General features: G+C 34.5%; 20 protein-coding genes across 35 annotated transcripts; 7 read left to right on the top strand and 13 right to left on the bottom strand.

The window, feature by feature from the left end:
* Window positions 1-294: 294 nt before the first annotated feature.
* LOC123705671 (inter-alpha-trypsin inhibitor heavy chain H4-like) lies at window positions 295-16591 on the bottom strand. Of its 7 annotated transcripts, XM_045654614.1 has the most exons (24): window positions 16452-16591; window positions 14732-14854; window positions 13864-14078; window positions 13659-13769; window positions 13260-13513; window positions 13067-13170; window positions 12848-12985; window positions 12559-12759; window positions 11804-11960; window positions 11404-11571; window positions 11060-11194; window positions 10403-10569; window positions 9824-9970; window positions 8830-9009; window positions 8653-8746; window positions 8347-8391; window positions 8191-8256; window positions 7837-7899; window positions 6798-6833; window positions 6612-6653; window positions 2061-2096; window positions 1301-1476; window positions 933-1078; window positions 295-774 (listed from the first exon to the last, which is right to left on the bottom strand). In XM_045654614.1, exons 2-24 carry the CDS (start codon window positions 14837-14839, stop codon window positions 720-722), a joined length of 2844 nt encoding a protein of 947 aa, XP_045510570.1. In that variant the 5' UTR covers window positions 14840-14854; window positions 16452-16591; the 3' UTR covers window positions 295-719. The 7 variants fall into 7 exon arrangements, with proteins under 7 accessions (XP_045510570.1, XP_045510571.1, XP_045510572.1 ...); XM_045654615.1 differs by lacking the exon at window positions 6612-6653; XM_045654616.1 differs by lacking the exon at window positions 7837-7899.
* A 4409-nt stretch (window positions 16592-21000) lies between these two features.
* On the bottom strand, window positions 21001-49269 carry LOC123705665 (GTPase-activating protein). Of its 2 annotated transcripts, XM_045654587.1 has the most exons (17): window positions 49074-49269; window positions 48721-48885; window positions 42075-42195; window positions 38095-38908; window positions 37896-38011; window positions 31106-31298; window positions 30672-30820; window positions 28551-28767; window positions 27563-27766; window positions 27054-27197; window positions 26695-26789; window positions 26201-26311; window positions 25776-25912; window positions 25263-25404; window positions 24567-24772; window positions 23873-24005; window positions 21001-23777 (listed from the first exon to the last, which is right to left on the bottom strand). In XM_045654587.1, exons 2-17 carry the CDS (start codon window positions 48803-48805, stop codon window positions 22298-22300), a joined length of 4347 nt encoding a protein of 1448 aa, XP_045510543.1. In that variant the 5' UTR covers window positions 48806-48885; window positions 49074-49269; the 3' UTR covers window positions 21001-22297. The 2 variants fall into 2 exon arrangements, with proteins under 2 accessions (XP_045510543.1, XP_045510542.1); XM_045654586.1 differs by having other exon boundaries at window positions 48721-49269.
* Window positions 49270-50271: 1002 nt separating this feature from the next.
* LOC123705697 (histone-lysine N-methyltransferase SETMAR) lies at window positions 50272-51910 on the top strand. Its single transcript, XM_045654661.1, has one exon. The coding sequence runs from the start codon at window positions 50763-50765 to the stop codon at window positions 51585-51587; it is 825 nt and encodes a 274-aa protein (XP_045510617.1). The 5' UTR covers window positions 50272-50762; the 3' UTR covers window positions 51588-51910.
* Window positions 51911-52711: 801 nt separating this feature from the next.
* LOC123705690 (serine/arginine repetitive matrix protein 5-like) lies at window positions 52712-55068 on the top strand. The gene is made up of 3 exons (XM_045654652.1): window positions 52712-52907; window positions 53116-53517; window positions 53970-55068. The coding sequence occupies exons 1-3, from the start codon at window positions 52880-52882 to the stop codon at window positions 54671-54673; spliced, it is 1134 nt and encodes a 377-aa protein (XP_045510608.1). The 5' UTR covers window positions 52712-52879; the 3' UTR covers window positions 54674-55068.
* LOC123705711 lies at window positions 55059-56223 on the bottom strand. Its single transcript, XM_045654680.1, has 4 exons — window positions 56203-56223; window positions 56019-56114; window positions 55439-55610; window positions 55059-55190 (listed from the first exon to the last, which is right to left on the bottom strand). The coding sequence occupies exons 1-4, from the start codon at window positions 56209-56211 to the stop codon at window positions 55147-55149; spliced, it is 321 nt and encodes a 106-aa protein (XP_045510636.1). The 5' UTR covers window positions 56212-56223; the 3' UTR covers window positions 55059-55146.
* A 3702-nt stretch (window positions 56224-59925) lies between these two features.
* LOC123705675 (pleckstrin homology domain-containing family M member 1-like) lies at window positions 59926-62566 on the top strand. Its single transcript, XM_045654628.1, has one exon. It carries the CDS (start codon window positions 60072-60074, stop codon window positions 62169-62171), a length of 2100 nt encoding a protein of 699 aa, XP_045510584.1. The 5' UTR covers window positions 59926-60071; the 3' UTR covers window positions 62172-62566.
* Window positions 62567-63423: 857 nt separating this feature from the next.
* On the bottom strand, window positions 63424-69675 carry LOC123705676 (mitochondrial DNA helicase). Of its 2 annotated transcripts, none has more exons than XM_045654629.1 (10): window positions 69302-69675; window positions 68939-69165; window positions 68523-68787; window positions 68070-68217; window positions 67591-67747; window positions 67263-67412; window positions 66884-67072; window positions 65377-65565; window positions 63911-63997; window positions 63424-63844 (listed from the first exon to the last, which is right to left on the bottom strand). In XM_045654629.1, exons 1-10 carry the CDS (start codon window positions 69549-69551, stop codon window positions 63533-63535), a joined length of 1974 nt encoding a protein of 657 aa, XP_045510585.1. In that variant the 5' UTR covers window positions 69552-69675; the 3' UTR covers window positions 63424-63532. The 2 variants fall into 2 exon arrangements, with proteins under 2 accessions (XP_045510585.1, XP_045510586.1); XM_045654630.1 differs by having other exon boundaries at window positions 69324-69388.
* Window positions 69676-70031: 356 nt separating this feature from the next.
* Window positions 70032-99212, top strand: LOC123705662 (mediator of RNA polymerase II transcription subunit 12-like). 4 transcript variants are annotated; one of them, XM_045654576.1, is made up of 49 exons: window positions 70032-70206; window positions 70306-70523; window positions 70609-70768; window positions 70906-71097; window positions 71246-71353; window positions 71562-71663; window positions 71775-71949; window positions 72126-72304; window positions 75940-76304; window positions 76456-76605; window positions 76684-76771; window positions 76856-77001; window positions 78967-79108; window positions 79425-79532; window positions 80089-80214; window positions 80293-80435; window positions 80514-80650; window positions 80722-80804; window positions 81029-81226; window positions 81308-81420; window positions 81945-82127; window positions 82729-82873; window positions 83395-83584; window positions 83693-83784; window positions 83872-83980; window positions 84907-85130; window positions 86527-86709; window positions 87043-87183; window positions 87691-87811; window positions 88100-88141; window positions 88789-88974; window positions 90030-90117; window positions 90375-90538; window positions 90952-91075; window positions 92044-92156; window positions 92480-92630; window positions 93272-93516; window positions 94108-94312; window positions 94397-94444; window positions 94599-94738; window positions 95001-95103; window positions 95206-95304; window positions 95679-95802; window positions 96062-96174; window positions 96323-96423; window positions 96590-96887; window positions 97049-97345; window positions 97516-97593; window positions 97712-99212. In XM_045654576.1, the coding sequence occupies exons 1-49, from the start codon at window positions 70200-70202 to the stop codon at window positions 97922-97924; spliced, it is 7260 nt and encodes a 2419-aa protein (XP_045510532.1). In that variant the 5' UTR covers window positions 70032-70199; the 3' UTR covers window positions 97925-99212. The 4 variants fall into 4 exon arrangements, with proteins under 4 accessions (XP_045510532.1, XP_045510531.1, XP_045510530.1 ...); XM_045654575.1 differs by having other exon boundaries at window positions 71769-71949; window positions 96065-96174; XM_045654574.1 differs by having other exon boundaries at window positions 71769-71949.
* A 2526-nt stretch (window positions 99213-101738) lies between these two features.
* Window positions 101739-102368, top strand: LOC123705707 (nucleoside diphosphate kinase). Its single transcript, XM_045654676.1, has one exon. The coding sequence runs from the start codon at window positions 101843-101845 to the stop codon at window positions 102302-102304; it is 462 nt and encodes a 153-aa protein (XP_045510632.1). The 5' UTR covers window positions 101739-101842; the 3' UTR covers window positions 102305-102368.
* A 463-nt stretch (window positions 102369-102831) lies between these two features.
* LOC123705683 (zinc finger protein 679-like) lies at window positions 102832-108212 on the bottom strand. 3 transcript variants are annotated; one of them, XM_045654645.1, is made up of 11 exons: window positions 107874-108212; window positions 107342-107534; window positions 106783-107092; window positions 106395-106520; window positions 106128-106271; window positions 105606-105701; window positions 105132-105435; window positions 104880-104970; window positions 104616-104692; window positions 104064-104221; window positions 102832-103735 (listed from the first exon to the last, which is right to left on the bottom strand). In XM_045654645.1, exons 2-11 carry the CDS (start codon window positions 107474-107476, stop codon window positions 103584-103586), a joined length of 1593 nt encoding a protein of 530 aa, XP_045510601.1. In that variant the 5' UTR covers window positions 107477-107534; window positions 107874-108212; the 3' UTR covers window positions 102832-103583. The 3 variants fall into 3 exon arrangements, with proteins under 3 accessions (XP_045510601.1, XP_045510598.1, XP_045510600.1); XM_045654642.1 differs by having other exon boundaries at window positions 105606-105731; window positions 107874-108210; XM_045654644.1 differs by lacking the exon at window positions 107874-108212 and adding an exon at window positions 107638-107846 and having other exon boundaries at window positions 105606-105731.
* A 677-nt stretch (window positions 108213-108889) lies between these two features.
* On the bottom strand, window positions 108890-110460 carry LOC123705708 (general transcription factor 3C polypeptide 6). Its single transcript, XM_045654677.1, has 3 exons — window positions 110003-110460; window positions 109728-109898; window positions 108890-109261 (listed from the first exon to the last, which is right to left on the bottom strand). The coding sequence occupies exons 1-3, from the start codon at window positions 110157-110159 to the stop codon at window positions 109131-109133; spliced, it is 459 nt and encodes a 152-aa protein (XP_045510633.1). The 5' UTR covers window positions 110160-110460; the 3' UTR covers window positions 108890-109130.
* A 2510-nt stretch (window positions 110461-112970) lies between these two features.
* LOC123705710 (endothelial differentiation-related factor 1 homolog) lies at window positions 112971-113798 on the bottom strand. The gene has a single exon (XM_045654679.1). The coding sequence runs from the start codon at window positions 113652-113654 to the stop codon at window positions 113214-113216; it is 441 nt and encodes a 146-aa protein (XP_045510635.1). The 5' UTR covers window positions 113655-113798; the 3' UTR covers window positions 112971-113213.
* A 262-nt stretch (window positions 113799-114060) lies between these two features.
* Window positions 114061-133194, top strand: LOC123705681 (probable nucleoporin Nup54). The gene is made up of 13 exons (XM_045654637.1): window positions 114061-114407; window positions 114818-114931; window positions 115394-115492; window positions 115669-115907; window positions 116202-116346; window positions 116547-116703; window positions 116829-116937; window positions 117468-117651; window positions 117884-117972; window positions 118100-118267; window positions 121153-121272; window positions 131597-131684; window positions 132957-133194. Exons 1-13 carry the CDS (start codon window positions 114344-114346, stop codon window positions 133088-133090), a joined length of 1710 nt encoding a protein of 569 aa, XP_045510593.1. The 5' UTR covers window positions 114061-114343; the 3' UTR covers window positions 133091-133194.
* A 1491-nt stretch (window positions 133195-134685) lies between these two features.
* LOC123705688 (zinc finger protein GLIS1-like) lies at window positions 134686-139612 on the bottom strand. The gene is made up of 4 exons (XM_045654651.1): window positions 136136-139612; window positions 135827-136050; window positions 135548-135695; window positions 134686-135440 (listed from the first exon to the last, which is right to left on the bottom strand). Exons 1-4 carry the CDS (start codon window positions 136262-136264, stop codon window positions 134727-134729), a joined length of 1215 nt encoding a protein of 404 aa, XP_045510607.1. The 5' UTR covers window positions 136265-139612; the 3' UTR covers window positions 134686-134726.
* Window positions 139613-146191: 6579 nt separating this feature from the next.
* LOC123705658 (2-oxoglutarate-dependent dioxygenase htyE-like) lies at window positions 146192-169060 on the bottom strand. Its single transcript, XM_045654558.1, has 7 exons — window positions 168295-169060; window positions 150749-150864; window positions 149756-149890; window positions 148587-148740; window positions 147410-147630; window positions 147100-147213; window positions 146192-146608 (listed from the first exon to the last, which is right to left on the bottom strand). The coding sequence occupies exons 1-7, from the start codon at window positions 168362-168364 to the stop codon at window positions 146384-146386; spliced, it is 1035 nt and encodes a 344-aa protein (XP_045510514.1). The 5' UTR covers window positions 168365-169060; the 3' UTR covers window positions 146192-146383.
* A 269-nt stretch (window positions 169061-169329) lies between these two features.
* LOC123705659 (NEDD8-conjugating enzyme Ubc12) lies at window positions 169330-173356 on the bottom strand. Its single transcript, XM_045654559.1, has 4 exons — window positions 172999-173356; window positions 172674-172807; window positions 171574-171741; window positions 169330-169536 (listed from the first exon to the last, which is right to left on the bottom strand). The coding sequence occupies exons 1-4, from the start codon at window positions 173105-173107 to the stop codon at window positions 169396-169398; spliced, it is 552 nt and encodes a 183-aa protein (XP_045510515.1). The 5' UTR covers window positions 173108-173356; the 3' UTR covers window positions 169330-169395.
* A 2003-nt stretch (window positions 173357-175359) lies between these two features.
* On the top strand, window positions 175360-182809 carry LOC123705657 (daxx-like protein). 3 transcript variants are annotated; one of them, XM_045654556.1, is made up of 8 exons: window positions 175360-175607; window positions 175681-176971; window positions 177487-177655; window positions 178121-178383; window positions 180230-180413; window positions 180576-181647; window positions 181735-182100; window positions 182463-182809. In XM_045654556.1, exons 1-7 carry the CDS (start codon window positions 175542-175544, stop codon window positions 182080-182082), a joined length of 3393 nt encoding a protein of 1130 aa, XP_045510512.1. In that variant the 5' UTR covers window positions 175360-175541; the 3' UTR covers window positions 182083-182100; window positions 182463-182809. The 3 variants fall into 3 exon arrangements, with proteins under 3 accessions (XP_045510512.1, XP_045510513.1, XP_045510511.1); XM_045654557.1 differs by having other exon boundaries at window positions 180576-181954; window positions 182042-182100; XM_045654555.1 differs by having other exon boundaries at window positions 180576-182100.
* A 162-nt stretch (window positions 182810-182971) lies between these two features.
* On the bottom strand, window positions 182972-198161 carry LOC123705656 (collagen alpha-1(I) chain-like). Its single transcript, XM_045654554.1, has 32 exons — window positions 197933-198161; window positions 197528-197749; window positions 197103-197262; window positions 196686-196848; window positions 196054-196405; window positions 195629-195738; window positions 194564-194686; window positions 194219-194416; window positions 194064-194138; window positions 193879-193989; window positions 193253-193513; window positions 192827-193024; window positions 192129-192245; window positions 191853-191943; window positions 191489-191586; window positions 191181-191342; window positions 191048-191092; window positions 190747-190953; window positions 190198-190449; window positions 189941-190121; window positions 187223-187365; window positions 186797-187013; window positions 186525-186685; window positions 185756-186025; window positions 185459-185620; window positions 184875-185090; window positions 184396-184654; window positions 184163-184312; window positions 183917-184074; window positions 183513-183628; window positions 183293-183395; window positions 182972-183216 (listed from the first exon to the last, which is right to left on the bottom strand). The coding sequence occupies exons 1-32, from the start codon at window positions 198000-198002 to the stop codon at window positions 183079-183081; spliced, it is 5289 nt and encodes a 1762-aa protein (XP_045510510.1). The 5' UTR covers window positions 198003-198161; the 3' UTR covers window positions 182972-183078.
* Window positions 198162-200814: 2653 nt separating this feature from the next.
* LOC123705655 (probable maleylacetoacetate isomerase 1) lies at window positions 200815-208415 on the bottom strand. Its single transcript, XM_045654553.1, has 5 exons — window positions 208286-208415; window positions 207416-207602; window positions 203159-203277; window positions 202419-202636; window positions 200815-200969 (listed from the first exon to the last, which is right to left on the bottom strand). The coding sequence occupies exons 1-5, from the start codon at window positions 208289-208291 to the stop codon at window positions 200858-200860; spliced, it is 642 nt and encodes a 213-aa protein (XP_045510509.1). The 5' UTR covers window positions 208292-208415; the 3' UTR covers window positions 200815-200857.
* Window positions 208416-208531: 116 nt separating this feature from the next.
* LOC123705654 lies at window positions 208532-236504 on the bottom strand. Its single transcript, XM_045654551.1, has 3 exons — window positions 236349-236504; window positions 209755-210460; window positions 208532-209438 (listed from the first exon to the last, which is right to left on the bottom strand). The coding sequence occupies exons 1-3, from the start codon at window positions 236352-236354 to the stop codon at window positions 209215-209217; spliced, it is 936 nt and encodes a 311-aa protein (XP_045510507.1). The 5' UTR covers window positions 236355-236504; the 3' UTR covers window positions 208532-209214.
* Between the last annotated feature and the right edge of the window lie 4237 nt (window positions 236505-240741).

Below are 240741 nucleotides of genomic sequence, written 5' to 3'. Positions count from 1 at the left end.
ACAGCATTTTTTTACTAAAATTGCAATCCCTTTTTGACGTATTGCATGACACAGCATGACACTATAATTATACGCGCTATAGCCACAGATTAGAGAATAGTTACTTCCATAGCACTGGTGCAGCGACGTAGGTATTATGGCGATTTTTCGTATTTTCGGAGTTATGACTTTTTTTTTTTAATTTTCACCTATCACCGAGCATAAAATACATAGATCAAATAGGTAACTACTGAATCTCTATTTATTTTAGAAAGGATGAAAATTGAAAGGTCAGAAAAAAATTAAACGACACAATATCCATAAAAACATTTTAATAAAATCATAATCACTTTCAAAAAGAAATCCTTGTTCGCTTATTATTTAGGTAGTTATCTTATCACATAATAGTACCTAAGTGTATACTTGAGTCTTGGTGTAACTATAAATTTAGAATTTCCATACGGAAGTTATATTTTTTTATTATATAACTGATACTATGTATTTACAAATTTTTCGTTGACAATTTAATAGGCTATGCTTTAGAACAGCATCATAGTAGAAAAATTGTATAGGACAAAGAGTAAAATTAGAAATTTTACAGACACGGAGTACATTTACCTATACCTACTCCATGTCTGTATCATTATACAGTTTCCAAATTACGCTCGCACTATTAAGTTAGCACCTATTATTATCACTGTTGTGTTTATAGATATCTAATTACATAAATATCTTAAAAATTAATTGCTTCCAATTTTATCCACCTCTCCGCTCGGGCAGCAAACTCCAGCATAACTGCAAAAAATTTAAACAAAAAAGGTTTTCAATTCAGCTGTTTTTTTTTTTTGGGTTTTTATAACCATAGGTTTTGAATAATTCCGTTACTATAAATGTATGAAATGTATACAGCATGTTAGGAATATTAGAGCAGAACTTAAAAGAGATATACGTACCCGTCGCCAACAATGCAGTAGAGTTCAGCGTACTGAACAGAACTGATTGGCTTGGCTGAACGACAGCGTGTCACATACACACAGACACCCGTAGAAGCGTCCGTAGATTTTCCACATTGTGCATCGCCTCCACTTGTAGTGGGGACCTGTAGATATATATTATAATATAAATAGAAATAAGTCATCTAATTTTGATTCCATTCGAACCTATTCCATTCCATTAGGATTTTCTGTACGGTGGTGACATTTCCGTGCACATGATTCCTAGAGCTTTTTAAGTCCGGATGGAACAAAAAATTGATATAAATTTGAATTTACATTTTACTTAACATTTATTGACTATCTAACATTAGAGGATTTGCACTCACCAGTGAGGCTTTGGTTATCTTTAGGTTCACTTGTGTACCATTGACCATTAACTCCAGCATATCTGTGGTAACGTTGATGAGGTCTTGAGCCCAAGGATATTCATCTAAATTATATTGGTTCAAGGGCGATAAGGGAGGAGTGCTGAATGTTGTTGATGCGTATTCAAATCGCTCAGCTGTGGAACATTCATAATAAAATCATTATTCTTCATAATTTAACAGATTTTTTTTTTTGGTAATTATATAATTTAACATTTAAGTAGGTACATATTTTCATGATTTTAATAATTGATAATTGGCTTGGCGATAGCATGTTATTATATACAGCAGATCCATCACGGTACACGTACACCGTAATTCAATGACCAAGATCTATAGGTACTTCAACTTTCAAGTAAATAATATGAACTCAGTCAAAACGAACGATATAAATTAATTCTAGTCCCTTCTGGGTTTAAATAAAACTCGTATGATAATTATAAATTATTTTTAATATTCATTTGTATTTTCGTTATACTGTCGCGATCGGTTACACAGAGCAAGTAATACGTATAGTAAATCTCATCAATCTCACGTTGGGGAGAGATAGGTTACGAAAAAATAGTTTTAAAACTAGTAAAATATGATTATTTACTCAAATTTGGAACACATTAACTTTATTTTCTTTTTAAATTACGTATTTGTCGACGTAGAAATGTCCGTATTTTATAATATAATATGTATGTATGTGCTTACAATAGGTATATTAGACGATATTTACCTATACTTTGCTGAGGCATCGGGTATCCGAAAAAATCTAAAAATGTAGATAAATATTGTGTAGTTAATAACAACAATAAAATTACGATTCATAAACGAAAGGAACCAATATGTTATGTACAAGAAAATAGGATATAAGTACCTATACAACATTAAATGAACAAGATAAGAACTGCAATAGGCTTGCAATAGGCGTTAGCATCATCACTATCAGTCATCACAATGTATATAGGAGTGCTCACCTCTTAAGGTGATTGCTACGATCTGTTCCCAGCCAATGTCCCGCTAGATGGCGCTGAATTCTACATTTCTAGTTTATTTGAGTTTTTGCGTAATTGGAAAAGATTAAGGTCGTAGGAATAGTCATGGCGATTACTGAATATTATATTTTATTTAAATATGTCATATCATTGCCTTAAAATCCACCCAATTCGGTAAAACCATGCGTTTTAACATCTGTCATTGCATACAGGGTCGTTTACACACACAGACGTATACAAAAATGATAAAGATTGAACTCTAGATGGCGTGAATGTAAAACAAGTTTGGCGTGTATGTATTTGAGTAGTTAGTAGCATATTATATTCTGAATTTCTGATCCATGCCTATTCACTCAAAACTACCTAATAACACTAATGATTTGTAACAGTAAATTATTTCAATAGGTAGGTATTTGAACATTTCCCAACAAGACGTAAGAATAATTATTCGTAGGTATACAAGATACAATAACAAATCTAATACACTATTTATTATTTTATTATTTACTAGCGGTCCGCCCCGGCTTCGCCCGTGGTACATGTTTACGTTTTCTCTCCATAAGAAGTAAGAACCATCCTCGTACTTCAAGGAATATAATAAAAAAAGAATTATCGAAATCGGTTCAGCCGTTCTCGAGTTATGCGCTTACCAACACATTTTGCGATTCATTTTTATATTAGACTAGCGGTCCGCCCCGGCTTCGCCCGTGGTACATGTTTACGTTTTCTCTCCATAAGAAGTAAGAACCATCCTCGTACTTCAAGGAATATAATAAAAAAAGAATTATCGAAATCGGTTCAGCCGTTCTCGAGTTATGCGCTTACCAACACATTTTGCGATTCATTTATATATATATAAGATTATGTGAAAATAACCAGGAAGGTGAAAAACATATTTATGAAAACATAGTAACATATGGCTGTCGCTACAATAATTATATTTCAATTTTATCTTTTTATACCTAGTAGAACTGGCCGACGAATAAAAAAAATCGTATTAGAATACAATATATTACGGAACAAAAAAAGGATTGTAACTGAATTAGGTAGGTATGTTTGTTTCTGGGCGCACCGTTTTCGACGACGCGACGCGACGCGCGACGTAAGCGTATAGGTATAGGTACCTACTTTGCTAAAACAAACTAATAAAATTGTGTGTCTGTCTGAAAATTCGGAAAAGCATATTTTGCAAGTTTGTGATTACTTTGATAGTTTACCGATTTATAATAATTGTAATCGTAATTGTATAATATATAATTTGCAATGTGGTGAAATTTCATAAAAATCACGGGCCAATTTTTTGTTTTGAATCCCACCGAAAATATAATTGCGTTATTAGAATAATTAATTACTATACCTACCCACGATCAATTATTACAATATAGTCTCAAATGCATACTAGAGAAATATTGCAATTTGATTCAATTAAAATGCATAGCATACAAAAATAAATTCACAACACAAGAAATTCCGCGCGCAAATCATAGCGCGTGTCAATGAAATCAAGAATGTTTTATATCAAGCCGACGCGGACGAGCGACGACGCGACGCCGAACAAAAGTACCTACGACGGACGACCACGCTTCGAGTTGCCAAACACACAGCCAAACAACAATAATGAGTAATAAATTGTTTACAAAAAAAACAAGTTTTCCATTTTTCTGTATGAGTAGACAGAACTTCAAAACGCCACCTGCTACGGTTTATATTATGAACGATGGTTATAAAAATAAAAGTTATAGGTATTTGTTGGTGTAAACTATTTTATTGATCAATAATTTTGGAATTTAAAACTGTCAACATTGATTACAATAAAACGCAGTTTTATTTTATTACACTATTGTTTTTTTATCAAAACATGTATTTGAAGTACCATATAATATTATGCTGATCCAAGCATTTTCACTCAAAACTAATATCACTAATGATTTGTAAAAGTAAATTATTTCAATATACATTTCATAACCAACAAGTAAGAATAATTATTATTATTCCTACCTACAACAACAAACCTAAAACACTATTTACTATGGGAAAATAACCAGGAAGGTGAAAAACATTATATTATTATTTACGATTTCGACGCACTCGACTTTTAGTAAAATATAGTAGGTAAACATAATATTATGGTTTTGATTTTTGCTACTAGTATAAGAAAACTGCGTGTTCAAACTACTTGTTTGTCTGTCTGAAAATTCGGAAGTACTTTGGTAGTTTACCGATTTATAATAATATTGTATATATCGTTGTTTAAAAAATATTCAAACACAATAAAATATGATATACTGATTTATCACTGGTTTCAGTGATGAACTGATGAGTCAATGTTAGCCACTATACTTTCGTCATACGTGTGTTATGTGTATGATTGATGTGATTTGCAACGTGGTGATATTTCAGAAAAATCACGGGTCAAATTGTCCCACCGAAAATATAACTGCGTTATAAGAATAACTATACCTACGATAAATTATACATAATACAATATAGTCTCAAATGCATACTAGTGAAATATTTTATTTGAATCAATAAAATAAAAAAAAAATAAAAAATAATAATAATACAAAAATAAATTCACAACACAAGAAAATCCGCGCGCAAATCATAGCGCGTGACAATGAAATCAAGAACTTTCGAGCCGACGCGGACGCGACGCGGACGACGAAGGAGCCTAACAAAAGTACCTACAATCATAGGCGGCTCGTGACAAAATTGTATGGCCGTGTTCACTTGAAATAAAACAACGAAAATAGGTACCTACAATAGCGTTAGCAGTACAAAAAAAATGAGCACCACATTATAAATGTCTATTTAATATTTATACACTAAAAATTATAGAGTATTTCAAAACGAATTCAATTATTATTTAGCAATAATTAGAAAATCCCCGAATTTGCATTCGTGATCGTATTCATAGTGTTTGTCTACACTAATATTATAAAGAGGAAAACTTTGTTTGTTTGTTTGATTGTAATGAATAGGCTCATAAACTACTGGACATTTTACCAATGTTTGCAAGTTTGTGATTACTTTGATAGTTTACCGATTTATAATAATTGTATACTTATATCATTGTTTAAAAATATTCAAACACAATATGATATAGGTACTGATTTATCACTGGTTTCAGTGATGAACTGATGAGTCAATGTTAGCCACAATACTAATCACTTTCGTCATACATGTGTATGAACTATGATTGATGTGATTTGTAATGTGGTGAAATTTCATAAAAATCACGGGCCAATTTTTTGTTTTGAATCCCACCGAAAATACATATATTACTAATTGCGTTATTAGAATAATTAATTACTATACCCACGATCAATTATTACAATTTACAATATAGTCTCAAATGCATACTAGAGAAACATTGCAATTTGAATCAATTAAAATGCATAGCATACAAAAATAAATTCACAACACAAGAAATTCCGCGCGCAAATCATAGCGCGTGTCAATCACAGATTAAGTATTAGTTATGGTGTCAATGAAATCAAGAATGTAATTTATATCAAGCCGACGACGACGCCGAACTAAAGTACCTACAGTACCATTTACCTTCAGTGTACAATACAGTTTACAGACCTACGACGGACGAACAATAATGAGTAATAAATTGTTTACAAAAAAAAACATAGTTTCTAAGGTCATTAGTTTTATTTTATTTTATTGTTATTTTCTTTGAACGATTGGAAATGAAATTACTCAATTTTTACACAGAACTTTGATTTATTAGAATTATGCTCATTATGTATAAGATAACGAACGCGAATGCACGACATCTAGCGCGTCTTATGTCTAAACATCGCCTTTCGTTTAGACATTGACGCGCTAGATCTGTAATAAGTATATAGTCTATGCGCTAGATGTCGTGCTTTATGTCGTGTTTCGCTTGGCAAAAGTCACGCACACTACTGTAGAAGTGTCAAATTTTTCCGGTATTTTACTGTTGTTTTTCTAAGTAAATATTGTAAATTATTGATTAAAAAGGTCGAACGCGCACACATTTCATTATAGAGAAGTGATAAAATGATTAGTTTTAAAGAAATAGTGTCTGTGTTAAGTGTTTAGAGGTAATCAAAAATGTATGGAGGGACGGTCGGAACATCCACCTTAAAGCAGTAATAATTACTTTGTAGGAAAGTGATGGCGCTAGAGGGGTCGGCTAGCGCCGTCACTTTCTCACGTTGGAGTAAGACTGCTTTAAGATGTACAGCGTACAGGTAAACCCCTGGATGCATAATAGACAATAAGTTATAATCTAGGCATAGTTATGTGATTATATTTACCTTCTGAATATGATGTGGACAAATGTGATAATTTAGGAAAAACTGAAAATATTAGTGGATTTTATTGCTCTTAATTCAATTAATTATCAAGTACTAAAGCAAGCTACTAAAGTACCTAATCGAATCAATAAAAAATTAAATAAATTCGTTAGGCAGGTAAATTAATATAGAGAACCAAATATTTACCACTTCGATGAGAGTTCAAGCTAAACGGTGCCATACCTGAAAATGTAGATCAGTCAATCTTTATTACAATCCATTTTAATATTCTAAAATTCTGAAAGTAAAGTAAGTAGGGCAAAAATAATAAGGTCTTAAAATATTTGTTGCTCGTGGCGTCAATAAAAATATGTATGTATCCAGTATCTCGCAAATCTTCTTCTCTGTTTTATGTTTTTTGGTTTCTAAATAGGTATGTATGTTTTTAGTTAGTTTATTCGATAGTTGGATGCATACATATATAAAGGTTTAAGAATAATTAAATATTCGATAAACACCCTATTGGGTTAAATAAAATAAATTTAAATAAAATTAGATTTACACCTCAAATTGAACATAGAACCGACCGAATTAAACCACAAAATTTAAAACTCGAACACATGCATTCAAAAATGCATCCATGCAATTTTAAACCATAGCTATAAACGTATGGTACCCTTATATCCATAGAACAGTTAATATGCATTCAGAATAACACAAGAATTATACCACCTACCTAGCCGTAGACATCACTAGACACGGTAAGAAGAGGAACATCTCATTCTGTCACCACCGAGTCTATCACTAAATATATTGAAGCAGAAATTTCGCGTAACACTCATTGGCTGTCGGTAGATACATCACGTTCGAGGTGAGGTCCGGTTTTAAAAAGGTCACCAGGAAAAAAAGAGAAAATACACCACTGTGACTCATAATGCGAAGCATTAGAGAGTGCTCTACCATCGAAAAATTTGTTTGCCTTGGTTCCGCAACCATTTAATTAATCATACGATTGGTAATCCACGTAATATCCCAAATATGCACATGATATGATGATTTTATAGATAATTTAATGGAGATTAATACTGTCGAGATGGTTTCCAGGATAATGGTGTAATTAAGTACACTAATAGCATGTATATGTGAAACATGCTATCGCCAATGTTGTTAAGTTCATACATTTCACTTATAATGGTTATCCTTTATTTAATCGTTATTAATCCTGCACAATGCACATATTGCTTACCATAATCTAGATCTTCTTCTTCAAATGCATCTGCTACCGCTTGAAACGAAGGTGCGGGTGGACCTAACGATATAAAATCATGCTAAATAAGTACGTATGCGTTATCATAACAAGCTTGATATAATATTATGTATGTGCAAATTTTACACCCTTAAATGTAAGTTTCATTGCAAACAATTAGTAATTATAATGTTCGTAGGTAAATTCGTACCTACTAGCAAATAAGGGTGGCATACCTCTTTCATTATAAAGGATGCAACGGGCTCTTGTATTTAAGTAGGTAATAATAATAAAAGAATTGTCTATATAACGTGCTTTTCCGATTTAATTATTACTAAAAATAAGAATATTTACCGTATAGAGATTGATATGAAGCCGGTCGAGATAAGGTGAGAGAAGACATGAAGTGACCCGATAGAGCTGCAATATGAAGAGGATTTCAGAAGCTTTTCAATATTTATTTAGATTTAAAAATAACCTTATGTTCACAAGGAGAAAAAAAGTACTTACGGATAATACTATTTTGCGGGCCATTATTATCTGCGAAATCAAAACCTGAAAAATCGCATGCAAAAATAAATACCATGAAATAATTACCAATAAAATTTCTTATAAAGATTTGATTTTATATAAGATTGAGTTTTACAATGAAATAATTGGATTACAATGAAATCCAAATTTATTCTATCTGATGGTTTGATACAGTACCCAATTTTTCGATAGGTAGATATAATATCTCGCGAGTTATATTGGTAAACAAACGGTAGTTTAGGTAGTAGTTAAACTAACTATGAGCAAAAACTTGAGAAACATTACTTGGTTTTAAATCCACGGATTCGGCGTTAACGGCAGATTTAGTGGCATTGGGTTTAACTACAACCAGCGAAGTCAATGGTGTTACGAACTCGTACTGGAAAAAAATACAGTTAGCCAATAACCATAAAAGAAATAAAAAAAATCACATGAAATATTTCAAATTCCAATGCAAATTACCTTCAGGGCTATTTGTAAAGCTTTCTTTTCTGGTGTATTTTCCGCCTTTATGTCTGCATCGGAGATTTCTTTTTCATCCAGCAACTGTTTGATAGTGAGATATGCCCACAAACGTTCTAGCGGCATGTACTCGTTCTTACCACGTGAAACGGGGATTTTATGCATTATTTCGTATTTTTTCTGTAACCAATTTATTTTCTGTAAATATTAATTTTCTGTAACCACTAGAATCACCCAGTGATCTCCAGTAGACTCCTTTTAACAACTCTCACTTGCGTTATACTCACTGCAACTACCTATTCCTATTACGAGGAAACTATAACGCGGCTTAATGCATTGTAACACTGTAATGTGTACAAAACAATGTAGGTAGGTACTTATTCGAGGAAAATAATAGTTCAATACTTAGGAGAATAAAGGATTCCGGTTTCATTAAAAATCATGAAAATATTCAAAAAATTGACCTGATATATATAACTATAAAACATCATCTACTTATACATATAATAAATCTGTAGAAGGGTCAATTCTGTACATTGAAAATATTGAAAAAATAAATACCAGGGGGTGTTACTGGATCGATACCAAACCCAAATATGTGATTAAAAAAATTTTTGTCTGTCTGTCTGTCTGTCTGTCTGTATGTGAAGGCATCACGTGAAAACTAACGGTTCGATTTCGATGAAACTTGGTATAATTATACCTTATTATCCTGGGCGTAAAATAGGATACTTTTTATTCTGGAAAAATACGTAGAATCAAATTAATCTTAATTTTTCAGTTTTATCCATAGACGTTGTTCTGTAGAACCGCGAACACACGTTGCGTATTATTATTATAGGCCTAGCCGTATTTGGGTCCAATAGATTTATAAGATGTCATTGTCAGAGTTACTCAAAATGGAGAAATAAACCATCCACGCGAAGACCGACATCCGCGCGGACGCAGTCGCGGGCGGAAGCTAGTCTCTAATATATTTACCAATATAACGTACCCTGCTAGGTCCATCGGAGACTCCGCAGATACCTATGATGTGTGTATCGATCTCTGACACGTCTTCAGCGACACGGCCCGCCACCACCACTTCTGACCCATCATACACTGCGCGGAACTTGCTACGAGTTAGAGAACCCTCCTTTATCTGAAAGATACACATTATTTTTTTGCACTTGTCCATTTATTTTTCTTGTTTATAAATTAATGCAATCGGAAACTTCATAAACACTCTTGTCAAGCACATTATATTATTATTATGAATCGTGCATAATTTCATAAGAAATGTATAATATGTACGAATAAAATAAGTAAATAAATAAATTAAAATAAAATAATAATAAACATCCCTGCTGTAACACAGTGGCGTCAGCGACTAGCACGGAGGGAAGTATGTTTGTTTGTACCTAATAATTGTTATGTACCTATATGCCTTATGTTTATGTGTAATAATTGTTATGTACCTATATATCTTACTGAAACGCATGTAACATGTTCTTTGTAATAAATAAATAAATAAATAAAATATGTTAGATACATATTTTATTATTATTATAAAAGCATTTCTATGTTGACTTACTTGATCTTTGGGATATGTGAATTTAACGTTAGATAGAAGCGGCGACGACACCTGTTGGTAGAAATCGCGCAACTGTAAAGCTGCATCAGCTGCTTCATAAATATGTCTCATGAAACCCTCATTCTTTAAAGATAATTTGCGTAAGAAACTGCGGTCAGCGTCTTCGCCTGTAAAAGTAATAATGCTTATAGTTATGTGTAGTTAACAGACGAACTCAAAAGTGCGACCTTCAAAAACCAACTTTTATATACTTATAACAAACTTATATGTAAAAAATATGCATGTATCTTATATATAAAAATGAATCCCAAAATGTGTTGGTAAGCGCATAACTCGAGAACGGCTTAACCGACTTCGTTAATTCTTTTTTTATAATATTCCTTGAAGTTCGAGGATGGTTCTTATGTAGAGAAGACGTGAATATGTACCACGGGCGAAGCCGGGGCGGACCGCTAATCTTCTTATATATAAAATGAATCGCAAAATGTGTTGGTAAGCGCATAACTCGAGAACGGCTGAACCGATTTCGATAATTCTTTTTTTATTATATTTCTTGAAGTACGAGGATGGATCTTATGTAGAGAAAACGTAAACATGTACCACGGGCGAAGCCGGGGCGGACCGCTAATTATGTAATAAAAATTACTAAATTCTTACCGAAAGCGAGTGAAAATATAGAAGCCTTCTTCTCCCCAAAGTTCTTTTCAGAAAGGTGAGTTAGGATGCGAGCTGTATTGGTCTCTCCCTCAGTCGGATCTCCGTCCGTCAAGAAAATAATTATGGGTTCCAAATCTGCAAAGTCATCCATATTATTTTAATGTATCACAAAATACATTTATTTTAACATCATTCGATAAAACCGCGCACCACCAACCTTTCTATAACGGCTATAACCTATACAATAGATAACTAGGTACATATATCTAATTATTATTATTCTACTGAATTGTTTTATAAATACAATCTTAACAATAATAATATAAGTATGTTATGATAGTTACCATTTTTATCGGTATCAACGGGGTCATCTGCAGCTTTCTCTTCGCTGACCGTAGTTGTTGGCGAGACAGTGGTTGCAGCGACTTCCGTTGTGTTTTCTTTCACTTCCCAATTTACCCCTTTTCGAATTAAGTCAATAGCTACACTAAGAGCGCTATTTATATTTGTACCTAAAAATTACATAAATATATTTTATTAAGCAACATTTTGAAGTAGTGAACCCAAAAGTTCCCAAAAGACTATGGATAGTTTCGTAGGTAGTAGTGTTAGTAGGTAAATAATTTACTTTTGGAATTTGGTATATTTTAGTATTTTGCCTTCCTCATCTTACATATCACTTTTCATGCATATTTCAAAGCAAATACAGAGATAATTAATAAATATATTTCGTAAGTAAATTACCGCCGTATGATTGCAATCTTGAAACAATCACTTTAGCTTTAATAATATTTTCAACTGTAGCTTCTGACGGTGGTACTAGGGTCGGCGGCTCGTAGCGGTAGTTGTAGTAAGTGTGACTTTCATTTTTTGGTTGAAGAACTTCTTGCAAGCTATGAACCTATATCCAGAAAAAGTAATCTCGCCTATATTATATATGTATATCTATATATAAAAATCAATGCCACTTTTCGTTGTAATTCCATAACTCGAGAACGGCTGAACCGATTTCGATAATTCTTTTTTTATTATATTCCTTGAAGTACGAGGATGGTTCTTATGTAGAGAAAACGTTAATATGTACCACGGGCGAAGCCGGGGCGGACCGCTAGTCTATCATAAAATTAAATACAAAAATTCATCGATTTATCCTAGCAACACCACGAAAGCTGTATAATATATCCATAAAGAGGACACTAGCATATATTTTATTATAAAATACGTTTTCATCATAGGTCATTGCCATTAAAACCCGTTATCACTTATCAGTAACGTAATTTATAAACTTTCTTTATATTTTATATCCATAAAAAAGTTAAATTGTTGCATCAAGCTTTGTTAAAATTAATACTTAATTAAGAAGTTATTATTCTGTGATTAAGCTAAGTATATGCAATAATAATATTATGACATGATATTAATGGTAACATACATTTTGCATCAATGAAATTGGTAAATTCTAGTTTCTATTTTAAATCTTATTATTATTAATAACTTACCACAACATTCGAATTGAACTCAATAATACTAAAATAGTCTCCAGGATTAAGCTTGTCCAAGATAGTTTGCATCGCTTCACGTAACTGCTCTATCTTCCTCCCCATCATAGAGCCAGATGTATCGAGAACGAAAACTGCGTGTTTCTTAAGAGGAGGAAGTGAACTGGGAGCTAAGAAGTGTACGAAATACCCATCGTTAACCTATAATGATAGACATTTTTTATTTGAATTGTTTCCATGATGTTTCCCAATTTAATTGAAAAGTAATTGAAATGATTATCATTCTTACCAAAACTTCACCGTTCTTTGAACGATCTACATCATACTGCACTACAAATTGGCCGATTGTTCCTTCTTCTTTCTTTTCTTCTTCAGGTCTTCTGCCATAATAGTAAGGTCTGTTGGAAGCAGATTCCTTCGACTTAGCCTGGATTTGAAAATAAGTATTTTAATATAATAATAAATATTCATAATAATCTTTAAGCACCTGAAAACTTTAATAACGTACCGAATATATTTCCATAAGTCGTTTTTGTTCCTCAAGATTTGGTTTAAACGTTATAGTGGCTTCCCGGTCATCGTGAGCTCTGTCTATGAGAGCTATGGGATTTTCTGTAAATAATTGTTATAGGTAGTTTCGGCATTATAAATGTTGATGCCGGTTACAAAAAGATTTCTTATAAACTTTATTATCTACTCACGTGCATCTTGCTCAGTTGCGTCGATTTCATTACCGGTTCTAACTTCTGGCACTCTCAATTTGGTAATCTTCTCTGTCTCGCGGATATGAACTGTAACCTTCATTTTCGGTACTAAAGCACCTGGATGCAGATTGATATCGTGGTTGTATACGCCATTACGACGGACTAGTAGTTCTTCGTAAGTTAGGTTGAAGACGGCTGTTGTATTTGCTTCAACATTTACTGACACCATAAAATGATTTGAATCTCTTGCTCTGAAATTAGTTAAAGTTTAAAATCTATGAAAACAAACAAAGTCCTTTGTCGTGTTTTTTACGCGAGTAAGTATAATAATTGGCCTTTAATTTCTAATGGATATGCCTTTTTAACAGATTAAGTATATAATGTATAAAATGTTACTTTGCAGATATATGTGCAGCCCCGAAGCCCTGGGACACAGCCTCATTGTAAATTTGTTTTGCTTCTTCTTTCTCCTTAACATATGCCTTATAAGACTTTCCATCTAAGGTCCTGAAAATGACAAAAATATATATGTATATACCTAAGTTAAAATATGACACATTTGTATGTTTCTTATTAGGTATAGTTGCTTCTATTTACATACATAACGAATCCACTGATAAACGCCGTTTCCGGAAGAAGCATGCGGAAGAAGGCCTCCTGTGCTCGTCTGGCTCGGTTCCGAACCGTTGTGACCACGGACGTGTGAGCATATCGTAGTGCTATTTCTGAGTGAACTCGCATTTCTGTTAACTTTATTGGAACTATGGGCTCTTCTGTTGTTGGCTCCTCCGATATCAATTCAGTAGGAGTTGTATTCTATAATAAAAGGTTATCAACACTAAGTAAATTTTCATAAATCTACTGCAATAAAAACACATCGAAAATAAAACTATGAACGTAGTACTGTATAATTACATAACTTATCAAAAGTACATGTTATTATTTTACACTTTGAAAACACCCATATAAATAATAGTAAAAAAAGTAACAAAAGTACCTAACAAAGTACAAACCTACCTAGGTACGACTGAAATGTGAACTGTAACCACTAATTTAACAAAAAAAAATTTGTATAGTTAACATATTAATTAACTAACTAACTACTTACTTAGTTACTTAATAAAATTTATTTCAAATAATTTGTTTTTATATTAGTTATAAAGATAAACTTTTAGGCAGTGATGGCTCAGTGGTGAGTACCTCGGGCTTTGAATCGACAAGTTTTTTTAATTTATCCGATCGTGAGGAAACCGACATATTATGTACTGAGAAACAAAAGTTCGACGAAATGTGATCTGCCAATCCGCACTTGTCCAGTAGTAAGTAAGTAGTCCGTAGTATCCACCATAATTATGTATGACCTCATAGGAGCCCTCATAGGCTCGTGTAGGTATTATCTGTCTGCTCCTGCATTGGGAACATACAATATGAGCTAATAATGATGATAATGTAAAAAAAAATTTACTTACCTCATCTTCAGATCTAGCTATTACTAGCGTTTCCTGAGTAGAGACTGCAGCAGAAGTAACCGCCGCTATCAGTGCCGCCAAGCACAATAACGTGCTTTTCCTTCGCATGATTGATATAGATACCTTTTGAAAGTTAGGATCCATTAAAATGTGTTCAAAGTGGATAACATTAAACTAAAATATTTTATGATTATCAAAATCTAAATATAGCGTAACTAAGTATTTACAAGATAACGAGCTCATGAAGTACCTAGCCAAAATTGATGTTCTTGATTTGTCGATACGGCAGGGCTGGACATTATTTAGATTTTAGGCGGTTAACTAAAAATAAAAGCCCGTTTAAAATAATGTTCTGGCCTCTGGCTATAGCACATTTTAAATGTTTAACAGTATTCTAGTTACTACCCCATAGTACAAACGTGAAACGCTGCATGCTGATGCAGCTTCTATGCTCGTATGGCTATGGTCCTAGGAACCGAGGAGAGTGATTCAAATACGCATTACTGATGGGAATTAAATATTTCACCGTGGTATTAAGTGGCTACTTATTACCACGGTGAAAGAGTTACATAATACCTATATAGTAACTCTTTGGCATCCTAAACATCTCCAGACAAAAATTATATTATAAAATCGCTCATCTGGGACGTGAAAGAAATAACAACAAAAATAATCAAAGAAACACACGTTCGCATATTTCATAATATTAGCTGTTGTATTAGGTATATTATTAGTAAGGAAAGGATAATGGATATAACTATAGGTAACCACAAGTTTAGATTTACTCTGAGACACATTTTTACTTTCTCTTTCTATTTTATAAATTAGTAAAAGGTAAGAATGATAATATATTTAATGGGTAACTTTGTAAATGATTAGATATAAGTATAAAAATATTTGTGTTATTATAATATTTAGAATTACTTGTTTTTGTTGCTGTTGATTACATATGGTGATTCTTAGAATACTGAATGAATAAGTACCTACATAATACTATATTATTATTATATGTTATGTTTTGGAACTATCGCCATTTTCAAGTTAAATAGTTAGCGATATCGTGACCTGCCTTGACCTTGGTATTTCCATATTGCAAGATTCATCTGTAATTATTATTTTGATTGACTAAATTAATTGATTCGGCATTTTGATAGGGATTTTTTTTTTATTCTATTTTTTCGCAGACACAAGCTTAGGTATTATTTAACTACATAGAAACTTTTATTTAAAAATGCTATCATAGTAGGTAGTTACCTACCTACGTTAAAAACATTTAAAAATTATAGGTTTTATACATTTATTTTATAAATACTCAAACTTTAGATATGAAATTTCAGCAATTATGGAATATAAACAAATTTAATTGCGAATGGCTAGAACAACTAAGCATAATCAAACAAAACGATATAACCAGTTGAGCTTGTATATTGAAGAAGAATAGGTCATTCACATAGGTAAGGTATACAAATTCCAGGTTGGAAACCTGGTAGATTACACCACACGGATTTTTTATGGATAAACAATGTTATGTACCTAACTGTTGTTTATATTCTTTAAGAGTTGAACTTTAACGCGTTCTTAATACATATTTATACTAGTTATAGTGATATATATCTGCGATAATACCAATAAGAAATGAAATACCAAAATATTAGCTAGAGTATAACGATTTACCGGCTACTGAAAGTTATTATTGTTACGTGCATGGAAGTATACTCACTGATTTGTTTACGCTCAACGAGATGATTGCCTCAATTGAAAAACGTTCCTTAGAAGTATAGACCTCTACTTATTTCTCTGATAACGGGCGTGCGTTCGGCTCGTCCACCGTCGCGGAACTCGTTGCGACAACAATCACGTTTGCTTATATATCTACGTGCATATATTAATATCATCGCTAACTCTCGCCTCTGCAATACGCAATACTATTTTTTATGCATTTGTTACCACTTATAAACTTATTGTGATCATAGTTACCGGTTTGATCTTCAAAATTTTATATTTTTAATTGAGGAAAATATTATCATGGTGTACCTACCAACTAGGCATGTACAGTACTCCAAAATTAATAATGCGCATGCAAATCTTCGCTAATTGTCGTATTTCCAAAATGTATTTCATTTGAATAAACAAATTTTACTAAATTATGCATGAAGAAAATGCATTTAACAACTCTATATACATATCGTCTTCGGATGTTCCGGGAATATGACAGTTACCGAACTGTGACAAAGATTTCTATGCGCATTATCACTTTTGGAGTACTGTACCTATATAATTTTCTTAGAAAAAGACGTCTATAAAGTAGATAGTATAGTATGATGTATCAGTTATGTTATGGTTAAAGCCCGATACACAGTCTCTTTATGAAAAGACTAGCTTTCCGCCTGCGGCTTCGCCCGCGTTTTCAAAGAAAAACCCGCATAGTTCCCGTTCCCGTGGGATTTCCGGGATAAAACCTAGCCTTTGTTACTCGTGGATAATGTAGCTTTCGAATGGTGAAAGAATTTTTAAAATCGGTCCAGTAGCTTATGCCTATTCATTACAATCAAACAAACAAACAAAGTTTTTTTTGTTGTTCTTTGTAAGTGTAGATTGGTTTATCCTAGGTTTGGCAAAAGCCATGGCCATCCTCGATATATTTTTCAATTTCGCCCTTTGAATGAAGTATTTTTTAGTCAAACCTAGGACCTCTTAACTTATCAGTCAAAAATCGAAAGTAAATTATTTTGATTCGGTTTTGGCCTAGTCAATCCTAGACGCGACTGCAAAACTCGGTCAAACGTGGCATTCAAATCAATGCCTCACCGTGTCAGAAAAATTATTATTTTTTTATTTTAAACTTATGAAATTACTAGCGGTCCGCCCCGGCTTCGCCCGTGGTACATGTTTACGTTTTCTCTACATAAGATCCATCCTCGTACTTCAAGAAATATAATAAAAAAATAATTATCGAAATCGGTTCAGCCGTTACGGTACGCTTACCAACACATTTTGCGATTCATTTTTATATTTAAGAAGATTTACAACAAACATTTAGGCTGGTTGCAGAGCTTTACCGACCGTCAGTGCGTACCGTCGGTCCTGAGTACCTACTGACGATACGCATCAACAATTGTATGACTATGACACTAATGCGCATGACAATACGCGTGCGTATGGTCGGTCTAGCTATGAACGGTTTTATGAATTTCCATACATATGGCAAGCGCGACTGACGTACGCACTGATGGTCGGTCAAGCTCTGCAACCAGCCTAAAATTTAAAATTTATACTCAGAGCCGATTTTTCCTTCTTTGGTTAATTAAACCTTAGGGTTAAACCAAAGATGGAAAATGATATTAAAATGTACAGGTGAAGCAACTACCAAAACATTCTTATAGAACAAATTTTTAAAATGGCCGTTTGATACGATATTCGACGAATAATTAACCAAGGATTGAAAAATCGGCCGCTCATCTTACAAACTAACTTCTGCAACTATCTCAAAGCATTTCAAATGCAAAATGAAAATCACGAAAACTGACTAAATAGTGTCAGAACTGGCAGAGGTAAGCGGTTCAAGACTTGAAAGCTGCCTGAATGATATAATGCTTTCAAATACTTGTACGGTACATACCTAACGAATTGAAGTTTTTTGAAGTGAAACTCCTATAACGGGGTTGGAAAAAAAATTAGTGTAACATTTTTTCGTTACGCGTGACATTTTTCGAACCTACGAGTGCCCGAGCTTTGGGGTTTGTCTATAACATCTGTAACACTAATATAGAATTACTGCAGTCTGCAACCTTAGGTGACACTCTGGAAAATACATGTCGACATAAAAATTGATTGTTTTTTTCTAGTCTTCAATAAAAAGAACTGTGTGAACTAGACGTAGGTACCTTTTTTTTTTTTTATAGTGGGGAAATCTTCCAAAAGACGTAGGTACCTACTTGTCTTTACTGCAAATATTTTTTTATTCATGTCTCATCTAGACACATTTAAAAAATGTAATCTTGCGCCAATTTAAGAATAATAACAGTTGTAAAAAGATCGGGTCCAAAAAGGAAAGCCTAGATGAGAGCTGAAAATAGTCCAAAAGACTTGTGTCTGAATCACTTAGGTGTATGAAAAAAGATGTTGGCCGATACTCAGATCTACCCATTAGGTAGATACACAAAATTCCATCAACATCGGTCCAGCCGTTTCGCAGGATTGTAGTAGGTAACTAACATTGTGATTTGAAAATTTTATATAGGTAATACATAGAGAAGATAAAGAAAAACTTTCATCAAAATTATCTAAATTTTACAGTAAAGACGATGAAAAATATTAGGTACATCACAATAGCTAAGTAGACCGTACTATATTGTGAATTATCTTCAAGATTTTTGTAGATTTTGTCAATAAATGGCTGGCGAGTGGTATATGTTGCTCTTTGTTTATAAAGGTCTTCTAGGTCGTAGGTATTACCGTTTTGTCTGTAAATCACCTGTATAAATTTTCCTTTTCTATCAAGTTATTATGTTAGCTTTTAATAATATCATATTCTTATGACTTTCAACATAATATGTTTGATATTAGGAAATTTAGATCCAAATATTTTCAATGGATTTATGAAGTAGCGTCATAATAATTATTGTACTTTGAATTACTTAAAACCTAAAAGGAAAACCCAAGAGACCATAATTTTGTAGGGATGACCATTTTCCTTGTATTAAGTTGTGCGTTTTTTGTATTGATTCTTTTTAAACCCACAGGCCAGTGTAATTCGTAACTGTAAACGTACTTTTAAATATATTTCTGGTAACTAGTAAAAATAATTTTTTAAAGTGTCGTTATTAATTATTATTTATGCGTTCGAACTCGTTTGAAGCGCGTACATACAAGCGCCACCTGTGCAAAGACTGCGCGTTTAAAATACGCCGTACAATGTTTTTATGGGCCACAACTTTTCGACAGATTGCAATGAAAATACATAATATATATAATAGACCGTAGATAACTGCGTTTTTCGAAATAACAAAAAATATACAAAAGTATTAGGACGAGCTTTTGCAAGCGACTTACTCCCAACAGCATCTAAATCTAATTCAATCGAGTTCGATTCAATTAAACACTGATGACTGAACAGTGAATATTGAATACTACTGAAAACTAAGACAGCCCAAGATCTTGCTATGGATCAAAATGAAACTAATCTAGGTTGAAAAAATTAGGAGATGAGCAAAACTGTTTTAAACGGTGACACATATAATTCAGATTAAAACAAACAACAATTTAGGAATAACCGGCTACAGTGTAGATAGACTTACATATTTATGATAATATGATATGCTTAACAATAACAAATAAACTTTTGACCATTATCTTAATGAACATCATTTCCAGTGTTTGTCACTTATCGTTCCTCGAATATATTGTTAATAAAAAAATTAAATGCTCAGAATCCTTATCTAATAAATAATAAAATAGAATAAACAAAATTCATTATTAGGAAAAATACGTAACGATTGGTCTCTAGAAATGCTATTGCTAAATCTATTTCAATAAGTCTTTTTCCCGTAGTTACTATTAGTTCATTTCTCAGATTTAAACAAACTGCTAACTTTATTTAATTGAAGCTAGTTGCTAGCCACTCGCTTTGTTATTCCCCTTTTTTATTGGGTCGTTCCAGTCTAATCTAATCTCGCGTTTCTAGTCGCTTCTCCATGCAGTTTGACCGTGAACGTGTGCAAATAAGCTTTAAAAATACCCATTTCTTAATTAACTACGTACGATAATTATGGCGACCTCCTATTCCTATGTAAGGGTATCTACGAATTACGATATCTCGACCCTATAATATAACATTCTAAACGTTTAATTTCACATATTATTTGTCTGATAGATAAGCTAAACAGAATATATCCAGAAATTGAATATATCCATAATCGGGCGTAATTGTTTGCAATAACATTATTATAATGAAAACTAAACATGAGCGAATACAATAAACGGCTGATTGATATATGGATCAAATAGAGTGAATAAAAACATTCGGCACACGAAACAGAGCTAAAAATTTATAAAATTTCTTTTGGGGTAATTAAAACTTACGTTACATAAATATAACGTAAGAAATTAATTTTATCAACCCACTCTCTCTAAGAAATGGGTAAGTAGACATAAACCACCCCACCCTCTGCCTCCACTGAGACACTGAGATGTGATATAAATCATGAATCACGAGGAAATGATGAAAAGAAACAAGGTAATCAAATTTGTACTTAGTGTAATTTTATTAACAAAATGTAATATGTAAGTGAAATAAATAACATATATTTTAAAGAAATATTAAATTTGTACAATATTTTATATTTCTTATAGATTACATCAAAAATTAATTATCCGAAAAAGATAGAACAACAATGCACCTTAGCAAATTAAAGGTTATATAAATATACATTCATAAGAAAATTATCTTTAAAAACATTGATTAAAGTTCGTTTTACCCTTTAAAATTATCCATGCATCTATTTTACAAAATAATTATTAACTAAATTATATTTTTATAATATGAGATGAGTTTTGTAAAGTGAATCACAGAATAAGTAACAGTGTTACCGAAGGCCCTTATTGTAGGCGTGATGTCGCTAAGGCTTTATTTAGAATATTTTCATGATACATAATATTATGTAATAATATCACTTTTAAGTACACAATAATATGTAAAGGTGCATACAACGCTTGCTATTTATGGTGTATCTTTTGTTGTTAGTAATTGCTTATTAGAATGTACAATTCTACTTAAAATTCGCAAAATTTAAATACTTATAGACTTTCTAAGTTAAGGTATTGAAAATGTATAAGATATACACAGACACTCAGATCGCTCCGAGCGCTCGCATATGATACGAGTTAAGAGAGGAGTGGCAGTTCGTAGCTAGATTTAATTGTTAAACTACTTATCGCCCTACGGAATCGTTATTTTGTAAAAATAAGAAACAAATCTGTTACACGAGTTCCAATGCTCGTCACGACTTTAATATATTATCTTAACCCGTGACATATACAATACAAAACTATTTAAATACAAACAAAATTACAGTGCGTAAAATGTACACAATTATCTATATAAATAGAGTACTTTTATATTACAAAGCTAACGAGTCAAAAGCGACATTTGCGTCAACTGGATATCGACATTGTTCTCTACAATAACATACAATAAAATATAAATACAGTATCTCTCTTAATATTGATAGATCCAATAAGACATCGACATCGATCACAGAATATCATACATCTATTTTAAACCGTCAGTACAATAGTCGTGAATAAATCGTGCAACAGGAATGAGAATGGGCCGCCGACGCGGCGTCGCACAAACTTGGCACTTTATGAGTATTCAATTACGCTACAAATATAATTCACGCCGGCTCTCTCGAAGACTTCTACGAACTAGAGGAGGCACACGCTCAGGTCGACGAAAACGAGTTCGAAAAATATAGAAATAAATACGAAACTAGCCTAATACGTTCGCACCGTATCCACGGTCAGTCGTCGCGTCGCAGCAGAAGGATACAGCACTAGGGGGGCCGCTCACAGTCGGATGTCGTTGGTGGCGGCGGCGAGCAGCGGCGGCTGCGCGCGGCGCCAGGCGGCGGGCTGCGGCGGCTCGTCGGGCGCCGGCTCGCGGTCGCGCGGCCGCCCGGCGCCCTCCTCGGCCGTGCGCACGAACGCGTGGCACTGCACCTCGTCCTGCGCGCTGTAGCGGTGCAGCGTGGGGAACTTCAGGTTGGCCACGATCAGCGAGTTGATGGGCCGCGTGGGGACGCTCACCGTGGTGGCCGAGCGCTCGATGCGCTTGGCGTGCCCGCCGGCCGCCGTCAGGTCGAGCGACTGCCCGCGGTTGTACAGCCGCGACTGCCCGAAGCGCGGCGTCAACCGCCCGATGAGGTTGTCCTCCTTGCGGCTCTTGTTGCCCGATTGTGAATCTTCCTTGGAGGCGGTTTCCGACTTGGGTTTTTTCTTGAGAAAAAACGGCGTCAACCTCTCCGCGAACGGTCTCGACGTATTTGCGGCGACGTCGTGGACGTTCGAGGTGGAATTGGAGGTCTTGAGGGTCTTGATCGATTTCGACTGGGTCTTGATAGGATTCGACTTCCTCTGTAAACTTATCCTAGAAAACATGCCATAATCGTCTTTTTCTTTTCGATCTTTTGACTCCTCGCGTTTAGTTTCGGTAGAATCTCCTTCGGGAGTTTCGTCTTCGCACACTTTGAGCACACAGTAATTTTGTATTTCGTCAAGTAAACTATCATCGTTTGAAGTGGTGTCGATTTTACTTGTGGGCCTCTCTTCTCGCCTCTCTATTTGACCGCTTGAGAAATCTGAACTTGCGGCATCCGGTAGACTGGTTGTCGAACAAGACAATTCTTTTCTCTGAAGCGCAGGTTGGTCTCCAGATTTCGATTCTATATCTATGGGTTTAGGTTGAAGTCTCACTCGTGCAGCAGTGTTTCCTCTGGGAGGAACCGCAGGTGGAACATCTTCCTCGGACGCTTGTGCATGGCTCATAAAATTGGCCATGAGCTCATACTCTTTACATCTATTTGTCAACTCATAGTCGGAACGTTTAGGCGGGGCAATTTCCGGTTTAGGCCTTCGAACAGGAGGCTTTCTTTCCACATCGACATATTCACACAGAGGAGTCGCCGGAGACACTACGGTAGGCCGTGACGGGGATAGGCGCGCCGGTTTCGGAGGTCTGGCTGGTTTTTCATTGGAGGCATCGCTATCTTCGGACGGTTCGTGCTTGATACAAGACATAGTTAAATATCCACTACCCGTGGATTTATTAGATTTTCCCGAGGAGCGTTCATCGCCGAGCCTCGCTAATTTTAGAGACTCAGAGCTGGAACAGATGTCGATCGAAGGCTGGAGCGGGAGAGCTTTGCCGTCGAGGTCTATCGTGGGCGACACGTTGCCGCGCCACGGCCGCCACAGGAACGAACCGCTCTCTATGTTACCAGCGGCACCGGCCAGATGTAAATAATTGTCGTCGCCGATTGGAGCTTGTCTATAAAAAAAAAAGTAAAATTAAATATTATGATAACATGATAATTTAGGCTTAATAAATATCGATTATAATAACAAACAAAATAATCCACTTACTTGCTCCCATACTTTGTTTCCCTCGCTAGCGACCTCCTATATATACAGTGCCTGTGCTCCAAGTCAAACATAACTCTCTGTAAATCCCGCAGCGTTACCGCTTCCGCTTCGCGCTCTTCTAGACTTGTATCATCTGAAAAAAAAATTAATATCTTAATTAGCTTTGTCGAATGCGCTGATGTTGTGTAAAAGTTAATTAGTTTAACAGTTTATTGATTTGCAGGGTTGTATATGAAGTTTATAGCAAACAACAGCAACAAAAAGTCAACAATTACAATTAGTAATAATAACAGAATACCACGTAAAGTATCAATATAAAAATGCAACTTGTATACAAGGCTGACGCACTCGTACAGATGATTGACGCGATTGACAAACACAAGATGGGCGCCGATTATATGATTTTCCAACTCCATTTGCGTTCCAGCTTTCCATTTCATGTACACGGATTGCGAAGGTATTATTTTTTTGTGTTATTTTATTTTATTTTTTATTATATCAAACTAAACAATGTTGTTTTGGTTTTATTTGCTTAAGATGTTTCATTTTTATACTTTTGGCAATAATGCCGCCATAAATAAAAAATATTATGCACTAAAATTGAAAACATGAAATACGTAATTCGGAACACGATGAAGTGTCACAGGAATCATCATAGGTGAAAAGGACTTTATAATATATAGAGGGTGCGTACCGGGCGGCCTGCGCAGGCGCGCGTCGAGCAGCGCGGCGTGCGCCACGAGCAGCGCGTGCAGGCGCTGCAGGTCGCGCGCGGGGTCGAGGCGCAGCGCCAGCGCGGCCGGCCCGCGCGCCGCGTCCGTGTCCCGCGAGCCCGCCGCCACCGCGCCGCCGCCGCCCGCGCTGCCGCACCCCTCCGCGTCCGCCGAGCTGCGACCGCAACTGCGCACACGCAACAAAACACAATGTTAAAACCAGTACAATCAATAACCTTATCTACTGCTACAAACGAATGATATAAAGCGTTTTAATAAAAAAAAAACACTCGTGTTAAATATTATTTAATATAATTTAACTAAAAAGAATCAAAAGTTCGAGGACATGAGACATCCGCCAACCCGCACTTGGCCAGCGTGATGGATTATGGCCTGATCCCTTGAGGGAGGCCCGTGTCCCAGCAATGGGAATGTATATGGGCTGATTATGAACTAAAATCACAACTTATACATAATTTAAGGTTGATGTTGTTATTGGGTATGTAATATATTTTTTGTTCAATATCACGTACGTAAGTAAGTAAAATATTCCTTTTTATAGCATACTACTAATTTTATATAGGTATTAGCCGTACCAAAAAATGTATATAATTCAAATAAAAAATAAACTTCATTCATTTATATTTCATTTCATTATAGACAGAATAAGCACATACCACGTCCACTTAGTATCACTATAGTAGCCGCGGTGCGGTGCGGCGGCGGGCGAGTGCCGGCACAGCGCGGACAGCAGCCGCAGCCACTCCGCGCGCTCCACGCAGTTGCTCGCCTGCACGAACAGCACGCGCTCGCGGTGCACTGCAAGTAATAAATTATTATAGTAATTCTAATTTTAAATCAATAATTTCGAAAAAACTAGCCGATTAAGTAGGTGCCTGCACTGTTGAATGTTAGCTTTTAAATTATTTTTTTAGAAAAAACAGCCGATCTAACAAGTGTCTGAACTAAACGAAACATATAAAACGCGTTATTATATTATTCTTTCGACTGATAGAATAGCAAAAATGGTTGCTTTTTCATCCATTTATATCATAAACAATAATTCCATTCACCTAGTTTGAAAACTTATACTCATATTTAAATAAAAATACTACTCTATTTTTCCCTTCGTCATATTTCTCTGTATAAAAAACTAGTTCTCATATTTTAATCTATCAAGTTGTACTCACCAATTTGGAAGATATTGTTAGCGTCTAGTGGTGCGCCAGCGGGCGGGCAGTCCACGGGCGCCACGGAGAGCACGCCCGATAGAGGGAGCCGGTGTGCCGCCGCTTTAGCACCACAACGCGACCACCATAACTCACCACTGGAGATAGACAACATTTTAATATCGCAATTCGTAGGATATGTGAATGGGTTGAATAACAATGGGAAGATACGTTCTAATTATTTTTAGTCTATAATATATAAAATATTAAACCGACTATATAGCTCTATTCACAGTAAATCTCTCTCAAAGGTAATCTTTAAATTACAATTATTCAATAATTTGATAAACCTTTTTCTCGCACAAAGCTTTACAATGTCGGAAATTAAGATAGCATTGTTAACCCAAAATGATACCGTAAACCACAAACAATAGAGTATAAATTACCTGGTCAATCTGAAGTGTCTCCGTTTGGAGTGCGTGTGCGCGGGCCGCACCCAGCGGCGGCGCGGCGAGCCCGGCCCCATGCGCACACCCTCCGAACGCTTTATCATCGTCCTGTTGACGAACACGTCTTATAAATAACATATCTGACTTAACAATACTGTGTAAATGTGTAAGATAATAAGCACCATATTTACAGCATTATTAAATAAGAACAAGACTGTAAAGTGAGTTCTAGAAAAAATGCTTGCAATCAAAAAATTATTGCAGGTTTTATAATATGTCACATGTAATGTGTTTTGTGAATTAAAAATATCACTAGAAACTCTTGAGTTGATGCAAAAAATTGAGCTTTATAATATTTTAAAGAATGACTTACCAAGAACGCTCCCAGGTTATACGAAAGCAATAATTTAAAACACTTTATTTAATATGTACAATGAAGAATCTTAGTATTAGAATAATATAATAATTCAAATAAAATATTGAATACCAACCCTTCTTTGAGTAGAACTGATGTTTCTTGTATATTGTTGTTTTGTGTGTCTGAACTGGTGGAGATTATTTCGAGAAACTGCCTTATTGCTTGCACCTGTACAGAAATAAAATGTTATATTTATATAATTCAACGATTTATTCATACATTAGCATTGTTGAATTTCATAATGATTATTTTGGAAGAAATATTGTAAACTGATTACTAAATAGTTTAGTCCTTTCAGATTCCCAATACCTGCTGAGGCGAGGTTAGTCCAATATAACTAAATTAGTATCAAATCTGCCCTACTGCTTCAATATACATCTATATTAGTGTACCATCTACCTTACTATGTCTATGTACAAATGTATGACGTACATGTCGTGGCGTGCAGAAGCTCCGGTAGAGTTCCGCCATGTACTCCTCCTTGCAGACCTGCTGCGCGGACCGGCTGCTCACCAGGTTGCCGAGCGACTGGATCGTCTTGGAGATCAGCGTTAGCGTCCGCGTCGTTTGCAAGTCCTGGGTGAATAGATCAAACTTTAATAAAACGTTGGTTATTAGTAGCTGTGAAAATTAGAGAGTAGAACTAGAAAAAAGTACACACGAATTGAGAATTGCGAACCTTTTTTTGAAGTCGGTTGATGTACAGCGTAAAATTGAGATACTAGTTTTTTACACACAAAATTTATAAAATAGGTAGTTAAGATGACTAGTTAAGCTTGTTGTTGACTTGTTTTATTTAAAGATACATTTGACTTGTCTATTTAGCGTTTAATTTTCCCTTTGCTGTCTGTGTACAAAAATAAGCTACCTAAATTGATAATTATAATTTTTTTTAAGTTTCTACTCCATTAATTTAATAACTAAGCAAAATCACAACTCACAATCTGTTCCGTGGTGAGATCAAACAGCCTCGGTCCGAGTATGGCGGGCGCGAAGAACCTGAGGAATATGAAGCCGGACACGACCGAGTAGCGCACCTCCGCGTTGGCGGGGAAGTGCCGCGCGGCGCACTGCCGCAGCGCGTCGAACAGCCGGCACATGGCCGCCGGGCACGTGCCGTACGACGACGTGATCGCTGCGAACACCTGCACGAGACGGAACATTTCGTTACCGATTTGGTGTGCTTATAGACTTCGATCATAAAATATGTTCTTATGCCAACAGGCTTTTGTGTTTATGAACTTCGCTTTTAGGTGCTATTATAGTGTGTCGAATAACTCTAGAAATTTTATAGATATGAACTAATTAGTGTTTTTGTTGAATCAACTCTTCTTATTCGTTATATTACAGAAGGTTTTATTACTGGTGTCTATTCGGATTTACATAAAACAGTACTTAACAAAGGAATAAAATTTAACAATAAAAAACTAAAATAGCTTAAAAAAACATTTAGAATAATAATATGTATGAATACTGAATTAAACAACGGATACAGATAGTAAGCAATAAGCATGGCTAGCCTTTGATATAAGACGTTTATCAAATTTTCTATACACTCACTACAGCTCAACATTACCTATTCTTAATATATAAAAATCAATGCCACTTTTCGTTGTAATTCCATAACTCGAGAACGGCTGAACCGATTTCGATAATTCTTTTTTTATTATATTCCTTGAAGTACGAGGATGGTTCTTATGTAGAGAAAACGTAAACATGTACCACGGGCGAAGCCGGGGCGGACCGCTAGTTACCTATAAAAATCGACGCAATAATAAACATCAATAACCAAACCATCACAACACTAACTGCCTTTGTACATTCCCTTTATACTTGTACCTAAAATTTATATTAAAAATCATATCTCCCTTTGCAAATTATTATACATTTCCCCTTAGTGGTTACAATGCAGACGAATGTACAACTTACCCTCTCCACATAGTCCTTCAAGTTGGCAAGGTTGGCGGCTATATCGGCGGAGGGTTTCACCCGCGCGGGGTCGATCTCGCACGGGCGGCGCTCGTGCAGCACGGCCGCGAGCGTGGGCCGCAGCACCGAGCGCAAGTACGCCGCGCCCGTGAGACGCATCGCTTCGTCCATCATTTTCGACACTAGCGTGTTGCCGCGGAATATTGTTGTCGCGTCCCTGTTGGAGAAAACTTGTACATATCAATTTTTGTCACGTAATAACTAATAAATAATTAAAGCAAAATTATTCCTTAGAATTGTTCTTAGCTCCTGTAACTATCACATCTTAATTTTAATAGTTAATATTTGTTAATGAAACACACAAGTTACTTCACGTTCCACTAAAAAAAAACCTAAATTGTGTGTTACTTTGATAAATATTAACTATAAAAATGCAGTTCCATCAAGAGGTCCGCTTACAGCAGCTTACTTTTTAATTTAACCCAAATTGTGCCATTATTCCTGAGGATCCACAAAAGCCTTTTCAAGATACTTTACACGTAACAAAAACACTTATCCTGGCTATAACAAGGTCATTTATTGCAATGAAAACAAACGGATTATATATTATCTGATAGCAAAGTTATGCAAACCCAATTTGAAATGTTTGTTTACCAAAATAATGTAGGTATTTTTTGAATGTATTATTACAAGGAGTTATATCTTATTATGTTATTTAATTTTTTATAAATTATCATTAATCATGTACATTTTTAAATTTAAATGAAATTACAATGTAATCACATAGTAATTCATTGTTTGCTATACATTATCTTCATGAATATAATCATGGTTTATTTATATTTTTATCAGTACATTTCACTTCCTCTGTATGCGTCGAAGATCAAACTCGCTTTGCACCGATAAGGCTTATCAGTGCAAACTTAGATAAAGTCTCCAGTTTACAATAATAAATTACATTGAATTTTCACAAATTAAAGACAGGATTCTGGCGTGACTCATAATCGTAAACAATGAAGTTATGAAATTGTTCAAGCTTATTTCGTACATTTGTAATAGTCACCACTTGCTGGGGGTAATAATAACTATATCTGTATATAATAATTCTATTCTTTATGTTATGTGCCAATTGTAAGATAAGCGAATATCGTTTGAAATCTTTATTTGATAATTCTCAGGTCAATGTTAATATTACAAAATAAAACATTTTATTCGTGTCATTACGAAAACGCTATTTAAAACTTAGAATAAAAAATACACAATAAAATATGGTGCAAATTAGCTCACGCAACGGGGAGGTACATTACTAAGAATTTCCCACAGAACAATCGTATTATATTGTTATATCTGTCATCACTTTGCTATCACACTAAAAAGATCTTTATGTCAAGAAAGTCATCAGTGCTTTTATTATATCTGCGCAAAGAAATCTCAAGGCATTGGATTGCGAAAACTATTATAATCCTGAGTGTTACAAATAAATTATATGCTATTTTTCAATTTACCGCCTCCATTACGAAACTCGAGGACCTTATCAAGTTTTAAACATGGCTTTAAAAAGCAGCTTCTTACCGAGTTTCGTAACCAGCCTTAGTCGCATAGGATATTACAGGGTGCGATTGTGTTTATTGTTTATTGTGTTATATTGTATTTCATATCTATATTACCTATATGTAAAATTATGTTATTATGTCTTGTTTATGTTATATTATTATTATTATTAATATGTACTTGTGTTGTGTATTCTACTAATTATTATATATTTGTATATTACCTATATTTAAGTATACATGAGAAATAATAATACGTATATTTTATAATTCAAGTCTATTGACTGGCACTCCAACAAGGGGCTACTGAAAATCAGCGCTTCACAACAAGTGCAGCACATGCTGAGTAGCGACCCTTTTTAGCACCACACTGATTAGGAATAAGTTCTATTTTTTTTTCTTTTTTAATTTGTTGCTTTTGTTTTGTGTTTATTATTTTTTTTTTCCTTTTATTATGTGTGTGGTGTTGAATAAACTTTTCTTCTTCTTCTTCTTCTTCTTCTATTTTAAGTATTCATTTGCTCATGTGACTTTTAAATTCTATCTAATTTAGTGAATTCTATATACTCACGTTAAAACTGATATTTCCGAGTCGGCCAGCTCTTTAACGATGGGCACGATGAGATCATGGTGGGTGAAGAGCCTCACTAGAGGTTGCGCCGCTTCAGTCTTGTTCGAAACTATTTCTCCGAGAATGTACACTGCTGACGTTGTAATTGGCTGAAAATAAAGATTATGTCTTTGTAGGATTATGTTGTTTCATGAAAACTAGACATTCGAAAAGATTACTGTTAAAAATATTTAAATTTCACTGAAGTTATCCCTTGACGGCAAATAGAAATAGATCCCAGGTGAGCCTCGTAAACAATACTGCAAAAAAAACTTTTTTATGTAATAGGAACGTCCACGAGTCGGATTTCGACATTGAACCAATATTGATCTCATGCAGAACCAAGCAATAGTCCAGTAAAACGACATATAATGCAGACTAAAATACCGTCCCACCTTCTGCTGAACGCTCTTCAAGAAGAGCTCCTCCAGCTGGCGGTAGTGCTGCAGCGGGAACACGTGGTCGACCGTGTACTTGAGCAGCAGCCGCAGCGAGCCGAGCGTGGCGCTGCCCGCCGCCGACAGCCGCGTGCCCGGCGGCGTCGCGCCGCGGGACAGCGCGCCGCCCGCGCGGGACGTTAGGAAAAACCTGACCAATTTACATGTTTCAATAAATACTGTCTGTTTTAGGCAATAACAAATTACAGTCATATAACGCCTATTTAACTTTCTATACTCCTAACTATAGCCGGACACTAAAATTATCAAATCGACGTGAAACAAATAGGTAATGAAATAGACATTCTAGCATTTATAAGGATATTATCTATACATACAGGGTGTCCCAAAAAGTAGTGATGAACGGAAGCTGGGAGGTAGAGGACCTAGAGGGCTATCCGAATCACCCCCATACATGTTATGCGATTTTTCGTATTTTCGGAGTTATGACGTTTTTTTCAATTTTTCGCCTATCGCCGAGTATGATGATATTTTCACTCATGGTGACGTCAATTATTGCGCTAGATGCTTGATTTTTTTTGTGTGCTAAGCATAAAGGTAGGCCAATTCATTATGGTAACATTTACTATCGTTAGATCTTCGAATGAAGTAAAAAAAAGAATTAAATGCCAAGAAAGGTAAAATTACCCAGTATGTCTACAACTTCAAGGGCCCATAAAAAAATAAAATCACATAAAAAAAGTTTTCCATTTGGCTTTTAAAAACTTGCTCTATCTATCAGGTAGCTTCCCTAAAAATTTCATTTTATTATTCAGAAGGCTTCAATCGAAAAATTGTAATCTAAGTGTGGTAAGTGCAAAAATTTTATTAACGTGATGATCATTAAAACCAATAAATAGGTGTTTAATTACCAGAAATTTTTAAAATAACCCCGCTGTTGCTCAATGTAAGTGCGACATCACCATAAAAAGTTGTCTTTTAAATGTTTGAATGCCCTTTCATCATTTTTAATGGTTTCTTCTGCTTCTATGAATTTCCGGGTTATTTCATCCAAATTGCGGCATTCTCTCAAGTAGCCGAGGTCTTCTTAGTATCACTATAAATCAAAGGTCGAGGGACCGTGGAGGCCAGGCTTTAAGGCAGGCGTCACCGGCGCATGCGCAGGCTGCAACGACCAATCCATCTTTCAGGGCATCTTTGCCCTTTAACCTGGCCTCCACGGTCCCCGGACATAAACCCTATTGATTTTTTCCGTGGGGATACTACAAAGACGAGAGACTGCCACAATTTGGACGAAATAACCCGGAAATTCATAGTAGCAAAAGAAACCATAAAAAATGATAAAAGGCATTCAGAAATTTAAAAGAAAACTTTTAACGGTGATGTCGCGCTTGCATTAAGCAACAGGGGGGTCATTTTAAAAATTTCTGGTATTTTAACATCTTGTTATTGGTTTTAATTTGTTTTTATTATTCATCATGTTAATTCAATTTTTGCACTTACCACATTTAGATTTCAATTTTTCGATTGAAGCTTTCTGAATAATAAAATGAAATTTTCAGGGTAGCTACCAGATAGATAGAGCAAGTTTTTAAAAGCAAAACGGAAAACTTTTTTTATGTGATTTTATTTTTTTACGGGCCCTTGAAGTTGTGAACATACTGGATAATTTTATCTTTCTTGGCATTTAATTCAAACATCTAACGATAGTAAATATTACCATACTGAATTGGCCTATCTTTCAGCTTAGCAAACAATAAAAAATCAAGCATTTAGCGCAATAATTGACGTCACCATGAGTGAAAATATCATCGTACTCGGCGCGCGATAGGTGAAAAATTGAAAAAAACGTCATAACTCCGAAAATACGAAAAATCGCATAACATACATGGGGGTGATTCGGATAGCCCTCTAGGTCCTCTACCTCCCAGCTTCCGTTCATCACTACTTTTTGGGACACCCTGTATAATAAATCTGTAGAAGGGTCAATTCTGTACATTGAAAATATAGAAAAAATAAATACCAGGGGGTGTTACTGGATCGATACCAAACCCAAATATGCGATTAAAAATTTTTGTCTGTCTGTATGTGAAGGCATCACGTGAAAACTAACGGTTCGATTTTGATGAAACTTGGTATAATTATACCTTATTATCCTGGGCGTAAAATAGGATACTTTTTATCCTGGAAAAATACGTAGAAAAAAAAATCTTAATTTTTCCGCGCGGACGGAGTCGCGGGCGGAAGCTAGTACACAATATTTCAATAGACTTTAAGTAGACTATGAGAATACGGAACGCAAACCCTTACATCTTTTTTATAGTGAAAAGTATTTTGGCCGATTCGACCCTTTGTTTTAGAGTTATGGAATAAGACTCAGTCAATAATCAAATAAAATGAAAATTATATTAAACTAATATTATATATTATGTACTAGCTTCCGCCCGCGACTCCGTCCGCGCGGAAAAATTAAGATTTTTTTTTTACGTATTTTTCCGGGATAAAAAGTATCCTATTTTATGCCCAGGATAATAAGGTATAATTATACCAAGTTTCATCGAAATCGAACCGTTAGTTTTCACGTGATGCCTGAACATACAGACAGACAGACAGACAGACAAAAAATTTTTTAATCACATATTTGGGCTTTGTATCGATCCAGAAACACCCCCTGCTATTTATTTTTTCAATATTTTCAATGTACAGAATTGACCCTTCTACAGATTTATTATATGTATGTATATGTTACAGTCAAAACCCTGAACCAGTCAATAACGTTATTGACCGGTAAAATCAGTTAATAAGGATATTGACTAAGGGCGTCGGTTAATATCCTTAATAACTGATTTTATCTGATTAAACCAGTTAATAACGTTATTGACTAAGGGCATCGGTCAATATCCTTATTAACTGATTTTAAGTCGAGACATCTAGTCAATATAGGTTTTAACCGACGTGCCCAGTCAAAACTCATAAAAAGTTAAGGACGTTAGTGAAATAATTATACTAGAAAATCATTTAAAAAGGTTCATAAAACTTTTTAAAGTGCATAATATTTAAGAGTTTTATGTTTTATTAATTAATTCGGGGTATTGTTTGTAAACTGCAACCGCGCGAGAATACGTGCCCCAAAATATTTTTGAAGATGGCAATTGTGTTTTAATAACAACTAGGTTTCCCCCCGCAGCTTCGCCCGCGCAGTCAAAGAAAAACCGCATAGTTCCCGTTCCCGTGGGATTTCCGGGATTGCGTTAGTTTCTGATTTGATGGAGTGACCTGCAGGAGTACTTCGAAGACTGCTACTGGATCTAATAGACGAATAGAGCTAGGAATGCCGAGTTTGGGCTCGTTTTGTTAGTTATGTCGAGACCTTACCTCCGGACTTGATGGAGTGACCTGCAGGTGTACTTCGAAGACTGCTACTGGAACTAATAGACGAGTAGAGCTAGGTGTGCCGAGTTTGGGCTCGTTTTGTTAGTTATGTCGAGACCTTACCTCCGGACTTGATGGAGTGACCTGCAGGTGTACTTCGAAGACTGCTACTGGAACTAATAGACGAGTAGAGCAAGGTGTGCCGAGTTTGGGCTCGTTTTGTTAGATACGTTGAGACCTTACCTCCGGACTTGATGGAGTGACCTGCAGGTTTACTTCGAAGACTGCTACTGGAACTAATAGACGAGTAGAGCTATGTGTGCCGAGTTTGGGCTCGTTTTGTTAGTTACGTTGAGACCTTACCTCCGGAATTGATGGAATGACCTGCAGGTGTACTTCGAAGACTGCTACTGGAACTATTATATGAGTAGAGCTAGGTGTGCCGAGTTTGGGCTCGTTTTGTTAGTTATGTTGAGACCTTACCTCCGGACTTGATGGAGTGACCTGCAGGTGTACTTCGAAGACTGCTACTGGAACTAATAGACGAGTAGAGCAAGGTGTGCCGAGTTTGGGCTCGTTTTGTTAGATACGTTGAGACCTTACCTCCGGAATTGATGGAATGACCTGCAGGTGTACTTCGAAGACTGCTACTGGAACTATTATATGAGTAGAGCTAGGTGTGCCGAGTTTGGGCTCGTTTTGTTAGTTATGTTGAAACCTTACCTCCGGACTTGATGGAGTGACCTGCAGGTGTACTTCGAAGTCTGCTACTGGAACTAATAGACGAGTAGAGCTAGGTGTGCCGAGTTTGGGCTCGTTTTGTTAGTTATGTTGAGACCTTACCTCCGGACTTGATGGAGTGACCTGCAGGTGTACTTCGAAGACTTCTACTGGAACTAATAGACGAGAAGAGCAAGGTGTGCCGAGTTTGGGCTCGTTTTGTTAGTTATGTTGAGACCTTACCTCCGGACTTGATGGAGTGACCTGCAGGTGTACTTCGAAGACTTCTACTGGAACTAATAGACGAGTAGAGCTAGGTGTGCCGAGTTTGGGCTTGTTTTGTTAGTTACGTTAAGACCTTACCTCCTGAAATGATGGAGTAACCTGCAGGTGTACTTCGAAGACTGCTACTGGAACTAATAGACGAGTAGAGCAAGGTGTGCCGAGTTTGGGCTCGTTTTGTTAGTTACGTTGAGACCTTACCTCCGGACTTGATGGAATGACCTGCAGGTGTACTTCGAAGACTGCTACTGGAACTATTATACGAGTAGAGCTAGGTGTGCCGAGTTTAGGCTCGTTTTGTTAGTACCCGCTGGTCACTCCATCAAGTCCGGAGGTAAGGTCTCAACATAACTAACAAAACGAGCCCAAACTCGGAACACCTAGCTTTACTCGTATAATAGTTCCAGTAGCAGTCTTCGAAGTACACCTGCAGGTCATTCCATCAAGTCCGGAGGTAAGGTCTCAACGTAACTAACAAAACGAGCCCAAACTCGGCACACCTTGCTCTACGCGTCTATTAGTTCCAGTAGCAGTCTTCGAAGTACACCTGCAGGTTACTCCATCATTTCAGGAGGTAAGGTCTTAACGTAACTAACAAAACAAGCCCAAACTCGGCACACCTAGCTCTACTCGTCTATTAGTTCCAGTAGAAGTCTTCGAAGTACACCTGCAGGTCACTCTATCAAGTCCGGAGGTAAGGTCTCAACATAACTAACAAAACGAGCCCAAACTCGGCACACCTAGCTCTACTCGTCTATTAGTTCCAGTAGCAGACTTCGAAGTACACCTGCAGGTCACTCCATCAAGTCCGGAGGTAAGGTTTCAACATAACTAACAAAACGAGCCCAAACTCGGCACACCTAGCTCTACTCATATAATAGTTCCAGTAGCAGTCTTCGAAGTACACCTGCAGGTCATTCCATCAATTCCGGAGGTAAGGTCTCAACGTAACTAACAAAACGAGCCCAAACTCGGCACACATAGCTCTACTCGTCTATTAGTTCCAGTAGCAGTCTTCGAAGTAAACCTGCAGGTCACTCCATCAAGTCCGGAGGTAAGGTCTCAACGTAACTAACAAAACGAGCCCAAACTCGGCACACCTTGCTCTACTCGTCTATTAGTTCCAGTAGCAGTCTTCGAAGTACACCTGCAGGTCACTCCATCTTTTCAGGAGGTAAGGTCTCAACGTAACTAACAAAACAAGCCCAAACTCGGCACACCTAGCTCTACTCGTCTATTAGTTCCAGTAGCAGTCTTCGAAGTACACCTGCAGGTCACTCCATCAAGTCCGGAGGTAAGGTCTCGACATAACTAACAAAACGAGCCCAAACTCGGCATTCCTAGCTCTACTCGTCTATTAGATCCAGTAGCAGTCTTCGAAGTACTCCTGCAGGTCACTCCATCAAATCAGAAACTAACGCAATCCCGGAAATCCCACGGGAACGGGAACTATGCGGTTTTTCTTTGACTGCGCGGGCGAAGCTGCGGGCGGAAAACTAGTTGTTATTAAAACACAATTGCCATCTTCAAAAATATTTTGGGGCACGTATTCTCGCGCGGTTGCAGTTTACAAACAATACCCCGAATTAATTTATAAAACATAAAACTCTTAAATATTGCACTTTAAAAACTTTTATGAACCTTTTTTAAATGATTTTCTAGTATAATTTCACTAACGTCCTTAACTTTTTATGAGTTTTGACTGGGCACGTCGGTTAAAACCTATATTGACTAGATGTCTCGACTTAAAATCAGTTAATAACGATATTGACCGATGCCCTTAGTCAATAACGTTATTAACTGGTTTAATCAGATAAAATCAGTTAATAAGGATATTAACCGACGCCTTTAGTCAATATCCTTATTAACTGATTTTACCGGTCAATAACGTTATTGACTGGTTCAGGGTTTTGACTGTAACATATATAGATATTGTCTCTAACGAATTAACACAAAAAGTTCGACCGCCTTTCCAATTTCTAAACCCTTTGAAGGTTTGTGAAGGGCTATTGTTTAAAGCACGATTCGCATTTCTCCTCCATACACTTTAAAGTTTCCTATTCCCATTGTGGTCATCAACATCAAATGAAAAAGCAACCAAGCAATAGTATTAAATGTAATTCTAACTGCATAACTTTCCATTGCGATTAAACGGAAGGCAGCAAATGGACCATTCAATGCAGGGTTGGCTAGTAAACGCTCGGTTTCACGCTATACGAGCGCAGATTCTATCACTTGCGTCATGCAGTACTATTTTCGTGTGTCATTTTAAAATATGTACATCTATTAATTACAGACTCAAATTATATTTTAATTAATTAATATAATACCTTAACATAACGAAAAACTTAAATCTCTGCGCAAATCAACTACTAATTATATGTTTCAATTTTTTTACACAAATGATCCTTACCATGCACATAATGGATCAGGTGCAGGTTGTCTTAATTGTAACCTTACTTCTCCAAGAAAAACAGGCGTAGCCGCATCATGCCACACTGATACTCTAGCTTCACAAGCTATTCCAGCCTAGAAATAAAGGTAAAAATACATTATTTATTTATATGTACAAAAATTAATTACACGTTTTTCGTGAATTGTGCAAAACTTACAGATTGCGAGCCATCTTTATCCTTAGGATCAGCCTCTATAACGAGATCAAAACAAAAAATTTCATCAAACTGAGGGTTGACAGTCTTCTTTCTTGGTTTCGTACGTTTTTCAACTCTTCTTCCATTTGAATACAGTAACGTCACAAGAGCAAAAGGATCGCACTGACCATTTTTCGTTGTTAGTTCTGAGCATTCCAGCACCCTTAAGCGTAACGTGTCAGGACCTACACGAGCGGCACAATGTCTTTCTGGGTCCGACCAATAGTCGGCTGCGGTGGGAGAGGTCAATGCATCCGATTCAGCCATCGTATGCATTGGTGGTTTCGTCCGTATCGCCCATTGGGCGCGATCTTTTAAACTTTCAGATCGCGATAGAGCTAATGAGGGTTCAGTCGCTACGGCTGCTAATAATTTTTTACTCGTCGAACTTGAGCATGAACCGAATCTCATACTCTCTTTACAATATTCCGATAATCTAGTGAGATTGTTTGCTTTCGTTTTCGTCGAATAGTCGTTTTTATCTGTAGCCGGGTCCGGGTCAGGCGGTTTTGGATCCATTCGTAGCCGTTTTCTGGAGTCCTCGAGGGACAATTCAATGTACGCCTTACCCTGAACTTCTGAATCTGCATCGACTGGTCGTAGTGCAAACCAATGGTCGGTGTTATTGTATCTTTCCAAGTCTTCTCTTTTGATGGCAACTTTTCCGAGGACTTTGTCCTGTTTACTAGCTTGCTTGTCACGGTCGAACACGTATATGGACAAGTATCGAAATCGTCTGGGCACCTCGAATTGAAACTCTTCGCCGAAAAACGGACTGCAACAAAAACATTACATAATTACGCATATGTCAAATATAATTAACAAGTATATGATCACGCGACTTGTTAATTAAGTTACTATAGAGATATCAAATATGAATATATTGTCTTGGCTAGAAACGTTCTCCATTTATCAGTGGGCAGTCAAGTACTGCGATAAATGATAAAATACCGATTTTAGCAGTAACAAACTAACAAGTTCGTACATTCGTTAATTATGTCGATGACATTTACATTGTTTTAATCAAATACAGTTGCAATTACGAGAGAATCATGTAGTATAAATAAATGGGTACAGTAAAACAGTACCGCTTGTTTTCTAGTTTCCCAGTCGCAATGATCACGATTCTCGCATCTATTGTTTCAATAGATAGGCGAGAATCAAAAAGAAAATAATATAAATCGATTTCTTTCAGAATACTTCTTTTTTATTGAAGAATGTATTTCTTAAATTAGTAATTAGTAAGATGTTTACTTGGGAGATATTTTAATATGTTGAAGCTGTAACAAATATTGAACACTATGAAACATCCATGTCCCTTCAAGTAAACATGACGATAAGGATCGCGCTACGGATGTGCGTGGGCCAGCGTCGTTGTCGACAAAGGTGAAAGTTTTAACACTCGCCTTTGTGTAATACAGCCGTGGAAATTTTTGATGTACCGACTATTATGAAAATTAACACTCATACTGTGTAACAATGTGAACATGATGAATTGTTTATTTTGGCCATACCGTACTATATGACACGGTTTTTCCTTTCTTCGTGGAAGTGATGATTTTATTAAACGTTACGGATGAAATGTGCACATTTTGCACAAGTGGGTACTATAAAATATTCAAATAAAAAATAATCTAATATTCTGTGGCATCCGATTCTGTATTGTTATATAATAAGTAAAGATAGTTTGTAATCTAAACTAAAGATACATTTTTGACATTGCTATACAAAACAAACAATTACAAATAAAACCGTCGTTCCTATGACTTATCATAAAATTCTGAGAATTATGGTCGTTTTAAACTTCTAGATATGGTAGGATTGGTAGGTATTAAGCCGGCGTGCTCGCAGACGCATCCGGCGCCACAGCAGTATTAATAAACCGGAGGCGGAACCGCCACCAGCTGAGCGGGGGCGGCGGATGAACACGAATACTTTATTATATCCCGGACATAAAAAGCGAACTAGTAACGCACGCGGCACGACCTTACGGACTTGAACCGTATCTTACGAGTTACTTAATCCTTTCCGTTGATCCGCTAACCGGTTGCATTCTGTCATTACATTAATTATTATAATATCTACAGCTATGCATAAATGCTTTGTTCGGAATGGATACATTACTCAATTTTTATCATGTTCCACATTTGTTATTATAATATTGCGATCGGCGATATGGTAAAGCTATCATGATAAAGCGAATATTCATGTGATTCTTGTATTTCCTTGTCATTCCCGAAACTTCAAAAATGTCGGTTATAGTGGTTATAAACAATCTACTACAAAAAATAAGTGTTTGCATCAAATCCCCTCAGAAGACCAGAGGAACTTTATTGTGCCCTTGAACAATCTTGCAAACAAACCTAGAATACGAGTTAGCGGCAATACAGAGCATTGCACTCGCTGGCTCATCGCTGCCTGCCTAACGATTTCACGCAGTAACCATTTTACACACCACATCGTTCCGGTGCAATTTATCACTTAGAAGCTTCCGCTAATATAGCAACAATCTGAGTTTAAAAGGAACAGTTTTAAGATGATCTCGAGTTTAAATGACTATTGAGCATGACATCACATTGTATAATTATCTTTCTTATGCGTAATACTTGTGCCATTGACATCTTTTATTGTTTGTGATATCCAATATCAACAAAACAGAAAAAATATAACAGTTGTAATCTGTACTTTGTAAACTGTTAGGGAAAATATCTACCATATCGAGAAAGGATAATAAGTAATTAATAGGTTAATGTAGTATGATACAAATTACTTTTTATAAGGTTATTAAATCTACGTAGCAATGCATGAAGTGTACACAACATTCAATGCTGTTTGGACAGGGACAAATGAGCGATAAGGTATCATAAGACAAAGAACCCATTAAGTAACTCGCCAAGAGGGTGACGTGACGTTTCCTTAGACATCCGTCACCGCGTCCTGCTCACCTCTGGGGTCACTAAATTATTATCACATTTCCGTTCAATCGCTCAATGAACAAATAGATTCCTGTACGCTGATAAACATTCAATATGGAAAGAGTATAATTGGGGCATGAGTCATGAAGGATTATTGTTAATAGTACTTTTTTATTGTTTGTCACATCGGCATCCCTTTTGTGCTCGAAATGTAAACTGGAGGGTGTAGCGGAAGATACGTTCCGCAAGAGCGCGCGGCCGCCGGAAGTGCATCCGGGACGTGGCGCGCCACACCACACCCCTCCGTCACACAATCGATCCTCCCCTTTCTAAAGCAGATAAATTACTGCAAACACTAAATCGTCTTTATCCTATTTTCGTATGTTACAGTTATTTGACAACATATATTTTTACGGTCATATCTTAAGTTAGATTATAGAGATATAACACATTATTTCAGGCCAACATGAATACACACAAATCTTAATATGTATTAACGAAAATAGGTATGCTATATATCTAATATTTAAATATTTACCATAGCCAAAATAGTATAGCGTATTCCAAAAAGTCAATTTCAAACGTTAAATGAAATCATTTGTATATAAAGTAACGAATAACTATAAGAGAGTAATTAAAAAAATTCTCAATGATAAAGCTGATTCCAGATAAGCAAACTGCGTAAAAAATGTGAACGAAAAACATGTTCGTACTACACCTCTAATCATTCTTAATTTACGAGCGCAATGAACAATTTTACAGCCATTCATAGCGAGCGAAACCTTGACCCAATAAATATTATGTTTGCTCCCTAAATTTAAAACGCTGGAAACGTTTCCCACACTGTATCAGCCGGAAGGCAGTCCGGATACTGGACAAAGGGACCGTTATGACCGGACAAATAGAATGGACAGATTCCTTTAGTAGAGGTAAAAATAAATAGGTCGGTACAGTCGATTTATGCTGAGTTTGATTGCATTTACTTTTAAATTTATCGTTAATGTAATATTCATCGTAAATTCTTACTTGAGTGTTCTTTCAATAGTGGATGTGCGAAATATTTCTTCTTGGTCAAGTGACAGGACACAGTATATATCACGGGTACACGCGGCTCCATTGTTGCGAGCTGGTAAATTCTTGGCTTCACCTAAAGTAAAAGAAATTTTATTTTAAAACATTAATACACAACACACAAAAAGCAACGATGGAATACTATCAGTAGCTGTTTTAACAAATTGTAGTACCGAATTGAGCAATAAATACTGGAAGTCATTACCTAAATGTTATGATAAAACTTTTTTTAGACCATAGTTAATTTTCATTTCGCAAAAGCTGTTAAGCCCAGTCAGAAAGGTACTCAATTAATGAATTTAACCAGACAGTTTGGTACTCAATTAATGAATTTAAGTCCTTAGGATGCCACATATTTTGTTGACTTATCAATAACGTCTATATACAAATATTCATGATTTGTATTGGAGGATAGTACCTACAAAAGTATACTTAATAGTTACTATAGTACGTCGACGGTAGATAAGTACGGGAAGAGTCTTTAGTGTAAGTATTGTGTAAGGTAGAGATAGGGGTATAGCGATTATTAATTCAACATGCGTGCAACTTGAAAAGTTATACGAAGCGTGACCTAGCGTCACTTAACGAGGTGTCTCCAATTACACGCGCCATTGGACTCGCCTAGCCTTTCTGCTCGCGTGTCGTCATCGGTCATTTGCGTAAGTGTTCATACAATTGTTCCAATAAACTCGACATCAGAATAACTCGATTAATACTACTAAATTGCATGTTTTACCTTAATTACCTTTGCGTATACCAGTAACATTGAAATTTGTTGGACACCCGCCAAATACGACCTTGCTTCCGTTATTAATGAGTCTTGCTTTTGCATTTCAAGTGTCAACAGGTGATAGGTGTGTATATTATAAGTACATAATTATATAATTTAGTCACGCAGTGATGAATCCATTCATAACCCTTAGTAAAAAAGATGCGCCAAAAATATTAGCGAGGATGGAGATAAATCTCTCAAGTGTTTGAAGCGTTCATGAATGGTATTTAAAGAAGGGTCCACTGATTGCGTAATGATTGCGACCTCGCCAGATAAAGCCGTACATGGCCGGACAAGGCAAGTCAACCATTACATATTTGGCATCCATAAGAATTAAAATCCCGTCGAGCTAATCAAGGGACTATGTACTATATGTAACGTTTAATAAAAAGCTTTGCATCTCAAAAAGAAAACTACCTAGGTACCTAAAATATTGTGAAACCTAATTTCCAAAAATAAACCTTGTAAGTTACAAACAATAAACGTTAGAATTAATTATACGTTACGAAATAATCACACGCACTTTGCGTCACGAAGGTGAAAAGGAAAAAGTTCTCACATTGTTATTTGCCTTGACTAAATATCTCACCTATCGTTTCTATTATATTAAGCCACTACACCTGCATGCGAATATCTATTTGAAAAAAAATAAAATTATAAAAAAAATCATCGGTATCCGAACCGACTTCGCATCCTTCCGTTTTAAAATCTTTAGGGACACTCCAATAATTTCTAAAATATTTATTTAAAAATGTAGAAGTTCCTTCATTTTTTATGTCTCATAACAAATAGCATTATTGTTGACGCATTTATAATTGATCAAAGAAGAGATAACTTGATGATTTGTCTGATCCATTGAGTGAAATAATATTGTATTAAAATTAAAGTATAATTATAAAAGAGAAAGACGATCCAAACGAAGTACATAGAGATATAATAATAATAATTGTTGATGAAAAAACGACCACCATAATCTCCAACGCGACAGTAATACACGCCAAACAAACTAGACCGTGGGAGTGAAACGGGAATCTGAATAAGCTTGTCTGAGGAAACGAATTATATGTACTTATGGAGCACAATAGCAAATACCGTCATTACGATATTTCCACACTTGTATGCGTGGTGCGTTTCTTTCGAAATCGAAAGTACTTTGGCAAAATAATACGCGCCATTCGCGTAACTAACTGTGGGCTTAAAAGGCCAAATACATATATACAATCACCCAGGTTGTAATATACCTATCCCCTGTTAGAATATTCTAAAATTTACAATTGATGTAAACTTCAATGAAATTAATTATATCTTAGAATTGAGGTTTACAATTAATTCAAATTACTTAAGTTTAAAATTGTTAAAAATAAATTTGATTTGTATCATTGTATGTAAACAATTTCTCATAATATAATTTTCGCATTGCAATTATGTTAATATTAAACGTTGAACTATTAAATAAATATTCATTGTTAAAAGTGCGTAGGCAATTACAAACTAGGTATTGATATAATGATCCTGAGAGCTCGTGTACACAAGAGCATCCTACGTAGCCCGTAGATATAACTTTTGTATTAAGATATCTAGGTCCCGTCCTACGACAAAATAAACAGGTGGGTTGCGAAAACTTGGCTTGTATTTTTGCAAAATACATTCATAGCCAACTAACAGCAAGTATTTTGTAATACCATTTTAATAGACATTTCGCATATGATTTGCACATTATTTGGTAAACCTTCACGGTTTTTTAACAATTCTCATTGTGATAAATTAAAATAATAATATGCGCTATTACGTTATTTTTAACTTTAAATGTTATACACATTTAACACGAATGCTATATTTACATAAAAACTTGAAACGAACCACGATGATGATCATTATCATGTTTGCATTGTTTACTGGATATTTGTGACAATAACAAATTAAATTAGATTCTTCTTTTGATACCAAAATAAGATTAAATGAGATTTTATGGTTTATAATTCATCACCAAATAAACTACATATTCAACGTAAGTCAAATATATAAAAAATATATAGCATAATATTATAAAATAAAACAATTTTCAAAAATTAATTCTACTTTTGAGATAAACGTCATTCCTTTGTGCCCGGACCGCTAGTCATAGATATTAATTATTGTAGAAGAAACGTGCAAAAATTGGGATAAGATACAGGAAGCGCATAAAAGTAAAAGGGACAGATAATCTGATTCATAAGCGACATTTAAAATCAGAGCCGATTACTTCATTATATGTAGCAATTAACAGAAGGTAGTATTGTTCTTTTAGAAAATCAGGAAAATATATAAGTATCACCGTGTATATGAGCGTGATCCTCAGAACCTCCGTCGTTTTAAGTAACACAGGTTAAAATTATTGATTCATGACAATTAAACAAAACCAAAGACAGAAACGAAATGCGAAAAAATTAAAGTACAATAGCTGTAATTGACATATGAACCGAAGAGGCATGTTAATGTTATCACAATCTTATCTGCGAACTCAGTAGTAGATAAAAGTTTTGAATGAGCATATAACTCCACGTGAGATTTTCAAGGCGACGCGGACGTCGTACATCGATAACAACGATAAATGAGCGCGTTTTTCATTAACGGGCCGTCGGGTTTCCATGAATGGATGCGCTGAATGGAAAACGCTAGGCCGCCCCATTCACGGTATATCGCGCATCGTAGATAACTCTACCATCAGCGCGTTTCAAGCACGCAAACGTTTGTGTGCCACTCACCGGCCCAGTAATCAACGAATGCGTCACGTCACGCTCCTGAAACTAAACTATTTTATTATGTCATCCTTCAGATGCACGAGTTATAAACTGCACTGTCGTTATCATTATGTTGGATGACGCTGCATTGATCCTCTTAAATTTAAAATGTGTGATGATTTAATAGTCCAAATATGCAATATATTATGTGAACGAAGATGTGATATGCATAAGGATAATTTGAGGGAACTTGAAAATTATGTGTGCAATACAAAATATATATGTAGTTTAATGTTTGAAATTATGTATTTGAAGTAATAACGATTTTTCAATGTTCTTTTTTTTGTCTTAGTTTATAATTTTTCATAGTATACTAAGTTTCAAAGTATTATTGTCATGTAGACCTGAGTCTATTGTGTATGATAGAAGAGGAGTGAAAAGGGTCAGGAGTCATGCCCCGGAAGGCGTACTGCACTCTTATCACTACAGACATACTTAGTCTTATCATGGATTTATATGCTCGCGCCGCCACTAACATAAATCAATCAACTTTATAGTGATAATATCTTCATGTTTGGTAATTGCAAACTATTAAAATTTAATGAGCAAAATATCTAAGAATATTACTTTAATAGAGGATGAGATAATAGTAATCATGTCATCAGTTATTTTATAAAATCTATTTCTTTAATTAAATAATAAATAAAGATATGCATAATATCCTGCACTATACTAATAATATAAAGTTGAAGAGTTTGTTTTTTTGAATGCAATAAATCTCAACTACTGAATGAATTTTAAACATAATCCCTGAGTGCTATTAAGATACTAATTAAAAATGTGCTGATAAAGTACCATTGGTGCAGGGCAAGTAATGATTATATGGGAGACTGCTTGTACATAATATATATAATATTAAGAATAAGATATTTTTTAAATGACATAGTAAAAAGTAACTAAAAGCTTTGAAATACATATGTATGTAGTGCTGTATTTTGACTGTATAATAAAGAAAATCATTATTACCAATAGGTAGGATTTACCTTCCTTAAATCTAAGAAACTTATGTTTCCTTTCAAATATCAATGGCATTTTTTCTTTAAAAACAAAAAAAATTAATATTTACCTATACTAGTTTATTCTTGTGAAAATATAACAACATCATTTTGGATTCTGTATTAAGAAATAAACTTAAATTTAACATATTGATAATATATTATATAAAAAAGTAATTTTAGTAATAACTAATAAGTATAACTAAAGAATGGATTTTAAGGGTTTTTGGGTGGCTCTGTTTGAAGTTAAATAAAAATTAAATGTTGGATAACTCATATACCGTGGTGCAGAGCTGGGAAAAGTTGTTGGCATAGATAACTTGAGATACATCGCTGCTAGTACCGATAACTGAATTACATGTTTTTTAATCAGGGACTCTTCACAAATAAGTACATGTAGGAATCTAAATACAAAAAAAAACAATTTTCAATAGTAATCAATTTTGAATAGTATTTTGATATTATTCATATCTTAGTTATTTGAAAAGTATGTATATTGGATGATTGAGATTAAAAGCCCTGTGCTTTTACTATGTATATATAAATTAAAATATATATAAGTAAATATATTATATAAATTAGGTTTAATTTCTCTTTACTGAACCTGTTTGGATTTTATTATTGTATTTTCAATTGTTTCTTTAAAAGTAAAAACAATTAAGTAAGAAAAAGCTGAATATTGAGGCGCAGTTATAATTTAAATACTAGGTTACATTAACTTCAATAAAGTGAATTCACAGATATTTAAGTATTCTTAGCCCTCCCATCAAGTGTTAGCAATTTTTGCTATTTATCATATTGCAGCGTGATTTAAATCTATAGAATCTGTGAACCAGAATCAATAGGACTACATTCAACATTATTGATTACGAAATATGAAACATTTATATTAATAACTATTATTTTATTGACAAATCTAAACATACATTACCTACTGAATAATAGTAATCTCTATATACCTAGATATAAATATGAATCCCTATTTCCCTTCGCCTTGGCATCACCCGTGAACGGCTGGACTGATTTCAATAATTCATATTTTGATGTGTTCGTTATTGTCAGGAGAAGGATCTTATGAAAGAAAAATCAAACAAAATGCAAAACATACCAGCCATATAAACTTTACAGGTTTGACAATTTGCACGGAAGGTCTGATGAGTCTAGAAATATCTGTATACTGTATTAAGAGCAAATTAACATACTATTATTATAAAAAAGAAAGAATATTGATTGATTAATATTAAAAATGAATACAATCATTTTACGATAGACCTATTTCATACAGGCAAAAGAAATTCTTGAATATTGTTGTATTTAACTATATGAAACATGCTACCTGACATGTTCTCATTGAGGTAAGCTTCGAAACTATAACTTTTACCATATTATATCTCTTTCATGTTGAAAATAGTTAACTAATAGTTATTTACTATCACTAACTTATAAAACAGAGAAGAAAATGAACTACTATGTACCAATAAAGAAACTTGCGCTGTATAAAATATACAACAACATTTTTCTAGTTTGAAAAACTTTAAAAATATTCCATGACCATAATATACTTCTTTACTTTATATGTAACATGTAAAGCTATACAATAAATGGTAATTAGTATTTTGTTCACGTTACAACTATACAATAGTATACAGCCGATATCTAATCTAATATGATCATAGCACGAGTTCATTGTGTTCTCGGCAATTCATTCATAAACTGCGCGAACTGTCAAAGCATCATACGACAAAAACAATGGCCTATTCTGTACCATAACATAAGATAGATCCAACCATCCTAACAACCGCAACGTTCCAAAGCTCTTTCTTAAGTTCTTTCTTACACCTAATAATAAGTACATATCTAAACGGAGTCAATTCCCGAGAGGAAACTTTAAATTAAGTTATAAGTGTTCTCACCAGTTACCACCTGTTCACTACAACTGTCAACAACACTTCATAAACACTACATAATCTACCCTGTGGCAATTTCATCCAATAATAAATGTTACTTTACAAATCATTACTATTCAATGTATAAAGTTATGCACTGATACATACCGATCTTTATTTTCAAACGTTCTTCTACTCGCACTTTACGCGTTTCGTCCGCCATGTTAAATCCATAACTGTTTATCTCTTTCATCCGCTGTTATCTCTTTCGGAACGAGCCCCTCGGCCGGCTTGTCCCGCCACTTCCGGAGTGTCGTAATGTTCTACTTGAGCCTGTTTCCAACAAGTTATGATTTACCTAAATTGAACTCACGGTACACAAAACTGTTCAAGTAGTTATTAACAAATAAAAATGTTCTCATAATCCGTCCATGAATTGCTTGCATTGCGCATGTGCTCAGAATTTCATGCACTTATTTATCAATGAATACACTAATGGATTCTTAAATATCTGCACTCACTAAACAAAAAGCACTGAAACACACACGATTGATCGAGGAATGGGGTTTCGATTGTTAATTACTTTTCACAACACCTAGCACCAAGTCAATAAAATCATTTGTCTCATTGATGAACAAAAAGTATGAATGAGCAATGACGTCACGTCACAACATTGCGCCTGCGCGGCTCCAAATTCACGCACAGACAACTGATTCATTATAAATTCACTACAGACTTTAAGGCTCAGTGTAGCCAGATCTGAAAAAGATGCTCCACCAAAATTTTTGTCATACCGGATTAAGTACTGGATACACCGTAGTCAGAGATTTTTAAATTAATGGTACACCCACACACCATTATATTTAAGTAATTATACAAAATTCTTAAATAGTTAAATAGCAGTAAAAGTAAAATATCTGTGAATAAGGTTAATTTATTTTCTTAGGAAACATATATATAATGCTATTGCATAGCTTCTATCGCGGGCCTTGAGCGCGGGGACCGAATCCAGAAATTCCGTAACGAAAAAAAACCTCACGCTCCCCACTCCGACGGGCGTGTGGTGGTACGGTGGAGTGGCTTGAAGGCATGCTATGCAATAGCTTTACCGCGGGCCGCTTCAGCCCCGAGTACCACACGTGTTTTTTTTATTATACCCAATTATACCGATGTGCGATTAAACAACGAAATACAGCCACATACAGAATAAATTAAATACTTGGCAGGGACCTATTTTTAGCAATACCCTTGAGCAATACCCAATGAATAAAATTTTTGAGCAGTGCCCAGTTCCTCTAGATTTATTTTCGTATAGAAAACAAAACATTCTTTTCGGTAGGTTACTTTACTTATTTATTAATAAACTAGATTTCCGCCCGCGGCTTCGCCCGCGTTTGCAAAGGAAAACCCGCATAGTTCCCGTTCCCGTGGAATTTCCGAGATAAAAGCTATCCTATGTGTTAATCCAAGTTACCCTCTATATGTGTGCTAAATTTCATTGTAATCGGTTCAGTAGTTTTTACGTGAAAGAGTAACAAACATCCATACATCCATACATCCTCATCATCATCATCATACAAACTTTCGCATGTATAATATTAGTAGGATTTAAAAAATAATAGGCAAAAAGTAATAGTGAAACGCGGCTCTATAATTGTCACTTGTCTATACTAGTTTAAAGTTTTCTGGATATATTTATATTGGGTTGACATTTTCTAATTTCTTTGTTTTCACCTCAGGTTTTCACTTTTCTTCGAGGTTTTCTTTGAACTGTGCTTCAGTTATAATCAAAGAGTATTTTAATAGGGTAGTTATAATAATGTACTCTGTGAACTGTGCTTTGAACACAGAACATTTTCTCATATATAAAAAAGTACTCTGTGACAGAACATCATCAAACCTGTGCATCAAACAATAATTTACGATTAATACCTAATACAAATCTCTATTGAGAATCTAAAATTATTAATTTTATTTAAAAATGAGTAGAGTAAATAAATCAATACTAATTATTCCTTGTTACTAAATGTTCTCAAAATAAATGAATTGTAATATTTATTGAAAGTTCTATAATTATTGTTAACTGTTGCCAATAATTCTTGTAAAAAGTGAGGAATATTTCACACACACATCAGTGACTGTGAAACACGTATTATAATACTAAAGATTTATTATATTATATTCTATATTATAGAATACGAAGTTTAAACATGATTGATAATTACAGTCATGTTGACCCTAAAATATTTTATATATCTGAAAGCATACCGGGACCACGAGAAGATAGTAAAGAATATTCTAATTTAATAAATAATTATAATTCTCAAATCACACAAAGCTGTGATTGTGTTAAAATATGTCCCCAAGAATGTGATTGTATACTTTTAAGTAAAATACATTACAGCACCATCCAAACATCAAAAGCTAGTAAAATTTATGAGAACAATGAAATTGAAAACCTGGGAAATAGCTACATACTAGAATGCAATGATACCTGCACTTGCACTGAAGAGTGTTCTAATCGAACTGTCCAAAAAGGTCCAATCAAAAATCTTAAAATAAAGCTTTGTAGCAGTGAAGCAAAAGGATATGGCCTTTTCACTAAATCCTATATACCAAAAGGAATTTTTATTTGTGAATATGCTGGAGAAATTATAACTAAAAGTGAAGCTGATAGGAGACAATCTTCCAACGCCTCAGGACAGAAAATGAATTACATTTTTTGTTTAAATGAAGTTGTAGAAAACCAAAAAATGCAAACATTTATAGATCCAAGTGAATTTGGTAATATAGGCCGATACATAAATCATAGTTGTTCACCAAATTCTGTGGTGTTGCCTGTGCGTGTTAACTGTCCTATTCCAAAATTGGCAATTTTTAGTTGTTGTGATATATCACCTGAAGAAGAAATCACTTTTCACTATGGCGTGGACAGTTTAACTTGTTCCACACAAAACACATTGAATGATAGAAAATTATGTTTATGCCAGAGCCCCCAATGCAGTGGTTTAATTCCTTTCAATACATATTGTTAAATGAAGTCATTATCCATATAGGTACATTTTATCAAAATTTGCAATAGCTGTTAATATTGGGATCAAATTTATTGTATTCAAATTTTAATCCATATGTCTATAATGGAAACTAGCTGCCTTTGCAAGAAATATATTTGCATCCAGCAGTATGTACAGCTATTCCACACTGGAAGGTCATCACTATGGTTTGGACAGTGGACTGCAGTTGAACATGCTAACATTAAGCTAAGCAGACTAATTTTTTATGTCATACATAATAATATTTTTATATAACATATTATGTACCTACTATCAATATTTGGAATATATTATACTATAATATATATATATTTTTTTTCTTTTAAAAATTAGTTAATATTGTATTTGTCTTAGGTATTTGTTATCAAATTCAAAATTGCTTGTTATTGTGAATGTTTCGACCAAGGTTTCGACCGAGATTTTAAATAATATGTCACGCAGAAACTTCCACATAGTGGCAGCTACACACGATACAGTATACTCTCGCAAGCTTGGACTTGTACAAATTCACGTATTTCGGAGCTTGTTCGGAGCCGACCACAAACGGCTCAAGCATGCTTGCACAAATATCATTAAACTGATATTCATACAAGCATGCGTATCTGCTCCATTTAAAACAATATTATCATTTTTTGAAAGTGAGCTACGTTGTGTTCTTGTTGTGTTGTTTTGTGCTATGGATGATGCAGTGGCATTATTTGGCTTTATTTTAGCTACGAAAAAACTGAATACTTACAAGAGAAATCAAACACTATGGACTAAAGACTGGCTAATAAAAAGAAAGCATTATTCGCACATCAATTTGTTGAATGAATTGAAATTTGCACCCGTGTAGGCGGCTAAAACACACCTAAAACAGTACTGAAACTTGCGCGCGCTCCCACACACGTTCATGTAAACTTGCGCAAACGCAAAATTTGCACAAGTTTGGGAATTGAAACTTAAAACTTTTTAAGAACTTGTGCAAGTGAACAACTTGCGCAATTATCTTCCAACACACGATACAGTATACTTGCGCAAGTGGCTGCCATAAGGCAATACCAAAGCGAGATATTATCTGTGACGTTTTTATAATTATCTGTGACCAAAGATGCTTTTTAATCTGTGAGTTCAAAATATTTTGTTCGGATTACTCATTTCACACGGCGCGGAATGCCTCCATCTTATCTTTTTTGATGTGAATAAATATAAAACATTATCATATTCAACATACTAATAATCATAAAAGTAAACCTTCTTTTTAACGTGGATTTTTTATAAATACTGGATAAAAGATGACGGACACCGTGAATATGTCATTAGGTAAGTAACCAATTCAGTTATTAATTGAATATTTATTTATAATTTAAGTATGAATCTGTACTTTAGGCGCAAAATAATCTTTGATTTTGTGGTTATTTTAATGTCCCATTTTATAATGCTATAAATAAATACCAAGAATTGTTTTTTAGACAACGATGTTTATTTCATCTCAAGGTTATGAAATCTAATCGGAATGCTTTTTTTATAGATGAGATTATAAAACAGAATAAACAAAACCAAGCAAACAGAGGAGGTGGAACAGTCCGTGGTCGTGGCGGCGGACGAGGTGGGCGCCGGGGACGTGGAGGACGTGGTGGAGGCGCGCGGCGAGGTCGCTCTCAATCCCGGCCTGGAACACCTAACAGTCAACAACGATCCAGGTCGCGTTCTCGTTCTCGAGGACCCCGAGGTCAAGCACAGACGCGCGGTCGTTCACAATCTCGCAACAGATCAAGATCCCAACAACGTCGTCGATCCTTTTCACGAGGACGATCTGCTTCAAGATCTCGTTCACAAGTTCGAGGTCTTACTCCTAAAGGCAGAGCAGGTCTAGAAAATCATCAATCTGAAATGCCGCCATTGTTAAGACGAAACAACAGAATAAACAGAGGTAAATAAATAATATTTTATGTTGTTTATAATATATGGATTAGTAAAGATTATCTAATGCCTGATTGGTGATTAAAATAACTCAGCCCCCGGAATCACAGACACAATAGAAAATCTATTGTGTCGTGGTCCGATTAGGCCACTCGGGGCTCAATGGGTTAAAAGCTTTACATTACTATTGACTAGTATAGTCCTAATTGTTTGTTATTTCTTTAAATGGGATACTATTCCATATAACAGCTAAGTATTTGGTGGCACTCAGGTATATATGTAAGTGTTTATTTCAGTTTGAAAACTACCTAAATTGGAGTTTTCATATCTAGCATATTTATTTTGTACTAGCTGTGTCCCTGTGTAAATTAGCTATTTACACAAGAACTTTTAAAGCTATAGTATGTAAGGAATATTTTTAATTTATGAATACACAATAATAATTTTATTTTATTCTTCTAGGTGGATTTCAAATGAGACTAAGACGATCAAACTCTATGACACACCTGCAAGGAGGAGTTCATAGTAGACTTGGAGTTGCTGGTAAAAAAAATAATGCAAATGCTAGTTTTAAACCATTAGCAGTTGCAAAGAGAGGAATAGCAAAGCGAGGCCGTGGTTTTACTACTCGGAATAAATATAGTAATGTCGGTCTTCGCTCTGATTTAATACTTCAAGAACAACAACAAAATGTTATCAGATCTCAGACTTTTACTCGTTCTAGAAATAATTCTTTAGGTTCTGCATCTCAACTCACAGTCAGTGTAGCTAATGATTTTGCCAAGAGGCGTAGAAATAGTTTTGGAAACGCCAATTATTTGAATAAGCAAAGTTTAGCACAGCTTAATAATGAATATGGAGGTTATCGCAAAAGAGGTGGACCTGGTAGCGTAAAATCAATAGGATCAAATAAATCAAACAGAAGCCATTCTAGCAAAAGATCTACACAGTCAAGAGGAAGAGGAAGAGGACGGGGAAACAACCGAGGTGTTGGTAGAAAATTTATCAATAAACAAATATTAAATCCTCGATTACAACAGGAAATTGCAGCTGTTCAGGGAAAAGTTTATGGTAGTAATGATACAGAATCTCCGGCTGGTTTTAATTTTACTCCTACACCAGCCACTACTAAGCAGACAATGCACCAACGATTTGCTACAGCCTAGTCAATAAAATTATAATAAATTTACTGTGACAACAAGGCACTGCATTTTGTCTTGGCCCTTTTTTCTAACCATAGCAATAAGCTGAGTTTTGTTTTTCTGGTATAACTACCAATGTGATTTATTACAGCCGGTTAATTTAAAGGTAGATATAATTCCTTACTTTAATTAAACCTGTATTTGGAACATCATCAGCATTTAACAGTATTATGTTGACATTAAAATTTTGTAAACATTGCTTTTTTTGGATATAATATATATATATATATATATTACATATGTACAAGTACAATTTAAAGTTTCATGTTTTCTTAGGTTTAAGCCGGTAAAATTTCTATTGTTTATAAATATTTTTGTTACTTATAATATAGTGTGAAAATAAAAGTTCTTTCAACTTATAAATATTTTTATTTATTTACATATTTTACAGGAAATTTGGAAGGTAGAAACGTAGAGCTTGTGCCTTTGATTTTTAATTACATTTTATACATCTTTGGCATCATGATGAGTGAGTCTGTAACTAAAAATAATTAGTAGGTATAGAGATTTGTTCACATTCATAATTTAAAGATTAATTTAGAGTTGATTAGTCTTTACATGAAGGAATAAATGAAGGCTTTTATTATTATTATTGTACATGAATTCATTTTATATACTTATTCACTTTTTTTGTTAAATAGAAGGCTGGAAACACAAACAAACATTCATACAAATTTATGGCATAAAATGTATTAGTGAGACTAGTTTATACATGTCATATTTACTTACAATTTTCACCAAGTATACTACTTAAAATTAATCCATGAAATGTATCTACTTCATCACTTTCAATATTATTGGAGTCAGTATGTGAAAAAGTCCAGCCTAAGTGATGGCCACAATGTGGACAAACACAAATTCTCCAAGAATAGCCGGGAAACCAAGAATCTGCTCCTTGACTCTAAAAATTAAATGTGAGCAATAATAAAACCTTTGTGTGTGAAGTCCCATGTCTCCTAGTGGGGTAAGGGGCAGATGCATTATACATCTGTTTCACTGATCGATTTTCTTTAGGGACAAGTAGGTGATCAGCCTTCTGTGTCCTACCAGACCTAGACATTTTTTTTTCGTCGTCTCCACCGGGAATCGAACCCAGGACCCCTCGGTGCTACGCTCATGCGTCAACAAGGAGGCGGTCAATAAAACCTTTAAGTATATATATTTACTGTATATCTCAATTTAAATAGATAGGCTATACTAACTGCGCCAATATTTTTGCAGCTTGCTTTCTCCATTGTTATAATATCAAAATTGATACCAAATGGATTAACAAGTGTTTGAACTGTGATGTTTTGCTTTCCAAACATACTTTGCTTTTCCACTTTATGTGCTCCTGAGCTAAGCTTATTGAATAAATAATGAGAATCAGCCACATCAGTGCCACATTTTCGACATAGTAATAATTCTGAAATCATGAATATATTTATATTGTTTTTCTTTCGTCATATTGGCTTTTCTTCATTCAAAGAGAGCAGTATCAATTAATTGATTACCTCTGCCATAAGTTTCTGTTCGAGAATATGTCTCAACTAAATAGTTGCAAGAACTATATAAAATTAAAGAAAACAAAATGAAAAACATTCCTATAATTACTAAACACAAGAAATAGGATACTTAGCTATACTACAAATAATATTAAAAAAATAATCAAATGTGAATTAAAATGACAAAACCGTATTAAGGAAAATAATAAATAGAAAATAATATTTTGGTACTAGTATGTTTAAAAAAACTAAAAATAATTTAAATTTCTAAAATTTATTCACGAACTTCCAAGTTCCAACTTCCAACTTGAACTGACATTTGACATGAGACATCTCAGTTCTCACCCCTCTGGCATTTATGCCGGCACTACACATAGGCCAACACGTTGGCAAGCGCGTTGGCACATGCACTTGTCCAATGTGTAGAACGGGCGTTCGCGCGCTGGTGGTAGGTATTTGAACGTTGGCCAGCGCGCTTGCGAGCTTGCCGCGCGGTGTCGGAAACATCAAAGGACACTTGTCGCAAGCTTGGCGCACCATCCACACATTGGCCGCGCGATCAGTTTGACTGTAGCAGCGATCAGGAGTGCACGTTTTTTTCTTGCGGCGAATTAACACCTAACTTGACAAAATGGCGAACAATATGAGTAACGAGGAAACATTTAAATTTATTGAGCTCTATCAGAGTTAAAACTGCCTGTGGAACCCAAAAAATAAGTACCATAAAAATAAAAATGTTGTATGTATTAAAAGTGCCAAATAAATAAGGTTCTTGGACATGCCGTTTTCCTCACAATGTTTTACTTCACAAAGAGCATCCTACTTTCATATTATTTTAATATTATAAATGTGAAAGTGTGTTTATTTCTTTGTTTGTTACATCCATTTTGAATCCGTCCGCACATTGGCTCGAACCAAACCATACTGAACGACCTTCCAATGTGTGGATTACTCACAAGCGCGTTTGCAAGCGCACCGCCAGCGCGCTGGCGAATGCGCTGGCCTATGTGTAGAGGCGACATTACATGTATATTTATATGAAGCAGTGTTACCATTTCATTATACAGTCATCGAAATACGAATATTTTTATTTTGTTAGATTACATCTGTGATTACATCCTTAGATCATTAAGTAATGGATAACACTCGCAGGCGTTTCCCCTTTTGCCGAGGTATAAGATTATTTGAGTCGAAAAATCTTATGCTTTCATAAAAACTACTTGCGTAATCGATTACAAACACTCTGCGCGTGCTCTGCGCACTGCGTATTCGTAAAACATCGAAAGGACGTCTGCGAGTGCTCCGCTAAAAATGCCGTTTAACGTTTTGCACTGTCAAGTCTTGCAGAAGCAATTCAAACATGTCGAATATTAAAAAAGATGGAATAACCTTTCATTTGTGTATATCTTTTTATTTTTTTAACGTACATTTCTAATTAAATGCAATTTCTAATAATCGTCGATGTATCGTTTAGCGATATGATCAAGACAAATAATCGAGTCATGTTTACTCGATCATTGATGCGGCCCCACGAGACTATCATGGAAAGAAAATATACAAATTTAATCTTTATGGACTAAGAGATAAAGTTGAATTTAAAACGCGATAATGAACCGGATTCCTTACGAGACTATCTTTTAAAGAAATACAAATTTAATCTTTATGATCTAAGTTATAAAGTTGAATTTAGAACGCGATATTGAACCGCACTCCCCACGAGACAAATTGGAATGAAATACAAATTTAATCTTTATGAACTTAAGAGTTGAATTTAAAAACTCGTCGCTTAAAAGGTCGTAAATTTTTACGACTTTCGTGACACAAAATATTTTTGAGAATGTGTGATTGTGTTTTATTAGTGTGAGTTACCCTCCCCGCACCAAAATCAGCAGAAAGTTTAGTTAGAAGAACTGGTTAGAACCTTATCTAATGTCGCCTCTACACATAGGCCAGCGCATTCGCCAGCGCGCTGGCGGTGCGCTTGCAAACGCGCTTGTGAGTAATCCACACATTGGAAGGTCGTTCAGTATGGTTTGGTTCGAGCCAATGTGCGGACGGATTCAAAATGGATGTAACAAACAAAGAAATAAACACACTTTCACATTTATAATATTAAAATAATATGAAAGTAGGATGCTCTTTGTGAAGTAAAACATTGTGAGGAAAACGGCATGTCCAAGAACCTTATTAATTATTTGGCACTTTTAATACATTACAACATTTTTATTTTTATGGCACATATTTTTTGGGTTCCACAGGCAGTTTTCACTCTGATAGAGCTCAATAAATTTAAATATTTCCTCGTTACTCATATTGTTCGCCATTTTGTCAAGTTATAGTCGAGCCAATTTAATAGGCAACATTTGACGTCTATCAATTTTATCTTCGAAGAGAGGTAACCTGCTTAAAAACATCGATTAAAGTGAATTAATCGATAAGTATTTGAAACATTAATTGTCAATCGAATTTATTAATTTATGACAATGACTAAGGAATCCTATGATTCCTATGATATATGAATCCTATGATTCCTATGATATTTGAATCCTATGATCCTGTGATTCCTTATTCATTGATTTATGATGATTTTTATTCACAAGTAATCAATGCATTCGATTCTAGATGTCAGATTTCGATTTTTAGAGTAACGTCTCTGGTATTTAAAAAGAAAAAAGGTTTATTGACACAAAATTGTAGCGACGTCAGTTCTTCAATTCAGAAATTGTTTATTATGTTTAGAATGGTTTATCAGTAAAATGAAATCTTAAAATTACTTGTATCGGTCATTATTATTATAAATATGTAGTTGTAATTGAAAAAAGTTAAGCAAATGTGCAGTTCTAACAAAACGAAATATCATGTTATTCTATGTCGTCGTTACTAGGTTACGTTGTTGAATTTTGTTGAACTGTCAAATGTTGCTTATTAAAATGGCTCTACTATAGGTGTTAATTCGCCGCAAGAAAAAAACGTGCACTCCTGATCGCTGCTACAGTCAAACTGATCGCGCGGCCAATGTGTGGATGGTGCACCAAGCTTGCGACAAGTGTCCTTTGAAGTTGCCGACACCGCACGGCAAGCTCGCAAGCGCGCCGGCCAACGTTCAAATACCTACCGCAAGTGAACATTTCACCCGTTCTACACATAGACAAGTGCATGTGCCAGCGCGCTTGCCAACGCGTTGGCCTATGTGTAGTGCCGGCATTAGGTTAGAACATTTGCCAGCGTACTCCATCCATTACTAATAATTAATGATTTAAGATTACATCAGATTACATACTTATTCTGTGTTACCTACGCTGTCGTTTTTGTCTGTGGTTCAGTCTTGCCAGAAGGTTACTTTTGTAACCTTTTATGTATTTTTTGAACTGCATTGGTTACTTTTAGGTTACACTAATGAAAAGGTTACTTTAAGTGATTTTTCGGAATTTGTAGAAGTCACTTTTAAATTCATATAATTATTTGAGTCTCATAATCACAATTGTTGTACCCTGGTTGTACCTAATTAATATTTTGTACTACAACCGTTATTGCACCTACATACTCATCGATGTTTCTGTAAGTACTGTCTGTACAACTCATATTCGATTCTATCGACTTTTAATACCTTTTCAGTAAAAAAAAAATATGAAAGGTTATATTTTTTTATATAAAAAGGTTACCTACATTTTTTTGCATTTCAGGTAATTTCTGACAAAATAGACTGGCAACACTGCTGTGGTTATTGTCAAATCAAATGTCAATAATAATATGTTTACATTTTACAGAATTGGAAAATTTTACATAATGTGTTAACTGTGAACCTAAATAAGAACATAGAAGTTGTAACTGTGAACAATAATAAGTTAATTTATCAAAAAGGTTTTGTTACTCGTAAAATGTCTTTCTTCAAGAATGTAACTTCTGGATTTAATATTCGCAGTCGTGAAACAATTCTTAAGGAATCATTGATAAATAATTTGTCAGAATGCGTAAAAGACATACAATACAATAGCCAATTCGAAGAAAATTTTCACAGTGTCCTTGGTTCTTCTGATTCAACAAATACTCTTTGCATGGGCTTGGAAGCTATTTTTCTACATGGCTTAAAAGATACATTTCTACGAAAAGCTAAAAATGTTATCTCTGGTGAACTAGATCGTCCTCAATCAAGCTTTTGGCCACTTATTTTAGTTCTTTCACATCGACAGAATATTGATCAAATTTCTTCATTACCGCAAATTAATACTGAAATAGGACAATGTCGGGCCTGGCTACGTATAGCCCTCAACGAGTGTCTCTTATCATCATATATGGCTACGCTCTTAAAAAATATATCAGCTGTTAAGCCTTTCTACAATAGAAGTGCATTTGTTTGCGATTCTGAAGTCTTAGAAGTAGCTCAGAAATTAATCCAAGGATTAGAAACATGTGTGCAGTTTAATCTTCCAATAAATTCAAGTCTCCTCAATCAATGGCCTGAGCAAGTCCTCATGCAAGCTGGTATTTGGGTACCAACTCTGAAGGTAGCACCAATTTCAGCTGGTCTTGATGTTGCTAGCACTTTATCTGATGAAACTGTACCCAAATTGGCTTCTACACCTAATAAATCTTCAAATATTACTGGTTTGGGTAAAATGTGGGCTCTTAATGAAGATGAAGCATTAGACTTTATCTTGTCTAAAGATTCTGCACAATTTTCAAGTAGTGACAAAGATACACATGTTGTAGAAGCAGCCGAGGCAATACCAGAAACTGATGTTGAAACAAATGTAAAAGAAAGTGAAGAAATTCCTTTGAATGAAGAGCAACAAGATCTTTCACAGATTTATTCATCATCAGTTAATTCAGAAGGGTTTGTTGCCCCATCTGATGTTATCATATCAGGAAATTCTCTTAGTGGCAAAGGCTGGTCTAATGATACAAATGATGATAATGCTTCAATAAATTCTAACTCTTCTCATGGAAGCAGTATGATAAAAACCCCAGAGCTAAAAAGTCTTTCCTCGCTTATAGACAACTCCAACTTATATGGAGAAGTGAATACCAATACTCCCAATTTAAGAGATATTATGAAGGATATTCATAAAGAATTAAAAATAACAGTGGAAGACAATAATGAATGTAATTTGAATGTAGAGAATGTTACACCAGAAGATCCATCACTTCACAGTTTAGATTTTGAAATAGTATCAAATTCAACTGGCTCCTTCTCAGTTCCCGAGTTACAAAAGATGATAAAACAATTAGGATTATTATCAAGAGAAAAAGGACTTGATAATCAAAATTATCAATGTAGAGGATGTCAAGATCTTTTAGGCAGTACAGTATCTAAGGCAAAAGTTTGTGGTTTCACTGGAGAATATTACTGTTCAAATTGTATGGATTCAAATGTATTTATCATACCAGCAAGAGTTATTCATAATTGGGATTTCAAAAGATATGCTGTTTCAAAAAGGGCAGCACTTTTCCTCTTAGAATTTCAACATCAACCTTGGATAGACATGAAAAAACTGAATCCAAAAATATATATGGGAGTCTCGGATATGGCACATTTGCAGGAGCTGAGAATTCAATTAAATTTTCTCAGAGCTTATATATTCACTTGCAGAGAACCAGTCATAGAAGAATTGCAAAAAAGGATATGGCCAAGGGAGTATTTGTATGATCATGTTCATCTATACACAATATCAGATCTAGCACAAATACCAAATGGTTCTTTGGTTTTGCAGTTGGAGAAAGTGGTAAATTTTGCAAAAACCCATGTGTTAGACTGTTGGCTGTGCAGTCAGAAAGGTTTCATATGTGAGGTATGCAGGGATCCAAAGATATTGTATCCTTTTGAGACAAGTACAACATACAGATGTGATGAATGTTCCAGTGTCTTTCATGCAAAATGTTTAAATGAGAATATGCCATGTCCAAAATGCAAAAGAAGGCAAGAAAGAACAAATGACTCATCACTAGTTGATGCTCTTCACAGTTTAATGATTAAATAGAAGTATATTCACATTTATGGATTGGATGAGATATGCATTATTGAAAAGCAATAAAAGAAACAATGTGAATTGAATGGCTCTGTTGTTTATGAGTTGAAATTCAATACATTGTAGTTTATTGAGGGTTGATAAGAGATAAATGCTTTAGTGATCATGATTCCATTATATTACGATTGTAATATTATAAAAGATAAGTCTATTAAAAAGCCATTAAACTATGTAATCACAAATGTATTGGTCAATAAAAATGGTACTTATTTTTTAAATCATAATAATTTTAGTAAAGAGTAATATATTATATAATATCTATAATATACATATCTATTTATTTTAATTTACCTATTAAATAGTTTTCATGTAGAAATATGGTAAATAAAGGAAATGTTTTCTGGGTGTATTATTCCTTTTATTGATTTAGTAGATACATTTTTGAACATAAAATCATTTTTTATTATGCATCACTGTCCACCATACTCAGCATTTGACCTAGTTGTTTGGGTTGCCTGGCAGAGATCGCTGTCAGCGATAGGGCCGCCCTCTGTACATTGTTATAAAAAAACTTTCTGAGTGTTTTAAATGGTCCTAATATAATGGTCATATATATTATATTGTGTACAATAAAGAATTTTTAATTCATTCATTCTATTCAGGGTTTTGTACCCAAAGTGACACCTGATCCTGTGACTAATACTGTCCGTCTACCTTTCTATGACACCTTACTACGACCTGGAGACAAACATGTCTCCAGGTTGTAACTCGATAACCCAGTACAGTTATAGGTAGACATTTCAAAAATTATATCTTTTTGTTATATGCCGGAATAGCAACAAGTAATAAAAAAGAGCGTGTGTGCCGAGCACACGTGTCAGAAATGATGCGTCTTTGGCAAGATTCAAATATAACAAAATCGTTTGCCTTACTCCATGACATGATGGGATTGCCATAACACGACCTTGAAATTTTACTCTCAACGCGCTTAGAGGAGTTTCACTTCAAAAATGACGTTGGTTAAACAACCGTATATGTTGGGTATATGGCATAAATGCACTTGCTCTTTAGCTCATTTGCTTGCTGTCACGAATCCGACTCACACTTGACTGATTTTATTTAAATAATAGTTTATGTATGAGGGTATATTTTCTATGTGTAACGTATTGCTTATATGTGTTTTACATAGTTAAATTAGTTTATATTATGACAGAAGCTTCAGTTCAAATCTCAGAATAGGAGTAAGAAATAAAACATTGAGAAATATGTAATACAATAATAATATTAATTTCATATTAATCACACATGTGACACATTTACATCTCTTATAATTAAAATTATCACTTTATGTAAATATGTATTAAATATTGCACTTATCTAGTCCTATTCAAATTTAATATATCACTGAGAAAACTGTCTACACTTTCTTTTTTATTATTACGTTGTTTGGTGCTTTTAATTGGATGATTTCCGTTTCCTTGGTTATGTGATTCTAAAGAGAACTCTTCAAAACAATCATCGAGTAATTTGTTTGGATCATCTTGTTTATTTTTTGATTTCTTCTTTGACTGATAACTTAATGAATCCTTTTCAAAGTCCAACGGTACAATGCCTAAATCGCCGCTGTAACGGTTTTTTGCTACTTGTAAATATTTTTTGCCTCTTACTGCTGTTAATCGTTTATCCTGCAAATATACGGGTACGTACATATAAGTGTAATTTATATAAAATGAAAAATTATAGACACTGACCTGAATAATCAACACATTGTCAGCTTCCTGTGACGCCTTTGCACTACCAAATATCGAGCTAGTTGAAAGATCTTCGGAATCACGCTCCTGGAAAAAAAAGTATGCTGGCTATATTGTTTAAAACATTTTCATTAAATTCAAGTCTGTTCTAAACAGGTAAATATTTAATTAAAGGCCATCTTGTTGATACAGCTTAAAATGGATCCTCAAATCTACTTCCGATAGGCCATCCACAAACTAGTTTTTTTATTCATTGAAAATAACGATTCAATAGTGAAATTGCTCAAATGTTCAAAATGAAATTGCCCAAGCAAAACATTCTACAGTTTCATTATTATTAAATATTTTTTTTTCTTTAGGTATAGGGAGGTGCATTTCACATTTATTTATTGGTACCTTGTGCGGCCACACAATACAAATGAATGTAAAAGTAACTTTACAAACATAATTTCTATAAATGGTCGATATGACCGGTTAAGATTTAATTGTATTTACGTACGCCATCAGTTTTTCGTCACAATACGCCAAGATATCGTATAGCGCTACGTTTGCAATATTAGAGTCAAAGATTACGAGTTATCAGTAAATACCCTAATGTTGGTTGAAATGTTTATTATAACATAGTTTAATGATCGAATGGTCAAAAGGGTATACTCAATTAAACAATGATAAATTTAAACATAATACTTAATATGCATTTGGGAGCAAAAAACTTTAATACTAGTTTCTGATGAACGCCCCTTTTAAATTGTGTTTGTTATTGTTTCACATTCGCAATTAAAAGTTGTTATAAAGTCAAAACTTTATTTAGTGCGTTTTTCATGAATTATAATATGATATCCGGCTATGAAAACTATAGACACTATTCAGAGTATTCTGATTCTATAAGTACTCATTTTTCTATGTGCATTTCAATTCGAGTCAAATGTGTTTCAATAGCCGATTTCATACCAATTTTAGTAGATATACTGCCAGTACCATTATATGCAAACACAATTTATTTAATATACATAATAATTAAATTCAAACTCCATGATATAGTGAGTAATCTACTTAAAAACAATTGATTTTTTAATTATGTCCTATGTTACTTAGTACATACATAATTAAATTTATCCGTTTATCCTTCTTTATGTCGAAACTGAACGAATTTTCTACCAAGGGAATTTTCTTTGACTATACAGGCGGAAAGCCAGTAAGGTAGGTAGCGTTAAGGTGGGCCACTTACCTTAACCAATATTACTTGTGTGAATGACTAGGAGTCCTATTTTTGTTTCTTCATCCTTTACCCTAAACCAACTTATTTAACATAGTAACCAACGTTATTTAGCATAGTAATGCTAAATAACGTTCAGTCAAGACATTCTCGTTACATTAAACAACTCGAAGAGTTGTCCTTAGGTTTGTTGTATTTTTAACTACACAGAAGTATGAGCCCTGTTCATTTAACCAAGTAGCAGATATACCTTTCTAGGATGCATGACGAGTGTGACGTGGCAATGCCTGGACGTGGCGAAGGTTCTGAAGGCGGCTATAACGGCGTCTTGTCGTAAGTACCGATCACCTTCCCGCTCTTCACCAAGCCCCAACATGAACTGCACGTTGTCCACCACAACGTGGGATATGTCGTGCATGTACCGCGCATGCTCTACTGCCTGGAAGGTGGTATAAATTATTGTGATTAATTCATTTGAAAGATTCCATCAAAAACATCTACAACACTGTCGAAATGTGTTTTAAAAAAATATGGCTCATCACAGAATATATGAGTCGATACATATCAAACTCCGGTAAGTCCACTCCCCGCCAAAATTGAGATAACAATGGCGCCAATTTTGAATTGTAAAACTAAACCAGTCTGTACTTTTCAAAGTTAGGTAAGTCAATCGTATCTTTATTAAAATAAGGTTTAAAGTAAATATTTTTTTTCAAACTCCGGTATGTCCATCGACAGTGGTTTATCAAACTCAGGTAAGTCCATTTCGACCAATCACAGCGCAGTATGGCACTAAAATGGCTGCCATTTCTCTCAATTTTGTTGAAGCTAACATGTGTGACCAATGCTTAGAAATCGTTTTAATTGATAAATGATGGAAGAAAACAGTTTTACTATAGAGGTGGTGGTTCTAGACAAAGCAAGGAAAAAAACCATACCAAAAGCTAAAACAGACAAGGCTCAGAAACAGCTAAAAGATAAATGAAACTAGACGCACAGCACACGCACAGTAGTTATTTCCAGCCATGAAGCCCAGGGCCGTACTGAGATTTTTTCAACCGTTTTGATTTATTGACCCCTCTCTTTGCCCAGCAGTGGGATGATAAAGGTTAATAATAATAATAATTTGTATCTTTTAATTTACATATTTTATTTTAATGTCCTATACTTACAACGCGACGAACTATCTACCCATTTCCACCACCTCAGTACGTCCCAAAACTGAGTTCTATCAAATCCCTGTAAGTCCATTAGAGATTTTTCAAATTCCTGTAAGTCCAAGACGATGTTTTTCAAAACCCGGTAAGTTTTGCTGGTATTTATCAAACGCCTGTATGTCCAGATTTAAATCTAATTTTGTGGCATAATCATCAAGTAATACATTTCTTTTTCTTCGTAAAAATAATTCTAATGTATTATATTATATCCGTCATAAATTATAAAGCTCCAAACATATTGTTTTTTTAAGTTATTAAAAATACCTCGATTCCCACATTTCTGTTAGAATGGACTTACCGGAGTTTGATATGTATCGACTCATATTAGGTGATGAAGTCTTCATAGAATTACTTAAGACTCTTTATTTTGCAGATTTTTTAAAAATTTCAGATCGCCATGTCACATGTGAAAAGAATATTAATTAAATGTAAATTAAAATCTCATAAAAAATTACTTACACTTAGGTAATGTAAATCAAATGTTTTCACCATTTGTTAAACATAAACGCATGTACCAATTACGTAGGAATACAAACTTACTTCCATTACAACTTTAATGGGCTGCTGTCCGTGAAAAGCCAGATAGAATATTGGTAACTTCTGAAAATCATCAGCATATTTGTGGAACTCATCAAGATTCTGTTCTAGCGGAACTCCCGCGAATTGTTGAAGCATTGTCCGCGCCAGTCTTGAGTTACGAATCTCAAAGCTGCCCCATAATGTGCTGACCTGCAAAAACCAAGAAACTAAGTTTAACTATTTTCAAACGATAAACAAGTTTTATACACAATTTCTTTCATATATTTTTTATTCTGATAGCAGACAAGTAAGTTAGGTAAGATTACATAGTGAAGCAAATCAAATTTTGTTATTGCTAAAAATAATAATTATTGTCTATTATTAAATACCATGTACATACCCCTTGCTGAGCAAGATCCAGAGACATTTCAGCACATAATGTAGTCTTTCCACAGCCAGTAGGTCCAGTTAAAACAGTTAGTTCACCTCGTCTATGGCCACCAAGCAACCGAGTCAGAGCAGGAAATCTTTTCCATTTTATACCTCTAACCTGATAAAAACAATTATTACAATAAAATACAATACACTATAGAGAGTATGCTAATATTGCATGAAACTTATAATTTAAGGCTTTGAACTGACATCATCCAACATTATACATATGAACTTAGGAAATAGGAAAAAATCATAAAAAAAAATTTGCTTTTATCACTAAGATTTGAACAAACCTTATCAATATTGGTAAGTTCAGCGTAAACATCATCCCGCAAGGCTGCAAATGTTGTAATAGATCTGTGTGCAGCTGGCTTTGCTTCTGACACAAGTGCTTTGAGTGATAAATTAGCATTAGCTGCTTCAGAAGCCGTCACTAAACCATCTGTGGGTCTGATAAAATGTGGGAGAATATTTATTTATTTGTTTAACTTATCACTAACATAAGTTAAACAAATATTCTTTTATTTATTAGCTACTATTAAGTATTCTGTTCTTATGTTTACAATTTTTTTATTATCCATACTAAGCTAAAGCTTTTGTAAGAGGTATATCTTATAAGCATTTTGAACTTTATAATTTTAAAACAACAAGGAATTTAAAAACATTTATCATGAGTGACATGACTATATTTATAAGAGGTGTATTAGTAAGATTAAATGCCATGAATATGATTATGAAACTTAATGACAACCATTTAATTTCATTGTTTTACCTTACAAAACAGCACCTTCCTTCACCAAGCTTCTCTGCAACGGCCCTCATGTTGTTCCAGTCACCCCATAAACATAGCTTTTGATAACATTCAAGGACGGGGAGTACGACAGGTGGCAAACTGCAGTTACTCAACCACACCAGATTACCTGAAATTTCTTACGCAGTTAGCAAATTTTAATGATTATCATGTTGTTATTTTAATAAAGGGTAAAAGGAAGAGCTAATTCAACTAGCAGAATTATGGATTATGGATTCTTTTCAATTAAAGTGAAAATTAGATAGAGTTGTAACAACAATATTATGTTTCATAATAAATAAATAGGAGCAGGTTTCTAATAATAATTTATAAATTATATTTATATATTTTATAACTCTTGTAGAATGATTAAATACATGTGAAATTTATCTGTTCTTTCCCTTATAAAGATTTATAGAAAGTACTACTTATTACCTGGAACTTTATGTGCAGCTAAATGTAATATATCTTCAATATTAGGAACTAATATTGCTTGGTCTGCTCTTCCCACTTTAGGAGCTCGGCAAGAGTACAGACCAGCTGTATAACTGCCATAGTTCTCTATCTCTTCTTCTTTTCCTGCTTGAATTTTTCTATATCCAACTATATTATCCAAAGAGTTTTTAAGTGGAAAATATAATACTGTATGATCTGATGACACTCTTACATCACCCAAAACTTTGTGAGCATCAAAATGGTACTGAAAATCAGAAAATGTGTAAGAGATTTATGAAAAAAAAAACTATTAGTCAATTACCTGATACAGATGAGTTACTCTTTAAATAAACAATAAACATAAGAAGTATGTTTAATAAAACATCTAAATAAATATTTATGTTCTGCATACTTACAGGATATTCAAACAGACGGAATAGATCAAGTACTTCTGATTCATTTAAGTTTAATAATGAGGTAGTTTCATTTACAATATTTTGCCAGTCTTTTTGAAATCTATCAGTGTCTTGTTGTAATCTTTCTATATGTCCTTTGATAGTGCCTTCTACTTTAGACTTTTTAATAAGTCTCTCAAGCATGTTCCAATCTCCGTGAATGTTGCATTTTTGGCATAAAAAATAACCTAAAAAGTTTTATTGAATTAAACACAAGTGAAGACTACAATTTTAATGAATGGATAAATAATTAGCTTCACTTCTCTTGCTTAAAAAGTTTAATATAGAGTAAAATATTGCATCAAATCTCGGGGAAGTTCTTACCGGTAGTTTTATTGATATACACCTTGTTATCTGATTTCTTTTCTTCATTTGAACAAATGGTGCACTTTGTAGTAATTGAGGTGTGTCCATCTTGTACAGCAAAACCTTTTTGTCGTAGTAATTTTCTTATATCGGTAACTGTTACTTTAGGAATATCAATGCTAACATTTTGTATATTTCTTACAAAGCATTCACAATTGTACAAATTAAGAAGAGGCCTTACTCTGCTTAACCTTAGAGACTTAAACATAACTTATTTTTCATTAAAAAAAAAGGAAATAAATGATGAATAAACGAATTAAACAAGTAAAACTGAAATATATTTGATTATAAACATAAACATAACCTCAAAATCACAGCTCAAAATGTTGACCATTGACGTTGACGTATACTTGACGTGACTATTTATTTTTAATAATGTGTGATAAAGCTGTGGCTGCGTTCATACAGCCAAGGATAAAATATATAAAGCTTACCACACACAAGACGATAGTAACCAAAATCTTATATGTATGTTAGTAAAGTAAGCAATGGATTGTTGCAGCGAAATATCTATCCAATATTAGGTATGCCTTGTTAAAACAATAAGACCTAATAAGCGTTACAAGATGTGTATTAGTCGCAAAATGCTATGTGAAAATCGTGACGTGTATGGTATAACTTTAGATGTATTGAAATGTCAATTTATTCAAAATCAAAAATTATAGATGGCAATTGGCAGTGGTCATCGTTGACGTTGAGTCGTGAGAGTGTTTAATGTTTTTAATCAATTCGTATATTTTGTTTTCTTTTTGTACGATTCTTTTTAATTCTACAATTATAATGAACTAAAATATAGGAGATATTTTGAAAATAAAAGCTAAGCGTATCAGCTATGAACCTATCATATTAATATTAAATGAGAAGTATGCAATCATTAGCCACTTGTACAGTGTACATGATAATTTATACGTTTTAAGCTTGACTTACTTTTTACATTATTGTTTATATTGTTTATTAAATAGATAGTACCATTCCTGTGGACAACATGGGGATTATGTACGAGAAACGGCCTTTGAAAAGGCCTCGTTTAGGTCCTCCTGATGTGTATCCTCAAGAACCTAGACAAAAGGAAGATGAATTGACATCCGCTAACGTAAAACATGGATTTACAACAACACCACAGTCCAGTGATGAATTTGGGACGGCAAGAAATTTTAATCACTCCGCTTTTGCATCCAAGGTAGGAAAAAATCTATCAAAGTAAGTGAACAGGTATAATTTTCGATCCAATACCATTAATATAATTGTTGTGTTGATTATTTCAGATTGGACAATTTTTTTCTGGTATACTGTCTAAAAAGGAAGAACTTAATACTCTACCTGATTGTGGTAAAAAGAGGCAGCAAGTGAATCCTAAAGATAACTTTTGGCCAGCAACAGCAAGAACTAAACCACAAATTGAAGCTTGGTTCAAAGATTTAGCTGGTATTTTATAATTTATCATACAAATACTATACTATTTTGGATGCGGGAACTTATTAGCATGATAATTAATCCATTAGAAAGTCTATTTCTAAGGTGGTTTTGATCTTGATATGCTTCAAAAAGTTTTGTGTTTTCAGGGAGCAAACCTTTATCTATATTGGCGAAGAAAGCACCTAACTTCAATAAGAAAGAGGAGATATTTATTACATTAACTGAATATCAAGTAGCTATGCCTAGAGCTGCATGGTTTATAAAATTAAGCTCTGCTTACACTGTAGCAGTCTCTGAAGCAAAAATTAAAAAGAGGCAGCATCCTGATCCTACTACTGGTTTGTTTATTTTCCCGATTTCTATATATATGCATCAATAATCAATAAATAAAAATGTGATGTGGGTAATTAATTCAAAAATTATAAAGTAGCAAATCATGAAAAATGAAGGGAAATAGGCACAGTTTAAATTTCAATATATTTACAGAGTGGACAACAACATTGATAAAATTCTTAAAGGATCAAATTCCAAAGCTGGCTGAATACTACCAAAGTGGTCCTGGTAATATTGACAAAACACCACCATCTCAGTCAGGTATGTTTTATTATATTAAGTTATTCTTTAAAGTCAATAGCAAATTATATTAAGTTTTCCAAATTTATTTCTAGATTTATTTCATATTAGATTAATACTAGTCAGTTTTATTTGTATTATGCTTAGTTCAGTCATTAGCATTAATATTTCTAAAGCTCTGTTTTATTTACAAATGTTGATCTCTATATAAGAGCTTGATTGTTATTAGGTCAAGGCACACCAAGTCACAATATGTCTGGCCATCCTCCGGGCAGCTCTACACCAAATTCCTCAGTGCCAAATTCCATGCATTCTCCAGGCAGTACCAGCTGTATGTTTTTATTTTATTTCAAGTTATTTTGTTTCAAATTATATTTAAAAATAAATAAATTTATAAGAGAAAAACATTCATTTTCAATGAGTAACATTTGTATAGTATTAGGTTCATCTACACCTGGTCCTGAGAGCACAGACTGGCGACAGGCTCTGAAGCAATGGAATTATTGCTGTCGACTTGCCAAGTATCTATTAGATGAGGGTTTATTGGATAGACATGACTTTCTCACATGGATCATAGAATTGCTTGATAAGAGGGCACCTGACGATGGACTGTTAAGGTAACATATTATTTGTAGAATTTAATTGCAGCCTATATTGTTTATTGTTGTAAGAATAGCACATTAAATTTTTCAAATCTCCAAGCTTTCTTTAATTTTCCAATAAAAATATTATTGAAAAGTGGTAAAAAAAAAAATACTGTCAATAAACAAAATATTTTCCTATGTTCATACAGATTGTTCCTACCATTGGCTTTACAATATATGTGTGAGTTTGTATGCTGCGAGGGTCTATCGCGGCGCCTTGCAGCAAGTTGCGCTAAAAAGTGTGCAGCAATATGCTCAGTATTATCAGAGACTACTTTACGAACCCTAAATCAACCTGCAGTCTTCAATAAATCAGACAGAAATGGAGGTAAGATGCGAAGAATCAGATTAATTTTAACTTTAAAGTTTCATGGTATTTATCTGCTAATCATATCATTAAAGATATATTTAAATAACTAGCGGTCCGCCCCGGCTTCGCCCGTGGTACATAATTACCTTTTCTCTACATAAGAACCTTCCTGGTACTTCAAGGAATATAATAAAAAAAGAATTATCGAAATCGGTCCACCCGTTCTCGAGTTATGCGCTTACCAACACATTTTGCGATTCATTTTTATATATAAGAAGATGTGATTCATAAAGAAATGGATTGTTCTATTAATTACGTAGATAAGATAAGATAAGATAAGATAAGATAGCCTTTTATTTCAGATCAAACTTAAGTCTAATACATACATATAATGAAAATGAAACAATTGCAAAAACTAACAAACTATTCACTATTTTAATTATTATAATATTTGATGTTTCTTTATTTTCTGAAGATCTGTTTGCCAATCGGCAAAGGCCTCCTCCAACCGTTTCCATTCCGATCTGTCCTGAGCTACTCTATTCCACATAACCCCTGCCACTTGTCTAATATCATCATCCCATCTTTTCAGCGGTCTGCCCCTCTTCCTTTTTCCATCTCTAGGATACCATCTTGTCACTCTTTTACTCCACTTGTCCTGATCCCTTATCATATGTCCCGCCCACCTCCATTTGATTCTTTTGATTTTAGTAACTACGTCTATACTCTTAGTTTTATTCCTTATGACATGGTTCTTCATTCTGTCGGATTTCTTAGCATTCAACATACTTCTTTCCATGGCGTGTTGACAGATAGCGAGCTTGCTTGTTGTCTCCTGAGTGAGAGCCCATGATTGACAGCCATACATAAGGATTGGTAATATACAGGTGTTGAATAATTTACCTTTAGTGCTTATGGGAAAGTTTTTATCTTTCATTATTTCTTTTAAGGCCCAGTATCTTTTCCAGCCGCTTGTGATTCTTCTCTGGACTTCTTTGTGCATAGGTTCCTTTTGGGTTATGATCTGTCCTAGATAGATGAAGTCGTCGGTGTAGTTTATTTCGGTGTTCTCTAATTGTATCATGTTTTTGTTTCCGTTTGTCATCAGTCTAGTCTTCTCCGGATTCAATTTTAACCCTACTTTATCGCTTTCTATTGCAAGTTCTTTTAACATTATGCTTAGGCTCCCTGACGTTTTGGCAAATAGCACAATGTCGTCGGCGAATCTCAAGTGCGTCAGCGATGCTCCATCCACCATGATACCGTGATGTTCCCAGTTAAGCTTTCTGAAGATTGATTCCAATACGGCAGAGAAGAGTTTTGGGGATAGGGGGTCTCCTTGTCTTACACCTTTTTCAATTTTGAATGGAATACCTTTCTTTTCAAGTTGAATCCTCGCTGTGCCTTTACTATAAACGTTTTGTAGCAGCCGAATGTATTTGTGGTCAATTCCTTGTTCCACTAGAGCTTCCCATATTTTCACATGCAGGAGAGAGTCAAATGCTTTGCTATAGTCTATGAACGCAATATAATAAGTGAGTTGATATTCGTTGTATTTTTCTAAAACTTGACGTATTACGTGAATATGATCTATAACTGAAAAGTTCTTTCGAAATCCTGCCTGCTCGATAGGTTGTTGTTCATCTAACCTTTTTTCGATTCGTTTTAGAATTATCTTAGCAAAAATCTTGTAGATGTTGGACATAAGACTAATTGGACGATAGTTCCCTATGTCGTGTTTATCTCCTTTCTTATATAGCAGGGTGATATTAGTTGTTGTCCATTGATGCGGAATAATTTCGGTTTGTATGATGTTGTTAAACAAGTCTGTCAAAATGGGTATTAAAATTACCATGCTCTTTCTTAGAATTTCGTTCTGTATTCCATCCGGTCCCGGTGCTTTATCTTCCTTTTGCGTATTAATTGCTGCCTTAACTTCAGATTGCAAGATAGCAGGAACATCTGAAGGTTCTTCTAACTTAATTTCACCTTGTGTAACATTGCATTCATAAAGTTGCTTATAATAAGATGTTGCTTCTTCTAATATGTCTGTTCTACGATGATTCCACTTATCCCTTTTGCTTTTTACTTTAACGATCCAGTCTAGAGAATTGGATAATTCTTTATAGGCCTTTTTGACTCCACCTGTTTTCGCTATATACTTTTCAAATGTTTCCATTCTTATTTTCCTTCTATCCTTCCTTATGTTGTTTCTAATTTCTTTGCTAATTTTTGTGATATGTTTTCTTCTGTCATGTATATTTCTTGTGCTGATTAGATGGTTTCTTTCTTCTAACAGTTTCATAGTGCTTGTTGATAGCCACTTTTTAGGTTCTTGTTTAGTTTTTGTAGTTGATTGTAACTGGTTTTTAATAATACTTTCTATGAAATTATACTTTTCTTGTGTTCCCAATTCCATTGTGTCACGTGTATAGTTTCTGAATTTATTATTAAGAGCGGCTGTTATTTGTTCCACTTGCTGTAATCCAAGTTTAACTTTCAATAGGTTTAGTTTTGGTCTCGGCCTTTTGGGTTGCACTATTTTCAATTCAGCTCTGATTAGTCTATGGTTAGTATTAAAATTTAGTTTATTAATGACGTCGAAGTTGGTGAAGTTGTTTTTCTTGTTGGTCAATATAAAATCTATTTCGTTTTTTGTGTTACCGTCAGGCGAAAGCCACGTCCACATATTTTTCTTATGTTTTTTATATATAGTATTTAATATAGTGAGGTTGTTTTCGAATGCAAAATTTATTATTTTCTCTCCATTTCTGCTTCTGGGTTTACTGCTGTAAGTAAATGGTCCTAGCACCATATTTTCTCCTATTCCTCTTTCACCGATTTGTCCATTGTAATCTCCCATAACTATTAAGTTTTTATGGGCGTGTTCTTGAATAGCTTTATTTAAATCTTGGTAAAATGTATTTATAGTGTCTAGATTAGATTGTTCGGTAGGCGAATATATTTGAAAAATAGACCAGGGATCTCTGTAGCCTGGAAGTTTTAGATTCATCACTGCAATGCGTTCCGTAATTCCTATAAACCCTTCTACGTACTTGGTTATGTGTTTTTTTAGAATAAATCCAACCCCATACTGACCTGGGGTTTCCCCTATATGGTAGAACATGTAGTCCAGATGGTCAACAATGTGTTCACCCAATCTTCTCACTTCGCTCAATCCAACAATGTCCCATTTGATTCGTTCTAGCGCGTACATTAATTCGGTGAGATTTTCATCATTTTTCAAAGTGAGTACATTGAGGGCTGCAATATATATTTTTGTATCAAAATGTGGTTCTGAGTTTGCGAGATTAATTGTTGGAGGGTGTTGGTCTCTTTCCCCCACGAGGACCAGTCGGCTTGGGGGAGAAAAGTTGTTTGTCGTTTTTCCGTAAGTAGTTGCTTCAGTAAGTTTGTTTTTCCGTTTGCCAGTACTTGATTGCTATTGCTTTTTCGTTGTAGATAAGTTAGAAAGAGAGTTTGACCTGGATCGCATAGTATCAAATGCATTGGATCTGTTTGACTTGATTGAGGACAGAGTCTGTTGCTTTTTTGGTTGGTTCTTATAAGACGGTGAAGCAGAAGTTTCTCTTTTCCTTTTCTCCTGAATGTTGGTGTTCTCTTTTACTATTACGTACATTTGTAATTTTCAGATGCAAATGGAGGTCCCCTGTCACCTACAGCAGAAACAAATGGTGATGTAAAACCGAATATATCGCAAATTAAACGTTCAAACACACCAGCTGATCAAAACAATGGAACCCCCAATCCTAATCATTCTTTAGGAACCCCTAACCCTAACCATTCGCTGGGAACACCAAATCCTTTGGGAACCCCTAATCCTTCTCAACCCATGGAACAAGTGAAGGAAGAAAATGATTCACCATCAAGGGACACTAAAGCAACAATAAATACAGTTGTCACAGCTTCTCTTAATCCAGTACAAGTTGGTTTTGGAGAGATATTAAATTGTTCTTTTCATAGAGATGTTATTATACAATTGGCCACTATTCTTCAGGTTAGTCTGCATTTTAGTGACAGTATTATTTGATTATTACAATTGAATGTTTGATAAGCATATCATTTGGAGTAATTGCTTATATTTTTTTTAATAATTTAAATATCATAAGTTGTCAAAGTACAGATTTGTTATGGTTATATTGTTTTAGATAATATGTATAGAATGTCCAACTGCAATGGTTTGGTCTGGATGTGGTTCATCTCTGCAAGGTTCACCTTTAGATATCTTGCCATTACCCCCCTCTGCATTACCTATGCCACAGATGGACTCTGAAGTTACTGAAGAGCATAGGAGATTGGTATGAATTAATCATTACTAATATTTTTTATACATTTTAACTTGGTATGTAATAAACTGATTGAATAATTTAATAAAGGTTTATGAAGCGGAACAAGAAATCGCCGCAAGAAGCAAAAAAGCTGAAAGCAAATGGTGCACAGATAAATGGCAAACAAGTTCTCAGGGTAAGTTTTATTTAATCTATATAATATCAACTAAGTAACATTATTGATGTTTAATTTAAGTAAAAAAATACATACATTTTTTAGCTCGAGTGTTAGCAGTCCTCGAAGCATTGGATCGTCACTGCTTTGATCGCGTCGATCCAAATAATAATCTAGATACATTGTATAAAGAAGTTTTCGCAAACTGCAGCCCACCCTCTAAAGACGCAAATGCTGACCCCAAGGATCCAGTGAGTTATAATTTTTCACTTCAAAAACGAAAGCAACTTTCAAAAACAGTCCAAACTAAGGACATAATTCAAGTTATGACTGACTATACTAAATTAAAGATGATTTACGCTACACTGTTTCCCGTCCGTGTCTCGGTCGGAGTCATTATCACGCATTATTGTATACTTATTGTATGAAGTGATTCATGCCTGACCGTGTGTCGCCTGGGGCATGGCATTGAAAAGTCGAAGGATATAGATTGACTAGCTGTGCCCCGCGGTTTCACCAGCATTGTTCCACTCCTGTTGGTCTTAGGGTGATGATATATAGCCTATAACCTTCCTCGAATTAAATGGGCTATCTAACACCGAAATAATTTTTCAAATCGGACCAGTACTTCCTGAGATTAGCGCGTTCAAACAAACAAACTCTTTAGCTTTATAATATTAAAGTATAGATTTGTTTCCCGGCTCCGCCACGATGTAGCGTGAATCGTGTTTTAAACACACATCTAAATATATTATATAAATCTCGTGTCACAATGTTTGTCCTCAATGGACTCCTAAACCACTTAACCGATTATAATAAAATTCGCACACCATGTGCAGTTCGATCCAACTTGAGAGATAGGATAGTTTAAATCTCAAATTAGAGCAGGCTCCAAGGAGATGTTCGTTTGCAAAAATAGCGGACCTAAATCTGACTTCTGATATATATTGTATAGGTCCCAGACATCCTATAGACAGATGTTGCCAACCAGTTTTGTGGTCCCCCTGCCCGCACCCCGGTAATTAAATATGGCATACAAAGAAAAGAATAAAAATTTCCAAAACATGCCGTGTGGGGTATCAAATGAAAGAACTTATTGAGTAGATCACGAATATATAGCATACTATATACATTTCTTACACTTTCTCTAAGATTTTTTAGAAAATTTACGAAAATGGTCCATTTTTGAGTTAACTTTAAACCACTATAGATTGAAAACTCATGAATATATTTTTTAAATTATTATTTTAAATAATTAACAATAGTCTATTGTTTACGATTCAATAGTTCGTACAGTGAAATAGTTGCATGGGGGAGTGGGGGGAGCATTCAAAGATGGCGAGTTTCGATATTTCAATATATGTATTTCTTAAAATTTCGGACTCAGTGGAGACGTTTGCAAAAATTGCGGACCTCAATCTGACTTCTGATATATATTATATAGATCCCAGATATCCTATAAACAGATGTTGCCAACCAGTTTTGTGATCCCCCTCCCCCCTCCCCTCCATCACAAATATTATTAATAAATTACAAAGTTTTTGGTTTGAATTATGGAATTATTGGTAATTTTGTAGTAAACTAATAGAATTATTTTATTTTGATCCATTTTTACGAAATTTACGGAGAAAAATGCTTACACATGCAAGAAATACATATATTGAAATTTCGAAACTCGCCATCTTTGAATGCTCCCCCCACTCCCCCATGCAACTATTTCACTTTACGAACTATTGAATCGTAAACAATGGACTATTGTTAATTATTTAAAATAATAATTTAAAAAAAATATATTCATGAGTTTTCAATCTATAGTGGTTTAAAGTTAACTCAAAAATGGACCATTTTCGTAAATTTTCTAAAAAATCTTAGAGAAAGTGTAAGAAATGTATATAGTATGCTATATATTCGTGATCTACTCTAATAAGCTCTTTCATTCGATACCTCACACGGCATTTTTGGAAATTTTTATTTTTTTCTTTTTATGCCATATTTAATTACCGGGGTGCGGGCAGAGGGACCACAAAACTTGTTGGCAACATCTGTCTATAGGATGTCTGAGATCTATACAATATATATCAGAAGTCAGATTTAGGTCCGCTATTTTTGCAAACGAAACTCCACTGAGAGTCCGGTCTAAATCGTTTTAGAGAAAGCGGGCTAAGCCGCGGGCGGTAAGCTAGTATACACATAGTAACAAAAGTATCATTGTGCAGGAGTACGTGTGCTCGTACGCAGTAGTGCGCGTGCTGTGCGAGTGGGCGGTGTGCGGCGCGCGCTGGGGCGAGCACCGCGCGATGGCGGCCGCCGCGCTGCTCGATAGACGGCAGCACCATCACCATCATCATGAGCATCAGGGTGCGTTTGTATTTTACTTTATTGTTTGATATTTTAAAGGCCTTAATGATTAATGCGTAAGTAACTCTGTATTTATATTTTTTTTTCATAAATGTTTTTATAAAGCCTAACATTAAAAAAATAATAATAATAATTCTTGTGCTAATTTTCTACTTAGTTTCTTACTTTTTTTTTTAATTTTCCATTGAAGTTAAGTGTGTCTAATTGTGGTGCTATTTTCCCTAGGTTAAATCTGTGCTTGTCAGTTTTTTAAGACATTTGAATGACAAAAAGCCCAAAATATCAAATTCAGTGTTAAAAATGTTATTTTTTTCAGGGTCCGATGATAAGGAATCTATCAGCTCTGGAACGGGAATGTACAACGGTCCACCGATTTTCCAAAACCTTTTGTTGCGATTTTTGGATAATGATGCGCCCGTATTAGGTAATATTGTTAAATATAAATTATTTTTATTGTATTACTAGCTTCCGCCCGCGACTCCGTCCGCGCGGATGTCGGTCTTCGCGTGGATGGTTTGTTTCTCCATTTTGAGTAACTCTGACAATGACATCTTATAAATATCTATCTGACCCAAATACGGCTAGGCCTATAATAAATTAATAATACGCAACGTGTGTTCGCGGTTCTACAGAACAACGTCTATGGATAACTGAAAAAGTAAGATTATTTTTTTTCTACGTATTTTTCCAGGATAAAAAGTATCCTATCTTACGCCCAGGATAATAAGGTATAATTATACCAAGTTTCATCGAAATCGAACCGGTAGTTTTCACGTGATGTCTTCACATACAGACAGACAGACAGACAGACAGACAGACAAAAAATTTTTTAATTACATATTTGGGTTTGGTATCGATCCAGTAACACCCCCTGCTATTTATTTTTTCAATATTTTCAATGAACAGAATTGACCCTTCTACAGATTTATTATATGTATAGATATTTAGGATTTGTGTCTCATTAAATAATATTTCTCCAGATGAAAGTCCAAATGCCCCACCAGGTAATCGCCAACAGTTTGCGAATTTAGTTCACCTATTTGGAGAGTTAATTCGTCGTGACGTGTTTTCACACGATGCGTACATGTGCACGCTTATATCAAGAGGTAATTATTTTGATGACACTTCTGCGAATAATTATTTTTTCTTGAATTGTGATTAAATAATATTTTCGAATGTTTTAGGCGATCTAATATCTCCTACGGAACCAACTGTAAGTTCTAGCTCTGGCGGACATACGGTCGCTCAACCTGCAAATAGTACGGGAACTAATCACAATATGGATGACGACATATTTGCTGGTATCGATTTGAAACCGAAAATGGAGGTGAGTAAAAACGTATTCTTGTAAATTTATAACTAAAAAAGGGATGTCAGGTATTTAACATGACATTTTTTTATCTAGGAGAATGTCAGAATGGATTTGGATGATTCAAAAATAGATGACGACTTGGACAAGCTTTTGCAACATATAAAAGAAGATCAGCAAAATTCGATGGACGCTCCCGATAGCCCAAAAGATCCTGGAGAACCTTCTCATAAGTAAAATATTTTTTTAAGTTTCTATATTAGTTTTTTTATGTTCCCAATTTATTGATTTTTGCTTATTGCAGTGTGAATTCGCCAATGATGGGTGCTAGTGGAATGGGTATAGGATCAATGCAATCAATGGGAATGGGCCCTATGTCTGTACCAGGTAAGTGGTACTATTTTATCAATAACAATAATGATGTCATACATCATATACTTTTCTTTTAGATATTTTAATGAGATATTTTGTAATGAATAGGTCTCAGCTGTATCTTTCTAAATATGAGTATAAAATGATATATTTAAGACATATGACTTTTTTGTTCTACACATTTTTTGTGAATGTCAAATAAAAAATCTTTTTTAATTCAATTTATCTCTCACTAAAAGGCATACGATCAACGAGTTCGAACGGCTCGAACACAACGGGCACAGTGTCCCGGCACTACCACTACACGATGCACTTCCCGCTGCCGCCCACCGAGCCCGAGCACACGCCGCACGACGCGAACCAGCGGCACATACTGCTGTACGGCGTGGGCCGGCAGAGGGATGACGCCAAACACGCTGTTAAGAAGATGACCAAAGGTATTAGATACTTCACTTATATGGAAATAAAGGAAAAAAATTCTTTATGATTTTTTGAAAAATGTTGTTTTTTTTTTTCAGAAATATGTAAATTATTCTCCAAGAAGTTTTCCATTGATGTAGCGGAGGGTGGAAAAATAAAGAAACATTCGCGCAGCGAGTTTAACTTTGAAGCTGTGACGCAAAAATTTCAGGTAGGTTTCCACTTATTGTTGTTTTGATAATATTTGTTTAGAGAAGATCAATATTTTATCACTACTTGTACAGTTCGATTCAAACTTAATGGCAGTTTGGAAGTTAGCTGCGAGTGCAGGTCCGCGCAGGTACAGTCAAGTTGACAATCCCTCTGGTATCGGAACGAACGATGTTCCGAGCCGTCATTATGTTTGAATCGTACTTTATCGAGTAGGAAAAAAATGGTTAATATTTTGTCACGAATATAAGTAACTAGCTTTCCACCCGCAGCTTCGCCCGTGCAGTCAAAGAAAAACCCGCATAGTTCCCGTCTCGTGGGATTTCCAGGATAAAACCTATCCTATTTCCCGTGGTAAAAAGTAGCCTATGTCCTTTCTCGGGTATCAAAATATCTCTATACCAAATTTCATGCAAATTGGTTCAGTAGTTAAGGCGTGATTGAGTAACAGACAGACAGACAGAGTTACTTTCGCATTTATAATATTAGTATGGATTAGGAAATGAATACGAGTGTAAATTCCAGTCGATGTCGATGTACGAGCAAGGCGCGGTGTCGTGGGCGGTGGGCGGCGCGGTGTGCGAGGCGCTGGCGGCGTACGCGGCGGGCGCCACCACGTACCTGCCGCAGCCCGAGCACGTGGCCTTCGCGCTCGACCTCATGGAGATCGCGCTTAACGTGCACGGCCTCATCGAGACCTGCATACAGGTATGCATTTTAGTTGCTATTATATATTATAATGACTTTGTTGTGTACAGATCGGATTGTTATCGTTGAAAATGCAATCTTTCTCATTTTTTTTGCCTCGCATAGTTCCCGTTCCCGTGGGATTTCCGGGATAAAACCTATCCTATTTCTCGGGGTAAAAAGCAGCCTATGTCCTTTCTCGGGTATCAATATATCTCTATACCAAATTTCATGCAAATTGGTTCAGTAGTTAGGGCGTGATTGAGTAACAGACAGAGTTACTTTCGCATTTATTATATTAGTATGGATTTATTGTGAGAAGGTAAATTCTGTATCAAATATAATCTGAAAACAATTACATATTTTAAATTATTTAAAAGTTACTCCACAATTTTTTGTGTGTTAACACATTTGCACTCTGTACAAATATTTAATGCTAATGTCAAAACGATAATTTTGTATGGAGTGGCCTGAGTGTGCTTTGTTTGGAACGCACCTGGATATGATCAAAATATATGTTTTGGAACTAGTATGTTAGTTTGTTTTCAAAGAAAGCAATTTGAGAACATAATATCGTCGAACATATTTTTCTTACATCGCTATACGCGCTTCATCTTTACAGATATTGAAAGAGTTATCAGAAGTGGAAGCGGCACTCATAACCCGCGGCGCAGCTAGCAGCGGGCTGGCAGCCCCGCGTGCATACACTTCGGCACTGGCTCTGTATACCGTTGGAGCTTTGAGGCGATACCATTCGTGTTTACTATGTAAGTAAAATAACTTATGTAAATTGCAAAAATAGTAATAATATAAAAAAAAACATTGGTTGCCTGTAAAGTCGGTATACGGGCGAAAGTTTTACGTGACAACGACTTTTTATGTCTGTCTCTCTCGCTCTTAGGCGGGCTAACCATGCCCGCGTGCCTCTTTCGGTGACTCATCGTAACGTTACCGAGCGTTACACTTTTTCATAAGTGACTCCCAGCCGCAACCTAATTTAAGACGTTGTCACGTCAATACGTAGCTGTTCGCCTCGGCTCCGTTACGGTTGTAACTTTTTTATTTTATTTTACGGATAAAAAGTCCTTCTCCTGGTTCTAAGCTACTTCTCCACCAATTTTCAGCCAAATCAATTTATGTCTTGTCTTGTGTCATAAAAAGTGTAACTAACACGACTTTTTCTTAAAACAAATAGATGTAAAATAATAATACTGGCTAATTTTTTTTTACAAAAATTGTATCACTTTTTTTTTATTTTCAGTGTGTTACAACTTTTTTTAATTTCCAGTGTGCGTAGAGCAAACGTCAGCAGTGTTTGAACAACTATGTCGCCTGGTGAAGTGCGTGGTGAATCCCGGCGATTGCGGGTCCGCTGAGCGATGCGTGCTCGCGCAGTTGCACGATCTGTATAAGGCAGCTGCACATCTGTTTCATGCGCCCCATGCGGATACCTTTGCGAATGCGTATCCGAAAATAAAGTGGGTATTATAAGTTTACCATATTTTTATTTTTATGAGTAAAACCAATAATATTTTTTTTTCATAAAATTGTTGTTTTTTTTACATAGTATGGTTCAATTGTTTCAGACAAGCGCTTTATTCTCCTTTACAACCTACACCGTCAAACTATTCATATAATCCACAATTCTTGAGTGAATTTTTCACAAATCCTAGAAAAGGTGTGTATATTTAAATGTATAACTTGATCAAATGCATTTAATTTCACTTTGTTACTAAATTGTGATTTATTGTATATTATTTTTTAGGTAAAATTGAAATATCTTGGGCACGTCAAGTTGCGGAGTCGCCAGCAAATCGTTACAGCTTTGTGTGTTCCGCCATGTTGGCTGTATGTCGTGAAGTTGACAACGATCGGTAAGTTTTGTCTTGATATTAATATTAGAAAATTGTCATCAAAGTTAAAAAGTGTTAATATTTTTCTTATTTGTACTGAACATGTAACTATCCATTTTACTTTATGCATAGTTGTTATCATTAAAAATGCCCTTCAATTATATTTATATTTATTCGGATCAAATTAGACAGAGAGAGATAATAATAGAAATTTTCAATAAATTGATTGACTATAATTGTTACATACAAATGACGATAGGCGTATTTGACACATTTGTTATATCCACGTTGCTTCTTGCAATTATCAATCACGCTACAAAATGTCTCAGTTTTCTTTAACTAGTCGAAGTTAAAGTACACGAGTCAGTCGAGTAGGTACATGTAGCCGCGCGCGCCGCACGAACGCATGACAAGTGGTTGACGCGACGTTGCCGCTCCGCACACAGTTTCGTTTTGCGTCATGGGCGTAGCCACGGGGGGCAGGGTGGGGCGCTTGCCCCACCCAGGCTTTGACCTGGAAGGTACGCCAAGCTTCCAAACGGCTGAAGATAGGGACACATTTTTGGATCTATTTCGTGGTGTGGTAAGTGAACAATAAGGTGTTTTGAATAAGAATAATTCGATTATTCGAATATTTTCTAATTCTTCAGCTATTTTCTTCTTTCATTTTGATTTGATTTGATTTGATTTTTTTATTGTTGCCCCACCTTGAGCCCATGGCTAGCTACGCCCATGTTTTACGTTTGATTATTTCTACGTAATATGTAAGCATTCCTTTTTTACTGGACTTTTATGACGTGCAAATAGGTGTTCTAATACGCCGCGTGCTTTACGTGTACGTTAACTTAAAAATACGTACGTATCACGTATATATGTATTCGTTGCGTGCGTATTTCGTAAACTTAAATACGCCCGTGACGTGTACGTAATCTAATTTGACTGTTTAGAGTGAACGAGCTGGGAGTGCTGTGCGCGGAGATGACGGCGTGGTGCAGCGGGCTGGCGGCGGAGTGGCTGGGCGCGCTGGTGGCGCTGTGCGGCGCGCAGCACTACCCCGCGGCCGCGCCGCACGCCGCGCCGCCGCCGCTGTACCCCGACCTGCTGCACCACCGCGACCTGCACGACGCGGCCGCGCACGACGCGCTCGCCGTCTTCACTTGCATACTCGTCGGTGAGCTGTCCCGCCCACACCCCGCACACACCCCGCCCGGCCGCGTGCGGCGCGCAGCACTACCCCGCGGCCGCGCCGCACGCCGCGCCGCCGCCGCTGTACCCCGACCTGCTGCACCACCGCGACCTGCACGACGCGGCCGCGCACGACGCGCTCGCCGTCTTCACTTGCATACTCGTCGGTGAGCTGTCCCGCCCACACCCCGCACACACCCCGCCCGGCCGCGTGCGGCGCGCAGCACTACCCCGCGGCCGCGCCGCACGCCGCGCCGCCGCCGCTGTACCCCGACCTGCTGCACCACCGCGACCTGCACGACGCGGCCGCGCACGACGCGCTCGCCGTCTTCACTTGCATACTCGTCGGTGAGCTGTCCCGCCCACACCCCGCACACACCCCGCCCGGCCGCGTGCGGCGCGCAGCACTACCCCGCGGCCGCGCCGCACGCCGCGCCGCCGCCGCTGTACCCCGACCTGCTGCACCACCGCGACCTGCACGACGCGGCCGCGCACGACGCGCTCGCCGTCTTCACTTGCATACTCGTCGGTGAGCTGTCCCGCCCACACCCCGCCCGGCCGCGTGCGGCGCGCAGCACTACCCCGCGGCCGCGCCGCACGCCGCGCCGCCGCCGCTGTACCCCGACCTGCTGCACCACCGCGACCTGCACGACGCGGCCGCGCACGACGCGCTCGCCGTCTTCACTTGCATACTCGTCGGTGAGCTGTCCCGCCCACACCCCGCACACACCCCGCCCGGCCGCGTGCGGCGCGCAGCACTACCCCGCGGCCGCGCCGCACGCCGCGCCGCCGCCGCTGTACCCCGACCTGCTGCACCACCGCGACCTGCACGACGCGGCCGCGCACGACGCGCTCGCCGTCTTCACTTGCATACTCGTCGGTGAGCTGTCCCGCCCACACCCCGCCCGGCCGCGTGCGGCGCGCAGCACTACCCCGCGGCCGCGCCGCACGCCGCGCCGCCGCCGCTGTACCCCGACCTGCTGCACCACCGCGACCTGCACGACGCGGCCGCGCACGACGCGCTCGCCGTCTTCACTTGCATACTCGTCGGTGAGCTGTCCCGCACACACCCCGCCCGGCCGCGTGCTGCGCGACGCACAGCGCAGCACTACCCCGCGGCCGCGCCGCACGCCACAGCTGTACCCTAAACAGTTTTAAGTCGCAGCGTCTTACTAATTTACTTCTTACAGTTTTCTCTCTCAAAGTATTTAATAAATTATAAAATGTATGTTATGAACCGGTTATAGATATCGAAACCAGAAAAATCTAAATATTGAATAGATAAATATATTGCTTTTACAATAAGATATATATTTTTAAAGGTGTTATAAGTAATTACAACAAAAAAAAAATATTAATTCACAATTATTTTCTCCAACCAGCACGACATTGTTTCTCACTGGAAGACTTTGTCCGCCACGCCGCTTTGCCATCTCTCGTGAAGGCGTGCGGCGGGGGCAACGCCAGCAACCACCCCGCTAACGCGCCGTCGCCTGATGCGGGCGCAAGACTGACTTGCCACTTGCTGCTGAGGCTGTTTAAAACTGTAGATACTCCACAACCAGGTTAGTTTTTATTGTTACATCGTTTTTTTTTTTCAAAAGATACAATATTTTCAATGAGTGTTTCGGAAAAAATCTGTTACAAAGATATTATGTTGTACGTTTTTTTTTCGCTGATTTATGAACAAAAATACTGAGACCATTACCTAATATAGATCAAATATCTCTACTACTATCGACACCATCTTCCTTATTTATGTTCATGAACCAAACTATTATTAAAAACATAAGTTTCCATGTACGTTTTTTTTTAATTACATTGTATTTTAAGATATTATACAGAAACACTATTTACTATATTCAGTCATTCACACACAACATTTGTGTTATACGCAGGTCTATACAGCGTGTCCACATCCCCGGGGCCGGGCGGGTGCGGTGCGGGCGTGCGGCTGTCGTGCGACCGGCACCTGCTCGCCGCCGCGCACAAGAACATCGGCGTCGGGCCCGTGCTAGCCACGCTTAAGGCTATACTCAGTAATGCCTACCATATTTGATATTTTACTTGTAGGCTTGTCTTGAAGATTTATGACATAGGTTACACGCTCAGTCTGGCGTCAGTGCAGTCCATCAGTCTGCTCAGAATGACGGGAGAATTATCGTCTAACCGGTTGACTGACGGACTGATGGTTCAGAATTACAAAAATACCGTAATAATAACCGTGTTTTTCGTCCATCATTCTGGCATCAGTCTAAGCCGGATGACGCCAGACTGTGTGTGTAACCTATGAATTAGACCCCTCGTTAAAACCGAGTCACGTATATGACTATAGTTTTTAATCTGAGTATCATGTTGTTAAAATCATTCGCCTTATAAATAAACGGAACTAGTTTTTTTTTAAGTTACACCCTATTCCGGAGGCTTCGCCGATTAAAATTTATTTTCTTCAATTTGGATTTGACTGTTTTCTTGCCGCAATGGGTTGCAAATAACATATTTCTAAATTAAATAAATACTCACAAAAAATATTTTTTCTATAACAGTGGTCGGAGATTCCACAGCGAGAGACCTTAGCAAACCTAGTGGAAAGAAATCTAGCGAACTTTCACACATACTGGGCACTAGTGACACTGTGCCCAGTGATGCACAGCTTGATCTCATATCGTAAGTAATATTATTTATTTATCTATTATTGAAACGACATTGAAAAAAATCATCATATTGTGACTAGGGATCAGTGATAGTTAAAAAAGTGTTAAATGTATCTGTTAAAGTAAAAGATAATAACAAAATGATTAAAATGTTTAATTACCTACATTAATATTAATTAATTCAATAACCAATTTCGTCGTATATTTAAAAAAATATATATATTATAACAATATCATACAAAAAATCTACAAATGTTATTAAAATGCTTTTTATTCATTAGCATTTATTTTTCATTCTTAGGATGGTAGAAACAGAGATGAGTGGGGGCCATAAAACGCCTAGGTTTGTTTTCTTTTTTTATGAGTTACAGCACCTTCATCCTATCATGGTATCACTGACTTGTGGTCGTTTGGTCATCCTGTCACTTCACTATGTGGGGATTATATAAAATGGATGGGCTATAGTTGTTGCTGTATTACTATTTATTTACACATTTTTTTTTCATATTAATTTTCTTAATAATTTTAAGTAAAATCTAAAACCGTATTAAGTAATAATAGCCACAATTATGCTCTATTTGTTTTACAAAAATGCGCCGTTGAAAGGGAACTAACAATATTATTACAATAATTGGTTAAAATACATAATTTATTATCACAGAAGCATTGTTGATAAAGCTTAAATTTTGTTTGATTGTGTTGATATAGATATATAACTACTGTGCTAAATTACGTCGTAAATAAAAATATTTGTGAACTTCTCGATATTGCTTTATGTGTTAATGTGTCTACTCATTTCATTGCATTGTCTCTGCCCCAAGAATCTTTGTGTACATATAAAAATATTTCTCACACCCTCTAACCTCTACCCAAATCATTCTAAAATGGGATACACTTTGTAAATAACATATTGTGTTGTTAATGGAAATTACACTTTAATACCTATTCTGCAAGTTAATTACAATAATATAAGTCTTAATAATATTGCAGAGGAAACGGTGGTGTCGGTTCGACCTTATTAGATTCTTCGCAATCTTTATCTTCACTAGCGAGGCGGGTACTCGCTGAGATTTGTTCAGAAGAATGGGTCCTGCAGAAATGTTTACAGAACCCGGACGAACTTTATCATCCTGATATGTTGTTGGATCCGATGCTTACACCGAGACAAGCACAAAGGTAACATATTTTATCGAATTAACCCTTAGCTGGTATCGCCTTTTTTGGCAACACTACCGGTATCGTGGGTCAAATTCTACCCATACCAAACAATCTGTTGTAGAACGTAGATTTTTTTATTATTTGTATAAAATATGGTTAGATAAGAAATAAAATATATTTTTTTATAAAATTAACTTTATTTAATTTTAGAATACAAAAAAATATCATCTTTTACACGCATTTGTAAAATAACCTTATTTGTTGGCACTTTTTGGTTAATGTGAACTTAAAACATAAAAAAAAAATAGAAATGTTAGAATAACTTTAACTAAAATATATTTATGGCACTTCTCATATCTTTATTATAACAAAAAAACAAAGTGCTTCTGAAATCAGCATAAAATAAAAAAAATGACAACCAAAACCAAAATGACTTCTATCATCAACTATCATCCTCATCTTCTTCACTCTCATCTCTCGTATTTTCGTTCCTCGTATATTTTCTATTATTCTCGTATCTCCTCTTCGTTTTCACTGTCGTCAGAATTTACTCCAAATACACTGTCTTCTAAGCAACTAACAGATTAGGGATTGTCTCGATCGCTGATGATTTCGTCGTCACAAAGTTGGTTTACATTTGGTATTCTTTCATTTTTCAATTCCAAATCATCACTTAAGTCGTTCATCGACTCCTCGATTTGTCTGTCGTTCAAAAAGCCCTCCAATGTAGTACAAATAAACAATAAAACCAAAAAAGTAAGTAATTACACTCAGTGAAAAAAGTTACTTATTTGGTGTCGTGGGTCGAACTTGACCCAGAAAGCTACTTACCTCCGCTCCTAAGATAGTCACAGTTCTGCACATCCACCCCCCGCTGCAGCTAGCGACGCACTGAGAATACTTAGAAGCGCACAGTCGTTGCATAAATATTTAAAGAATTATAACCGAAAAAGTTCGCTTCTGGGTCAAATTTGACCCACGATACCTGCTAAGGGTTAACAGATAATTTCCAGGTTTCTTCTTTTTCTGTTTAAAATATTTTTATTATGTAATATTAAAATTGTCTTTTTCAGATTATTACACATGATATGTTATCCGGATTCGGCAAGTCACACCCATCCTGATCTAGATCAAAAGACCATGATCACGAGGCTACTAGAGGTCATTATATTTCTTCTTCAATACTGTCTTGATACAATACTATTAAAGCAGGAGCTTTAGATTGAACATTTCCAATGATAAAATTGTCACAATTCTCATAGAAATCTGTTCTTGCAGTAAGCGGCTATAATATACATTCATCATGTAAACCCTGAAAATTTAATCTCCCTTTTTGGCCTGTCGATAATTCGGTAAACCAAGATATTAATAATTTCAAATCACCATATTATATACTTAATTAGCAAATAATCCCGTAGAACTTGGAGCAATGGTCGCTCCGCATGTCGTGGCTGGACCTGCAGCTGATGTTCAAGCAGTTCCAGAGCACATCGCCGGAGCTGAGCGCGTGGTTGGATACGGTCTCTAGAGCGGTTATCAACGTGTTCCAGCAACCAGCTCCACCGCCGCCTGATAAAGACAGGTTAGTGTAAAACACTGTATAAAAGTCAACATTCTTTTAAAAGAACTTGGAGCAATTGGTGATCTTTTTTCTAACATGGTTCTTGTGTTTTCTAATCGTAAAAATATTCCAACAATTTCTTATTCCGATTTATATAAAATAAATTGTCTGTAAACATAGCAGAGCACTTTTCAGCTGAGCTTGAAAAAATTGGAGTTTCGTTAATATGCACCATAGTTTTATAGTTCCTGACAGTTTTTAGGAAGATTTTTGGCAAATTGAGCACAATTTTTAAAAAACGTTATTTATCCTCTGCCAATTTCCGTTATAAAGCATAGTGCTCTGCTGGAATGTGCTCTCCTAAGTTTAGAGACACTGATATAAAAATAATTATTTCTTCACCTGCCATAAAAATAAAACTAATTATATACTAGGATGGGAACGGAACGTGGCGTAGTAAGCACGAGCAAGTGGTCGCAGTCGGTGTGGTTGGTCGCGCCGCTCGTCGCCAAGCTGCCGCCGGCTGTGCAGGGCCGCGTGCTCAAGCAGGCTGGACAGGTATGTTATTTACGTATTAAATGTTATCATTTATCAGTTGGCAATATCTTATAGTAGGGGAGCCCAAGAGGGGATTTTGGGATTTACTCGAGCGCGTCAGATTACTATAAGGGACGGTACCTTAGCTATTCATTAGTACCTCTAGTCAATATGAGCAGTTATGGTTGGTGGGTGCGCTCAGGGGCCCCGCTGGAAAATTTGAATAATCCATAATTCCCTAAGGTTGAGCTCGAATCGTCAGATTAGCGAAATGGGGACTTCTTATATTGTAATTAACCCCCCCATATATTAATCTCACGCGCTCGAATAATATTACTTTAATTTTTTACCCTTTCTTCATAGTGATTAAATCGCCACTTAAATCGTCAGATTAACGTATACTATTTTTCAGTGACGTCCTGGAGCATGCAAAATATCAATATCTAACGCGCTTGAGTATTTCCAAGCCAATTTTTTTCTTTTTTAAATTAAAAAAAAATCAAAAAACCCTTCCCCACCGCTAAAAGTGAAAACATTATAGGACCTTTTTTTCTCGCTATGGTCTAATCTACCAATTCTAATAGGTTCCCGTGACGCTCGAGTAAATCCACATTTAGCATCCTGGGCTCCCCTACTATTATATATAAAAATGAATCGCAAAATGTGTTGGTAAGCGCATAACTCGAGAACGGCTGAACCGATTTCGATAATTCTTTTTTTATTATATTCCTTGAAGTACGAGGATGGTTCTTATGTAGAGAAAACGTAAACATGTACGGGCGAAGCCGGGGTGGACCGCTAGTTTATAATAAAATTGTCTTTACAAATATACTATATAATGGATTGGAATATTTTTTGTACAATAAAGAATTGAAAGAAATTTTTCATTCGTTTGGTTTACTAATTGATTATCCTGAATTGTAATTTAAAATAAGTTTATGTTTTTTTTTTCTTTGATAAAGGTTTATTGGTATTTATTTGTTGCACAGATCCTCGAGAGTGGTTGGGGTGCAGGTTGTAGCGGTAACTGTTCGGGCGGAGGAGGCGGGGGCGGTGGCTCGCATCGAGACTGTAAGAGCCATCAGAGCCCTAGCTATAAAGGGTGAGACATTCTTAGTGTCAATTATAAATACAGTTAAAAAAAACCTGAATCCTGTACTTTCTATTACTAGCACAAAAAAGGATAAGAAATCTTTTAGTAATGAAATATCTGATAATTTAAACAAAGAATTTATTTCTTTCTCAATCATAGATCAATGCATTTATTATTCATTAAACACAAGTCATCATTGTTATGGTTTTGGATAATAATATACATAATTAAGGAATCAATTCTTGTGCGTCAAATAATCTTCTCATCAGCCCTTTTGTTGACAGAAGATCAATTTGAGCTTTATGTTTACTTTAAGTTTTTATTATATTTAGTTCGGCGGGTGGTGGTGGAGGGGGTAAGCGCGGTGTGAGCGGGTCCGCGTGCGGGTCGGCCTGCGCCTGCGCCGCATCTGCTCTACGGCTCGCGAACGAACCACTGTTATCGCTTGTACTCACTTGTCTCAGGCATCAGGATGATCAGAAGGTAAAGTTTTATTATGAAATCATTACACGAAGCAAACATAAGCGAAGTGTCCACTGGCAAGTGGCTGTCATAATTTCTTGTAGAAGTAAATTGATAACTATTTCCAGTGACTACTCGTCCGCTCTTGCCTCGTCCATTTGCGGGAGCGTTTACACGTTGAAGTCGCGCAAGTCAACTTCGGACAATCGTATTCGTAATCAATTTTAAGACACAGTGGACACTACACTTGTCGGTCTATTTAGTGTTGTGTGAGAACGCAATATAATTGTCATTAGATTTTCTTTTACTACTCTATCTGTAATACATTGAACAGGAGAGCCTCCTCAGCTCGATGCACTTGTCGGTTTATTTATTGTTGTGTAAAAGCGCAATATTATTATTTTTGATGTTATACATATGTACTTCTTTTGGCGCGATGGAGAAAAATGATGAAAGTGAATTTTTACGATGCGCGCGCACACGGACACCGTAATTTAACAGCATGAAGTTAGTTCTAGATGGTATGAAAATTGATAACTATGTTCAAGTTGTATATTCTAGTATTTTTCCATACGTCAAAGAAGTATAACTTCTAACGCGTGTACATAAGTACACACACTCTTTTTTTTCTCTCAAAATTGATATGTTATAATATTGAACAGGAGAGCCTGCTCAGCTCTATCCACGCGCAGCTCCAGCACTATTTAAACCACGCGCGCGACCACGAGCGGGCCGCGTGCGGTGACACGTGGCAAGAGGAAGCGGCCCCCGAAGCGCTGCAGTTGCGCTTCTCACTAGCCGGCGGCATGTTTGACGCGATACGACGATCTTATCAACTGACGTCGGACTGGGCGGTGCTGCTGACCCAACTCGTGGCGCATCAAGTGATCGATGCGTATAATAATAGGTAGGTGGGGGTGTTGAGTGGGAAACTTTGGTGGAAGTTTGACCACCCTAGGTAGTAAGAAGAAATGGTTCAAAACAATATCCCTTGCATAAAAATGTCTTTAAAATAAAGATAATGATACAAGGATAACTAATGAAAAATTATTAGTTTAATTGAAATTGACATCATACACACCGCCGACAAAAACAAATAAAATATGCAAATTTTAATAACTTTGATACACTGGAATTGTACATACATTTCCAGACATATAAGCAAGGAGATACTGCTATTGCTTCAAAAAATAATTAATCATTGGAGGTGTAACTTACTATAACTTTTCAGGTCCTTAACTTCTGTAAACTATGGTCACATGCGTAACCCGTATGAATTATTTGATTTAAACTTTTATATAACAGACTGTCATTACGCACGCAGCAAGTCAAAACGAAAATCACCTAACATCATCCATAATTGGTGGACTGGTATCACTCTTCATTGTCATTGTCGCATACCAAAATATTGTATAACAGTAATATTCAGCACATTTTCCATACTGACTTGCTGCGTGCATTTCAAGGGGATTGTTAATCTACAGTGAGTTTATTGTAGTTTGTGTCGCAGCAACTTGTTCACAACATTGATCGACATGCTAGCGACTTTGATACACTCGACCCTCGCTGAAGGTGGCGACGATAATAACAGGAAGCACTACCAGAACCTTATGAAGAAACTGAAGAAGGAAATCGGCGATAGACACGGGCCTAGCGTGCAAGCTGTTAGGCAATTGTTGCCACTGTCGAAAAATACTGTTGAGGTATATTGACAAAATAATAATTTCTAGTTCAAATAATATATTTTTGATTAGAGTTATGTTTCATAACATGAATTTTTTTTACAGGTGATCGCGTGTGATAAAATAACTAGCTTCGACAGTGATAAAAAGCAGGTGAGCTATGTCATAGACATTTTTTATATACTTTACTCAAAAAGCTTCCTTATATGTTTTTTTTTTTTTTTTGTAAAAATGACTATTTTAAATATAACTACTTATATATTTTTTTTTCATGTATAACAATATAACTTTTTCCTTTATGTACCAGGGTCTCAGACTAACGGACAAGTTGTCTGTGTCGAGTTGGGAGCTGGTAGAAGGAGGAAGAAACCCCGCACCGCTCTCGTGGACTCTGTTCGCTGCAACCAAGATTGAGAGGAAACCACTCACTTATGAAAGTGCCCATCGGTAAATGTTTATTTAAAATAAATAAGTATATTGATTTATAATGACCTACAATCTGAAAAAAATATGTCTTTTCCTGCATTGTAATTATGATTCATAGGTAAATAATTTAATAATTATCTGCTGTAATACCGAATTAAGATAATGCATTATCACATTTTTAAATTAAACCTTTTCTTCTTTGTATTAATTTAATTACTAATAACTTGCTTTAAATTATTTTTTTTAATATTTAATGTACGTTTTTTTATGAAAACTTGTTCAGGTTGTTGAAGTATCACACGCATAGTTTAGTTAAGCCTCTAAGCTATTACTTGGAGCCGCTGCCTTTGCCGCCAGAGGACCTTGATAACAACGATAGTAAACAGGTATTTATATATAAAAAATAAGTTTTTAACTTTTAAACTAGTTACGTACATATAATCGTATTATTTATAAGTAGGTTCTTATATATGTTGAATTTATTTAAGGACAATGGAAGCTTGGATTCAAGTCCTACTGGATCAGGCAAAGGACGCAAAATGTCCTGTAAGATGAATAAAATGAAGAAGTCTAAGCCGACTACGCCTGTGAGTATTCATAAGTTATAACATTGCTTGCCACAGGCAAAATATAGTTTTTGGTCTTTGTATGGTTATGGTATTAGTTGATAAAGTGATAGTTTGATAGGATGATGTAAAACCAGTTGTAGCTTTTGATCACTTTATTGTTGATTGATGCTTTAAACTAATGATGATATAAATGATTAATGATATTTGATAGATGATATATTAATTGATAGTTGATATAGCGCACACACCCCGAGCGCTTTACACGAGCCGCGAGCGCAGACTAACTGGGTGAAGATGTTCTTGTCACCGTAATTAAATAGGATCGTGTAAAGCGCTGAGTCAGCCTGTACGGCTAGCCCGTACAGTCTTATCTACAACCTATACTGTTTTAGACGAGTGGTGTCGGCGGTCAAAGCGGTGCCGTGGGCGGTATGTCGGCGCAGCAGCAGCCGCAGTTCATGCAGCAGCAGCAGCAGTGGTTCCCGCCGCCCGGACAGAACTATTACAACCCGCCTGGTGTGTACATGCCCTTATTTGAAATTAAACTCAGAAAGTTTAAGAAGCGTTTTTTATTAAAATATTGTTGCAGGAAAAAAAATTGATGAAATTATCAAATTTTAAATAATTTTAACTAAAGGGAATATTTGAATACTACTCTTGACCGTTGATAATTCATAATTGTATATCAGCACATAAACTAATTTAATTAATTATTTTTAAATGTTATTTTCGTATCATACGTCTTTTTATAAATTAACTTCAAATGCTCCTAAAGCAGCAGGCGTGAATCCTCGCGGCGTAGCGCCTCCCGCCAACACTCAGTCGAAACAGGCGCTCAGCAACATGCTGCGAAATCGCTTCCCCTTCACACAAATGTCTCAAATGCAGGTAAACACTAAACATATCTACGTAATATTTATATCTTAAAAGTGTTAAAATATGTAACATACAAATTGGACTTAAAAAAGTTAATTTTTTATCTTGTTGTTTATATCAACATGATATGTTATAATATAACATTTATAATTTTTTATAGCAAAGTGGAGGATACCCTGGAGCACCCCAACCACGCGGGCCGTTCCCGCGACAAGGCATGCGCCAGATGCAACCCAACCAAATGGCGCAAATGCAACCCAAGTATGATATAATTAATTATATGTTCATGTATATTCTAAATAAAATATTAAGTATATAGTGTACAAATAATAGAATTGTGATTAATTGTAACCATTGAATTTCTGAAAACTCATACATAATAGTTGCATTAGGAATAACTATTTCCAACTAGATATTTTTTTTACAGCCAAATGAATCCCATGAGCGGAATGGGCGGGATGGGTCCAATGGGTCAGATGGGTGGAGTACAAATGGGTCCTGGTCAGATGGGCGCTGGTCAAATGAGCGCAAACCAGATGGGTAGCGGCCAAATGGCCGGCGGTCAGATGGGCGGTGGTCAAATGTCCGGTGGTCAAATGGCGAGTGGTCAAATGGGAGGCATGGGTGGTCAAATGTTCGGTGGACAGTACGGTGGTATGCAACAAGGCTATGGAGGCTATTCACAACAGATGATGCAGGGTGGGCAACAGCAAATGATGAATCAGGTTTGTTGAGATGAAATATTAAAATTAATAACTGTAGGAACGAAATTAAATAAAAACTACTGCTTTAATTCCCTTGTAAAGCCTCTAGTGCCATTTAATAAAATCATTCATAAATAATATGTACTGCATTTGAATAGATTTATGTTCTGGTTTGTTAACAGGGTATGAGTCAAAGCGTTAACCAGATGGGTCAGCAAGTGAACTCGATGGGTCAAAGTGTTAATTCGATAGGACAAAACGTAGGACAAATGAACCAGGGTGTTGGTCAATCTGGTCAAATGCCACAAGGCATGGGACAAATGGGTCAAGGCATGAGTCAAATGGGACAGGCTATGGGACAGATGAGCCAAATGGGTCAAGGGGGTGGTATCGGTGGTATGAATACTCAAGGTGGTTCCATGGGCCCGCAAGGTGGAAATGGTATGGGAGGTTTCCCAGGACAGCAGTCATTCCAACAGGTTAGTTACTATAATTTTTAATCCTTTTTTATTTTTCTTATATATGTATATCTATATAAATGTTGTTACTCTCGGAGTTTATTAACAGTGAATATTGGATCAAATAAATGAATTGAAATTGTGCAACTTCTTATTGTTTGATACGTGCTACTAATTTGAATGATTTTCAGAACATGATGAGTGGTCGTGCAAGCCAAGAGGCGTATTTAGCGCAACAAAGGCAGAATACTCGACCGCAATATATACAGGTTAGTTTATAACTTTTGTTTTACTTGAACCAATACGTTGGTTTATGGTTTAGAATTTTTATTATGTATTTTTATAATAAAATCTAATATAACAATAATCGTATTTTGTATTATTTAGCAACAAGCGCCGAACGTAACAATGGGCGGTATGGGCGGTCCGGCCCCACCGTACCCGCGCGGCATGCAACCGCAGCAGAGCGCGCAGTACCAGCAGCAGATGACGCAGCAGCAGCGAATGCGGCAGCAGATGCTCGCCATGCAGCAGCAGCAGCAGCAGCAGGGCCCGCTGGTGCAGCACCTGCAGCGGCAGCAGTACCAGCAACCCTATTAGAGAACCTTATTGGGCTATATGGTGTACAACATGTATTATTATCAGCAGCTGCATAGCAGCAGATGCTCGTAATACAGCAGAAGCAGTATGCTGGTTCCATATTTATAGAACTAAATTGAACTCTACCGGTCTGCATAGCAACAGATTACTCAACAGCAATACCAGCAGCCTTCTAAGAGACGATGGCGTATTTTTATTATATACAGACTGTAAATTTTGTACGGGTCCTGGAGGAAAAGTAAATTCTGCAAAATTTGCTATTCATCCAGTATTTAAAGTAATGTCCCTCCAGGGCACATTAAAAAATTAACTGTATATGTAGATTATTCTCACAAATTATTATTCCAACTTACTCTTATTATGTACAAAGGTTAATTTAGTGTAAATTATAACAAATTTCTTCTTTTTTACATTTTCGGTAATGTTGGTTTATTTATAGAATATATGTTTTTTTTTAAGAGCAAGATAGACCTAGAAGTTTTATACCTAATAATATTGGATAATCAGAAAAATCTAATATGTTTAAGTTTAACTTTATGTAAAGTCATGTAACGCTAGTTGCTGCAATTATTTATCGTAGATATCACAAAATGTTATTTTTAGTTAGTAAGACCAATACGCTAGATAAACAGAATGGCGGCGGTGTTGTCAGTGGTATTGAAAGAAATGTAATGTATATAATTGATATTTGTAAGAATATGTAAATGTAAATAATATCTATTGGTCCGATTAACGAAAGCACTCGAATATGACCGAATTTGCTACGGAAATAATTTTATTAAGAAAAACATTGCTGATCACGTCTTTCCTTCACCTGTAAGCCAACAAAAATGAAGATCAAACAGACATGGTTTTATTAAATTATTAGCTTTTCCCTTTGTGTGTTATTGTCCTTGAATAGAAAATCTTAATTCTACAATATACATAGATGTTAATGAAAATATTAGGTGTTTTATGTCATACGGTATAACATATTTGCATACGAGTTTATCTTTAAGTTCATATTTACTATAAGATTATTTTGTTACTCTAGATAATAAGTTTAAGTTAAAGTAGGATACTAGTAATGAATCATACCAAATCGACTAATGTGGAGCTTGCATTAACCTTAAGAGACAATAAGTTGCTGGCTGCCCAAAGAGCGCTCTTTGAAATGTGTCTCGCGGCTCATATTTTTTATATGTAACTCGGCATAAAAAGTAAACTAGCTTTTTGAACATAATGCGAAGAAAGGAAAGCCAGTTTCAGTTAATTACATCTTGCATTTTTTGACGTGACAACGTCTTATAATTCGATAGAGCCGGCTGCACGCCCGAAAAAACATGACTCATGCGGCGTTACCTCGCTCTGAGGCGTTCCGTAAGTGCCCTTACGCACTAGCGGTTAACCGCGGGGGCGGCTAACCGCGCGGTTAGCCGCTTTCCCATTTTAATATGCAACCGCTTATGATTGTACGCACTAATCATAAAAGCGGTTGCATATTAAAATGGGAAAGCGACTAACCGCGCGGTTAGCCGCCCCCGCGGTTAACCGCTAGTGCGTGATTGGTCTAAGGCTTGAAGTGCAAGCGAGAGCGCGGAACGAGCGACAAAGAAGCACAATCGTTGTCACGTTCAACTATCGTCAGTAAACCGACTTTACAGACAACCAATTTTTTTTTTCTTACATCGCCATACATAAAGTAATTGTGGAATATGTTGCTTGAACAACCTAACGTAATCTTAGGGTATACCTAGAGATTTAATTTTAGGTATAATAAAACTATCTCCACTAATTTATTTAAAGAAATTTCTTTGATAATATTTTTTGTAGTCTTAATTTTACAATAACTACCTATATACCTTATAGCTAGCTCATTGTGGATCCTTCAGAAGTTAATGATAATACTACTTTTAAGCTTTTATTGTATATCTAAAATAAGTAGCTTTATTAGATTCATAAAAGTTTATAATGGCTGTAAAAATAAGTTTTTGGGATATGATTAGTGTACATAAAAATTGTTGAAATATACACATTTCTGAGATATTTGCTTTTTATTTATATGAAAAAGAACCTATTTAGTTAAGTACATATAGTCTTCATATCTAAATATGGAATTTTCGTGTCACATGGTCTAAGATCCGAATATAAGTCGAAATGCAACGGCGTGATAATGGAATGAGACCAATTTTATAATAAACTAGCGGTCCGCCCCGGCTTCGCCCGTGGTACATGTTTACGTTTTCTCTACATAAGATCCATCCTCGTACTTCAAGAAATGTAATAAAAAAAGAATTATCGAAATCGGTTCAGCCGTTCTCGAGTTATGCGCTTACCAACACATTTTGCGATTCATTTTTATATATAAGATTTAGTGTATTAAAAAATGTATTAAAAATGGGTTGACTGGGAAAATCCTGGACATTTTTAATGAATTAAAAAAAAACATTTTTTTTTAATTAATTACAGTATCAACATAATAAAAAAAAAGACGTGTGGCACTCGGGGACTGCCGCGGTAAAGCTATTGCTGTGGCTATTGCATAGCATGCGTTGAAGCCCGTGCCCGTCGGAGTGGGGAGCGTGAGGTTTTTCGTTACGGAATTTCTGGATTCGGTCCCCGCGCTCAAGGCCCGCGATAGAAGCTATGCAATAGCTTAAAAATTATCATAGACTTAAAGTATGAAACCTACAGAATGTACAGTCATAGTCGTTTTCTAATATTTACCGGGACAAACGGCTAGGTTGGCAGGTATAAACAGGTATGTCGGTACCAGTTATTTTCACTTGATAGGATGATGATAAAAAAATTGTTTTATTATCTCGAAACTGCAATTAATAAAAAATGAAAATAAAAGATTTTTTAATAATTAATAAAAAATATCCTGTCCAGGATTTTCCCAGTCAACCCATTTTTAAAACATTTTTTAATACACTAAATTTATTATAAAATTATTCTATTATCACGCCGTTGAATTTCGACTTATATTTGGATCTTAGACCAACAGTATTTGTTGCAAAAATCCTCTGAAAACCAAATTTACGAAATTTAGTCTGAGTTGGGTCAGCTAGTATTTATCTAAAACGAAAAAATTTATCGACATTATTTCAACATTACGATAATTTAAGTATTCTTACTTCTGAGAGAACTTGGAAACAACAGTAATAATATTCTACTAGTCGATCCGAACCTAAGTCGACCTTCATCGGGGTAATAATGGAATGAAACCAATTTTATAATAAATTTAGTCTTTTAAAAAATCGATTAAAAGTGGGTTTTCTGGAAAAGTCCTGGAAATGTTATTTTTAATTAATTATTTAAAAAAAAATTATTAATTGCAGAGTGAATGCTGAATAAAACCCCACTATATCCAATTCTTTCAGTAAACAGGCGTAGAGCATTCTTTCGTTGATCATAATGCGTTCGAAAGTTCGAAAAGATTCTATGCATGTTCTAATACACAGTTCTAATAGGTACTAGATGAACAGCACTGAATACGAGTTTTCGTATTTAATAAAAGATCACGAAAGAATGCTCTTGCACTAGCTCTATGTTCGTTTGGTCTGAATCACAGGAATGCACTGTGAGAATGGTTGATAATAATATTATTGATATAGTGCATAATTAAAATCTTTTCTACAACGCTTCTGTTTTTACTGTTCTGTGGGTTTTATAGAATATAGAAATCACATAGAAATGAACAAGGAAATGAACAATGAAAGACATTTTTTTAATGTGCATTATCCGTTCGTGAATGGTCGTATTTATTTTAAATTATCGATTTTTAATAATGCCGGTTGTCTATGACATATGTTACGTCAGATCTCTAAAAATAACAATTTCCTCTTCCTATTCTGTCACTGACCGGCTGTCGACGACGTTGTACTCCACATTGCCGTCGGTATTTTTGATAACCTTTAAATTTTTACTTCTTCAAATATGGCAGAACCACGTGAAAGAACCTTCATCATGGTAAAACCCGATGGCGTACAGCGCGGTCTCGTCGGCACCATCATTGAACGTTTCGAAAAGAAAGGCTTCAAACTGGTAGCTCTGAAGTTCGTGTGGCCCTCAGAGGAACTTCTGCAGAAACACTACAGCGACCTTTCTGAGAGACCTTTCTTCCCCGGTCTAGTGAACTACATGAGCTCTGGTCCCGTCGTGCCCATGGTATGGGAAGGCCTTAACGTAGTTAAAACTGGACGTCAAATGCTCGGTGCTACAAACCCAGCTGATTCTTTACCCGGTACTATTCGTGGTGATCTCTGCATTCAAGTTGGCCGCAACATTATCCACGGATCCGACGCCGTAGAGTCTGCTAAAAAGGAAATTGCTCTCTGGTTCACTGAAAAGGAACTGGTTGGCTGGACCCCAGCTGCTGAGAACTGGGTTTACGAATAAGTTATTTAAATGTGTTATTCCAATTATCATGTAAGCTTCACTCAATAAAATATTATAAATTATACATATTAAGTTTTATTTTCTCCTATCTCCTATTTTATGTAAATTTTATTCATTGAATAAAAAATTCCCAGAGCAGTTACCAAAAATATGGGTATCGCAAATTCATTGTCTTTTTGAAATATATGAATAAGAATTAAGAATTAGTTTCGAATTAAATGCTAATACTGTTATCCATATTTATTTTGAAGATATTTTTTAACTTGTATCATAATTTTGTGGCTCAAAGATCTCTCTTTGTTGAATGTTATTTAGTTAGGTACCTGTAGTGAGAACTTATTATGATGTGTTTTCAAAAAAAAAAGAATAAGAAAAAGCAATGTTTTGTCATCTACCAATAATCCCACTTTTTTAAATATATTTTTTGGATTTAAACTTAATCAAATTTAATGTATAGATTCCCCCATCACACTCCCATTTCAAGCACACATCTATAAAGAGCATATAATATATTAATAAAACGAATATTAATTTTCACATTTTACTTTATTTTATTTAAAAATGCTAACTTACAAAATGCATCATTTTGATGCAGGATAGTTTCTCTGGATGAGCTGTTTAAAACATAATATATAATCCTAAAAGTATAATGCCTACATGATTCAGTACTGATCTATTGCATAAAATATTAGTGTAAATAGCAACTCATCCATTAAAACATGTTACAAGCTAATACTAAATCACATTTTTACATCTAGTCTTGTTGGAAATATATTTACAAGGTTCATTGTATATTTAATTAAGTTTAGTACAAGTAAACTGTGCTGTTATAAAAGTATTTGCTAATTCCACAGCCAATTATTCATGTAAACATATTGTATTTCTACCCAATAGCATTACAAGTTATAGGCGGATAGACCAATACAAAATCTGTAAGTACTTGATCAATGATTTGAAAATATTGCTTATCAATAATAGTCCACTCTTCTATACGCCCAATCGCGGACGACCCGCCTTCATAACATTGGAATACTATACAAATCGAAATTCTACCAAGAAAATTTAACTAAACATTCTCTATGTACTTTCCTATGCGAATTGGCAGTGTTTGTCTAAGCACATTTTATATTAACATCAATATTGAGTATCTTACAAGTATACTACAATAATGTCATTTAATATTTACAATAAATTATTTGTCTGTTGAGTATGTGCTGAACAATATTTCAAGGAAATATTATGTGGGGACAGGAGAGGCAACTAAGGAATACTCCGCAACTCATAGCGCCTGCTCTGGACAATGTTCCACTTCCACTGCTGGTTGCGTGTTGGTTTGTTGCTGGCTCGTACCACTGGTCTGTTGCGAGTTCTGTTGCTGCTGTTGCTCATGTTGATTCTGTTGTATTTTTGCTGGCAATGGTGCAGTTTGACCTTTGATAATGGAAAACATTAATTAGTAATTTGAGTTATTGTTTATTTATTATTTAATATAATTGACTATAAATAGATATAAAACTGACATATGACCTGGACCTCCCTTAGGCATGTATATTACTTATGTAATGATGATTGGCAATAAATAAATATGTACATTCAGACACATTAAAATATTAGATAAATTGATTTTAAATGTAACGTAAAACTTATATCTTATGTTACCAAACAAAATAAACTGCATTAAATCAGTTGGGAAAATAACAATCATATGTCCGGTGAATTTTCATAAGTATTTATTAAGTTGTTAGTAATATAAAGTTACCATATTTGTCATGAATTCCTCTATGTCGTTTGAGCGCAAATCTGTCTGCGAACGCCGCGGTGCAGATATCGCATTTGAACGGTTTCTCCCCTGAATGCACTTTAGCATGGTTCTTGAGATGAGCCGCTTGACTGAAGGCCGATCCACATGTTTCACACCTGTGCAATGAATAACGATATTGACATGAGTACATTTTTTAAATTTTGAATAACCTAACAATATAATGTTTCAATACATACATCTTATTATTTCAATACATTATATTATTGTTATTCCTATTCTTAAAACATTTTTTTCTGTTAATATGTAAAAAGGTCCTTTATAATGGATATGGACACTATGAATACTTAAATTTGATAATCACTTAATAAGTAATTAATTAAATAAATAAGGTTAAAATGATGTCATAGATTTGATCGTCGAACACATAATTAATCAATAGTCCACTCCAAAATTATGTTTTGTGGAATACTAATTCATCTAGTAGCATCATCAAATTGTTTTAAGTTTTATGAATCTACATTCAAAGAAAATTATGAAGAAACATCATACTTGTAAGGTTTCTCGCCGGTGTGAATACGCCGGTGGTTCCATAAAGTCGCATGTCTCGCGAAGCCTTTGTCACAAACCTAAACACAAAGCAGATTACACAAAATAAATATATCTATTATTAGATAAATCCAATAAAATTTGACCGTAGAGAGAAGAATTCATAATGCAAACAATGTAAACATGTGATGCAAAAAACACCAGTTAAAAACAGATATTTTGTTTAATATTTTTCTAATAAGTGGGTAGTTCAATTTTAATATTTACCTCACAAACATAAGGCTTTTCTCCAGAGTGTGTCCTTTCGTGATTTTTCAAATGAGGTGACTGGGAGAACTGCATACCACAAGTATTACATCTAAAAACAAATACAGATTAAAAACCAAATAAGGGTAATAGTATTGATTAATCATGAAGACATTTGGAATTACAGATATTATACTTATGGAAAAAAAATTTTTTTGAATAACCAATGGACAACAAAGAGTATTGTTTTTCGTTCATAAAATAAAAAATTACCTGTATGGTTTTTCTCCAGTGTGTATTCTAGAATGATTTTTAAGATAAACAGCCTTTGCGAATGCAATTCCACATATACCACATTTAAAGTTTTTCTCGCCAGAATGTAACTTTTTATGTGACCATAGCGAGGAATATCTTGAAAAGGAACCTCCACAAATATTACAATGATATGATTTGTCTGAGTTTTGTTGGTTACTTTTATTTTTATTGCCACCCACAAATATAATACCGGACCCATTGCAGTTTTGGCATTTTGTCACTGATGCTAAGTTTCTTTTTTTCACAGGATGATGGCCGGGCACTGAAAATAAAAAATAGTAGAATTATTAATGATAACACAACTTGAATATATAACAAACGATGATTAAAAAAAAATTAAAAATTCATTTAATAATATAATTCATATAATAGTATATAAATTATTAAATTATTAGGAAATAAAGAAGGAAAAATATAACTAAAAAAACTCACATGGTTTCTGTTGCTGATTGTTCTGTGTTGTCGACAATGGATCAACACTTGCTTGGACCCCGCTCACTCCGCTAACTTCAAACTTGGTATTGTCTTCTGCGGCCACAAATATTTGTGTTGTATTCACTAATGAAGCACAAATTCAGTGTTAGATGGTTAATCACAAATCACAAATGTTAAATTCATGTGTAGTGGCTGAATGTGATGTTAGTTTGTTATTTTCAAACATGTTAACGGAATAAGTAATGTCAATGAAAGTGGAAAACATACATGAATTTATGATAACTATATTTTTTATCAGGTTTTTGGTTACTTGAATATGTACTTTAGAATTATTTAAGCTATTTCAGTTCAGTTACATAGAGAAAAACACATTAATGTTAAGAGTGACTGAAGTTTATGTTAGTTAATTGCATCATTGCAACTATTTAAAAAATAGAATTCATTTTTTTTTTGGTAATAATAGTTCGAATTCAAATATAATACAATAGATAGTTATACAAGAAAACATTTAGTACTTACTTTGATTATTTCTATGTTCCACTGGACCCTGCGCTATACAGTTTTCGCATCTTATAAGTTTAGGTCCTTTTCTTTTTGGGTTATTTGGAATGACATTCCCACATGTTATGCATTTCTGAACCTTATCTAGTAAAATAGGTTTTGCTGAAAATGAGGAAAATATCAATTATACTGTAATTTTTAACTTATGAAATAAAAATTCTTATGATTATATGTTTGTTTCAGTTTAAATATTAATGAAATAATATTATAATTGTTATTACTCACTATCCTGTAGTTGCACATGATGCTGTTGTTGTTCACTGGGGTCCGATGAGAGTATTTGTATGTGCGGAGGCATCGCCACCTCATTGGATGTACTAACTCCGGTTGCTACTACAGTGATGTTGTTATCTACAATTTAAACAGAACTTAATACATATTATATTTATAATACATGTAATCACACACAACAAGGTAACAGACCATTAGGGAATCAGACCAGAATATTTCAAAATTTTCCTCTAAAGATGAAGCATTGATAGATACATAAAACGTTTCCTTTATTAATCTACAAAGTTAATTACTAGCAGAATACATACTCTTACCATAAACATTAAATTGAATACTACAACTATAATTATTAATACATTTATGATGGTTTGAAACTATTTACCTGTATCTTGGGCGTGTATTCTTTTATGGGCATTTAACAGTGTTAAATGCCCAAACATCAGTCCACATACATCACATTTAAAACTAATATTGGATATGGTATTTTGTATTCCATTAGGGGCTATTTGCATTTGGTTGACCAAAGCATAGTTGTATGAGAAAGGCTGCGCTATGTAGCAAGTTTTCTCATCATTGGTAGTTAACTGGGCAATATTAACTCCCCCTGTCACACCGCCTGCTCCTGTTGCAGTCCCAGCATTTATTTTCCCAATCATGTTAACATTTGTAGTATAACAAAATGTAGGAAACTCCTAGAAATATTAAGTTATATTATTGTCCACTGTTAAGTGAAAGTCTAGCATTTATTGACTTCAGCAAGTTGCAGTTGCAATGGTTGATAGCAGTGCTATTATGTGAAAATATAAATTAATTAAACAAATTATAAACTGATGATAAAACTTTTTTTTACAAGTTCTCTGATCTAGATAATATTACAGTATACCGTTTGTTATCTACATTATTTTAAATCATTTCACAGTTCCATATTCAAAATAATTAACCTGCTGAGTTTGTTGTGTCTGTTGAGCAGTTTTTTGCTGAACATTATCCATATTTTTCCCTTGCGACTTTTGAGTGTGTTCCTGATATTGTAAAGTAGGCACTGTCCCGGCTTGGACAGTATTAGTTGTAAACATTGTCTTCTTATTCCATTCCAACTCCTAGGGAAAAATATGGTTAACTGGATGTTGTATTCTGAAATTGCATACAAACATTTTATAGGTATTTAAAAGCGCGGCTAAATCTTTACGCGAAAGAGAAACTTCAAAACATATCGTGCGAAGGTAACGGGAAATACCTCTTATCGTTCTACTCTACTCGTAAAAAGATTCGTTCGATGAAAGCAGTGTCTCCGTAAATAGTGCCGATATAATGAAAGAAAAGGATGACGGAATATCTATAGACGCGCTTCAAGTAAACCGTGGACGCCATTGTATAGTTATCACCAGTTGTTTAAACCGACAAGACCAATTGTATTATGAAACTACGAGAAAATACTACTTTTAACAATAAAGTGGCCTAAAATACTCTTACCTTATTAAAGATATAACTAAATTTTCATAAAATATAAATAATAAAATCAAGAATTCAATGTATTATTTCTATCTCTCTTTGCAATCTCCCAATTCTCCATCTCACTGCGTAAATGAAATGGCGATACAAGTAAAATGGCGCCTCTATACAGATTATATGACATTTGACAGATTAAATAAATTATTAGGATTTTCGGATTTTGAAACTCAACTACACACAGATTATTTTAATTTAAACAACATTCATCAAAAAAACATTAAATTTAAGAACGAATAATAATTATACCGAATAATTTTAATTAAATTATGTATAGCAGTTTTAATTACAGATAAGTCGAAGTCGAATATTGTAATGGCTATCGCATCCTCATCCATTGGTAGGGAAAATACTAAAAAAATAATACATACATTTGAAATTTAGAATGAAGATATGTACCTACTACCTAGGCCTAGGATCGCAGATTAGGATAAAAAGGACTTCAAAGTAGTATGTAGTCCATTTTGATGACTTCATAGTTCAAAAAGGTTCAAAGTATAAAAGAAAGCAAAAGTAAGGTTAGCTAGCATCCTATCGAACCTGCAGTGTCACTCGCGTGTTGCCCAGGTATAAGAGAGGCTGTAACCTATGTACTAATAATTTAAACTATAGGTAATGAAAGTCGTTTCATAAGTTATAGTCACGTTTATAGTTACCTAAATACGTTGTAGTTTGTACAGGCTCCAAAAAAAACAATACGAAAGTCGGGAAATTGCCTGACATATCTAAGAACGAGCGAGATAGAATAAATGCGTGAGAGTCGAGAGAGCGCAGTACATTAAAAGGACAAAAGTTTCACTGGTGTCACCGTTCTAAATTATTATAGTAATCTACTTTTGTAAAATATGATACACCATACATTACCATTATTTTTAAACATACATCCACACATACATCATACTCATCTACATCATACTACATAAATCATCATTTTTGTTGATCAGAACAAATAAAAAATTATAAGATTAAAAAAATATATATAATAGGTATGATGTAAAAAATGTATTTACACTATTTACAAAATTATGACATACATAGGTATATGTGGTTCTTAAAAATTGTAACTATAATAAAGATTTGGATTTTAGTAGTGCTTAATTAAAATATGATTTATTATATTAAGTAGTATGCACAGAATGTGTATTATATACAATATGTACATGTATTATATACACATTCTGTGTTTAATATAATATAAATAAAATAATGATGTATTAATTATCATTTGGGATCCAGAGTAGATGTTTCGGATTTTATCCACTCCTTTTTAAATTTTTCAATAGCTTCTGTGATGGATGTGAATGTAACTGGTTTAATTTCTGGTTCCGTATGCCTTTCTTGAAATTCTTTCTCTGTGAAAGATAAAAAAATATGATAGGTATATTATGTATAACTTAAGTAACTAACAACATTATTCTTTTAAAAGTAATGTAGGTAATTAACAAATCTTATTATATAGAGAAATATAAATATTCAATTATATTATATAGAAAAATAGATACTTTATTAAAAATTCAATAAACTTGAGTGGATTGTAATTAGAAAAATTTATTAAAAATATATCATACTTATTGTGTAACACAATAAGTATATTTTGCTGTGCCGCGCGAATTCACCTGCGTGGCTCCGCTCCTGTTGGTCTTAGCGTGATAATATATAGCTTCTATTACTCGTGGATAATGTAGCTTTCAAATGGTGAAACAGGTTAAAAAAAGGTTTTTAAAATTGGTCGAGTAGTTTATGAGCCTATTCAAACAAACAAACAAAGTTTTCCTCGTTTTAATATTAGAGTAGATGTTATAGGGAACATTTACTTACCTATACCATCCTTTTGTTTGACATATACATGTTCAGCTTTAATAAATTTTCGAGTCTTTAAAAAATATTTCAAATTTTTTTCTGGTAACTTATCAAATAGAGGGTCATCTGTATGTGCTGATGGATCATCTTCGAAAAACATGTATGTGCCTAGGGGAGTCTCAAAGTTACCTTTAAATTTAATTTTAGATTTTTAATGAATAGTGTAATAAGTAATAACATACTAAGTAAATGTAGTGTACTATGTAAGTGGTAGAAAGACATTAGAACCTTACCAGAGCAAAAGGTTTCATCCAATTGTATAATTGGATTTTTAGTATCAATTCCTAAGACATGCAAGTTCCCATACTTTTCAATACTGACACTTTCATCAAATTCAACATAAACATAAATTTCTTCTTCCGTTTCAGAAAATTTTTCATTCTCATTCATTGTATTATTATTTTATACTCACTTAAACTATCTATAAATAAATCAAACACAGTATGGCTAATGGCTTGATGGATGGATACATTGTTTGCCTGGCTACCTAAGTGAAATTTGGAAAAATTACTGCACTATCATGTTTGCTAATGAGTACCAGTAGCAATTATTTTATGTAAATATATTCGAGTTCAATTTTTTTTATTACTTTTCAAAGTATATAAAGGCTGAAAATGTATAAAATAAAAAATGCTCGATGTAAATTACGTTATTGCTGCTCTGTCAGTCTGTCACAATCACTGTCATTGTGACAGTCACAAACGTATTGTTGAATTTTGAAATTAGAACTTTGACTTTGACATAAAGCCGACAGAACACATAATTATGGCCCCAATAGCGGCCTTTACACGCAAAAGCTCTATCGCGCATGAAACAGCAATCGTGCGTGAAAGAACGTGCGTATTAGTACGGGAGCTAGCAACGTTTAAAAAAAAGTCATTTTAGTATAGTTGGGTTTTTGATATACTGTTTCTCTTGCTATTTCGGTAAGAGTCCGGGCTGTCTGGCTGGCCGCAGTGGTTGCGTTTATTCGTGCGCATCTTATCTGCACAGGAAAATATCCCTAATTTAAAGTCATTTTTTAACGCGTAATTTTTAATCTTTTGCCTTAAGATAGATCCATCAGACATAATTTTTTTATTGCAAGACGTTTTTTTCGTTGTAAAATAGGTGCCATACGCAATTTTTATTTCAAAATAACTAAAATGTCATCGAAATAAGTGAAATTACATCAACATGAGTCCGCTTAAAAGGTAAGTAATAACTTTATTATTTATATTATATTATCCTTTTTTAATACTTATACTGAATAATTAGTAAACTAATATTTTTAATAGATGGTTTCATATTTATTACACTTTTGGGTATAAATATGAATTTGATGATATTTGTATTTTCTAGTGTTTGATTTTACGCGAGTATTATACATTTTGAAATTAAAGACTTGGGAAAATAATACAATGAATAAATCGCGTTTAAAATCCGTTAAAAAGTCTTTAATTTCTTGATGATATTTGGTTTTTATCAAGTTTACATTAACGTCCTATTTGAGGTTCGTTGGGAAAAAGGAGGCGATATGGTAGATTGTTGCAAAAAAACTGTAAATAGTAAAATGAATATTATATATAGTATAAGTAACACAGTGATTTCTTATCTTTCACTGGGACTCATGTTGATGGAATTTCACTTATTTCGATGATATTTTAATTATTTTGAAATAAAAATTGCGTCTGGCACCTATTTAACAACGAAAAACACGTCTTGCAATAAAAAATGTATGTCTAATGGATCTATCTAAAGGCAAAAGATTAAAAATTACGCGTTAAAAAATGACTTTAAATTAAGGATATTTTCCTGTGCAGATAAGATGCGCACTAATAAACGCAACCACTGCGGCCAGCCAGACAGCCCGGACTGTAACCGAAATAGCAAGAGGAACAGCATATCAAAGAACCAACTATACTAAAATGCTCACTTGTCAACGTTGCTACCTCCTAGAATATATAAAGCACAGGTATAAAGGGTGTAGGGCGCGGAAGGAAAGACCACATGCCGCGCTCATAAGTCGCGCGCGCAATCGCACTCACGATTGTACTGTGGTTGCCTTTACACACAAATTCTTTCGCGCGCGAATAAGATGGCGGACAAACGCACGTGGAGCAAGGAATTAGTATTGGAACTTATTGCTTTATACAGATCTTTCCCATGTCTCTGGAAAATTAAATCGGAGGAGTACAAAAACAAGAATTTAAAAGATCGAGCATATAAAAATCTATATTTTTTAACCCACACTGAACGTTTCTTTGTCTTTTTGAGTTCAATTAAACCAGCAAACATGATAACTTGCGCCACCCGATATCTTGTCTCCATTTTTCACTTCAATCACGCGCGGTTGTCGATAAAACCGTGTGCATTGCACACACTCCAACACGCGCCTCTTTCACGCGGTCTATCACGGCACGGGCGATTAGTCTTTACACGGCCGCGGCCGCTCATTCCGCTAAGGAAAGCAAACACGAATAATCGCGCGCGAAAGAACAAGTGTCGCAGTTAAAACATACAAAGGTAATCGCGAGCGATTGAGCGTGCAGGCTTTCCCGCGCGTAATCCTGTACGATCCACAGAACGCGCGATAGAATTTGCGTGTAAAGGCCGCTAATGGCCTGTGATTTATTGCTCTGAGCCTGTGAGAGGCCTCAGGCCACGCTTCGTGACACGTGACAACGTCAGCTGGACCACATTATTCAATATGGCATTATTCTCATATTTTGGCAATGGCTTAATAAGTTCGCAATATTAACCAATGTAAAGGTATTACGAAATAAACTGTAACTTATAATAGCATACATATATCCATTAATAATTATTGTAAGCCCCTGCCTAAAATTTTAATACTCAAAATGGTACCGTAAAAAAGCAAATTACATCACACATTTTTCAAGAATCAAATCTTAATTTTATCTATTGCTTACTGGATATTAGAAATTTGTTAGCAAAGTTAAACATATTTACTTTAATATTTACAGTCTTCTGGTAGACCTATACCTGTGACCTATACTAATATTGTTCAATATTCCACTCTATTCCATACATTTATGTACTGTAAAGGACAAAGGAAAGGTATAATCTGTAGTCTGTATTATGATTTCGAAATTGACATGTTGACATAAATAAGTGTTGTTTACGCTTGATTGTGAAATTTTATACATTTAAAAATAGTAATATCCTTAACATGAACAGGAAATTATGTAAAAACTGCAGGAGAATAAAGAGTTTTATTATTGCATAATAAATTAACATTTTGCAATCACTCACTATATTTCCAAAACATATTCACGATGGTAACACATGAAGTTTAAAGAATATTCCAGAATCAAAATAATAAATGCTTACATTTTTTTACAACTTTATGAACTATACATATTTTATAACATTCAACAGCACAAATGAGAAAATTATGCAATTAAGTATTCGGAGTAATGGTCTTCTCTCCCAGAGATCCCGCTATTTTTTTACTCCAGGAGGCTGTAGCGGTTGGCCTCTTTCTTTTCCGCGAAGTTTTATTCCAATCGCTCGTTCAATTTTACCGAGTACAATATTGTTTGGAATCCCGCGACCTGCTTCGTAGTCATTGACAATTTGTGGTTTCTCACAAATTTTTGTGGCTAAATCTTTTTGACTCATACCTTTTGCTTGTCGTCCTTGCATTATCAATTTGCCAAGATCCAGCGGAATTGTATCATGACGCAATTCTTCAGTTTCTCTGTCTAGTTTTGCTGTATTCTTTGTAGTACCATGTTGTTTATTAGTTCCTGCACCATATTTTTGTTGAGTGTCTACAGGAATTCCTTGACGGCGTGCTGCATTTACAGCTTGTTCAGTCTTTAGAGCAGATGCCTTCGGTGGCTTTTTACGAAGAATTGTTACTGTATCCCAATCCGACATTTTACTTGGCAGAATTAAAAACTTTACGGATTAATTACTGGGTTTTTTGATATCTCGAATAAGCGTTTTTAGAAAAATCACAAGTGACAAAAACCTAAAATCACAATGTTGAATGTGCAATTGCGAATGACAGGTATGCCGTATGAGGTACACAGATGATAAAGTCTAGTCTTTAAAATTGCTATTTCTAAAATTAAATTATAAAAAATTTATATTTTGCGTATAATATGTAATTAAACTTTTGTTCGTTAATTAGAGGAGTTTTCATTACTACTTATTATGTAGTTAATTGTTCTATTTGGCAATGTACCAAAGACTAAAGCTCAGAGCAATAATTGCTCTGAGGACTAGGAATCCGTAGGTACCTATTTGTATTCTCTTTGCTTGAAGCAATGACACACTGACACCACCAATGACACTACTTGAAAGTAAAGCTGTTATCTGTCAATTGATAATTTAAAATTTGTGGTCAATTTTGAATTTGTGGTTATGTATTTGTTGTGTTTCAGTCTATACAATAAAACAATAAATAACCGCAAATAAGAAATAGTAAAATGTAATAAACTGTTCGTGATTAAAAGAAAACCTGTATTGTCAAGAAAGTTTTTAATCCAGCGTTTGTTGAATAATAATTGGCGAACCTCTAACTAATATTGGAACAGACTCACATTTAAGCTCACATTATAAAAATGTCTTTTTCGTTTGGGTCTGCTACAACTTCACAAGCCGCGCCGTTTGGATCAGCAGCTAAACGTAAGTGCAGAAAATGGGTCAGGGTGTACCGGGTGTACAGGGCTATGTAAAAGTTAATTTTTTTTGCAAATATAGCCTAAAATAAACCCTTTTTATTCTTTGTATTTTTTCTCTAAAGTTGATAGTTTTCGAGATAATCGAGTTATAATATACTCATTTACAAAGGCATCTGGACTTAGTCGAAATTTAGAAATTTATTTTTAGTCAGTATAACACTATTTTTTATGGTTTTATTGGCAATAATAGCCTAAAATAAACCCTTTTTATTCTTTGTATTTTTTCTCTAACTGTAATTTAACAAGCAGACCAATATAATTTAATCGTATTCATACCCACTGATGTTATTGGTATCCGCAATACAATTCAATTTCTTCATATTTATGCTATATATTTATTATATTTCCTTGCAGCGTCATTTTCATTTGGAAGTACAAATACTGCTACAACAAGCACTGCAGGATTTGGTGGTTTTGGAACAAGCACAACATCATCAGGATTTGGTAGCTTTGGCACTACTAATACTGGTAAGTTATATGCGTATAGTTTAATAATTTTAGAAAATAAAATAGATAAATATGTTTCAATGAATATTCAAACCGTAGTCTTCAGTTGGATATACTTATATTAGCGAGATGACATATAGCTGTACTTTTATTAAATGATAAATTTCAATAATTATCACTGTATGCTCTGATGTTTGCTTATGTATTGTAAGTAGACAAAAGGAAATGCAGAAACTGAGGCAAATTCAATTTTTCGAGAGAATTAGAGAATCATAAAGAATAGAGTTCTAATGCTTCACGCTGTATATTGTGCAAAACTGCTTCACTGCATTTTTTACTATATAAATTATACAGAATACATTATTAAATTTTTGGATATTAATTATACTGTGTATTTTTCACTATAACAATATTAAGGATGATACATGTACATAATATTAAATGAAATAAATCATAAATGCTCAATTCAAGTGGTTTTTCCAGCAACCCCATTTGGTGGCATTGGCACTACTCCTGCATCTACAGCACCATCATTGTTTGGTGGAACAGGTTTTGGCTCAACTGCAGCTAAACCAACTACAGGTAATTTCATTCTAATTGAATGGTTAGAAGAAAGATAAATTTTGTGTTTTATATTACTTATTTCATATTGCCACACAATTATTTTATTTTTTGCTTGAAATAAACTAACAGAAATAGAATATGAATTATGGAGAGATGATAATAAATGGTTCTATATATAAGTTATAACTTTACAGGGTTTGGAACAGGCACATTTGGTACAGGTTCATTTGGTACCACTTCCGGCTTTGGCACTAATACATCAACATTTGGCAGTACAGCACCAACATTTGGAACAAATACATTTGGAACATCTACATTTGGTACTGGATCATCATTTGGTTCTACATTCGGTAAACCTGCTACAACAGGTTTTGGTGGGTTTGGAACTGGTCTTGGGACAACACCAGCGTTTGGTCAGCAACAGCAGCAACAGGTTTGAATTTATTTAATTACTTCAGAACTTACTGATTCTTAAAATGATTTTTTATTATTTTATTTAACCCATTGAGCCCCAAGCGGTCCGATCGGTCCACAACACAATAGATTTTCTATTGTGTCTGTGATTCCGGGGCCTGAGTTATTAATCCTCTTTCACACCTCATCCTCTGTCTCCATGTTTTAAAATTACAGGTATGAACATATAACAAAAAAAAAGATATTTAATAGATTGAAAAATTTTTTGTTCAATTTTGTTCATCATGCTTTTTAAAACTATATTGATTCTCAGCAACAGCAACAGCAGCAACAACCTCAAGGACCAACAAACGCACATGAAGCTCTTGTTGCAGCAGTATTCAATTGCAATGTTTTTGGAGATGAGAGAGACCAAGTGTTGGCAAAGTGGAATCTTTTGCAAGCACAATGGGGAACTGGTGAGACTAATTTCCTAATTATTTTGTATATTTATCTTTCTATTTATCTTGGTATTTAGAACATTATTTATTTATTTTAAATATTTTATCAAACAGAAGTTCATAATTTTTTGTTTTAATGTATGTTGATAGTTAATTGTTTGTGGTAGAAAATTTTTCAGACATAATTTCAATTAAAGGCTTCATATTTTTTTATTTAGGCCAAGCTTACTACAGCCGCAATGCACCACCATTAGAATTAAATGAACAAAACCCATTGTGCCGATTTAAGGCTGTGGGGTATTCTAGACTTGGTGGGAAGGAAGATAAGGATGGACATGTTGCTATGATATTTTCAAAGCCTGAACAGGAAATCAAGTATGTATTGAATATTGTATAACGGTCTAAAATGTTTATACGATTTCTTTAATTAACTACGATCGCTTTATAAAAGGTTAATCCGTGTTATGAGAATAAGTAATTATTGTATTTCCTTTTTTCAGAAATAATCAACAAGGTTTTATAACTTCTCTATCTGGCCTCCTGGGGAACAAACCTAATTTAGCTGTGAACATTGAATCTGTAAAAGCTGTTTCAGATAAAAAATGCCAGGTATGTGCGGTTGCGAAAATTGACAAAAAAGATAATCAGAAATAGTTGCAGCATTTGCAATATAAAATCAGTAGTCAAAAATAAAGCTTTTATTTTTTTTTAGTTTTTTGGATTATTTTATAATTTTTATTTTATTGAAAAGTAGTGGTCCGCCCCGGCTTCGCCCGTGGTACATATTTCGCAATAAAAGGTAGCCTATGTCCTTTCTCAGGTATCAAAATATCTCCATACCAAATTTCATGCAAATTGGTTCCAGTAGTTTAGGCGTGATTGAGTAACAGACAGACAGACAGAGATACTTTCGAATTTATAATATTAGTATGGATTTTGTGTACATATTAAGTCTTTGTTGTTGGAAACATATTTCCCCCATAGGAATGTTTCTTCGCGGTAAAAGAAACCTATATCACTCGCGAACCTATCTCCAGTCACAAAAATAACATAAAATTGCTCCACTGTGAAGTGAAAGACAGACAAACACTCTATATATGTATTTATAATATGAGTAAGGATCACCATCCCATTTCTAGGTGGTGGTGTACGTAGTGGACAAGGGCGCGGGCGGGTCCCACATTAGCGCATCCGAACTGAGCGCTTTTTTGAATGCGGGTGCTGCGCGTAATGCGCTCACGGGTGCGGGCTGCGCTGCGGTCACGCCCGTCACTCGGCCCACGCCACAGATGTTGGATCAGTACTTGCAGACGCCTCCGCCAGGTACACTATCTTATTTGCTTATTATATTTTTTTTATTTGACTTCCTACTTTAAAAAAAGAAAAATCTTGAAAAATGAAGTACATATAATATTAATCCAAGTGTTGTGATTGACTTGATTGAGTGACTTGAGGTTTCAAGTCGCGATTCATATCTAAGAAGTTTAAAAATATAGACACCTTATTAGTAAATATTTTGTTGTTATTAGTAAATTCAATTTATATTCGTTTTCAGGAATGGATATGAGGCTCTGGAAACAAGCCCAAGCTGATAATCCCGATCCACAAAATTACATTCCCGTGCCTATCGTTGGATTTTCCGAGGTAAAACTAATTAAAATAAATATTGACTTGTAAATTCAAATTGCGTGTTCAAGCAATTTGTACTCATTTTAAGTACATAATATTTCAAATTTTATACAATAGTATTTTAACGTATTTTAAATTCCAGATAAAGTTCCGCGCGCAATGCCAAACGTCGGAGTCGCAGCTGCAAGCAAGCTACTTGCGCAAGGCGTCGGACACGCTGAGCGAGCTGCGCACGCGCCGCGCCGCGTCCGCCGCCACGCTCGCGCAGCTAGCCGCTAGACTGCACTCGCTCCGGCACACGCTGCTGCAGGTATGTGTGGGTGTTAGCAGTGGCGGACACGTCCCAGTCGCAGCTGCAAGCGAGCTACTTGCGCAAGGCGTCGGACACGCTGAGCGGCAAAGTTTAAAATCGTGTAAGTGGCCACGGGGCTACTTTTGCTTAGGCATGTAGCATTACATTATGTGTGTACACTGTACAGGTATTGAAGGAATGAAACTTATTTGCAACTTATTTCTAAACTGTCATACGGCCTATCTCAGCTCGTCTCCACACCCACTAGGATTCCTGACGTGGAGGACCAAATACCATCCCTTTTAGATCATACTAACATCTCATCCTGATGACTACCATGTTGCAGTTATAGCGTCACTGGGGTCTTCCGATCACTGCCTGGTGCGGAGTACTGTGCCTGTCGCACGAAAATTCCGACCTAGACCTGCAAGCTACCGTCATGTCTGGCATTATAGATCGGCGGATTGGGACGGGATGCGGACCTTCTTTGCGTCCTACCCATGGAGTCAGATTTGCTTTGCATCCGAGGACGCTGATTCTTGCGCTGACTTAGTCGCCGATGTGGTCACGCAGGGTATGGAACTCTTTATTCCTTACTCTGTGGTACCCGTCGGCGGCAAGTCCCAACCCTGGCTGGGACAATCCTGCAAAAAGGCATCCCGCTTTAAACGGCCTGGGTAGAAGCCATAGCAAGAAAGGACAATATGCTAAGGATCTAAAAAAAAAGGTTTAATGCTGCCTCACGACAGTACAAGAAGAACATCCAAAAAGCCAAAGCAGAGTTCGTCCGAAGAATCGGCGAGAGACTCCTCTGGCATACGTGCATTTTGGTCACTTGCCAAAGCCGTTCAGGGGAACTTTTGCAAGTCATCCTTTCCTCCTCTACGTAAGGATGACGACACTGGCCCACACTGCAAACGAGAAAGCCGATACATTGGCCACACTCTTTGCATCGAATTCGACCCTGAATGATGAAGGAAGAGTTCCACCCTCCATCCCATGCTGCAACAGCAAAATGGCTGACGTAAAATTCACACAACACGCCGTACGTAGAGCTCTTCTTTCACTCGATATACATAAGTTGAATGGGCCAGACGGAATTCCTGCAATAGTTCTCAAATCTTGTGCTCCTGAATTAGCTCCAATTCTTACGCGTCTGTTTCGATGCTCTTACACTTCTAGCATAGTCCCAAGCACTTGGAAGTCCGCCCTGATTCACCCTGTACCGAAGAAAGGCACCCGCTCCGACCCGAAAAACTACAGGCCGATTGCGGTTACCTCCTTATTCTCAAAAGTGATGGAATCCATCATAAATTCCCAGGTGTTACAGTATCTAGAAGGTCACCAGCTGTTAAGCGACCACCAGTATGGTTTCCGTCGAAATCGCTCGGCTGGTGATCTTTTAGTTTATCTGACCCATCGATGGGCATCTGCAATTGAGAGTAAGGGGGAAGCCATGGCAGTTAGTCTAGATGTGGCCAAGGCATTCGATCGGGTGTGGCATAAAGGGCTCCTTTCCAAGCTGCCTTCATACGGACTACCTGAGAGATTATGCAACTGGATAGCCAGCTTTCTCAAGGCACGAAGCATTAAGGTCGTTGTCGACGGAACATGCTCAGAATCCTTGCCTGTGAATGCTGGTGTTCCACAGGGGTGCGTGCTGTCGCCGACGCTATTCCTTTTGCATATTAATGATATGTTGCAAGTACGTGACATACACTGTTATGCCGACGATAGCACGGGCGACGCCGCATATACCGGTCTTGCAAATCTCTCTCAGGACCAAGTGGATAAGCATCGAAGACAACTTGTGTCTAAAATTGAGAAATCTCTTAAAGAAGTCTCAATATGGGGCCAAAACAATCTTGTTCAGTTTAACTCCTCAAAGACGCAATTTTGCGCATTCTCAGCTAAAAATAGGTCTTTTGCAGTGTCACCTACATTCCAGAATACTCCTCTCAAAGCCATGCCATGCATCGGAATTCTCGGTATCGACATTGCGAGCGACGTACAATTCCGCGGTCATCTGGAAGACAAGGCTAAATTAGCCTCTAAGAAACTTGGGGTGCTCGCAAGAGCGAGACAGTACTTCACGCCAGCTCATCGCCTACTACTCTACAATGCTCAAGTTCGGCCACACATGGAGTACTGTTCTCACCTATGGGCTGGAGCACCCCAGTATCAGTTACTTCCATTTGATCGCCTTCAGCGTCGTGCCTGCCGCATTGTCGACCTACCTGAGCTCACCGATCGGCTGGATCCTCTGGCTTTGAGGCGCGATGTTGCGACTCTATGCGTATTTTATCGCATATACAACGGGGAGTGTTCTGAGGAACTATTTGCCTTAATACCACCTGCAGAATTCCACCACCGCACTGCCCGACACAAGCAAAAATATCATCCACACCACCTGGATGCATGGCGCTCCTCAACCGTGCGTTTCTGACGGCACTTCCTGCCCCGAGCCACACTCCTGTGGAACAAATTACCACCTTCCGTGTTCCCCAACCAGTACGACATGGGAACCTTCAAACAAAGAGCCTACACCTTCCTGAAAACCCAACATCCTTCTTAAGCCGGCAATACGATCGCAGTGTTCCCAACGCTGTGATCGTCATGGGCGGCGTCTATCACCTACCACCAAGTGAGTCGCCAGCCCTATTGCTAGTGTTACTATTAAAAAAAAAAAAAAAACATTTTTGAAAATTTACCTATCCAAATACATGTACGAAATATCATATTCTTCTAATTTTGCAGTCTTATGTACTTTAATTGGTTAGGTTTACGGTGTTATAAAATTATTAAAGAAAGCTTTTTACAAGAATTCTGAATAAAAAAAAAAAAGATTTATCACTTTTTAATTTGCGGTAAAACGTAGTAAAATAAATATTATTCATTTGCAGATTATTGCACGCCAAGAAGTGGTGGGTCGTGTTGGTGCGGCTCTCAGTCCGGAGGAGGAGGCTTCGCGGGCGAGACTTCAAGAATTAGCCTCGCAGTTAGCTGCTCCGCCTCTTTATAATGTAATTATGATTTGTAGATATTTATCATACATTTTTTTTGGTAAATTTTCCATTGGTCCTCTTTTCGAGTCACCTTTTATTCTAGGATTTTTGTTGACAGAGACGGAATTTAAATATACTAGTTTTTAACCGACTTCAAAAAAAAGGAGGAGGTTATTCGGCTGGTATGTTTTTTTATATGTATGTACACCGATTACTCCGAGATTTCTGAACCGATTTACGTGATTCTTTTTTTGTTTGACTAGTGTCGATATTGATTTGAATAGTGTCGAATAAAAAAAATATTCGGGTAGGCCCAGTAGTTTTTATTTTATGAGCATTTTTGTCTGATCTGACTAAGGGCTAATTTTTCAATCCTTGGTTAAAACTTATTCATCGAATAACGTATTAAAATACCATTTCAAAAATGTTTTCTAATTGTCCGTATTTGACAGTTTACAGGTGACATTTTAAAATGTTCGTGTAATAGTTTATTGGACGGATAAATTTTAACCAAGGATTGAAAAATCGGCCCTTAATTGAAATGTAGCAAGTAACTTTGATTCACTAAAAAGTATTAAATAACTAGCAAACCGGGCGAACTCCGTTTCGCAACCAGAGACATCTTTTCTTTGCTATATAAACCTCACGGAGCCCGAGACCTTTCCAACAAATGCAAAACCGTGGAAATCGGTTGCTGCGTTCTGGAGTTATAGCGTCCGGAAGGAAATCCCGACTTATATAGTAGATAATAATTACGTTAAAAACAACCGACTTCAAAAACGGAAAAGTAAAAAATAAAAAAGATTTAATATTATTAATTACCGTCATATTGGCCAACATTGCCCACAGGGGTATCTTTGCCCAAAAATCAATTCATAAGAAAAAATTTAAATTGCAAAAATACCTTTATACTTTGGCAACATTAATAGTATTTGGTGTAAAATAGGTTATATGTATGACAACACTGCCTATTGTGTGTGTCACTAACTTAAATCAGCAACTTGTTGTAACTCGTCGAATATCATGTGTGATTTTGCGGGCAAAAAATGGTGAAATTCAAGTGATAGTTTTTGCATGATGGCTAAAACACAGGTTATTTTTACTCATAACATGTTATAAAATAATGTTTGAAGAGTGTTTTAATGCTATTATTACCACTGAAGGATGTTTTAAACAAAAGTTACAATGGTGGGCAAAATTACCCAATAATGTAGCGATCTATATTTGACAACATTGCCCACCATCAAAAAATGCTTAGGGTTGGCACATTTCATATTACCACATAATTTGATAGTTAATAATATTACTTCTATTCGGTTAATTTCGGAAAAATAAGCTTAATTTGGTCTCCCGGAAAGAACCATGGTAAATAAAGTTAAATTGCTGAATTTTAAGCACAACTGAAATGTAAAAATATGTTTATTTTTATTAAATACTCACTGAACAATATTCTGTTTTGCTTTTTTTATCTTTTTATTGCCTACAACATAATCCTACTACGAAATATTTGCAGTAAAAGAAATCGGAAGTCATGCTCATCTTACTGAGATGTACCAACCCTAAGCTTTTGGAAAAGCGAAATGCGATTTGTATGAAAATAGAAAAAATACCTGGGTTACTTTGCCCAGCCTTACTTTTTTTGGGGGCCGAGTCACCTCCGTCCGTAGGAGTATACCCAGAACTCTGAAACCCTACACGTGGCCCCTGGGTGGTGCTAAACAGGTGACATGGTGGGAGACAATCGTCGTGGCTAGAATGACCACCCATCAGCTGAAGACGAGTCGCCAAGCGTCCGTGTTCCGACTCGATGAAGCTGATGTAGCCTTAGTGAAGACGGGTCGAATCAGTTGCGCTTTGACAATCGGGACGATCTGACGCACACTGACGTTTCTGCATCTGGTGGCTAGTCATGGAGGGTAGCGGGATCCGAGGCACGGTGCACCGCTGGCCGACCGCTGGTCAGTAGGGGGCCCAAGTAGCCTGCTAGCCACTCGCGAAAGGCTGCCCCGCCAACCAGCGAAAAATCCCAAGTTGCGCCATAGTGCCGGTCGGCGACCGGATGAGAGGGCCCTATGGACAACTTGGGGGGGCTCGGGCGTCCCCGCAGTCTCCAGACTAGTCCCCAATAATGCGGCTGCTAAGTGTGTGTCTCTGGTCCTGATGTTACGCGCCTCGATTCACTGCCGTCTTCACACCTACTTCACTCTCCTCTAACAAAATCATGAAAGCAAGATACAGAAATAAGGTTGCACAGCGGCAGCACTCCCTCTCGCTAAAAGTGGACCTCACTAACATCAGAGGTCTCCACTCAAATCTCGCTGCAGTCCACTTACACCTGGAGACTCATAAACCCTGTATCTTGTTCCTCACGGAGACGCAGATAAGATGTCCGTCTGATCTGGCGTACCTTTCTTATCCCGGCTACACCCTGGAGCACAATTTTAAAGCTCGGTCAGGTGTGTGCGCGTACGTCCGAGACGACATCTGTTGTCGGCGTCTCCGGTATCTTGAAGACCCCCATTTTTCCGTACTATGGATGCTGGTGGACACAGGCCCAGAGAAGCTTCTCTATGCATGTGTCTACCGGGCGCACAGCGGAGACCAGGAGACGATCAGGCTCACAGAGTACCTAAGTAAGGCGGCGGACGCTGCTCAACACAAATACCCTTCCGCTCAGCTTGTGTTACTGGGGGATTTTAATGCCCACCACCAGGAGTGGCTATACCCATACCAGTGCACTGACCTCGCTGGGAGAGAGATGCGTAAACTCGCTATAGCATTGAATCTCACCCAGCTGGTTCAAGGAGCGACGCGGGTTCCTGATGTTGAGAGCCATACAGCCAATTGCTTGGACCTTCTGCTGACAACAGATCCAGACCGTTACTCGGTAGCGATTTCCTCGCCGCTTGGCAGCTCCGATCACTGTCTGGTGAAATCTGTATCTGTCTACTCGCCGCCCGATCCCAGTCCTAAGGGCTCTCGGCGCGTGTGGCAATACAAGTCAGCAGATTGGGATGAGATGCGTTCTTTTTTTGCGTCATATCCTTGGCGGCCTGTCTGCTTTTCTTCTGAAGACCCTTCGACCTGCGCGGATGCTGTGACTGATGTGTTGCGACAGGGAATGGAGTACTTTATTCCATTCTCGGACGTAGCCATGTCCGGCAAAGCTCAGCCCTGGTTCAGAGCCGATTGCAGACGCGCTGAAGCGCTAAAGCATGAGGCATACCTAGCTTGGGTTGACGCTCGACACCGCAAAGCGAAGGACGTATCAGAAAAGAAGAAAGCCTTTAACCGGGCCGCCAAGTCCTGCAAGAAGGCTCTACGGAAAGCTCGATTCGACCACGTTAGCCGTATAGGGAGCAAACTGGCTTCTTACCCCTCCGGTAGTAAAGCGTTTTGGTCCCTGGCAAAGTCGGTTGAATCGAATTTCTGCCGCCCCTCACTTCCTCCACTGCTGAAACCAGACGGGACACTGGCTCACACCGCCGTAGAGAAAGCGAACCTATTTGCTACTCTCTTTGCGGAAAATTCTCGTCTAGATTCCGCCAGCGCAAAACCTCCCAGTCTACCTGGATGCGAGGCGAATATGCCGGAAATTCGCATCCGTCAGACGGAGGTTCTCAAAACGCTGCGGAATCTTGATGTGAATAAAGCCAGTGGCCCTGATGGAATTCCAGCCATAGTTCTAAAAACCTGTGCGCCTGAACTTGCTCCTGTTTTGACACGCCTCTTTCGCCTTTCGATGACGACTGGAAAAGTACCGAAATCATGGAAACTTGCCAACGTGCAGCCTGTGCCCAAAAAAGGCAGTCGCGCCGACCCTTCCAACTACAGGCCAATTTCAGTCACGTCCATACTCTGTAAGACTATGGAACGTGTACTGAACAGCCGGCTCCTGGCACACCTAGAAGCGAACGACCTCCTCAGTGACCGACAGTATGGGTTCCGCCGAAACCGGTCTACTGGGGATCTTCTAGCGTACGCCACCTACATCTGGAGCGAGGCCATCGAGAATCATGGTGAAGCACTTGCTGTCTCCCTTGATATCTCGAAGGCCTTTGATAGGGTCTGGCATGATAGTCTTATTGGCAAGCTTTCATCCTACGGTCTGCCTGCTGGTCTCTGTGCCTGGATCTCAGATTTCCTGAGAGACCGGTCGCTTCGGGTAGTCGTCGACGGCTGCTCGTCCGACCAAATGGCTACTAATGCCGGGGTCCCTCAGGGATCAGTTCTCTCCGCAACACTCTTCCTGCTACATATCAACGATCTGCTGAAACCCGGTATCTATGGGTACGCAGACGATAGCACTGTTGTGGAGAGATATGTATCCAATGCGCGAACCAGTACGGCACAAATTCAGTCTCTACGAGAGGCGATGGTCGATCGCATGAACTTGTCCTTACAGGCGGTCTCCGATTGGGGCGATGCCAATCTGGTCAAGTTCAATGCGTCTAAGACCCAGGCGTGTCTATTCTCCGCTAAACGGAGTCCATTCCATCTGACTCCGACTTTCCAAGGTGTGTCCGTGCCGATAACTAACCACCTCGAGCTTCTTGGTATCACCTTAACGCCTACTCTGAACTTTGGCTCCTTCATAGAATCAAAAGCCCAAGTTGCCTCAAAAAAGCTTGGAATTCTGGCGAAGGTGAGACAGTATTTCAGCCCGGGACAGTTGCTCAATCTTTATCAGGCACAAGTCCGATCGTGTATGGAATACTGCTCTCACCTCTGGGATGGTTCCGCCAAGTACCAGCTGGAGGCGCTTGAGGCGATAGAGAGGCGTGCCAAGAGGCTCATTAACGACGATGATCTTGTAGGCAGAAAACTCCAGAGCCTCGGTCACCGCCGTAGAGTGGCTAGCTTATCGGTCTTCTATCGGATACACTTTGGTGAGTGCGCTGCGGAACTGCACGATCTTGTTCCGCCATCCCCGTTCTTCCATCGATCGTCGAGGCGCACAGATTCTAGGCATCGCCATATGGTGGACGTTCCATGTACCCGGACTAAGCGGTTCGATTCCACATTCTTTATCCGAACCGCAAGGGACTGGAACATGCTTCCTGAATCTGTGTTCCCCGACGAGTACAATATGGGGGTCTTCAAGCGTAGAGTGAACAGGTACCTTCTAGGGAAGCGCGTACCATCTTAGACCACATCTCAGCTTAACATCAGGCGAGATTGTGGTCAAGCTCTTCCCTATCGTCAATAAAAAAAAAAAAAAAAAAAAGCCACTAAAGTCGGGAACCTTTCATGATACTGCTTTGATTTTTAAAGTAAACGACATCTTTTCCAACATTTTTGAATTGGACTTTAATATAATCTGGCTAGAGGTCATATTTACGTCAAAAATCGACTTGGGCAATGTTGGCAACAAGTTCAGATAACTTTACCCGCCCTCAAAAACAGACAAAAAATGAATAAAATGTTGAAGAATAATGAAATTTTCTACAGCATTATATGCACACGATCTAAGAAAAACATATGCTAACAGAAAATACTAACGTTACCATAGAATTTTTTTGCGGAAATTGAAATTGTTCATAAAAAGCGGGCAATGTTGGCCAATATGACGGTACTACATATTATATTATTTAGATGTAATTCAGGGGTAACAGGCTATTTTGCAGAAAAAATAAACAATTAAAAAAATTGTGCAGAAATAAAGCAAATGTGTCGAGGAATTATAGGTGAAAATTACAATTCAAATCAAATCAAATCAAATAATTTATTGCATACTAATACATTTTACATATTAGAAACCTAATTAGTACAAAAAGATTGAAAGCATTAGAATTAATATACCTATTGTGTACTACATAACCAATGAGACTAGATATGTGAAGGTAGTTGTTTGACCCAAGGGTCGGATATCAACTATAGACACAATCTAATATGAATAACAACCAAGGCACAATTTTAATATTTGTAGTGAATTTATAAGACACTTTAATAAGTATGTACATCTATACTATAAAAATGAATCGCAAAATGTGTTGGTAAGCGCATAACTCGAGAACAACTGAACCGATTTCGTTAATTCTTTTTTTATTACATTTCTTGAAGTACGAGGATGGATCTTATGTAGAGAATACGTAAACATGTACCACGGGCGAAGCCGGGGCGGACCGCTAGTTTTATATATTATTATTTATCTATACTATGTATCGCAAAATGTGTTGGTAAGCGCATAACTTGAGAACGGCTGAACCGATTTCGTTAATTCTTTTTTTATAATATACCTAGAAGTACGAGGATGGTTCTTATGGAGAAAAAATGTAAACATGTACCACGGGCGAAGCCGGGGCGGACCGCTAGTATATACATATATAAAATAAATCGAGTAAACGGTATATTAATGTATAGTGTCATGTCATATATACATCTAATAAAAGAAAAATTTGTGCGTATTGGTCGAAGTGAACCCATTTATGATAATATGAATTTATTTTCTCTTAAAATAGGAGTTGTTATACTTTAACAATTAGTGATAACTGCGTTAAAAACAACCGACTTCAAACTTACACTTGCAACATTTACAAATACAGACAAAAATGCTCATAAAATAAAAACTACTGGGCCTATCCGAATAAAATTTTTATGGGACCAATTCGACACCATCCCGTATCGAACAAAAAAAGAATCACGTAAATCGGTTCAGAAACCTCGGAGTAATCGGTGTACATACATAAAAAAAAACATACCGGCCGAATTGATAACCTCCTCCTTTTTTTTGAAGTCGGTTAACAATAATAATAAATAAAACAACTTGAAAATAATTTTGTTAAAAACATTTTCGCATTTATAATATTAGTAAAAATGAATTCTCTAGTAATAACTAAAAATACTAGTCTAATCTAACGATGTAAATCTAAAAATATAATCCAGAAACTTGGTGATAGATCTAGCTTTCATATTTTTATCATATTATGATGAAGTGCCGCGGACCTTTGCATTCTATCACGCATTCGTCTAACATTCAATGTGGGAATGTAAAAAAAACTTAAATCGGTGTTTTATCTTTGAGTAGGTAGACTTACTAAAACTCTTTTGTTCACGTACTTGAATTATATGACATGCCTATAGATAGCATGTGTAAAAAAATCATTGTGATCTGCAAATACGTATAAACCAATACATATTCATCATATCCATCAACATTTATATTTTCGTCACAAATAAAATGATTACCAAAATATTGTTTAGTCATTAGACGATTAAATTAATACACATTTTCTGTAAATACTCGGTTTGAAATTTTGTATACCTTTTCATTTTCATTTGTTGCATAAAAAATAGTTCATTTTTTTAACGCAATTGCGGACGAGGGGTTGTTTGCAAGTCTTCGGAATTAAATTATAATTTTCCGTTCAATATATCATGCACCTTTAATTTAGGGTCGGACGCACCAGATACAGATACGGATTTATCGTATGAAACTGGAAATTTTCGGATTATTGAATTAATTCACTGAATTACATAGTCGGTGACGTAGTAAACGATTGCACCAGATAGTCTGGCAGACATATCAGCAATAAATCGGCGACTTTACACGACCTTGGCTGAAATATTTGGTTACATTCGCAGCCCGCGTGTTCACTATCGCGATGCTTATCAGTCGCTATCTCCAGACGTGTGCTTAGACATTGTATGTGGTACGTGGTAGGGCTGTGCGTAGCGCCTGAAGTCTATGAATCCGATCCAAGAGTTTTATGAGATACTAAATTATCTGATTTTTTAGGGAAGGTTATAGTGGTAGTTAAATATCTTCTAAATTTAATTTGAGTTCTACTTGAGTAATAACGAGAAATAAAGGAACTGCTTTTGAAAATATGGAATGTATGTTCAGGATGTATGAGGGGAAGAAATTCAATTTTTGACTAGGAAATAAACAATTTACCCAAAAAAATTCATTAAATTATATACAAAGTATGAACTATACGCGTACCTATAGTGAGCTTGGATAATTTTGATTTTAGTATCGTACTTCGTTTATCGAATTAAGATACATTATGATACTTTAAAGTATAATGGTCAATTATAATATGACTCATAATTGTTACAAGTTTGTGTAGTTTGTGTAGTTACTCATAATTGTTACATTATCAGAATAACCTCTCATGCGTAATAATGAGTAATTGCTCGAAAGTTTAAAGCACCCTTATTTTATTATATATTTTTGTTTGAGTCAAAACTGAGTCAAAGCTTAACGGTCGTCAATTTGTTGTGTTTACATATATTTGTGTAATAATTGCTATCGTAATAATGGAAATTGGAATCCTCTAGTGATTTTGTTTCCTTTATTGGTATTTAATTACATAAGAGCCACTACTTTGCCGCGTGTAGTGGTATTAATATAATATTCTTATCTAATGAACCGGTTGTAACTGGAATCTCAGGTGAATGTCACGAATAAACAATTGTTATCAATTTCTTGATCTTTTTATAACACATACATCGTATATTATGTCTATGGAAACATTCACGATTCAATTATTAGTGAATTTTTATCGAGTAATTACGTTCAGTTTATTTTAGTATTCTGATGCATATCTTTTCACTATATATTTATATATTTTTGTAAAGATTTAATATTAATATTACAAGGAAGGTATTCTAATTATTATATGATTCGAGTAATGAATTTTTTGAGTTAAACTTGATTGCATTATGTGCCCTTTTACCGAGTTATGGGCATTGAACGTGAAAAAGTGTGAATTTCATCAGTTCTACAATTTGATGACCCCACGTGTGACTGTGGTAGAGCGCAGATATGCATTTCTCAACAGAAAGAATTTAAAAAAAAGAACGCCAAATTGGGGGGATGCATTTATACAGCTCTACAAAGCTTAGAGCTGTAGCTTTCTCAAACTCACCCTTGTGGTTGTAAATGCGTTTGCGGTGTAGAATAGGGCGGTAAGGTGCGAGAAAATATTGATAAATGTTGAGATAGTTTAGGGCGATGGCTAATTTTTAATATCACATTCTTAATATTTTAAAATTTATTCTTGTAAGAACTTTTCCATCACTCTACAATCTTCATCGATTAATTATTTATTAAATATCCTGTTTACAGTTCAACACATTGCATTTATGGATCAGCCCATATATAGCCTATATTTCTTCTCTGTTGAAATTGGTTCATTGCGCTAAAGGTATAATATATCTTTTAGATTTTAGATGGATAACCTATAAAAAAAGATAGCTCATTTTTTGATATCTGCTTTTATATTTTTTTGTATCACGTCTTATTTTTTTTTATTGTCGTTTTCAAATACCTCAAAATTCTGTATTGTTTGGTAGTCTCTCTTGCAATAATGCTATTTTATTCGGTCTATATTATATTTTTCATTACAAAAACGATTTGAATTTATAAAAAGCAAGAACGATATCTACTAAAGACATTATTTTTACACTAATCTGTAGGGAATTTATGGGCTTCCGTAGTTCTCATCATGACTCCGCAGCGCTCAGTTCAAAGTAAAGTTTTAAGGTGGATGGTTGATGATTTTAACCTAATATTTTGGTAAAATTTTAATATTGTAAGTACTGATACATTGATGAAAATTTGTGTATAATTTCAACCATAAAGCAAAATAGAATCACGTGTTATAGATTTTTCAACGACGCAACATTGAAAGCGCGAGTCTTTATAGGACTGCAAATGAGCTTCTATAAGACTGAAATTATTAAATTAAGCAGACTAAAGCTGTAAAAAGAGTATCTGGTGACCACTATGAAAGATTTCACCAGAAGTTTGAGAGGAGATACGGAAAAGCTAAATGAAAATACATATAGTAAAATATAGATAATAAGTTGGCAGCAAAGCTTGCTGATTTTATTTGACCCATTCGTTGCGAATCTCCTCATAAAATATTAAAAGAAAAGAAAACTCCTAATTCAAAACAATGTAAATAATGTGTAATAAAATTTTCTTTTAGTTTTTAATGGTTTTCTTTACATTATTAATTGTAATATTTAAACCTCATTATTAAAATAACGATGTACTCATAGAACAAAAAATGGGTTTCTTTCAAATTAAACCACAAAAAATGTGGACGTGATACAAATTTTTTAAAACTTAATTTCTGTTCAGAAGTATCACTTCTATAATAATCTTGTGCAAAAATAAGGAGCGCGAAAAAAATTTTTTTTGCAGACCAGTGTTGAAATTTTGTGTTACGCGAAAGGGGTCCGACTGCTGTCGTAAAAGTGTATTTAAGTGGTCTTTATGAATTACTTAGATACATACAATTACTTAGATACATACTGTTTTATATAATCATTCAGAAGAACAATTTAGAATTAATGGTTATATAGAAATAAAGGTTTTTTTTGTATTTAGGGTCGTTTGAACGAGCTCTTGTGCGCAGTGCGACTACAACGCAGCGCGAGTGCGGGCGCACCTCACGAAAGATATCATTTGGATCCGGGTAAGCATTTTCTAAGAACTCACCATGTTATATTTTATCGCGAATATGAACATTGTACTATGTACAGGGAGAAAGTAATTGAATTAATCACATCGATGTTCCTTTTCGTTAGGGTTGCGATAAGAAAGAAGATTCTTTTATTATTTTCCAAAATGTTTTGTTGTATTTATTTGATTAATTTGACTATCAAAACTTATTTTGTTTATACTTTACCTTAGAGCGAAAATATTTTTTTATCTTTTAAGTTGATACGTCGGAACTCGGAAGTAATTTTGTTACATTCAACAAAAGTCAACATAATTTAATATTCAGGATTGTCTTAACATAAACAACTTTTAGATAGATAAGCTTAGTTTTAATTACCTAATGTCTGTGCTATTTCTGTCTAATTAATAATGACGAAAAAGAAATAGTTTCGTACACATGTAACGAGGCTATCACATTTCGATTTTTTCACTTCATTTTATAATATGCTTAGCTGTGTGATAGTAGTTATTTAATAAAACATAAAACATACACGATAGTTCGATGTCCAAGGCATATCTCTTAAAATATTTATTGTAGTACCTACCTAAATATAACAGGTACGAAAATATATAAAACATATTTTCCGATCAACGGCCATATAAGATAACATGCAGACTATCACTTCTGGATTGTCTGTTAACGTTTGTCGATCAAAAGGTGTATAAGTATTTTAAATTGATGCCAACAGCAGCAGCCTTTTGATTCATATTTCCTTAGAAGTCTTATAACAATTTTATTAAGACATCCTTACATAGATAATGCTATTAAAAGCAGCTTTGTATAAAGCCAATACAGCGAAACAGCTTACTGATAAAACGTATACAAAATTTAGCTATAAAGATATATATGTAATGTCTTTGTTATTTCTGAGCTATGGACTTTGGACTGATAAAATACGTCTATAATACATACTTGAATGTAGAATACAAAAATAATTTTAAATTTATATTATGTCTTACAAAGAATAGACAAAATAATTCAGAAACAAATTAATTAAAACCTATTTTATTTAGGTAGGTACCTAAATTATTATATAATTTTGAAACACGCAATAGTACAAGTAAGTATACACAAAAAATTTTATGCAAATCTTTGCGTTACAAAAAAGAAAATTTATTTATTTCACAAACATAGTAATTTTAGTTTAAATGTAGGTAGTGGAAATTATTAATTATTATATTACTACACATTCATTTATTCATTACATTACCAATACGTATATTTATATATTTTCGTCAACTCCAGGTGCGCAAGAAGACGTGAAACAATTTTTGTCGCTACAACAGCGCGGTATGGCACATCTAATGGAAACGGCCAAGAAGGATCTCGTTGCGCTCAACACGATCGCGGAGGGGATGGCAAAACTCGTGCGCGCGTAGCGTACAACCAATGTCAATTATCCCGTATAGTGGGAAGAATTTGTGTAAAAATACTTAATTTGGTTACTTTGTGTTTTTGGGAATAAAATGTTGTTTTGCACTGAGTTATAGTTTATAGTTTGGTTCGTTGTTTCCTTTTTAATTGTATAGATTTGTATTGAAATCACGTTTTGTTCAAGAAAATATTTGTATTATAAGTTTTTTTTATTTCTGCATTTAAAATAATGTTCGACCAAAGTGGCTTTGTAGCTACGGTCAATATTCTTTAAAATTAAATATTATTACTATTGCATATAACGGGTGATTTTTTAAGAGGTATAGGATTTGATTAAAAAAAAAAACACAAAAAATTTGAAAAATTTGATGTAATATAATGGAATCGATAGAACGATCAATATAATTTAATGTTTGAAGATGATGATTTCATGCAAATGCTGGCCGCGGCTCCGGTTTAGATGGCCCATTCGCAAGGCCCAATTTTGGCACACTCTCTACAACATATCGGCTGGTATATCACGAATAAATGCTTCAATATTGGCTCGCAGTGAATCGTTGCTGGTTTATCTCTGTAGGCATAAAAAATAGTCCAAAGGCATTAATATCACACGATCTAGGCGGCCAATCAACGGGTCCAAAACGTGAGATAAACTGTTCGCCGAAGGCGGCTCTCAATTGGACTATTGTTTCGCGTGCCGTGTGGCATGTGGCACCGTCTTTTTGAAACCACATGTGAGGAATGTCCAATTCTTCCATTTTGGACAAAAAAAAATCGCCAATCGAAGAAGTGCATCGCGCACTTCTTAACCGACTTCACACTCTCTTAACCGATCATGCATTTTGATAGTAAAATTCAATAATTTGCAAGCATTGTTCGTTCGTAAGTCGATTCATGGTTAAATTATAGACCAAACTGAACAAGTTTGATAAAGACACAAGACACGATTCACGCGCGATCTATCAAAAACAGTATTGCCAAAAAGATACCAGCAAAAAAACACCCTTTATATAGATGAAGCGGGAAAGCCATAAGAAGGCAAAAACGGTCTATACTATCTTAAAAATTCCTAGATAGATAATAATATATGTATTAGGTACGTTTCATAATGATTTTTAATAATTTCTTATAAAAAGTAGGTTTTTTTTTTTTACGATACTATTTTCATAGTCATACTATTTTCACTATTTTTTTTTATTATGCTACTTATTAAGAAATTATTTTGATCGATGACTGAACGTGTTTCTAGTTTTCTGTGTTTATTTTATTACTAGAGTAAGTAATTAGAAAACATGATACATACATATAAATTTGAGAAATCTGTATATATTATGTACTATAATCGCTGTAACCAATTTAAGGAAATTTAAGGAAATAAAGTATATTTTGTACCAAATACTATTGTTTCATTGCAATAACTTTATTAGAATTATAACACATTCGTATCGAAATTTGTAACGCATTTAATAGAATTTGCACAACGATAACTTCTCGATAACGTTATAAATGTACTGAATACAATGAACGAGAACAATGTTACACCAATATTTGTCATCTTATTTTAAATTAATAGACGAGTAAGGATAATAAAACAATCAAATATAAATAAGTGTTTATTTACGCAAATAAATAACCTAACAGTCAGCTTTTGGTACTTAAATCTAAAGGTAATTCTGGCCTGACTAGTTCATCGATGGGTTTGTATTCTGAGCGTTTTGAGCACATCAAATTCAAAGGCGCAGATTCATAATCATATTCTAACTTATCTGAACTCTTTATGTACCTCACTTCTTCCGTTGATTCATCTAATCTGGTTTCTTCGTAGGGAAAAAAATTTTCATTAACGATTGGTCTTAAAATGGGGTACTCGTTTCTTGATGAGTAATAGCTTCTGTATGCGTGGTCGTACATTGATGAGTACTCGGTAAAAGACATTTCTTGTGAGGGAACTCTGGTGTAAACGGGTTCTACCGGGCGAATATAGGCGGCTGGGTCCATCATGGTCATGTAATTGATTGGTGTGAATGTTTCTGGTACTTGTGCGTAAGGATACGTAGGTGATATAATTCTTTGTGGGCTTATTACCCTGTGGTGTGGTGATGTGGGCTCTGGTACGTAAATGGTTTCACGCATAGGTGATAGACTTTTAACAGTACTATTATTTTGTGTTTCCTGCTTGGGATTCTCTTTGTCATTTGTGAAGTGTTTGTATGCTTTCACGTGTTTTCTTAAACTGGACGGATCTGTGTAGCGTTTGTTGCAGCCAGGTGCTTTGCAACAATATGGCTTGTCTACTTTGTGCGTGCGCGTATGTTTGAAGCGATCGCTCGAATTGGAGTATGCTTTACCGCAACCCTGTATAAAGAATAATAATTTTAGCTTTTTGAACATTATAATTTTTTTTAATTTATTTAACAAAAATATCAGCATCAGATTCATTTGGAATTTTAGGAAGTATTTACCTCATATGGACACACGTATGGCTTTTCCCCGGAATGCGAGCGTAAATGTATTTTGAGATTTTCCGCTCGTGAAAAACTTTTCTGACATTGGTTGCACGTATGAGGTCTCTCATTCGTATGTATTCTCATGTGAACTATCATTTTATATCTGCAAAAAAACATAGAAATTAATGAATAACATAGTTATTTTTTTTTAATAAAAATTAAATTAGCATAAATTAGAATTTAGATTCATAAATTTTTTATAGATCACAAAAAAAAAACTACACAAATATTTACCTTGCATTAAAGCCTCTTTGCGATCGTGTGCATCCCTCCCAGCAGCAGTAGAAGAAGCCATCAGGGTGAGGGTGCGCGTGGATTCGTGCTACGTGCGCGGACAAACGCGCAACGCTTTCAAACCTCGCTCCACAGCCTCTCCACTCGCAAACACACTCGTTTTCTGTCCCAAGATCAGTGGGCCGTTCCGGTGATAAACTTCCAGATGATTCATCGTCCTCAATCTACGATAGATACAAATAAAAATAAATAAAAGTTTTACAAAATTGCAAAATGTTACTTGCGTTTTTGTTTTGAAAAAATAAGCACCTGTACTGGTAAATGTGGTAGTGGCACAGGTCTGGCTAAGTAAGGTGCGAATCTTTCTGTTGATATCCAGCGTTGTACCCTACAGCCATCTCCAGATAATTCCGGTCTCCATTGCGGAAATACCAACATGTTGCACGTTTATAATACGTTATGATAAATAGATTTTTTTTACAACTGGTCACTGCGTGGTCGCTGTGTCTAATGAAGTGTGGCAAGCGCGTTACCTACTTATAAAACGTCTCCTATATTGATATCACTGATAAGGGATCGTCCCCTGCGAATGCGGCTTTTGTTGTACAATATTAAACCGATATTAGATAATAGATTGTACGCACTTCTCTTTGGATTGCTATTTTGAAAAACTATGTAAAATCGACAAAATTTTATGAGTTAAAAATTCGCGCATTCTAAGCAGATGCCTGATTGAGAATGTGGTGTAAAGTAAATAATGTGGTAACGTTATCAACAGCCGCTCGCTTCAGCCGGTGTCCAGTTAATACCGGAACGATAGGCCTTAGTTCAATAGGTGCCTGATATCGTCGTGTTTATGCGATGCGACCTCAGTCTTCACTGGGGATTCGACTTTATTAGCAATAGGTGCCTTTTCTGGCAGATTTTTTCCGTTTTGTCATGATGTTACGTGATCATGTTATGAAAGTGTAGACTCACATTTTGCGATAATAGTTTGTCTTGGTTTTCAAAATTTCAATATTTAATAAGAAATAACAATAACTACTATGTATAACTGACTAAAACAATATTTTCTACTTTTGCACACAAAACTTATTTAGGTAAATATGTAGGTATATGTATTTCTTGTATTTTCATGAGAATGATGTACCTACTGCGTACTATACGCATTTGTTGCCAATTGCGTTTTGGAATGTACACACTGTGATAAGTCTATTGTCTAGTACAATTGCATAGACATCAAAGTCACCAGAATAAACACTGCAAAACAGCGCGTCATAACACACATTGCACTCATTATCATAATATCTTGTTTGAACGAGTATACTATGTGAGTGTTATCAGCGTGCGCGTGTGCGCTGGTGTGCGTGCGTGTGCGCGTGTGTGCGATGTGTGAAGCGGTGCGCGGCCCCCTGCGGCCGGTGCGTGCGCTGGTTTTAGCCGGTTGCCTTATCTCTCTACTCGTATTCTCTGACGCGACGTCTATCGATATAATGAAATAAATTTGTTGGAATTGTTAGTCTTATTGCTTTTATACCTAAATTAATGATGGAAAAATCTTGCAATACGTTGGATATCTCGTATAGGGCAAATATAATCAGCGAATGTAGCCTTTTTTTCTAACTTAACTTTCCTTTCTAAGAATATATTTTTTCGCCCTGAAATAAAATCGATAGGCCACATGAAATTCAATCAACCGGCTAGCGCTACGTTGAAAAAAAGCACACAAAGGGTAACGTTATCTAATGCGTATTATTCATAGTTTATTAATGGAGAAATAAAAAAATCTATTTAAGGTATCACCGTTGAATTTTTTTGTTGTTTTATTGGCCTATATTGGCATAGTAATAAGCTTTGTAGTTGAGATTTTTGACAGAAGAATTGATTATACAAAGATATGATTTTCGACAAAAAATTCGCAGCAACTACAAGATAAAGCACAGGGTTTATTTTCAGGATAACTTTCATTTTTTTTTATTTAGAAGTAAACAACTGTCGGTTGAAACGTGTCTTGCGCAATATATTTACTTTGTTTACATATCAGACGTAAATGAGTCCATCTCTTGCACTCGTCTGACTTTAAACCTAGATCAAACCAGTTAAATGTTATCGAGAAATATTTGTATCCAAGTCCAATTAAAACGTTGTAATATTATAATATAGATTTATATATGGAGCTAATATAAAGGAATGTTTAAACTTTAAAGTAGGTACATCTAGATTGAAGAGTCTCGAATAGAGTCATATTTATCTGCAGTATTAAGTTCGTTTAGTAGCATTCGATTATTTTCTATAATCAATAATAGGTACACGCACTGTAAAATAATATCTTTTATTGACGCTCATTTTCGTTTGTATTGTTTTTATTCGTTTTCTTAAAGATATTTGCTAGGATGTTCATTATTTTACAATAAGTGAAGTTTGGTCAAAGTAACAACTACAAGTTGTCTTAAGTACAGTCAGAAATTTTAAGGCAGTAGGGACTGAAATCAATAATTTATAAAATTTATATTAACATTAAATAGGGATTCAGTTAATGTTTTGACTGTACCTTTATGAAAACCTACTTAAATTTACCTCACCTTATATATTTCCAACTTTTACAAAATGTTTCAATTGAAAAATTGTTTCGGCGCTTCTTAGAGTCCATGCTACATTCTTCAATGTACATATTTAATTTCAATCAAACGATTCTATTTTAATGTCGTGTTTTGCGTAGGTATAAGTTGTCTTTACTAAATAGAACTAGTTCTAGTTAATCCCTTACTACCTGGTCAGTACGTTAGTTAAAGGTCCAATATATCTACTACCTGTTAAACGTAAAGTGAATAAAACTCTGAATTATTTTGCAGCCAATAAACGATATTCGAAAGGAATCTCGACAACAACGTTATTTCAATTTCATCAAACACATTTGGGATTTCTGTAAAGTAGCTAACTACTTACGATTGTCAAAATAACGTCGCTCTATTTTTGGCGTATATTGCCAGACATTGTTATCAGATCATGTTGATACGACTGCGATAGTCGTGATAATTGATAAAAGCGGGTAGGTAATCCGTACCCGAACACGTAATGAATGAGTTTCACGTGTCCTCTGCGTGAAACACCGTTAATACAGAGGAGAGTGATTGAGAAATAATATTTATTAACAATAGTTAAACATTTTAAAAGCTATGATTATACAAACGGGCGGCGAAAATATTATTTTAGTAGATACTAAACATGAGAAAATTTAAACAATAACGCAATATGTATCAGAATCAAAATATTGAATTCAAGACCTTCTGCAACAACAGTGAGATATGTATAACAGAAATTAATATCTACAATTTCAATATAATATTTACAATGTCCAATAACTTATGCATTTGAATATGCTTAGCCAATAAAAACATCTTGGTGCATATTTACTTAAACATCTACAGAAAAGTTCAAACATTTATTCGAAATTAATAATATGAGGCCAAGAAGTTAATCATTTTGGTCGCAAGTTAAATCATATACCTAGGTAGCCATAAATCTGCAGACATTCGTAAAAGCGATTGAACTCCCCTATACCAGATTTAACCTTGGCGCCGCCGTCCCTGGGCACCTCAATATGAACATTTTTCATGAATTCATGAATTTTTGATAAAACTAAAAGTCGACATCAATATGGAATACAGAAATAGTTTTATATTGGTTACTGAAATTTTCGAATTTAGAGAGTAACTATTCCATACAAATTTTGAAATAATTGTCTAGGGGTACTAAAATTAAATCATGTTATCGATTTATATTTTCACTATAATTTTAATATAAAAATATCGAAGATTATCCTAGATAGAGATACTAAAACGTAGAGGTAATAAAACGCGAAATTCGAAAATGAAGTGTACTTATTATATCGTACTTATTATATCGTACGTGAAGATTTTTTAGAAAGTGCTTTCTGAAATAAAAAAATACTTTTTTTAAACCTAATGCGTACCTACATGATCACAAAATATAGTTATGTACGTTATGAAATTTAAAACGATAAAACAATTGCTGGAGTTTTTGCTTGTACAATTCATCAGGTGTGTGAATATTATTTTTTTTTATAAGAGAGTATAGTTTTAGAAGTTTCTTTCAAAATTAGTAAAAAATTATATACCTACTTTCTAATTTTATTTTTTAAGTTGTTCTGTTAGTTAAAATGAAAGAAAAACTGAAAAAAATATAGACTTCTTACCATATGTTGTTCTGAGACGTTGATGTTGTTATTTGGCTAATATATTGAGAGTTTTTTTTTATCTATATAGTGTTGCACTGGCTACCGTCAGCTTAGTACTAAAATTGACTTTCCCGCCAAAAGGTTGACGGGACCGACCACACGCGAACTATATCAAAATAAAAAGTCAAAAATAGCGTGGCGATTGTGTCGCAGCGAAATTAAAATAGGCGTCTTTATACATTGCGTGCACAAGTCCAGTGATTCGACTTTCCCCCCAACAGAGTTAAACACACCGGCGAGTTTCAATTAAAATATATTTTAAAAGTATTACGTATTAGTATTACATATTATTATATGTATTTACAGACCTAGCGATATACCTACGGAAATTGACCTATTGTACAATAATATTAAATTGCCTACATTTTCTGTACTACACTGAAAACGCGTGAAGTTTCGTATCGGTTTATTATGGTTTATTACGTGCAGCATTGAGCAAGTTTACGTAGGTAGATTTGTAATAATAGCGTCGTATCAATAGGTATTTCAGTAGATATAGGTAGTTGTGATTTGTGAATGCGATCAAGAGAAATTCTAAAGACAAAAAGTTTGATTATGAACGCATCTATAAATTATAGACATTACTTACTTAGTTACTTTGAAAAAGTTCTTGTATAACAAATGTCATCAAATTTTGAATAATTTTGATAGCACTATAGATAGGGAGGCGAAGAGGGGAATTTTCTGTAATACTCGAGCGTGGCAGTTTAAGATATGAGAGATACCTTAGACCTAATAGAACAACTTTGTTAACTATTTAGCTCTATATGTAGTGACGCGCGCCTAGGATAGACGATCAGATTAGTAAAAAAAACGATAGTCTGAAATACTCGAGCGCGTCAGATTAAGATATTGGGGGTTGATTTTAGTGTTTTAAGGCTAATTTTAACTAATCTGACCATAAGTCCTTGACGCCGCCGAGTTATAGGGTCGCGAACTTGTAAAAAAAAAACGTTAATCCGGCATTCTCGAGCGCGATTTTTTTTATTTCTATTTTGAAGAATATAATCTAAAAATTACTAAAAATACAAAATCTGCCGGTTTCCGCATGACCGGAAGTCTGGAGGAGCCATTTCGTCTTCCGAAAAACGCGTTGTAGCATATAAGTCGCGAACTTTACTTTTTCCAAAAAAAATAGTTTAAATAAACAAAAAAGATAATTTTATTTTACAAAAAAGGTCTCTTTTAATTTTTGTCCAAAGTTAAAACTTTTTTACTTGAAGCATCAATAAACTCAAACTCCCGGTTTTTTGAGTATATCTCGAAAACTGAGGGTGTTAAGAAAAATTGATATGAAATAACGATGATTAAAAAAAAGAAACCCACAAACCTTTTTCGATCAGATTAAGAGAACCCACCAACATTTTTGTCAGATTAAGAAAATATGCTTTCAGGATACCGAGATAAACCTCCACTATGAAAATCTGACGCGCTCGAGTATTTCAAAAGGACTTTTTTTTTCTGCATTTTCAAAAATTCATCGTAACTTATCGTCATGCCGTAATCGTCAGTTTTTTTAAGGGAAGCTTTTTTGGGGCCTACTTAACACCCCTTCCGAAAATCTGACGCGCTCCAGTAAATTTTTTTTTTGTGCATTTTTGACTAATTTATATGCCTAGCCCCACCACGCAAACCGGCAGATTGGTATACCGTTGTTATCAGAGGCACTTGGGGCATACGTAGTATGAATATCTGACGCGCTCGAGAATGCCCAAGTAACTGTTTTTTTTTACATTTTTGAAAATCCGTACACGCCAAACCCACCGCTAAAATGGTTTTTAGCATAGAAGCTTTTCTTTTCGAAATTATTTTATCTTTCGATTTTGATAAGTCTCGACGACGCCGTTGAATTACGCCATTTAGCTACCTCGCCTCCCTATCTACTATTACAGCCCTTTTTACCGTGGGAAAATCTTACATAGATAGTTAGTTATCTACCCAAGAATCCAAGGAATGGAGCCATGGTTATGTCGGATTCCTACCGACTAAAATCCCACTCTGTTCCATCGCTTTGGGCGGAACTTCAGGAACGGTTACGAATCGTGTCCCGTCCTGCAGATGCCCGTTTCCCGGCCCACCACTAGGCTGTCCTCGCTGGCGACTACTTTTAAAGCCTTAAGGCCTAAATGAATTAGCTGTACCTACATACAATGTGTAGCAAATATTGTGGCAAGCATTTTCGTCTATCCATAATCAATTTTATTTGTAAATTGTAGGTATTTAATGATTGTTCTGTTCATTTATATTCTCGTGTCACCGATCAATGTGTCCATGGTCAATGGTGTCACCGACTGTACAGGCCGATTAAGGAGAGCTGGAACGATACTATATATTCGACGAGATACTTCGCGGCACGCGGTTTATATATTTTTTTACTTTACAATTAAAATTTTCATACAAAGCTGAACAAATACAGCTTTTATTGTAATGTAGCCTTATCTCTTACGTACTAGGGTTTCGCTTGTATTTATTCTTGGGAGTATGGAGAAAAAATAATTAATTTCATCGATTGAGTTACTTTTAAATTGTAATTCTACATATAAATTATGAGAGCTTTCATAATTATATTTATCTACTAGCTTTCCGCCTGCGGCTTCGCCCGCGTTTTCGAAGAAAAACCTGCATAGTTCTCGTTCCCGTGGGATTTCCTGAATAATTCCTAGCCTATGTTGCTCAGTGAAGATGCAGCTTTCTAATGGTGAAAAAATTTTTGAAATCAGTCCAGTAGTTTATGCGTGAAAACCATACATACATAATTATTATGTATTATTATAGTAAATAGTATAGACAACGCACCCATTTTACAATTCAAGTCTACAATTAAACTAGAGTCGCATTTATTTTTGAACATATTATACTGTATAGTAAAACTGCATAAGTGTGAGTACTGACTACTGTGATGATGCCAGCTTTCCTTAATCGGCCTCACGGCCTGTACCGATCTCATGAAATTTTGTGTGCATATGCCGGGATAGCTAGTTAAAGCCACATTAATAATAAATAAAAACTAAATACCACATTAATAGGTTGTTCAGGTTGGTTGATCAGTTTAATACATTTACTAGGTAGTTAATTAATTATTGGCGTGCTGGCAAAAACAATGTGAAAAAAGATACCTAGTTACCTTTTTCTGTCATCTAACTTGCGATATTATTTTAATGTGTATAAAACAGAGTTGATATTTAATCGACTCACTAATATTACAAAGCTGAAGAGTTTGTTTGTTTGTTTGTTTGTACGCGCTAATCTCAGGAACTGGTCCGATTTAAAAAATTCTTGCGGTGTTAGATAGCCTATTTATCGAGGGTGAAACCGTGGGGCGCAGTTAGTATAATATAGTAAAATCGAAATAAGGAATAAAAATAATAGGCCCTTTGTACATAATGAGCTTTTATTTCAAAAAATTTGAAAACCGTTTACATAACATAACTCGTGATAGAAAGCAAATATGTAATCAAGTACATTAATTTGTAGTAATTTGTATAACAGAGGTATATGATTGGTCCACTCGCATTTTGTTTGTGCATTTTATCCCCTAACCCACTTTTCTTCTTAATTGGCCCATTGGAAGTTTTGGTTCATTTTCAATAATTGGCCAGAATAACACAAAGAAATAAAGCATTTTGATAAAATAGTAGGTACATTAAATATATCTCCATTAAAATGTAAGTACTTTTGGCAGTGTTCAAAATTAACTAAGTAAAAAACATGTAATTATTTTTATCCTAGTCATCGTACTTTTTCGTCGAAACTGGGGTTTAATTAAGTACATTAATTGTTTTGGTAATATCGATTTAAATGATTCGTTGTCAAATTATATTTTGTAATCTAAGTATATACAGACACTAATTGAGCTAATACATTTATCACACGATTAAACTAAATTATAAGTATGTAGTCGTGTATACGCATAATAAATATTAGGAATATAAGTACATAGAAAATAAGTATGTAAAATGATACCAATAAAATCTTAAAATTAGAAAATGCAGAAGCAAAAAGGCGTGATTATATAGATTTAAAACAATACTATAGTTTAGAATTAGAATTGCCTAACTATAATCACATCGCTAATTGCTAAATTACGTAACATGATATAATTCAATGTCGAGAGAAAACAATTATCAAAAGACCCTAAAAGCAAAATTCTTATATAACTTTTAATACAGTACACAAATGCCTTAAAGTACTTGGGAATGATGAATATAATTCTTAGATTTTTTTTCGGCAAGTTAGTCGTAAATGCTACCTTAATTCGTAGTAAAATCAGAAGGCTGTCCCACAAGAAGGTACGAATCTCCGAATATGAATATCTATAAATATATTATATAGTAAATAGGCACTAAAATAAACAAACACGTCTTATATCTATTTTATAACTTTCAAAAATACTATAAGCATCGTAAGTACATACGTAATAATACTTTATGAAGTACATTAAATATCTTGCGAAACAGCTCTTTTAATTGTACCTTAAAGTAACACATACATTTTTCGTAACATAAACTCAATTGTCTTTAAACGCATTTAAGCACTTCAATAGTGGGAAGAATCGCGTGCCAATACTGACATAAACAAACGTTTAACCTATCAATACACGAATATCTCATAATCAGGGCTCGGAAACCGGTTTAAATTCTTAACCGGTTTCGGTCATTGACCCCAAACCGAAATTGATTTAGGTTAAAGGTTGCACTTTACCGGTTTTTACCGGTTTATGCGAAATACCGGTTTTTCATTAATATTGGTTTTGGTGGTGAAAATTAACCGGTTAAAACCAAGTTACATAAGGATCCTCGGCCCCCGCTACCCTCGCTCGACGGGCCTGGACGTTGCGAAGTCATTTAGTTACAAAATTCTTAATCGCACTCAAGTTCGCAATTTTAGTTTATATTTTAAACTAGCTTCCGCCCGCGACTCCGTCCGCGCGGATGTCGGTCTTCGCGTGGATGGTTTATTTCTCGATTTTGAGTAGGTACCTCTGACAATAAAATCTTATAAATATCTATTGGACCCAATTCCCAAATACGGCTAGGCCTATAATAATACGCAACGTGTGTTCGCGGTTCTACGGAACAACGTCTATGGATAAAACTGAAAAATTAAGATTAATTTTTTTCTACGTATTTTTCCAGGATAAAAAGTATTCTATTTTACGCCCAGGATAATAAGGTATAATTATACCAAGTTTCATCGAAATCGAACCGCTAGTTTTCACGTGATGCCTTCACATACAGACAGACAAACAGACAAAAATTTTTTTAATCACATATTTGGGTTTGGTATTGATCCAGTAACACCCCCTGCTATTTATTTTTTCAATATTTTCAATGTACAGAATTGACCCTTCTACAGATTTATTATATGTATAGATTTGAATTTAATAACTAGATTTCCGCCCGCGGCTTCGCCCGCGTTTGCAAAGGAAAACCCGCATAGTTCCCGTTCCCGTGGGATTTCCGGGATAAAAACTATCCTATGTGTTAATCCAAGTAACCCTCTATATGTGTGCTAAACATCCATACATCTATACTTACAAACTATATTTTAGAATAGAATATATTAGATACTAGCTTCCGTCCGCGACTCCGTCCGCGCGGAAAAATTAAGATTTATTTTTTTCTACGTATTTTTCCGGGATAAAAAGTATCCTATTTTATGCCCAGGATAATAAGGTATAATTATACCAAGTTTCATCGAAATCGAACCGTTAGTTTTCACGTGATGCCTGAACATACAGACAGACAAAAATTTTTTTAATCACATATTTGGGTTTGGTATCGATCCAGTAACACCCCCTGGTATTTATTTTTTCAATATTTTCAATGTACAGAATTGACCCTTCTACAGATTTATTATATGTATAGATATTAGATTCACTATATCTTGTGGCAAGCGTTAAAAAATGAGGCAAAAATAATAAAGGAATTAACCGGTTAATTTGGGTGTCAAAACCGTTTGTGCAGAAGTAACCGGTAACCTTAATCATTTGGGTTACTTATAAACAGTTCACTTGTTTAACCGGTAAATGAAGGAACGATATATTTACCGGTATATAATCTAAATTAACCGCTCTTTTCAAACCGGTTCCGAGCCCTGCTCATAATAAACTTCGCTAGAAGTCTCTACAACTCAGCTGTTTATTATAAATGCAAATATAAAAAGTCGCTTCAAACTTTCAAACGTATCGCGCAATAAGTCAATAACTACATTTCGGCGAAAGCAGCTGTTGCGAAACGCGTGAATCATCCGAATGTTTTTCGCGAAGCGGTCGCGCTCTTCCCACTACCGCGTACTAGTCACGCGTACGTTTCCCTGAATCGCTTTTGGATGTGATGGGCCGCGTTAAGGAGACGGTGGTGGAGAGTGATGTGCGTGTGGGGGGTGAAGGTCGGGGGGGCGGGCGTGGGGGCCATGGCGAGGGTCGGCACTGTGGCGCCCTCGTCGGGGTGGCAGAAGAACGCAACGCAGTGCCGGCCGCGAGCGCGCGCGTATGTACCATCAGGTATCACCACGCGGTGCATCTGGAAGAAAAGTAGTGATATGAGTACATAAATAAAGCAGGATTTGTCATAATAAACAAATATATACCATGACACTGTGCCCACACAATCCTATACGTTTGCAGGGGTTTTTGGGTTGCATGGTATGGAATAGATGAGTAGATTTTTCTGCCTACAATCCTGTATTATCTATATAACATATTATATGCCAGAAAAGACTGTAAATTATTATCAGATGGTCATCAAATGACGTCGGAAAGCGGTTTATTATTGAAGTATAATGTAATCATGAGTGTGATGCGTCATTATGCGATAATTATCACAAAATGCTGTAATGGTACTTATATTCTGTGAATATAGATTTCTAGAGTGGTGCAATTTAAATTGCATGATAAGCCTCTTTACAATAAGAGTAATATAAATATTTATCACGCGTTTATTAAATTTTAACTACTTGGGATTGCGTTTATCACTATCATGATTTGCGTTATTTTCAAAATAAAATAGCTTACCATAGCAGGAAGCAAATTGGAAGTCCAGTTAGCGAGAAGTTCTCCAGTCTGCACCAGAATAGCTCCAGGAAGATGGCCTACGGCTTGCCATTTTTCACTGCCATTCAACTTCACCTGAAAATATTCACAAAATTTATTAATTTGGAATATAATTTAATAGACCGTATTAAATGTTTAAATTGATTTAAAGATTCGATCAATCTTTTTTTTTCAAAATGTTTGTATTAACCAATTATATAAAGTTCACAAATTTTGTCGGTACAACATCGAAACGTAGAAATCCAATAAATTGTATATTATCATAACTCACCTCAAGACCACCTTCCGAGTCCTGGGCCACGAGCGTGAAAGTACAACGATCACTGTGAGCCCCACAGCGGGTGTAGGCGATGGCGTCATGGCAACAGGGCCCTTTGTCCTCGGGTGGTACGGGCGGGTAGTACAGCAGTTGCATGCACGAGGGGTTGTTCCTGTCCGCGTCGCTCTTTAGCATGCCGGAGTGACAGGCTAACAGAGCTGATGTTGGTAACCCTGTATAATAATATGACGTTAGTTTTAAGGCGGTGCGGTGTGTTTAGACGTTAGTCCCTATATTGTTAATGATGGTACATTATCTAGTAACTAGTTTATAACATTACATATATGTATGTACACATAAGTTTTTACTGTTCTGTGTGTATGTATGTTTTGAAGTCTACTGTCTATGAATTACCTAGATTAAGAAACGTTGTGTGAATTGAATAAAGGTGCATTCAATATTATTTAAGAATACCCACATTATTTAGATATCTTATCATTTGTTTAAAATATTTATTTATAAAGCAAATTTACAAGATTTAAAACATTTAAACCAACAAGAAAAAAATGTAATCAGGATTAGCGATTTCTGGTTTGACAAGTATTATGAATAATATGGAGGACTGCGTTACATGAAGTCAGTTGGATTATGTTTTTTTTTTATTTATTTATTGATAGTTAATATTTTTTTCATCTTTTTTTGTTATTTTTTATAATATATTAAATCAGTTATAATACGAGGCGAAGCAAAATATTATGCAAGATTAAAAAATATATTGGAATTTAAATGTGACAATCCATGATGAGCACAAACATCAAGAAACACAAACAACATTAATTATATTATGGATCCAAAGAATAGGACTTATAACGTAATCTGTGTTTATTATTTCTTGGAAAGGAATCTATTATTATAATTATGTGTAGATTCATTTCCATTGAGTGATTCGACTGTTTGCAATTCAAAACTTCTGGCAATCCTTCACTCACGAGTAAGTATGATCATAAATATAATCATGATAAGTGCGAACAAAATCCTTGCAACTTTTATGGCGTTTCGATAAGTTTCTAGGTTACTCGTAAACAACTATAAAACGAGGAAAAGCGTGTTAGTATCTAGGTTATTATACTTATAAAGACTACGCGTGTGAGGTACAAGACGAGCGTGTATCTTTAATTTTTATAATTACCGAAGACTGAAGCCAGAGCTTGCAAGAGGACTCTAGAAAGATTGGTGAGGTCATGAGCCAGGGGTACGGTGTGTGTAGTAAACTCCGGGACTTCCTCCTGCGCAGGCATCGACGCAGCCGACAGCGTCGTGATGTTGAACGAATGACGTAATTCCTGTATTAATAAAAAAACGCAATTAACAATAGCTAGTTATTGTACGCTAATATTTCCTTGAACAAGTTTTCCATGTGTTGTTCCGCGATCATTTGAACACATACCTACCTATTCTGAACACTATTTTGCTTAAGAAAATTGTTCGAGAAAATGTTATATAAGTACTTCCAATAATATTTTAATATTAAATCGCGAAAACCATAATATTGTTTTTTTTTAAACGGTATAATAATGGCAATTTTATCGCTGTGTAAAATAAAGCGCGTGTAAATTATTACTACCTTTACTGGTATGAATATTATTAACCGGTGTCATAGAAAAATACAGTTCTGGATATGAACTAGGTATTACAATTTACAGGCGACTATGAAATAATTACATAGAAAAAAGAATATATATAATTTTATGCGGAAAGTTTCAGAATCCAATCATTATCCATTAAAACTGAACAGTATAATTTTCCTCGAGACAGTAACATCAGGATTACGTGACTGCGTGTGTATGTGTAACCGGTTACCAACCTATATAAATTATTTTCTATTTCATTCTAGAGACTACAGAGAAATAGGCTCTGGAACCGTTAGGGAGATATTTAAATTATAGTTAGATCATTCATCCTGCAACTGGTTCATACAGAAATAGATTAGAATTTCTAAACAAGTTTCAAAACAACTTTTTATCTCATTTAAAATCACTATGATTTGGTTTCCACAACTGTTGCCTACTTGCGAAACATATTCCTGGTATACAGAACTTGTATATATCAAAAGAAATTGTATCAACAACGGTTTAACAAAAGTCTGATTGTGAATATGAATAACGTGGATGGAAATTCATGAAAAGATCCTAAGAAAAGATCATAGAAAATGCTTTATGACTGTACGCTTAAAATTGTATCGATTCTAAATATGTAGATACAGTTATAAGAAAATGATTTACCGCATTATAAAAAGTTTAATCTGTAGTCTTATCCTTTCGTAGCCGAGAATAATTTTATGTAAGAAGTTATTATTACCTTTTTAGTATTATCGAATTGCTCGGTTCCGGGACGAACGTAGCCATGTTTGTTGACAGGGTTGCGAAGATACTGCGCCTGACAGCCCTCGGGGAGGGCACAAAAGTTGTCCAGATCAGCGTATACCGCCTTCAGCTGGAAAAATACGTTGAAGCATTACTTGAATTTTTTTTATATACAAGACGGTCTGTACCAGTTTCTGGATGTGTAAATTTCATAATATGTATTTATCTGTTTTACAAAAAAAAATCAGTACATGCAATGTTCATTGCTATTCCCAAGTTAAACTGGTTAGCGTTAGGCCCAGTACACATGGTGAAACGCAACTGCAACGAAACTGCAACTACTAGTTACTTTTGAGTTACATTTGAGTTTATGCCATAGATACCTTTGAGAGACAACACACATCGCAACTAGTTTGAAACCGGTTTGAAACGCGTTGCAGATCAGTTGCTTTGAAACCAGCGTGCAGGAAACTCGTGTCGGATTTGGCGTCTTTTCTGTTCGACAAAATGGCTGGCGACGAAAATAAAAACATTCAATTCGTATTGGAAGTTGAGAAGCATCCTTGCTTGTACAATACAACATTTTCAAGCTACTCTCGCAAGAATGATACTGATACGGCAGTTGATATTCTTCTCAATGTAGGGATGTAACCACATACTTCTTCTTTTACGCCTCTTTTTTTGTCGAAGATACAAATACAGAACCAGAACTTCTTCATCACTTGAACTAGACATTTTGGAGACGTCTGTCTGGTCTCAAAATCGGAATGATTGTGACTAATTTCATCATATTTAGGTTGCGGCGTGTGTGGAAAACGTTTGAAACTGGTTTCAAACCTATAATTCCAAAAGGGTTTCGTTGCAGTTGCGTTTCGCCATGTGTGCTGGGCCTTAGAGAAAAATGTTAACGATTGTTTACCTATCTATCGGAAAAACATTAAACATGCATTAGGTGTCGATTACTTTGAAAACTTTGTTTTTTAATTACCTTATCCTCAGCGACGCCATGGTTAACAAGCATTGCTAAGCCCTTGGTACTAAGAGCGGCAAACAACTGTTGTCCGATTCTTTTTACTACAGATTTCATAGGACATATTTCCGTACCTGAAATATGATGTTAAACTATAATACATAATTTGTTATAAGTATGTATTTTGAAGAAACATGCCTGCTATTTTTTTTTTGAAGACAATTGCAATCAAAATTATTTTAATTCGAAACGGTACGAAAGAAAAATCCAATACATATAAAAAATTCTACATAATATCATAAAGAGTCTATCATTGTTTTAAAACGGTCTCTACTCTCTGCTTGATCTTCCACCTAATTCAGTGTTTTTATTTTCTTATTGTTCTCCAAAATTAAAGTACGATTTAAATCAAGATGAATTATAATATTTTTTGAATTTAAACGTTAAATTTTAAATTACGTTTCTACCATCTGCAACAATATTGATTTTCATAGACGTCTTGCAAAAACTCGAAAGTAACAGTTTCATTAAAATACCAGGGGTTATGCAAGGATATAATAAGGTCACTACAATGACGTATGAAGTCAAAAAGTATTATTTTTATCCTCTTCTTTATTGTTAATGCGTAAGACATGTGTTTCAATTATAATTTAAACAAGATTCAATAAAACACAATGATGAAAAACAAGTAACTTTACGCTCCACTCGATTGTTATGTTTTAAGATTTTATAATAGTGATGAAACATTTATGTCATGCTAACAAAATATTTGTGGAGTTATTAGAAATTGTTTCAGTTCAATGTTCTCCATTTAAGATATCAACGTTATTAAAAAATACATTTTGTTATTTGAGCAGCAATAAAAACTTACATAGTGTGTGAAACATTTGATTTTTTAACAATGCTTTTGAACAAGATATATGTCTCAATAGATATACAAGAAGTATGTTTTTGCATAATTAATTTAAAGAATACCTCTCGATTTTATATGCAAAAAACCACCAATTTCGAAGCAGCTGCTTTATGCCAAAAATAAAAATAGAGACAAATTATTTACATCATTTAAAACGTCAAACACCCATTATAAATATGTTTCTATTTAAAAACGTGAGAAGGTGTATTAAAATAAAATATACAGATCGTTCAGAGTTAGTAAAGGTCCGGCCATGACACGATTCTGTCACCGACCTATGCTTACTTGTATTTTGTGTTGTTGATGCGTCTAGGTCAAATGCATTTAAAATTATTTACACTTACTTTCAATAAAGCATCTTTACCTGCTCGATTCATACTCATTGAAGTTATAATAATATTTAATATACCTAGCTATTGATGATGAAAAAAATAACAATTTAAGCACAAAGGTATGGTTTAATCTACTAACCCATAGGTAGGGTCTATTGGTTTACCCATTGGGCATTGTTTCCATTGAAAATGATCTGTGATTTTGCCCCTTACAATAAGATTAATTAAGATAATTTGATTTTTATTGACAAACGGGATCGTATAAATTTAATTAAATTAATTGTTAATAATTATATTATATATTTAATTAATGTTTACATGTGTAGTGTGCATTTTTTATAATCAAGTTGAAGACCAAACAGTTTTATTAAGCTATTGCATAGCTTCTATCGCGGGCCTTGAGCGCGGGGACCGAATCGAGAAATTCCGTAACGAAAATCCTCACGCTCCCCACTCCGACGGGCTCGGAGCGTGAAGCGTGTGGCTTGAAGGCATGCTATGCAATAGCTTTACCACGGCAGTCCCCGAGTGCCACACGTATTTTTATAATTTTGTTTGTCTATTATTGATTCGTAGGAACATTATACTTATTTTAGGGCCATTCGGTGTTTTATTCGATATCGGTGTTTTAAACGTTGATTAATTAAATAACTAATACTTACTACCTACAACAATGAAGCCAATTCCATTTATTTTCAATATCACATTGTGTATGCTATATCCGCAATCCGCGTACAAGTCAGTAGGTATACAAAATTGGTAATTGACATAAATTTGGAATGCTTTTAGTAATTTACTTTTTGTCTTATAATTGTATGTTCCACATACAATTATAAGACAAATCAACCGTCTGTTTGGTCAGTGATAATTTAATTTTAGGCAACTTTAGATATGATTTTTGGAAGTTGGATTAGATAAAATTATCTGATAGGTATAACGCCGTTGTAAAATAGATGTGAGTTACGATTGTGATGTTTATTGTTACCTATTACAGTGAATTCGCGTTTTAAAATATCATATGACACTTATGTTACTAAGTAGATACACACTTATTTCACTTAAATTCAAAGAATATTTCGTAATAATTTCATATTTTCCAACATAAACGAGCGTCGATCGTTGACAATATGATGGATGCAGATTTATAAGCTAACATATGAGTAGGTGCGCGTACTAATTTTATTGCTTTATCGGTTATGAATTTAGAACAAACGCTTGACCCATATTCAATGATTAATTCACCGTGTACTCAAGCGAGAACACGAGATGAGCACGCAAAGAGCATTGCTCTAATAAAAGTAATCCGTGATTTGTGTATGTATGTACTTTGTGATTAGGTGACTGGTGAGGATATGACAGGAAGACTGCGGTATACTGTCTTAATCATACTGCGATAATCGGTGGCACATCTGTCTGAGTTTATTAGTAAGTAGTTATTTACTTCTTAGTCATCGTTGTAGCAATCTTTGCAAGTACCTACAAAATATTTATATTCAGAAGTTTACACTTTGCTACATTTACTGTACTATCTTAGCACATAATAATTAATAGATTATAGAACTTAACAGCTAATAAAGAATATGAAAAGTTTGATGGGAATTCAGTTTAAACGGTGTTCTTTAGACGGTAAAAAGTCCATTGATGTAGAAAATATATTGCTCCATTGTTTCGATGAATATGTGTATTGTTTTCTCTATTATCATTCCGTCATATTCATATTTAATGTGAATTATTATTTTAATGAGGAAATCCGTTCTAACGCCTTTAGTACACCGACGCGTTCGCGTGCGGCAGCGAATCTCTGCGAAACTACAGCGTAGCGAAATATCAGCGAAACGTTAGTACACAGCAATGTTTCGCAACTTTTTCGCATTGATATGCCATTGTCATTTTTGACGACTGCAGGTGCAGACGTAATTTCAGAATGTCATCTCAGTCAATGTCATTTTTAGCAACTGGTGACACATATACAACAATATATTTTTCTTATCGTTTGGGTGAATGCACCGTTTCAAAGATAGTAACTCAAGTATGCGAACAAATTTGGAAAATACTACAGCCAGAGTACATCCCGGTTCCTTCTACTTAAACATGATTGGAAATAATAATGGGGTTTTCCTAATTGCCTCGGGAGTATTGACGGCAAGCATATTGTTATTAAATTTCCACCTAACAGCGGCTCACTGTTCTATTGCTATAAAAAACGATTTTCTACTGTGTTATTGGCAATAGTTGATCCACATTACAAATTTACTTACATAGATGTAGGATCATAATTATGGTAAAGATTCCGATACTACAATATTTGAGAACTCATCATTTTATCAGCTTTTAAAAAGTGGACGGTATCTGAATTTGCCAGCTCCAAAACCTTTGCCAGGTTTCAAAACAGACTACACCACATGTATTCATTGAAGATTTAAATTAGAAACCTTTCTAATGAGACAAGAGACGCAGCAATGAATGACAATGATAAAAAAAGATTTAATAAATCATTAAGTAGGGCACGAGTAGTAGTAAAATGTGCGTTTGGCATTTTAGCACAAAAATTTAGAATATTCTTGAGGCCCTTTGAAACAGATTTGAATAATACTATTAAAATTGTTAAAGCTGCAGTATACACATACGAAAATAAACAATTTTCGGACACTTTAGGAGCATTCGTACCAATGCATGCCAATAGACATAGGGCAGACTTAGCAGCGCTTAATGTTCGATCACAATTTGTAAATTATTTCAAAGAAAATTAAAAACATAAAATGTATGAAATATAAACAATAAATTTTTTACCATCTATCAGAGTCTTTTCTTGAAGTTTTCTCCATGCTACCTCTTTTTTGTACGTATTTTTATAATCTGCGTGTCCAATTGCGTATAATACGGGATAATCTCGAATAGAATGCAAAAATAATTCAGTATTTTCGGCATCCATGGCCAATGATATTTTATGTATAGATACGTTATTATAATACTCACAAATCACAATATAGTATATAAATAAACAAATAGTTGCCATGGCAATTGGCATTTTGGCACGTTGGTGGCGTATCTAGGTACCTCTTGTCTATATCTATACATATAATAAATCTGTAGAAGGGTCAATTCTGTACATTGAAAATATTGAAAAAATAAATAGCAGGGGGTGTTACTGGATCGATACCAAACCCAAATATGTGATTAAAAAAATTTTTGTCTGTCTGTCTGTCTGTCTGTCTGTCTGTATGTGAAGGCATCACGTGAAAACTAGCGGTTCGATTTCGATGAAACTTGGTATAATTATACCTTATTATCCTGGGCGTAAAATAGGATACTTTTTATCCTGGAAAAATACGTAGAAAAAAAATAATCTTAATTTTTCAGTTTTATCCATAGACGTTGTTCCGTAGAACCGCGAACACACGTTGCGTATTATTATAGGCCTAGCCGTATTTGGGAATTGGGTCCAATAGATATTTATAAGATGTTATTGTCAGAGGTATTCAAAATGGATAAATAAACCATCCACGCGAAGACCGACATCCGCGCGGACGGAGTCGCGGGCGGAAGCTAGTATATATTATTTCTATATCACTTCTATATAATATCATTGTCCATGGACGCGAAAATCTGTCCTCACCGACAGAATGCGAGCGGACGCTATGCGATGCGAAACTCACGCGAAACTTCACTAGCGAAACTTATGCGTCTGTGTAATGGCCATTTCGCAGTTCCTTGCGAAACAATACTGACAAGGACGCAACTATTTCATCTATCTATGTGCTAGAGTGAGACATATCATATGCGAAAACCTTCCATACTACTGACAGATTTTTCGTTTTTTCGCTGCCGCTCGCGAATGCGTCGGTGTACCAAAAAGGCGTAGTACACAGCAATGTTTTCGCAACTGTTTCGCAATGCGTCTGTGTAATGGCCATTTCGCAGTTCCTTGCGAAACTATACTGACAAGGACGCAACTATTTCATCTATCTATGTGCTAGAGTGAGACATATCATATGCGAAATCCTGCCATAGTACTGACAGATTTTTCGATGTTTCGCTGCCGCACGCGAACGCGTCGGTGTACTAAAGGCGTAACTTCGATTGTTTTTATCTTCCATTGTTATACCTTTAATTTGTCTTCTGTCAGTATCTAATTTGCTAAAGTTACCTACTTATTCATTCGGAGACGTGATAATATAGTTTTCTCATGTAATCAAACGCAAACTCAGGGAACCTATTAACATACCTAGGTAATAAGAAAAAACACACACACACACACACACACACACACACACACTACTTTCTGAGACTGTGGTGTATGTAGTAGATCTGTAGATACCGCTACTAATCATCTGAACTGTTATTTTAATTTCTGTGGTACTATGCAAAAATCAGTAGGTATTTGTGTTTTATGAGGCTCTGCGTCGGCCACAGTTATTATGAAATTAAATTTTCTAATACTATGGTTATTGGTTACCCGTTAGGCCCGTTACAGCATTGCCATACTCTGAGTGTGGGAGTTCGACTTGCATTTGGTCACTTTGTAAGAAATATTTCTGCTTTGGCTATCTCAACAAAATCTGTCTAAGATGTCTAAGGTTTTAATGATACACAATATTTGGTGCTTCTTTGATATATTATGAGATATCTTTACTATTTAAATTCTCTATAATACTTGTTTTAAATCATTTAATAAAATCTTTAATACCTATGTAGAATATTATATACTTGTTAGGTAACATTTTGGTTAATAAAATAATAACCATTCAGTATACCAAATAATTAACTAGGTACATACTTTAAAATGACACATTGTAACATTTGTTTATTACATTACTATTGCATACTAATTTATTGTACCTAATCATTTGATTGACAGGAAATTTATGTTGTGTAAGTAATTACAAGTTTTATAATCTAGATTCTAGATAATTAAAATGCTGAATCGTAGACTCAATTGCTAAACCAAGAAGTGACAATTATTTTTCTTTCATATTTTATTTAATGTTAGAATGGTGTACCTATATTTTGCTCGGTGAATTACATAATTATTATGTAGATTACTAGTTTAACGCCCGCACTCCGCAGCTTCGCCCGCTTTGTCTAAAACCTAATAAATTATATACTTCCTCTTGAATCACTCTATCTATTGAAAAAAACCGCATCAAATCTGTTGCGTAGTTTTAAAGATTTAAGCATACAAAGGGACATAGGGACAGAAAAAAGAACTTTACTATGTAGTGATAGAACTTGTTTTGTGATAATAAAACGTAGCAAAAGAAGAACCTGAATATAAATAAAAGTGATGTCTTCTTCCATGAATACGTTTCTTTCCGAGTTTAATATCATTAATATAATATACGTCAACGTAATATAGATGTGTATAAATTGCGGAAGCGCTTCGGTTTAGCCTCTGTCGAATCTTAGGTCGTCTTAGAACTCTGACGAAATCATGAAGGTCATGTATCCTTTGTTTCACAGTTTTTTCAAACGTCTAATAATTATTCATTTAATGTAATTACAGGATGGTGACGTCACAATTCGTGACTGTAAGCTATCAGCGTGATAAATGCACGAAATGTCAGTAGTTAGGAATATACATATATAACTTCATTTGTGATACGATTTAAGTAGGTAGGTATATAATATTTCTTGCAAACATTTCTCCATATCCTGATATCATAATATCAAATATGTGAATAAAATATGCTTGAAATATGTTTCTAGGAAAATGAAGACAAAATTTTGTAGGGAAAAAGAATTGGCTGTTTTTAAAAGTCATTGTGAAGTGGTCAAGGAAAGAGGAAAACGAATGACTACCATCTCATGTACAAACTAACAACTCATGTAGGTAGGTTTGTTTAACGTGGGATTTATGTGGAAATTTCGTGTACGTCAGAAATTTGTTTCTAAACATGAATCAGATATTTACCCGTATGTAAATATAAATTCGCCTAAAAAAAATTTATTATTGGCCGTGGGGTGCCGGTTTAAGAATAGCACCTCCCCATCTCCTCCCGTGGGTGTCGTAAAAGGCGACTAAGGGATACATCATACCGGAACGGGCAGCAGCGTTCCGCGATTCATTACCTACCACCAACTGCGCTCGCCAACCCGCCTGCCAAGCGTGGCGAGTACTGGCATTATCCCCTCATGGATAGCACACCACCAACCAGGCCCCTAGTACCCGGCAGCCCCGCTATTCCAGGCTACGGTAGCGGCCATGGTAACGGCGGGGCAAGGGGTGCTAAGAATCACCGGATGAGATCCGGCTACCACTCCACACGACCCCTGGCCCTGGTAACATACAATGCACGCACATTGAGGACGGACGAAAAGATAGTTGAGCTGGAAGAAGAATTGAGCAAATTACGATGGGATGTCATAGGGTTATCAGAAGTCCGAAGAGAGGGGGAGGACACGATAACGTTGACGTCTGGTAATTTGTTCTTCTACCGGGAGGGCGACCAACAGTCCCAAGGTGGAGTCGGGTTTATCGTCCACAAATCTCTCGTCAACAACATCGTAAGCATCGAGAGCGTGTCGAGCAGGGTAGCGTGCCTTATACTCAGAATATCTCAAAGATATTCGCTGAAGGTCATACAGGTTTACGCACCGACCTCGGCTCACTCCGATGAAGAAGTGGAGATTATGTATGAGGACGTAAGTAGAGCCATACATACCTCGAAAACACACTTCAATGTTGTGATGGGAGATTTCAACGCAAAGTTGGGGAAGAGAGGCGATGATGAGTTGAGAGTGGGGCAATTTGGGTTTGGGCAACGTAATCCGAGGGGCCAGAAACTTGCTGATTTTCTGGAGAAGGAAGGACTCTTTATGATGAATTCCTTCTTCCAGAAACCGAATCACAGGAAGTGGACCTGGCTGAGCCCGGATGGAAGGACGAAAAATGAGATAGACTTCATTATGACCACGAAGAGACAAATATTCAAAGATGTCTCTGTGATCCATAGGGTGAAAACCGGAAGCGATCACCGAATGGTACGAGGCATCTTGAATATTAATGTCAAACGTGAAAGATCACGTCTAATGAAGTCTACGCTCCGCCCTTGCCATGCCAAGATCCAAAACCCCGAAAGCTTTCAACTGGAGCTCCAAAATCGCTTCGCTTGCCTCGACAGTAGCGTCTCTGTGGACGATCTAAATAACAGGCTGGTAGAAACTATCCGCGCGGTTGGGTCCCACTTTAAAACCCGTAAAGTAAATCCGCAAAAACTCTCGGACCAAACTCTGAAACTAATGGCAGACCGGCGCTCAATGCCACTGCGCACATCTGAAGATGCTAAGTCATATAGGCAGCTCAATAGACGGATATCTAAATCTCTGCGGCACGACATTCGCTCCTTTAATGCTTCAAGCATTGAGGAAGCGATTAAGCGAAACCAAGGCTCGAAAGTGTTTGCAAGAGATATGTCTATTGGGCAGAGCCAGCTGACGAAGCTGAAGACAGATCGTGGCGTAGTAGTGTCGGCCAAGCCAGAGGTATTAGGAGAGGTCGAGAGGTTCTACCGGCAACTTTACACCTCAGTTGCCAAGCCTGTTTCTAGTCCGGCGAAAGACCCAAGAGCCCGACTAACCCGACATTTCACCGAAGATATCCCGGACATCAGCCTGTACGAGATTAGGATAGCTCTGAAACAGCTTAGGAACAACAAGGCGCCGGGTGAGGACGGAATCACCTCTGAGCTTCTGAGAGCGGGTGGAAAACCAATCCTCAGAATGCTACAGAGGCTATTTAATTCCGCCTTACTCGAGGGCACAACGCCTGAAGCATGGAGCAGGAGTGTGGTTGTTCTGTTCTTCAAAAAGGGAGACAAGACCCTATTGAAGAACTACAGACCGATATCACTCTTGAGCCATGTTTATAAGCTGTTCTCAAGGGTTATCACGAATCGTCTCGAACGCAGGTTAGATGACTTCCAGCCTCCCGAACAAGCCGGTTTCCGTAAAGGCTTTAGCACCATAGACCACATCCACACGCTGCGGCAAATTATACAGAAAACCGAGGAGTATAATTTGCCACTATGCTTAGCGTTTGTGGACTATGAAAAAGCCTTCGATTCGATCGAGACCTGGGCCGTGTTAAGGTCTCTCCAGCGGTGCCGTATTGACTATCGGTACATCGAAGTATTGAGAAGCTTGTACGAACACGCCAACATGTCAGTCCGAGTACAAGATCAGTGTACAAAGGCAATCCCATTGCAGCGCGGTGTAAGACAAGGCGATGTCATCTCGCCCAAACTTTTTACCGCTGCTTTGGAAGATGCCTTCAAACTGTTGGAATGGAAAGGACTTGGCATCAATATTAATGGCGAGTACATCTCTCATCTTCGATTTGCCGATGATATCGTAGTCATGGCAGAATCCATGGAAGACCTTAATGCAATGCTCGATGACCTCTACAGAGTTTCACAACAAGTGGGCCTTAGCATGAACATGGACAAGACGAAAATCATGTCGAATGTCCATGTTGTGCCCACTCCAGTCTCTGTTGGAAACTCTACTCTCGAAGTTGTTGACGAATATGTCTACCTAGGACAAACCGTCCAATTAGGCAGGTCCAACTTCGGGAAGGAGGTCAATCGTCGAATCCGACTCGGATGGGCAGCGTTCGGGAAGTTAAAGAACATCTTTTCGTCCAAAATCCCTCAGTGCCTGAAGACTAAAGTCTTCGAGCAGTGTGTGTTACCAGTGATGACCTACGGAACAGAGACGTGGCCTCTAACCCTGGGCCTTGTGCACAAGCTCAGCGTCGCCCAACGTGCTATGGAAAGGGCTATGCTCGGAGTTTCCCTACGAGATCGAATCAGAAATGAGGAAATCCGTAGGAGAACCGGAGTCACCGACATAGCTCGCCGGATTAGTACGTTGAAGTGGCAATGGGCGGGGCACATAGCCCGTAGAACCGATGGCCGTTGGGGCAGAAAGGTTCTGGAATGGAGGCCACGAACTGGACGACGAAGCGTGGGACGACCTCCCACAAGATGGACGGACGACCTGGTCCGAGTGGCAGGGAGCCGCTGGATGCAGGCCGCCGGTGACCGGTCGTACTGGAAATCCTTGAGGGAGGCCTTTGTCCAGCAGTGGACGTCCCACGGCTGAAACGAACGAACGAACGAAATATAAATTCATATTTCTACATTTATATCGTGGTTGTAATTTAGCAATAGGTACCGGGTTTTGTCGGTTTCTGATTCCTTCCTTTTGCTTTTATCACAAAATGAAGTATATCCTTAAAAATCTTCGTCAAATATTCAGCTAAGAACTAAAAGAAATCTTATTGAAATATTTGTTTCACAAATTATTGTAAAGTTGGTAATTTGTTTTCTGTTCTGTGGTAATTTACATGTGTCATTCGTTCAAATTTTTAATAGATGTCAGAAATTGAAAATTTGGTTAAATTAACGTACATATTATAAAAAACTTTTCATACTGTAACGAGGTAACGAGCACATGTCTATCTACTGTATTTGTGTTACTGGGCTACCTAATATCTATATTGTCAATTTAACCACATAAAATATATCAATCACACTTTAAAGGCTATCTTTTAGTCTTGTTTGCTTTTATTGTTCAAATTGACCACCTTAGCCTATACAAATATGTTTGAAACGATTTAGGCCATCTATCCACTTCCAATTTAGGTAGATAAGGTAGTAAAGTATATTGTATTTCGAGTTGGTTTTAGTCGTGAACTAAATCTTGAAATAGGTACCTACTATATTATCTTATCAACGTCAATGTTCTAGTACATAGTACATACTCACCTCATCTCTTTATTTAATAAAAGAATGTCATAAAACTGGATAATGTTTGTATGCAGTTAAACTCAGTTTAAAAAATGGGAGAGTATAACATTTAACCTTGTTCTTATTATTTCATTCAAACAATTAGGTAATCATAATCACTTTGTTCCGCAGGTCCTTTAAACTGTTTTATTTGGTCTAATTCTTGAGAGTAATTATTATTTAGATCAACATCGTACCTATATAAGACTGCCTATATTTTGTAATAAAGGTATATATTATAATAACATAGTAAGCGAAATTTTGTGCTTCTCGCAAGATTCTAATATGATTTTGTTTATAAATATCAGAATTTGGATATTATGCATTAGAGTACTTAGCCCATAAAAGTGTGTTTACGTTCAATTCTTTTACGATAAACACACGTGTATTTTAAACGTGAAGTTATAACAAAGGAATTTGAGGACGGTTTAATAATCATTGTCCTTTTTAAAGTAACATTCTTATCAGCAACTCTTTGTTTGCGTCTTACTATATCGCGGAGTTCGGAAATGTTGTTTTAGTTAAATATAAATGTATGTAGGTATTGTATTTGGATATTTAAAAATGTGTTATTATTTCATCATTAATTTACACGATAGTAGAACTATTCCGATGAAATTATCAGTGACGGCATAAAACAGGCGAGTAGGTACCTAGATACCAAATAAAATAATTTGCCTGCTTTATTTTGGACTTATCGCATTAGGTGCTAAGCCTTATCAAAATTGTGATAAAAGTGCTTTATGAAAATCATTATTTTTTATTTATATTAATTTCTTGATAATTAAATTCTTACTATTCATTGAGCACTTGAATTTCTATTATTACTTACGTAATATCATATCAGTAGTATCTACCCTATTATAAGACATTTTTATAATTATTACATATACATCCATGATTATAAAATAAATGTTTTCCTATACTCGAAGACAAGTACAGAGAAAAGTGATAGTTTTACTAGTTATTACTTATTATGTGTAGTCTGTGCTGTAGAGACGAAAAATATAACAAAATAATAAAATCTTACGAATAGCTTAGTTATTAACCCTTTTTGGACTATCTACTATCTAGTCAAAAGTTTAAACCGCCAAGGTAAGCTAACAGGGATAGAAAGTGAAATCTATTTTAGAAGTGCCGTTCTCTTCTTGCATTTGACCGAACGTAACGCAGTCTATTTTTGCTGTCGGTATTCAGCAATCACTTTTTTGTACTTATTGTTTGTACCACTTAGGTAACATGTTTTTGTCTTGTGATGGATCGGTAACTTCGGCCTTTTGGTAAACTTAACCTAAATATAGACTCATAGGTATCTAAGTTATTTTTGCTCTATTCGCTTTTGTAGTAGCGAAAATACCCACAGATAAATTCATAAAATAAACTTATAAAGGTTCACATACTTTACATTAAATGATTAAGGTACATTATTGGCATCTGCTTCTTCAGTCCGAATATAGGTATACCTACCTACCTATCTTAAATGTTCTTTCCCTATTGCCCTGTGAATGACTGTTACCCATTATCTAACTTCTAAGACTTCCCTAAAATCCTTGATTTCTTATTCTCGAATTATGTTGGTTTTCTTAGAACGTTTAGTAACGATTATTTTCGTTTTTTCATGAATGATGAATACGATGTTTTGGTAGAGGAAACCCCTAACACGTTTAACGAACAAGTTTGCGTAATTGCTTTGACTTGGTGGTTTTCCTCGATGAAATTGAAAATGTCGAGTGTTTTCATACCATTATAATTACAGAATCATCATTATTTTCGTTAAAAATAATTATTATTTTAATAAGGAGTGAATAAGGCTGGAGGAACTTTATATCAACAGCAAATTAATTACATATTATAAATTATAAGATAAGACTGTCTTAATTTTATTCATAAATCTTGTTTCATTTTACTAATTTTTATGGCTCATGTGTAATTGATTTTGTGTTTAGATATATCTCTAAAGAAGAGCAGAAAAATCATATTATAGGCTCATGATTTTTATAAAATAGAACAAGCAAGTGGAGCTTTAAGTGAGTTATAAAATATAATAACAATTCAGGTCCGCACACTTTACACGTGCCATCCAAGAAGCCCTCGCTTAATAAACCATCGACGTCGTTATCAAGCATTCTGATTGCATTTGCATGCGAGCATATCAAATGTTCGTAACCAATCAGTACTTAATGTTTTCACACGTAGCTGAATATTATATTGAAGAAGATATCTACGTATTATCGTGGCGTCGACGTTGACGTATACCTATACTAGCTTTCCGCCCGCGGCTTCGCCCGTGTTTTCAAAGAAAAACCCGCATAGTTCCCGTTCGCGAGGGATTTCCGGGATAAAACCTATCCTATCTCTCAAGTTGGATCGAACTGCACACGGTGTGCGAATTTTATTATAATCGGTTAAGTGGTTTAGGAGTCCATTGAGGACAAACATTGTGACACGAGATTTATATATATTAGAATAACCCAAATATTAAACGCATAAAGGTCTCGATATAGTTCTGTGCATATAGGAATCGTCAAGCGAATTTGTTTAACACATATGGTATGGGACAATACTTTGGCAATACACAATGCTTGTAATTATCACGCGCTGTTGGCGTGTTTGTCGTACAATGGCTTATGGGTGGCATTGTTTGAGAAGCTTGATATCATACCATCTTTTATGGTCTGTGCAAATTTTCAATATCCAAATATCGGCAATACATTTATGCTAAGGTTCAGTAAACAATGAATTATACCGCATACGTATAGCATAAATTGCGTCATGACATAGTTCATCATTGTAGTCAGGTCACTATGTATTGTTATTATTAACCAACATGTATTACTTGCCTGCACTGTAATTTTGGAATATATCATACTAGCTTTCCGCCCCCATTAAATCTCGCATAGTTCCCGTTCTCGTGAGATTTCCGAGATAAAACTATGTGTTAATCCAAGTTACCCTCTATATGTGTGCTAAATTTCATTGTAATCGGTTCAGTAGTATTTGCGTGAAAGAGTAACAAACATAAACATACACATACATCCATTCTCCCAAACTTGCGCATTTATAATTTTAGTAGGAAGGAAAGGATAGAATAGGATTTAGTATATATAATTTTCTTTATATGTATGCTGTATATGTACACTGTATATGTACTGACCGACTGACCGATTTAAACATTTTGCTAGCTCAGACTAAAAAACGAGTACAGATTCGTGGAAGTACCGGAACATTCAAGTTTTGTAACTTATAAAATTCATGTGGCTTTGTAACTTATAAAGCTAAACTAAACTAAATTGGAACAGACCAGACCATTTTGATATGCAAGATTTTTCGCCATCAATTTGAGTGGAACTGTTGATCTTTAATTCCATTTTTCTGCTGTTTGGCTGGAGGGATATCTTATAATTTAAATGATTTTATAAATATGTGTTATGGATCAATAATTTTAGCATATAGCATATATTTGTGATTTTTTATAAATTAAAATTAATAATTGGGGGTTTATTATAAAACATTGTTTTTAAAACAATAAGCTTAGTTTCATACATTCGAGGTAATTTGATTGTCTGGATCTTTCTAGTTAGTTTAAACATTCAATCATATTTCTGAGCGTACACGATAGAGAAATAAATATAAATGCATAACAATGTGAGTTTCAATTCCTGACAATACTAAGAAATGCCTCAGAACATGTAGGTACGTCAGAGCCTCAGAGGTAGGTAACACAAATATTTGTTTGTATTCTTTGAGACACGTTCCCAATCGATTTGTTTGTTTAGATTGTAGAGCAATCAACACCAGAACGATTTCTCAATTTTGGAATATGTTTTGAGATGTTGTTTTGTGATTTTGACTGGCGAACGTGTTTATGTCTTGCATACATATTTAATTTCAGTATTCCGTTGATGAATTAAGTATCTTCACATTTATTTTTTTCAAGTTTAGTCCTTTTATGAGTGTCTCTTGGTACGAGTATGCATTTCTGAAGTACAGGTATGTAATAGATTATACACATATGTATTTATATTTCTCTAAAGCTTTCAAGCTTTAAACACTTTTAAAATGTCTTTCGATATTTTAATGCCCGGAGTAAACTGTAAAAACTGTCCTAATCTTGGGACTTTCCAATGAAATTGTTTTTATTGTAGGGATTGGAAGTAACCGATGAACTGTTATAATACCTATCTATATTTTAATCCATATTGTTTTAGAAATGAAGTACAAACGGGCAGATTTGGGTATTTTCCGGAATTTATTTCTAAACTTTAACGACTGACTTGCGCAAGCTTGCGATCTAATCCACTGAGTCATAGTTTACAGTTTTGACATTAAGTATCTCCGTAATTTAAGAATCATGCACAGAATATCGGTCATAACGTCTGTGATTGCATTTGACAGACCAATTATCACCATGGCTTGACTATGACACCTATAGATAACGGTATGATTTGTAAACTACTCAAGGTATTTTACAGTTATAGTAAAAATAGCTTATTACATAATTAAGACAGTTATATTTTGATTTTTGGTTTGGTTAGTAAAGATTTTATTTATTATTATTATATGTATTTCTATCCAATACACACCTAACTATTTGAAAACAAATCGTTTATGAAACACTATTCTTTGTACTGTATGGCACAATATTCTTATATCATTTAAATTTTTAAGGCAAGCTTATTGTATTGTTTTTTGTAGTAGGTATATGCTAATTAACGTTAATGCTAAATAAGTTCAAATTTTCACTCTCTTTTAAGGAAATATCCACTTTGTGGCATAAATTATTAGCCTTATTTTAATTTAGTGATATATAGGTACGCGTAGGAGTTTTTACCTCATAAAATGAACTTTTTGTGAAACTTTGACCTCAATATATTGATAATATTTTGCAAACGAGTTTGACAGCTTGCCTCTATATCTTATCGTAATATGTGGCCTTCAATCATTTGACGAACGTAAGCGGTCGTGAAATAAAATGCAAAGGTTGAATGTATTTCTGTGGTACTTACCTATTGCCTGTTGCAACGTGGAATGCATATTTTATCATTTGTAGATGGTAGAGGAAAAATAACTACTTAGTTAGGTACTTACTGCGGGATTTATCCAGCACGGATTATTTCTAATGATGTTAATAGAGATTTCATATTAATTGAGAATTTCGAGATTCATGATAAGTTAAAAGTTGAGTTGTTCAAAGGCTTATTTATGAGTTATGCATGGTAATTTTAAAAAATCGAATACAAAATAAAGTATAGGAAACCTTTTAAACGTATTTTGTCGTGTAATAAGGTGACTAGGGAATTATTATTAGTGTCGGATAGAGTCCCATGGTAAATTACCGACGAAGTATGGCGTGTGAAGGAAAAGAGGGCTATACAAAAGGGTTCGGACGGCTCGGCCGTTGCCCTCGCATACAGTCACTTTTTTTTCATCCTCTTCATTCAATAACTATCTTTTACGCGAACCAGTCCTATCTTTATGATTATGATTTTTCAAAAGGCATTAGTAATGTCACTTTGGATTTTCATTTCGTTGTCGTTACATAAACAAATTGTAACGATACTGTATCAGTGTTTTGAACAGTATCAAATTGATTGATCGATGGTATTTTAAAATACCAAAGAACAATAATGATTGATGATAAGTACGTAATGTATTTGTCTACTTTCAAGGAAATACCTAGTTAATAGCAATCGGTATTCATTTGCTGTTCACCTATTTCTGATAATTGAATAAAGATAAAATATATAAATCTATTCACTTAAATATTAGGTCTACTAATTCACAATGTACCTAATAGTGTTTAATGATTAATTTCTCGTATAATTATCTATCTATCTATGTACTTTGTAAAAACTTTCATTATTGGTAGGTGCCTAGTGACGAACCATACTAGGTAACTAGATTTATCAGAATTATTATGTTTATGGAGGTATAATGTTTAATTGTAATAAAAAAAAACCTTCAAGAATCGAGTTCTAGCGAGCCTTATCTTTATTTCTTTTATTTACTTGGCTAAAAACATTAAAATAATAAAAAAAAATCCCTATTCGACATAAATAATTATAATATTTAATGTGTTGTTAAATCAAGTTAATGATTTGATACTTATTATTGGTGAATAACTTAGATACTGGGAATTTCAGTGATTTCATGCAGCTGCATGAGTAAGAAACCGTTTTTAACGTTTTAGGGGAACTAGGTGGAAGAACGGCAACAAATGATCCGCTAAGTTCGGGTCTTTGAACTCGACTGGGTTCAAATCTGATCCATCTAAGATTGTATTACAAATAATATCGGAAACTTCGCTGCACAGCTGTCGGGTGCATTCAAGTTCGACCACCTATACCTAACAATTGAGGATGCACGCAGGTAAAACATGCTCTTCTTTGTGTCTTTGAGGATTGTAAGATGGAAGAAACGAAAAACTATTAAAGATTTTAAGTTTACTAATGCTTTCCTTTGCAGGTAGAAGGTTTTTGTTACTTTATTTAGGTATAATCGACTAGTGCAGTATTTGTTTTGAATGCTCACCTATATGCGCCAGGTCAATAATGGGAATCTCGCAGCGAGCGAGCAGGGTTTCCTCTTTCGGGGCAGCCATTGTCGAATTCGTTGCTGTTGTTCTGCTCTCGTTGAACACTAGCACCACTCTTGCGCCTTATCACACGACTTCTCGCAGGTAATTAGCAATTAGCGATCGTGACACCGAACGATAACAAAAGAATAGGATACGATACAGATAAGCACTATGGTACACGGCACGAAACCGTACGTTAAAGTTTATTAAAGTTGTGAATGGTCTTTTGATTACCCCTGGTATAGAAGCGTTCAGAACTCATTTGCATAACCTTGTAGTTCCTACTCGAGGCGTTCTGCGATCTGACGTAGCAGCAATAAGCTATACTGACTTGACACATTAAAAATTGGTTTCCGTTGCTCTTTCAGAGTAATATGTTAGGATTCGTTGCTCCCGCGTGTACGAGCCGACGGCGTCGCGCGCCCCCCGTCCCTCACAGATGCGAGTTTCGAATGTCTTTTAGTCTAATAAACTGGCTCACCGTGCGCGATGAGCGTTACCCTCCGTCCGTTAGCTCTCACTTGTATATCATCGCGCAGACTTTCGCAACCGTGTTATGTCGAAATCGCACCGCCTCGAACACACGGGAGAAAGCGTCGGCAGCGTGGCAACGTTACAACCGTTCAACGTCCGGAGCGATACTGGCGGAAAGCGCGGCTCGCGAGCGGTGCCTACTGCCTATCTGGGCTCTCACCAAGTGACTAGTGACTGGTCGTGCCTCGCGGCTTTGTGACTCAGCCGCGGCCGTGCTGCTCACCCGCTGCTCACTTCGCGCCACTACCATATTACGTAGGTACACGATACAATGTCAACTCTGTATTTGTATCGTATTTCCCATGTGGCGCTTTCTTTACAATTTCTTAGTTCTTACTATTTTGAATTTCTATACAAAGGTAAAGATTGAGAGCAGACAATATTTTCAATCACAGTTTTAAATTAAATTTAAAAAAATTGCATAGAATTTCAGAAGCAAAGAATAAAGATACGTATATGATGTAATTGTGAGATTTATTTATTTGTATAATGTTGATATATAATTTACAGATGAGTCGTGTTCACTTGAGGCACCGTTCAAAGTATGAGGATCCGACGTAGCCGCCGCGCATGGCGCGCTGCACATGTTGTTCAAATAGTCTTCGGTTACTCTGGAGCTCATCCGCTGCTTCTTTATTGAGAGGATCTTCGGGATTTGGTTCCTTTAAAAAAAAAAACAAAATTACCACCCTAAAACAAGTTATTTCGGCATTCGGAAGGTCTGCTAATTATGCATATTCCTACTTAATTATTGTTTTTATATGTATGGAATGCAAATTATCGATTTAAAGTTTAAACCTAATCATCATTACATAATATTCTAAGAATCAGGATTTCTGAAACCGAATATTTGAAGTCCGAGCGATATGCAAATAGCATTTTAATTAGTATTAGTCGCAACTAATTAAAATACAATTAGTTTTTTCAGATGTTATTATTGAAGTGATAATAGATCTTAGTAGTTCACTGGAGTAAGCAAACTCGCCCGCGCATCATACCTAGTTCTACTAAATGACCAATATTCTAAATATAGCACACAACACTCTTTATATTTATCGATTTATATGACCGATTTACTTAAGTTCGGTGGGTTAAAATACTGATAATTTAACTTTGACGAAATAATAAATCTTTGGATATAGCCGTGAATACATTTGCATCCCAAAAATGACGGTTCACATTTCGTGTTTGTTTCTCCTTTTTTTTTTGTAACTAGATATAAGATTTATGGTACCCCAATCGTAATTCTTAGGTAATAATATTTTAAAATAGTACATAGATCTTTCTGTTTTTGGGGCTATTTGATGCACGAAGTGTTTTCAGACTTTTATATTTTAATTTCTATGTTATACCTACATCCTAAAATAAAATAAAAAAAGCTACAAACGAATTGATAACCTCCGTTTTTTGATACGTCGCGTCGGTTAAGTTAAATACAACAGTTTAAGGTTTATTTTTATATCAACTACTTACTTAAATTAAGTACACACTACACATTGCATAGCCGAACTTTGGTGATGTGATTCATCATTCAATAGCTTTAAATAATCAAGGTCAAGTCCCGAATTTACTCTCAAATAAATATACACTACTACAATCACGTATCAAAAGGATAGACAGTTTATATACACCAACAATATTGTAACTTTTATAATAAGGCGCACTCTCACGCATCCAACAGACTACATTTTACTCGCAAGCCTACACTAGTCGGGCAATTAACTGACTTTGTCTTGCCCTTTTTGAGCGTGTACATTCTGTACAGTATACATATTTGATATTTTAACTTCCAAAACTTAGCACTATTGCATATTATTTATTAATGGAGGTAAACCTCTCCTTATGGCATTGTTTTTTGTTCATAATCAATATGTAGGTAGTAATTTAATTATTCTTAGTGTATTTTATGTTAGTCCGAAATGCTGTGTTACATGTGGTGATACACTGGTGACTGTTAACATTCACTAAAATCATTGGTGAATGAACGTCATTTATCCTTTTCATGACGATTTTGGTCATTCACCTGTTACAGTTATCTTACACCACGACGACTTGGTACATTATGAGCGAATTATGCATACATTTTATAAATAAATGCACTTATCAAGACTAAGTTACATTTGCGTTAGGTTATTAGAACCGTGATCCCAAAACGCACTAGCCGAGCAAGTGAGAGGCAGAACCTAATTCTGCCTATTTTTTTATTAGGACAAAGTGTATAAATATTATAGATTTTTTTTTAATTATTATCATGGGTCATTCTTTTTTTTGAATCGTTCTCGTTTCGGACATTCGCAGTAATATATTTTATTAAAAATTACACCTACACTTGGTTTTTTATGAAAATACAATTAATTTAAAATTGGTGAAAATGTTTTTAAGCATTTTCAATTGTAATCAGTCAGCAGTTTTAATTAAAAAGCTATTCTAGAATAAAAAGTTCTAATTTAAGACAATTTTTCCAAATGAGAAATGAGGCTTGCTTTTTCTTGTTATGGTATTTTGAATACATACTATGATATTTCATAATATTACCAATGTTTAATTGAAAAAAATGTTAAATATTAAAATTTTGAAAAATGGTACTAAATGGGAAGCTGAGACCGCAACAGAAGGAGTAGGTATGTATATTTCTTCGGCACACCCTAGAGCCTAAACAGCTTGTCAGATTTTCATGTGAATATAGTTTAAATGCTTACCAAGAATAAATACTGTAATCCATAAACTATAGAGTTAACAGTGAGCACTGGTTTCCAGTCTTCTCTGAGTATATTTAAACATACATTGCCCTCTAGGTCTATATTGGGATGATACACAGCTGTTTCACATTTCACTTTGGGTGGTTCATGAGGATAGTTTGGTCCTACCTAAAAAAGTAAATTATTTTATGACACAACAAATTACTAGCTTGACAACTTAGGAACTGTATTTTGATTATGATTTGATGACAATACTTGGTAGTGAACATAGGTTGTAACCAACCAAACAACACAACCAATACAAATACTTGCTTTTGCCTAAAGGCATAACAACCAGTACTAAAATAACTACTTACATACTTAGTACCAACATTTTCACTATTTTTTAGTACAATCATAAAGATATACTCAGTATAATAATCAACATGTATGTCTAAGACTGAGTTACGAGACTTTGCATCAATGCACTAATTCAATTTCATAGTTTTGTTGATAAAATTTGATTATAAAATTAAACTTTGTGAGAATGTGTGAATTGATATTTGTTACTCTTTTATGCAAAATCCACTGCTGAAATTTGACATAAGATATTTAGTATATGGACATAGGCTACTTTCGTAGCAGTGGACTTCTTCTATTAATTGTCTTAGACATTTGAATTTTAAATGGATTAAAAATATTATCATTCAAGAGACAAGAATATAAATTTTTACAGTACCTACTAAATTAAATTGCTTCATCCAAAAACATATATTTACAGATTGCTTTTAATATATTTGAAGATATTAAGTTTAAAAAAAAAACTATCATTGAATTTATTGACAAGAGCTATAATGCTTTCCTCCTAAATAACTCCTCCTGAAAGATTTAGGTTTTCCTCAATCACCACAGTTGTAGAAAAAGTAGATTCTTACATAGTGATGTGCTTCTAATTTTGAATAACTAACTGCCTCTATTGAATTGAGTTGATCAGGCATCCGCCCCGGAATGGCGCGAAAGGATGCGGGTTCGAGTCCCGCCTCGTGATCGAATTTTTCTATTCTTTATAAATTTATAACTGCCTCTATTGTCTAGATATTAAAGCCTTCATATTGATTTACCTTAAAGCTAAATACAAATCTCCCTCCTCTATAAAAACCCTCATCTGGACAAATTATTAACTTGAAATTGAGTAAATCATCTGGGTCTGGAAACTCTGTGTTACATGTCTTGGGTAAATTTAATTCATTCAAATCTGTAAAGCAAAGAAGTTATAAAGTTATGATAGAACTGAAAAAAGATAGGAGAGTATATATAATTTTACCGTGGACAAATACTTTAAGCAATACTCACAAGCAACGAAAATATAATAAATTTTTATATAAAGTAAAAGAATTGCATATAAAGATAAAATTATAAGACATTCGAATCTTGCTCTTTACCAACCTTTTGTGATCCGCAATTGTGCTGCTGACGCCTTTTTTTGTGAACCGCCTGCTCGTGCTGATCCTTCTTCATCTTTTTTTTGTTGTTTTAAAGAAAAAAGTTTAATCATTGTCCTAATTCGATCTAAATACTTTTATGAAATTGATTAAAACACAATATATTTTGACAGCTTCAATCAAATATGAAATATCAATTAACAATAGGTACACTTTACAAGTAACGACACAAAAATGTTTTATTTATTTTTCCATTAGGTATATAATAACTGCAAAATGTTCACAGGAAGAAATGGAAACAGAAAAAGCACTAGTAGGTAGGTATTTTGAGGATTTCTGAAAAAATGCAATAAATATAGTTTTCTCTAAATTTTTTTTTATCTATAGGCGAAATGACAGCTATGTATGCTTTTTTGTATCTGTGACATAGATAATAAAAATGTGTTTGAGCTGAGCCAAGTTTGAGCACAGTGTTTGAGCGTGGTTTGAGCCAAGTTTGATCCAAAATTTGAGCTGACGTGGAGCTGACAGATTTATTCATACGGGGATTTAATAATATTTTAATAAGATTTTAATGGTCTCTTTCGGTAAATCATAATATAAAATATTATTTTCATATCGGAATCGGATTCGAAACGGCTATAAAGAATTCATATTAGGAAGCTATGAATCAGATTTAAAGGAATTTATCTACCAACATAATCACGTTTTTATTATGGAACGTCGTAAAATGGCGTAGGCTTGTTGAAAAAATATCGATACATCGATATTATTTTTACAATATATCGATATTTTTAAGCGATATTTAATAGTTCGATATATCGATGTATCGATATAAAATTCTAAGCATCGAAAAGGTATAAAAACCGATATTTTTTTTCGGACTAATAAACATTTATAAGTTTTAAGATTAAAAAATCCCAAAAATAAAATTATACTAACATCTTTTAACAAATTTTATTATAATTATTATATAATAAAAAATTTTTGAATGGTTATTTGATTTATAAAAAATTATAAATTATGTATATTAATTAATATTTATCTAGAAATGTAAGATGATTGAATTAGATTACACCAAATAAATTAATTTTTAAAGCACGAATATTCTCTGTCAAATCATACCGATATATCGATATTTTTTAATAAAAATATCAATATCGATATTGAAATTTTTTTAAATATCGATGTATCGATATATCGATATTTTTTTTCACTTTCGACATCCCTAAAATGGCGGAGAAAAATAGAAAAAAGTTGTCAGATTATATGAAAAATTGGAATTGCTGTTAACAATTCACGAAATTATTCATTTTTTAATCTCTTATGGACTGTTATGGTGACATGATGGATCGCCCGCTCGTTCGATGAATTTAATTCTCTAGGCGAAACCACCACGAAACCACATGATGCGTCACGGGCGTCACGGCCGCGGCGCAACATATTTGCCGAATCTTGTCGTGCCGTGACGTGCAGTGTTGCCAATTTTTGAAAAGGCACAAGGCCAAAAGCAAAAAAGCACTAGTCTGTGTATTTTCGGTCAAATAGAGCGCTAAATGTTAATGGTTATATTTTTTTTACAAATAAGATATGAACGCGACCATATTGCAGATTTTCGGCGGTATGACGACCATTTGGAATCGTCCGAAAAGTATGGCATGGCGATTTTCGTAAATGGCTGCACGACGATGGTTACCTGTGCAAAAGTTAGCCTGGTACAAATGGTTGAATTGTTTTTTTTAAATCAACACATTCGCGTCGCGTCGGTATGGCGGGCTATAAGTCACACCGGAAAAGTATGGCATGACACTTCCGCCTACTTCTTTTTTATGGGCTATCGGTAAATTCTAAAATTTATGTGTTACAAATCGTTTGACTTTCGCTATTTTTCCGACGAGTTCGACTAACGCCCATGCGACTAAGCCGCCGGTACCAGCGTTCACACCATCGTTTTTCTTTTTGTCATTGCGTACTTAAGACTCCTGTAGAACCGCCATGCCATCCTGTTACAAATGACTCGAAATTTTGTGTCAATATCTCCCGGTCTAATAGTTCTTATCGAAGAATGTCTTTCGGTTTTATGTGCGGGGCGATGTTATATTGGAAATTGTAGTGGCAAAAAGAAACGAGATTAAATTGGCCACTTGGCCAGTGATTATTAGTGAATGCTAGGCATTATGAATACCTACTCTGTGGAGAGTGGAGACTGTTAAAATTGGACATAATGATGACATCTGTGACTTGACTTTGACTTTTGAGTTCTAGCTTCTTGTGCTTACTGGCTATTGCCACCCTTCGAAAAATTGAATTGAATTGGCTACTGCATATTACTTGCTCCACAGAGTACTTTTATATATATTGTGGCTACTGCTTGTCCTGCTTGACGCTTGTCTTGTAATAACGTGTATAATAAAATAAAGCGGTTTAGAATATTTAACTTATAATAAAGGAAGCAAAAATTACACTAAATATTGTGAAAATTCATACAAATACTTTGTATAAGTAATATATAATCTTTCTTACATTATTTTGCTCAGCTATAGGAAAATGTCTAACGAAGATGTTATTGAATTGGGGTCTTCCGATGAAGAGAAGGAACCTGCACCAAAAAAGGTAGATTTAAACAATCTATTGGCAATTTTTTTGCTTTCATTAAAATTAATAGTGTTCTTATTTGTGTCCACAGAAAAAAACTATACCCAATGCTATGGTACGCATACCAAATCCATACGCGAAACTTCCAGGTTTAACTATAAAGCCCTCTAAAAAGGCGCCGGAGAAAAGTCAGAAACTTGACTTAAATAAAAAAAACATAAATGCTTCAATTAAATTGCCACAACAGCTTGTAAACAGTAATGTTAGAGAAACTGCAAGGATATCAGCTAATATGCAATGTCTTCTAGCAAAGAAACAAGGACTCAGCTGTATACCAATTAAAATGTGTAAGCCCATTAGGCCTGCTAATTCAACTACTAATGTTGCTAATAAAGCCACAATTTCAAATAAGACCAAAATAAAGGGTATTATACCTGGTAGGATGCTCTTAAATAATTTGCCTCCAAGTATAACAATTAAAAGAACAAATGATTCTCCTACAAGGAACATATCTCAATTAGGTAAACAATCACAAAAGAAAATGAAAACTAAAAAACATTCCCCTCAAGTATTACAAACAGTTGAAATTGATGATGAAGATGTGCCAGTAGCATCTACATCCGTACCTCAGTGGTACAAAAGACCTGAAGAGGAAGATGATGGAGTAAGTTTAAAGACAGACACAAGTCTAGAAAAAGTTGAATCGTTAGAAGAACAAAATAATAAGGAACCTGAACCAAACAGATACATTGAAATAACTATTGAAGATAGTCCAATAAAACCTGCCCAATCTAAACATACTGGTGAAGCTAGCAATGCTATCACTATTGAAGATAGCCCCATAAAAGCATTTGTTAACAAAGATGAAAATAATCCAACATTAAACTCAAAGCAAGATAAAAATAGTAAAAAGAAACTTGATTATCCACATGAGATACCTATTGAAAATAATGGAATGGTAGAAATTGAAATCCAACCTATGGAAGAGAATGATGTAATAAAAATTAACCATGAATACAGAGCAAATAAAACAAAGCCGAGTAACTTGAATGACCAGCGTAAAACTGAATCAAGGGAAACTGACTCTAGGCAAGACAAGGAATTCAATGCTACTTATCAAAAGTTTATTGATACATGTTTTCATATTGAAAACTCTGATGACATGAAAAAGATAGTTGAAAAGAAAATCAAAGCATATTATAGACAATGTTCTAAAGAGTTTGTTGATTCAGAGGAGTTCACAGACTTGGTGTCTGGAAAGATTCTTGCTATAGAAGCATCACCAGACAAAATGTATCTTTATATTAAGGATGTTGTTGATGAGTTAAATATGCAACGGAAAATGACGAAAGCCAATATAAAGAATGAAGATGACTATGAAGGTTTGATGCTTCTTTAATACTGTATTTGATGTAGTTCTTTTTTATTATTCACTTGAATGGAATGTGTTTATCCAAGCTTATAATATTTTTTTAATATTAATTTTGAAATCCATTATCAACATCATCTTGAGGTTGTATTTTGTTTTGTACATAAACATTCAATCATTTGCGAAAGGATATTATTACATACTAGCTTCTCCGCGCGGTTTCACCCCCGTGGCTCCACCCCTGTTGGTCGAAGCGTGATGATATATAACCTAGAACCTTCCTCGATAAATGGGCTATCTAACACCGAAAGAATTTTTCAAATCGGACCAGTAGTTCCCAAGATTAGCGCGTTCAAACAAACAAACTCTTCAGCTTTATAATATTATTAAAGATTTAATTTGATTTTTTATGTTCTGTCAGCCCAATTATGCAATATTTATTTATTCTTTTATTAAACTTAATTTACATTTTGAATTTTTCCATGGAGCATTAAGTAGTATTTTTTAATACTTAAAATTATTTTTCAGACTCTAATGAAGACACAATGGATAGAAGTGAATATGACACTAAGCGTCAGAGACAAATTCGAAAGTTGGAAAAAACACTGAAGAAATTACACAGAGCTATTCAAAAGCTTGAAGAACAGGAAGTTGACTTTGATGATGATGATGACTCAGTTTATTTGTTAACTGAGAGGTAAATAATTTAAATACTAATTTAATAAATTAAAATTTTCTCTTATATTGTTTATTTTGTTTAAATACTGAAGTAATAATTGACACTTTTTTCAAATTCAAATAATTTATTGCTTACCAATACATTTTTACATATTAGCAACCTTATGCAGGTTAGGTATAACCTTCTGCAATACAATCATAATATTACATATATTTAAATTACATCATACTAGGACTTCCATCTATAATAGGAACTTTATTAAAATTGCTTGTCTGTATAAATAAAAAGTTACCATAAGGCATAGAGAATTATATCAATTATGGTAATTTTGGATTCCCATAAGAATCAATTTGCCTGTTTTTATTTTATAAATAAATAAAATGTATATATATAAATAAAATGTACATTGTTTTATATTTCCTCTTGTTGAATTACTTGGATATCAGGAGGACAGTGATTTTTAATGAGTTATGTATATTTTAGGTATAAAGAAAGATTAGTCAAAGTACACGCAAAGTTCTGTCAGTTGACAAACACTAAAATGCCATCAGAGCCAAGTATTAAACTTGAGGTTCGTCCTGGCCGACCATCCGGCCCTGTACGTAAAGTTGAAAAGCTTATCAATGTTAAAGTGCCAATTGGAGCGCCGCTACCATTTCCTGATTTCCATGATGTGCTACGTTGTGTAAGAGAGGCCAACCAGGAAGATAAACTTGGCTGGAGTGAAATGGAAATTATAGAAGAAGGTAAAATATTTGAAAGATTGAAACTTACTATACAAGGTGTCCCACTGCTGGTATACTAAGCTCAAAGTATACCCGGCGCGACCTAAGATGATCCCTATGACACTGACAGTTATTCTCAAGAGACAAACTTGTAATGGCGTCACCATTAAATTAGAAACGTATTGGAGGCGTCTAAAAATGGTATTTATTAATTTTTAAGTAGCTTTATGCCATTACAATGATATTCCGTTGGAATTATAACAATTCTTAACATTAACGAGAAATTAGATCAATCTGACTTTACGTTTACGTCCTTCAAAACTTACATCGTTGGCATTTATCGACTAGTGCGGAAAGTATCGATAAACAAATTTCGATAATGGAAACGAGTTCACATTTTTTCCATGCTTAAGCTATAGTTCATTCACTATTTAATGGAACAGAACATCGCAGCATAATTAATTAATTAATTACCGTTCGCGTTAATTTACTTACCTATGATAATATAAGTTTTTTAGGAAAATTAAATGGGGGATTCCATTTTCATGATAAAATAATATACACTGTGTTAAACGGGTTAAAAATTACGAGAAAATGATAAGGTGCATTTTTATGTTTTGGAAAACTTTTGTTTTACTTACCGTTTCGTTTACATAATAGACGTTAAAAATTCATTTTATAATATTTGTAAAAACATGTTTACCGACGTGGCTGAATGCAAACCACGCCTTTGCCTATAAAATAGTAAAGTATCGACACGATCCATCATACGAGCAATCACTAAGACGAACTGTCATAGGGATCATCTTAGGCCGCGCTGGGTTATAGGTTATAGTTTTGCATACGCAGAGTTCGTAAAAAATACTTATAAAATTCTAGACGCATATTTTTTTCAAATAGATGGATTCTTAAAACTGTGTAAAAGTGTATACCCATAACAAGCAACCCGCACGTGAGCTATCTTTTAAGATTATGTTTTCATAGACAAAATGCTCACATTATAGAAGTGGTATATGCCAGCTGCGCGAAGCTAAAGAATAAAACATAGATTACCAGGAAAAATTTAGCAAAATTTTTTGACGTAATTTTGTTTTTTAAGTATTTTTTACGTGATCAGTGCATGCAAAACTACAAGTCCCTTCGCGCTTAGTATACCAATAGTGGGACACCCTGTATAGTAGTATATAAATTTATTTTTTTTCGGTGACTTTTCGATTGAAAGTTAGGTTGTTTTTTTGGTATTAATTCAAAATAAGGCGAAAAAATAAATATTTTCAATCAAATAAATTACAATGTATTTGGGACATAATAAAGTAAATTTTCACCAAATTTCGTAGAAAAAAAAAAAAAAAATTTTGAAGTAGATATAAATAAAAAACCAAAAACATGGTTTTTTGAATTTTTCACCTAAATTTTGAGGTTATGTGATAAAATTGTGAATACAAAAGTTGTAGAACTTTTAATTACCTACAACTTTGCCATTGAACTTTTTTCCGTAGGACTTTTAGTTTTGTCGGAAATCGAGAGAAACCATTTTAATCTCTTAAAAGCTCCCCCCCTCACTTCCCGAACTCGGATTGACCGTAATTTATTTTTCCTTTTATTTTAATCATATTCCCCTCATTTTCCAATGGGTTTCATCCGACTGCGATTTTTTTTATCTTTTTATTATTTTTAAAGGCTTCTACTCCAGTCTATTAATTTAACTCGTCATTAGTCTACATGTAGGAATGAGGGAACCTTATATTACTTAAAAATTATTATGTATTTTCGCGTTTTCATTACTTTAATCATTCAATTGTCATTACTTGATTAGTATAAAAGTAAGAACTAAAAAAAAAAATATAGAGCATCTTTATATTTCCAGCTCGATCTATATTTACAAGTTGTGGCAAAAAATTACAAAGACGTCGACAGGAGAACGAATGGAGAATAGCAGCATCTAGACTACCAACAACTGAAGACCCTGCTGAAAAGGATGAAGATCTTAAGAACATTCTACAGAAAAACAAAGAAGTAGCTGCGAAAAAGGAGTCAGAAGTTTTCAACAAGTAAGTACTATAATTTATTTATCCAAAGTAAACTAGTATATATTTTGTTTCTTTATTAGAAGAATGTTATTTTAACCTTCATTTTTAATAAAGTGAATGTCAGTATTTGAACTTTTTGCTTATATTATTAAAGAACTATTTTAAATTGATTGATTTTTTTAGGTATGCTGATCGACAAATTCAATTAAAATTAGAAGCAGTAGAAATAGGCGATAAAGAAGCTGACGAATCTCCAATAGAGAGTGAGGAAGATGATGATGCAGACAGCACTTTATTAAAAGATAAAGAAAAGAGAAAAAGTCGTTTAAAGAGGCTTATCCAGGAAAAGTCTAAATTGGTTAATGAAAGATCAAAAGAAGTAGTACCTAAAAATGTAGAAGACGATCAAGAAAAATCGGATCAGATTGAGTGCGATAAAGGAAAATCGGATCACGTTGATGACGGTGGAAGCGGTAGTAATGTTCAGAAAGAGAAAGATAATGAAATAATAAATAGTGATTCCGAACCTAAAGATAATGACGATAATGAATTACAGACTATTAGTGAGGATAATAATATTGAATCAGACGTTGATGAATTACACCTTTTGCAAAAATTATATTCGGAAAATGAAGCAAATTCTTCTGAAGTAGATTCAGAATCAGAATCGCCAATTAGTTTATCTGATTCTGATAATGAAAACCCAAGAGGTGATGCTGAAAGATCTACTCTGTACGCTATGGATGTTATAAGCATTGAAAACTCAAGTTACTCTGATTCCGAAAATACCCTTGAAGATGCTAATAATAAACACTTTGAAGTGAGTATCGAAAATAAAGTGGAAGAATTATCTAACATTAATGAAGTTGAAATGTTATCTGGTGATTGTAATAATATCCAGAAACAGACTACTACTGATAATTGTAATGGTGAAAATATTAAAAATATGACACACGCCGAAGATGCCACCCAAGAACATAATGATATCGTTACCCAACCTGAGCAGATTCTGCTGTCACCGGAGGCGGAAGAAGCAAATGAGAATATTTTGCTTGGTTCATCTGATGATGATGATCACATAGTTAATGACAAAGAAGTCGAAGCGTGTGTTAATTTAGGAGATGATAATATATCAATTTCAGAAACATGTATCGGTATTCTAACACCAAATGAAAATAATATTGAAGATAAAGAGAAAGGTCTCATACAAAACGATAAAAATGAAAATCTTGTGCCTCCACTATGCAGCGACGAAATAGAAAAAAGTGACTCAAATGTGGAAAATACTAACATCAAAATAGATCAAGAAGATTTGGCTATGCCTCCACTATGCAGCGACGAAATAGAAAAAAGTGACTCAAATGTGGAAAATACTAACACCAAAATAGATCAAGAAGATTTGGCTATGCCTCCACTATGCAGCGACGAAATAGAAAAAAGTGACTCAAATGTGGAAAATACTAACACCAAAATAGATCAAGAAGATTTGGCTATGCCTCCACTATGCAGCGACGAAATAGAAAAAAGTGACTCAAATGTGGAAAATACTAACACCAAAATAGATCAAGAAGATTTGGCTATGCCTCCACTATGCAGCGACGAAATAGAAAAAAGTGACTCAAATGTGGAAAATACTAACACCAAAATAGATCAAGAAGATTTGGCTATGTCAGTCACAGAAAATATATAATTGTACAGATTTAATTAAGAGGCCTACACCACCGAAACTAGCGCCACCGAACATTTTATTTTTTTACTCCTTAACCAGATCAAATTTAAAAAATCTAGCTCGGTACTTTGCTAGTATATTACTTGTAGTATTTTTGGTATTACTTTTCACTATTCTAACTGTTCATTATTCTAGAGAACTTTTGATTACCGCCAAAAGTGGCCACTTTTGGCGGTAATCAAAAGTTCTCCTAATTTACCGAATGCAAAATAATGAAAAGTAATACCAAAAATACTACAAGTAATATACTAGCAAAGTACCGAGCTAGATTTTTTAAATTTGATCTGGTTTAGGAGTAAAAAAATAAAATGTTGGGGGGGCGCTAGTTTCGGTGGTGTAGTGGCCAATATTTAATAATTTTCTAAATAGAAAGCAAATATTAAAGACTGAACAATATTCAGCTTCAAATTAATCATTGGCAAATTTTAAATATGCAAATAAATATTATGCTGTTTAAAATTAATTGTATTTGCATCACAGGTTTATGGTATAATATGTACATATATATAATTTAATTATACCCAATACTTTTATTGTTATGATTTAGGATTTAGAAATATCATTATTTCTGATATGATATTTTTCTTAAATATTTGATGCACATCATCTGCTGCAAGTTATAAGTGAAAATGTATATTATTATAATTTAGTATTTTTTGTTTGTACTCAATAAAATTTCAATAGTGAAGAGAAGTTTCTTTCATTTTGTTCCCTTAAATAAGAATGCAACAGGCAACATCTCATAGGTTTGTTATTCTACCTACTAGTAGCATTATTTGTCTATGCTAGTAGGTAGTATCGCATACATATACGTTCTTATAAATAAGTAAACTTATTAAAATAAAAGCAATTTTGTCGTCACAACATTTTATTTACAATATTTACAAGGTCCAAGCTAAGTACATAAATGTAATTGAGCCTTATTTACACATTTATTTAACTAGTTACGGTTTCACTTTACGTGAAACATACTGGTCCGGGAATAAACGAAAACTCATGTTCAGTGTCTATGAAAGACAAGGGTTGGAAGTCAGATATCGGTAACCGATCACTACGCGATGTTTTTATCTCTAAAACGATTTCCCCAGATCCTTCCTGTAAAAAAAAGTTAGATACATTATAAATAGCACAAAATTATCACTTGGGTAAAAGAATTTGTGATAAAATGTACCTCACAAGTGTCCTTCATTATTTGTGGTTCGCGAAATTCGTAAGAGCTTTGTCCAAATAGTTTAATTTTACTTGATCGTATTAATTCAGCGGGAATGTCAGATCTGAAATCATAAATCGAGTTACTGATCTATTTATTAATTCTATATTTCAGCACTATTATAATATGCGTATAAATATTAATATTTAATTTGTTAGTCTAAGCCACCAACAAACTATACCTTTGCGGAGCCTTTGCGTTAATACAAAGGTAAGTAAAATTCTGCCTGGCTCCATTAGAGAGCAGTCTTAAAAATCGCAGTTGTACCAGAGTCGGTCCATCAGCATCATATGAAATCTAAAATTTAACGACAAGTTAGGACATAAAGTAAGTTTAATAAAATTATTAATTATTGGAACGAAGCTCCTTATCGCGCCTTGCGAAAGGGGGCTATACGGAATTAAGACCAAAAGTTGTATCGACACTTTTTGCTATAGTTGTAAACTGTGCGGTGTGCGCGTTTCTCTGTCTGTCTCTTTCTCTCTCATAGAACTACATTCTACAAGTCAGTTATTTTAGTAACTTCGTTCCATCCGGATGGCTCTTGACACCTCTCAAGTTTTTTTTTTTAATTTAGATACCTACCTTAAATCCGTTATGAAGATGGGAAAATTTCTGTCCATTGGATTCCACATAAATAGCCGATGGATCAGTCTTATCGGGGTAAAGACATGTGCTGTGTCCCTTACAATAGACACGGATTGGTCGTGCCCCTCCACCTCGAGCGTCAATCCAGTAATACCCTACAAGAAAACAATTATTTGTATAATGAATTGTCATTCAATATTTTGTATGGCCACCATCTCCGTTATATTATTATTTTATTATTACCGTCTGTTAAATTTAAGTGTGACATCCTTAAATCACGGCACGATAATGATGGATTTGATCTCGTTCCCCAAGGCCGCTTTGACGATTCTAATGCAGATCTTGCTGTCAAAACTCCTGTCAGAATATCTCGAGCCCAATCTATTTCTTCATCTGCAAAACAATTCGTTATTATTATGTACCTTGATTTTTATATACTTACTTTTAATTAAGTCTCGTATTCGTATCGGATTTACCTTCATCAATGACATCATCAGTTGTAGTTTCGAATGAATCTGATTCAATATTTCTGCGACGCCTATTCCTTGTGAATAGTTCAGGTGGTAATTGTGGCATGGGAGCTGGAGGACCTGGAGGGCCAGGCGGACCTGGAGGACCAGGTAATCCAGGTCTCCCTTCTGGCCCTGTTTGACCTTTTGGACCAGTGTGACCTTCTTGTCCTGGTAAACCTGGTGGTCCCATATCGCCCTTAGCACCCGCCGGCCCCATAGGTCCCTTAAATATATTTTTTAATAAGCTATATTTATCTCCCATTAAAAAAAGAGCGTGTATGCCGAGCACACGTGTCAGAAGTGAAACTTCTATGGCAAAATTCAAAGATACCAAAATCGTCGTTTTACTCCATGACGTGACGGTATTGCCATGGCGTGACTTTGAAATTTTACTCTCAATGCGCCTAAAGAAGTTTTACTGCAAAAAAAAGAAAGAAATTTACCGTATCGCCCTTAAGACCTGGTCCTCCAGGAGGACCTGGAGGGCCTAATTTCCCTGCTTCCCCTTGATCGCCTTTTAAACCAACGGGACCGGTATCACCAATGTGTCCCTTAGGCCCTCTATTGCCCTTGTCACCTTTCATTCCGGGAAGACCAGTAGCGCCTATTTGTCCTGGTGGACCTATCATGCCCATAGGACCCGGGGCACCAACATCACCCTAAAATATTCAAAAATTAATAATGTTGTGCTCTCGACTTAAATCGTGCGTACATAATATTATGTTCAAATTCGAATTAAATTCTTCATAATAAATCATAACCCATAATGCCGAGGACTGATGGCTATTTAATTGCGATAAAACAACAAACGTCTTTTACAGTTACAGTTGTTAGAGATAAACTTGGTGTGCCCAGGAGTGCCCAGAATAACATATAGTTTATTTCTATAGTAGATATAAATTATATGTTATTCTGGGATGTGGTTTTCGCATGAAAGAGATAAATCATCCATCCTTACATTCTTAAAAGCTTTTGCGTTTCCTAATATTTGTAGTTTATGTTTTATGTAGGTGTGTAAGAAACTTACAGGAGGGCCGGGTGATCCAACAATTCCTCGCTGACCTTCATTTCCCGGGGGACCAGGTGGACCGACAAGACCAGGTTCACCGGGAGAACCTTTGGGTCCAGAGTCACCTTTTTCACCGGTTATTCCAGGACTTCCTTGAGCTCCTGCTGGTCCTTCAGAACCCTATTATAATAAGAAAAACGTATTGTTTAAGTCGCCTACATTACGAAACTGGATACTAAAATAATATCATGAAACTTGTTGCAGATTGATATAGACCTATATATAATAAGCAAATATATTAAGGAAAATACTTACGGGATTACCAGGCATTCCAGTTTCACCAGGTTTTCCTATGGGACCAGTCGGACCAATCGGGCCTTGTGGACCTGGACTACCCTCAGGGCCATCTAATCCAGGCTCTCCTTTTATTCCTTGCGGACCAGGTTCACCTCTATCACCGGGAAACCCGTCTGGACCGATATCACCTTTCGGTCCTTCTGGACCAGGAAGCCCTTTAGGACCCGCATCTCCTTGTATACCTGGCGGACCATCATCACCCTTCTGACCCATAGGACCTCGTTGTCCCTTTTAAAAGAGAAAAATAATTATTGTTTATAAAATAATACATTACTGAGTGGAGACAACTATTCAACAATAACTTATACTACGTATACCTCCATGATGACATCTGTTAGTGTAATACAAAAATCAATTAAATTTATCCAATAGTTTAGCCAGCAAACAATACATTTTGTTATCATGATTTTATAGAAAACTCGTGTAGATACCAAGTAGTTAATTATAGCTCGAAAATATTAAATATGTGTTTTGATGACATTTTTTTTATAATTTCAAAATAATTTAATGAATTAGTAATGGCTATGTTCAAGACTCAAGTATCAAGTAGGTACATGTACAAGTAACAGGTTAATATTTTCGGTTATGGTTAATTTCAAGATCTACTGCTTTTTTTCTGGATTATTGTAGTAAATAATGTAAAATGGAAATCTAATTAGTTTTTAATAAAATTATAGTTATTGAAATTATAATATCGATTGCTCTATTGAATAACTGTATTATTTACCATTTTGCCTTCTGGACCTTGTAGTCCTGGAGGACCAGGTAAACCAGGACTGCCTACTTCACCATGTTGACCTTCAGGGCCTCTTGGGCCCATTTCACCTTGAATTCCTTTAGGTCCGCGTAATCCTGCTGCCCCAGGCAGCCCTATTGGTCCAGGTGGACCTATAATGATATAATCACGTAAGTAAACCGTGTTTGCAATTAACTAACATAGAATAAGTAATAACATATAAAATATAAAAATATAAATTAAATGGAATCACTAATTATTACCTGTTGGCCCAATATCTCCTCTGTCTCCTTTTGATCCTTGTTCGCCTTTTTTGCCTTCTGGACCTGTTTTACCAATTGGCCCTGGAGGGCCGCGTACTCCGTCTGTTCCTGACGCACCGGGAGGACCTGGCTCTCCTGGAGGCCCTTTTGCTCCAGGCAATCCCACTGGACCAATTTCACCTCGCAGTCCTTGAATACCAGGCGATCCTTGTGGTCCCTAAAACAATATGATGAATAGTGGTTAATTACCTGCAGAATTACAGTACATATTGTTTAGATTATTCTAATTTCCGATACAAAAAATTGCCATGCTTTTCAGTTCAATTATTGATAACAATAAATTGTGTTATTATTAAAATGTTAGATTGTTATTCAATAAAAGTCGGTTAATAAATTAAAACTATGCATGTAGTTGATAATACGTACAGGTTGACCAATATTTCCCTTGAAGCCCTTTTCTCCAGGTGGACCTGCTTCACCCTTATCTCCATCTTCTCCAGGAGGACCCACAGGACCAGGAGAACCGGCTAAACCTCTTGGACCGGGTAAACCATCGCGCCCAATCGGTCCTACAAATCATTAAGTATTTAGATAAAGTAGAGGTAAAAATAAGTTTTAAAATTTGTTATTGAAAACTCCGAAAAATAATATGTGTAGGTAACATTACTGTAACTCCTAAAAATTATTAATGATAAATTATGATTAATGATCGATTAATTAGCACATAACAATTGCAACGTTGTTACTTAACAAAATAGGATGAACAATGTTATTTACATATCAAAAAATTATAATATTTTAGTTATGTACTCTGAAAAAAGTTCCTAATAGAGGAAGTTTACAACAAAAAGTATTATTAGTATTTTTCTTTTGTACATCTATTTTTCATACCCCTAAGTTATAAAAGTAAGGCAGAAAAACGTTTGCCGGGAGAGATAGTTTTGGTATTATATATAGACTACAAGCCCGCATAGGAAAAAAATATGGGTCAAATGAACCACCAGGGGACATATCTAGAACGATAGAAGAGCATAAAATAATAAGATTCATCACTATGCCGTCACTTGTAAGCTGTCCAACTGAGTGCAGATGAGAATTGAAAAGTACAGGTAGACTCGGTAAATTTTGGTCATATATTTTTGTACGGCATTCTTAACCATCGATAGATCCATTAAAAATAATAAGAAACCGCTCAGTGCCGTACAAAAATGGTGGTCCACAAAGTCGGAATTTTTATTTAATTTCCGAGAGTTACCGGGGGTAAATTTGGTCATTTGACCATGTACGGCATCTGTGTCATACTATGCCTATACTGCTTTTAATCCATTATTCCGCAACGCCGTACAAAAATCATGGGGACAAGGGGAAAAAATCGAGAGTTGTAATCCCCTCTCTTTCCCCACTCCACAACACGACACAACACGAAATAAATTTAAAGTATTTTATGCATAGATAATATTTTTTCATGTGCCGTACATTTTCGTTGGTTCAAAGGGGAAAATCTGAAAAAGAAAAAAATCCATATAGGTAACGAAATGTTTGCTTTATATTTTGATAATAAAATATAAATATATATTAATATTAAGAAGCTCGAGGTGGTTAATTATCACCAGTCAGGTGGAATGGACTCCGTTAAATTGATGAACTAATATAGAAGCTATGAACGAAAAGATGTGAATTATATGCAATCAGCCCATGAATACAGGTAAAGTCACAAGCAAATGCTAGTAATATATACATATTCAAAATGTACAAGTAAAGCGCTTTCAAATGATACCAAACACGGTATATTTATCTTAACTTTATTTTTTACTCTGTATGTTTTGTCCGCTAGAGGGCGCCACATTAGATTTTGTGAAACCCCATATAGCCTTTAGCTAGCTGGTCGCTGGTTATCCAGTGAACAATTCAGACGCTTCTAATGATATGTCATTTGTCGAATTCTGATAAGTAGTTTAGAAGTTACGAGGGAATAGATGAACATACATACATGACCTGTCAAAATCATAACCCTCCTTTTGCTTTGCCGTAGTTGGGTAAAATTTTTTTAATGCCGTACTGTATCAAATGGCCATAAAGCACCCTTAAAATTGTAGCTTTCGTCGCTTTCATCAGCCTAAAAGATGTGGTCTGCACAAAAATATACGGCATCGTTTTTTCCTAATTTATCTATGTTAATACTATTTAAAACAACGAATAAAGTGTAGAAAACTATTATATTATATTTCATTAATCTACGATGTTTAAACTTTTACAAAATTTCTGTTTTTCAATTTCTCTATAACTTTTTTTAGAACGGTTTCTTTTGAACGGCAATACTATACAACAATTGAATTTTACAATACACAAAAAAAGTTCCCGTACAGGGTCAAATGACCTTACAGCTCTTTATATCAAGAATTCGATGAAATTAAGATGATTATTGGTATACATTTAAAAGAACAATTATTTTTTGACGGCATTGCTTTTAATAGTACTTTTGAGTGCTAGATAATGTTTTGGAACCGAAGCCGTACTTAGTCAAATGACCCCCTGGAGTGGGGAAAGAGAGGGGATTGCAACTCTCGATTTTTTCCCCTTTTCCCCATGATTTTTGTACGGCGTTGCGGAATAATGGATTAAAAGCAGTATAGGCATAGTATGACACAGATGCCGTACATGGTCTAATGACCAAATTTACCCTCGGTAACTCTCGGAATTTAAATAAAAATTCCGACTTTGTGGACCACCATTTTTGTACGGCACTGAGCGGTTTCTTATTATTTTTAATGGATCTATCGATGGTTAAGAATGCCGTACAAAAATATATGACCAAAATTTACCGAGTCTACCTGTACTTTTCAATTCTCATCTGCACTCAGTTGGACAGCTTACAAGTGACGGCATAGTGATGAATCTTATTATTTTATGCTCTTCTATCGTTCTAGATATGTCCCCTGGTGGTTCATTTGACCCATATTTTTTTCCTATGCGGGCTTGTAGTCTAATACAACGACGTCATGGCTTATAAAATACATTATTCATATTTATTTACACTATACTGCACAATTGAACTAATAAAATAATCAGTAACAACTATAACAATGAATATTGTACCAATAAATATTAGAACATTTAAAATCTATATATTATTTCTTTATTTACCTAAAGGCCCTGGTTCCCCAACTTCTCCCTTTTGACCTCCAGGTCCAGGAGATCCCCGAGGTCCTTCACGACCTGTCGGCCCTTGTGGCCCTAGTGAACCGGTTTCACCCTGCTCGCCTTTATCACCTCTAATGCCAGGAGGACCTAAAGGCCCAACATCTCCTTTTTGCCCTGGTATTCCCTGTGTTAAAAGCAGTTATGTAATTATTTGTTCATTATGTAATGTAGTTTTAGATTTTAGTTTCTGTCTTTCTTACCGGTGTTCCAGGAAGACCAGGTTCTCCGTTTTGACCTGGTGGCCCCGGAGATCCAACAGGTCCAGGTTTCCCTTCTGGTCCAGCCGGTCCTGGAGGTCCCTCCTTTCCCATTTCACCTGCTGCACCCATTTCACCAGGTGCGCCTGGTGTGCCCGACGTTCCCTGAGGTCCAGGCGGACCAGGATCACCATTTTGCCCTTGTGGACCCATTAATCCTGGTGGTCCTGTTTGACCTGGAGCTCCTGTTTCACCCTATATTGTGTATCGCATATTTAATGCCTGACTTACGAAAAATTATAACAATTTTATAGCGATGGAAAATTAACATAGATGGCTGAATATCAGAGTTCGTGTTTGCAGTTGTCCACGAACAGTAAACTTCGTATTCAATAAATTAATGCGGTTTCAGTTATTTTGTAGCTGATGTTCTTACAAAAAATAGTATTGACATTTATTAAAATAAAAGTTAAAAAAATTTAACTCAAATATATGTAAAATTGTCCTGAAATCGTGGTCATTTTTTTTGTTATTAATTTACGTTAAAATTACCGTTGGTCCACGTTCCCCTTGTAATCCTGGTAAACCTGCTTTTCCATCACCTCCAGGTGGCCCAATTGCGCCTGGAAATCCTCGTGGTCCTTCAATTCCTTGTGGTCCTCTTTCACCAATAGAACCAGGTGGGCCAGGTTGGCCAGTGTCTCCCTTTGGTCCTGTAGGTCCATCAGAGCCTCTTCTTCCACGTGGGCCTCTATAACCCTAAAACACAAATATTAAAGAATGATCATTGGAGACTCATTTAATATAATATGATGTAATTTTATGATGGATAAAATAAATATAAGATACGTACCCTTGGACCACTTTCACCACGATCACCGGGATTTCCAACTAAGCCCTGAAATTGAATACAAGACGATTGAGTTCAGAGAAAAGGTGAATGTGTCAATTAAAAGTCGTATGATAGTTTGAATCATGTCACTTACAGCAATTCCTTTTGCTCCTCTCCTCCCCCGTCTACCTGAAGCTCCCTTGTCACCTTTCTCTCCTTGTGTGCCAGGATAACCAGGCGGTCCTTGTGGTCCAATAGATCCCTTTTCTCCTGTCGGACCTATTGAGCCGGTTTCGCCTCTAGGACCTTCCATGCCCTAAAAACGGTATAAGTATATAATTTCTGTAATGAACAATAGTAATCAGTATACATTTTTAAAGAATAGGAAAAATTCGATCATTTATTAATTCAATTATTTATTATATTATTTTCCCAATATAATAAATAATAGTTATTTGTTACCTTTTGCCCTTCAGGCCCTTCAATCCCCGGCGGTCCCGGTTCGCCAGTTAGACCTCTCTCTCCTTTTAATCCCATATCTCCTTTTTCTCCCTCGATACCTACAAAATACACTTTAGTTTAAAAAAGAATTATCCTCATTTTTACAAAAAAAAAAAAAATCATATGTATTATCAACATTAAACGGTGAAAAATAAAATTATCGAAACACAATTTTCAAAGAAAGATTCGAAGAGACCAAAATCATCGCCTTACTCCATGACGTGACGGTATTGTCGTGACGCGACCTTGAAATTTTAATCTCAACGTGCCTAAAAGTTTCACTTCAAAAGAAGCAATAACGTTTATCTAAAGCATGTCCTGTTACCTCTTATCCCTTTATCTCCTTTATCACCAATCAATCCTCGGGGTCCATCATCGCCTTTTAAACCACGAGGACCGGGAAATCCTAACATACCCTGAAAACGAATAATGTTTCATCGTTGTATAATGAGATTTTCAATTTAATTAAGTTAATTTTAATGCAGCTCCTATTTTCTGTATAAGTCTTGTAAAAGGAAATGAATCGAAAATTTGATGTTATACAATACTTATTATTTATTACTAATTTGTCAATTAATTTTAAGATATATTGTATTCTTACCTGTGGCCCTGGTAGCCCTGCCTCACCCGATGAACCCTGCTGGCCAGGATTACCAGGTGTTCCAGGTGACCCCTCTGGACCTGGAAGACCTGACATTCCTGGTTTGCCTTGAGGACCCTGATAATACACGTAATTATATATTTATTTTCATATATATATTTTTACACATTTTTCATATTTCGCATCGAATAAAGTGGTAAAAACCTTTTAAGTTTTTGCGTTTCCCATATTTATTTTTCATTTCGTTAAAATATAGATAAGAAGAAATTCTTTATTCGCGATTTAGTCAGATTGAACAAATACGAGAGTTTTATGTATTAGGGAGTGAAATAGTCACACTTAGCTGGAACATCTATTATCACTTTTTTCTACGTGTTAAATCAATGGTTGTGTTGTTTATATTGAGTATTACTGCAATTTTGAAATACATTAAAGTAAGTTGTCGTATTACAAGATTGTATGTATTTGTATGTATACTATATATGTATGATAGATAGTATACATATACTTTGTCGAATAGGGGACGTGATCATGAGCGACTTACTTAATTAAATATTTAATTTTATTTATTTATTTATGACACTTTATTGTACAAGTACCAGTAATAAAAACATAATTTAACAAGAAAACATGAATTTAATACTTTAAATTCATGTAATTTAACAATTTAATACTTTAGAAATAAAAATTCATCTTACTTGAAGTCCAGGTGCACCCATTGGTCCTTGAGGTCCAGGTGAACCAGCTGGTCCCATGATACCCGGTTGCCCCTGTGTTCCTGGAGGTCCTGGCTGACCTGAGGCTCCTTTTAAACCTTGCGGGCCTTCATTTCCAGGAATGCCTGGATAACCAATGAGTCCAGGAAAACCTCTTGGTCCCATAAACCCCCTTGGGCCCTAAAATTATACCTTTTTTCTTCTCATTGCTTTTTAAAGCTTATTATAAACCTACAGCCTTTTATCGAGATAGTTCACATACAAAGTAGAAAAGTTTTTCTATACTAATCGTTTCTTTTTCACTATGTTTCTTTAATTTACTTAAGTTTGATTGGAATAATACATTAATTTGAAAAAAATATAATTTTAGAGCTTTAATCTTCTGTGTTAGTAATAATTTTGACATACCATTTCTCCTGATAAGCCTGGTGGTCCAGTCGGGCCATCATCACCCGGCAGTCCATCTGCACCTGTAGCACCTGGTTCACCTTGGATGCCTGGTGTTCCACTTTCACCTTTATCGCCCGGTATTCCAATTTGGCCAGGATACCCTTGTTCCCCTTTTGTTCCGGGTAGCCCAGGTGCACCTCGCTCACCGTCTCGACCAGCATGACCGCGCCTACCTAAGCGACCGGGTGGCCCTTGTATACCTCTTGGTCCTGGAGGACCCTGGAATAAAAAAAATAATTATAAATTCAACATTAAAGCGTTTTTCGACTCTTATTGCAATATAATTATTATATTTTATTGTAGTTGATCGTTACAAATTTTCAAACGTTAAAAGGCTAGTAAAAGTGATAAAACAAATGGTAAATAATTTAATTTTTTAGTCTTTATAATTGTTAATAATATTATTTTTTAAAATAGTTTTAAGTTTATTATATATTGTTGACGTTAGATTTATTTCAATTACATATTAAGTTTGTGCGATTTAAGTTTAGTTATATTCGTTTTATCTCATACAAACTGCGTATCCTGTCGCATTGTACTGGTTTTGTAACGGTAAGTGATGTTCAATAAATAGGTAAACGTACCGGTTCTCCCTGATCTCCTTGTTCACCTTTAGAGCCTTCGGGTCCTATTTCACCTTCTGGACCCGTTGGACCTGTGAGACCCATTGGCCCTTCTGCGCCACGCATAGCCGCCTGTTGATGTATTAAACATATTTTATTTATACTAAAAAATAAATGTAAAATGTAAGCATGTAGAAAATATTTACCATATGTTGAGTCAGAATTTGCCGCAATGCTTCAGACTGCGCATCAGGGCCTTTTTCGTTGCCGGATTGCTGCAACTATAATATTCATTTATAAAAACATTGTTATCTAACCTAAGTATATAAAAAATACAAAGAAATAGATTGCATCTACTCACAGGCACTACAAATACATGACCAGGTGCTCCAGGAAAGCCTTGCTGACCTTCAATGCCTGGCTTGCCCGGTTCCCCTTTAGGTCCGCGGGGCCCTTGTGGCCCTGGTGGACCCGGATATCCCCTAGGCCCCATATAAGTTCCTGAACCACCATAATCGTAGTATGTGTCCGATGTATCATAATTTGTCGAGTCATTATGCTAAAAACAAAAAATTTAAATATTTATACATTAATTTATTAAAACACTTAAAATTATTATTTATTTTTTTATTACTGAAGTACTTAACAATTTTTAATTGTTTGTTTTTTTAATCAAATATAATTTGTGACTATATAAAAATCATACCTGAGCAACTTCTGGTGGATGTGTTAGCCATTCTGTGTCTTCTGTCGTTGTCATAGGAGTGTATGATGATTCCGTTGTCACCAAAGTTATTATATCTTGTTCATCATCATCACTTTGTGTTGTCTTCAATAACAATAATCACAAATGAAATTTTAAAAATTTGTATGAATCATCCAATTAGAAGATGACAAGATTTTTTCCGTATTCATGAGACAATATCAAACTTGGATATAGGTAGGCAGGTAGCTAAGCAATTCTTAAAGTAAAATCCATACTAATATTATAAATGCGAAAGTAACTCTGTCTGTCTGTCTGCTACTCAATCACGCCTTAACTACTGAACCAATTTGCATGAAATTTGGTATAGAGATATTTTGATACCCGAGAAAGGACATAGGCTACTTTTTATCCCGGGAAATAGGATAGATTTTATCCCGGAAATCCCACAGGAACGGGAACTATGCGGGTTTTTCTTTGCCTGCGCGGGTGAAGCTGCGGGTGGAAAGCTAGTAAAAGTAAAGTAAAAGTAAAAAATAGCTAAATAAATACAATATTTACCTATCTTATTCTGAATAGTATTAAAAATATAGGTAATCGCCTTTTTGTTTATACTTTTAGAAAGGAATAGAAATAATTGCAATTAAACCTTATTTCCATTTTAAAAATTAAATAGTATCTAATCTAAAAAAGTTTTTAAGATATATGAATTTTAACAGTCATAATTTGATTTGTATTTTCTTTTGTTCTGACCCATATTCATCTTTTAATGATAAGTAATACCAACTCTCAGCAATACGGTCATCGAAGTCCCAAAGGAAATACGCCTTCGCGCTAACGTCTAATTAGTCAACTATTTGCTGTTATACATTGGACGTAGCTATGGGCCTATAGGTTATTAATTATCGTTTTGTGGACACTATGTGGGTTTGTTAATAAATATATAACCACATCAGCTGTGCTCACATCACATCTGCTTGGTGTTTCACATTAATAGACTATTTAACTATTTAACGTATCCAGTACATAGTATACTAGGGCAAATAATGTAAAAATTTGCTTATTTACCAGTGGCGATCCGATTTCCAAATCACTAGGTTGTGTAATTTCGTACTGACTAGGTGGTGTAGAAATAAACTCGTCAACACCCGTAAATCTTCCAAAAATACTGTTCTCATCTAAACATGATAAAAAAAGTGATTATTTTAGTTTCATCATACTTATAATATACTCTAGTTCTCAGCCTACTGTAAAGCTTTTCGATTCATATTATTATTGCATGACAATTTATCTTCATAAAAATATACATATTTTTTTGATTTGAATCAATAAACGTAATCAATGGCTTTTTATAAGTTTAATAATGTAAGAATCTCTCGCATGTAAATTTCATAGAATTATAAAAGTAGGTATAAAGAGCTACAAAATACAAGATTTATTATCCTTACAAAAATCCTAATATTTTTATTTTTTAGAATAAATTGTCAACCTACCACTGTCGGTCGACGCTGGATATGGTATATTGAATCCATAACTTTCAGGTATTTGCCAATGCGGATTCACTGTAGTGACATCTCTACTCAAAGAGGCGAATAAATTTGCAGATTGGTTTTCAGCTTGGAATCTATTATTGCCATATTCCCTGTTATTTTCCAGCAAGTAATTTATAGGAGACACTGTTGCTATATCGGGAATTATATTACTTCGTTCAGATTCTTGTCTCTCAATGGTCCTTGCCAATAATTCGGATTGGTATGATCCGCTAATACAATCTGTTGCTAAGTTCAAGCACATGTCATATGCAAGGTCTGGTTGATTAGCGAATTGGAGCAGTTCAATATCGCCCTGTAATAGAAAACATTGATGTAATGTTAAGACTTATCCATTTATAGGTCATTTTAGTAAAAGTTGCAAAAATGGTTGCGATCCTTAGATTCTCAAACCACTGAGTGGATATTATCCATTTTGTGCCGTTGTAACTAGTTATAAGTTAATTTTATTTATTTTTTATGTATTAATGTGCATCGGTACAAATCAATGTATTTTCTTTCTTTCTTTCTTTCGATATTTAAGATTTCAGTAAGTTTTACTTTTATATTTGATAAAAAATATCAATGAATAGAACCTCATAGTATTGATCCGGCGTGACTTGTGTGCCGACTACTAACACTCCAGCTAAATTAAAAGTGCTCCCCGGTTTTCTCAGGAGTGGTAGAGTTCCTTTGATTTCGCAGTCAACAAGCAGCGTCACTGAATCCCCCTTTATGCTTAATCCAATTCGATGCCACCTATAAATGGGAAATATAGTTTAAAAAAGAGCGTGTGTGCTGAGCCCACGTGTCAGAAGTGAAACTTCTTTGGCAACATTCAAAGATACCAAAATCGTCGCCTTACTCCATGACGTGACAGTATTGCCATGACACAACCTTGAAATTTTACTCTCAACGCGCATAAAGAAGTTTCACTTTAAAACTTGCAATAAAAGACTAATGTTTTAAAACTGATTGTATTTTGATAGTTTGAAAAGCATCACTATAATCACCGTTCATCAGCTATATTGATGCGATATGTAAGAAGCTCGTGGTCTTCAGGATCGCCTCTCGTGTCCTCATAGTAAAGTTCGATCAGCTCTCCCAACACTAGTTGCAGTTGTTCGTCACCAGCGTCCGAATATAACACGAAAAGCGGGTTTTGATCTGTCCCTAAAACAAGAACAATATAAATTATCGTGTAAATAGGGATACAAAAAGTCGTATATGACCTCTGTCATTTTGGGGATGTTTAAACAAAAGATTTTGGTCGAAAGATGCGGATTCGAATCCCGCCTCGTGATCGATTTTTTTCTATTCTTTAAAAATTTTTTTAGTAAGTATGTTTTACGATTGTTTTCATAATAGTAAAATAATGTAATCTTTAGAAACAAGGTGTTTAACATGATAACAATGCAGAATGTAACAATAACACAACCTTTTAGCCGAACTACAGCCAGTATAGAGAAGTCTTCCGGGAAGGTGTTATAAAACATTCCCGCAGCGAGCTGATGGAGGGTCGCATTCTCATTGAGAGAAAACGCGGATAGATCAGTCTCAGCTGTGTGAGGCGATTGACAGCGGCCCGGAGCCCGGGATACTCCCTCTGGCAATTCGCCATCCCGTATTATAGAAAGTACGTCGAAGATTTCCAATTTATCTGGAGACAAACAATTCAATTACTACCTAGTAACCTAGTTGAGCAAATATCAAAGAAGCCTGACATAATACATGCATTATTAAGAAGTATCTTAATTTAACTTTTACTACACAAATGTAGACACTAAGGTCTTTTACTGATTTTACTGAAAGAACAACAACATAAAAAAGCAAATTAACTTACCATCCCCTTTTCCTTCCGCAAGTATATAAAATAATAACAGAAGTAACCGTCCTATGATTTGTAGAGGCATCGCGGCCCGAAGAAATTTACTAGGGATACGTTATATACAGAAGATCCCATCCCGGTTACCCCAAAAGGTATATACGAACTAGATATGTGGTCTCTCCCCCTGTGGACAAGACATGTCGTTGCGCTGTCGCCGTGGATGGTACTGATTTCTCACTGACGCCACTTAAACACATTGCTTCTCTATTAAAATCCTTACTGTTTTGGTGTCAAAATAATAAAGATCAATTACCATTTATACATGTTGAATTCCAAGAGACATTGTACGTTTCAAACAACCTTTTGGTCTATGGTTACGGTTTTAAATCTGTTTCCTGTGTATGTTAAAACAATGGTTATTAAAATTTTGACGACTCTTTACCAAAATGGTGGGACTTTCATTAGCAATGTATAAATAAAATTACGTACTTCTTTATTATAAACATTGTTATTGTGACCCGCAAAAAGAATAAACTCTAAAAAATTTTATTTCCTCATAATATATACACATATATAGGACTCTGAAGGCACAATAATATCTTCATCATACTAGATGTAGTCTTTACATTGTTTGACTGCTTAGTCCTTTTGCCCAACTTTGAAAACTGCCTTTTTTATTTGTTTCTCTTCTTTTTTTGTTTAATATTGTCCTAATCTATGTTTCTCCACTCGCAACACGTACGATTAGTAGGTACTATCAAACAATTTAAGTAAAAACAGTTAGACGTATTCTACGTGATTGCCGTAGACCATGGACAAATAAGTATACATGCCGTAGACGGAAGTGAATTTGTAGTAGTTATTATGTTCAAAAGTAAAAAAAAATATTCTGGATATGTCAATGAAATGATACTTCCCAAAAAATGTCATTAACTCCTCAATTTATTAATTTATATAATTCCAGATAGAGTTAATTGAACCAGAGTGAATCGAACACATAAAGAAAAGGTTCTTGACATCTGTATTGAGAGATGAAATTAAAGACGTCGTAACAAATTAGCCCTAGTCGCTACAGCTAGCGAGCTGCGAGACACCCATGACCCAACCAAAATACACTTTTACACATATAAATATATTACGTGATATTATTAAATATTCATATATTCTAAACATACCTGTGCGATTCATTCATGTCTTTGATGTTTCGTTTGGAAATGGCAAGCTTTATTATTTTAAATTCCCAAAGATCGTTTCGAGGAAGCTGTGTTATAATTATAACCAATATCTTTTGTGATTTGATAACATGTGTAGAAATAACATTAGTATAGTGAAATACTCAGGTGAAATTTATTCTTGTCGTTTCCTTATTGTTTGACATCAAATACGCTACTAATGTCGGTATACCTACTGGTTCATAATAATTTAACGAAAGTGGTTTTTAATTTCGCAATGAAATAAAAATTATGTGTTATGGTTAGATTTTTTTAGATTAAATATTTGAGAGTTTATATGCTACGTCTCAGTAATTTGTCAGTAAGTATACTATAATTATAATGAAATTAATACTTATTGGTGATTATTTTTTATATAAGATTGTATTATAAATAAATTCTAAGAATAAATTAACAAAATGAAGGTCTAACAGATTGTTCTTAATGGCTCGAGCAGAAATTTAAACGATGCGAACTAAGTAGGTACTCTAGTTTGCGATCAATTGAACAATAACCAATTAGCAATAGCTTTCAGATTATTCTATCGTTGAAAAGGATTGGCATTTAAATATTATTACAAATACCTGTAAAACTAGGTACATACCATCGAAATAAAGTTAGATAAGCTCTATATTTTTGTGATTCATCTACAGATCGCAATAGTATCTTATGCTTTGGTTACCTACAATAGTAAACAACATTCATAGATATCTCGAAAGAGTAACAAACATACACATAGACATGCATCCTCACAAAATTTTTATATATTTGTAGGAAATATTGTGATTATTGTTATCATATACCATTCTATACTACACATGATTAGGTTTATCGTTAATGCCTTTCCCAAGGCAGGGACAGATAATACCAAGCTTTCGTCGTTGAGTATAAAATATTATAGTTTTAGTTTGCGATAAGATATATAATGTTTTGTGAATGTGCAAACTTAAGACTTAGGTATGCCTATCGCGTTTAGATTTAATTGCGACTTCCCAGATTTTGACGTGAATGGAGTAGAGTAAATGTAGGTCAGCTGTAGTCTAGGGTTGCAAAGACTTTTTAAATACACAATTTTGTTTCATTTATTGTGTAAGAAAAAATATTTTATTGTATTTACTTTAAAACGTTGTTCTTAAAGTATCAAGTATTATATCGTTTGTCATGTAAGTACGTTTTGGGCGGCATGATAAAACTTTGACTAATAACGTGGTAACCCTTACCTGAACTTGCAAGTTCTGATACCGCCGTATTCTATTTGAATAAGCAGTATAATTAATTAGGTTGCTGTGAATTGTTTACTATCAAAGTTTCCGTCGTTAAAACACGTCGTATAACTTTAGTTGTGAAGTTTATAGGGATTATTGTTTGTTTTCGTTATCAATAGATATATTGTTATTTAAGTATGTAGGTAGATTATCATAAATATTAAACGAGGCATATTTACCTACTACAACTACTAAAACTATATAAATAAAGAAGAATTAAGTGATATTGATGTAATTTTTTGAACTCTTGCATATCTGTTTCCTTCTTCCTAGTGTTATGACTTAATTCGAATTATAAAAGATAGTTATATTATTGCTTACTTGATATAGGTATACTTAATCATAATTAATTGATGATTATTGTCACATAATTTTAGTTCTTAGAAAAATATGACTAGTTCATGCGAAATAAAAGACGTTATCCAATCAAAAAGTTTATTAAAGCCAAGTAAGTACATAGGTATTTATTTTCGGCTCCTGACTTTGTTAGGGCGCGTTTCCTCGAAAGTTTCTTCTTTTAATAGTTTTTCATATAATTTAGAAAGTATCGGATATTCGCCGAGTTCCAACTCGTGTCTGGAAGAAAAGTTGTTAACTATATTTCTCTCATTTCTACTATTAAACATTAATTCTATAGTCTTCTTATTGTTTTATGTCAAAAATATTTTTTTTATTTTTTCTATTATAATATTCCAAAGATTCCAATATTTTTTCACTCAAGGAATAAGTTTATGTTGTAATACCTAATAATTGATCCTTGTTTTATTATTTTGTATAACCAAATAACCAATTCTCGTTAGAAATGCCAAATGTCTTCAACCACTTAACATACATACAATCGGTCATACAATAATTGAGCGACGTATTTTTTATCGCCATGAAGATGATTTTGAAAAATTGAATATAAGTAAAACAATTTCATTAAATGATATATAAAACATCCTAAGGAAATCAATCAATAATAGCATTTTCATATTATTTTTATATTTTGCCATGACTTGAGTTAGAAATAATATTTAAACCAAAAAAGAAAGAGTTAAAAATTCACATTCGGACTATCAGCACACAGAATTATTTAAATATAGCCAATGTAAATCGTTTCTAATAAGCAATAATGATATCTTCAAAATTTCCCCAGAGGGAACACGTAACAATCCTATTAATATTTATTAAATATCAATTTCTTTAGCCTATTGTGAAAATTGATTCGCAGTAATCTAGATGGCATTATGACTCACAAGATATTTCAATAAATAATATAAAACCAGTTTTATCATTAACGGTTCATTAACGGTCTTGATGGGTTTTATTTAACCACTAGCTAAATAAGGATGGATTCTTACGAGTTACTTAATTTGCCAACAAGGCAAAGAGGCTATATTTCATATACATTATACCTTGTATAATAAAGAACGTTTCAGAAAAAAGTACTAGATCTTCCAATATTTATTATTATTTACCCATATGGCACGTCATTCATAAAAGAGTACCTAATTCGATTTTTACTGGGCGCGGAAGAATTCCAACCAATACCCGCGGCCAATGGCCATCATTAAAGCGGCTCGACGGAACACACGGGGTTTTATTCAGTAAGAATCCGACATAACCTAAGGCTCCTTCTCCGGGAGCCGTGGGTATCTTTGGAAAAATAGGTTAAGGTGCATTGATATATGAAACGAGTAAATATGCTCGTTCTAACCCCACTTTGTCAAATAATTATTTTAGTGTAAACAGGCGTAGAGTATGTCGTTGTTCTTAGTTCGTTCAAAAAGATTCTATGCAATGTTCAAATTGAACAGCACTGAATACGAGTTTTCGTTTACACTAAAAGATCACGAAATAAAGCTCCTGCTCTAGCTCTAGCTCTATGTTCGTTTGTCTTATGTAAACGCAACGTTAGGTAATATTATCATTCATATTCAAATATTATCATTCATATTATTCGAGAAGTAAGTAGACAGGATTTTTATTCACTAAACCCAAAAATATCAAGAGTTGCTCATTTCAACTTAAAAAGAGTAATACCTGGTGACAGCATTAAAGACTTGTGGTACTAGGCACAAATCAGCTTTCGTTAGATGGTCGCCAATACAAAAGCTACCCGCAGAATTTTGGAGAAGCTTTTCGAGGCTTTGAAGTCCGCGTTTCGTCCAGTGTTTAGTAAACGCTTTATATTTATCTTCCGAATCAAAATAACTCTTTAAACCAATATTTTGCAGCGGTTGAATGCCGGAAACCACGGTCTGTATACAAATTATTACTTTAACTATATTTTTGTTAGGCTTAAAATGTATTTTACTACGTAGCTTTACAAATATATGTAACGTAACTATATGTACTTTAGCAAACTATATGGTAACGGAGATTGATTCAATACTTTTCTGATTCTCATTATCAAAAAATAAAAAAAATGTTTACCTCGCAATAACTGAAAAAACTGAACAAAATTTTAGACAAAGGCGATAGAAATTTGAAGAAGCTTGTTAAGTGGGATTCGAACTTTCGTGACTTTGTTCCATTGATGTTTTTCATACAATAATTTTTATTTGAATTAATCCGACTTTTATTAATTACTTTATTGCGTAAAAGGTAAAAAAATTAAACTCGCAATCCTGACAGATTAATATATTGCTAGCTTGTTACATAAAAAGTCAGTGCAAAGTAGGAAACTTCGTGAAGGGACATGTCAAATTTCTATTAACTTCTGAACGAGTTCGCTTGAGTTTTTACAAATTTATGCATAGAATTGTTCAGAATTTACTTACCTCGCAAATTTCTTGCATGCGGGCCTTCAATAACGGAGTAGGCGGTGTCAAAGTTGGTGTAGGTCGAGTGTCTTCCAGATAATTAATTATAGCCATTGACTCCACGATAGTAGCACCATCTGGTAAGTATATTCTCCCTTAGTGAACCTAAATTACTACAGGTTTTCGGCGTCTTAATGCTACGTATTACGACGCCGAAAAATTGTAGTAAATTACGTATTACGTATTTACTTGCTGAAGGGCTATTACAGATAGGTACCTACATATAAATAGCTGAGGATCCTATTATTAATAGGTTCAGAAGCGACTACAAAATTATTCATTTTTGTAATAAAGTTGAAAGTCGATGATCTGAAGATCTGATATAGGTACTTAATATGTTTATGTCGTATTTCATATTCTTTTTAAATAAGAACTTATACAGGGTTATTTGTAAAACACCGGCAACCTCGTAGGACAAGGTAGCTAACATCATAAGTAACAACATTTGATCTACGACTTTTGGCATAACGCAATAAATTATTTTTAAATGATTTTTTAAGCTTTTATTGTACCCTCCTAACATATTTTGTAAGTCTATGTTCTATTCATTATCGAAACGGAGGTTGCTGGTGTTTTACAAGTAACCCTGTATAAAAGTACAATTAAACAAAACAAATAAGTTAGTTTCCGTAAGTTATATTAATCAGAATTAATTTAATCCTGTTTGCTTCCATTAGTTCAATGTATACACTTAATGTAAACATAGCATAAAACTCATTTATAATCTGAGTAAAGTTTAAAAGCATTGGGTGAAAACCAATTTTAAAGAAACACAGAGTTCAACAAACAATCACTTTTAGTTTGTTATCCTAAATTCAAACATAAACTGTTTAGCTTAAAATGACTTTCATAGATATTCTTTCTAACATCTCTAAATTTACGTATATATGTACAGTTGTTAATATAGCAACAACGAACAACGAAGTCTGAAAGCATTTCATATGCATGTTGTAATGTTTCCAGTCAATAGACTGACCCAAATAGGTGGCAATTTATTTAGAGGTTTTTGTATACGACCGACGTATCTGAAGGAGCTAATGACCCGTCTGTTACGATGTTAACGCAGATATAATATGTTCATCACTCTCATTTATTTGAATAAGATTTATTTAACTATTTCATTTAGAATAAAGATTAGGTTATCTTATGAACAATGAGCAGAATCAATGTAAAACAGCACTGACTAAATTTGCTAAAATAAGGGGATATAAAAAATTAAAACGGTAGGTAGTCATTTTTCTCGGAGTATCTCATGATTTTTTGAAACCCGCTCAATTCAGTTTACCTATTTATGGTGTGGGATAGAAGTTATAATATTATCTGGTGGGTCGAAAAAAGATGTCGTATACCTAGGACCTAGGTACGTTATTATGTAGGTACATACTTAAAATCTACAATTAGTATCTGTAAATCTGTATAAAAATATTTAAGTAGGTATAATAAATATTCTAAGTAAAATAACTATTTCAAATTTTTACAAAAATTCTGACTTGAATAATAGGTATTAATTAAAGGAAACATTTTGATGATTTCGAATTATTTAAGTAATTAAAATTTACTTATTAATCTAAAACTATATTAAAAGTTACAGTGGGATGATCTTAAACATAAAGTTCAGGATTCCGCAGTAGTTATTTTTTAGTTGTCCTTTGGAAAGATGCACCCATTTGAGACACACACAGAATTGTGAATTCAGTGCGCAATACAGTCACCAGTCACCACTATGGTAATTAGAATCGTGTGAAGTACTTAAACTGAAGTGTCGGTACTCGGGGGTATAGAGTGTTCACAGCTAGCACTACAGCGCGGTGACATCAGCAGTTATTGAACTGTGCTCCAGTTAATAACCTCAATCATCACACTATTGTTTATTTTTATTGAACCGCGCTGGTTTTGGGGACACGGTTTTATTAGCCACGCGGACGGTGCAAATTAGAAATCTGTTCAAGCTACGTCGAGTGTATGGTTGTTGAGTTGATAAATCGTGAGACTGAATAAAGTAACGAATCGATAAGGACAAGTGTTTTCTTTTTACGTTTCAAATCGAGCTGGTATAAATAGTAAAATATTTGGAATTATATGTGCGGGCAATATTTTAAATTTTAATTGATTATTTTGGCTATTATGATTTTTGTAAATCTATTTAATTGGTAATAATAGAAAAATGTATAAAATGAATGCATAAATAATTATTTTGCAAATAATTATATACCACCATGTTTGCAAAATACATAATTATTGTACATATCCATATTCCATCCCTAATATACCTATATTATAACTTATAAGTTTTAAAAATCGGTACTCTCGAGGCACAATTTTTACATACGAGGTTGACGAATAAAATGAGATCATTTAGAAATTAAAGACTTTTTAACGGATTTTAAACGCGATTTATTCATTATATTATTTTCCCGACGTTTCGAACACTTTACAGCGAGCGTGGTCACGGGGAGACTGAATCGCGTTTAAAATCCGTTAAAAAGTCTTTAATTTCTAAATGTATAATACTCGCGTAAAATCAAACCCTAGAAAATAAAATGAGATCATGTTGAGAATCTGAAATCAAAGCTTCTCGTTTAGGTGGAATCGTGCTGATATTGATAAAATTAACTGCGTTAAAAACAACCGACTTCAAAAACGGAAAAGTAAAAAATAAAAAAGATTTGATATTATTAATTGCTACATATTATTTAGATGTGCTATTTATTAAATAGGTTTGATGTCGGTGCACGGGCTTAATACTAAGTGCTTAGTGTTTGGCACCGACTTCAAACCTATTTAATAAATAGCACATCTAAATAATATGTAGCAATTAATAATATCAAATCTTTTTTATTTTTTACTTTTCCGTTTTTGAAGTCGGTTGTTTTTAACGCAGTTAATTTTATTTAATACTTTTTAGTGTAATTTTCAACACGAATCAAACGAGCCCAAACTCGATAAAGTTGAGTCAATATATTACTGAGTTCCTATGGCCACCTTCCGATTCCATCATCAAATCAGCTCTATGTCATGATAATGTTTCATCGCTATCCAATTTACACACTTATACAAAATTTCAGCTCAATCGGTTACCGGGAAGTGAATCAAAGTTACTTGCTACATTCCAATTAAGTCATCGAGTACAGACAAAAATGCTCATAAAATAAAAACTACTGGGCCTAGCCGAATAAAATTTTTATGGGACCAATTCGACACCATCCTGCATCGAACAAAAAAAGAATCACGTAAATCGGTTCAGAAACCTCGGAGTAATCGGTGTACATACATAAAAAAAAAAAAAAAAAAATATACCGGCCGAATTGATAACCTCCTCCTTTTTTTTGAAGTCGGTTAAAAAGTATTAGAAGCTTTTATCGTCGTGTGAACATATAGATGTGTTATAACAACCAATATCATACCGTTTGCTGGCAATTTGCATGTGAAAATTTGAAAGGAATATCTGAAATTCATTTTCGCGTGCTGCCAACATATAATCAGGTTTCGTCACAAAATATTTTCTGCAAGAAGGAAGTTATTATTCGTAATGCCTGAGGGAATTGCCTTTTGGCCGTACCCGTTTTGTGACGTGCCTATTAATATATTCGTGACAAAAGTTGTACCCACGTCTTTCATGTAAGGACACTTCAGGGGTTGCGTTGAGTTACAATTTATAATGATGTTTGATGAATACACGTTCTGCAGCGCTTTCAATTTTTTTTCATTTTGTTCTAAAATTTGTTTGAACACGACGTGTCTATTGTCTATAGCTTTGAAATTCTTTTTTATTTTATAAAAATGATTATTTTTATACACTTAATTAATATTATAAAGAGGAATACCTACTTTGTTTGTTTGTTTGATTGTAATGAATAGGCTCATAAACTACTGGGCCGATTTTAAAAATTCTTTTACCATTCGAAAGCTACATTATCCACAAGTAACATAGGCTAGGTTTTATCCCGGAAATCCCACGGGAACGGGAACTATGCGGGTTTTTCTTTGAAAACGCGGGCGAAGCCGCAGGCGGAAAGCTAGTGTAAGTATAAAATTGCACGATAAGTATCCAAAGAAGTAAATATATTTTCATGGTCGTTAAAGCGTAATACAGATAAATTCTTTCTTGTGAGTAATGAGATGAATCTAGATCTACCCATAACATAGAGGAAATAGGACTTCACTTCATTCTAGCATATTAACTAGTTTATTTTTTTATTTTTATTTAAATCTTACCAATAATCAATGCAGGGACCTTTTGAGACGGGTGGATGGCTCGAAATTGTTCTGATAAGTGTGCTTGTTTCTGCACAATGTCTACAGAGCGCTCCTCATAAGGAATTTTCTTTAGATGTAAGGCAGCACGGACTCGCCAAGTGCATGACGATAGCCAAAATCCATATAATATTGTTGGAGTTTTACCCTTTAAAAAGGATAAGTTTACTGCTTTACCTAAATTGATTAATTTCATTCATTCAAGTTCATAAATCAGAGTCAGCAGTACTGGCCAAAATTTCAGTTAAAGAAATGGATAAGGTCAAAACCTAATAGAAATGATCAGTATAAAATATAAAAATGTGTTTCAAATCTGCTGTTAATTAGTCTCTGATGGTGATATGTTGCGAAGGTAGAGAGGCCTGTAGAGGACATTTCACGAAAGAAGTCTTACGGATATTTTCAGAACTAATTTTGACATACGGGGAATATCATTTTGATAATTACTCCTCTCTAGATATATTATTTCAATTGTATTTTTCGCAAATATTAAAGAAATAATTTTGATTGTTATGGATAAGATAGAGACCTTTTTTTTAAAATAATGTACCTATATTTGACATTCGAAAATAAGTACTTTATATTTGTTTTTATTATATATAGCAACATCATTGTGGCTGCCAAAAGTAGATTCTATTATTTTCAAAATAAACAAAAACAATGATCTTGTCTTATTAGCTTATCTTGAAAGTAGCAGATTTCATATTTACTTAACATAATTTCTAAAATTAAATTATTCTGTTTACATATAATTCTCTTGAATTATTGCTAATAAGTAGATACAATTATATTTAGAAAGATAAAATAGTAGACGGTAAATGACCTACTCACCGCCATCCTGCACCAATAACTTATCCACAAATTAATAAAAAGTGTTCTAATTATATGTTTATATTATACCATATAAGTGTTTTAACGACATCGATATGAATATGTACCTTATCTAAAAGGTTATGTTTTTGACATATCACTTAAATGCTGTGTGATGTGTCCATTTTGTATTGATCTGTAGATCGTCAATAGATGGCGTTATAACTAATCAAAAGGATAAATTTCAATAAAACTCAAGAAGAGTATGCTTTGTTTTATTTACACATATTATTATAGAGTCATAGTTCACAGTATAGATATATTTATCGATATTATTATAAGATGATTATTTGTGTTTATCTAGATACGAGTAAGTATAATTATTTAATAGGAAACCTTTATAATATAGGTATAGAATACCAGAATATCTTCTAATATAAATCTGTTAAAACTTAATCAATTTTCAAGGAAGCTATTAACATTTACAACTTATTTGAGCAAACTTATAAAATAAGGAAATTAACTAATTAATGTGTAATTATAAGACATTAAAACATATTCAAGTCTATTATAATAGGTCGGATTTACTTTCTGTAAAATATTTACAACTATAAACTTAACTGTTAACTAAATATATAACTTATATGGGAAAACATGAGAAATATTTTTTTTCGTCATTTAAATTGCTTGGAACATTGGTCTTAATATTTACCTTATATTAAGCGATACATAAAAATATACAAGGGTCTTATAATCTATATTTGAAAATGTCCATAAAAAATTCAAAACTTGAGGAATATAACAGTTGGTACATACTGTCAATATTCGGGATAAAACCTTCTTCAAATTATTGTACTATTCAGCTTGTTACGCCTACTCCGTGTACCGTCCAATATATGGATACTTATGTTAAAATATAATGAGGTTCTATTGGTCTGGGAACTCATTAATTAACCCCATCTTAAGGGTGAACCGGGTGGTCGCAGGAAGGTCGCTCGTGTCTCGGCTGTGAGGGCGCCACCGTCGCCGCCGCCGCCGCCGTCGTCGGGAAGGCCGTAGAATGCGTGTAAATGCCTGCGATGGTGCAACTCGTGTCCCCTGTGGAGACCTTGTAATCTGCTCCAAAGTGAAAATATCCTCTTCTTTATCTTTTTATTCTTGTCCGTATCCGTTTCTGGAATTAAGTAATTTGTTTCATTAATAAATTGATAAAGTAGGTACTTATACAGTATTCAGATTCAGAAGTGATGCAGTTGTATTCTTTTTATTTAAAAATGCATGAACACATTGGTTACAAGTCATAAAACATGAGAAATAAAATAAACAATATGTTTTAGTTTTGTTGTTTTTTTTATTTGTACAAGTAATTTACCTAGATGTGGTGTGGTAGTGTGATGTGGATTACCATATTTTAACGTTTCTTTAAACTACAAAATATTTAATACATAATAGAGTTACATAATGTCATAGTCTTTTAAATTATAGCTTACCCGCTTCATTGGTATTATCGGCTTCTTCCCTTTTAACTTTTACAGCTGAGTCGAGGTCATTTTGCAGTATTTTATCGTATGCCTCGTCTTCTTTATTTTTATCTACTGAATGAAGCGGTACTAGTTCCGTATATCTATAATCTTTTGGAAGTTTAGGCATAATATCATTGGCTAAATATGATAAACGTATTTTTAAGACCAATAATGGGCTAGATGGGGCGAATTTTTGTTTATCATCAAAAAAATTTAAACGATTATCAAGAATTTTCTCAAAATCGCTCTCCTCATGTTGTTTATCTAATCCATTTTGATTAGATGATGTAATCGTCTCCGGATTCCTATCAAATTGCACAGGTATACTATTTGTCTGCTTCGGATATTCTCTCTGTAGTTCTTGAGTTAGATAATCGTCCAAATTGTATTCTTTATAATTGCGATCATGTAAAATGTGGCTGTCTCCATTACCTTCTTTGTTTTCATAAATCAGATTTGTAATTTCAGGTTTTAATAGAGGAAGCCGGTTGTGTAATCGCTTAAAAATTATTTTTTTTGTATCTCTATTTTGTAGTCTGTTATTTAATGTATTATCGTTGTCTTGGTTTTCGAAGAAATTTTCTAAGTCGAGACGATTCATCATTGGAATTTCATTTGTTGAACAAACTGCTACGATGGCGAGTAATAATAATGGAAGCAAGGAGTGTTGCATCTGTAAAGAAATTCACTTTAGTTAATATTTGTAGTAACTACTTCAATTTCAAATGAAGTACATATTGTTTTAAAAATATATCTATTCTTCAAAACGAGTGGGTTTGCTTTACGATATCTCATATCATATCTATGGTAGTAATATGCCAGGGTATTTAAAACTACTAATAATGACCTAATTCAGAAAACTCTTATTCTTAAAAGAAGTAAAAATGTTGAATGAGCATATTCTTGCAAATTTTTATAACTAGGTATTTATTTTAAGCAATCCTTCTTAAATTCGGTGGACTATGTATATTGGATCCTTCTATGACAAATAATAGGTAAGTGGACTTTTTCAAACGGATTCTTTACAAAAAGCGTTTTTCGATTCGTTTCATTATTCATGTTGTAATATTGTAACGTCCTTCTATAAAAATGTTCTTGGTTTTGAATTCATGAAATATTCCAAAACACTTCAAAGGCCTATTGTTGATGTCATGTTTAGATAATGTAAATATTTTTTGAATTTTTGGCAAAATGAACTTGGCTCTGAATAAAAGGAGGCCAAATGAAGCATTCCTCTGACACGTTACGAGAGTAATTTGTGAAAACATTTTCATCTCGACGAGGGACGTAATGTGAATTAAGGTTTTAAATTATTTGAATGTTTACACTGTGAGGGCGGATTCTTCAGAAAAAATACGGGCGTGACCTTCATTCGGGCGACGATGTTTTGAATAGAGGAGATATAAAACGGTTTTACCACGTTTTCATTATAACTTATGAAAGTCAATAACTGTAGACACGTGGATATTTTCCCAGAGGCGGTACCTAAGAAGTTAAGTATCTACCTATCTCTATTACCAAGATATGAGGTGTTGATTGCATTTTGTCATATGTTGATACAAAAATATTAGAAATTAAAGACTTTTTAACGGATTTTGAACGCGATTTATTCATTCTATTATTTTCCCGACGTTTCGAACACTTTACAGCGAGCGTGGAAACCCTAACCCTAGAAAATACAAAAATATTAGTTGTTGTTCGCATATTATATCTTTGTGAAGTGTTTTTAAGTTCTTGGCCAGAAGATTTAAATATATTGGGATATACTCGCCATCAGGGAGTTAGTTCATATACATAGAGCAGGCATATTAACTACAGGATAATGGCAAAATTTGTTCAGTGAGTCTACAAATTTTGTACCTATATCTATATTGAGTGTCGTATCAGATGACCTAGAAACACAGACTTTTGTCTAAATTAGATTTTCTCGCACAGTTAACAGATGTGCATGTTTATGGTTGGCTGATTTCAGACGAAGGAATGGTTTGTGGATTTTATGAATAAGATCATTCCAATTCATTCATTCCAATAATTAATTAATTAATTAATTCATTCATTCATTCCAATCATTCCAAAACCGGTAAACCACTAAATGTTGTGAACGCGTCTTGGATTTCTTAATTCCCACAATGCATTGTCAGCGTTTTCATTACTCAATGAATTCTCACAGGTAGGTTTAAATCGTTTTTACCAGATCTAATAAATCTATTAGATTGTAAGACACAAAGCTCTGAAAACGTCCAATAGAAGATAGCATTATGGTACTATCGGTTACATACGAATCGCTCCATGCGGGACGCTAAATCCGTAACCGGCATTAGTTAGTGTCTAGACAAATGCAATAAAATTATCTCTTAGAATCACAGTCAGCAACATAGCTCCTAAGATAAAAGGACGAAGCGACTCCGCTCTAAATTTCCTTTAACTGTAACGACGCGTATGTAATCTTTCGTCACAGAATACATAATAGTAGCTAAACGCTACTTTCGCTTCGTCACAAATTTAATTTTCTTTACACTTTTTGTGAAAATGAGAAGTCAACCCCCGTAGATATATTATTTTATGGTAATTGAAACTTTGTTCACTATATCGATTCTTGGAATCTTATTAGGTCAAATAACTTGAAAGTGAAGTCATTGTGTAGGAACTAGGAAGTAAGGGTCTAATAAATTATTTATTACATAGGTTTCCGCCCGCGGCTTCGCCCGCGCAGTCAAAGAAAAACCGCGTAGTTCCCGTTCCCGTGGGATTTCCGGGATTGCGTCATTTTCCCGGGATAAAAAGTAGCCGTAGTAGTATGTCCTTTCTCGGGTATCAAAATATTTCCATACCAAATTTCATGAAAATTGGTTCAGTAGTTTAGGCGTGATTGAGTAATAGACAGACAGACAGAGTTACTTTCGCATTTATAATATTAAGTATGGATTGTTTTGTTGATATAAACTATGTTTATACAAAGCATATAAAACATGCAAAAGAATATTTTTTAATAATTTTAACTATTCAACCATGAAAAACATTATTAAGCTTTACGTGTATTACCTATATTATAAAGCTTTAGAGTTTGTTTGTTTGTTTAATCTAATGTAATCTCAAGAACTACTGGTCCAATTTGAAAAATTCTTTCGGAGTTGTGTAGCCCATTTATCGAGGAAGGCTATAGGCCATATAATTATTATATATCATCACGCTAAGACAAACAGAAGCGGAGCGACGCGGGTGAAACCGCAGAACGCAGCTAGTAATTTATATTGAGGATTGTGTTTCATGAAGTAGTTCAATAATGTAAAAATAATGAATTGTTGAGAACTATTCCGTGTGCGCTAATCACATTAATACTTGATACAAAATAGTTACTGATTATACCTAGCTCCTGTTGATAAAGTAGAGGGTAGTTTTTACCGGAAATACTTGAATCTAAAGGATGTAAATACCCAGTAGTGTATTACTACTATAATAATTATATTTTGGTCTTCTATCCCCGTTTGATGAACAACAATTTTTTTTTATAATTTAATACCGACGTCGGTTGGTGTAAGACTGTAAGCTGAAATACAGGTATCTACTCTTAGTAACTTTAGATTTATGTACTTACTATTTGATACATTTTTATAGCTTTAACCTACATTAGTTTCAAAAGATATCGTTAAGGAAACTAAATTGCATTTGAAAACAGCTTCTGATTAACGACCACTGACAACAGAACCTAATTGCTTTTCACTGCGTATATTTACAAGGTTCCTTCGTAACAGCTAGGAAAAATAATTGTTTAAAATGATAAATGGGTTATTTCACTCTTTTCGTGTTGTACTTGTTAGGCGGTTTCTTAACAACCTTCCAATTATATACAATTCAACGGCATTATTAACGTATCTAATGTTTGATATATCTATTAACTGGTACCGGTACCTATTCAAGGTAATTTAAGTAGCTACGACTATACTGCTCAGTTATATCATAGAATATATACTATAACGCGACGTTTTGTATATAACTCCATGCAGACTTTGCATAAAATGTGCTTAAAATTGAAAGAGTAATCAAATGAAACGACACCGTGGTACACTTGTGGACCCATAAAAGTATACCTAGTTCTGACGCTCGATAACATTGAACATTTACTGAAGGAAACTTGAGATACGAGTCGTTTGAGCCAGCGGGCTGAAAGCGTGGAACTGTGTCACAACATACTTTTACTGTGGAATGTTGATAGTCATACTTACTGGCTACCAAATGGAAACAACTGTTTATCATATTTACATACATTACATACGTCGCGATTATAATCTATACCAATATTATAAAGCTGAAGAGTTTGTTTGTTTGTTTGTTTGAACGCGCTAATCTCGGGAACTACTGGTCCGATTTGAAAAATTCTTTCGGTGTTAGATAGCCCATTTATCGAGGAAGGCTATATATCATCACGCTACGACCAACAGGGGTGGAGCCACAGGGGTGAAACCGCGCGGAGCAGCTAGTTATAGATAATATTATTTCAGAGATGAGATATTTTTATAACGCATAGAGTTAACTTGAATTCAATAAAATGTCTTATGACATATTTTTTGGACTTGAACAGTACCGTTTTCCAAACGCTATGAAATTATTATGTACCTATCTCATATATTTTAATCAATACTCGACAAATATTAAAGGCTGCTTCAGTAGGTAGTAATTAATTAAATACATAGTTGAGTACCATTATATTATATCCATCAAGTAGAAATCTTGGTATAATCGAAATCGTCGCCGTTACAAGAGTAGGTACCTATACTGTTAAAATTTGTCGACATCGATAAGCCTAGAGATAAATTGATTTGACTTTAATTAATGGCTATTCATCAGACGAACTTAAGTTAAATTGATTACTTAATACATAATCTCGGTTTCATCGTATATTGAAAGCCTATTCTTTTAATATTATAAATTCCTTCAAAATCTCTATACAAAATTTATTTCACTCCATTATAATACCTTTATTTGCTTCGTCAGATACATAAACAACGTATTTAATATGTTGAAAATATTTTTCAAATTAATTAATGTCGGATTTAAAATATTCTTGTTGAATTTAAGGACCACTAATTTAGCTATACGATATATAAACTGCATGTCAGGCCCGAAAACTCTAGTAAAAATTTAACTACAAAAATAATTTGAGAGAGTGAAATCCGTGGAAAATTCAATACTAACGTCTTTCTTTTTGCCTTGACCGACTTGTAGTTTACGGCCGGAAAATATGAAGGTAGCCGGGTCATCCATCCGTACATGAAATATGTGGTAGCAATATAACAATGGAACGCGATCAAAATTGACACATTTATAGCACCATAAAGCTCGCCGACTCATAGATCCTAGAAATACTTTAACATACGATTTTTAGGTTTATATGTAAGTACATTTTGTATGATAACAATAGCTTAGTTCTTCAACTTCCAGGAATAAACGTAGAATGGGCAGGGGCAATGAACACCGAAGCGGCTTAGGTCAAAATTTTATAGGACTTTTGGTGATATTTATTTGTAGTTTCAATTTTGATACATCGGTAGTAAATTTTTTTATTGTGTTCTGTAAAAAGAATATGCTAACTGGAATAACACATTCCAGATAAACATAAAGTGAATAATAAAAAGAAAGACGACTCCAAATCTTTATGGCAAACCGTACGGCGTCACATGTGTGAAACTAGGGTTCGTTGTAAATTATTATTATTGTGGTTATCTTATAGGTCGTAGGAAAGTCTTCTGAATTTTTAAATTTAAATTTTTACTAGCCTGAAATAAGAAATAGAATTTATTATACAATTATTTTTTTTTCCAGAAAAATATTCTTTTTAATGAAGTCTCGTGTTTCTTTAAAAATAATTAATACAACATCCAGAATTTAAAAAAATTAAAGATGTTTTCATTGCCGTTTATATGACAGATGATTGCTTGCTCAAGCTTGATATGAAGATGCGAGTTTAGCTAGCTTTTGTTTTACATAAGAATTATATATCAAGCTAACTTATACCTAAGTATTATTATTATATATAAGGAGCTCCGTACGCGGTGTTAATCATGAAACAATTAGGACAAAATCAGTTTGATGTAGTTCTGATGAACGTTACAAAGTTTGTGCTCACACCTAGCAAGTTTTATCTAATTACAGTTATCCAGATCTGTCTAGTTCGGTTTCCTGTTTATTTAAGAGCACTTTGATGCTGAACGAAACTTACATTAAATTAGATTATGGTAAGTAATATACAAACCACATTAACATTGGTTTCCTACTAGTTCCTACTAGAAACAGTAGGCCGAGTCAAACGGCACTAATACGATAGTAGAATATCTTAAACTTCATGTATCGAAACCGCAGCCAAATGGCAGGTTATGACAAAGGAATTAGATGGTAAGCGATAATATGATATTTGTTTAGATGGTGTATCTAAACAAATATCAAGGCACTCGATAATAAAAATTTGAACATTTCTTTGTATAAATTTTCATTTTTTAAGTATCTACTTATTATATTTCTTTCATTTTTTTAAATTCATAGGTCAAATTTGTTATGGGCGGCGCATAATGAGGAAGTGTGGCTTAGGCAAAAGCGCAGAAATTTTTTCAGGCAGAATAATTATAGAAAGCATTTTTTTCAGATAAAATATTTACAAAAAGATACCACTTAGATAAACATACTTTTATAAAGGTATGCGATGATTTTCGCACACATTCCGCATTACGAGGGAGTAAAATGATTCCCTTGGAAGTAAAGGTAAATAAATTCTATTATCTAAACTTATATTTCAACACAGCAGCTTATCTAGCTGAAAGATTTTATACGATACATTGTAAGCATACGAAAATCATTGTTACCATTTGTGTGATTTTGTAGGTCCCTTGTACATAATACGCGCAATTTCTTAACAATGGGATCTTACCAGATCATAGTGGGGATCATCATCATATCAAAAACTATTCAATCAATTAGACATTCCAAATAAAGTAATATAATCTAGTCTGAAAAGAGTCAAGAGTAAGCTGCCTAAACTCTTATTACGTTTCAAACCGTTGTGATAGTAATCTCCAAATTTGTAGGGATGGAACAAGCTTAGTCGGTAGGAAAAGTTTCGTCTTATTGCCGTTGATTTCAAATTGCTTTTATTCACCAAAGAAGGTTTTGCAACTATTTATTGACCTTTCACGTATACGACTGTTTATTCACGTCTCGTGATTTATTTTCATAGTACTTAGGTATATAGGATAGTAATGTAATATTGCTGTAATAAATTATGTCCGGCCGAAAAAGTTGTTTTTATTCTTCCGCACCCCTTCTCTTGATCCCTGAAATAACTACCGACAGAGAAGTCTGTGACATCTGTGGCAGAAACATACGTATTTATCAATACCTACAATCTACATACATATAACTTTATTAGTATTTGTTTTATAAACTCCAAATAGAGCCTTAAAAGCGACATGCAGCAAATTGTATGAATTTTTCACTCCATTACCTTTCTGACATTTCTCGCTTAGACATAAAACATAATTTAAAGGTTGAGGTTCGGCATGTAAAATATGATACTATATTTAGAAGGAGGAGGACTTAGAGGAGGAGTATTTCTTGTGATTTTCATATGCTAGGAAATGATTGGCATCAATCATAACAAATTCACACGGATAAAAGTGAGGCATTATATAGAGTAGATGCTATTTTATTTTCTTTGCTATTATTATAGATACTCTTTAAATACTGACTATCTTTTATTAAATGTATTTGATTATAATATAAAATTGAATGTCTAAAATCATTAATACTTATTTTATTATAAATGAGCAAAGAATTACTCAATCCACTTTAAAGCAATAAAACAACATTTCCTGAAATTTATTCAAAATACATCACCTTTCCTTAAAAACGGTATGCAAAGAATCGACTAGAACAATATGACAATCAATTTATCAATTATTTGCGATGCAGATTTAGGTATTTAGATTTGAATAACAGTCGCGATGAAGCGATAGCAATGCAAATTATTTTAACTAGAAGGTCAAAGATGTAAGGTGATTTAATTCCATATACTGTAACCTCTTCTCTATAATTCTTTGTTCCTTTTGTCACTCATCGATTCGGGTCTCAAATGTGTTCACTCAATCTCGAGTCAGATAAAAATCGCATTTCGTGATGAAATTCACGAAGATTGGGTGCCAACATTGAGATATCTATGGGTAACGAGTAACTTACAAAAGTAGGTAAGTGTAGTATTATACACTATACAGGGTGTAATCCTTAAGTGTGCACAGGCGATTTTTCCGTAACCATTGCAGATATCATAAAACTTTAAACTTTTATCGAAAGCCCTTTACCTAATGAGTAAAATGTCAATAATCGAAAAAAGTTACATTAGACACTCCCATACATTGAATTTTCCATACATATTGTGTTCCAAGCAAATGTTCGAAGTGACGTCCTCGTTTAGGAATACCATTGTATTCCACATAGAGCTCTATTTACAGTTTCTAAATGAATTTTTATTAATTTAAGCACAAATTCAAAAAAGAACCAAAATTTTTCATATTACATGTATAGGATAGTCATATCTCATACTAAATGTATGGGAGTGTTTGGTGTAAAATTTTTGGATATTTCCCGTTTTATTTTTAAAAAAATATTATTGTCATTTTACTCATTAGGTAAAGGGCTTTCGATAAATATCTGCAATAGTTACGGAATAATCGCCTGGGCACACTTAACGATTACACCCTGTATAATACTTTATATTTTACTCGTATATTATTATATAGTGTATAATTGTGTGTATATTGTATAATATAGGAATATACGAGTATAATATAGGAATAACATGGCTAATTGAAATTATTGTAATAGAATTTTGTGGAAGTTAGAATTAAATTTGAACACTAAAACATAAGAAATCATAAGAGATTTCTTTAAAAAAGAAAAAATGTGTTTACAATTCCAATTGACTACGCCCCAAAACAAAAATATATTATTTAATGCCTGGATATATTGAAGATTCCTATGAATTATCACCACATTATGATTACGACGGTCGCTTCAATTGACCTGCCGCTTAAAAGCTCGGGTCCTTAGTGTAACTCAGTAAAGGTAAATTTGATTTAACCCAACATTACTCAATAAAACAATTTAAGCGTACACTTCGGTTGTGATAATATGAGTCTTTTGATTCCATTTTAGGTCAATTTCGATACGATATTCACGCCAGTTGCCGAGTTTGATAAATAAACGCTTTGAACCATTCCAATTCCATTCCAAAATTGATGCAAAATAATAATAATAAATATTTCAGGACAATTTTTCACACACGGCACGATGAACGATCTGATCCCATACTAAGCTTTCGCTTGTGTTATGGAAACCAGATGGCTGATAAACATACATAATATATAATTTTAAATAAATACTTATATAGATAATTAACACCCAAACACAGAGCAAACATCTATGTTCATCATACAAATATTTGCCCCGGGTGGGAATCGAACCCACGACCTCTGGCTTGGAAGGCAGGGCCACTACCAACCAAGCCAAACGGTCAGTCAAAATAGACGAAAATAGCTTCAACAAGAAATATAATATGATGAGGATGAGATGGTAACGATATAAATCTATTTCAGAAACCTTCCTGAATCTCAGACCAATCACTCAAAAACATGCATAAACTCTCGCACTCCAGTAGGTTAAAATACTAGATTTATACATTGCAATGTTTTTGCATTATTTACTTCATATACATTGGTTTACAATTACAATAAGAAAAGCTTTGAAAATGTGCTTTAAACTGTTCGCCTAATTTCCATACATAGATTTCTACACATTTCCACGGAGCAGTAATTGTCGACGTAGGTTAAAATATGCTTGTTCGAATCAAAATACCATTAGGTAAAGTACTGTATATTACTAAATTCTACCAAGTTGTAATGATTCACTCATTATGGTAACAATTTTATGTACTATCAGTTCGTTACTCACGACGGAAAAGGACTTCTTATGCCGAGATCTACGGCTTACCTTCAATACTGATGGTAATTTTTTATAAATACGTGTCACTAGCTGTGCCTCGCGGTTATAACCCCATTGCTCCGTTTTTTTGGTCTTTGCTGGATTAAATATATCATATAGCCTCGATAAATGGGCTATCTGGCTATCTGCTCTTATCTGCTATTAACAAACGAGGCGACATTGGTATGACGTAGTTAAAAAAATATAGACGGCTTTTTCGATTTTTGGCAAACACGAGATATAATTATTCGATGATAAGGCACGTCTTCACTTTATGTCTTCATTGAAGTATTCAGATAAGCGGCTCTCTAAACATGGAGATGAATATTATTTATACAATGTATATAGCTGCTTTGAAGATATAGTCTGATATGTTATATTGTCTTGATTCAAAGTCCAATGTCTAGATAAACTTGAGGGCTGTCGAAATTTCTCTATTCGTATTGTATTTGTTCTTCGTAAATACGACCAAAATGTTTCTGTTTTTCATACGAAGCTCAAGTGTGTGTCAATGTATATTGTTATACTCGTATTATTTATTGGTTTTCTATCTGTAGTTTACACAGACAATATTATAATAAATATGAGAAGGATTAAATAGTCTTCTAACTATTTTAATTCTCACTTAAAACCATTACTTTTTCCTCAATTGTGGAGCGTTATTAAATGGATATGATGTGTCATGTATATCTATGATGTATGAATATTGAATATATCAACATACAGCACAGGGATTGAAGATTGAAAACGTATTCGCTTCATATTCCATTTAATTCAATCAATTTTTTTTCCTATAGCACATGGGTAAATATGTATATTGATTCATCGAAAATCAGAAAGACCTCTCGAAATGAGCACTTATGTCCTATGTAATAAGGTTTTTCTTAGTATCATCATATAAAATATGTGCTTGTAAAATATAAGAACATTTCATTACACGAGATTTATTTGACTGAGTTAGTAATCGCGCTAGATAGTCATTTTTCAGTGTCTACTTTCAGATAGCAAATCTTGTACGTCATGTACTTTCATAATAATACAGTAAATATTGTGCTCATAAGCTCAGACGAAATAAACAATAGTAACATTCAGTATGAGCTACGTCCTGAGAGTACCTATTTATTTTTCGTGCAAGATCTTTATGATACGCTATCTAAATCTCGTGTAATGAAAACTCCTTCATTGTGTGAATATAAATGTCACTAGTTGGATGCGAAATTCTATGATTTTTCAAAGAGTGATATTTCTTTTTACCCAAGTATGTTTGTTAACAGATGACCCAATTTCTTGTCAAGACAACGGGTAGTTTACAGTGCAGCAAGATTTTTTTTATGACTATGAGATGTGAATAAAAGATTCACATTAAGATATTAAAGATGAAGATGTGATATTTTTCTGTTAAAGTAGTCTCTCAAAATAAACCACTAAATATAACCTATTTACATGTCTGCTCTTTGATTGGATGGCAATGTAATAAAATATAATTATTACACCTATCGCGTGAATGTTATATATTCAGATCAGGTACACAATATGTTTCATCAATAATATGTAATGAACTAATGACCCAATATTTGATATCAAACACTGGCGTTGTTTAATTATTATTATTAATCTCTCTCAAATTACTAATGAAACTGTTTCTGTATTATTGGCAAACGGGCTCAGAGACAAAACGAGTTCATGAAATGAGGAATAACCTACCCACTGAAGAGGTCATTGATTTCAACAATAAATTAAGTATCTACATATCCTTCTTATTTATTGGGTGGTTGGTCTTATTTATTTATTGGGTATAACCGATTTCGATAATTCTTTTTTTATTATATTCCTTGAAGTACGAGGATGGTTCTTATGTAGAGAAAATGTAAATATATACCACGGGCGAAGCCGGGGCGGACCGCTAGTTATATAATATATTTAGTAACCATAGTTGATTCTAAAAATGTTAAACATAACTAATTTTGGCGAAAAATATCACACTTTAAAATCTGAGATAACATCTAAGAATATTTACACCAGTGTAAAATCCAATATCTACACGTAACTGACACGGTACTTACCTCAAGCTGACATTTTTCGGAGACAGGGTAGATTCTATGTAAGAGTCTATGTAACATATTATCTGTATGGTATACGCTTGTTATACGTATAAACACCTTGCGATAATAATTTAAGCCAAATTTAAACAATACGATTATCATACCATGCTTTTTACTATTACTAGAAATTTCTATAGGCATTTATTACTCAGTGAGCAAAGAAAAGATTCATAAATTAAACGTAATAAAACAAGTCCTCAGAAAATAGATGAAGTAATAAATTTCTATAAAGATACTTTAAAATCCATTTAGTCAGCTTGTGCACCAAGTGGCAGGCCAAATTACAAGCTATAAATTCGTTTCCGGGTATAATTGAAGAGATGATAGGTACTCGGACGTTTCTGGTATTCAGCTTTTATAATAGCTTTTGCTAACTCATATATTTCATCTTAATTTCCTGGCCAGGGTACAAAATGCAATGCACGCATAATTAAATTATTGTATTGTATACAATGTATGGTTATTGAAAAACGATCTTTATGTATGGCTACGAAAAATTTTTAAATACCTACCTCATGGAAATTCTCTCTTCTCCATTGTCATGTAAAGTTTTTGTGATAGGTGGGTAATTAGTAATTACTATTTATATATTATCTACCGTTAAGTTCAGATTTTGGTAATCATTTATCTCGAAGAATGTATGAACACACTCTACATTCCACTGTCATGAGGTATTTTGATTAAAATTATAAGTCTGTTGGGTGAAAAGAGACCGAGAGCTTTTAATACAGTAATCTATTAAGTTTCTAATACATGTCCATGTTATTTTAAATTCTGATTTCGTTGTTTTACATTTTTTGTAACAATGCACTTTTATTGTAAGTACGATGGATAATTATAGAAATTCCAAGAGCTGTATCATAAAGCCTGGCCTACAGTCTTTGATGTTATGTATTTTACTTAACGAAGTGTTAACGAGACCATCGAGCTTAAAATATTTCAATGGTTCGCGACTGTGAACTGTCCCTTTCTTTGCTTAGTGAAATAAATACGCTTTTTAAACTAAATCATTTGAAAACAATTAACATGGATAAATGTTTTATTGTTCATGAATACGCAATTAGAAGTGAGTTTTGTTGAAAAAAAAAACACCTTTTTATTTATTCAGTTCTTACTTCTTGATAATTTAAGAAGATGAAGGTACCTATTTGCAGTACATGATTCTCGTATTGATCTATTGGTGTCATATTTTTGTATGAGTCTATTTTTTTGCTATCTTAAATTAATGTTATCTAAAGTTAATGTAGCTAGCAGCTAGTAGACATTCCAGTAACTAATTAACAATACACTTATAGGATTCCCTTGTAAAATTGAAACGTTTTAAAAGCAGCCAATCCGTTACGTATGTTCAATTCAGTTGAGTGATAGTAGAGGGATAGCCATTCAATAAATAGGTACAATAAGAAAGTAAATATTTGAGGAAAATCATTAAATGTCGAATCAATATGACGTAGTCGAAGTGGCTGACCATTCAACGGACTGTAAAAATTTAATGCGCTGCTAAACTATCGATTTATATCGCCCTCATGGGTATTTTACTCTGTCAAAGAAACGTCCACGTGTACAAATTGCTAACCTTTAGTCAAAATGTTAGAAAAGAGTGTTGTCAGTTGTACCTACTAAAATTTTGATTTGAATATTCTTTGTGCCTCTTGTCTTAACTCTAATGTCAGTATTAAAAACAATTTTGAAAAGAAAAAAAATAATAATTGATTTCAATATCTAAGTAAGTACATAAATGATCTTAACTATAACTTATATGTTATCAAAGAAAAACATAATCGCACATCTATCGATCAACCACAACCTATAAGAAATAATAATTATTATAAAAATAAGGACAAGTAGGTAGATAATGATCTCATTTTTATGTCACCGTTAATTGGAATGGACAAATTTAATTCCATTAAATTATTAGGCCTATTTAAACAGGCATAGCAAACGTATATGGTGAAGTACCATAGAGCCGTCGTAATTATAACTGAAAAGCCCTTACGAGTCACTTTCACGTTGGTGATACGAAGCATAATTAAAAAAGATTTGTGTGTATTTTTATATAAGAATTTCTCATTATTTTCTTGTTTATAATATTAAGACATGTTTAAATTAATAGAGATCGGTAAAGAACAATAATTTTGCGCATTTTTTGATGAATGAAACATATTATTTAAATGAAAGTCCACAAGCACTCAATGTTTTTCATCTCATGATGAAATTTGAAACAGTAATTCAGTAGATAACATAATAATTATTACTTATTGGGCTTTATTTGAATGCTGAATGTGTAAATGTCTCAAGTTTCCAATTCGCGTTGGGTCGTGGTGGAATGTATATAAGTGTTTAATCAAGCACAAAATTGCTCTACGTTTGAAGTTTCTCTATAAAGTGTATGTGTTTGCGTTCCTAATTTACACAAAAGCAGGTTGTGTTTGATTAGATGCGTTTAACATTTAAACAATGTGACAAGATAAAAGGAAAACATAACAAACAGGAATTGTGGTTTTTGATAATTCGAGTTATGTACTAAAATAAATGTAGTAAGCGGTATAAGTTACCGCTTTAGGTAGTACTTTATTGTAAAATTGTATAATTTCGCTACACTGCTTAACTTTTTAACAAAATATATTTATTTACCTTTAGATATAGATTTAAAACGTACGCGTTAAACTGATTTAGTGCAAATTGAATAATGTAGATAATATTTAAATCGTGTTTCTTTATAATATAAGAAAGTCCCTCGATTGTATTATACCGTTTGTGTTATACCTACACATAAAACTTGTTTAAGCTAGTGTGTATCGAGTGAGAAACAGCACTTATCCCGACCCTCGGCAATTTCTGCAAAGTGCACAAGGGTCGACGGAAGTACTAACCAGGAACATCAAAAAATCTTCACCCTTTTTATAAACCTTGTAATCGGGACAGAACCATAAAGAAACACGCGACATAACCACCGCTTAACCCAGTAAATAAATAGGGGTTTCGGCTTTTATATGTATTGAGAATGGCGTAAACAAATTTTGGAATTATATAGTAGTGGCTGGAGACCCGTGATATTATAGGCATAAAATCGCTTGTTGATGATTGTCCTTTCTGTCCGTTTTTATGTGAGTAATCTCGAATATTTTTTGAATGCATAAACAATTTTACGAGATTTTCTCATGTTCTTGTTTAGATAGAAAAATTGAAATGAGATTATATTTTATAAGGACACTTAAGTTTTGTTACGACAAACTTTGTAGGTACAAACCCAAATCTTAGTTTCTGTAAAAAACAAAAAACAATTTAAAATGTTTTGTTTCAAAATTTTCCACTCGAATACTAAATAAAGTGAGCAAGAAATTTTTAAATGAACATAGCATAGGAAGCAGACGGTCGGGTGGCTCATTTCTAGCTCAAATGCACTTAAGTGCAATCTCTACTAAATCAGTCGTCGGCAAATCTCATCGGACAATCTAGCTTATTTGTGTACCCGCAGCTTGACGTCCACTGGAGGCTTTTAAGGCAAATATTTAACTTTGTTAAAGGTACACTATTGGATTCCGATCAGAATGAGTTTTACAAGAAATAAAATCAGCTGATTGGCTTTCCGATCAATACCTAGTCCATTATTGGCTGCACATTTTATGCAGAATTTATGGCTGAGAGGTTTCTTGATACTGTGAGTATTCCTATTGGTAAATAGGAATACTTACACTAAGGTTATTCGAAAATCGTTGTTATTTAAGAGAATATTTTTAGATTTCACAATGTACCTATATTTGAAAACTAAATTACAACTTAATGTATTGAGATTAACTTAAGTTATTAAAAAATATATTTGGAACTTCTTTTTGTATTAAAATACCTACATATTATTATATAAATATAGTAGCAGTTGCTTTTACGCATAAAGTCGAAAACAAAAACCAAAACTTGAAGATTTTTCGAAATGAAGAGAGTATACGAAAAGTCGTTGTTTTGAATTTATATTAACTATTACAATTATTAGATTGCAACTAAACCGGACCATTAAAAATTATCTCCTCGCTGTGAAGAGAAGTCTTAACTCTTAAGTACTCACGGAGCAAAGTGCACGAGGTGTAAACGATAAGGAAAAGTGAACGGTTAATGAATATTATTAGGGTAATGAAATGAAAAGCACGGACTCTCATGAAGTTAATTTTGCTCACGAATAATAAGTTTTATAGATGAAATATTGTGTCCCACTAAAAGCATTGGTAGCTTTTAAATTGAGTATGATCTAATTAATTCAACAAATTATGATTCATTTCAGTTGAATATGGCAATTTGGTTAAAATTGTGAAGATTTATACTTTAAGATTGCGACTGAAGGACTTGTATCCATGGTTATGAATTAATTATTAAAAAAAAATGTGAAGATTTATGCTATTTACTCTATGATATGATTCTACGTGGGCTTTGGTAGGTGCGTATATTTTTAAAACATTTAGTTTTGTACATAATTTAATACACAACTTTTTTTTAAAGAAAAATACCTAATACTGTGTGTGATAACAGTGGCTGATAACAGATGAATGTACATTTAATTATAAGCTGAAATAATATTCATATGTCAATTTCCAATTATTATTATTTCTTATAATTTTTTAAGTTTTGTTACAAAAAGTCCAATTTTTTTGTACTACTAGTACTTGAGTGTTTCAAAAGTAGGTATAAGGTATATTTACGTAAAAAGGGGTCATTCAAGCATGTTGTTACATAATATTATATCGGCGACGTTTTGACGCGTAAATATGGCGCTACGTCTCTCATCCGCTATGGATTATTACGGAAGTAAATTGTTATAAGTTTTTTTCTCGTCTGGAGATATAGGTATACTTTTAGGTTGAAATTCGCCTATCAGAGAAATTGTTTAGATACATAATATGAGTGATTGGCGCAACAACTCGAACTTAAAACTTTTTTCGAAATTGCAAAACGTTTTTAAAAATTCTTTTTGATCTAATCGGTTATAAAAAAATATTGGCAGTTGGAAAAGAAGAGTTATTGACATTAAAAGTTTATTGAGAGTTGCTTCTAATCACCCCTGTTTACAATTACTCTGATTGACTAAGGAACTTTGGGAGTATAAAAATAACGTTTATTTAAATATATTTTTATATAAATTTATCTTGGAGCCTATTTGTACGGACTATAGACACAGTATTACAGTAGGAAATATTATTTTAATACTGTGCTATATAGATGATATATATATGTAGAAGGCCACGTCAGAGCTTAGTTACATATTTACAAATCAAATTCGTTGATTTTTTTCACCTATACTTTATGCGTAGTCACGACTACATAGTTCGAATGCATCAATTAAATTTGTCCCAAATTCTACGTAGGTGCCTATATTCCACATCAACATGCTCTTGAATCTTGAAGTTTTGTTATTAATTACCTAATGATAATTTTTGAAGAATGTTACAAAGAAAAGTTGTAAGTAATATATATTTGGATAATATTGAAGTCAAGACTTTATACACGTATTAATAATGAGGAATTATTAGATACCATTCCGTGAAACATGATTATGATGGAAATCACGACGCTGAGTAATATACTTAACACGCCAATCATATCCTAATTAATTCAAATTTACATAATACCTCCATCTAGCTGTCCAATTAAAGTTCTTTGATTTTATTTTTCAGAATTATGCATTTTATAAAAATAACAAATTGTAAAACATTGTGTAAATTCACATGCTACAAATCTTATGGTGTTAAAATGTCGTATTCGCAGCCATAACCAAGCCATAACAAATGTATCCTGAACAATGTTACAAAAATATAATGCTCAAAAGAAATAAAAGCTTTGACAATAATGTCAGTTAATGGTTTCATAAAGACCGACGCCATTTGGCTTGCGGAAAATGGATGTATTGTCTTTTATGGGCTTAGCTTGCAGTGCTTTATTTGTTCCGACAATACCTTGAGGTTTTGTTATAAAGTGATTACAGCAGGCGACATAACCCGTAAAATTTGATGGGTGAGCTGGGAATTGTTCAATACGCAACACTTAAAGTTTATGTCTCAAATGCTGGGGATTGTGGATTGTATTGCCACTTAACGTTTTTAATGTTTTACGGAATGTGGAACCGATAAAACATTTTCATCTCAGTTTTCATGTTGAGTGAACGAATACCGCTACACTTTTGCTGCGGTTATTCTCTCGTAATCACGGAAAGTAAAGTTTTAGGTTTCAGTAGGATATATTTGATAGTATTTATGTACTTAATGCAATTAGGATACCCCATTTTAATCCTATTATTTTTTGTAACACATACTCATATTTTGATGAAAATATACCTATTATCGATACTTTATAATTTGGTTTTCAGTGAAACTATACATTACATTTTCAAACATGCAATATTAAAACAATTGAGGATATAGATTTGATAGTGTTTAGTTTTCAAATAGTACGATGCTAAACAAGAGATCAAAATGTTAAACTAGTAATTCTACATCTAATCTGTGACTCTACTGTGAATAGTTGTATTATTATATTTTGTAGTCGGTATCTAGCTGAAAATCGATATTGTAGGTATGTAATGCATTTTAATTTAATGGCATAATAAAAACGACTAATGACAGTGATCCTTAATTAAAACTATGCATGCTTTCATTTGATAAAATTGCACTGAATCGATAAAATCATACTTTGAATGAAATATTTTGTTAGTATGATTCATGTAGTTATTCCAATTTTGTTTATATTTTGTTCTTGGTTCTTACCCGTAAATCATAGTAGGGATTATATTTTAAAAATTTGTATTCAACTAATTTAATTTAAATTATTTTTGAATGAATGAAAGAGAATTGCATTCGAAATAGAGCTTTTATTTGTGGTAAAAAATTGCGAGCATTTCATTGTTCTACCTAAATGAATAATATGCACAAAACCTAAATGAATAATATGCACAAATGGTATGTAAACAATACTTCATTGCAATAGGTACCTAGTACCTATATTTAAATCTACTAGGTACATAATTAATAAACCTTGGTTCGAATAAATTGCAACAACTGAACTGTAAAAATAGAATCGACCCAATGTGCCCATTGGGTATTATTTAGAATGGAAAATATCTGTGCCTCCAGTGAATAAGGGAGTAAGACGAGTTATTCCCTTTGGTTTTTATTGCACCATTGGATTCAGCTCGTCAAAATACACAACATATCAAAAGGACATATCTCTAGCTGCATCCTAACCCATTTTTTCGAATGACCCAAACGGTATAAGTAGGGTGTGATTAACGGTATAAGTTACCTTATCCATCATTTTAGGCAATCGCAAAGGAACTATTCGTCTCGAGTCAAAATAACCCACGAACACAAGGACGTATGTGTAGTTATACTTTTTGAATAAAGACATAATTCATTTTGTTCCATCCGTGCTAACACTATTTTAGTATATAAACGCATTTGTGTCATTTTTCTAACATGAGCATAAAGGAACAACTCTTAGTGTCATTGGTTCAAGTGACGACATGAGACAGTTTCGCATTAATGCCGTGTTGTAATTGGTCTATTTGAATACTGCACGGAAACAACAGACACTATTTCTTTTTGCTTAATAATATTTTTCAATCGTTTTTTCAATAAATATGCAACAATAAATCTTTATATTTAAAAAAAAAGGTATTTATCAATCAACTTGGAATACTAATAATATTTCTATGGAAATTAACTATTTTTTGCAATTGATAAAAATACAGTTTTAATTAACACATTAAGTGCATTTAATGATAATATACTCTTTGTTTATATAAATACAGAACGATAATTGAATTATCTAAAAAAGCCAACAAAAATGTTAAACTTATATTTTCTTCTTATAATTGGGTAAGTTTTATAAAAAATTACTAGTTGTTAATCTTTTTTTTAAATTTAATCTAACCAATAATACTATAATTATAGACGCATAGAAAAAAAAATTAAAACCAGTCTTGTAGAGTCTCTTCAAGTCGTATTTGCATCCAAGGCACCTTCAAATTGTGCTTAATTTTTTCATAAAATCTCTGCGGCTCATTGTTTTTTCTTTATTTATCTATATTATTTTGATATTATAAGATATAGAAATTGTTAAAATTTCATATCATGCCGTAAAATATCGCCACAGACCACCTATTACTTTCCCTGTAAGGTAACTGAACATACAGGAATATGGTTTTCGAGCTTCTCTTAACTCTTTATAGTGCTTGTATCATCAATGTATAACACATATTCGTTTATAACCACCAGACAACATCTCAGCCACCCAATCCTCTTTCTTGGAGTCCAAATCCAGCGGAGGACAACAGTCATTTACTAAAATTGAAGGTTTTTCGTCCTAGTGTTAAAGTTTTCTGGATCCTATTTTATACTCAATATATAGTATATAATACTATATCATGTAAAACGTGACTTGGAAAAAAAAATATTCAAATAAATTACAAAATAATTTTTTTAAACAATCGTAAAAGTTACGAAAAGCCCAATTATACGTCAAAATGACGTACAACATCCTCTTTACTACAAAATGGCGGAATTTACCGGGAAGAGCCAACTATGTACTGCTAGGTCTCGACGGCTAATGAGTTGTTTCTGGATTTCGAAGTGATTCGATGGTAAATATAGAAAAGACAAAGATATTTCGCCGCGGTGTACATCAAATTTACGTAGATTGGACTTCTAGGATTAAATGCATAAACACCTAAATGTTGTTTTGTTTTTATTATATCTAAAAACGTTAAAAAATCCGTTGATTTCACTCGTTTTTCAAGCTACATGCATGGTTGTTCCACTAAAAGGCTTCAATTGAGTCATAAAGTACACAAATTTCAAGCATGATAAGTCGCATTATTTCTATAAAACCAAAAGTGTCAATAATATAAGTCGTGTTATGCGACTATGAACATAGTGCTTTAGGGCATAAGTCGTTATATTGCAATGAGCAAAAAAAAAATTATGTGAATACATTGAGTTATTCCATGAAGTACTCGTTCATAAGGCCACAACTACAAAAAAACACGAAAAAAGTATATTTATGGGGTTGTTACAATATCTGTTTATATGTAAAACTAAAGTCTAACATCATATCTTACCCATACAAGCTTAAAAATTTGAAGTTATAAAGATTTAGTGTTGATATATAGTTTTTTGTCTCTCCTGAAAAGTGCTGTTTTTGAGTTATTCCCTTATTCACTGGAGGCACAGATATTATACACGATGTCTGAGCTTCTTTTTCACTGGCTATGCCTATAAATAATTACCAAAGTGTTAATTAATCAAATTTCAGACATTCCCTTTAATAATTTATAGCAGTCATTAAAGCGTACTAATTGCTGATCGTAAAATGAATAGCGAACAGACAAAATAGCTGGCTTTTTAAGAATTCTTCATAACACCCCATTGAATCATTGATACCCGCGCGAATTGGCTACGCTTTGATGCAATATAAATAAAATTAACGATTCTTTATAAATATTATCAGATCATTATACAAATCAGGATTTAAATACACATTAATTAAAAGTAACCGTAAAATAAATATTAATTAGAAATTGGCCATGTTTTTTGGCTACTTTATCATCGAGAGAATCAATCTCAGTTTACTCATCAGAAAATTTATTTAGATATTTGTGTTTCTAAGTAATTTACGAATCTACAATATTATTTCTATTAAATTCTTTTCGTAGGTGGGACTGCAATATCCTTTTTAACTTGTGTTAAATAGGTATCTGCAACGTCTAATCGAGCAGAATTGAGTGTGGGAAGTGTGAGTTATCATGTTAGTAAAGTACGGTATGGATGTAAAGACTACTTTATTAGATGATTTTGAAGATAATGGTCGCGTGTGTTAATGTTTTTCAGAACTATTTAACCGACTACAACTTCTCATCAACTTCAATAACTGAGAGGAATTTAACGTATTTTAAAACTTAGACAAATGAAATCTTAGTAGACGAAATTCATGGGTTATACCCATATATGTGGGAATAGGATAAAATATTAAGATGTATTTCATGATTACTAGTTTTATTTTTAGTCTGTGTTTTTCTATTATTTAATCTGTGGATATGTTATCTGTAGACTGTAGATTTTTGGTTGTCTATGACTTGACTGTGTGTTTTTTGGTACGATGTAATGGTAATGGAGGATTGTTGAAATGTATTTTTGATAAGTAACCGGTGTCTGGGAAATAAATCGATTGGGCGATTTTGACTTTTTATTTACACCATCCCCACATATATATATATATATCTAGGATTTGTAAATGGACATGTGTGGAATTTTAAGAACCAAGGAGTAATACTAAGTAAAACACAACTTTACATATTAAGACTATGAATACGAAGAAAGATTCGATTTTGAGCACATCAATCTGCTGTATATTTAATATCTAGATATTATTGTTGTTTATAAATTACATCCACCGAATATATAAACTCAAGAAGGACATGACCGCATACAATTCAATTGAAATTTGAAATTACCTATTCAGTTAATTTAGTTGTATTCAAAATTAACCACAAATTCAACTTCGTATATTAAAACACAATCGTGTTATAATTATAAGCATTGAATGGTATTAACTAGTGCGAAAATGAAACAATCAAAATTGAAGACAGTAATACCAGGCGCGATTTCCAGAAAAACCGCACGTGTTGGAAAGTTAAATTGCAGTGTTTCTGAACGATCTACGTTTATCAATGTACTAGCTGTGCCCCGCGGTTTGACCTGATATATAGCTTATAGCCTTCTTCGATAAATCGGCTATCTAACACTGAAATAAAATTTCAAATCAGACCAGTAAATCAGTTCCTGAGATTAACGCGTTCAAACAAACAAACAAACTCTTCAACTTTATAATATTAGTATATAGATATAAATAATATTTTTAAAGTATCCGTACAACTCATGAGTATGAATAATTGCTAAATTAGTAGAAATGAGATACCTACTATCGATGTAATTCTGATTCAAATGTATATTTTTATAAATATATAACTAAATTTATATATATAAATATAAATTTATAAATAATGTATATTTTTAGTCACGTATTAATTATTACACTTACATAAAAAGAAAATATGTATTTAAAAATACGTATTTTATGTTAAGTTACCTACAGTATATATGTACTATGTACTTTCACATATTAACTTATTTTCTTCTATGTCTATACTTTTTTAGTCATCATACATACTCATTAAAAATTAAAATACTAATAATTTTAGATACAGTAAAACTGATAGCTGCTTATTATAATATTTTACGTACCTAATAGTTCATATAAGAAGTATATTTATAACGTAAAACGTATATTATAAAATGTCAGAAACTAAAATAGATGTCGATCGATTTACTGTATAGGTATTTGGTATGTGAATAAGTAATTTATTATTTGACAAACTAATTATGTTGATAGATTTAACTGAAATATTGGTAAAAACAAATATTTGAAAGTTAAAAATAAAAGTAATTCTAGACACTAACATTTTATTAGATTACTGTATTTACTGTCAAAATTAATTGATATTATTGTCAAAGGCTTCATTTCTGTTTTTGAATTTTATATCTTTTTTACCAAATTGACAAATTGTATGCAATTAAAATGTAATGCTGTAGTTTTATATAACAAATAATTGTAGAGCGTGTATATCAAATATTTTCCGTATTTTTTTCCGATTTTCTTTTAATAAATTAGTAAATACACAAAAAGACGGCATTTTATTTATCAGAAAAGTTTATAAATAGGGTGTAGTATTAACATTTACAGATCGAGTTTTTTGGCGCTACCATTTTTTTTATTTAAACATACGATAAGAACAAGTTCTTGTCAGTACTATTTTAGGATAAAACAATAATACAGAATATTGAAATTGAAAAATTAATTGGTTTATGCCTTCACTTAAATTTCTTGCATCAATTATGCGTATTAGATAAAAGTCAGCTATTTCCCACCTTTCATACAAAATTTTATGTAGGGAAATCATATTCCAATATACATAGGGGAATATGTCATCTCATATTTCACTCCCTTCATTCTATTTATAAATTATTAAAATACATATAAATCTGATCAGCGTATCAAGCGTGATATCACAATTTACAACGTTGACATAGATTAGACCTTGATTAGACAATTTCGTATTTTTATAAGTTATAAAGACATGTAAGTAATATAAAGATTATTGGAGTCGCGATTCTCGTATATAGAGAAACTATTCAATTGTTTGAGTGTTTATCTAATAAATAATGAATCCAGGTATGCAAGTCATTGACATTTAATTTATTAATTCCCTCCTATTGTTCACCGTCAAGCAAGAAAGTTATTATTTTTGTAATTTAACGAACATACATACCATAAATAACTAGAATGTGTTAACTAATAAAAACTATATCTAATTGATACCCCGACTGGAATAATTTGAAGTAACGTTATTATGATTATCGTAATCGTCATGATAATTATTTAAAAAAAATTATGATGAACAGGATTTATCTGCCTTTGATAAATTCTATGCTTTATAATGATGTCTAATGAGAAACCTGAATGAGCGTTTTATTTCGTTTTATTTAGGAACGAAAGGGAAACTATTGAATGTAAAGATAAATATACTTAATTACCTTTAGTTTATTATTAGATTCGTGGCTGTGAGGTGAAAAAGCCTATTCAAAAGTTAATATTAAAGTTAGGAAAGCTCTCTCTTTATTTGTTCAGTGTACGTTATGACGTGGCAAACGCTGAACAGAAAATGTGAGTATATTCTCGTTAAAAGTTTTGTAAATCTGTAGGTAAAATCTGCATTGAGATTTGAGAAGGGTTTAGGAAGTTTATTAACCCCTCACTCAACTTTTGGAAGGGCCAAATCAATGGGTAAATAACCCTCTGAACGTTTGAAGTGATAAAAAAAACAAATCGTCGAAAACAATAGTGATAAACTAATCAAAGATAGTTAAAATTTTAAATCAATTAAATATCAGAATTACCTTAATATATACGGCACTTAAATTAATATTAACAGTCTGAACATTTTCATTTTTAACCGACTTCAAAAAAAAGGAGGAGGTTATCAATTCGGCCGGTATATATTTTTTTTTTTTTTTTTTTTTTTATGTATGTACACCGATTACTCCGAGGTTTCTGAACCGATTTACGTGATTCTTTTTTTGTTCGATGCAGGATGGTGACGAATTGGTCCCATAAAAATTTTATTCGGCTAGGCCCAGTAGTTTTTATTTTATGAGCATTTTTGTCTGTACTCGATGACTTAATTGGAATGTAGCAAGTAACTTTGATTCACTTCCCGGTAACCGATTGAGCTGAAATTTTGTATAAGTGTGTAAATTGGATAGCGATGAAACATTATCATGACATAGAGCTGATTTGATGATGGAATCGGAAGGTGGCCATAGGAACTCAGTAATATATTGACTCAACTTTATCGAGTTTGGGCTCGTTTGATTCGTGTTGAAAATTACACTAAAAAGTATTAAATAAAATTAACTGCGTTAAAAACAACCGACTTCAAAAACGGAAAAGTAAAAAATAAAAAAGATTTGATATTATTAATTGCTACATATTATTTAGATGTGCTATTTATTAAATAGGTTTGAAGTCGGTGCCAAACACTAAGCACTTAGTATTAAGCCCGTGCACCGACATCAAACCTATTTAATAAATAGCACATCTAAATAATATGTAGCAATTAATAATATCAAATCTTTTTTATTTTTTACTTTTCCGTTTTTGAAGTCGGTTGTTTTTAACGCAGTTAATTTTCTTCTAAATGTCTAACAATATGTTCAGCATGTCCGCAAAACTTATCTTATCTATTTTATATGTATATAAATCTCGTGTCACAATGTTTGTCCTCAATGGACTCCTAAACCTCTTAACCGATTATAATAAAATTCGCACACCATGTGCAGTTTGATCCAACTTGAGAGATAGGATAGTTTAAATCTCAAATCGTTTTAGAGAAAGCGGGCGAAGCCGCGGGCGGTAAGATAGTATTAATATATTTCTTTTAAAAGTAGATACTTTTTGTATAACATTCACTTATGATTAAAAATGCCGTTTCTTAATTTAATAATTTTGTTTTCTGGTATTTCTTATGCGTCGTAATTTATTAACATCAAAATATTGTTATTTTTCCCACATAGTAACGTTCAAAATTATAGTTAAAAACGTCATATTAAGTTTCCCTCTTTATCATTTATATTTAATTACAAGATAAACTTTACAAATTAAGTAATTATCATTTTAATGACTATTTTATTTTAAATAATTAATTATCAAGGTTTTGACGTATGGTCTATTTTTTAAAGACAAATTCTTAATACTATTAATACTATGACTGAATTTACGAAGAAAAAAAATTATATATGACGATGACGCACGTAAAAATACAAATAAAAAAGTTCTTACCTTCATATTTTCCTAAAACACAGGAACTACTTGAACTATTTGGAGAACTAACACTAGGGTTATATTGCTTTAGACCCTCTAATGTCGAGGTAAAAGTTGAAAGTTACGTAGCGTGTCGGAAAGCCTCACATGGTGGATAGGTGCTACCGAGGCGACAGCGCGATACGCTATGCGCCTCCGTGAGCCCGCCCGCCCTAACTTGCAACCAACTTTTTCAGCTTAAGAGTTTACTATATACGCTTTTGGTCTATTAATTACATGCCAGCGAAAGTGGTTCTGTCAATTTATCGTGTAGAATTATGATAAATTTTGTGCAATGCCACATTAATGTTTTTTTTCATCAATTCGGATTATTATTGATTATCAACAAATTGAGATTAGTACAAATTGCAATATAATAATAATCAATCTTTCTTGTAATAATGATAATGTTTGCTATATAGTTTTTTGAAATTGGTTCACTATCTGTATAAAATGTGATGATTAAGATTTTTAGCTTCGTTCTATAGTTGCGGCTCAATTTTATCAAAAGACCAAGTGAATTATATATGTAAGCACTAGGCAGCGGTGCTGCTTCTTTTTTGTAAAAAAAAATTGTCTACTTGTTTTAAATGTGTAATTACTCAAAAAAATTTATACTATCATAGCTATTTAGGTCTTTTGCATTCCTGTATAATCTGAATTAACATAAAGAAATATATGAGAATATTTGCGAATAGAGTTGTTAGATATCACACAAAATTAGAGTTAATTTTGAATGGAACGCATCAATGTCGACAACTATCAGCTTAATTATTTATCAACTTAAAAGGTGATAGACCCGAAAGCTCTCGTTGAAATGTAAATAATGTCCTTATTTAAATAATGCTTCTAAATCCCGATAAGAATTTATTAATTAAAAGAAGCAATTATAACAATTTAGATCTCAAAACAATAGGTTTTCGAAGAGATTTTTGAATAAGAGTACAATTGTTTGATCTATATCTTGGCACTGTGTTAAGGGACATTTAAGATTATTTCACCTCTGCCCTCTACATTGTTGTAGGTAGGTACTAGGTATTATAATTATCTGGGATTACAGGACGTCGTTATTAAGATAGCTATTTTTATTTATAACTTGCTAAAGCATACAGTAAGCGAATTCCATCAGTTTTTTAGAGATAGAGCTAGAATTTAATATTTATTATGTACATAGTGAACAATGTTACAGACATTGATAAAGGTTTCGATTGCATGAAGATATATGTATAAGAATCGAAATAAGAGTAGATACAACATCTTGTGTATAATTTACTACCTGCATCTACTGGAAATGGAATGGTTTATTGTTACTTTATCTCTATATTTAAACAAAATTCTCGTATCACAATGTTAGTTACCATACTCCTTCGAAACGGCTTGATTAATTCTCATGTAATTTCGTGTGCCTATTAGGAAGATCTGAGAAATCATATCTATAGGAATTTTCATATCCCTATAAGTGATAAGAGTAAGGCAACAACGTTTGCCGAGACAGTTAGTACTATCTATATTGATCAATTGGATGTACACACGGACAATGGGTGTAAATTTATTTCTGTTCATAGCCATTCAATATAAGTAATATTGACAGCGGTGTCCGTGTCTAAGCATAAATTCATACAGGAATCATTTCAAGTTCCATTAAAAGAAGTTGTTTTTATTTCAAACACCGGCTAGATGGAAAATAAACACTAAAATATAGATAGGAAGAAAATATCTATTGAACGAATTCATGATTATAGAATATACTGATAACTCAACAGAAAATGGCGTTGATATTAAGATTTATTTCTATTTATTTAAGGTATAATAATTAATGTTTTTTTTGTTCATACCAGTCTACCTATCCTTTTTTTAAATATAAATTATTTTTAGTAAAGAAACACATAATTCACTAGTTCCACTTTATTTAGATTTTTATAACAAAAAATTACGACCGGGTTCGAAACATCGTCTTCGTCTTTAGTCTTCGTCATACCTGACGATGCAGTTCCATCAAGAGGTAACAATATAAAGTATAGAGAGATACTAACAATTATATGGATGCAATTATCTGAAATAAATCAAATAAAAAAAAATTATAAAGTATTTTTGTCTTGCACAGTAGGTACGTTTTTAATAGATTCTGAACATGAAAATGATAACTTTGTGAGTAAAAGAAAATATATAACAAAACAATTGATTAAGGTACGTAAAAAAGCTTTAGAAATAGATCATAAAGATATTTAAATTACTTTTCTTGAGTATTGTGAAGTCTAAGTCTGAAATAGTCAATGAGCTTATATTTCTCATGGGGTTTGTATTATTTCCAGCACTAATTACCTGTGGTACGATATAGTGTAAATTAAATTAATTAAATCCATTGCATAGTAATAATAAACACAAGGATTTATTTTTATATGAAGTTTTATTCATTTCTAAAGGAGTTATAGTTGTGGGCGACCCATCTTTTCCACCACACAGCTTCTTAATACTTACTTAAATTAAAAGCAAATGCAATCATATTAAAAGATAATTACATTAGCTGTACGTTCCAATATTCGCATTCACCGCCTTTCAAATAGACAAAATATTTTGCTTGAATGACTATCAAAATCCTTTCAGGACAAAAACTTTGATGGTTCACTCGTCCGGATATTAAATGCAAAAACTTTGTGATGTCCCTTTTGATCGAGGGTCGAAATCTTGAAAGGTAATTAAGTAAAAAACCGTCCCCAGACTGGCCAGACAATGCGCCTTTTGTTGTTTGAAAGCGAGTAAGCGGAGGAGTGTGAAGATTCTGGTCTCATTAGCCTTAATGCTTCAATTACGTAGGTATCTATAATAGCGCTATGTTTGCCCTTGTTTGTGGAAAATATTTGTATGTAGGTGTAAATACTCTCTCTTCTATTTATAATCTGATATTTTTATTTAGAAATTACATAGAGAGGTTTTGCCGACTTTAAACAGGCGTTATTGTTATGTATTATGACGCGACGTTTGGAATACTTTAACAACGAATACGGCCACGCTCGCTGTTACGTGTAAAATAATAATATGAATGATAGATAACAACTTTAAAAATATAATTATATAGCTTACACTTGGTTTACGCCCGTGTATTCTATTAATACCAGCTGAACATAAGCTGTGAATGCAAAGCATTAAAAAAAAAAAAAAATAAAGCTCATTTATTCCGTGTAAAAAAATCAAAATTTACATTTCAAATGTTTTGTTAGTTGTTAGTTTAACATTATATATTTTAGTATCTAATGTTAGTTTTATTTTTTCTTATTTCCACGGACCCCTTACTGGGTAAAATCTCTTCCATGTAATCCTATCCTGTGAAATTTTCATCCAGTTTTTGCCCACCGTTTCTATTAAATCATCAGCCCATGGCTTTCTTGGTTTACCTTTTTTCCTTTTTCCTGTTGGTCCTGTCCTTTTAGTTGTCAGTAATGTCCATCTGTTATCTGTATATCTCGATATGTGACCCGCCCATTACCATATGCCAACGTTCAATGGAACGAAGTATATTAAAAATAAAAAAAAATACAGAAGATTAGAAGCAAAGACATAAGAAATAAATTATAAAACTAAACTAACAGATGCTCTCCGCCAAGCTCTACGTGTACTAAAATAAAACAGGAACTTTAATATATCTAATTTATGTATATAAGTAACCTAACCTAACCTAACCTAACTAGTAACGTGTATTTTTACTATTGAATGAGTCTGAATTAATAGATAAGATACAGAATCATAGACTATTTATGAAGTATGACATTAATTGCGTGACTAAGCGACCGAAACCATATTGGAGAGCTAAAGAAGAGTTCTCATAGCAATTTTTTTCGGCTTGAATTATATAAACACCTAACTTCTATGATATATAAAAGAGCTAGATACGTTACCCGCTCTCTATTTTGGCAAGAAAAAACTCAGGTAAGTGCCCGAGTTTCACTTAGTCACGCACCATTCAGCGTCGTGGCTGGACGTTCTTTTTGTATTTTAATCGGCAGTTGTTATTACGAAGTACATGAGTGAGACATGTATTATGTCTCGTGCGTGGGAGTGAAAGAGAGAACAACTGTATTGGTGATAATTCGTTAGTAAGTAGGTATGTAGGTATTAATTACGCTGTTTTTTAGTGCAATGATGTTGGCGTATGCCGCGTCTACTAGTATAATAGGTCATTGCCTAACTTGCCATTTTATGAAAAAAAAATCAATAAAAATGGAAGACAAAGTGGGAGAAACGATTTGTTAGTAACAAATCGTTTCTTCTCAAGGCAAATCTTTGTATTGCGTTGGTTTTTTGTCTGTCAAATACCTTCAATGTCTGAAAAAAAAACACTTACGTAAAAATCTAAGCGTAAAAATATACTTTGTCA

Source organism: Colias croceus, chromosome 2 (genome assembly GCF_905220415.1).
Source record: "Colias croceus chromosome 2, ilColCroc2.1".
NCBI classification, from domain to species: domain Eukaryota; kingdom Metazoa; phylum Arthropoda; class Insecta; order Lepidoptera; family Pieridae; genus Colias; species Colias croceus.
The sequence above is the reverse complement of the archived record's forward strand: the minus strand, read 5'-3'. Positions and strand labels throughout refer to the sequence as shown.

Excerpts from the sequence above, each read along its gene's own strand:
- LOC123705671 (XM_045654614.1), bottom strand. The coding sequence starts at position 14,839 with ATGCGAAGGAAAAGCACGTTATTGTGCTTGGCGGCACTGATAGCGGCG. Across the intron at positions 13,514-13,658 it reads GCTGCACATATATCTGCAAA|AGCAAGAGATTCAAATCATT; the intron begins GTAACATTTTAT and ends AACTAATTTCAG. Across the intron at positions 8,392-8,652 it reads ATCCGTGGATTTAAAACCAA|GTTTTGATTTCGCAGATAAT; the intron begins GTAATGTTTCTC and ends GCGATTTTTCAG.
- LOC123705665 (XM_045654586.1), bottom strand. The coding sequence starts at position 48,805 with ATGAAAGAGATAAACAGTTATGGATTTAACATGGCGGACGAAACGCGT. Across the intron at positions 27,198-27,562 it reads ATCTCACCACGGAACAGATT|GACTTGCAAACGACGCGGAC; the intron begins GTGAGTTGTGAT and ends CTATTCACCCAG. Across the intron at positions 24,006-24,566 it reads GCGCCTGCGCAGGCCGCCCG|ATGATACAAGTCTAGAAGAG; the intron begins GTACGCACCCTC and ends TTTTTTTTTCAG.
- LOC123705697 (XM_045654661.1), top strand. The coding sequence starts at position 50,763 with ATGATTGATAATTACAGTCATGTTGACCCTAAAATATTTTATATATCT.
- LOC123705690 (XM_045654652.1), top strand. The coding sequence starts at position 52,880 with ATGACGGACACCGTGAATATGTCATTAG. Across the intron at positions 52,908-53,115 it reads CACCGTGAATATGTCATTAG|ATGAGATTATAAAACAGAAT; the intron begins GTAAGTAACCAA and ends CTTTTTTTATAG. Across the intron at positions 53,518-53,969 it reads AAACAACAGAATAAACAGAG|GTGGATTTCAAATGAGACTA; the intron begins GTAAATAAATAA and ends TTATTCTTCTAG.
- LOC123705711 (XM_045654680.1), bottom strand. Across the intron at positions 55,611-56,018 it reads ACATAAAGTGGAAAAGCAAA|AGTCAAGGAGCAGATTCTTG; the intron begins GTATGTTTGGAA and ends TTTAATTTTTAG. Across the intron at positions 55,191-55,438 it reads TAGTATACTTGGTGAAAATT|TTACAGACTCACTCATCATG; the intron begins GTAAGTAAATAT and ends AATTATTTTTAG.
- LOC123705675 (XM_045654628.1), top strand. The coding sequence starts at position 60,072 with ATGTCTTTCTTCAAGAATGTAACTTCTGGATTTAATATTCGCAGTCGT.
- LOC123705676 (XM_045654629.1), bottom strand. The coding sequence starts at position 69,551 with ATGTTTAAGTCTCTAAGGTTAAGCAGAGTAAGGCCTCTTCTTAATTTG. Across the intron at positions 67,413-67,590 it reads AACTTACCAATATTGATAAG|GTTAGAGGTATAAAATGGAA; the intron begins GTTTGTTCAAAT and ends TGTTTTTATCAG. Across the intron at positions 63,845-63,910 it reads ACAATGTGTTGATTATTCAG|GATAAACGATTAACAGCAGT; the intron begins GTCAGTGTCTAT and ends GTATATTTGCAG.
- LOC123705662 (XM_045654574.1), top strand. Across the intron at positions 90,539-90,951 it reads CCGCCGCCTGATAAAGACAG|GATGGGAACGGAACGTGGCG; the intron begins GTTAGTGTAAAA and ends ATTATATACTAG. Across the intron at positions 97,594-97,711 it reads CTCGACCGCAATATATACAG|CAACAAGCGCCGAACGTAAC; the intron begins GTTAGTTTATAA and ends TGTATTATTTAG.
- LOC123705707 (XM_045654676.1), top strand. The coding sequence starts at position 101,843 with ATGGCAGAACCACGTGAAAGAACCTTCATCATGGTAAAACCCGATGGC.
- LOC123705683 (XM_045654642.1), bottom strand. The coding sequence starts at position 107,476 with ATGTTTACAACTAATACTGTCCAAGCCGGGACAGTGCCTACTTTACAA. Across the intron at positions 106,272-106,394 it reads TCATGTGCAACTACAGGATA|CAAAACCTATTTTACTAGAT; the intron begins GTGAGTAATAAC and ends CCTCATTTTCAG. Across the intron at positions 103,736-104,063 it reads AGGAATTCATGACAAATATG|GTCAAACTGCACCATTGCCA; the intron begins GTAACTTTATAT and ends CCATTATCAAAG.
- LOC123705708 (XM_045654677.1), bottom strand. The coding sequence starts at position 110,159 with ATGAATGAGAATGAAAAATTTTCTGAAACGGAAGAAGAAATTTATGTT. Across the intron at positions 109,899-110,002 it reads GGATGAAACCTTTTGCTCTG|GTAACTTTGAGACTCCCCTA; the intron begins GTAAGGTTCTAA and ends TTAAATTTAAAG. Across the intron at positions 109,262-109,727 it reads CAAACAAAAGGATGGTATAG|AGAAAGAATTTCAAGAAAGG; the intron begins GTAAGTAAATGT and ends TATCTTTCACAG.
- LOC123705710 (XM_045654679.1), bottom strand. The coding sequence starts at position 113,654 with ATGTCGGATTGGGATACAGTAACAATTCTTCGTAAAAAGCCACCGAAG.
- LOC123705681 (XM_045654637.1), top strand. The coding sequence starts at position 114,344 with ATGTCTTTTTCGTTTGGGTCTGCTACAACTTCACAAGCCGCGCCGTTT. Across the intron at positions 115,908-116,201 it reads GTCAGCAACAGCAGCAACAG|CAACAGCAACAGCAGCAACA; the intron begins GTTTGAATTTAT and ends ATTGATTCTCAG. Across the intron at positions 116,704-116,828 it reads AAGCCTGAACAGGAAATCAA|AAATAATCAACAAGGTTTTA; the intron begins GTATGTATTGAA and ends TCCTTTTTTCAG.
- LOC123705688 (XM_045654651.1), bottom strand. The coding sequence starts at position 136,264 with ATGTTGGTATTTCCGCAATGGAGACCGGAATTATCTGGAGATGGCTGT. Across the intron at positions 135,696-135,826 it reads CAAAGAGGCTTTAATGCAAG|ATATAAAATGATAGTTCACA; the intron begins GTAAATATTTGT and ends GTTTTTTTGCAG. Across the intron at positions 135,441-135,547 it reads CATACGTGTGTCCATATGAG|GGTTGCGGTAAAGCATACTC; the intron begins GTAAATACTTCC and ends TTCTTTATACAG.
- LOC123705658 (XM_045654558.1), bottom strand. The coding sequence starts at position 168,364 with ATGGCTGCCCCGAAAGAGGAAACCCTGCTCGCTCGCTGCGAGATTCCC. Across the intron at positions 149,891-150,748 it reads ATGGCGTCGCTGAGGATAAG|CTGAAGGCGGTATACGCTGA; the intron begins GTAATTAAAAAA and ends GTATTTTTCCAG. Across the intron at positions 148,741-149,755 it reads AATTCGATAATACTAAAAAG|GAATTACGTCATTCGTTCAA; the intron begins GTAATAATAACT and ends TTATTAATACAG.
- LOC123705659 (XM_045654559.1), bottom strand. The coding sequence starts at position 173,107 with ATGATTAAACTTTTTTCTTTAAAACAACAAAAAAAAGATGAAGAAGGA. Across the intron at positions 171,742-172,673 it reads GATTTGTATTTAGCTTTAAG|GTAGGACCAAACTATCCTCA; the intron begins GTAAATCAATAT and ends TTACTTTTTTAG. Across the intron at positions 169,537-171,573 it reads GATTACAGTATTTATTCTTG|GAACCAAATCCCGAAGATCC; the intron begins GTAAGCATTTAA and ends TTTTTTTTAAAG.
- LOC123705657 (XM_045654555.1), top strand. The coding sequence starts at position 175,542 with ATGTCTAACGAAGATGTTATTGAATTGGGGTCTTCCGATGAAGAGAAG. Across the intron at positions 177,656-178,120 it reads GTTTATTTGTTAACTGAGAG|GTATAAAGAAAGATTAGTCA; the intron begins GTAAATAATTTA and ends TGTATATTTTAG. Across the intron at positions 178,384-180,229 it reads AATGGAAATTATAGAAGAAG|CTCGATCTATATTTACAAGT; the intron begins GTAAAATATTTG and ends TTATATTTCCAG.
- LOC123705656 (XM_045654554.1), bottom strand. The coding sequence starts at position 198,002 with ATGCCTCTACAAATCATAGGACGGTTACTTCTGTTATTATTTTATATA. Across the intron at positions 187,366-189,940 it reads TGGGGAACCAGGGCCTTTAG|GACCGATTGGGCGCGATGGT; the intron begins GTAAATAAAGAA and ends AATGATTTGTAG. Across the intron at positions 183,396-183,512 it reads AACGCAAAGGCTCCGCAAAG|ATCTGACATTCCCGCTGAAT; the intron begins GTATAGTTTGTT and ends TTATGATTTCAG.
- LOC123705655 (XM_045654553.1), bottom strand. Across the intron at positions 202,637-203,158 it reads GCATGCAAGAAATTTGCGAG|ACCGTGGTTTCCGGCATTCA; the intron begins GTAAGTAAATTC and ends ATTTGTATACAG. Across the intron at positions 200,970-202,418 it reads GTCTTTAATGCTGTCACCAG|ACACGAGTTGGAACTCGGCG; the intron begins GTATTACTCTTT and ends CTTTTCTTCCAG.
- LOC123705654 (XM_045654551.1), bottom strand. Across the intron at positions 209,439-209,754 it reads CGATAATACCAATGAAGCGG|AAACGGATACGGACAAGAAT; the intron begins GTAAGCTATAAT and ends ACTTAATTCCAG.